Source organism: Nuphar pumila, chromosome 4 (genome assembly GCF_984573655.1).
Source record: "Nuphar pumila chromosome 4, dmNupPumi1.hap1.1, whole genome shotgun sequence".
Classification (NCBI taxonomy): Eukaryota; Viridiplantae; Streptophyta; class Magnoliopsida; order Nymphaeales; family Nymphaeaceae; genus Nuphar; species Nuphar pumila.
In genome coordinates this window covers 133,821,351-134,108,866 of record NC_143252.1, presented here as the reverse complement: position 1 = coordinate 134,108,866, position 287,516 = coordinate 133,821,351, and the positions used below count along the sequence as shown (strand labels likewise).

Here is a 287,516-nt window from a genome sequence, read left to right as displayed (position 1 = left end):
TGAGGAACAACTGTATACCATGAATGAGGACCACAATCTGTCTAATACCTCCTTTGGGTACTCTTTCCATTGAGCAACTGGTCCTGGTAGATGTTGAAGAAGTGAATTCCTAATCTCCCGTACTACTTCTTGTGGCTCAAACCTCGTGCTGCACATGAATTGTTACACAGTAAATATCAATATAAAATATTTAAAAGATATGCAATAATTGAAAACAAAATACTTACGGTCGATTATCGATATACACTATTCGAATGAGTCTTCTTGTGCCAGCCTGTGAAGACCCTGTTTCCTGTGTTGGCTGTTGACTTGTGCGATCAACTGGTGTAGGTGGGTCGTATACAGGCGCAACATCATCTGTAAAAAAATACACACCAAGTTCTCAGAATGTGCATTTGAACTAATCAAGCATCTAATTAGTTATATGATATACCTATCACAGGAGCCCGTGAAGATGAAGGTTGAGCCTGGCTACTACTGGATGAGCGACCACTATAACCTCCACGAACCATATTCTAACAAATAACATATGTCATACAATACATTCAAATAATTCACATCAAGTATTACAATGCATTCAAGTCATTCACATCAAGCATTGCAATGCATTCAAATAATTCAAATCATTGACATCAAGTATTGCACTAATTCAAATCATTCGTTAATTGCATAAATTATAATACATTCAGATAAATTACAATGCATTCGAATCATTCGTATCAAGTATTACAATACATTGAAATAAAATTTTTAATCATTCACACCAAGTATTGCAATACAACTCACATCAAGTATTACAATGCATTTAAATAGAGGTTTGTAGTATAAGATTTTTTTCACTAGCTTGAGAATTCTTCCTCGTCACTAGTTTGACTTTCTTCTTCTTCTTCTTCTTCTTCTTCTTCTTCTTCTTCTTCTTCTTCTTCTTCATTGTTTGCCCATCCACTTGGTACATCATTTGGATCACATTCCTCTATGAATGTTTCATCAGCTAATGAAGATATGACATGCATATCATGCGCAACATCGTGACCATAAGCGAAGTCACAGACATCATCTGATTGATAGTAATCACAGTCTTCAGCTAACTCATCTTCTTGTAACTGATCATACTCGGGGTATAGTTTGGATTTCACCTTGCAAACTGCCCACCATTCATTTCTATCTGACTTTTTTATACTCGGATATGAAGTATAATAAACTTGTTGAGCTTGCGAGGCTAATATGAATGGTTCATATGTTCCAAACCTGGATTTATGATTCACCTCCACAATGCCTGAAGCTTTGTCGAGTCTTGTTGCAGTTGGATCAAACCAATGACACTTGAATACCGTAACCCTGTTATTCATGCCTAAGTAAGTCAACTCCATTATTTCCTCTATAACACCGTAGTAATCATGTTCATTTTCACCGTAGCTGCTACCCTTGACACACACGCCACTATTTATCGTTGATTTGTTTATACCGTAGTCTTTTGTATGGAATCGATAACCATTTACGATATACCCGTTGTAGCATTGCACAACTTTGGTCGGACCATTTTCTAAATCACATATTCCTTGATCTTTAACATCACCATGGCGAACCTACGCACAGACATAAACAATTATTGTGATCACGATCAATTAAGTAACTTAGTGTTGTTTATAAGTACAAAATTTATGTTAGCTTCTTTACCAACTGTTTCAACCACTCCACAAACTTAGTTTCACGTTCTTTTTGTACTTCTGCATTAGTGAGATGTGAAACTTTGCTTTGCAACTCCAGATCAAATCGTCTGCAAACCACAAATACTTATATTACCGAGCCATGTATCCACATATAGAACATAAAAGGATTTATAATTGAGTTGCATATACATATACTTACTCGATGTATGGGTCGATCGCTGAACAATTAAAAAGAATATAGATGCGTGCTGCATCTTGCTCTCGATCTGTCAATAGCCTTGATCGGCAACTACCAAATGCATGCCCAAGTCGTTGAAATATCGACAGCTTGTCAGCTACAGTTACTTGTTCTCCATCATCGTTACGGGGCGGGCATGTGTAACGTGTTGAAATATGAGGTTCGAAGTACATAGATGAGAAATTTGAAATCTCTTCTAAAGTGTACGCCTCACAAATAGAGCCTTCTACTCTTGCTTTATTACGAACCTTTTTTTTTAGGTCGAACATGCATCTGACAAGAATATACATTTCAAATTTTAAATATCTGTCATTAAAGAGACAAATATAAAAAAATATATACCTTTCAAATGGGTACATCCATCGATATTGCACAGGGCCACCAACCCTTAGTTCATATGGCAAATGTATGATCAAATGTTCCATAACATCGAAAAATGCTGGCGTAAATATCTTTTCTAACAGACAAACAGTGGTGATGACAGAGTCCTCGAGATTCTTTACATCTGATACAATGACCTCCGATGCGCACAATGTTCTGAAAAATCCGCTCAACTCAGACAATACCCCCCATATAGGTTTGTCTAACATATCATGGAATGCTAGGGGTATCAATCGTTGCATAAAGATATGACAATCATGGCTCTTCAACCCATATAACTGTCCATCGTCAATCTTCACAGCCCGAGCAATGTTAGAGACATATCCATCTGGAAATCTCAGTTGTCTCAACCATTGACATACATGTTTTATTTGATCAGGTCCGAGCACGTACTTCGCCTTTGGTTTCAGTACTTTGCCATTATACTCTTTGAGTTCCAATTCTGGTATTTTACATATTAATTTTAAATCCATACGGGCCTTCGGATTATCCTTCGTTTTTCCTTTAATATTCATTACTGTATTGAACACATTATCAAACACATTTTTCTCTACATGCATCACATCCAAATTATGTCGTATCAATAGGGTCGGCCAATACGGTAGTTCCCAAAAAATAGATTTTTTCGTCCAATTGTGTTCCTTCCCAAATCCACGGAAGGGTGTAGGACTGCGGGCATCTGTTAATACATCTGGAAAGTATCGCAATCTTCTTAAAATCTCTATGCCAGACAATCTTGAGGATGGACCTTCCATTTCAGTTGTGCCTGCTGTAAATGCATTCTTTTGACGTCGGAACGGATGATCGCTGGGTAGAAATCGACGATGGCAATCAAACCAGCAAGGCTTCCTTCCATGCCTCAATCTAAAAGCTTTGGAATCCTCCATGCAGTACGGACAAGCCAACCTCCCATGTGTGCTCCAACCAGATAACATACCATATGCAGGGAAGTCACTGATTGTCCATAGAACAGCGGCCTTCATGTTGAAATTTTGTTTTTTGTGGGCATCATACGTGATAACACCGTCATCCCACAGTACTTTTAATTCATCAATCAATGGCCTTAGATATACATCAAGATTTTGGCCAGGTGAGGTCGGACCAGGGATCAACAGAGACAAGAAAAGATTTGGACGTTTCATACACAAGCTTGGTGGAAGGTTGTATGGAGTTACAAATACTGGCCAGCATGAGTATGGAGTTGATCTACCCCCAAATGGATTAAATCCATCTGTACATAGACCGAGTCTAACATTTCGCACTTCCATTGCGAAGTTCTGATGAGTACGATCAAAGTGCTTCCAAGCTTCAGCGTCAACAGGATGCGTGATCTTGTTTTCATCGTGTTGAACTTTATTTGCATGCCATCTCATGTGTTTAGCTGTCTTTGAAGACATATACAATCGCTGCAATCTAGGAGTGATAGGAAAGTAGCGGAGCGACTTGTATGAAACTTCCTTTGATCTCGTGCTACCATTGCCTCTTGTCTTTGGCTTGAACCGAGGATGCCCACATGATGGGCATGATATGTCGTTTTCCTGCTCCTTGAAATACAACATGCAGTGATTTGGACAAGCATCAATCTTTTTGTAACCCATACCTAGAGCGTTGACCATAACTTTCGCACGATAGAAATTTTGTGGCAATTTCTCATCTTTAGGCAACATACTCTTCACAATCATGCACAAACGGTCAAAACATGATTGACTCAAATTATACTCGGACTTCAAATTCATTAGTTGAAGAACTGCAGACAAGATAGTGTGACTCTCACAACCGTTCCAAAGTGGCTCATCAGCATCTTTAAGTAAATCATAAAATCTACTAGCTGCATCGTTTGGTGATTCTTCATCTACGGCAGTTCTTACATCACTAGAACTCATAGCAGAACCCAGTTTTGTTCCTGCAGCATCAAATATCAAATCCGTATATGGATTATCATGCACCACATTCACCCGTGCATCAAAATCGTTTCTAAATTCTTCTCCATGAAACGTCCAGTTCTGATAATCACTCACAAAACCCTTCCTGTATAGGTGATGTCTAACGCCATGAGGTTCTACAAATCGATTATTCTTACAAATCTTGCAGGGACACCTAATCCGACCTGTGGGATCTACCGTACTGACACTTGCCGTTGCAAATTCAATAAAACTGTCGACACCATCCATATATTCATGCGATAACTCATTGTCCACTATCCTACGGTACATCCATTCACGGTTTGCAGTCATTCTGTCGTATGATGTTACGAATAGTATCCTAACCAGTTAAAAGAGAACCATCAAAATGCTATGATGAAGAAAATATCAAATTTATCATGCAATATATGATGTCATACAATCACAAGAATTATGATGCATGCATTGATAACTTAATATTTTCATGTGCAAACTATTAATGACACGATACATTCATTTGAAGCATGCTTTCAGTATACAATTTCACATGGAAGACATAATCAAATTGAAAGTAACTACATGTAAGCATGGATACAATCACATCAAACATTGCAATACATCGAAATAATTCATATCAAACAAATGTCAAACATGTACCTGCAGCAAACACACTTCAATATCCCACTAACTACTACCACGCATAGCATGGACTCCGTACTCCAAAAATAAGAACACTTCCATATTCATACATTAAAATCATGCTCAGCATGATCTCCGAACTCCAACAAAGCAGTCCTAGATATCAACAACTAAGTGAGTGTGTGAACAATAAAGTGTTACATTCAATAAATTAAATAACATGTGATGCGCTTGCCTCACTTACTCACCACGGGTATTTACCCGATTTGCATTGTTTTTGTCACTTACTTACCACGGGTGGCGGGGCACAAGCGAGTTCCGTTGAGAAATCTGCACAAAAAAACAATTTTTTAAAATGAAGTCACCACGGAAAAAAAACTGTTCTGACAAGGGGTCGACTCCCCTGCTGTTCCGACAGGGGGTCGACCCCCTGCCCGGGTCGACCCCCTACCGGAAAGGCAAGGGGCAAGGGTTCTCTGCCGAAAAATGCAGAGGGTTAACCCCCTTCCGGAAAACGCGGGGGTTAACCCTCTGCCGGAAAACGCGGGGGTTAACCCCCTCCGTTTTCCGGAAGGGGGTTAACCCCCTGCCGGAAACGGGAGGGGGTTAACCCCCTGTGAACCGGGAGGGGGTTAACCCCCTGCCGGAAACGGGAGGGGGTTAACCCCCTGTGAACCGGGAGGGGGTTAACCCCCTGCCGGAAATGGCAGGGGGTTAACCCCCTGCGTGAAAATGGGGGTTAACCCCCTGCGTGAACCGGAAGGGGGTTAACCCCCTGCCGAAAACGGCAGGGGGTTAACCCCTTACGTCAAAACGGGGGTTAACCCCCTGCCGGAAATGACAGGGGGTTAACCCCCTGTGTGAACCGGGAGGGGGTTAACCCCCTGCCAGAAACGGCAGGGGGTTAACCCCCTGCGTGAAAATGGGGGTTAACCCCCTGCCGGAAACGGCAGGGGGTTAACCCCCTATGTGAACCGGGAGGGGGTTAACCCCCTGCCAGAAACGGTAGGGGGTTAACCCCCTGTGTGAAAACGGGGGTTAACCCCCTGCCGGAAACGGCAGGGGGTTAACCCCCTGTGTGAACCGGGAGGGGGTTAACCCCCTGTGTGAACCGGGAGGGGGTTAACCCCCTGCGTGAACCGGGAGGGGGTTAACCCATTGCCGTTTCCGGCAGGGGGTTAACCCCTTGCCGGAAACGGGAGGGGGAGGGCGTTACCTTTCTCCGGGCGGCGAACGGTGGGACCAGCGGACGGTGGGACCGGCGGACGGTGGGACCGGCGAACGGCGGGACCGGCGAACGGCGGGACCGGCGAACGGCGGGAGCGGGAGCGGCGCAGGAGCAGCGAAAGAAGAAAAGGAAAACCTGGTTGGGATTAGGGTTATTCGAAAGTTAGCGACGGCTTAGCGACGGATTAATTCCGTCGCTAAGCCAACGTAAAATCAAATTCGCGAAAATAGCGACGGATTATATTCTGTCGCCACATCCGTCGCTAGTTAGCGACGGACTAGTTTCCGTCGCTAACGTCGTCGGTAAATGGTGCGATCGTACCGACAAAACAATCTGTCGCAACATCCGTCGCTAATTAGCGACGGACTATCTTCCGTCGCTACTTTCATAAGATTCAGTGATAATAGCGACGAATATTTGTCGCTCGCCAATCCATCGCTAACTAGCGACGGAAAGATTCCGTCGCTAACGTCCGTCGCTAACAACCTATTTTCTTGTAGTGACAACAGTCTTTCGCTCCATCAACATCGAGCATTCTTTGCTCGTGAGATTCTAGTACAGTCTCATATACAAGTGATTCAGCCTTACCTGCACGATTTACTTGTCATCTTTACACTCATGGCCTGGGTGCCTTCTGACCCCAGCAAGGGCAATTCCAAGCCCTTAGTTGTTCTCGTAAAAAAGAACGACCATCAATGGGTGTCGCACGGATATCAACTCTCTTAAGGCACCAACTTGTGGTTTTCTAATGATTCGAACTTGTCATCAAGTGGGAGATGCCTACTTGCATATCACCCTAAAGCAGTCCTTCAACACGTCTTTCTGAGCACTTATTTACACCAAAGGCAACAGGCCCAATGTTGCAACTCTCATCCGGAGCCAACACATTGCAACTATCATCTAGGGCCGGCAAAATGTTCCTTTAGGAACTAAATCGATGAGCTATGAACAATAACTTTTTTTACACGCATAATTCATAAAGGAATTGTCAACTCAAGGAACCAAAATAATGAGCATTTTGCTCAAGATGGGTACTCCGCTAACCCACAATCTTGGGAGAGAATATAGAAGTTCAATTAAGTCTTTCATACCCAAAGGTATAAATTCATCTAACCGAATCCAACGTGCATTCTTTGCATGCACAAGATAAATGCCATGCTCCACCTGCGAGCTTAACGTACAATTGGTAAGAATCTTTGACTTATCCACATTCTCTTAGTCAACTGGACAACAACTTTATATTTTTGTTTACCATTAGCAAGATGACCCATACCACTCTCTCAATCAACAACACTTCAGCTACACAAATTTGAATAACCAGTATAAACCATCATTGTTTCCTTCAGTGTCGTACTCAATGAACAACAAGGCCTCTGTAAATCTTTCTATTATGATACCAATTTGTCACATGCATAGATTTTTTTGCAAACTTGTGATATGCCTGACTGCCCAATCTAGCCCACCTAACGACCAAATGACATGCACCAATACTTTTTCATGTGCTAAATCATTTTGTTGGCATTGTGCCCTACCTCGTGCGCAGTTGCCTAGCGAAAGTTGATCGAACACATCTCCAAATATATATTTTATCTAGTCCATGTCACTTCGTGCATAGCTATCTCACACCAGCTATCGCTTTAAAAAAGGACACTAACTTGCCTTAGCCATGCATGTCATGGAACGTATTGTGACTCTATGCACATGCTACAACAAAACATCACCAGTGAAAAAACAAGACCTTGCATCCCCAAGTTTGAAGACTAGTTGATGATTAAACACCATAGCAAAGAACAACATCCAAACTCATTCGTCGGTGCTTAGGCATTCACTCGCATAACCCTGAGTCACTCTACTCGATCGAAATCACTTAAGGTGGTCTTTCAAGAATTAGCCCTAACCCACATGCACTCTTGTGCGTCAAAACGCTACGCGTGAAAAAATCCTGCAAGTTAAGAGGTCCTTAACCAAATCTTCAAAGGCAACATCTTCTGATCTGTTGGCACTACTTAACTAATCAATCATCCATCTATGTGCTGTCATACAATGATTCACTAACAATGATATTGTTGTCTATCGCTTGTCGTGATATCACTGCACGTCACCGATCAAGCCAACGCATATCATGTGTTCCTACACTTGATGCATTTTTTACTTAGTAGAGCTATGCACTACACATGTCTCGTTTCAAGTGCAACCCTTTTAATAAATAATAAAAATTTCATGTAAAATAAAAAATTAGGGCCTCGTTTGGAGGCTTTGCATAGGATCTCCTCTTGAGCCGCAACTGTGTGAAACCGTGCTTTTTCAGTGTCAACAGGCCCAGCGTTCTTGGGCGAGTATAGTGGAAGGCTCGTATTTCTCCGGATCTTCTTATCGATGGCCCAGCATAAAGATTCCTTCAGCTTGGAAATCTCGTCAGAGCACCATTCCTAGATGATGGCACCTTTCAAATGGACACTGTTGGCAGGATTTTCTGGAGGAAATCCACGAAAGAGCCTAGAACTTCAGTATGCATTCCAAGAACCTTCGCACTCTCTGGAAAATCGTCCCTCTGATCAACTTTGTTCCTCTACACCGGGGTCTTTTTCTGGTTAGACTGAACAATTCAGCGGACATGTCGCATGTCCTGTACGATGGTCCATGGAAAATCGGTGGGTGCACGTTCGTTGCACACCAGTGGTTTCCAGGGATGGAAATGAAATGAAATCGCAGGCCACTAACTTTGTTTCCCTGTGGATACGATTGTCTGGTTTATCGATGGAGTGTTGGACGAATGGCGTCCTTGAGGGCATCGCCCATTTTCTTCAGGGCAAACTAATCGAGATCGACAGCTTTACGCGAGCCACAGAGAGAGGATTTTGCTCCTATATGTGTTGTTGTTCCTCTTAATTTCATTCCGAAATCGCAAATTGAAATTGCGATTTTAAATCATCGAACATATTTACAATAAATTAGAGCAAAAAATAAGATTTTGCTCGCACTGTGGTTCTACCAATCATTCTTTGGGTCATCGAACATATTAGTTACAGTCGACTTGGGTCATCGAACATATTTACAATAAATTAAGAGCAAAAAATAAGATTTTGCTCGCATTGTGGTTCTACCAATCATTCTTTGGTGACCTGTCCAATGCAGAAAAGCTCGAACGAAGTCATCTCTAAAATGCCCCCCTAAAGACGAGTGGCAAGAAGTGAAGATTCATCGTTGACCCAAGTCGACTGTCAATGGGAAAGCCAGAGAATCTCGTCCAAACAGGTTTGTTATTCTATCAAACCTTGATCAAGGAGCATATCCTACTCCAAATGTTCTGGAACAGTCCCCAGCAGAAGCCTCAGGATACAAAAGCATCGATGGAAGTAGAATCGATCCAGCCAGAGGGGTTCTCACCTCAGAATCAAATTAAGCTCTCCTGTGAACAACAAGACATCCCTGTTGGTGCATATATCCTCTCCAGATCATCACACCGATACTCAGACGCCCCTGAGGGGATCGGGATCTCAAGAGGGATTCCCTTCCTCCAGTGATAGTGTGCAGCGGTCGGAAGTTCCTCCGGCGCCAGCGAACGGTCAGACTCAGAGGCCAGAACAGTTGCCAAACTGCACACATTCCACAGGTCGTCCGGCCACAGCCGTTGCTTCCTCAGCCATTTTAGCAGGAACCTCGTCCAACGTGGATTCAGTGACCACACGTGCAACACATTGAAGTCTCAAAACACGCAATCCAGCAATGTGCCTCGGCTCCAGTACCTTGAGTCTCCTCCTGGTTTCGTGTTTTCAGCAGAGCCACAATCAGATGAAGAAATCCAGCCACCTAGAACCGATGATGATGAGCTCAAGCCCATTGCCCAAAATCCTAATCGTCATCGATATAAATCAGGTGCATTTTATTCGTCAAAGCCTCCAAACCGTGTGATCTAGTAAGTCGATCAGACCGTTTACAATGATGACGCACTTCGAATGCAGAAGCAATGCTATTTTCTGTGAACCAAATGGTTGAGACTCCCACCCTCTGTAACAAATGAAAATCTCGCGATAATATCGCGAGAAATTGCATGAAAGTTTAAAACGGCAATTTCTCACGAGATTTTCAAAATATTGCGAGATTTGTGAAACAAACATAAATACCATGATTTAAACGCGATATTTATGTTTTAAACAGCAATTTATGGTGAAAAAATTATGTATTTTTATTTTTAAATATTTGTTATTAATATTTTCTTATACAAATATTTTCTATATTTTTTTATTGCCAAGATTTTGTTGAAAGAAATGCTAGATTTATGAAAAAATTTCAATTTCTCACGAGTTTTTGACAAACGAGATTTTACCAAAAAAAAAAAAAAAAGTTTGTCACTATGCTCCCACCAACATGGGTGACGCCTCTTCCATCACGACTGATAAAAGCACAGGTTCCTGCTGTGTTGTATTGAAGGTGGTCAATATGGTGGCCAAATATCAGATTTTTTATGCTTGTAAACGTGTAGCTTGTTTGATTTTCAGTTAATAAACGGTCTGCCTAACCTCAGCTTTCTCTGTCGAAAATAAATAAATAAATAATATTTAAAAAATGTTAAAAAAACTTGAACCCTTTTAAAATTATTAAAAAATACTAGTTGAATCGGCCCCTTTTAATCGCCTTTGGTCCTATTCAAGTCAAATTATGAAGAACATTGATCTAACAAAACACTGATAAAAGTACAACACAGTATCGGTGCGTATCGGACTGTGTAGGCCGCCACGCATAGTATCGGGCAGAATTTCGATACAAGGGCCGAATTGGCTAATTTTAATAAATATAAAAATACTAAAAATTTATTTTTTATATTATTTTAATGGTTTTGACACTGTCACGTTATGATTTATATGTCAACGGATCGGGTTATGTCCGAACCCATGTGGAACCAAACTTGGATCAGATTTTTGGGTATGGTATTGGATTCAGACCCAGGTCTAATCGAGTCTGCTATAAGAAAAAACATAGCCAGAACCCAATAAGAACTACATAAACCAAACCTAGACTATACCCGGTAAAACCATTTTTTTTATCATTTTTACAATAAACTCGGGTCAAGTTCGGGTTTGGTATAAAAATTCACAAACTATACCTGGGTCCATGTATTAATCGGACTTTCGAGTCCCAACCCGGGTTTTAATCAGGTCTTCTTATTTATCACCATACCCAGACCCTATAGGGTTTGGTTAAGATGGGGGTTGGGGGGTAAACCAGGCCCGGTGATCACCCTTAATGATTGACACATAATAATTTTTAAATATTTTTGATCGTCGATACAGAATAAAGCTGAATCGGCAGCCCAACAATTCAAGGCCAATACCGATACTGACAACATTGCTTTGGATCACCTCTCACACAAGTTGATTCTCCTCTTGTTATTAGGCTCTGAAAGAGTGGATTTCGACTTGCAACTCCCTCACGGGTATGGTGTCCAAGGTGCACTGCTTTGATACCAGATGTTGTGTCATCTTCCCACGATTCTTACCAGAGATGGTGAGAAGCCTTAATTGAGAGGCAAAAATGGGGGTTGAGTGGTAGATGATGAGAGAATGGAAGTCTAGCTTAATGAACATGGAAGACATTCTCTGTTTGGGTGAGAGAAGATCCCCAATTTCATTTCATCAAAAGTCCCACTAAAAGCATGCATCATGGCTCGAATACTTGACCACGTTAACCATGCCTGCACACGTGATTCATAATGGGGATCGCAAGGACCCATCCGTTCTTCATGATGGGTAAAGAATCCCATCTCTCGGATCCTGGATACTACATAAGATGGGGTCCATCATGTGCCGATATACTGCAGCTGTCTAACTGAAGATTAAGATTAGTCTACATTCTCACCTGTAATGTGGGCCAAGACTAGATATTCAGGTGCATCGGCTCGGCGGCTAGAATCATTACGTGATGCATGTCATCATATGTTGTAGGATAGGATCCTTTCTCGGACATGGAGGGTGTGGATCTTAAATTAAGGAATAATGAACTTTCTCAAATGAGTACCTTAAGAATTGGTTTCTTCCTAAACTCATATCATTTTGGATGACAAAATCAGGAAGAAAAACTTCAGCCCTTCATTTTATCTCTTAAAAAAAAAACTAGAAATCTAAAATATAGTACGGTGGAAATATAGGATGCCTGTTAGGATAGAAATCTTGTTCTGTCTTTCGGAAAGCGTAACTTCTCATCTCAAACTCGAACGAAGCCAAAATTTCTTCTAGAACTTTCTTTATGAGTCTGCAATATCTCTCAAAAATTTTAAAAAAATTGACCAACCTGTTTGAGCGTATGATAAAATTCTTAAAAAGTGTCTAAGATTGTGAAAAATAAGATTGTGTGCCTTTTCATAGAAATTCATATATATATATATATATATATCATAATTTTTACAAAATATACCATATAAACATAATTTTCATGATTCAATTCATCATAATACGATCAATAACAACTTACACATGCATCCACATGATTTTATGTTGTAAACAAATTAATCTAATGCATAAAATCAAATTTGAAACATACAAGAAACCGTTTATTAAAAAAAAACTCTCATACACTAAAATAAATATTGAAAATAAAAATAAATTTTGAATCAAATACAAATCATGCACATGTGTATCGGATCTAATATAATAGACGAAACATAGGTTGATCATGCATAAATCAAATACATATCACAAATAAAGTTACATAACTTGTATTTTTTTTTAAAAAGGCTCTCGTAAACTTTAATCGATACGAATTATATAACTTTATTTATGATATTTTATTTCAGTCATTCGTAAAAACATAAATCACATATAGATATGGTTTAGATCATTCAATACACGCATATAAACAAACATGAATCATGCAAATAATATTTAAGCTTGATTTTTTAAAAAGAAATCTGAAATCCCTGAAATCGATTTTTCATATTTAGGATTTTAGTTTTTTTCATATTTTATTCAATTAAACACTATAAATATCAATTTCAATATGATTTAAACATGCTGATCACATCAAACACGCATCCAATATAATCTGAAAATATAAAGCATGTTTTTTATGACCTACGAAAATGATATAGGAATTCCTCAGAAAATGTCTTTAGTAAAAGTTTATATGGAGACTCATAGCCTTCTGAAATCATGAGATATCATCCCAAACACATGTTTATGACTGATATCATCCAATATACAGGTATGTAAATTTAATCTGGCGTGAATACACACCATTGGTGCTATACACGTACTCTAGCAAATGAGATCCTATATTGAAAATGTGAAAAACATGATACCGAACACAAAAACGAGATTTTGACATTATAGAGAATCTCTCCTCCTTATTGCACACTATAGATGTTCAGCCACACAAGCTACAAACCTTCAAGCTCCTTCAATGGAGGTCTGAATCTATGAGAACTTAAGGTAGAAAGAGGAAAGAGAGTGAGATTGTCAAATTTATGTGATGGGAGGGGTCTTCTCCCTTCTATTTATAATGTTTCTAATCAAATCTTTTTTTATATGGGTCTCGTCCCTCACACCAAACTCTATCATTAAAGTTCCATAGGTTTTCTAATTAAATATGTAAAACTTCTCATAATTAAGTATTTAATTAATAAAATAAAATGAAAGTGTCACTTGGCATCCCCACATAAAGTTCTACATGGAGTTTGGTGACGGGGTAACCATTTGAAAGGCCTACAAACATAAAGACTCAACCAAATTTGATATTTAAATAGTCTATTTCATAAGATCATCTTGATGATCTTAGATTCAATTGCACACACACAGATCAACCAAAAAAATAGTTGACACAAAAAAATGCTAATTTTTGGCCTACAATTAGTATAGAATTGAGAAAAGCGAGACTCTTCCAGATTGAAAGCTTTTCAAGTATAATGAAAAAAACCCATGTGCTTTCTATCCTCTATTTTTTACTGCCTTTATGGAGTTCTTATGTTTGTCTAACCCACCCTACCCTTCTTTAAGTTTGATCCCCTAATTAGTCAAGTAAAAGGGAGCCTTGAGAAAAGAAAAGTAGGTTGAGAGCTATGTGTGCTTTCTTGCCCTTCTATCTGGTTTGAACCAAACTATATCATAAACAGGTTCAATTTTACCATGTGGTACCATTGAGAAACGTTGAACAAAATTGCTATGCTTGACACTAGAAAATCATTGGGATCCTAGCCGATGGTTGCCTATCGCTGACTTAGGGATCACACCTGCATTAGCTTACCTTGTTTTTTTTTCTAACCTAAAAACAAGATAGATTATGAACTTCGATCGACGATAAAATGCTCAAATCAACACCAATTTGGGCATGTGGATAGTCAATTTCAAAATCTTGAAAATAAGAAACATCAAAGTCGACTCCAATTATAAATTAGCTACTGATCGACTGAAAAATCTGTCGAAATAGTAATGATGTTGTTTGGGGCATTCTATACTTGGGTCTCCACTGGGTCCAAATACCATATTAGACCCAATTAAGTTCCAAATGAGTATTTAAACATAAATTAAAATTAAATATTAATTTAAATATCTAATACAATTCTAAACCATCATTAAAATTAGATTCTATTTTTATTTATTAATAAAAAATTCTTGGGTATTATATTTTTCTTTAAAAGAATTTTGTCTGCAAAATTCAATACAAGAACTACTTGACAACTAGAGTATTTCTTGTTCATACTGGCCTCGTGTTCCTATATACATTCTTTAATACCGTGTTATTGGATTTTGATTAAATTTATAGATGAAATTCTCAACTAATTTTTTATCTTTTCTCACTTATTTCTATGTTTTTATCCAATACATAAGTTGCATATATGTAGTTATAACCTAGAGGGTTATAAATGAATGATTACACTACGCTTCTGTTGCACACTCAGATAAAATAATTTACCCTCAAAGATCAATACTTATCTTCTTAAAAAAATAAATGTCCATGTAAGTTATAAGATTCTATGATCAGGCATGTTATGTGATGTCTGTAGTATTTTTTAAGTTTAGCATTACACATCAAATAATCAAATAATATCACAACAGTCACTTTAAACATTTATGCTAAAGCATACTTACAGAGCATTGTTGAGTTGTTGGATGGGCTATAAACTAAGAAGTATAATCTCTACCATGGATCAAAATAAATTTCCTAAGCTATGGTACCAAATTTGTCTAATCATGACTCATTTGATACCCATTTAAGCTTAGGTTCTGATACTAAGTCTATAACGTCCTAAAATTTTAACTGGAAAATATGTAAATTTTTTTAAATATGAGGCCTCATGTATGACATTATCTTAATCGAATTGAGCTCTAAGGAGTCAACCTGCACAATCATCAGCATTAACTAGCTCCCTAGAATAGAATCTGAGAAAAGACATCTAAGTGATAAAACCCTTTATTTTAAAATCATATATAATTTAAAATTCATAATGAAAATATTATTTTGAAAACGGTTAAACATTATGTGCGAGTTACATTATTTAAAACAGTGTCAACATACCATAAGCTATTCTAAATCATTCATTTCATAATTAAATAATTCATATCAATTGTTCACTGAAATAAATAGTTATCAGAATAAAGTATAGTCCACGCAATCTAAATAAAATAAAAGAACAAGTTCACATGGCGCTCCCACAGTATCCTGCAACCGCTCCTCAACTCACTTATTATCCAAAAATTTTAGTAGGGTGTCAGACTCTCAATTGGGTCTCGATAGTATACACACACTATAAAATTTTGTACTATTAACTATGATTGTTGATCGTAGTTAATGCTAACAAAACCATAGTAAATAATATTTAACTACGGCCAACAACCATAGTGGATAGTACTCTACCTAATAACATTAACTATGGTCGGGTTGTAGTAACTAATGACTATTAAGTACGGCCAATGGATGTGGTAAATGAGCATAACATTAACTATGGTCAGGCCGTAATAACTAATGACTATTAAGTACGACCAATGGATGTAGTAAATGAGCATAACATTAACTATTGTCGATAGCCATAGAAAATGAGAAAACTTACATGATAATGACAATCTATTATCATTTAGCACATGTATAATTGTAACATGATATGTCATAAACATCATTCAAAACCCACACACACTCGTCTCTAACCATTAGTGTGTCCTCATGGTTCAATTTTGGAACCAAGACTTGTCTAACTGGTCTTCTTTTAGAACCTGAACACATGTATCACAAGAGTTTCAATTCGAAATTGTAGAGACTGAATTTTATCAGTTGGTATAAATTTTGTCCTGACCATAGTTAATAGTATTTTTTTTTACAAGCACAGTTGAAAGATCTAGGACTAATTTGCATTGAACATATGCATATGTATGTGTCTATCTGTCTATCTATCTATCTATCTATACACATAGGATGATACCCAAGTAATAATAGGATGGTTAGAGATAGAAACTAATTTGGTTGAAATAGTTTATCAAAGATAATGACTTAGAAATAGAACTAAATCAGAACTACCCTTGATAGAAATTTTGTGATTGTAACACAAGATAAACCACCTAACATGCAATTGTAACATTTTGTGCACCCAGTAGGTAAGATGAACAAAGAAGATATCTTTCACCCAAGACAGTAAGCATGTTATAACATACAACCAACTTATCGGAGTATTACTTTCAGTTACAATTTCAATAGAGTAATATACATAATCCACATAGTCACCCATAAAGAAGTAATTGGTATCTGGACACTACAAACAAAAAATAACAAGAATAATTCATATAATTTCAAATGAGAAACACACTAAAACTATATTTTCAAAGTGCAACTAATACTATTATTATTTGGACCACATACACCTGTATCATTAAAGGTAATTTCCCAGTAGCTTGTTCCCAACACCCATTGAGCCTCGACTAATAAACAACAAGAATCCAAACAAAATTGCAAAATCCTCGCAGCTTGTTTCTAAAAATTATTTCTTTTTTATACATATGTAGAGAAAAGCAAATTAGACATTTACGATTGTTTCAGACACATCAACCCTTATAAAATTGAGTTCATCAGTTACTAGTTCTGCAATGCTACCCTGATCCTTATTCCCAAATAGGTCTCTATCCAATAATGCATTGTTGTCTCTGCCCATATCGTAGGTGTCTCTAGGCTTATTCTTATAAACAGCATGCTAATCGAGTTCTATTGGAACTTCAATTTTGAAAACTTGGCTCACTTGAAATGTCAACACATAGGGTTTTTTGTTCTGAGATGAAAGTAAATATGAGAAGTTCATCAGTGTAAACCCATGCTCATCAATTTTTCTATTGTTGTTTGATAGCACATCCACCCAATCACACTTGAATAGCATGAAGATGCAATATCTCAATTATGTTTGTTAAACACCCATAAAATGGTATAACCCCATCAACTAGATATTTGTCCTCAACACTTGCAAAACTTTAAATCTCTGACATAACCATCACACCACTACTTTGAGTTTTAGCTGATTTGTCTTTGTCATAAGTTCATAAAATAAAGCCATTGATAGTGTAACCAGTAAACCATTTCACAAGATGAAACAAACTTGAGGCGAGAGAGTTAAGAACATCTTCCAATTGATAATTGGCCCTTTTAATCAGTCTAATCTCGAACTTAAACCAATCATTGAACTCTTTTTTGTTGATTGCTTGCTTCTCCCTTGCACTTTTTTTCATCATACATCATGTTCAGAACTCTTTGATGTTGTCTTCATAAAAAAAGCATCTCATAGTTACAGTTTATTAAAATTGAAAATCTCAATTAATAATCTTATTACAATAATTTTTTATCCTATGAACTTAGTGACATCGTTGTGGTTGAATAACACCTAGTTATGTATTGGATCTACCTTTGTATTTGTGAGGTTAAAGCATAAGATACCCCTAATTGTAGTTTCTTTATCATGTTTAGAAGGTCTATCCAATCGGGTTTCAATATTTTCTAAGTACTTCGAACAAAATGTGAGGCATTCATATGTGAGGTACTCTTCTGCAATAAAACCTTCAGTGTCGGCTTGATTATCTAGGGGGGGTTCTTTTTAATGCAAACCCCCACCCCCCACCCCCCCCCCCCCCCCCCACCCCCACCCCCCAGCCTGCCCCACTCTTCCCTGAGAACCCCAACCTCTTCTCTATCATCTCTTGTCTCCCTTCTCTATGTTGAACCCCGATCTTCATCGGGATCCCTCTCCCCCTCCCTCCTTGTCTTCTTCCCCCTCTCATTAGGTCCCCTTCTCACGTTGGCGGAAATCAACCTGACCCCCTCTCGCTCGTCGAAGGTGCCACCTCCCTCTGGTACACGCCACTCTATGTCTCTTTTCTCTACGTCTCCCTGTTAACCCAAGGCAGAGGAGGGGCACCACCCCTCCTTCTCTTCTCTCTTGTCGCCCTATTAATACCAGGCCAGAGGGCGCTGCCACTCCTGCCTGCTCTCTCGTCACTCTGTTTGCATACAACAAGAGGATGTCACCCCTCCTGCCCTCTCTCATCCCTATTTGCATACTGCAGGAGGGTGTCGCTCCTCCTGCTCTCTCTCGTCCCCTTGTTTCCCTTTATGACAGTTGCGGCAGCTGAGGCACAATACATAGCTAGACTCAATTTGAACCCAGCTCAGTTCTCTCAATTGGAGGACCAAGCCTAGGCTCGATCCTGTCCAGGTTAGGGGCTAGTTTTGGCTTGGCTACCAGGTAGAGCCCTCTGCTCCCTCTCTTATCATTGCATTTTTCTAGCAACCCAAAAGTGGGCAGGGCAGGCTCGGCCTGACCGTCGAGCCCACCCCATTCCCTTTGTTTCCCCTCTTGCCTAGGAACCCAGCCTGGCTCAGCTTTGGCCTGCCCAGCCGTGGGCTAGCCACTGCCTAAGGCAGTGGCCCAGCCATGCTGAGTAGGCCCGATAGAGTTGAGCTTGGTCATTATCGAGCCCAGCTTGGTCCCCACCTTCTGCTAGTTAGATACAGCCGAGCTAAGCCCGGCTAGCACCGAGCCCAGCTCGGTTCACCCTTGGCATGAGCCCAGCTCGGTCTTCTTAAACCAAGCCCGACTCAGTCAAGGGGAAGCTTTGGGAAACCTCTTTCTTAGCTCAACCGAGTTGAGTTCGGAATAATCCATCTTTTTGGTACCAAGCCCAGCTCGGTTCAATCGGCTCAAACTGGGTTCGGGTTTGACCCCTGTGACACAAACGTTGCTTTCTTATTAAATTAAAATGGTTACGTCACTTTTGTTACAGCGTAATAAAATATCTTTTAGCACACCCCATCAATGCAACATATACGACATGTGCACCAAGGCACGAGCCCTTGAAAACCTACGCTCAGAATCATCAGCAACTTTGACCATCTTTGAGGTAGGGAAAAGTTGCATACGAAGAAAAATGATAAAATACTTATATATATATATATATATATATATATATATATATATATATATATATATATGTGTGTGTGTGTGTGTGTGTGTGTGTAAACTCAAGGATGCAGTTTTGCATATTCTTGACTATTTAAAAATTTATGTCATTTACTTTGCCGTCACACTGTTACATGTACAGGCTATTGCTTACGTAATTTATTTAGCATATACAGTTTTGTACATCGTACATCGCGCATTGCTTATACAGTTTATTAGCTCGATGTGTGGTTTCACACATCGAGTCTGACTTTATGTCATTTACTTTGTCAATGCAATATTACATGCATAGGCTACTGCTTATGCAATTTACTTAGTCGATGTATGGTTTCATACATCGTACACTGCTTGTGTAATTTATTTAGTCGATGTATGGTTCGCACATCATGCATGGCTTACGCAGTTTATTTAGCTCAATGTATGGTTTCACACATCGAGTTTGGCTTTATGTCATTTACATTGCCGATGTGTTGTAATGTCTACTAGCTTATGCTTTGATATATATGTATCATATATACATATATATATAACTTTGTAAGTATGCAATTTTGCATACTCCTCCCTTACTTTGTATACACTTGCATTTAAAGACGTAGATTTTGCACATACCTGTTATGTCTTTAAAGAAAAAAGAAATTTCACATGCAAAATTCCAAAACTCGTAATATTCATTGTTTTGAAAAGCAAAAATAAATATTTGGCATTTGCATATTCGCAACCAAGTCTTTCCCTCAACTCTGCGTAACGAAAGGGTTTTGACTGCGTAACCCTAAGTGGTATGTACGGTTCTTTGTTTTGATATTCAAAATGACTCAGATATCCTCGGCCTAAAGCATGGGACTTTGAGATTTTTAAAGAATATTGGGGTTTTTTTCTAAGAAAATGATATCCCTCTTACTATAATGGGACTATCAGACATGCATGGCATGTTAGTACTACAATGATTAGATGAGAGGTTTATGATAACCTCGTAGCATATAAATGCACAATGATGAAAAAAGAAATTACATAAATGGTAATAATTGCCTTCACATGCAAGATGCTCTAGTTTGTCTGAAAGACCAAAGTATGTAGAATGGGTCGTTGGTTAACATAAAACCTGATATACCGATTTGTCTCTTTGATTTCGTTAAGAGAGAGAATGTGATCGTATAAAAACTTGGATGGACAATTGTTAGCAACTACGCACCTCGAGTAGCAATTGACTAGGTGTCTCTGATCATCGAAGTTAGGGGACGGAGCTACCAAAAATTATCCTATGTGATAGATCACAGGAACTTCTCCAGAAGTTGGATGCATCCATTGCCACGAATGCCTCTAGGGAATTCTCTCTCGCTCACTGTTCATCTCTTTAGAAATGGACTCAGTTAGTTGTCTGGGGTATCAAAATATATAGAATAACAGACCCTTGAGTAGTCTCAGTTATTTCTATGTTCTCTTCTGTGCGTACCTTCAGGATAATTAATATCGAAACAAGATTATCATGCTCATTTTGCTTAGTCTAAACTGCACATCACGAAAGGAACAACGTATATGTTAGTTATGTTCTGAATTTTGTTATCTACGCACCTACCAGATTTTTGTAAGAGTGACTGTTTCATGGGTACAGGTGATGATTAGGTCGGTACAACAAGCGATGGCATGATGACGTGATGATATCAAGATCCCACTCTTTTCCTAACGTTTCGCTCCTGATGACGTTTTGTAATTTGGTATAAGGGTTTTTTTGAAACTCCATTTTTCATGTAAACTTTAATTATTAAAAATGTCATTTTGAATCTATATGGTTTCAATGATTATATAAAGAGACACATCTATTGTGTAAAGAAAAGTTATTATGTAATGCGCCAAAGGTCGGTTGACTTATCATTTCGAATACCATTTTTCGCTGAACTACTATTTTAAACTCTGAAAAAAAAATGATTACAAAGCTTTCAAAATTTTCCTAAAAAGTTACAAGTCTGGGATTTGGGGGCATTACAAATGGTGTCAGAGCCACAGAAAAAACAGTGATTCTTGATCATCCGGTATTTGCATCGCACTATAAGTATTATTGATTAAATTATTTTTATATCTATTTTGATTAAAGAAATATGTTTTGGTTTTGATGTCATACAATAAGATGATCGAGTCAATAGTTGCCTTGACCAAAAAAGTTGAACAACTTCAATCAATGGTCTAGAACCTGAATCATAGGATGGATAGGTTGGCTTACGAAAGCGCCAACCTAGGACGACGTGATAACCAGATGAAATGCCATCAAGCTCACCTCGGTCAAATGTGCCCTTAGGATCCTAATGATTGTATATTTTGTGGTAAGGTGAGTCATTCTATAAATGAGTGCTATCTTAAACAAGGTTACGACAAGAGATTGCTGGTTGCGCAAGGCTTAGAGGATGAAGCTTCCTCCGTAATAGGTTCTCCTGATAAACCTAGTACTTTGACCTTACCCCCTCTCCTCCACACAAGGTTAGGTGCACGTGTAGTGCAGGGAGTAGTGTTAAGTAGTATCTAAATCATTCTTAAAGGATGAGAGTAGAGAATGCCAATATTTTGATGCATTTTATAGAATCGGCGAACTCTTATTCGACAGGTTTTAACCTTTGTAAAATCAACAAGCAATGCTGAGTTTTTGTAAAATGCTTCATAGTATGTATAAATGTTGCTTCACTTGTTTGCCATGATTATTTTAAAATCTTGACATGCACGTCCTTTGGCATGAATAAAGGATGATGCGAAGTATAAATGGCGAATCACCTCACGAATGGTCTGAACAATGAAGATTCATTATGGACTCCCTCAACACCCTGGCCAACGCAATTCAAAGTCAAGTTCATTCTCAAATGGATCAGGATGCAAGTACAGAGGTGAACCATCATTGAGGCATATTTACTTACGAAAAAAAACTGAAACTAGATCCCCCGACCTTCATTGGAAAGGCCGATATGGAGCTCGTCGAAAACTGGGTTGAGGAGACCGAGCAATTTTTGGCACTTATCGGCCTAAGGATAATGCCCAAAAATGGTGGGATGCGACCCAACGTATCCATTTCTCGGGAGCGACAATTATTCCATAGAAAGCTTTCTGCAGTGCCTTTCTAGCAAACTATTTTCCTCTACATGCGCAGGCCAAGAAGAAGATAGAATTTTTGGAGTTATGCCAAGGTAGTTCAAGTTTGGTGAATTACACCATAAGGTTTCAAAACTTGGAACGATACTGCTTCAGCCTGTTTGATGATAATCACGAACGGGCCGAGAAATTCATTCAGGGACTAAAAGAAGGATTCTGTCATCGAGTCATGACCAATATGCCCTCAGCTTTCTCTACAATAGTTGCGACAACTACCCTTTTAAATGATGATTGGGAGCGAGTTAATGGTGGACAAGACAGAAAGTCTGTTGGGAATGGTGGAGGGAATAAATGACAACTTGGTGATGGCAAAATATAAAGATCTTCATTCAAGAAGCAAAATCAAGATAGAAGAATCGAGTCACAACAACTACCAAACCAGATATGCCTGAAATGTAACTATATTTATCCTGAACAGCCATGCCCCCGAGACACTGAAGGTTGTCTATACTGCGGGAAGATAGGACATTACGTTCAAGAATGTCAAAAGAAAGTGGCAGATTGGCAGAGATGAACCACAATTAAAGGTCAATAGCAACAACAACAACCCCGACATCAACCACAAAGAGAATTATTTGGTCGTGTTTATGCCACTGTGATCGAACAAGTAGAGGATAGCAGATAGAAACTCTAATAGTCGTAGGTTAAGACTTTTTATGATACAGTAAAAGTATAAAATTTGCCAAACAAAAGTTCATCAATAAAATCACATATAAAATTTTGTTCAACCGAGTAATTAGCTTAAAACTTTTCTCAGAAACTCATTATGAGTTGTCTTGATCGCTTTAAAGAGCTTATATATTTGGGTACACACACATGTTGTGCATCATCATTAACCTCAATTAACTTAGACTACCATATCTACATATAACCTTTGAAGGATATTTCGAAGACGAAATTCTTTAAAAAAGAGAAGGATATAAGACTTGCACTTTTCAAAAAAAAATTGTTGCTTCAAATTCAGGTTGGATAGCTACCTCCCCCCTGTTATTTAAACCCCCCAGGGGGGGGGGTCTTTATAACGCAAACCCCCACCCCCGAGCCTGCCCCGCTCTTTCTTGAGACCTCCCCCCTCCTGTCTCCCTTCTCTCTGCAAAACCTTGAACCCCGGCGGGATCCCTCTCCCCCTCCCTCCTCATCTTCTTCCCCTTCTCGTCGGGCGCCCCTTCAATGGGGGCCCTCCTCATGCCGGTGGAAACCGACTTGACCCCTCTCGCTCTCTCTGAGCCCCCTCTCGCTCACTGGAGCTTCACTAGAGGTGTCGCCTCAATTAGGTATGCACCACTCTCTTTTTCTTTTCTCTCCCGTCTCCCAGTTAACCCAAGGCAGAAGAGGGGCGCCACCCCTCCTACTCTTCTCTCTCTTCTCCCTGTTAATACCAGGCAGGAAAGCGCCACCCCTTTTTCCCTCGCTCTCATCTCTTTGTTTGCATACGACCAGAGGGTACCACCCCTCCTATCCTCTCTTATCTATGCTTGTCGCAGGTAGGAGGGGCGGCCCTCCTGCCCTCTCTCATCCTTGTTTGTATACGACAAGAGGGTGTCGCTCGCCCTGCCCTCTCTCATCCCCCTATTTTCCATTGTGCTAGATGCAACATCCTGTTGTAGCTGAGGCACGATATTAAGCTGGGCTCGGTTTGAACCGAGCCTAACCCAGTTCTCTCAATCGAAGGACCAAGTCTAGGCTCGGTCTCATCCGGGTTAGGGGCCAGTCCTAGCTCGGCTACCAGGTTGAGCCCTTTGCTACCTCTCTTTTCTATGTATTTTTTTGACAATCCAAACATGGGCAGACCATGCTCGGCCTCACCGTCAAGTCCACTCCCTCCCCTTTGTTTCCCCCTCTTGCCCAAGAACCCAACTTGGCTCGGTTGTGGCCTGCTCAGCCGTGGGCTAGCCATTTCCTATGGTAGTGGCCCAACCATGCTGAGTAGGCCCGACTAAGTTGAGCTTGGTCATTATCAAGCCCAGCTTGATCCATGCCTTCTGCTAGTCAGGCGCAGTTGAGTTGAGCCCGACTAGCACTAAGGCTAGCGCGGTTTACCCTTGGCATGAGCCTGACTCAGTCTTCTTAAACCAAGTTTGACTCGGTCAAGAGGCAACCACTTACTTGGCTCAACCGAGTTGAGTTTGGCACATCCATCTTTTTTGTACTGAGCTCAACTCGGTCCGGTCGGCTCAAACTGGGTTTCGGTTTGACCCTTGCGATGCAAATGTTGCTTACTCGTTAAATTTAAATGGTTACATCATTTCTTTCATAGTATAATAAAACATCTTTTAGAGCACCCGATCGGTGCAATGGATGTGGCATGTGCACCAAGGCATGAGCCCTTAAAAACCTACGCTCGAAATCATTGGCAAGTCTGACCATCTTCGAGGTAGGAAAAAGTTGCATACGAGGACAAATGACAGAAACTATATATATATATATATATATATATATATATATGCCTTTAAACTCAAGGATACAGTTTTGCGTATTCTTGTTCATTTAAAAATTTATGTCATTTACTTTATCGTCGCGTTGTTACGTGCACAGGCTACTGCTTATGCAATTTATTTAGCCGATGTATAATTTTATACATCATGCATCGCTTATACAGTTTATTAGCTTGATGTGTGGTTTCCTATATTGAGTCTGGTTTTATGTCATTTATTTTGTCGTCATGTTGTTACATGCACAAGTTAGTGCTTACAAAATTTACTTAGTCGATATATGGTTTCATATATCGTGCACTGTTTATGCAATTTACTTAGTCGATCTACGGTTTCATACATCGTGCACTACTTACGTAATTTATTTAACCGATGTATAGTTTCGTACATCGTGTAAGGCTTATGCAGTTTATTTAGCTTGATGTGTGATTTCGCACATCGAGTCTAGCTTTATGTCATTTACATTATCGTCGTGATGTAATGTACGTAGGCTTATACTTTGATATATATGTATCATATATAAAGCTTTTTAATGTACGCAGTTTTGCATACTCTTGCCTACTTTGCATTACGCTTGCATTTAAAGACGCAGATTTTGTGCATACTTGCCAAGTCTTAAAAAAAAAAGAAATTTCGCATGTGAATTTTCAAATCTTGTAATGTTTGTTATTTTGAAAAGCAAAAATGAATATTTGGCATTTGCAGATTTGCAACCAAGTCTTTCCTTCAATCCTGCGTAACGAAAGTGCTTCGACTGCATAACCCTAAGTGATACATATAGTCCTTTGTTTTGATATCTAAAATGACTCAGATATTTCTGGCCTAAAGCACATGACTTTGAGATTTTTAAAGAATGTTGGGGTTTCTTTTTGAGAAACTGATACCCCTCTCATCGTAATGATACTATCAAACATGTACAACATGTTAGTACTACGATGATTGGATGATAGGTTTATGATAAGCTCATAGCGTGCAAATGCACAATGATGAAAATGAAATCACATAAATTGTGATAATTGCCTTCACAGGCAAGATGCTTGAGTTGGTTTGAAAACATAGAGCATATAGAATGGATCGTCAGTTAAAATAAAACCTAACATACTTATTCATCTTTTTTATTCTGTCAATAGAGAGGATGTAATTATATAAAATCTCTGATGGATAGGTTGTTAACAATTACGCTCCTCGAGTATCAATTGACTCGGTATCCTTGATCATCAAAGTTAGGAGACGCGGCTACCAAAAATTATCCTAGGTGGTAGATCTCATGGACTTCTACAGAAGTTTGATGCATCCCTTGCCACGAATGCCTCTGGAAAATTCACTCTCTATCACTAGCCATACCCATAGGAACAAACTCAATTAGTTCTCTAGGGTATCAAAATACATATAATAACAGACCCTCGGGCAGTCTCAGTTGTTTCTATGTTCTCGCCTATAAGTACCCTCAAGATAATTAATATTGAAACAAGATTATCATGCTCATTTTGCTTATTCTGAACTGCACATCACGAAAGGAATAACGTATATGTTAGTTTTGTTCTGAATTTTGTTATCTATGTACCTACCATATTTTTATAAGTCTGACCCGTTTTATGGGTATAAGTGATAATTAAGTCGGTATGACAAGCGATGACACGATGACATGATGATATCAAGATCTCACTCTTTCCCGTTCTGCTCCTGATGATATTTTGTAATTTGGTATATGGGTTTCTTTGAAACTCCACTTTTTGTGTAAACTTTAATTATTAAAAATGTTATTTAGAATCTATATGGTTTCAATGATTTTATGGAGATACACATCCGTTGTGTAAAAAAAGTTTGCCTGTAATGCACCCAAGGTCTGTTGACTTGCCATTTCAAATGGCATTTTATGCTGAACTATTATTTTAAACTCTGAAAAAAGAATGATTACAAAGCTTTCAAAATTTTCTTAAAAAGCTTAAGTCTGAAATTTGGGGGCGTTAAAGCTAATATTTTTTTTGAATAAAAAAATAGGGGTTAAGGCAGACCTCTACCTATTTATGGAAATCAAATGACGAGAACAAATATTTCTCATACGAAATCAAATAAAGGATACAATGAGGAACCGACTTGAACCAGATTTTTGAGTATGGTATCGGGTCTAAACTCAGATCTAATCGGGTATACTATAAGAGAAACCATACTCGGATCCGATAAAAACTACATGAACCAGACTGAAACCATACCTAGTAAAATAATATTTTTTAACATTTTTACATTAAAAAATTGCAGGTCTTAGTGGGAACTCAGGTCAGGTCAGTATTGATATGAAATTTTCAGAACCTATACCCAGGTCCATGTATTAATCAGACCTTCAAGTGAACCAGGGTGTTAATCGAGTTTTTTTATTTGTCACCATACCCGGACCCTATAGGGTTTGGTTTAGGTTTGGCTAAACCAGACCTGTTGACACCCCTACCTGTAATCCAAGAAATTGTACAAAAAATTGAAATTGTGCACCACAATTAATAGACCCATGAAAATACATCACGAAAAAAAAATGATTTGTTGAGATTAGAACAAGGATATTAGTATCACGGGCTTAGAATCCAAGTCCCCCACGACGGCGCCTTGGTTAATTGCAAAAAGTGAAAATTAGGGCAGTCCGGAACATTAAATTCCTACCAAAATAATTGAAAGTTCAAACCAATAAAAGTACTAGTTAACCTAAAAAAAAAAGATACAAGCCAAGACAAAGTCAAACTTTCTTGTCTCTGTTTCTTATGGTAATTTTAAATATTACAACAAAGACAATATAGACACTTTAATATTACATAAAGACAATGATACGCTATTGAAAGGAAATCATATGCGGTACTATACAAGCTTCAAAAGGCAGAAAGAATGCAAAATTTTCTGCAACATACAATCCTTCACTTATTAAATGGAATAAACGACCAATAAAACAGCTGTCACGGCAAGCAAAAATCAAGTGGAAGTCACGAGTCTGAAGATTCTTCCTAAGAGAACTGAATTAGTTTCAAAAAAAAGATCAGATGTAATGTGAATGTAAAAGTGTGGGCGTGCTGCACTTGATCACCTTCATCTTTGCGATACAACCTGTCAGCTGTGGGGCCTAAGCAATCATAAAAGGTGTGGTCAGTTGCAGCAGAGCACAGTAAAAAGGAGCCATTACATTGCACCTGATCCTCCCTCAATTAGTTCAGTCACAAGAATATGATGATATATAAGGAAAACCATGGCGTTCCGTCTCTAATGATTGAGTTTTTCATTGATTTCTAATCATTCATTTAATAAGCACATGTTTTGGATTATGAAATTTTGATGTTTAGATGCATTTTTAAAAGTGCTAAAAAACAATGGCTTACAATATTTTGTATTTTAAAGTTTTTAATACATAGTGAGCAGTTGATTTTACATATTTCAAAAAACATGTTCATCTCATAAATCTTAGTGTAAAGCATATTTTTTATTAAATAAATTATAAAGAACAAATATATTTAGCTATCGAGAAAAAGGGTTGTCTGATCATCGTTGATTGTAGATTTTAGACCTTCATTTGGTTGGACTATCTGCCTTTATATATATATATATATATATATATATATATATATATATATATATATATTGGTGACTTTGAAAGAACCAAATCATATGAAACAATTGAGTTGTATGTTCAAGCTTCATGATGGTTTATATGTTAAGGATCAAACCTTAGATAGTATTATTTCAATTCAAAAATATAATTTTTTGAGTCATGAACTTTTTATTGCATTGTAGACCCATAATTTTTGAAGCCCTTAAAAACCTTGCTTATGTGACACAATCACATTATTCAATACTCACCTTCCACTAATGAAACATTGTTGATCAAAGCCATAAGATTAAATTAAAAAAAAAACAGCTCAGTAATTCCATATAATTTGTGAATTCCATAGCACTATATATATGTGTGTGTGTGTGTTTCTAAAACAGTTGTAACATGTATCATAATAAACATGCAATATTTTCTAAAAAGGTGATATTTTTAAAATACCACGTTTTTGTATTATTGTATGGGCCTTTGAAAATCTTGCAGCAATATAGCGATAATTTTTATATTTGTGACGTATGAAAAAAAAAAAACAGGAATCATATAAGAAAACTGCTCAGACAGGGCAGTCACTAAAACCATTCACCATATCTACGCATAGAACCATAACCTCATCTACTATGAGGGGTTTGCACAAACTCGATAACTTGGCCATCCCTATCATTCCAGTTTAATTTAAACGAATGCCAGTGAAAAAAATATCAAGAAATGAGTCATTAGAGATTGACTGATCTATGCTTCTTATCATGATTGTGACTAGGGATAGCAGTGGCCCACGGAAAAACGGGGCCCCGCCCTACCTCGCCCCCGTTTGGACCAGGGATGAAAGGCATAAAAGGGAGATGGAGGCAGGGATGAAGGTTAAAATTCAGCCCAGAGATGGACTTAGATTTTCCCCACCCCACCCCACCCCAAATCCTTCTAAGGGATGACAATAGACCGAGGAGAGAAACGGGACTCCGCCCTGCCTCTCCCCCATTTGGACCGGGGATGGAGGCAGGGGTGAAGGTTAAAATCCATTCCCTTATAGGTATGGAGGTTCGGATTTTGAGACAAGGCGGCGTGGAGACCTTGTCCCCTGCCCCTGTCCATTGCCAACCCTAACTGGGACAGCTTCGATTGAGTTTCAAATATAAGACAACCCAGCCTAGATGGACCGACTCTACCCTTATGTCTCATCCCTCTTTGCCGTAAGCCAGTTTTTATTATCTAATAAATAAAACCAACTACTTATAATAGCCCTTTGCAAAAGTGACTCAAAATCTTTCTTTCATGATTTTGAAACACCGGTCGATCCAAGTAACTCGATCTCTCTCGAGTTACGAAACCATTTTCTACTCTAGACTTTCGCACATACCAAAAGAAGGGAACAAAATCCTTGCATTTGCAATCAAACGCACCCAAGAGATGAAACAAACATCACCAGAGTAAAAAAACCAACTACGTTTTCCTAAGATGATTTGGAGAGAATGAATATAGAAGGGTTCCAAGCAAACACGCTCAAGAGATGAAACAAACATCAACAGAGAAAATGCAATGGTCTAGATGCACCCGCTTACCCAGACAATTGGAGTAATTCCCAGCATTCTAATTTTCAATTTTCAGGACAAGAGGATACATCACAACATCCTACAAAAAGCCTCAGTTTCAACTCCTATGAAGGAGTGCCGCTAACTTCTGAAAGGCTGCTGTGCGGCTAGTGCAGTAAAATAATAGGTGGCAATCCTGTTGCAGTGTTCCATATAAGATTCTTGAAATTGCACAAAAAATCCACATAACTCAGTTTTAACAAATAAATATCCACAATGAATCCTATGTATGTACTGAAGCACACAACCAACGCAATTTGTATCATGTAAAAATATGTTTAACAAACAGATTCATAAACTCCGACATATTTTCGGAATCTCAAGCATAAAGATTATATCCTGCAACACACACACACACAAGCAAGCAAGCTTTAGCAATGGAGGTGCACAAAGAGTACAAGCAGAAGAATATGTAATAATGCCAGCAATGGAGGGAACACAGTAACAATGATAATTTCAGAAAATGCCAAACAAGATTGTGTATATTCACTGACATAAAGCTATAAAGCCGCTCAAGAGATCTCAAGGAGATCTTTACAAGACAAATTGTCCAAAGTTTCTACCAGCATGGAACAATAAAAAACTACATTATCAGTAAAATATACAAAATAAAAATTTAACATATATCAATTTGCAACCTCTAAAGGACCTAAACAAATGCAATGAAGCACAAAAATTGGTTCCTGGACCTGCAAAACAATATTCCTACAAAATGGAGAACAGATAAAGGTAGAAAAGAATACGAGTGGTTGCATAACTAATACAAAATACATAACCACAAATCTAAAAACGCGTGACCAGCTAACAAGCCAACCCATGCATGTGTGAACTAAATGCATGTTTACAAGCATTGTCTTTATAGGCTTGGATTCCTCTTGTGGAACCCAACCCAAGCACCAGTCAAACTTTGACAAATCGTGTATATGGCTAGAAAAAAGAATAAAGCCTATGAGAAACTCGAAAATTTAGTGGTTTCTAGAAAGAAATCTAGATCTCATGAAGGACCAAGGTAAGCACCACAACCTGGAAAAACACTGGATAAAACCAATTATTTTTTTTTTAAATATTAAACCAATTTTGTCAATATTGGTTTTGGACCTATTGATTCTCTGAATCGGCCCATTCGGCACGAACAGAATCAAGTGGAATCTGCCATTTTTAGTTTTTTAATGTAAAAGATTATTACAATATTTTAAAAATTATTATGACATACTAAAAATATTAAAATCTTAAAAAACTGCTGAGTGTCAACTCTTATAGAATCTTTTTCAGGCCAATAGGATACGACTCTGCCGATACAGGCAGATCAGCGTCGATAGTGACAACAATGTATTAAACTGATTCTCAAAAACTAATCTAATTAAATTAGGAAAATCAATATTTTCCTAATTTTTTGTTACAAAGCACAACTTTGATTCCTATCGAGGGAAGAGCAACCTAAAACGCCCAAGGCCATTTCCCTTTTCGCACTACAATATAACAATTCACTGTGAAACGTCCCAAGTTATAGACACGATCAACATGCTAAACAGACGATAGTGAAATATATTGAGAAAAGTTGCTACCTCATCAAGTGACTTGTGACTAAAGGCTCATATTATAAAATTCTCGAACAGATCTATAAATAGAAAATATAATAAAGAAGGATGCAAGACAAAGCCGATAAGGAATTAATATAAGATTTTGCATCACCACAATGCAAGCCAAGAACAAGAACCCAATCGCAGAAGCCAAATAAATGATCAACCCAAATCAAACCACTGAACCAAATGGATGAGAGAAAGGATGGTAGGCTAGGACCTTTCTTGAATCAAATTAACAGTAGGAGGCCACGGCAAGTGTTGCAAGCATGATCCATATCAATTCTGTTCACAAATTGGATTAATAATAACTATGAAAGCTCAATTTTAATTCATCCACTGTTTTTACCTGCCCTCATCGGATAAGACTTCCAACTTGAGTTTATCAGACTGAAGAAACCAACTACCTCAAACATTAGAAGGCATGAATATCATGATACCCATTCTGTCCAATATTAAGATACATACATACACTCAGGAGGAAGGATAAAAATGAGTGAAGAAGATGGCAATCACCAAACCAACAATTTACAATTGCCAATCTCACCTTTACATCTGCAACATCAGATAATGCACTTATTAATTTACCGGGTTTCCGGCAGCATAGCTCGTCCCCCGATGAAACCACTCCCTGAAGCGCCATCATAAACATTAACATGCTCCTGGATCGATGACGTAGAATTTACATTTACATTCCGGCCGCTTAATTGGAGTTCCGAAAATTCCGGCAACTCGTCTGCATTGCTCCCCTGATCATACAACACACCCTTAAAGACATGACCACCGATCGTAACAACCGCCTGATATGCAAACTCATCCTCCCCATCATCCATAGGACTGACTCGAACACACTTGAACACTGCTTGAGTCCGAACTTGTCCTGGCAAACCCGACCTAAAGCTCAAATCTGCAATACAAACAGAAAAAAATATAGAAATTTTAGATTTACCAGAAAAAAAACTACAAAAATACAAAGAAAAAAGTCATACATCAATCACATAAATAACTTCAAAAACATTGTACCAAAGGCAACAATTCAAATATCTTTTTGGATAAGCACAGACAATAATACAACCATTTTCAAAGGCGGCAAAGATCATCCCCACCTTTGTATAAAAATATTCAAGGATTACTAACACCAACCGACGACCAAGAAAAAGCTAAAAAATAATCGAACAGAAGAAAATTAAAGCTTACATGTTATCCTCCTTAAATCATGCATGCAAGACAATAAATCGCACGAAAGCCGATGCACAAAAGCAAATCGTCTGGTAGAAACTATTGACCACCGATTCGTACAACGAACTAAACCCGAGAAAACAGGTAAAATTATCATACTTAAGTAGAGAAAGAAAACAAGTCAATGAAAAAAAAATCACGAAATCTAAAGTAAAAAAGCTTGTGCGTTTAAAAATAGCTCAAACAAGAGTCAGAACGAGTAATAACGAAAACCCCACTTAGCATTGCAAGAACTAGAAACCGAATTATCAAACCAATAGAAAATTTTATGGAAAAAAAAACGAGTATAAACATCAAGAAAGCATGTATGTTTTCTTCTCCTTAGTGCAAAAGATCGCATCAAAAGAGCTTGTGTTGAACCATGCATTCAAACAACCAACACACACAAACCGAAGAAAACGAAACCAAGAACCATAGAATCAATCACAACAGCAAAAGCCAACCCGCCGTAGAAGAAAATTTTAAGAAAAATAAGTAACTGAAGAAATAAAAAGAGGTAAAAACTCAAGCCTTGTTGAGTCGAACTGATATCAGAGCTATTGGCGGAGGTGGAGTTATGCGACACATCCAAAGCGCCCCCTCGCGCCCGCTTCGACTGTTTCCCCGCCAGCTGCTGCTCCTGTTGTTCCCCGGCGACCCCCAAGCCGTAAACCACCGCTGAGCCGCCCACCGCTGCCGCCTCGGCGGAGACCGCCGGGGGGAAGGCTGCCGGCTCAGACAGATGCCGCTCCCTGCGCTTCGATGCAGTCACCCAGGTGCTCTTGACGTGGGTTGGGCACTCGAACCCCCGGCCTTTGCAGCACGTACGGCACCGCCTAAACCCGCAGTCCTTCTTCGCTTGGTTTCCGCAATCCTGGCACGTGCTGCCTCCCACACGGCCGAGGACCTCCTGCCTGGCGCGTGCACCTGCCGCTGCGGCCGCTCTGGCGATCGCCTCCGACCCAACGCCGCCCTTCCTCTCCCCTCCGCTCGAGCCACCTGCCGTCCGGAGCCAGTCGTCCTCGAGTGCAGCGCGGAGGGGGAGGGCCGGGCCGTGGGACTGCACAGACATGACGGAGTCGGCGTTGGTGTGGTGGAAGGTAGCCGAGCCGACGACGACGACGTCGCGGAACTGGAGCGGCTGCTGCTGCTGTGCCACCGCTGGGTTGTGCTGATCGTAAGGTGGTACCGCCCCGTCACCTCCGGTGGCAGCGGCTCCGTCGGTTAGGGGGTGGAACCCGCGGATGCCCATCTCCGGCAAGCCGTAACCCACCGGGCGAAGCCATCCGCCTCCGGCTCCTCCTCCTCTTCCGCTACTGCCATTATAGCCCAGGCAGAGCTCCGGAGGGATACCCCATGTCCGCCTCTCTCCGCCACCACCACCAGCAGCAGCCTGCCTCGCCACCCTGATTTCGGGATCTCGCTCCGGTGGGTGGGGGCATCAAGTACCTCGGTGGGCGTTGGGGAAGGGAGGAATAGGAAACGGCCCGACTTCAGGGTCAGGTCAGAGAGGGGGAGTGGACGCTATGAACGAGACAATTTCATGCAGCTCGTTCCTTGTGCACTTTTCCTCCATATCCCTCGTGGCCGACCAATTGGGGCGCGTCTCTCTCTCACTCTCCTCCTTCTTCTTCTGGGGAGTTAGTGCCTGTGAATTTTCGGAATCGCGGGAGGTTATCGGCTGGAAAATGGTAGGGTTTTGGGTTATGGGTGGGGGGGTCGGCGTGGTTGAACTCCAAGCTTTACCTTTAGTTCCGTCATCTGTGGCTTTTGGGTTCTGTGTGTGTGTGGGGTAGGGGGGGGGGAGAGCTCGGCGTGGTTGAAGTCTGAGCTTCACCTTTTGTGAAGCGATTGAAAGAGAGAGAGGGTGAAGCGAACGAGCGATCAAACTTTGCAGGCCGAGAGCTACGCAGTTGGGGGGCTCTCTCCCTAGGACCACCCTTGGGTTTTCTCATGCTGAACAGCTAAATGCCCTCGTTACGTCACTGAATAACAATAATGCCAAGGGTGAACTGGGCAGTACACTACAGTGCCTCTGGACGACAACTCACTCACTCTCTCTTAGCAAATGAAAAATGAGATCAGTGTTGAAGGAGGTCCAGACCTATATTGCTCGTATCCATCACAAAAGTCGATTAGTTCAGGACTATGAAAGGACGAATCTCCAGACAAGAGAACAAAGTTGGACACGATCAAGATGAGAAAGATAATCCTGATAAGAAGGATGATCCCGCAAAGAAAGTCATTTCAAATAAAACTCTACTTAAAGAAACAGGTTTTACATGTAATATCGATTTCCACGCCTAAAACGTGCATATCTGATTTTTCAATACAGATCACAATTGAGTTGTAATTATAAAACAGCCATCATAAGGAAACCTCTCACTATCGTGAATTCTTGATAGCGATGGACCGTGGACCTAGGCTAAGTGTTGAACCACGTAAAAATTATTTTGTGAGTTTTTTTTTTCTTTTTTGGTCTGCGTGAGTTTTGGTCATGTGTTTGTAAACCAGATCGTTCTATTCTCACATAGTATCAAGGCCAATGGCATCCTCGACGGTGACTTCAGGCAACCTTGTTTCCAATCAAACGATTCAACGGAACACTTTTTCAAGTTTAGTTTTCATCAAGCTTGACCACAACAATTATTTGTTATGAAAATGGTAGATTAAATCTGTTATGTACTCTCAAAATTTGATAAAATATGTGTACTAGATATCTCGGGGCTCAGCTCAGGTTATCCAATGTGCAGATTCATCTCAAACTCAAAATCCAAAATATGTTGTCTGAAAAAGGGCGGATCAACTCGCCCTAAGTTGCATCAAAATCATGGTATGTGAGTATGTTATCTCTCAAATCATTCGCATACCAGCAGCTCGTGAGACATGGGTTACCTTAGAACGACATCCCACTCGAGTTTAAGAATTTTGCAACTTAAGAGAGAGTTACAAAATATCAAGAAAGGCAATCAACTTATGGTTGATTATCTGAATGAGGTCAAGTTTCTTGTAAATTCTTTAAGTGTTTTGAATAAACAAGTATCTGATAATGATCTTGTTAGCTTTATGCTTAATGGACTGTCATCTGATTATGAAAGCTTTATGACTACGGTCACTACTATGACTCTTCTTCTTTATTTCATTAATATATATGAAATGTTATTAAATCAAGAAAGTATGTTGCAAATCATAGCTCCTAAGCCTCCAAGCAATGATCAAAATACTGCCATGACTTTTTTAGTCAAAGAGAAAGAAGCCATGGAAAGTTTTATTGTGGTCGTGGTTGTAGTAATGGTCAAAATAGGAACTACAGTCGTAAAAATCAAAATTTCTATCACAATGAAGGATGTCAGCATGATAAGCCTAATGCAGGCGATAATCTTATGGTTGATTATCTGAATGAGGTCAAGATTCTTACAGATTCTTTAAGTGTTGTGGATAAACAAGTATCTGATAATGATCTTGTTAGTTTTACAATCAATGAGTTGTCATCTGTCTATGAGAGCTTTGTAACTATGGTCACTACCATGACTCTCATTCCTTATTTCATTAATATATACGAAATGTTATTAAATCAATAAAAGATGTTGCAAATCATAGCTCTTAAGCCTCCAAGCAATGATCAAAATACTACCACAACTTTCTTTAGTCAAAGGGAAAGAGGCCATAGAATTTTTAATCATGGTCGAGATAAGAACTATAGTCATGAAAATCAAAATTTTGAAAATCAAAATTTCTATCACAATGAAGGAGGTCAGCAACATAAGCCCAATGTTGAAAATCATGGTGACTCACAAGTCACCTGTCAGTTTTGGGGAAGAAGAAACCACACCGCTTGACAGTGTTACGATATACCGAAGGCCTTTACAGCTATGACCCAAAATAACATGGTGGATCCAAATTGATACCTTGACAGTGGGGCATCCCATCATATGACAGGTGACGATTCAAATCTGACTAGCAAAGAGAATTATCATGTCATGAAAGAAATAATGGTAGCTAATGGTAACAATCTACCCATTTCAGTAATTAGTAATGTTCTCTTACCATCTCAAACTAACAATTTTTGCCTAAGGAATGTGTTACATGTGCTAAATGTGAAAAAAAATCTGATCTCAGTTTCTAAATTTGTTATAGATCACAAAATACTTTTTTTAAGTTTCATCTTAATGGTTTTTATGTGAAGGATTGTCAAAAAGGGAAAGTAGTTCAAAGTAAACCAATTAAGACAGGGATGTACATATGATCGATGCACAAGGATAACTCAAATCAGACCAATGTAGCATATGTAGTGGAATAGCTCTCATCTCAAGTTTGACATGCTAGACTCGTTCATCCGGGTTATAATACTTTATCTCTTTTGAAGCAGAATAATTATTTGAACTATTTTGATAATAATGTTCATAATTTATGTTCAACATGCATGATTGAAAAAATGCATAAGATTTCATTTGATAGAGTTGATCATACCTCTAGTGCTTCATTAGAAATCATTCATATTGATTTCTAGGGATTGGCTTCTGTTACATCAAGAGAAAGGTACATATGTTATTTTTGGATGGTTGATGATTTTTTGAGATTCTCTTAGTTGTTTTCTTTATTTAAGAAATCAAATGCTTTTGATTGCTTTAAAAACATTAAAAATATAGTTGAAAAACAAGTGGAGTGTTCTATCAAAGCATTCCATAGTGATGGAGAAGGATAATTTGTCTGTAAAGATTTTGACACTTTTTTGAATCACTGAGGAATAAAGAGACGGTTAACCTGTCTACATACACCACAACAAAATGGTGTTGTGGAAAGAAAATACAGACATGTTACTGAATGAAGCTACATATGTTGTTTTATGCTTCTTTGAAACCTGTTTTCTGGGTGGATGTTTTCAGATATGCGATTCACATAATCAATCATTTGCCAAGCCTAAATACGGGCACAAAAACTCTATATGAACTGCTGATTAGAAAAAGGCCTAGCTATGATCATATAAATTTTTTGGAAGTGCATGTTATCCTTATCTTGTGCCTTACAATACTTCAAAGTTGCATCACAAGTTCAAACCATGTGTTTTTATTGGTGTTGGTTCATCTTATAAAAGCTCATTATGTCTTGATCTTGTTTCTAGCAAAATATATATTTCTTAACATATTCTGTTTGATGAGACCACGTTTTTGTTTGCTGGGATGCAAGACCCATGATAGAATATGATGCAAAAGGGGGTTACGTGAATGGGTAACCATAAGTCATGGGTTAGTGGGTATGCGTTAGAGACGTTTTAGAATCCACGATTGTGTTGTGGTTCTTAAACTTAAGGAGTAAGTTATGTAATTCATAAGTTATAAATGGGTCATGAGTAGTGGCTATTAATGAGGAAGTGACAGTTATAGGTTTACCTTTTTAGCTATAAATAGAGGTCTTGGAGGTTGTACGAGATGTGTAATCTCTCTCCTTTTGTTTTTACTTTGTGTTAAAGATTTTCAATATTTTACTCCATTGTTAAGTTAATATTTTATAGTGTTGCTGCATATATCTTTACTTTATTCCAACAAGTTTGGTATCAGAGCCCCAGGTTCGATTAAGCTGGGTGTGTTTGAGCATTGCAAAGATCATTGCCGAAGCTGGATCTTCAAGTTGGTTGGTAATTACGTGGTGTAATTCACGATGTCTAACGGTACAAATCTGAACTCTATAAATCTCTCACATGCCTTGGTACCCATTTTTAATGGAGAAAATTATGAATTTTGGAGTATTAAGATGAAGACATTTTTCATTTCTCAAGATCTTTGGGATCTAGTTGAAAATAGTTTTGTAGAGACACAAAGCTCAAAAGCAACAGAAAAGGCAGCAAGTGAAGTAAAGGAGTTGCGTAAGAGAGATGCCAAGGCTCTTCTCGTTTTGCAGCAAGCCGTGACTGAAAGTATTTTTCCTCGAATTGCGGCAGCCACCAAGTCGAATGAAGCATGGACTATTTTGAAGGAAGCCTATCATGGAGATAGTAAGGTAACTATTGTAAAACTCCAAACACTTCCTGGAGATTTTGAGACCCTGCTAATGAAAGAAAATGAGCCTGTGCAAGATTTCTTTTCTAGAATGTCTACTACTGTAAATCAAATGAGAACATTCGGAGAAATAATTGATGATAAAAAGGTAGTAGAAAAAATCCTACGAAGCATGCCACCAAAGTTTGATCATGTCGTCACAGCTATAGAGGAATCTAAGGACATGAATAATTATTCGATTAACGAATTAATGGGTTCTCTTTTGGCACATGAGGCTAGATTGAACAGGTCAACCGAAAAAAGCATTGTACATGCATTTCAGGCCAAGGTAGAAATTTCCAACAAGCAAACAAGTGGCGAAGGTACCTTAGAGAATAAATATCCAGGAAGAGGAAGAGGTAGAGGAGGATATCGTGACCGTGGTCGTGGTCGTGGAAGATTTGAAATGGGTCGGCACAATGGAAGCAATCAAAGGCCAAATTATAAAGACAAACAATGTCATTATTGCAAGAAGTATGGGCACGTGGAAGCAAGGTGTTGGGAGAAATCAAAAAAGCAGGTTAATGTTGCTGAAGAACAAGAACAAGGTAATCTTTTCCTTGCACAATTTGAAACCAAGGTTAATAATATGTGGTTTCTAGATAGTGGGTGTAGTAACCACATGACAGGTGAAAAAAGACTTTTTCACAATATTGATGAGTCCATGAGAATGAATGTTCATCTTGGAAACAACAAAGAGGTACAAAGTGAAGGCAAGGGAACTATTGAAGTTGATGTTAAATCAGGTAATAAAAGAATGATTCATGATGTTTATTATATACCTGGTTTATCATACAATTTATTGAGTGTTGGACAATTAATTGAGAATGGGTATGCACTTAACTTTTATGATGGAATATGTGAAATTAGAAAAAGGAGAATGGACACTGAACCTCTTATAAGAGTCAAGATGGCACCTAATAGAATGTTCCCTCTTGAATTTACACACGTGAATGATGTTGCCTTAATTGGTAAAGAGGATGAGCCATCACATCTTTGGCATTTATGATATGGCCATTTACATTATAATGGGCTAAAAATACTAAGAACCAAAAACATGGTTTTGGGATTGCCTAGTATAACGTGTAATGATGGAATTTGTGAAGGGTGCATATATGGGAAGCAACATCGTTTATCATTTCCCATCGGAAAGGCGTGGAGAGCTAGAAAGCCTCTTGAGTTAGTTCATGCAGATCTTTGTGGTCCCATGAATACTCCATCCTTAAATAATAGTAGATATTTTTTATTGCTTACTGATGACTTTACTCGCATGAGTTGGGTGTTTTTTCTCTCTAAAAAATCAGAAGCATTTAAAAAATTTCAAGAGTTCAAGGCTTTTGCAGAAAAGGATAGTGAGCATGTCATAAAGTGTCTACGCACAGATAGAGGGGGAAAATTTTTGTCTAATGATTTTGAAGAGTTTTGCAAAAGGAATGGAATTCGCAGGCAGCTAACAGTAAGAAAAACACCAGAACAAAACGGTGTAGCTGAGCGGAAAAACCGTACAGTTGTAGAAATGGCAAGGAGCATGTTGACTGAAAAACAACTCCCGAATGAATTTTGGGCTGAAGCCGTTAACACAACAGTATACTTACTCAATATATCTCCAACAAAAGTTGTGCGTAACATGACTCCATATGAGGCGTGGTGGCAGCGGAAGCCAAATGTAAGTAATTTAAGAATTTTTGGTTGTGTTGCTTATTCTTTGATCGATTATAGTGATCGTAGCAAGATGGATAAGAAAAGTGAAAAATGCATTTTTGTTGGTTATAGTGACACAACAAAGGGGTATCGATTATATAATCCAACATCTAAGAGTTTAATCATTCGTCGTGATGTTATTTTTGATGAATTAAGCTCTTGGACTTGGAATCAAGATGCAGATAAGTAAAAAATGGAGGTCATTCCCCTTGCATCTGATAAGACATTGGAAGCTTCAACAAGTATGTCTCAAAACAATGGTGATAATGAGGACATAGACTCACCACCTAAAAAAGGTAAGATCCATAAAAGAGATTTATGAATCGTGTACTTTTGCCTTGTTGGTTGAAGAACCTATGTGCTACGAAGATGCTAGTGAGAAACAAGAATGGGTAAAATCCATGGAAGAAGAAATGGTAGCCATTCAAAAAAATGATACCTGAGAACTTGTAGATTTACCCACAGGTCAAAATGCTATTGGTGTGAAATGGGTTTACAAGGTTAAATATAATGCAGATAGGAGCGTGCAAAAATATAAAGCAAGGTTAGTCGTTAAGGGGTATGCTCAAGAATTTGGAGTAGATTTTTCAGAAACTTTTTCTCCTGTTGCACGTTTTGAAACTGTTAGAATTATTTTGGCATTAGCAGCTCATATGAAATGGTCAGTTTTTCAATTTGATGTAAAATCAGCATTTTTGAATGGGTTCTTGGAAGAAGAGGCATATGTTTGCCAGCCTCAAGGATTTACTGTTAAAGAGAAGGAAGAGAAGGTGTACAGGTTGAAAAAGGCGCTTTATGGCCTTAAACAGGCACCACGAGCCTGGTATGGGAGATTGGACTCATATCTAATGCAAAGAGGATTTCACAGAAGTGAGAGTGAGCACACTTTATATGTAAAAGGATCAGGTACTGACTTTCTTATTGTCTGCGTTTATGTAGATGACATAATTTATACAGGCTCATCAAGTACACTTTTTGAAGAATTTAAAGAGGACATGATGCATGAATTTGAAATGTCAGATTTAGGGTTGTTACACTATTTTCTTGGACTTCAAGTTCAACAAAGTGTTGATGGTATTTTTATTTCTCAAGAAAAATATGCTTTAGACTTACTTGAGAAGTTTAACATGGTGTCATGCAAGCCGTGTTCCACTCCCATGAATACTAATGAGAAATTATCAGTACATGATGGTACTATGAAGGCTGATGAACGGTTGTATAGAAGTTTGGTTGGAAGGCTAATGTATCTTACACAGACTCGTCCAGATATCGTATTTCCTGTTGGCCTAATTTCAAGGTTTATGCAGTGTCCAACGATGCATCAACTTGGAGCAGCAAAACGGATCCTTCGTTATATTCGAGCTACCACTAATTATGGGATTTGGTACAAATCAAATCCTGAGTTTAAATTAACTGGCTTTACTGACAGTGATTGGGTTGGTTTTGTAGATGACAGGAAAAGCACAAGTGGATTCATCTTTAATCTTGGATCAGGAGCCGTGTCATGGATGTCAAAGAAGCAAGCAACAGTGGCACTTTCATCTTCAGAAGCAGAGTATGTTGCTGCAAATGCAACTGTATGTCAAGCTATTTGGATAAGAAGAATTTTGGCGGACTTGCATCAAGAACAAGCGAATGCAACAGAACTCTATTGTGACAATCAAGCAACCATTGCCATGACAAAGAATCCTGTGTTCCATGGACGAACCAAGCATATTGAGTTACGTCATCATTTTATCAGAGAAGCTGTTGCAGATGGAGTTGTAGCAATGAAATATTGCTCTACAAATGACCAAATTGCAGATGGATTTACAAAAGCACTTAGCTATTCAAAGTTTGTGAAATTCAGATCCACTTTAGGTGTATCAAGTTTTGCATCAAGGGGGAGTGATAGAATATGATGCAAAAGGGGGTTACATGAATGGGTAACCATAAGTCATGGGTTAGTGGGTATGCGTTAGAGACGTTTTAGAATCCACGATTGTGTTGTGGTTCTTAAACTTAAAGAGTAAGTTATGTAATTCATAACTTATAAATGGGTCATGAGTAGTGGCTATTAATGAGGAAGTGACAGTTATAGGTTTACCTTTTTAGCTATAAATAGAGGTCTTGGAGGTTGTACGAGATGTGTAATCTCTCTCCTTTTGTTTTTACTTTGTGTTAAAGATTTTCAATATTTTACTCCATTGTTAAGTTAATATTTTATAGTGTTGCTGCATATATCTTTACTTTATTCCAACAACCCAGTCACCAGTAATGAGATGTCAAAATGGTTATGAAAAGATACTCAACCCATGTCTGGTTTCAAGTTGATGTCCCAATTAGGATTCATTGTAGTTGATGATTACCAAAGAAGGACCATTTATGATAGTTGATCGATTGTACTACAACCCTGCTACCCATTGCCCTCTCAGAACTCGATTTTAAACCAAAATGGAAGTCCTCTTGATCAACCAGAGACTCCTTATGATCATGATGAAGATTATGGGGATGATCACAATGAATATGATGCTCAACATGTGGTCACAAATGATGATCATGTCAATGATAATCTTAATGTTGATGATTCTCATGTTGACAGCCGTGTTCAACAAGTCCAAACTCGAACACACCCGATGGTAACTCATTCCCAAGATAGGTCGTTAAGAGCTAGAAACACAAATTCGTCACCTTATTATTTCAGTTGATTGAGGAAAAAGAACTGGTTGATTTTAACCAAGCCTTCAAAGAGCCAAAATGACGTCAAGCTATAGAGGAGAAATATGGTAGTCTTATTAAAAATAGCACCTAATCTCTGGTTTTACTTGAGAAAATGTCCAATATAGTTGGATGCGAGTGGGTTTACAAATTAAGAAACATGCAGATGAAACCATAGCCAGGTACAAAATTCGTTTGGTGGTGAAGGGTTATAATCAACAGAGGGAATATACTATTTTAAGACCTATAGTCTTGTGGTCAAACCCACGACTATACGTATGGTTCTCTTTATCTTCATAAATCATAATTAGGTCATACATCAATTTGATGTTAATAATGTCTTTTTACATGGATTCTTAAAAGAAAAGTGTATATGGACCAACCATCTGGCTTTGAAAACAAAAAAAAATCCCTCACTACATTTGGAGACAAAATCGTGCTCTTTATGGCTTAAAGCAAGAACTAAGAGCTTGATTTGAGAGACTTAGGAAATATCTTAAAAAGTTGGGCTTTGCTAGTTCTAAGGCTGACACATCTCTGTTTATAAAGATTACTCTATGTTGATGACATGATAAGAACAGGCAGTTCGCAGGACATGGTTCAGTAACTTACCAGAAGTTTTGGTATAGAGTTCTCTATTAAAGATTTGGGAAACTTGTATTTTTTTTTGGAGATAAAAGGTGTCAAGAATGACTCTGGAATTTTACTTTCTCAATATATATATATATATATATATATATATATATATATATATATATATATATATATATATATATATATGATCTTCTTGTCAGAATAGAAATAAAAAATTGTAAGCCTCTTCTAACTCCTGCAACTGTCAACGCCCAGATCTCATGGTATGAAGGAGAAAAACTTAAAGATCCAACTAGATATAACAGTGTTGTAGGGGGCATTCAATATACGATGTTTACAAGACATGATATCTCATATGCTATTAATAAAGCATGTCAATTCATGTATAATCCAATGAAGGTTCATTGGTCTTTGGTGAAACGAATCTTGAGGTATCTTAAGGATACTATTAATTTGGGTTTTTAAATATCCAAATCTTAAGGCTTTGAGATAATTGCATAAACTCATACTGATTGGGCTAGGTGTTCGGATGATCGAAGGTCCACAAATGGTTAATTATCCTTTTTTGGCCCAAATTTATTGTCCTAAAAGTCATCCAAGCAACAAATGGTTGTCAAATCCAGTACAAAAGCACACTATAAAGCTTTGGCCGGAGGAGTCTCAGAACTTCTGTGGTTACAACAATTGATGTGTGCACTTGGATTTCAAAAATCAAAACCTACAATTTTGTGGTGTGATAAGCTTGGAGCCACCTATTTGTGAAACATATTAAAATAGATTTTCATTTCGTCAAAGAAAATGTAGCAAATCAGAATATTGAGGTTAAATTTGTTTCCTATGAAGAGCAGTTAGCTGATATCCTTACAAAGCAGTGGTTGGCAAGACCCAGATTCAGTTATTTAAGAGACAAGTTAAATTTCAAAGGGATTAGAAGGAACGTGTTGAAGGAGGTCCAAATCTATATTGGTCAGAACCATTATAGAAGTTGGTTAGTTCTGGACTCTAGAAAGGACCGATCTCTAGACAAAAGAACAAAGTTGGAAACTATCAAGATGAGAATTGTAATCCTACAAAGAAAGTCATCTCAAATTAATAAAACTCGGTTTAAAGAAACAGGTTTAACATGTAATATCGGTTTTCATAAAAATGTGACCTGCATATCACCATTGAGTTGTAATTATAAAACAGTAATCATAAAGAAACTTCTCACTATCGTGAATTCTTCGTAGTGAACGAGGCACCGTGGACATAGGCTAAGGGACAAACCACGTAAAAATGATTTTGTGAGTCTTTTTTTCTGTGTTGGTCTGCGTGAATTTTGGTCGTGTTTGTAAACCTTATCGAGATCGTTCTATTCTCACAATCAGGTCATACGCCAAATCACTGTTCACTGATGCATTAGCATCACCACCGGCCATCACATTCATCTGAACCGTTCATGGTGCAAAATGCAGCGACCACCGCAACGATGCTCATGAATCATGTCATTGGTGGCTACGATAACCATTGATTTGACGTATCGATTGATTTTTTTCTCAGACCCCTCCAGCGTCTTCTTAAAGCCTAGGTGGCATTTTTCATGCTCTTGCCTATCAAAGAGGGCTCTCTCATTGCAAAGAGTGCCTTTTTTTCCTACAAAGGGCAAGCCAAACATGCTTACGAAAAATGTATGGTGGAACCCACGTAATAAATGAAAATAACAGTTTCCTTGTCAACTTGAGCTCATACTTTCTTCACGGGAAAGAACTTTCCCTTTAAAATGGCCCTTTGAAAAGAAAGAGCCTTCCCTTAAATGAGATTGGAACAATCGCCTTTTAAAACAAAAATGTGCTCTTTATGGAAAAAAAAAAGTATTGCATTCCGGGCAGCCATTTTGACAGGATCTTGAGCTTTTGGTTTGATACCCAACACACACAATTTTTATTGCATCATTTCAAGGATGTATTTATTCGGGGAACGGCGAAGCGTGGTTGCATGCCTTTATGAAAGTTGGTCGCGGGAGAAATTATGGTCCTTCTTCATGCCTAATTGTCTGATGCCTTCTCCCACTATCCTCTATTTTCATACCGATGAAAAGATGGGGTTACACTAACCTGATGATTATCTAATGCTTATTTTCTACCCTCGCCAATCAATAATGATTCCTACTTGTTATTAAGAATCATTAAATGTTTGATTTCTAGAAAGCATGTAGATTTTACTGTTCTACTCTCTTTTATTTGTCCATTTATAAATTGGAGAACACTGAGAAACCACGTTTAAGACTGGAGGCATAGTCGGTCTTCCACTCTTAAGCTGGGACTCTCGCCCCCAGAGCCTACAACAGAATATGACACCCGCAAGATTGGAACCTCCGCTGCCAGTCTAAACTGTCTTCAGTCTCTTGACCGAACCTCACTACGCCAACCCATCGAAATCATTCTTCGTATCGTTTTTCATTACTCATTTTTGCCAACCTTTTTCCCTGCATGAATTCATTCATGCCTTCTCTGACCTCGCTAGCGAAGAAATGGATTCCCACAATCCCACGCATCAAATTAAAAAGCAAAACCTTTACGTTAGATTGGATGCTGTCTAGCCCGTACTTGCTCGGATAATAGGATAGCAGCTAACTTAGATAAGCATGCTTAGTAGTATATTACTAGATCCTAGTGGGTGATCCGTGGTATGTTGACCGTGGGAAAGATTAGATTCGTCCAAAACCAATGAAAATGATAGCTCATTATATTGATGTGATAGGGAGGATGAGCTACTCAACAGAGGAAGCTCCACAGTATAAACAGAATAGTCAAGAAAGCAGCAAGCATCAATCTTTATTTTCCGTGTGAACAAAGATGATACAAGTTGATGGTGACAAGAGATCACTGAAAAAAAGCAGAGACAACACATCAGGGAATCATAACACAGCGTTTCAAAGTGATTAGGATCAGAGATACGGCTTGATCATGAAGATAAAACCTCACTAATCTTCCTTATAACGGTAGCTAAAAACTGCTCATGCAAACCACAAGCTGCCAATGCTGGTCCTCGTATGAGCGTATCGATACAATCGCTTTCATACGGAATGGGAATCGGCTTTTTGTTTTTTACGTAAGCAGCGTCAGCCTTAACCGGCTCTTGCTTGACCTTTCGATCAGGTTAGGTTGCCAAACAGCCAAAGTGAGTTGGGAATCATGGGGTTGATCAAGTGAGTCCTTGCCGGGTAACGTTTGGAAAGAAAATTATGGGAGTATGGGACAGGAAAACGAGCCGAAGCTCAACTACAAGCAACTTGAGCCTACATGTTTATAGCCTAGCTTACTGTGGGAACTGATCGATAGTTCGCTTCAAAGCCGGGAGCTTCAGTAGCAGAGATTTGTATTGACCCCAACCAATTGTGGTTCACCATGCCAGTAGAATGAGTTCTAATTCCACCTTATGATGGATGAGATCTTACAGACTAAAATCAGGAAGATCCCACTTGAACCATTGCCCAAGGCTAATTAAAGTCCTAGCTATAGATCAATGTATCTCTTAAATGAACGTGATTTTCTCACAGGTGAGGTTTGGATGTTAAACAACCAATATTGAACAAGGCTTGTCATTAAAAATGTAAACAAACAGGCAATGCAAAATGTTTGCTTTTCTTTTTTTAGCAACGGGGGCTCCGCGTGGTTGGTAGAAGCTGTCAGTGCACGTCTTCTTGTGGTGGGACGTCGCAGGTTCAAAACCCGGTATGTTGAATAATAACCGGTGAGGGTCAGACTAATCCCAGCTTGACTTTAAAAAAAATTGTTCTCTTTATTTTTCATAAGCATGGCAAGGGTTAAACCCCGTGAGAACAGTTACCGTCGTATTGTATATAATGTGTCGTTCTCACTTGATGAAGTTGTGTATGGGCCTTTCACAATCATCTCGCGGTGGAAATTAAATATAATTGAGATTTAGTTATATACAATATAACAGTAACTGCTCTCGAACCCTGTAGGATTCGAACCTGAGACCTCTTGCCTATGTCAGACAGAGCAACTTAACCATCTTGATCTATCTATCACATTTGACACCAATCAAATCATAGTTAGCTATCATGAAACCTTCAAAAGACAAAACCAAAGCCCACATATGAAAACAAAATTTATGAGCTCAAAGTGAGCCTTGTCTCTCTGACCCTTGGCTTCGGTTATGGGTGCAACTAGCAACCTGGGGTCAAGGCTTGTCTTACTTGAGATCTGGGCTCAGGACTGTCTTGTTGTTAGGCCAACTAAAGACACGCTCATTCCGGCCAGAAGTAGGTTACCCACAGAGCCCAGTAGGCGAATTGGGATCCAATGATCTCTTAACCCATCTCCGGGTTGCCAAGTCCAATCACATCCCAGGCATTTCGTGGGCCCAACAGAAACAAAATGCGGGTCCCACTCAACAAGAGAACATTGGATCCCCAGTTCAAATGGAAAACCCCAACAGAGTGATGCAATTGAGTAAAGTTGGGCTCCAAGGAATACCCTATTTGATTGGACGTAGAGAGTGGCACATTTGAAAATTATCATAAATCATGAGGTGGGAAACGTAAACCTGGCTTGGCTCTTCACCCACTGGATATTCTTCCCCCATAACGACTCATGATTGCCTAAGCTCGGCGCTCATGTACCTTTGTATGAGGCCACGATCCAATGACATCTAAAGCCGTGATCTTGGGGGTACCAACCTTAGCTCAGATTGTCAGATTTGTGCAGATCAGAAGGTCTAGAAGATTGCGCAAGCCAACCTACATGAGCAACGCTCTCACGTCATCATTCTTTGATCCCGGAGTCTGCAATTATTTTTAAAATATATTGGTGGCATCACATTATTGGCTGATCAAAGTGCCGTTTCGCTGCTGTTCCCTCTCCTCCCTCCCTCCTTCACCGTGCGTTACCCGGTCTCATCTACACGTGTTAACTCACACGAATCTTCCAAAGTCGGGTGAAACCAGACCTGACCTCGATTTTTGGGTATAATATCGGATCCGGACCGGGTCTAGTCGTAACCATCATAAGTAAAACCATACCCGAACTTAATAAGAATTACATGAACCAGACCTCGGTCATACCCGTTAAAATAATATTTTTTTATCATTTTTACATTGAAAAACTGCGAGTCTTAATCGAAATTTGGGTCAAACCCGGGTCTGATATAAAATTTCACAAACCATACCCGAATCCATGTATTAATCGTAGACCCAAATATTAATCCTGTCTTCTTATTTATCACTATATCCGGATTTGATACGGGTCAAGTATGGGTAAACCCGATCCGTTGACGCACCTAATCGCAATGGAGATCTATTTTGGCTGTCATCACAAGACCGTAAATTTGAATTTCCCTGTTTCAACTTTCAAGGGGTAATAATTAATAAGAAATTGAGGATACCAATTACTAAATTAGCGCCTTCATCGTCGGAAAATTTACCGCTTCCAACCTTGGTAACTCTTTTCGGTGGGAATAACCTTTGGTAACTACTGACACCCGGAATTTTTGAAAAAGGTGGGTTCGTCGAGATCTGGGTTATTAATCAGCAGCTGGGCCTACAATTTAGACAGAGAAGGGTCAGGAAGATCAGAGAAAGTGCCCTCTGCAAGGGCACCCACCCTACATCTATTTTAGGGCCAGTGTTAACGAATGTAGGGGTGTTGAGTCGGTGGAAGGAGACCGGTCAGAGGTAGTCAGGTGGCGTGGGGCTTTTCTCTCTCTCTCTCTCTCTCTCTCTAGGTCAGGGGACATCTGCAAATCTGAGATGGGAAATGAGGGAACTCAGACAGACAGGACAGGGTGGCTCTGGGCAAAAGCCCTGCTTTTTGGGGCAGATAAAAAAAAAAAAAGTTTCTAGCATGCCTCGAGCCCTTCAAACACGTCAACTCAATCAGGTGCAATCATGCACCCCTGCTCTTTCTCTCTCATATGTGGGACCCACAAAGAAGCCCAAACTCCGTCGTGACCCGAGTTTCTTCCCTCTCGACGGGTCGGTACCGACTCGATTTGTTCGTATCGGTGATTTTTTTTTTCTTCAAAAGAACGCGGATAAAGCGCGAGAAATTGACCGCCCGATATTGCGGTGCTGTCAAACGTGGCCCACGGATACTCTACCCACTTTTGTGTCCAAGTCTTGTTGTACCTAGGTCCAAACCAAACTTGACCCGTTGACACCCCTACAAGGCCAAAACTAAACAACCGGCACAGTAGAGAATAAACTTGAAGGGCTGTTAGAGTGGGGCTTTTGGAACTCAGCCACTTATCCAACGAGTCGGTGGAAATTCAAAACCGATGTTCCCCGAATCGTTTCGTGAAATGAATCGTTTTCAAAGCGATTCTGCTGAATCAAGCAATATCGATATGATCAGATTCATGAATTGCACAACTTTTAACCACAGAGTGACATGTGTCAAAAATATTAAAATAATATCAAATTTTATTTTGATCATTTTTCAGTTTTTTTTTTAAATTAGTCTGTCCAGTTCATTTGTGTCTCGATTTTGTTTCTTTGAAAAGAAAAAATGAGGGAAAAGGGAAACCAAACAAACCTAATAGAAACCAAACTCCCTAGCATCATGCACTATGTGACATGCCATTTAGAGGCCGTTACCAATGTTATCAGTATCGGTATCGGCTCTATATAGTTTGGTCAACTCAGGTGAACCGATACTGATACAAGCGAATCGTTTTGAATTGGCCAAAAAATAAAATATTACGATGTCAATCAGAACGTGACATGTGTTAAAGCTATTAAAATCGTATTAAAAAATAATTTTAAGTATTTTTATATTTATTAAAAGTAACCGATTCTGGGTTGAAGTGTATCTATTTTCTGCCAATACCGGATTCGATAGGCACCGATACTGACAACATTGGCCATTACTGCCGAGTACCATGATCCACTTTGTACCAGACTCAAGGAACCTGTTTGATGCATAACGAGACCAGTCCAAAGTGAACCATCTCGGACAAAGAAGAGAAAGCCGAAAGTAATTCAACATTACCACTCACGAAGATCAACAAAATGTTAAACCCATGAACTGAACAAAAACAAAAGCCAAAACAAATAAAAAAAGCACAAGAGAAAAGAACATCAGACAGATAAATTGGGCTCACGCCGGAGCCGCTTGCCTAGATTGCGACAAAGGATAGGTAGCATCAGCAGAAGGGAGTGGAAGATCACTAAGATGCACACGCAAGATTACATAAACATCTACCAAGATTTTATACACCAGATTTTGAATGTTAACTGGAATATGACGAAAATGAGCATCGTTTTGCGCCATTCAAACAAACCACCAAGAAGTAAGCAACCACGTCCGCCAGATGAACCTCCACCTCTTGCTGCGCCTAATACAAACCGACCCCAAAATCAGATCTAGCGCAAAGGACTCCTCCTTAACAAATACTTTCGGATGCCTCCAGGTCCTGCTAAAGATTTCCACAAATATTGGGCAAGACCAGAACAAGTGAAACGTAGATTCTTCTGCAGCTTGACAAAGCACGTACCAACTCAGGAGTTGAATGCCCCACTTCTTTAAATTACTGTGGGTCTGGATCCTATCGTGCAAAATTAACCAAGCCAGGACTCGAGAACGGGAGGAAGGACCCTTCACCCAAAGCACATCCTCGGGCAACCAATCAGCCGCTTGCGTTAGCAACGATCTATAAACTTTTTTGGTGAGAAACTCTCTGCTTGGTGCCAACGCCCACTGCAACCACTGACCAAAATTTTTAGAAACCTCAAAATGGTCTTTAAAGCAGGTTAAAGCCCTTAACCACGATTTACGCAAGTGCGAGAGTGCCAAACCTCGGGTTTTCAGACAAACCGAGATAAGAACTAGATCCCCATATTTAGCAAGAAGCAAACTAGCACAAGGGTTATCCGGTTGGTGGGCCAACCAACATTGCTTGACAACAAAAACAATGCTTTGCAGTCTGAGCGTAGAAATGTCTAAACCATTCATACGTCGAAGTAAGACCACTGAACGCCAACCAATCAAGTAACACTTACCTTTGAATTGACAAAAAAGAAAAAAAGAGAGAAGGAGCTGGTTTCAACAGGACTATAAGACCTACAACCAGACCAACCAGGTAACCCCCAAACACCCTCCTTCACTGAGGAGCCCCAAAAACTTGCCATCATACATGTGCAGTGGGCCCCACACAGTGATTAGAATTGTGAAGTGCCGGTTCGAGGAAGTAACCTCATTTAACGTGCATGCGACCCCCATCCCAACCAAATACCCTCGACGCTTTCTTATGACATACAGGACAGGTCATGAGGTTATTTTCAATCCCCACTGCACATCTTGAGCAGTACGACTTCCTGAGGGACCCGCACATACTTCCATCGAGTGAGATGTGCGGTGGAGATTGAATAAACCCGGTTATATACAGCATTACCTGATCTGCTCTTGTTTTATCGTGGGAAAACTTTTTTATATGATCTCTATTCCTTTCAATTATTTTTGGGTGTTTGAGTTGACTTGGTATCCAATCAAAAGATGTGGGCTCCATGTAAAAAAAATATTTAAATATGAAAGTCGAAAAGTACAAACATATTACGAAATACAAAAATTAATTAAAAAGAAAAAAACGTGGGTCTTACGAGAAAATGGATGAGAAAAAGGTTTCACAAAAGGGTACTTTGAAAAACTTTCCATACAAAAAGTGGCTAAGGAGAAAATACTTCTCCATGACCACTTTACTCTTTTCCTTGCGATTTGTTTCAGGCACAGTGAAGTATATATTTTCATATGAAAATAAGTCATTTTCTAATGACCCAAATGAACGAATGGAGCCCTGATAGCACACACTGCAATTGCCAGAAATAATAAGCCTACAAAAGGCATTTTAAAATGTAAGTTGAGATCTGTCATCACCTCGGTGTGTATATATATACATATGTTTGTGTGTTTCCATGGTGGTATTGTACTTATGATAGTACACACTTGATTTGTATAGATCTAAGCTCCAAAAGCAAAATCTAACCTTTGGATGATGTTTAGTTTTGTATGTATTAAAGTTGACTAAAATGTGATATTTTATATCATATCTAAGCCACCATTATTTTCATTAATTGTAGCCGTTGATTTTTTATCATTTAAAAAATGAATCTTGTGTATCAAACATGACAAAACCTTCTAATATAGTAAATATACCATGCTAGCTAAACACTTATGTACTGTTAGATCTATCATTTGGTGACTAGATTCATACAACAATAGTAAGGTATCATGGTTGAGAACCACCAAATACTCTCTCTCTCTCTCTCTTGTATTTAGTGATCCAACATATCCCTTTCTCCCTGTTTCCCGTGAAGCAGCTGAGCCAGTTGAACGAGTTTGGTTTAAAGCCGGATCATCCATGCTGAACTCAATTGCCTGCAAAGCTTGAGCTTGACTTGTCTCAGTTGCTTTTTCTTTTCCTCAAATGAGGCATGTAACCAAGAGGATAAGTTGGGCAGCAAGAAAAAGAAGAAAGCTGGCAGGGAGAAGGATGGGTTTGTTGTCCCATCCAATCCTTGCTGTTAATACCAAAAAAGCAGGCTAAGTGATGCTGCCTAGGGTGCTTAATTTGTTCATCAACCCTTGCTAGGCGACTTTAGACTAGACTTTGGTTCAACAGTCACTGAATCTCATGTTCAGAAGAGATGCCCTTCTCAGGCTAGAAAAGGTGTTCTTGTTAGGCATGTATTGAAAAATCATCATGTCCTTTGTTGACCAAAAATGAAAAAAGTTGTAATGGGAACTACAAAAGGCCAAGCATGACTGTGTGCAACTTGGTCCCCACTGACCATCCATCTCAGAAATGGAAGTGCTTGACATGGAGAGCCTTAGCCATGGAGCATAGTGAGGTGAAGAGAGGGACCTCACACATTTCGGGGACCAAGCCCCATTATATGTTTTGCTTTTTGGTTCTTTTGTGATAATTGAGCCTTTCTTCATGGAAATTGTTTGTTAGTTTAACAGTCGGCTGTTGATAATTTTCTCATTTTTTAGACGTGGAAGAATCAAAGTGTGCCAAGCATTTCCTGTGAAACTTCTTTGAAACAAAGTTTTATGGACATCTCATGTTGTAAACTATCACTTGGTTCTTTGAAAGTCATTTACATATTAGTTTCAATGAACAACAACATTCTAAACTAAACCTCCGAATCTCCTTTTAATAACACTGTGACATGAGGCTCCAAAAACACAAAACCGTCTAAGAACTTTTAAATTTTATCTATAAAATTTAGAACTCCAAATTGAGAGAGAACGAGAGAGCAAAATGGACTTTTCACATATAACAGACGTTAGCTGATCACAAAATGATGATATATACAATTACAAACCATTGTTGATAACTTAATTATTCCTCCCTTGACGTGAATAGAAAACCGTCCAAGGAACCTCCTCGAGATGTCATCCATCACCAAGATGAATGACACCCAAAACCTTACAAATCAATGCCCCTACTATGCATGGGCCTCACGTACTTTCTTTGACGTCGTTCACAAGTCGGACCAACAGCATTGATGGCTGTACAATGAACAGCTAGTATGCTTTCATGTATTAGAGTTTAGGGTTTGGGTACCATTCATCTTTAACAATGGATGGTATCCGAGGTTCATAGGACAGCTTTTTGTCCTGGGTCCCTGGACCTAGTGGTGCCATTAATGGGTCGGGTTTGATCTGGACCCGACCCGTACCAAACCCTACAGGGTCAGGGTTCAGTGATAAATAAGAAGGTTCGAATAGAATCCGGGTTGTACCCAAAGAGTCTGAGCCCGACCCGAGTTCTGACTAAGATTCACAAATTTTCAATGTAAAAAGGATAAAATTATAAATTTAACGGGTATGGTCCGGGTCTGGTTCATGTAATCCTTATAGGATCCAGGTATGGTTAATTTCTCTTATGGTGGGTGCGATTGGACCAGGATCCGGACTTAGTACCAACATCTCAAATCAGGTCTGGATCTGGTTCCCCCTAGGTCCGAACCAAACCTGACCTGTTCACACCCCTACTTGGACCTGATCTGCTCTCGTTTCAGTTTGTAGGATTTGAATGATATCAATGAGTGATCAGATAATTCTTATAGCTCAAAGTCAGGTACACAAGTGACCCAAATACCAAATTGCAAATTGGACTTTGGTAAGGGGTATTCCCTCATATAACCACGATAGGTTTGAGATCTAGCTAGGATGGACTACTGCGTCAAGGGTGCCTGAGCATTTGTAGGTGCTGTTTACCCATTTATCACAAGAAACCTATCAACCTACAACAACATTATAGGATGTACAAGTCTACCACTTGGAATGCCTCTCCAATAACACATGGTACCCTAATTCAAGGACGATGAATCGTAATAGGCTTATTAAAATTGGCCTTGCCATTAGAATATTAACATCCTAGCATAGGCGCCTCTCAAAACGAACGTCCTAGCAATAGCATAGACAAAGTGGCTAGCAAAGTAAATAAAGTTTGGAAATTTGTAAGTACCGGATCCTCTTTCAATTATAGATCTTATCCACTGAGGGAGACATTGTACTGAAAGATTTGGGTCTTCCTTTTTTTTAGGTATTTAATCCGTCTCCACCACTTTGGATCTTCTTTTAACATAGCCAAAGTATGCTGGAGATCTCCCCACCTATGAATGCATGACAGATGCCAAGCAAATACCCATGTCCATATTGCTATCCATGAAGCTTTCCAAGTATGATGGTGATTAATTTGTTTTCTTGATCTTTCTTTCTTTTAAAGTGTAGTGTGAGTGCCCTAGTATGTGACACCAAATATTGCTTTTTACCATCATGAAGCCTATTACCAATTTATGTACAAACCTAGCAACACTCATTTACCTATCATGAGACAATACACCATACCCACAATACCTTATGGCCTCTATTTCACCAGTCAAGATTAAACATGTTTTTGCTCATTGAGAAGTGATCTACTGGCAGTCAATCCATTTGAGTCTAATTTTGATAACTTAGGTCTCTTAGAAACATGCGACCATTATTAGATCCAATATACAATTCAAATATGACGCCTCCATGACTTGCATCTGGCCTCTATAGTTAGAGATCAGCAATTAGCAACGCCGAAATTACCAGCAATTCCCGGATCAAAAGTATGTCCTATGAAAACAAAGTGGCCTTGTCTGTTCCATCTAATTTTAAGCAAAAGAATATCCAAGTCTTTGTAAAATACGGTTCCGTTCTCTTTTTGTTTAGAGAAAAAATAGGGAATTTTTCTGTTGCAGACTTCTTTCATTTAGCATGTTTGCATCTCTCTCTCTCTCTCTCTCTTTATATATATATATATATATCATGTGAGTAAAACGCTGACTAAATATGACAGAAAAATACCCAACCTCTTGGTCTACCAACTAAGAGGTTGCTTATTGTTCCTTGAACGAATTGTATACACTGACATCAAAGTATTATCCATTTGTAGATGGAGTTTGGACAACAGCTAGGTCTAGAGGAAAGTTGTGAGCATTATATTCAAAGTTAAAAATTAATAGAATTTGAACTTTAAAAACCTATGAGGTCAAGCTCAAACTGACTCATTTAAAAGAAAAATGCATGGTTTCAAGGCTGTAAGCAATATGATTTGAACTCTGAACTTATTTCTTATAAGCCAAACATTTCAACCATCCACACTATATGATATAAAATATACGAGCAGAGCTGAGCCAAACTTGTTCGAACGAGCTCTTTACGAGCTAAGCATGAGCAGGCGGAGCCACGAGAAGCTCATTTTGTCACAAATTCTTTTTTTTTTTTGAGAGAGAGAAGTTTCTCAGTGTATTTTAGATCGGTCATAGGGAAAGATATATCTTGTTCCTTTTGAGGAGGAAGGCGGTATGGTATCAACCAATGTTGTCAGTATCGGTGTCAGCCCTGAATCGTTTGGGACACAGATTCAGCTGTATTCTGGCGATACCGATACTCAAGTGAATCGTTCTGTATCAGCCTTAAAATAATAAAAAATTATTACGTGTCAATCATACCATGACATATGTTAAAACCACTAAAATAAGTTTAAAATAATATTAAATTTTTTACATCTATTAAAAAATAACCGATTCAGGCTTTCAGACTATCGGATTTTCAGCCGATACGAGGCGTATGGGCCGATACTGATAACATTGGTATCAACTCTTACCAACCTTTATTCATTTCAAGATCTGCTTTGGACCACAATCAAGCATGATTGATCACAGGAGGGTGGGACGTTGTTTTGGTGTTGTAAAAGGGACAAGGACACGGCTATCCCCAAAAAGCTGCATATTCTTTTCAGGATCTCAGAACTCCCCTCCTTTTCAGGTTGCACTTTCAAACTGTTCAATATTACTCATCCAGGGACCACGGCTCTACATTGTAGGTTTCAAATTGGACGTTTCCATTTATTTGGCGGATGATGGTGGTGCCTAAAGAGTAAAGACCATCACATGTTTTTTCTAGAATAAAATTAAAGGGCCTGCACGTTTGTTTCAACAAGTGATTTGGAAAAGCCCTTTTGTAGGAAAGGGCACACAGCTCAAAAATTTCTCATCTGCCGACACAGTTTCCGGATCCGATAAAATTTGGATTTGGTAATAAATAAGGAGGTCTGATCAAGAATTCAGGTTAAGCAGGCTAATGATTTTTTTTAAATTTTATACCAAACCAGGGTCCAACCGGGGTTCCAATTAAGATCTGCAAATTTTTATTGTAAAAAAAATTATTTAAAATTTTCATTTTACCCGGTTTATCCACCCTCGCCTTGTCCCCTATGGACCGGGGATGGATGACATGAAACAGGGATGGAGACGGGGATGAAGGTTAAAATCAAAACTCGTGCGGGAATGGAGACGGGGATTAACTTATGCTTTCTCTCACCCCGTTCCCGATCTCCATTAATAAAATAACTAAAATACCTTTAGGGATGACCCTAAACTGGGGAGAAACGGGACTCCGCCCCATTTGGATCGGGGATGGAGTACATGAAATAGGGATGAAGGTGGAGATGGAGGTTAAAATCAAAACCCGTGCAGGGATGAAGGCGGGGATGAAAGGTTGAATTTTGAGACAGGGCGGGGGTGAAGGTGGGAATGGAGGGCAAAATTTTGAGACGAGGCGGGGGTGGAGACCTTGTCCCCTGCCTCTGCCCTGGTCCACTGCCATCCCTAATTTGTTAACGTACAACAGGGAAATACAGCTAATTGAAACAAGCATACCCTAAACCTTGATAGCAAGGGAGGAGAATAATAAAAAATGGAGCTTCTCTAAGGGCATGGTTGTATGTCACATAAAATCGGCAGTTTCTGCAGAAATGCATGCCCGATGGCTTAGCAGCGTGCATTGCTGTGGAGCCTCATCCGCAGCACACAAGCGCATCCTTAAATGATGTTCATGAGTATAATTTACAAGATGGCTTTCTTTCTCTCTTTTTTGAGATAGGCAAGCTGGGGTTAGTATGATCCCCAACAGTTATGCAACCATATCATTGGGATTTGAACTTGCAATGTCCCAACACACAAGGGTGACGTGCACTCACTGATGGCTTGTTTTTGACATAGGGCCCCAAAGCTTCAGATGACAACGATTTGGGCCTTTCCAATTTCTCGCATAAACCGAACAACTCGATGTATTTTCTTAAGTTTTTAAATGTATTTTTTTATATTTGCAGCCAAGTCTTTACTTTTTATATTGCAGTTTCAAATGTGGTTTACATTAGGGATGGCAGTGGACCGGGGAAAAGCGGGGCCCCGCCTCGCCCCGTTTGGACCGGGGATGAAGGGTATGAAACGGGGATGGAGGTGGGGACGAAGGTTAAAATCCATCCCCGTCCGGGGGTGGAGGCGGGGATGGATTCATTTCTATCCAATGCCATGTCCTCGGTGAGGTTCAAAGCATTCATATCCTTTCTTATCACCTCCATCCATGTCTTCCTAGGCCTACCCTGACCTCTTTTAACTAATATATTTTCCCATTTCTCCATCTTTCTAACTGGAGCATCATTAGGCTTTCGTCGAATATGTCCAAACCACCGTAAATGATTCTCTCTCATCATATTTTCAATGGGTGCAACGCCTACCTTCTTACGTATTTCTTTGTTCTGAATCTTATCTTTTATTGTATTTCCATACATCCATCTCAGCATACGCATCTCAACTACACTCATTTTTTGAATATGATGTTTCTTGGCAGCCCAACATTCCATACTATATAGTAAAGCGGGCCTAATAGTCGTTCTATAAAACTTTTCCTTCAACCGCAATGGCATTCTACGATCGCACAACACTCCAGTTGCACTCTTCCATTTCATCCACCCAACCTTTATCCTATGATTTACATTTCCATCAATTTCTCCATACTTTTGAATGATAGATCCCAAATATTTGAAAGAATCATCCACCGGTATTTCGTGTTCACCAAGCTTCACTACACTCCCATCACTACTTCGTTGCTTACTAAATCGACATTCCATGTATTCTGTCTTACTCTTACTCAACTTAAAACCTCTTGCTTCCAATGTCTTACTCATATTAAAATAATGAAATAATATTTAAAAATTAATTTAAAGCTATTTTTTATATTTATTAAAAATATCGATTTTATGGCGATAAGATACGTATCGGCCGATTGAGACCGATACCCACAGATATTGACAACACTGGTTTACGTCTTCTGGTGTTATAACCTTTGGAAACAAACTTTTATCGTTGAGTTCGGTGATTAATGAATGACAGTGAAAACGGGCAATCATATGTGCACGCATTGTTATAAATTCTCCTTTACTTTCCCTATGGAAAATCTAAAAGAAAATTCTCCATTACTTTTGTGAGAACACCTAATGGTACCCTCGCTCGCTAATCACCTACAACTACAAGCACTCAGCCTCCAACTCTGCACGGTAGGAAACTTCAAACTTTAGGAGGTCCATGACTCCTCCACAACCCTTGGCTGCAGAAAAGCAGGTTGAATTACCAGCTCATACTAGAAAGATTGATTTTTCCTAATACGGTATTTCGATCAGAAGGCTCACTAGTACCTTTGTCTATGCAAACTAGAAGCAGGCCAAAAGTTCTCCTTCAATGCTGCCACCTTTTTTTTTAAAGGCAAGCTGGGGTTAAGGCAGACCCCCACCAGTTATTAGTCAACTGTACCATTGGGTTTTGAACTTGCAACGTCCCAACACAAGGTGACGTGCACTAACTGCTCCTATCAGACAAGCGGAGCCACTTTGTATTCACATACATGCATGCATTTGCAACTGGTTTTCGTCTATCAACTACAAACTTGTTTGGATTTTTTTTTTTTGGATGTCATGGAGAAACCAGTGTTAGGGCCGAGGGATGCCACGTTGACTGTGACTCTGTTTTGGTGCTCGCGGTGTAAAACTCCACGAGCACTCCCCCTTCAAAAATACAAACTTGTCCGCTTGTGTGGTATGAGCAGCTACTGCGTTGGGACGTGGCAGGTTCAAAACCCAATGGCATAGTTGTATAACTGGTAGGGGTCGGGTTAACCCCAGCTTGCCTTTAAAAAAAAAAAAACTGTTAGCAAAAGCAAGCCCAGCCTGTATGAGAGCCACTTATCACTACTTTGAGGATTGCTGGATTCGACTCCATCACAATATCTGGATATGCATGGCTTAATTGAGTTGTTAGGTCCAAAAAATGTTAAGTTGGGTACAGTCAACCGTGCATCATGCAAAACTTTGCTTTTGCAAAATAAAGGGGGAGATATTGCAGCAGTAGATCAAGTACCTAGGATCATGGGTATCTGAGATTGCAGCAAAAGCACTCAGAATGGTAGTACCTAATATTCAGTCGGAATCACATGTATGATTTTAAAAAAAGATGGGGTGCAATCAATTTCAGCTGTGGATGATAATAACCAGTTGCATGCAATCAATGCCGGTTAACTGCCATACATTGATAAACATTCTGGTAAACGAAACCATTCATGTTGCTAAAGGACCCAGTTCTGACAACCGAAGCCTGGCGTTTACATGCATTAATGAAACAGTTTGGGCAAAAGACTGACTTGGATTCCAAGTAGGAAGTTCAATGAGAAGCCTCTGGCTTAATTTTACATAAATTTTAACAAACACCAGTTTCAAAATTTAACAAATATATCATAAACAAAGCCAATTTCCAGCAGGGGTTCAAGTCAATGGTCAATAAAAAGGAAGACCACTGAGTAGCCTGTTAATCAAGCAGCAAAGCCTCTCCCCATGTTAAATGGGGAACAGAAGGAATGGACTTCGAAGTAGTGAAGCTGCACCAGCTGACATATCAAAAAGCACCGTTTCTCCTGATTCATAATGAAATCAAACATTAACTCAATACTTCAAGCATGCGACATAATGGTCAAAGAGTCCCAGCTTGAAACTGGTGTGGCTACTATGGCTCTTACTGTTCTGATCGGTTTTATCAAAATTTGTGCTATTGATTTCTCATAAATATAAAACAAATGTGGATTACATGAAGGCCATAAAAAGTATCATGAAAAAATGTCAACTGGAGAAACCGTCAGTCAATAGTAGAATCAAACAGGTGACTGGAAGGAAATGGAAAAAGAGAAACGGAAACCTTTTCGAGATTCATGTATGAGCAGATACTCGACCAAAACTGAAAACCACATAAACATATATCAAACAGATTACATTTCTGAATAATGATATTTACAAAGTTTAGCTACAGATGAAGGATCAGTTTTGCAATCCTAGTTTCCCTTCTGTTATTATCCTTTGCTCTATAAAAACCTACAAACCATAGGCATTGGGTCCACAGGTTGCGTCTAATGGGCCACCAAGGCCCAAAGACAATGGTTACAGCATTTGAATAAAACAAGATTCTGGCATACTCAAAACACCAAGTCTTATGTCACAGTCCCTTGCCCATAGATAACCCAGCAGCCATGATATAAGCTTCCTCACATTTTTCACATGAATGCAATACATTGACTAACTATATCCTATTTATGATCATGACCTTCAATGCTGAACTTACAACCTGTTACATAGCAAATACTGACCCGACTTGGACATATCACATCAGTCCTTTTAATTCATCCAAACAGTGCAATTTATCTGAGAGTGCATGTAATGGAAATAAACTATGGGAGAAAGAGCAAGAGAAGTGAAAAGGAGAGCATTTTTGGAATGAACATGTCAAAAAGGCAAACTGGATGCCACCACTGACAATTTTAGTAGAAAAAACTGTGTTTAATTTCATACCTTTTTCTTAAAACTTTAACAGCTTTTGGAGGAAAAAAGATCCAACCTGATGGTCCAAATTTAATTATAAACAAACCCAACCAAACCTGAAGTCCTCCACAAAACAGGTAATGAAATAAAGAGGACATCATACTTGAGTATGAATATACAAAAAAGAAAGCTGAGTAAAGTTCCCTATCATAAATAATGGAATGGCCCTTCAAAGCCCTCATCCTCTGCTCTGCTTAACTCGTGCCAAGTTTTCAATTTAAAAAAGAAATTGACAACATATTTTTCTTGGAGGATTTGCAGGGACTCTATAGTATTCTTGTTATAAGAGAGCCTACATGGACATTGAATGCAAATTTCCTTTTTTTTTTGGAATGTCAAAAGGTTTTCTGTAAATATTGTGTGTCAAATAACTCAAAGATGGATTTTTTGTAATATTAGATGCACTAACAGGTCTAAGTGCTATTATGTAGAATCTATGTAACACGGACTCTTCTAACAGGGCACCGCACATGCATCGCACCAGCACCCATTTGGGTGCGACACTTGGACACGGCTTCCTTTGTGTCAGGTGAAGTCAACCACATTGAGGTCCATTTCTATCCAAAAGTAAATTCAGTTAACCCTAACCAAGTCCAATTTTATCTATATTATATATAAATACATAATTGCACACACATACACGTATGTATATATATATATATATATATATATATATATATATATATATATATATATATATATATATATATATATATATATATATATATATAAGCACCTCCGCACTAGTGTGGTGTTATTTTTTATTGATGAGGAATAGTAATTGTAGATTGTTAATTTGATTTATTATATGAATTTATGCATGATGAATTGATGATATGATAGTTGTTCTTATTTCATTAGTGTAAACTTAAAAGTGTTAAAAAAATTATATATATATATGTTAAAATGTATACTCAAAAACATTATTGTAAGTATAAATATATATACTTATATACATAGAGATACGTATACATATGTTATATGTATACGTATCTCTATATATAAGTATATATATTTATACATTTTTCTCTTTTTACCCGAAAAGGGTATTTTAGTTCTTTTACATTTTGCGCATATTACATTTGGAATATGCTGTATTTTTTCCCTTTATTTTTTAATTCCTTTTATTTTTATTTTTTCCTTTTTGTATTTCCAAAAAGGTGCATTGGGGGTCTCCCCAATAGAGTCGTTGGGGAGCCCCCAACGGTCACAATTGTGACCGTTGGGAGCTCCCCAACGACTCCTTTGGGGAGCCCCCTCTTGCACCTCTCCTTTCTTGTATAAATAGGGGTGTTCCCCCTTTTTGCGTATTTTGTTCAAGTGTTGTGAGAGTGCTTTCGTGCACTTCTTTTATAAAGTATTTGTGCTTGTATGCGTATTGTCTCTTCGTAGACAATTTCACATGGTATTAGAGCTCGGTTGGTGATTGAAGATCGTGGGATCCTCCCTTGTTCGAGTGCCTCGAAAACCGTGCCTTCGGATCTTTAGAGATTAAAGTGGTAGATCTTGCTTCTCAAATATTTTAGAAGGATCTTGTGCAAACTAGAAGTTGAAACATTGTATTGGTACGCCTTTTTTCTCCTTCTCTTTACGTATTAATGGGTGAGAAAGAGTCTCACTTTGCCCTTGGCTTCAAGTTGAATAGGTCCAACTATCATATTTGGGCCGGGAATATGGAGGCTCACATAAAAGGAAAAGGATTGTGGGGTCATGTGCAAGGAACAATTCCGGAACCGGAACCCAAGATAACCGTAATGGACGGAAGTGAAATCAAGATTCTTGAGGGAGAGGAAAGGATCAAAGCTCTTGAAGAATACTCCAAGAAGCACGACGAATGAGAAATGAAGAACTTCAAGATTCTTTCTTGGTTCTTCGCATCCGTCGAAACAAAGATTAATGCCAACATTATCAAATTCAAAAAAGCATCGGAAGCTTGGCATTATCTCGAGAAAATGTATACATCAAGAGATCTATCCCATAAGTATTACCTTCAAAAGAAGGCCCTCTCCCTTACTCAAGGTGAAATGTCTATTAGGGAATATTTTGCCGATCTTTCCTCTATTTGGGATGAGCTCTCTATGCTTGAACCAAAATGGAGTGGAGAGGCAATTGAACTCCGCCACAAGCAACTTGAAGAAGATCGTTTCTTCAATTTTTTGAATGGGTTAAGACCAGAATTTGAGCAAATAAGGTCATCACTTCTATTCTCATTTACTCCTCCCTCTCTTGAAGATGTTCTCACCAAATTAAGTGGTGAGGAGACTCGTATGAGTTTATGTAAACAAGGATCAAGTGTTCTTATGGTTCCTTGTAATCATGAAGAAAGCAATGAGGTTAATGCCGTATCAAGACCCGGAAATAGTGTAAAGACCTATCGTCCTCCTCATTTTAAATTCCAAAATCAAGGAGGAGATGGTGGACAAAGAGGAAAGAGGGACTATAGCAAAACTATGTCATTTTTGTAAAGAATCGGGGCATATCAAGCCCGTATGCCCCAAATGGAAGAAGCTTCTCGCTATGGCCACCATCGGTGCACCACAAAAAGAAGAGGCATCATCAAGTGGGTCACTCTCGTTGAACCAAATAATGGAAGCCCTTCAACCTCTTCTCAAGGGAGCTACATCCGGTGCCGCCGTGTCTACTTCTTCCATTCCAGGTAAAGTCTCTTGGCTTTTAGACTCAGGTGCATCTTTTCATATGTCCCCAAACATGTTTTCACTTTCCGATTATTCAAAAAATGTTTCTCCATCCTTTGTTTCCACTGCGGATGGAACCTCTCTTGAAATTAAAGGAATAGGTAATTTTGAAACTCAAGATTTTTTTATTCCAAAAATTAGATTTATACCTGAACTTAACTTAAATTTTCTCTCTGTTTCTCAACTCTCGGACCATGGTTGTGATATTAAATTTTCATGTGATAAATGTTTAATACAGGATCGCCTGTCCGGGAAATTGATTGGGGAAGGCTTTAGAAAAAGGCGATTTATATTATATGGAATCTCTTCAAGTTCCAAAATTTTTTTGTAATGTTGCCCGAAACAAAGATATAAATGTGTGGCACAAAAGACTTGGTCATCCTAATATCACCAAGTTATCTTATTTGCATTTTGCAAAGGACCTATGTAAAAGTTCTTTTTCTTGTAATGACTGTATTCTCGGAAAAATGCAAAGTTTACCTTTTGAGCAAAGAACTATGTTCTCATCTAAACCCTTTGAAATTGTTCATTCCGATGTTTGGGGACCCGCACCTGTTGTCTCAAAAGGAGGCTTTTCTTATTATGTTATTTTTGTGGATGATTTCTCTAGATATTCATGGATCTTTTTTCTTAAATTCAAACATGAAGTTTTTTCGTGCTTTAGAACCTTCCATTCAATGATCAAGAATCAATTTAACAGTAACATAAAGATTTTTAGAAGTGATTCTGGAGGAGAATATCTCTCCAACCAATTTAAAATATATCTTGAAGATCACAGAATCATTCACCAAAGATCTTGTCCTAAAACCCCTCAACAGAATGGGTTGGCCGAAAGAAAACATAGGCATATCATTGAGACCACTAGAACCCTTCTTATTTCCCAAAACATCCCTAAAAATTTTTGGGCTGAAGCAGCTCTTGCTTCTGTTTATCTGATAAATCGCTTGCCTTCTAGAATATTAGAGAAAATATCCCCTTTTGAGATTTTATATAAACTCGAACCGGATTATAATAGGTTACGAGTCTTCGGGTGTAAGTGTTTCATACTTACGGATAAGAATGACAAACTCTCTCCCAAGGCTATCCCCTGCGCTTTTCTTGGATATTCTGAAACTCAAAAGGGATTTCGGTGTTATGATCTTCGAGAAGATAAGTTATATGTCTCTAGAAATGTAACTTTTTTAGAAAATGAAAGTGGATTTGAAAAAAATGTTTCTCAACAAGAAAATTTTGATTATTCCTTCCTTTTTTGACTTATTGTCTAGTAATGATGATACATCTAGTGATGATGATGTATCATCAAACCATGATGAGGACATTGAGGGTGATGTCGAAGAGCATAACCAACAAGAAGGCAGGATTTCAAGTGATCCAATAACATACGTAGAAACCAAGACACCTTTAGAAGTGCTATTGATCAATATAGTGAACTTGTTCATGTTCTCGATCACCGAAGATCTGAGAGGAATAGAAGACCTCCCACTCGTTTTGTCTCATTTGATTCCTTTTCACCCCGATATAGGGCTTGTCTTAGTGTCATTCATTCTTATTTTGAACCAAGAAATTTTGAAGAAGCAAAAAAATGTATAGAATGACAAGAAGCTATGCAAAATGAACTTAATGCTCTTAAAAGGGCTGAAACTTGGGATTTCCAAACTCTACCCATAGGAAAGAAAACTATAGGCTGTCGATGGGTTTTTAAGGTTAAAACTAAGAGCGACGGATCCCTTGAAAGGTATAAGGCTCGCTTAGTTGCAAAAAAGTATGGGCAAGAGTATGAAATTGATTATGAAGAAACTTTTGCTCCTGTAGCCCGAATGGTTACAATTAGATGTCTTATCACTATTGCATCTATTAAAAACTGGAATATTTTTCAAATGGATGTGAAAAATGCCTTTTTAAATGGTGATCTTAATGAAGAAGTGTATATGGATGCTCCACCAGGCATGGAGATCCCTAAAGATAAAGTTCTTTGTCTTCGAAAGGCCCTTTATGGTTTGAAACAGGCCACCAAAGCCTGGTATGACAGATTTACCAGTGTAATGCTAGAAAATGGTTTCTCCTCATGTTATACTGACATTGCTCTATTTACTAGAAAATCTAAGGCAGGGATTGTAATATTATTACTATATGTTGATGACATGTTAATTACAGGTGATGATGTTCAAGGAGTCAAGGGTATTAAGTCCGTCTTGACTTCAAAATTTGAGATGTCAGACTTGGGTTTTCTGACATATTTTCTTGGAATTGAGGTTGCCTATTCACAACGTGGTTATTTTTTATCTCAGTCTAAGCTTGCTTGTGAGATTATTGACAGATCAGGAATTTCTGATGACAAAGTATGCGAAACCCCTGAAGTTGTGGGAGCAAAAATGAAGATTGACGACGGTGTTCCTCTAATCGATCCTACTCCTTACAGACAATTGGTAGGTTCTTTAATGTATCTCAGCATTACTCGACTCGATTTGTCACATGCTATACACATCGCCAACCAGTTTCAGCATGCTCCTACAATCGTTCATATGAGTGTTGTGCTTCGCATCATCAGATATTTGAAGGGAACGATGAGTAAGGGAGTATTCCTATCCTCTTCTTCTGAATTAAAATTGCTTGCTTATACTGACTCAGATTGGGGAGGTGACCCTAGTAACCGGCACTCCACCACTGGCTTTTGTATTTTCTTAGGAGAATCTTTGATCTCGTGGCGATGTAAAAAGCAACAGAAGGTTTCCTTATCATCCACTGAAGCCGAATACAGAGCCATGGCATCTACCACCATGAAAATAGTATGGATTCGACGTCTTTTGGAAGATATGGGAGTAGTTGTCAAAGAACCAACAAAGTTATGCTGTGACAATAAAAGTGCAATCTACATTGCCAAGAACCACACATTTCACGAGCGAACAAAGCATATAGAGATGGACTGTCATTATGTCAGGGAAGAATACTTGAAGAAGGTCATTGATCTACCATATGTGACGTCTGAGTATCAACTTGCGGACTTCTTCACAAAAGCTCTTTGTTCGCCTAGATTTAATTTCCTTCTTGACAAACTTGCGGTTATCACACCATAAGTTTGAGGGGGGGTGTTAAAATGTATACTCAAAAACATTATTGTAAGTATAAATATATATACTTATATACATAGAGATACGTATACATATGTTATATGTATACGTATCTCTATATATAAGTATATATATATTTATACATTTTTTTCTTTTTACCCAAAAAGGGTATTTTAGTCCTTTTACATTTTACACATATTCCATTTGGAATATGCTGTAATTTTTCCCTTTATTTTTTAATTCTTTTTATTTTTATTTTTTCCTTTTTGTATTTCCAAAAAGGTGCATTGGGGGTCTCCCCAATAGAGTCGTTGGGGAGCCCCCTCTTGCACCTCTCCTTTCTTGTATAAATAGGGGTGTTCCCCCTTGTTGTAAAATAAGCTTGAGAGTCTCAAGCATTTGCTTTTATTTATGAAATACATGCATTATTGCATGTTTATTATTTATACGCTTTTTGCGTATTTTGTTCAAGTGTTGTGAGAGTGCTTTCGTGCACTTCTTTTATAAAGTATTTGTGCTTGTATGCGTATTGTCTCTTCGTAGACAATTTCACAATATATACCCTCCCGCACCCAAGTTTTTTTGAAGTGTTGCATCGCCGCATCCGCACCTATGTGACATAGTGTATAACCCTAACACATTTATCACTAGATTTGAGGAACATTAACCTCAATTTCAGCCCCATATATTACCCCCGTTCTTCCATTTTCACCCTTCCATGGCACTATAGCAAGCTAAGATCATTTGGAACCAGCCATAGTTATATTAGATTATTTCAAACTGAATGGATCAAACAGATTTGGAGCTGGCAGATGAGACAAAAATATGGATCCACTATGAAAGAATCTCACAGTTGTTCAATGTGGCCCAAGCGTCGAAGTATCTACAATTTTTTCTTTCGCACATTGATAAATCATTTTGGATCATTTTAAATCCATATTTTAATTTGAATTTTTTGAATTTTTTTTAATAGATATTGGATCCATGTAATTGATCAATACTCCAATTTATCAGTTCATTAGAATTAGGATGCTCTATTAGTTAGTGTTTAACAACGACCAGAATTCCAACTTATCCAAGATTAGAAATCCCTCATCTATCAATTTTTCATTTCCAAAAAATCTCATGTCTTCATATTCCTTCACCCCCAATGCATGTTTTTTTTCAAACATTGCCATCTTCCTTTTCTCTTCTTGACCAATTTTCTTGAGCGTTAAATGAATTTCAATCAATCCTGACTCCAAAGTTACCCTTCAGTCTCAAAGAGAGAGAGAGAGAGAGAGAGAGAGAGAGAGAAGATTAATGAATTTACAAAACCACCAAATCTATTCTTGGTATACAAATAAAAAAAGAATGAAAAAGATGAAGTTTTGTAGTGCTGATAGTGTTACAAGCAACCACATGCATGTAAAGAGATTTTTTTTAGACATGCACATTACTTTCAATGTCATTGTTTCACTTAAAGCCATAGGCAACACTATGATTTAAATCCGAGAGTGAAAAATAGAAGACAAAGTTCATTTAAACCATTCACTGTTTCTATTTAACCCTGGTCAATCACTGTCCTATTTATGTTCTTACAGTAACATTTCCTGTGCTTAAAAATAAAAAGTATTTTCCAGCAGCTATAGATAACTTTTATAGAAAATGAGTGTTTTCTTTTAGAAGACAATTCTGGAAGTTTTAAAGTTTCAAACGGCTTAAAACACCTATCAGAAATGGAATCTGGTAACTCCGTTAAAGTTTTAAGATCTAATCTGGGCATGATTTTGACTGCCCACTCGACCCTTTACGTACCTTGCAGCTACAAAATCTTCACTACAACCTAATAAACCAACTCCTAATTTGAAATTGGCCCACAACACAACATTACATCTGATAGAATGGTTTCTCATACCATGTATATTAAGAAGTAAAATGTTCCCATCCTCAAAGACTTGTCCAAGGCTCCTACCAGCAGATTGCTTCAATGTCATTGTCATCCACATGTACCCAACTAAAAATAAAAATAAAAATGCATGTCATTAGGATTTCATCCATAGAAAAATGAGTGATTAATAGTGATGGGGCTACCAGTTATCTAGCTTGATAATATCGGTCCTTCAGTTACATGCATAGTTTAAGTGCCTTTATCAACCATATACCAGTTATCTAGCTTGATAATATCAGTCCTTTAGTTATATGCAAAGTTCAAATCACACTCCAGCAGATCAGAAACATGATTCTCATTCTGGCACGAACTAGATTGGAGCATGCCCCGTACAAGTTATATACTTGCTTAGAACAAATATTTTCTTATTATTAATCAGTAAAGAAAACAGTCTCAACAAATTATATATCAGGTTGTTTCCTCAACAACTAGTGATATATTGATGTGTACAAGTCCCAGGTGAGCTTGATCCATCTCCAAAGATCCAAATCATGCAAACAGCAAGCCAAGCCGATCAGGATCCCTTACCTGAGCTCCTTTTGTGGCAAGCCACTTCAGCCATGTAGCCACATCATCCATGTGGGACCCCCTTGGGCCCCACCTCATTAAATGACAATTATGATCCAAAAAATAGATCCATATCCAGTGTCCAAGATCCAAGCGCCACCTCCAGAGCCTAGGAGGGTCGATCAATATTGTGTGGGTCCCACGGTGATGACATGGCAGTTGAGGTGACTTCTATAATTAGAGAAAGACTAATTGTTCTAAGTTTCGGACAGGAAAAGGAGAAGCCGAACACGTTGCATCATCTTGAGGCAAGCTAATTAGCAAAGGGGCCCCACATGAGGGGGGCATGGATTCAGAGAGTCCTAGGGGTCATCCTCCCCCTTCTAAAAGTTTATTAGTTGTTTTTAACTAAGAGTCCTTAATTAGTTCAGTTAATTAGTGTGGAATCCTTAATAGAGTAGGATTTATAGTTTAAATAGGTTATTGACTTTTCTTAATTAGATGAAATGTGGGTTAATTATGACTCAACCCCAGCCCCCTCGATATAAGGATGTTTACGGGAGGAGCCTATTGAATTATGAAATTGAATTCAGGTTTTCCCATCTCTCTCTAGCCGTCCCCCCCACCCCCCACTCTCTATCTCTCTATATCTAACGTCTCTTTCTCTCTTCTCTCCTCATTTCTCTCTCTCCTCACTCACGACCTTTGGTCCTCCTTGAACCCTTGAGCATATCAGTCACACAAGGGTTGGACGTCAAGCCCCTTCATTCGAGCCTGAGCTCTCCCAACGCCTAGACCATGTGTTTTGCTTTTCTGACGAGCCGAGTAGCATTTTCTCATTGCAGATCGTGTGTCCGAGTTTCAAAATGCGTGGGACCTCATACTAGCCTGCTACAGACCTCTCAGTTACTTCTACTAACCTTCCTTAGCCTCAGACCTCATATCAGTCTGCTACAGACCTCCCAAGTACTTTTACCAACCTTCCTTATCCTTAGTCAAGCTTTTGTTAGCTTCCTACGTCCCGAAACCCAAAACTGCATCATGTCGAGTGCCCAAAACGCTCGAATTACCTAAACTGATAACCCATGACCGTCAACAATCTCTCCCTGTGTTTATATCACATCTCAGCCCCTCACACACGCTCCTAGGTGTCCCTAGAGCCCCTGGACCAAAGCCTTTCAGTTCTTGACCAAACCACACCCGAAATGCTTACCAGGTTCAAACCGCTCCTACCTGATTTAGTCATTTTGTCATGTTTTTCCTATACCTCCCAAACCGCTGAGATGTACTGCATCCTAGGGTTGCAGGTAGCGGCCGCAACAAATGGTATCAGAGGAGGGTGTCACCAAAGTGCATCACAACTCCGAATACGGTGGTTGACATATTGTTAAAACTGTGCACAAACCTAACCAAAATTGTGGACTGGATGCACACGGCAAGTTGTGGGACGAATTTAAAGATGCGTTTGAAGTTAGAAGCACTTATCGCAAGATTCTTGGAATGTGCGAAAGACTGTGAGGCAGTAGGAGCCAACACTGTCGATGAACGTTGCGTACATGACATGCATCAATCCTTATAACGCTTGCAATGAAAATTGCGAGAAAAAATCCCTTGAATGAGTTTTGAATCACAATTGTGTGTTCGAATGGTATCAATCTGAATGGAGGCGAGTGATCGCATATTTTCATATTCCTTCCTATGATATAATACCCTTGCAAGAATCGACTGATGCAACGACTAAGTATATACACATGAGCAGTACATACTCAGCATAATGCATGTCCACAGTTCTTGCACACACAACTCTGTCGCAGACCACTTGCGGCAGCAGCCTTTGGAGGCCCTTGTCCCTACATCACTGTGTTTAGGAGTTGACTATCCCACCAGCAAAACAACTATCGAAGGTAATTCCTTTCATAGCGTCATCATCGTCAATGCCCCAACAACACACCATGAACCAAGTACAAGTCCAGCCAGGCTGACAGCTCAACCAACCTGCATCACATGGCTGACACCTTGAGGACAACAACCAAGATTCTCGCATTACTGTGCTTGCAAAGCAAGACACCCCTATGCCCAGTGAGGAAGCACCATTGTGCGTAGAAGATTCGACCTCTCTAGCAAGCGAGTGCAACCCTGAACGTGACAGGGATATGACCCTGAACCACAGGAGCCCTACAGAGGATCGTGTAGATCCTAAAGCACAAGTAGAGTCTATCCTTGTTCATGCTCATCAGCAATCCGATAAAACAAGCAGGGCAGATACAGCTCGCACCTACAGTCGACAATGCAGTGCAGTTGGTGAACACACCCGACCATGTGGAAGAGTTCTCACTTGAGGCGAAAGGTCTAGCAGGGTCACCATGAGGAATGCGATTGTTGCCAATTGGTTGTTGTTGTTCTCATGCAGCCGCAACATCCCGACAATTCCCTGAAAGTGCAACCCTGTCGCTGTTACAAGCGCAATTGCATACTCCTCACCAATGCATGCACTCACAAGCAATATCCCCAACTCCTTCAGCAATACTCGGTTTGGATTGAGAGTTTAGCAACAAGTAGGAAGCCGCGATCGAGCAATCACAAAATTGTCCTAATGCATGGGGACGATCAAAACTTTATGTTTGATCTCGAAGGAGCCGCAATTCAGAGGGTCATGGACTCCACTTTGGGGGCAAAGTGATGTGGAGCGTGGTGGGCTGTTACGATCCAGAAAATGACCGTAGATCCATATCTAGTGTCCAAGATCCAAATGCCACCTCCAGAGCCCAGGAGGGTCGATCAGTAGTGTGTGGGTCCCACGGTGATGACATGGCAACTAAGGTGATTTCTCTAATTAAGGAAAGACTAATTGTTCTGAGTCCCAAACTGGGAGAGAACAAGTTGAACACATGGCATCATCTCAAGGCAAGCTAATTAGTAGAGGGGCTCTACATGGTAGGTGATGTCTGTCACTTCTAAAAGTTCATCAGTTGCTTTTAATTAAGAGTCCTTAATTAGTTTAGAGTTCTTAATAGAGTAGGAGTCCTAGCTTAGATAGGTTATTGACTTTTCTTAATTAGATGAAGTGTGGATTAATTAGAACTCAACCCCAGCCCCTTCTATATAAGGAGATCGAGGGGGGGAACCTATTGAATTATGAAATTGAATTGAAGTTTTCACATCTCTCTCTAGCACCCGCCCTCTCTATCTCTCTCTAATGTCTCTTTCTCTCTTCTCTACTCTCCCACGACCTTTCGTCCTCCCTAGACCGTTCAGCATATCAGTCACATAAGGGTTAGACGTCCAGCCCCTTCACTGGAGCCTGAGCTCCCCCAACGTTCGGACATTGCATTTTGTTTTTTCGGCGAGCCGAGTGACATCACTGCATTGCAGATCGTGTGTCCGAATTCCAGAACGTGTGGGACCTCATACCAGCCTCCTATAGATCTCCCAAGTATTACCAACCTTCCTTAGCCTTAGCCTAGCTTTCGTTAGCTTCCTAGGTCCTGAAACCCAAAAACACATCATGTCGGGTGCTCGAAATGTCCAAATTACCTAAACCGATAACCCTTTACCGTCAGCCGCCTCTCTCTGTGTTTCGATCACATCCCAGACTCTCACACACGTTCCTAGGTGTCCCTAGAACCCCTGAACCAGAGCCTTTCAGTTCTTGACCGAAACCACACCTGAAACGCTTACCAGATTCAAACCACTCCTACCTAATTTAGCCATTTTGTCATGCTTTTCCTATACCTACCAAATCGCTGAGATGTATCGTGGTATAGATCCTGGGGTTGCGAGTAGCGGCCGCAACAGGGACCCATATGGGGCATCCCCTCTAAATGCCTCTAAAGATGTGTGGGCCACACCTGGTTGGAGCCACCCAAGAGGCCAACAAGGCCCAAAAGGAAAGTCATGTAGACCCTTGGGCTTCCCTCCTTAATTGCCTTAGAAGCCCAAGAGCCACTTGTGAAAATGGGCTCTCATCAGTGACTTGGGTAGGTCCTACCTAAGTTTATAAGTAGGTTCTATCTAAGTAGGGTTATTAGTTTTAATTATGCTTTGGTTTTTGTAATATCATTGAGAGTTCCCTTAGCCTATAAAAGGGACTCATTTTGTGAAGTTTGACATGAATGAAATTAATAAGGACTTCTCTCTCAAAATCGTCTCACTCCCTCTCCCCTCTCCCCTCTCCCCTCTCCCCTCTCCCCTCTCCCCTCTCTCCTCTCTCTAGTTAATGTCCCCCGTCTCTCCTTGTGGACGTCTCTCTCTCATTCTTTATCCCTGCGAGTCCCTACCCCTGACTTGTTCACCCTTCTCTAAAGGCTTATCTCTTTGTCAACATAATGTGGTACCAGCCCTACCTAGGTCTGGAATTGCCTAAGTACTAAGTAGAACCAATTCTATTTAGTGTTTGTGGATTGCATCAACTTTGTGGAGAACTCGACTCAACCAAGCCATGTAAGACACTGAAACCCATTCCCTGACCCTCTTACAAGCCTTAACCTCTTCTAAACCCCAACTTGTCCAAAAATTGTTTGTTGACGAAGCAGAAATTTTGTCAGTCTTGCATAAGCTAACCAACCCCAATCGTTAATCGTTTAGACTTGAAATTTGGACTCAAACACCCTTAGGATATATAGATCAGACCCTCCAAACACAAGCCTTCAAGAGATTCTAACTCTGATACCATGTAATGAAATAACAAAGTGCACAAACATAATGCCACAAAGGGTATACAAATGTGCACATCCACAAATACAAAAGTCATTTATGGGCTAAATACAAAAGAACCACTAAGGGCTAACACATAAACTTCATAAAAGAGAGCAAGAGCACAAATATAAATAAAAATTTTTATTTTAAATGCTTAGAACAAGCATAGAAACAAAAGAGGAGAAATCCCTCTATATATACAAGAACATATGGCCTTGGAGCTCCTAACGACTATATTATAGCCGTTGGGAGCTAGCCCAACGAGTATATGGTCATCATCCCTATGGCATGATAACCATAGTGCCCTTATAACAAATAAAAAAGACAAAAAACTAATAAAACAAAAAAGACTGAATTGTCCCTAGTGGACAGTCCCTATTACATGTGTGAAATAACCAAAATACTCCTGATCATATACCCAAATTACATAACCAAAAAATATATATCTATATCATATATAATCTTACATTTTAACACCCCCTCTCAAACTTGTGTGATTATCGAAAGTTTGTCAAGAAGAAAATGAAATCGAGATGACGGAAGAGCCTTGGTAAAGAAATCTGCCAATTGATACTCAAAAGTGACATATGGTAGGTGTTAAAATATATATATATATATATATATATATATATATACATCCGTATATATATAAGTATATGTATACATATATGTATATATATACATATTCTATTGAAATACCCGATAGGGGTATTCTTGTAATTCTGCCAATGTACCTTTTTACTTTTTATTTTTTATCTTTTTCCTTTTTCCTTTTTCACTTTTTTCTTTTTTGTTTTTTATTTTCTTTCTTTAGGATGACCACAAGGGGCCCCACTCTTGTAGTCGTTGGGGCCCCAACGGTCAAATTTCTGACCGTTGGAGCTCCCAACGACTACAAGGGAGCCCCCTTGTAGTCTCTTCTTTAGTGCCTCCCTCCTCTATAAATAGAGGAGGTGTTCTCCTTCTCATGTATGGGTTTTATACCCCTCGCTTCCTTTCTTCATTAATGTTCAACTTATGACTTTAAGTCATTTCCATATTTGAGAGTTTTTGTGTGTGCACATTCGGTGTTTGTGTTCTTGGCTCTAGTGGTCACTCTTAAAGAGTGACATTTGCTCTATTGGTGCTTCCGCCCTTTTTCATTACATGGTATCAGAGCTCGGTTGGTGATTGGCCTTTTCTTTGGAACGCGTGACTCATTTATTTTGAAGAAAGGAAGGACTTGTTGGTACCGATGGAACGTGACTCTAAAGTGGAGCTTTCTTTTAAGCTAAATGGGTCCAACTATCTCATGTGGGCCTCCGCGATGGAAAATCATCTTAGAGGTAAGAAACTTTGGGGTTTTGTTATGGGAACTACTCCCGAACCCTCTCTTGTTCTCACCAAGATCGAAAATGAAGTTGAAAAGGCTTTAGATGGCGATGAACGCATCAAAGCCATTAATGATCATCAATCCAAAATTGAGGATTGGGAAAGTAACCATGCCAAAATCTTGGCATGGTTTATGAACAATGTTGACCTTAAAAATTGTGCTAATATAGCCAAATTTAGAAGGGCCAATGAAGCTTGGTTTTTCCTTAAGGGTATGTATACCCAAAAGGATCTTGCTCGACAATTTTTTTGTCAAGAAAAAATCCGTTCCACCAAACAAATGGACATGAGTGTCCGGGACTATTTTAGCTCTTTAACTCCCCTTTGGGATGAACTTGCTCTTCTTGAGCCTAAGTGGGTGGCTCCGGAAGATATTGAATTAAGAAGGGAACAAATTGAGAAAGAACATTTCTTTCAATTTCTTCATGGTCTTCGCCCGGAGTTTGAACAAGTAAGGGCATCTCTTCTCCATAGAAGCAAAGCCTTACCTATTGAAGATGCCCTTGCCGAGATATGTCAAGAAGAAACTCGACTTGGCTTAAGCATCAAGAGTGATGAAGTTTTGGCCGTTACTAGGCCCGGATCAAATGTTAAAGCGTATAGACCTCCCCATTTTAACAAAAATAATAATGGGCCTAGAAGGGGAATAATATGCCATTATTGTAATGAACCGGGTCACATTAGACCGGTTTGTCCAAAACTCAAAGGAAAGGTTGCCGCGGTTGGGGAAACATCTCCGAAGTAGGAAGAATGTACCAAAGAAGGAGATATCAAAGAAACTCTAAATCACATCTCCGAAGTTCTTCAACATCTTCTCAAGACTTCTCCTTCAACATCCGGGGCCGCCATTGCCTACTCTTCATCACCTCCAGGTATGTGGATACTAGACTCCGGTGCTTCTTTTCATATGACATCTCATAAAAATTCTCTTTCAAATATTTTTTCTGAACCTATATCTTCTTGTGTGTCAACGGCCGATGGTACATTACTAAGCATTGAAAGTATTGGATCACTTGATTTTAAAAATTTTTTTGTTCCTAAAGTAAGAATCGTTCCTAAAATAAATTTAAATCTTTTTTCCGTATCTCAAATCACCGATCATGGATGCCAAGTCTCTTTCTCACCTATCTTTCTCACCTAAGGATTGACCGTGCAGGATCTCCAGTCAGGGAAGCTGATTGGGCAAGGCCATAGAAGGGGTGACCTCTACTTTATGGATTTTTTGACTCTTTCATCTAAGCCGTTGTGCAATCTTGTAAAAGACAAAAGTATTGGAATATGGCATGAGAGACTTGGCCATCCAAATTTTGTAAAAATGTCTCTTTTTCCGTTTTTGAACAATACTTGTAAAGACAATCACATGACTTGTAAAGATTGCATTTTTGGGAAATCTAAAGCTATTCCATTTCCACAAAGAAGTTACTTTACTACTCGGCCATTTGAACTTATTCATTCCGATGTGTGGGGACCTTCCCTTATTTTGTCTAAAGGAGGTTTTTCGTATTATGTGGTATTTATTGATGATTTTACTCGATTCACGTGGATTTACTTCCTAAGTCGCAAATCCGAAGTTTTCTCCTTCTTTAAAGAATTTCATGCCATGGTCAAAAACCAATTTTTGGGAAATCTATCTATTCTTAGATCCGATTCGGGAGGCGAATATATGTCCAATGATTTTCAAAACTATTTGAAAGAAAATGGGATTTTCCACCAACGTTCTTGCCCCAACACTCCGCAACAAAACGGACTTGCGGAAAGAAAGCATAGGCACATAATAGAGACCACAAGAACGTTGTTAATCTCAAGACACATTCCAAAATCCTTTTGGTCCGAAGCGGTTCTAACCTCTACATATCTTATCAATAGAACCCCTTCGTCCTCCTTGAAAAATCTTTCTCCATTTGAAAAACTTTACAATATGTCTCCCGATTATAAAAGACTAAGAATTTTTGGATGTAAATGTTTTGTTTTAACTCACAAGAATGATAAACTTTCCCCTAGGGCTATTGAATGTATTTTTTTAGGATATGGCGAAAAACAAAAAGGATATCGATGTTTTGACATACTTAAAAACAAGCTTTATATCTCTAAAGATGTCACATTCCTTGAAGAGGAAAGTGGTTTTTCGCACCAACCGAATGAAAATATTGATTATTCATTCTTATTTGACTTATTGCCTAAAGAAAACATCATAGATGATCATATTGATCTTAATGAATCCCTTAGTGAAGATCTTGTTGAACATCGAAGCGATGATCAAAACTTAGAAGAAAATGTTTCAAGACAAATTCAAGTCTACTCTAGAAGGAATGAAAGGAATCCTCCTTGTGCCCTTGAAAAATTTTCCCAAAATGAGTCCATCGAAGAGACTTCTCAAAGAAGATCAAATCGGATTCCTAAAATGCCAAATAGATTTGTTTCTTATGATTCTTTTTCGCCTAACTTTCGGGCATGCCTACTTGCTCTTCACTCTTATCATGAACCATCTCATTACAATGATGCTAAGCAATATGCTCATTGGAATGAAGCTATGCAACTAGAACTTAATGCTCTTAAAAAGGCTCAAACTTGAGAAATCATTGATCCTCCCAATGGCAAGAAACTCATTGGATGTAGGTGGGTGTTTAAAGTAAAAACTAAGAGTGATGGTTCATTGGAAAGATATAAGGCTAGGTTCGTAGCCAAGGGATATGCCCAAGAGTATGGGATAGATTATGATAAAACCTTTGCCCCCGTTGCTCGAATGACGAGTGTTCGAGCCCTTATTGCTATAGCCGCAGTTAAAAAATGGCCAATTTTTCAACTTGATGTCAAAAATGCCTTTTTGAATGGTAATTTAAATGAAGAAGTGTATATGGAACCTCCTCCAGGTATGGATTTAAATGAAAAAATTTTGAAATTAAAAAAGGCTTTATATGGTCTTAAGCAAGCACCTAAAGCTTGGTATGATAGGTTTAGTAACGTATTAATAAATTTAGGATTTTCTTCTTGTTATACTGACACTGCTCTTTTTGTTAAAAAGGCAGGTGACTCCATTATTATGCTTCTGCTGTATGTTGATGATATGATCATTACTGGGAATGACAGAAAGAGAGTAAATGATGTAAAGTCCATGTTAAAAGAAACTTTTGATATGTCTGACCTTGGTTATTTGAGATATTTTTTAGGGATTGAAGTGGCTTATTCCCCGCGAGGATACATCCTATCTCAGATGAAATTAGCTGCAGAAATTTGTGCCAAATCAGGAATATCTGATGAAAAGAAAGTCGAGACTCCCGAAGTCATTAATGCAAAACTGAGACTTGAAGCTGGTGTTCTTCTTGAGGATCCAACTCCCTACCGTCAATTAATCGGATCTCTCACCTATCTATCCATCACACGTCCAGACATAGCCCATGCGGTTCATGCAGTAAGCCAGTTTCAGCATGCACCTACTTCGGTTCATATGGCAGCCGTATTAAGAATTGTCAGATATATCAAAAATATTATATCAAAGGGACTCTTCTTATCCTCTTCATCCTCTCTTGACTTAACTGCTTTTACTGATGCTGACTGGGGAGGAAATCCCAATGATCGTATCTCAATAACGGGTCTTTGTATTTTTTTAGGTGAATCTCTAATTTCGTGGAGATGCAAGAAGCAGTAGAAGGTTTCACTGTCATCCACTGAAGCTGAATATCGGGCCATGGCAATGACAACTATGGAAATCGTATGGCTCAGAAGTCTCCTTGCTGACATGGACGTCCCCATTTCCACTCCCACCAAGCTCTGCTGTGACAACAAAAGTGCGATTTACATTGCTAGTAATCACACCTTTCATGAGCGGACCAAGCATATTGAAATGGACTGCCACTATGTTCGAGATGAATACCTCAGAGGGACTATCTCATTACCATATGTTACTTTAGAGCATCAACTAGCTGACTTCTTCACCAAGGCGCTCCCAACTCCACGATTCATGTTTCTTCTTAGCAAACTTTCGGTTTTCTCCCCGTAAAGTTTGAGGGGGCGTGTTAAAATATATATACATATTCTATTGAAATACCCGATAGGGGTATTCTTGTAATTCTGCCAATGTACCTTTTTACTTTTTATTTTTTATCTTTTTCCTTTTTCCTTTTTCACTTTTTTCTTTTTTGTTTTTTATTTTCTTTCTTTAGGATGACCACAAGGGGCCCCACTCTTGTAGTCGTTGGGGCCCCAACGGTCAGATTTCTGACCGTTGGAGCTCCCAACGACTACAAGGGAGCCCCCTTGTAGTCTCTTCTTTAGTGCCTCCCTCCTCTATAAATAGAGGAGGTGTTCTCCTTCTCATGTATGGGTTTTATACCCCTCGCTTCCTTTCTTCATTAATGTTCAACTTATGACTTTAAGTCATTTCCATATTTGAGAGTTTTTGTGTGTGCACATTCGGTGTTTGTGTTCTTGGCTCTAGTGGTCACTCTTAAAGAGTGACATTTGCTCTATTGGTGCTTCCGCCCTTTTTCATTACAGTAGGATGATGGTCTTTTTCAGGAATTCTTCATACACATAGTGACAAATGACAATTTATGTCTATATGTTTGGTCCTCCCATGAAATGTATGGTTGTCAGCTATTGTCACAACACAGTTTGAAGGGTGTTTGCAGATGAACGCTCGTATCTTCAAGTAATCTTTGCAACCAAACAATCTCTGAATTTTGTAGTAGACATTGCACGATACTCAGTTTCAATGGATGATAATGATACTTTCTTTTGTTTTTTGCATTTTCACGACACCAGAGAATCACCTAAAAATACATAATAGCCAGTAGTTGAGTGTCGAACATTTGAATCTCCTCCTCAATCTGAATCAGAATAAACAATCAACTCAAAAGAAGATGAGAATAACCAAAGACCTCTAAAGGTAAAGGTTTGTAATATTTAACAATTCTTATCACAACATTCGTGTGAACTATGGTAGGAAAATGTTGAAATTGGCTAGCAGTATGAACAACATGCTCAATATCATGTTAGTAATAGTTAAATAAGTTAAGGCGCCAATCATTTGGTGATATGGAGTAGGATTATCCAGAGGTATCTCATCATCAATCTTCATTTTGGCATTAATAATTTCAGGGGTATCCACCATTTTTTCGTCAGTAATTTTTGACCTGTTAATAATATCATTAGCAAACTTGGTTTGAAAAAGTAAATGTTTCCTAAGAAAATAAGCAACATCAATTCTTAGAAAAAATCTAAGAAATCCAAGATCAGTCATTTCAAAAAAAAATTTAAGAATACATTTAATATACTTTACTCCATGTTTGTTTTCACTTGCAATGATCATAGCATCAATATAAAGAAGAATTACAATCCCTGCATTAGATTTCTTAGTAAACATAGTAGTATCAGTATAGCAAGATTTAAAACCAAGTTTGAGCATAACAAAGCTAAAACGATCATACCAGGCTTTGGGTGTGTTTTAAACCATAAATAGCCTTTATCAATCGAAACACCTTACCAGGAGGAGATTCATATCCAGGAAATGTATCCATATTAATTTCTTCTTTTAAATCCTTATTTAAAAAAATAATTTTTACATCCATTTGGTAGGTAGCCCAACCTTTAACAACAACAATAGCTATGAGTATCCTAACTGAGGTCATCCTAGCTATAGGTGTAAATGTTTCATCATAGTCTATCTCGTATTCTTGGCCTTTCTCCTTTCTAGGTCCCATCATTCTTAGTTTTAACTTTATAAACTCATTTGTAACCTATAGTTTTCTTATCGCTAGGCAAATCAAAGATTTTTCAAGTACTCTTAATTCTTCATTCATAGCTTTTATCTATTCGGGATATTTCTTTGCCTGATTATTGTTAAAATATGTATATATTTATATATATTCTTAAATATAAAAGAATATATATAATGCCCAAGATGGCCATTTTGGTCATTTCATATTATGTAACTAGGTTAGTTCTATAGTAATAGGTTAGTTAGAATTGTTAGAATAGTTTTCTTTTTTTATTTTTGTAATTTAGTTGGTCATTAGGGAAATTACCCATAGAGCTGTTGAGAGCTCCCAAGGCTCCCTCTTGTGTGTATTGATGTGGATAAATAGGGACGTATTGTCCCCATTTATTTTAATGCTTCTTGCTAAGCATTTCATTAATAAAATTCTTATTTTTATATTTTGTTGCAAGCCCTAGTTGGCTTATTGTATTATCCGTAGTGGATTTGTAATTATGCACATTGCATTGTGCTTTTGTATGTTGCCCTTAGTTGGTTTGTATTTATCTTTCGCCCATTTCATTACATGGTATCAAAGTCATAATGCTCTTGATTTTGTAGAAAGTGTTCGTGTTTGTGAAGAAACATCCAAAAGTGTTTGTGTTTGTGGTGCTTGCAAGTTGTCATACTCGTCTACATTTTTCTCTCTCTTTATCATTCAAATGGAGCATGAACACAAAATTGACCTTTCCTTTAAACTCAATGGAATCAACTACATGATATGGACCTCCGCTATGGAGAACAACCTCAAAGGAAAGAAGCTTTGGGGATACATGATGGGCATGATTCCTGAACCTCAACTCAAGCACACCAAACTTAAGGAGCTCAAGAAAAGGCTCCTAAAGAAGATGCTCGATCCAAAGCCATTAAAGATCATCAATCAAAAATAAAAGATTAAGAGAGTATTCGTGTTAAGATTCTTGCATGGTTCATGAATAATGTTGAAATAAAAATTTATGTTAATATTGTCAAATTTAGAAAGAAAAATAAAGCTTGGTTGTTCACGAAAGGCATGTATATTAAAAAAGATCTTGCAAGACAATATTACTTGCAAGAGAAAATTAGAACCACCAAAGCAAGGGGACATTAATGTCTGTGATTTATTTACTGCATTATCCCCTCTTTGGTATGAATTAGCACTATTAGAGCCTAAGTGGGTGGCCACCGAAGACGTGGAACTTAAGCTAGAACAAATGAAAAAAGAGCAATTTTTTTAATTTTTATATGGATTACGTCTAGAGTTTGAACAAGGTCTTCTCTCCTTCGTAGGACATCTTCACTTCCTTTGGAATATGTTATTGCCGAAGTATGATAAGAAGAAACTCGTCTTGGCATGGCTAAAAGAGAGAGTGATAGCTGTATCTAGGCCCGAAAACAATGTTAGAGCATATAGACCTCAGGAATTTGGGAGGCAAAACGGCTCATAGAATAACTATCATAAAAAAAGCCTATTTATCATTTTTGCAATGAGCCAGGTCACATCAAACCACTTTGTCCAAAGCTTAGAAATAAGGTGGCTCCCGTAAAAGAATCCACACCAAAGAAAGAAAAAGGCAAAAGTGAAGGAGAACTAAAAGACAATCTTTGTCAATTAACTATGGCGCTTCAACAAATGCTCAAATCTTCATCTTCTATATTGGGTGCTACCATTGCCTCCTCTTCTTATCCCGGTGAGTGCTCATGGATTCTTGAATCAGAAGCTTCCTTTCATATGATCCCACATGAGAATGATTTGTTCGGCGTATGCATTAACGCAAATTTGCCTTGAGTTTCCACCGCCGATGGAACATCTTTAAAAATTAAAAGTATTAAAAATTTAGATTCTCAAAATCTTTTTGTTCCAAAAATTAGGATTGTTCCTAAGTTAAATTGAAACATTTTTTTCGTATCTCAAATTACCGATCATGAATGTGAAATCTCCTTTTCATCTAAAAGTTGCTTTGTGCAGGATTTCCGGTCTGGGAAACGGATTGGGCAAGGCCATAAGAGGGGAGATTTCAATTTCATGAACTCTTTATCTCTTCCACCAAAATATTTTTGTAATTATATTCAAGATAATGATATTGAAACTTGGCATAAAAGACTTGGACATTCAAGCCATTCAAAAATGTATCTTTTTCCTTTTGAGGAAAAATTTTGTAATGAAAAATATGTGTGCAAAGATTGTATACTTGGCAAAATGAAATTTATCCCTTTTTCAAATAAAACTTTCATCTCTAAAAGACCTTTTGAGTTAGTGCATTCAGATGTTTTGGGTCCTTCTCCAGTTATATTGAAAGAACATTATTTGTATTATGTGACATTTATAGATGATTTTACCATATATGTATGGGTCTATTTTCTCAATTTAAAATTCGATGTATTTTCCTATTTTAAAGAATTACATATGATAGTCAAAAATCAATTTTAAAGCAACATTTTCATACTTGGATAAGATTCGGGTGAAGAATATTTGTCAAATAAATTTTAAAACTACTTGAAACAAAATAGAATTTGCCATCAAAGGTCTTATCCAAGAACTCCCCCAAAAAAATGGGCTAGAGAAATGAAAACATAGACATTATGGAAACCGCTAGGACCCTTCTTATTTCTAAGGATATTCCAAAATCTTTTTGGGTCGAAGTCGTTTTAACTTCAACATATTTAATAAATCGAATGCCATCATCATCCTTGCATAATATTTCTCCTTGTGAAAAGGTATTTAAAATGACACCCAACTTCAAGAGATTACAGATTGTTGATTGAAAATGTTTTGTACTCCTACACATAAGAGATAAATTATTCCCAAAAGCTATTGAATGTGTTTTCATTAGACATGGGGAAAGTCAAAAGGGATATAGATGTTTTGACTTTAAAAACAACAAACTTTATGTTTCTAAAGATGTGACTTTCTTAGAAAATGAGAATGGATTTGATAAAAAAAATGAAAAAGAGAAAGTAGACTATACCTTTTTATTTGATCTCGCTCCAAGAAATGATAATTATAACGAGTCTTTGAATAATGATAATGTTGATGATAATAATCCTAGTAATGAGAGTATAGAACCTTGTGATAGTCATACTAAAATAGTGATATAGTAGATGAGAGATATATGTGTTTATACCCGGCGTGAGGAAAGTAACCTTCAAAATGCTTTAGATAAGTATTCTTCTCCCGAAGAAGAATCTTTAGATGAAAATTTAGAGATTAACCATAATTATTCTATAGAAGAATCCGACCTTAGAAGATCTAGTCATCTTTCCAATCCACCCAATAGGTTTGTGCTTTATAACTCCTTGTCCCAAAACTATAGTGCATGCTTAATAGCAGTACACTCTTATCATGAACCATCTAATTATAATGAAGCTAAAAACTTTTCTCATTAGAATGAAGCTAAGAAGGTGGAATTAAATGCCCTTATGAAAGCCAAAACATGGGAAATAATTATTTTACCTTTAGAAAAGAAAACCATAAGTTGTAGATGGGTGTTCAAGGTTAAAACTAAGAGTGATGAAAGTCTAGAGAGATATAAAGCAAGGTTAGTTGTCAAAGGCTATTGTCAAGAATATGGAATTGACTATGAAGAAACGTTTGCCCCCATATCTAGGATGACTAATGTTATAACCCTAATAGTCGTTGCTTCCACAAAAAATGGCCTATCTATCAACTAGATGTCAAAAATAATTTTCTTAATGGATAATTAAATGAAGAAGTTTATATGGATCCCACGCCGGGCTTTGGTATTGACAAAAGAAAAATTCTTAGATTAAGAAAGGCATTATATGGTTTCAAACATGCTCCTAAAGCCTGGTATGATAGATTTACTAGTGTTATGATTCATTTGGGTTTTCCTTCTAGTTATACTGAAAGTGCTCTTTTTGTTAAAAGTATAGGTACCAATATTGTTATTCTTCTGCTATACATGGATGACATGATAATAACAGGGAATGATGAACAAGGAGTCAATGAAATTAAAAATGTTTTAAAAGAAAATTCTGATATGTTTGACTTGAGATTTTTAAGGTATTTTTTAGGTATTGAAGTCTCCAACTCTCCCAGGGGCTATATTTTTTCTCAGATGAAGCTTTTTGCTAATATTTGTGCTGAGTCCAGGATTACAGTTGACAAAAAACTGGAGACACCTGAAGTTGTCAATGCAAAAATGAGACTTGAAGATGGGACACGGCTGGACGATCCTACTCCATGTAGATAGTTGATTGGGTCACTTATTTAACAATCACCAAATCAGACATAGCTCATGTTGTTCATTCTGCCAATCAGTTTCAGCATGCTTCAACCACTGTAGACATGAGTGTTGCACTGCGGATTGTGAGATATATAAAGAATTCTATAAGTAAAGGGTTTTTGCATCCTCATCTTTAGATTTGCTTGCTTATACTAATACTGATTGGGGAGAAAATCCGAATGATAGGGTCTCAACCACTGGTTTTTGAGTTTTTCTAAGAGATTCCTTGATTTCGTAGAGGTGCAAGAAGCAACAAAAGGTTTTATTATCATCTACCGAAACTAAATATAAAGCTATGACTACGACAACCATGGAACTTGTATGGTTCAGGAATCTTCTCAAAGATATGAGAATAGACATCTCCAAACCTTCGAAGATTTGTTGCAACAACAACAGTGTCATCTATATTGTCAACAACCACACATTTCATGAGCGTACCAAGCATATCGAAATGAATTGTCATTATGTACGAGATGAATATTTGAAAGGAGTTATCGAGCATCCATATGTTACTTCTGAGTACCAACTTGCTGACTTCTTCACCAAAGGTCTTGTTGCACCTCGTTTCATATTCTTACTTAACAAACTTTCAGTGTATACACCGTAAGTTTGAGGAGGGGTTTTAAAAATACGTATATATATATATATATAAAAGAATATATATATATAATGCCCAACAGGGGCATTTTGGTTATTTCATATTATATAACTAGGTTAGTTCTATAGTAATAGGTTAGTTAGAATAGTTAGAATATTTTTTTTTGTAATTTAATTGGCCATTAGAGGCTCTATGAGAATTATCCATAGAGTCATTGGGAGCTCCCAACATCTCTATGGGAGCTCCCAAGGCTCCCGCTTGTGTGTATTGATGTGTATAAATAGGGACATATTGTCCCCATTTATTTAAATGCTTCTTGTTAGGCATTTCATCAATAAAATCTTTATTTTTATATTTTGTTGCAAGCCCTAGTTGGCTTATCCCTAGTGGATTTGTGATTGTGCACATTGCATTGTGCTTTTGTATGCCGTTAGTTGGCTTGTATTTATATTTCGCTCATTTCATTACAATTATATGTGGCAAGTTCAAAGTAGAACAAAATTTTAGCTAGACAAGCTCTATATTGTGGAGAAAATGATTCATATGAAACAAATCTATCAGGGGTCTACGGATCCGATTTGATCTTCTAACTCCTTCTAGCTGTTGGTTTTCTAAGGTGGAATAATTTTTTAGAGCACTTGGTTGTTTATTATTTTCACGTCTTCTATATTGAATTACATTAGATTTTTCTAATTCAATATTCTCATCATCCTGAAGATTGAGTTGAGGCTCTTCATTACTAACATTCTTAAATAAAGAATCATCACTACTTTTAGGTAATAACTCAAATAAAAAAGAATACTCAGAGTTATTTAAGCACATTTTGAAAGAAACTTTAATTCTCCAAAAAATAGACATTCCTTGAGATATAAAGTTTGTCATTTTCTAAATCAAAACATCTAAATCCTTTTTTAGTTTTCCCATATCCAAAGAATGCACACGGTATAGCTTTAGAAGAGAGTTTATCATTTTTGTTAGTGAGAACAAAACACTTGCATCCAAAAGGTTTTAATCTAAGATAATCATGAGAGATTTTAAAGAGTTTTTCATGAAAAATATTTTGAAGCATAGATGATGGAAGTTTGTTAATAAGATACATAACAGTCAAACAAGCTTCAACCCAAAAATGTTTTGGAACATTTTTTGAAATTAAAAGGGTTCTAGTGGTCTAAGTATGTGCTTATGTTTTCTTTCAACTAATCCATTTTGTTGAGGTGTATAAGCACATAATCTTTGGTGTAAAATCTCATTGTTTTCAAAATAAGTTTTGAAGTCATTTGACATAAACTCAACCCCAGAGTCAGAGCGAAAGATAGAAATTTCAGTTTTAAATTGATTTTTTACAAGGTTATGATATTTTTTAAAATTTTCAAAAACTCCATACTTGTGCCTAAGATATGGGTGCGGTGTTGCAATGAGGCACTTTAAAAAAACTTGGGTGCAGGGGTGCTGGGAGGGTATATATATATATATAAATTTTAACAGTTTTAAGTTAACACTAATGAAATAAAAATAATTATCATATCATCAATTCATTATGCATAATTTCATGCAATAAATCAAATTAACAATCAACCATTCATCATGCATAAATTCACCATTGTCGTTCTTAAAACCAAAAAAATAAAAATTTTATTAAAATAAAATTCAGAAAAAAAAAAACTAGCCGAACTTAGAACCCAACCCAAGCTTGGGTTCGGTTCTGCCAGAGCCGAACCTAGCATGTCAAGGTTGGACCCTTGTGCCAATGAGGGGAGGAGAAGAAAGAAGAAAGAGAGGAGGAGAAGGAAGAAGAAAGAGAAGAGGCGGCGGCGAAGGGAGGAGAAGAAAGACAGGAGGCGGAGAAGGAAGAAGAAGAAGAAAGAGAGGATGAGGAAGAACAGAGAGAGAGAGAGCATTGTCGTTGGTGTCACCGTCGCCATCACCGCCACTGTCGAAAGAGGAGGAGGAGAGGAGAGTCGGGGAGGGCGAGGAGGAGGGGTTAGCAGGGGGGGGGGGGGTGAGAGGTCAGCGGAGAGGAGAGGAGTCGTGCCCTAAACAACCCCCCCTAAGGATAAAAGATCACATTAGGATAAGACCAAGAATGAAAATCAATGAAACATGATGATGGGACCATCATATTGCAGGATGACATATATAATGGATTAAGGCATCAAAATTGACCTCCTCAAGGGTTTCACACATGTCCACTTCCAAAGAGTTCCTAGCTAGACTTAACATGGTTGGACATGTCTTCACACTAGAAGCTTCTAAGGATAAAAGATCACGATGATGGGTTACATCCTGCTGTAAGTAAATGGCTGGAAGGATGGTACTAAACGTGCTGCTAAGGATGACCATTTGAAAGAGAACTCAAGCCTTTTCACCTCAACCCTTCACAGTGGGATTTTCTTTCTGCGCATTCTACAGAGAAAAAAACAGGAAAGAAAAAAGTTTCTCGGCGGAAACTATCTCCCATGTCTGCAAAGAACAACAATGATAATTTTTTTCTCTTTTTTTCCATCTATCTATAATATAGATGAGCAAAACAATTGATTAGCACATCAATACAAGCACAAGAATCGATCGAAAAACAACTAAAAGGATAACATACTCGATTTTTGAACAATTCATGTCGATCTTCAGAATTTATATCGGTGGGCAATGCTGAAAACTTGATTTTCGAACGATTCATGTCAATTTTCAAAATTTCTATCAGTGGGCAAACAAAATGATCAGCACATCAATACAAGCACAACAACCGAACAAAAACCAACTAAATAGGATAATTCACTTCGAATTTTTCTAAACAATTCACATTAATATTAAGAATCCAGTTTACAAAATTCAAACAACCATACCATAGGGCTTACAGAGTTTCACTCCATGACGGCGACTCCACCAGCACTCTTGATCTTCTCGACGATATCGTTGGCCTCCTCTTTGGTGACCCCCTGCTTCAACAGAACGGGCGCCTTCTCCACGAGTTCCTTGGCCTCCTTCAGCCCCAAACTGGTGAAAACCCTAACCTCCTTTATCACCTTGATCTTCGCCGCCGCGTCGAACTTCTCCAGCTTGACGTCGAACGCCGTCTTCTCGACGGCCGCCTTCTTCTCGTCCCCGGCTGCGGCTGCAGCGGCTCCTCCAGGGCCGGCCGCGGTGGAGGCGTCAGAATTGGAGATTATCTGGAGGCGGGGGGCACGGATCCGGTCGCGGAGGCAAGGGACGAACTGCTTGAGCTCGTCGGGGGAGAGGGAGGCGATGCGGTCGGCGAGGCAGAGCACCTTGCCGGAGGGAGGAGGCCGGGGGCCGTAGGGGTCGTAGAAGGGCGGCAGCTTGTAGCGCTTCGGCTTGTAGGTCTTGGCGTCGGGGAAGTCACTGCGGGTAGTTAGCAACCGAGCTCCGGCCGCCGGCCGCCTCCGGACGAAGGCGGCGACGGACGAGAGGAGCGCCTTCGCAGCGGTGAGCCTGTTCATGGCGAGCCGAGCGGCGGGCAATACCGCCGCGTTTAAAAGCAGTCCCCACGAGAAGAAAGACGAGGGCAGGGATAGTCACATAGACACGCTGAAAAGGATACGGGGCAGGCTTCCTTAAGCAAGTATACCGTTAGTTTTTGGCGGAGAAGGAACACGACACTATGGGCCCGTTTGGAAGAGAGAGACGTGGGAAAATCAATGCAAAATGGAAAAATCCGTACCTATTTTCTGATTCCAAAAGAGACTTTTTAGCTGAGAGAGTTTTTTCTAAAAAGTACATTTTTGATAGAAAACATTTTTTCATGAGCGGAATATTTTCTACCAAGAAATTTTTTATTTTTACACTCTCCACCACCACCCACCATCTCACTATCACCGCCACCCTCTTCCTCTTCCCTCTCAATGTTTTTATCATTCTACACAAATAAGTGAAAAAAAACCCATATCAAAAACTTTCATAGGCAAGACTTTTTTTTTCTTACAAGAGTTTTTCTCTCTTCCAAATGTGCCCTATAGTAAATTGGAATACTACCCTAATGGGTAGGAGTGTCTGCAGGTCGAGTTTGGTTCGGATCCAGGTAGAACCAGTTTCAAACCTGATTTGAAATGATGGTATCAGGTCCGGACGCAAATCTAATCGAACCCATCATAAAAGAAACCATACTTGGTTTTTATACGGATTACATGAATCAGACCTGAACCATACCCAATAAAATTATATTTTTTATCATTTTTATATTTTAAATTTACCAATCTTAATTGAAACTTGGATCGAGCTTGAGTCTGGTATAAAATTCCATAAACCATACCCAGCTCCATATATCAATCAGACCCTTTAGGTCTGACCCATATTCTTATAGGACCTTCTTATTTATCACTAAAACCTAACCTTATAAGGCTTGGTACGGGTCAAGTCTAGGTCAAACCTGATCCATTGTTACTGTTGTGAGATTAGGGCATGGCCTCTCACACTCAAGGGTTGCAAATGGAACCGGTTTGATCAGAGTATAGATCCAAATCAGAGACTTATTCTAGACCTTAAATAAGGTCCAAAACTGTAATTGGATAGGATTTGGGATCTTTCCCGTTCCCTGCAAGATTAAGCACCCTAAGCAGCTACAAAACTAAGAAACTAGGAAAGCAAAAAAAATAACAGAGATTTCATGAAATTAAACTAAAATCGAAAAAATAATAATATTTATCAATTTTCTGAACTTTGAATTCTGATCTATATAGGGTTCTCATCTTTTTATAGGTGGGGTATCTCAATTCTAATTCAAGTAAACTACCTAATTTGATAAACTCTTAAAAAATAAAATTTATCTTAATTAAGATATGAATCAAGTATAAATATTCAATATCCAACACAATAAGAAAACAATCAAACTAAAATAATATTGATCAATAGGGATTCAATAAGAATGTGGACCTGAATATATGTCGCTTTGCTCCAGAATCATTCTCTCTAAGTTGGAGAAGACTTGCCATCAAGTTTGGATCTCTCTTACGCCTTTTCTAATTTCACTCTACCTTATGGGTAATGAGCTCAAAATATAGAACCTGATATCGTCCTTGCTTTATTAATTGAATAGACATAACATGATCCTGCATGACATGAGATGCTTTTGAAGTGAAACAAGTCAAACAAATCTGGAGCAGATGGCTGAAACAAAATGTGAACCCTCTCTAAAGGAATCTCCTCCATAGCTGTTTGTTAAAGCTCATACTAATCCGATTTAATTAAGTGCAAGGTCTTAAATGGGTTTGGGTTGTGAAATAGGAATATAAGACAATCTTGGATTTGGGTATTAGGAATTAGGTTTTGAATATGTTTGGGTATGGGTAGGGTAAGCAAAAGGTCACCTTGGACTGGGTCAAGTGGGTATAGGGTTGGTTCTATGGGATCTCTGATGGGTTTTAACGTATCCACTAAAACGAGTTTGGTTATGGGTAAGTCTTGAGGAGGTCTACTTGGGATTGGATTGCCGCATCGCCGCACCTGCACTCGCACCCCGACCCCCACCTATGTGACATATCCCCCATCCAAATGCTCATAATGCTTCAGCCAACCTGGCACGGCTTCAAAATAATAGAAATTAGGCAACTATCAATATCAACCAGGCAGATCTGGTTACAATAATAACTACAGGGGTGGTTAACAAAACCAATATAATAGTCATGGTCGAGGATTTGGTTGGAATCAAGAAAGTCGATCAAAAAATCAGAACAGGTCAGAGTCTTTTGCATCCAATGCCGAAGGCCAACAAACTAAAACAGTGTGCCAGATATGTGAGAATGTAGGGCATTCAGTAAGGCAGTGTCAGCATGTCGATCGTCCATCTCTTCCAACCAAATTCACACAAGGTTTTTTATTAATTGACAATTAGCTATGCTGATTATGGATAGTACCTTGACTCAGGGAACACACGTCACATTACCAATGATCTCAATAGCATGACCTTCCATTCTGAATATCAGGGACATGACTCGGTGAAGATTGAGAATGGATCGGGTCTATTAATTAAGCACATTGGCTCTTCCAAATTTTCAAATTCAAATTTTCTTTTTGAGCTTAAAGATATATTTCAGGTGCTTGATATGACCAGGAATTTTCTTTCTATTATTAAATTTACCCGTGATAATGATGTAATTTTTTTAATTTCATCCACACATTGTTATGTCAATGATCCATTGTGGGCAAAAATTCTTCTCACAAGCACGACTAGCAAGGGGCCATATCTGCTAAGACCAGAATGATAACAAAGTTGCATTCGTTGGAGAAAGGACCACTTTGAAGCACTGACATCAACGGCTGGGACACCCAGCATTTAAAATTGTCCAACAATTTTTTAATAAATATGACTTGCCTGTTAATAAAGGACCTCAAAATGATATGTGTGACATTAGGAAAGTATCACAATATTCCTTTTTCAAATGTTGTGATTAATGTTAGTGGACCACTGAACATTATTTATTCAGACATTTGGGGACCTACAACTATTCTTTCTTATGGTGGCTTTTGCTATTATGTTCATTTTTTAGAAGATTATGATCTAAATATGTGTGGGTGTTTATGCTGAAAAATAAATCTGAAATTTTGTATGTGTTTCAACAGTTTAAACAATATGTTGAGAACATTGTGGGCAGGAAAAATCAAACACCTCCATACAGATTGGGGAGGTGAATACAGGAGTGTCTCAAAATATTTAAAGGGGTGTAGAATTGGCCACAGAATATCCTACCCGCATACTGGGAGTGTGGAGAGGACACATTGTTGGCTCAGTCAGAGGTACCACAAAAAATTTTGGCCATATGTTGTTCAGACCATTTACCTAATTAATCACTTACCATCATCTACCATAAAGAGTAGAAGTCTCCTTGAACTTCTTCTGTCTGATTACACTTTCCTGAAAATCTTTGGATGTTGATGTTACCCGTGTCTAAGACCCAATAGTGAGCATAAACTTGAATTTAAAACCACTCTATGTGCTGCTCTCTTGGGATATAGCAATAGACACAAAGGCTATTTCTGTCTGGATGTCAAAACCAACAAAATGTTTCTCTCTTGTCATATCATTTTTGACGAATCTAGATACCTATTCAAAGAAACAGAACTGTGCATATCATCATCCACCCAATCCCCTACACCCATGCCATCATAAGTGACTGATCGAACTTTGAGTCCTTCCATCAGACCAACTTCTCACACTAACCCAATTTGATCCCTAAACATGCTTCTGCGAGCCCAATTGAGGAACCAAGTCCCACTCCCCTTCCTCCTATCGCTGCCACTCGCACCCACCACATGTCTACCCTTTACCCATTACCTCTTGTATTCTTGACTGAGCTGTACATTGATGTGAAACCCACCAGCTTTGCCAAGGCCAATAAGGACCCTAAATGGTGTGAGTCTGTCCAAGAAATTTCAAGCGCTCATGAAGAATAACACTTGGACTCTTGTACTCCGGTGGGCCTATCAAAATATCATTGGTTATAGGTTTGAATGATACAAGGCATGTCTTGTGGCCAAAGAATTCCATCAACAAGAGGGCATTGATTTCTTTGAAACGTTCAACCCAGTTGTTAGGCCTACAATAATTTGTCTTGTGTTGTCGGTGACTATTAGTCTTCGATGAAAAGTACATCAACTTGACCTTTACAATTCATTCTTACATGATCCCTTAGAGGAAGAGGTGAATCTCTCTATGAGCTCAAACAGGGCCTGTGTGCATGGTTCAAAAGATGGACTGCTTGCTTACTATCTTTGGGTTTTCATGGGTCCAAATCATATACATCACTTTTCATTTTCAGTAATGGATCTCTTGTGATGTTTGTTCTTGTCTATATGGATGATATATTAGTTACTGGAAACTCTCCCACACAAATTTCAGGTCATCTTCATTTCTTCTTGGGTATAGAGTCATCCTTTCAATCAAGTTATCTTCTACTTGATGCCCCAACATATTGAGTGTCAAACCAATGTCAACCCCTCTTGCTGTCAATTGTTCTCTATCAGCTAGGTCAGGTGTCACTTTTGAAGATCTTACACTATATAATACTATAAGGGGTGCATTGTAGTATGTGACTCTCACTCGACCCAACCTCACCTAGGCCATCAACAAAGTATGCCACATGATTCATAAGCCCAATTTGGACCATTGGGTAGCTGTCAAGTGGATATTAAGATATCTCAATCTCACAATTTATTTTAACCTTGTAATCTGGTCATCCACCTCCAGCCTGTTGTTTATCATGATGTTGACTTGGCTGGGTGCTCAGATGACTACAAGTCAATTGGCAGGTAAAATGTGTTTATTAGACCAAATCGGGTCTCTTGGAGCTCTCGTAAGAAACAATTTATGGTCTGTTCAAGCACCAAAGCTGAATACCTTGCCTTAGCCAATGTATCAACTCCACTTATTTGGTGTGACAATATAAGTGCTACTTATCTGGTAGCAAACCCAATTCAACACTCACTCACCTAACACATCGAAATTGATGTGCACTTTGATTGAGATAAAATTCAAAAAGGTCAACTCATCCCCAGATACATTCTGATAGTTAAACATGCTGCTGATATTCTTACTGAACTGCTGACATCAGCTCGGTTCAATCTTCTTCGAGCCAAGCTCAATGTCTAGCCCAAAACATTAATCTTGAGGGGGGATGTTAGCCATGCTAAAGGATCTGATGTTGCTGAACCTAGTCTAAAGAATGATCCAAATGAAGATGGTGCCAAAGATAAGAATGCTCATACAACCCAATTGTGCCAATCCTAAACTTAAGGAGAAAACAAGGGAAAAATGCCATGATTGTAGCAACTTACCTGTGAAAGTCTCTTTTTAGTAGGAATGTTTGTGAATAGGTCTGGACATGAATCTGTAAAGTGACTTCTATTTTTCTAAGCTAAAGAAAACACTCTGCATGGTCATAGCAAAGTTATCATCTCATGAATGTAGGTTATCTTTCTGAACGAACCACATTATATCGTATGTCTCACATTCTTTGCTTCTCTAATTGTAGTGATTGCAATTTCCCCAACACCTCTGCTGTTTAGGAGCAGTGTTACCGTTTTCCCAGCAATTACAGATTCTCCAACACCTATGCTGGTTGGGAGCAGTGCATTACAATTTCCCCAACATTCTCTGTTGTTTGGGAGCAGTGTGTTGTGGTTTTATCAATACTTTCTGTTGCTTGAGTTCAGTGATTGTAATTTTCCCAACACTTCTGCTATTTGGGAGTAGTGCATTGTGGTTTCCCTAATATTCTCTTTTGTATAAAAGCAGTATTATTGTCAAAGTGCCCACAGCAGCTCTGCTCATTTGATAGGGACATTTGTAAATGTCACCAAGTTTAAAGGCATGTCGCAAGTTCGAAACCGGGTGGCATCCCTTACTGCAAATTCAAAGTTGGGTGTACTCTCTTGTGGGCAGGAGACCTCAAAGGTTTTACCAACTAGATGTCAGTCAATGGTCGGTGAGGGGTGGGGTTTCCTTGGATTATCCAAAAAATAAAAAGGTATTATTGCCAAAGCACGGTCTTAATGAATTGACAACCTTAACACTGCGTTTCAACACCATTCATAAGAAGACGTGATCCATCCCCAATGCCACGTTTGGCAACATGATATTTTTGGCAAAACATGGATATGGTGTTCCTGTCCCAATGAAAGGCTCTCAACAGAGCATAAATCTTAGTTCTGGTGTCTACCGGTTCATACGTAGGAGTGTCAACGGGTCGGGTTTGGTTTGGACCCAAGTGAAACCAGACTTGGACAAGATTTTTGGGTATGGTATTGGATCTGGACTCGAGTCTAATCAGATCCACTATAAGAAAAACTATACCGGAACCCGGTAAAAACTACATGAACCAAACCAGGACCATATCCAGTAAAACCATATTTTTTTATCATTTTTACATTGAAAAATTGCAGGTCTTAATCGGAACTCGGTTCGGGTCTGGGTCTGGTATAAAATTTCACAAACTATTCTCGGGTCCATGTATTAATCGGATCTTCAAGTCCGAACCTGGGTCTTAATCAGGTCTTCTTATTTATCACCATACCGGGACCCTATAGGGTTTGGTTTGGGTCGGGTCCCGGTAAACCAGGCCCGTTGATACCCATACGAATGAATTAAGACACGTTATTCAAAAGATGAACAGAAATTTAGTCTTAAAATCCTTTTCCACCACTGAGGTATATTTGAGAGCCTTGAATTAGAGCTGAGCTGGATCCAATCAAACCCGACCCGTTGACTCCCCTAATTTTCACACAGGTGTCAGCCACCCTTAATAGGACATAGCAAAAGAAGAGGAAGAGAAACATTATTTAAGCATCGCTAGAATTGGGCCATTTCTCAGACCTTCTACAAGACTTTTACAAGATCCACAAGAAAGACTAGTGTTGCCTGCTGTGCATTATTCCTCATACATGCAATCTGCCCTTCTTGTTGCCATTACTTCCCCCATACAAAATTAACAAACCTGAAGAGAGAGAGAGAGAGAGAGAGAGAGAGAGAGAGATGGTGGTAGTCATTCATCAGTTGGTCCCTCCAAGCACGCCCTTAAGCCTCTTGACCTCAGGGTCGGAGAGGAAGGTGGTGGCCTCCACCAGCTCGGAGGGGAAGTCATTGGCGAAGAGAGCCAGCGACGTGATCTGCAGCCCTGGGCTCTGGCTGTTGAAGAACGCGAAGGCCACCACCGGAATCCCGCCAGAGTTCAACTGGAAGTGCAACAGCCCCTGCGGGAACACCATCACGTCTCCCTTCTTCAGCGTCGTGTAGTACACGTTGTTGCCGTTGGAGATGAAGCCCGCGCAGATCGTCCCCTGGATCACCACCAGCACCTCCGTTGCGGCGGAATGGGTGTGCAATGGCACGACGCCACCCACGGCGATGTCTATCCGAGCAAGGGAGGCGCCAAGGCCGTTCACCCCGGGGAATTGCGCCGCGAAGGCCGGGCTGACCGCCGCTTTGATGATGTTGGTGGTGTTGCCGGCAGCGGCGAGGCCACTGTACACGAAGTCATCGACGGTGACGTCCGACACCTTCTTGCAGGAGTAGCCGGCAGGCGTCTCCGGGATCGACACATCGCCGATGCAGAAGTCCTGCACTGCACCATGAGTATTTGTAAAGGACAACAGGAGATGACAGATGAGGAAGGAAAAGAGCTTCATTTTTCTTTTTGTGTGCAGTTGGTGTGGTTTCTGTATGCTTCTCCTATCTCTTGGGAGAGGATGGGGAGGATGAGGTTTGAATTTATAGGAGGAGGGAAGGATGGGTTTTGTGGTGTGGGACGTGGATTCGGGCAACTACGAATACGTGCAATAATACAAGAGAAACGACAACCTTGTGTTGTGTTGGATGCTACGCCTGTTAGTTTTATCTGCGGTTGTTTTTATCTTTGTCGTGATAAGGAACAAGATAATATGAGGGTAAATCTGATCCTAACCTTCTCAATGGATGGTGTTATTGACTGCCATCTTTACTGATCTACGCCTACCTTAAGTAGATCTCTCTCTCTCTCTCTCTCTCTCTCTCTCTCTCTCTCTCTCTCTCTCTCTCTCTCTCTCTCTCCACACACACTTTACACCTATATATGAACTTAAAAGGGCCTTTGTGGTGAATGTGGTGCTTGACTCTGGCTACGCATATTGCTGATGATGGTCTACTTGTTGAGCTTAGGTGGTTAGGGTGAGTTCACTAAATGAACGAGTACACGTACATAATATAGGCGAGGGCATCGTACCAGTGTCTTATTTACAAGTTGGACAGGTAATGCGCCAAGCAGCTTGCAGCTCGGCTAGTTTCTGCTCATCATGAATTGGTTCATATTTGGTTCGTGCATCTAGCAGCCACAATCTGTTCGTTTAGCTTAAACAAGTCGAGTACGGGCATCTAGTTTCTGCTCATCGATCATGAACTCGTTCATATTTGGTTTGTGCATCTAGCAGCCACAAGCAGCTCGTTTAGCTTAAACAAGTCGAGTAAGAACATAGGGCATCTGGTCCGGCTTGGCTCAGGTAAGCTCATGAGGATAAAATATAACTTTCACGTCCAACATATGTCAAAAAAGTAGTGTGGTATAGTTTGATAAAGTTGGTGGCTCTTAACTTGAAGGTTCAAATTAATCTCACAGGTTTCATGCTTTAAAACACATGATTCTCTTTACATGAGACAGCTTGTGTTCAGCTCATTTGACTTGGGGTCGAGCTTGCTTCTGCTACATACGAGCATGAGTCCGATCCTGGTCCAGCAATAGATAAGCCGAGCCTGAACGCTTTGTATTTTGGTTCATTCAGTTCATTTACCAGCCCTACTTTTTTTATATTTACACGGAGAAACTGCCCGCGAGATCAAAGACCTAGCTGTGCTGGCTCTACCTGCCGTATTTGAGACCTTGCCCCTAGAAAGATTTACCAGCCCTACTTACAAGTACCTTGTTAAAAAACCCTACTTATGGAGGGCAGATCAGGTCATATTGTACATGAGTCGATCATCGGTTATATTCAATTCCCATCATATATCTTAGTGAATTGTTTCTGTCAAAAATGGTCAAGTTTTTGCTTGGTAGGTAACTAGGGAAGCTCTTCCGGTAACTATGGGTAAACCACTAGGGCAGGAATGAGCAGGTAAACGTAAGTTCATGTACTTTCTACCCCGAGAGAAACAGGGTCTCAAGTTACCCATGCCAAAAGGTAACCTAACTGGTCACGGGCTGACTCAGACCCATCATACCTCATGGAAAAAACAAGAAAAATGTCAACCTCTTTCTTTAATCGTTGGATCAACCTCTTTCTTTAATCTATTAGAAAAGACAAATGAAACTTTTCCGGCTACGGTCCTACCCTGATATTCTTTGTATATAAAGCAAAAGTTTTCAAATTTATTAATTATACATGAATTTTGCTAGGATATACATATAAAAGTATTTTCATTATATGGATATGTTTATTAAGCCGCCGACGACCATATTTTTGTCGACAATGCAAAAATCTTAAGAATTTACAACACAAAACATAAAGTTCATATCACTTAACTGCACTAAGTTTGATTGTGAATGAGTCTACAATAGCAGCCTTCTTTTTTACTTTGCTATATTTTGTTACAACACACGCTCTGGTTCCTGTTATTGCAAGCACGAGCCTCTAGCTAGTTGAATCTAAGTTTATGTCATAAATATGTTAAGCTTCCCTATATCAACGTCTTAATAAGACCATGAATTTGGACGAATATTCGATTCATAACATATTCCCAAGAACAGGGAGAGGGACACTTTCGATGGAATACGTGGACTCCTTTTTGCATTTGTATTTTGCGACAAATCATGTAGAAGTGGAGCAAAATAAAGTTGATGGTGGTCCCTTTTAAGTTATAGTCTAGGTGAGTGCACATGGGGAAGGTGGGGGTAAGCTAATGGTGGGGCGAAAGATTCCAATCGGACAGCTAATGTGTTCACTCTGTCGTCCCCTCGAATTGTTTGTGACCATTCACCAAACGAATGGTACACGTGGTTTCCCCCTTTCGCAGGTTGGCAAGGACGGTTAATTTGATAAATGAATTGCACAAATGAGGTGTTATTTTTGGAAAATAATTGTATTGTCCTTGTAAAATGGCATGATTTTAAAAATGTCTCATAATTTATCAAAATATTTTCCATGCCCAACATTTCAATTCCATACTCTTTTAAGACAATTTTACCTTTTATACAAGCGAACCTGCTGATTTTTGCGTGATAGATATGTAAGCCGTTCGAAGGTCGCTACATCTCAATAACAAGGAGATTCACATGAAAATTTTGCAAACCTGATGAAATTTGCATAAAAAATTTGCATAAAAAATTTGCAAACCTAACTAATTTGACTGCCAACACAGGAGATTCACATATGAAATGCACAGATCTTCTGAGATTCACAACCCTGGTGCATACCTTATAGAATTTAAAAGTTCAATATCGATAGGTTCGGCAAGATCGTTTTATATATTTGTAGTTTTTATACTCTAATTTTTAAATAAAAATGAGATTTTATGTAAATAATATATTTTTCATACTGTGTTTGAATAATGATGTTCGCACAATCTGATATGCAGGACATTCACACAACTGATTAATCTTATGATTAGATGATGTTCACACATCAGAGTATGCAAACATCAATACATTAGCACAATTGATTAACCTTATCATTAAATGATGTTCTCACATTTTGATATGCAAATAATAAGACATTCACACAGTTCATTAACATTCTAACTGAATGATGTTCGCATATCAGAGTGTTTGAACATTTGAACACTTGATTAACATTATCACTAGATGATGTTTGCTCGCTCTAACATGCGAACATCATCTAATCAAAAGGTTAATCAATTGCGTAAATGTCTTGATGTTCGCACGCTTGATATGTGAACATTATCTAATCATAAGGTTAATCAACTACGTGTATGTCTTGATGTTCACATATTAGAGTGTGTGAATATCATGACATTCACACAGTTAATTAACCTTATCATATGATGATGTTTGCACTCTCTAACATACAAAGGTAAGGATATTCACAACACATGTTTGTGAATTACATGACACACATTTGTGGATGTACGTTTAGACTTTATAAGAGTTTTACTTAAAGGATGTTCACATGGTATCCACACAAAGGTTATGGCTATCACAATTCTGTGACGTGAATATGTCAAACTTGAATAAAAAAACTTGCAAAGTTTAGAGACATTTACAACACTGATTTATGAAGGTCAAACATATATTTATGAATATACTTTTTTTGACTTTAAGTGAGTTTTAGTTAAAAGACGTTCACATGACGTTTGCGTGAATGTCCTGACATTACCACACCCTGATATATGACACTAAAACATTCACATAGTTGATTAACCTTATGACTAGATGATATTCGCATACCAGAATGTGCGAACATTAAGACATTTTGTAGTTGATATTATGATTAGATGATGAGGTTCACATACTGAGATATACGAATATTATCAAATTGTAAGGTTAAGTTATTGTGCCAACGTCATGAGTTTGCAGACTCTGATATAGCACACTGTGATATGCCAATCAATATTGCCAATTAATATAAATGTCATAACCAAACTGCTCTATAAAATAACAAACTTAAAACCCAACATTAATCCTACCTAATATAAGAGTAAACGAAAGATATTATTAATAAGTTAATAGTTCATACTAGATCTACAATGTCCTTATCTACATGTGTTGTAGTCCTAATGGAATTATATAGCTTTAAGTCTCTTGATTTTGTGTTCATCTTTCAAAGAATTCAATGTTAGTTGCTTCAGTTGATAGGGATTAAGATCTGCAACATAAATCAAGTTAAAGACATAAGCATACATTGTATGTAGTGTAAATATAAATGTAAGTATGCACTATAATAGAAAACCAATATACTATGGAAAATACTTTGTTATATTCTATAAAAGGATACTACAAGTTATAGTTTTACAAGAAAGGATGATCCCCAAATTGCCCATCATGTTTGGTAATCATTTTTTGTAAACAATAACATTAAAAAAATAGCTTATGTGGGTTGAAAGAAAAATATGACTATCACTTTTGGAACTCACTGAGAATCACATGTTAAGGTAAATGGTCTTTGGTAATTCAATTCTAGTTGTGAATATTTCTATATGCTATATAATCAATATTTGTGATATATTCATGTTAAAATTAAATAAATCTTTATACAAACTTAACATTAGCAGCTCTCTAATAAACAAACAAACAAAAATATGTGCTCTTGTTGTTTTGGCTACTTATTTAGCTGGTTATCATCCACTTATTTTCATGGCTAATTGTAATTGAATATAAGCACATACATATACTATAAATAAGTGTATAAACACATAACTTGTTTCCTTATACATTTTACCTTAATTGGTTATGTTTCTATAGGAGATTATTTGATTGTAACATTTCTTTTGCTATGTTTCTCTTTAGGTATTTTATCTATATTGTGAAAGACTTAAGATATACATAAAAGACATAAGAGCAGTAAATTCATCATTTCTCAATAAAGATATTTGAGCAATTAATTGAAAAACTTTGGATAAATGCAAAGAAGCAATTCATTCAATAATTTTTTAAAAATACACATATTTAGCAACAAGAAGTACTCGAACATACTGTTATGTGTACTTTTGCCTATTGTGGCCAATTTCACCACATATATTACACTTGTATAGCACATTTTTTTGTCTTGTTATCTGTCTCTTCACCTTATGTTGCAGTAGTTTATGTATAACTTTTGGTGGATAGATTGGAATAAGGATCAATGGAGGGTTGTGCAAGATATTATCTGTATGATATTTTTGCGTGATATTCTTTCTTTTCTCAAATAGTATAATCAACATGATATGAAGTCTCGCAAGAAAAGATACTAAAGGCTTATCACATATATAGAGAATTTATACATTAGATGTTAAACACCTATATTTTTTTGTGGAAAGTGAGATATAGCCCAAAATATTGGTTTTACATTTGTGACAATGTAACCATATGCGGCTTCATCTCACTCTTGAATTTTTCAAGAAAATATGTGTATTATTGTTACATAGTTGCTTAAGTTGCGCTCTATCAAAGTGCATTGATTGATGCACTAAATTTTTTAGCAAAGTTTTATGTCAAGTACTCCATATAATATCTAACATGACAATAATGCTATGTGTGGGGGACAATATACAAGAGCCATGTGTGTCTATATGCAATAATTGACAATTGTCTTCTCTCTAAACTTGATGTAGCATATGTGTTCTTATTTTAGAGACACCAAAAATCATGCCCATAGCTTCTTGGAGTCCTTATTTACAATTATAAATGCTACTGGAAGCATCTCACCAAAAAGATTTACTAATGAACCATCACATATATACTCTCTTTTATATGTATTCACTCAATAAAACGTTGTTTCATGCACCTTTGTGCAATTGATCTTTCAAGGGCAATCAACCATAGTCTACAAGTTTCTTCTTGTGCACATAATAATCACTCTATTACTGCAACTTTTTAAAAAAATTGTTTTATAGTTATGCTTAATCACATGATCTTTAAAAAATTCACAGCAATGCTTTAGATCATTAAACCTTCGGTTGACAACAATGTCTTCCATCATTTGAGTATGTTATTAGCCACTGAAAATATTTTTGGTCATTAAGTTCTTCATTACGCAACTCGTCAATCATTTTAGATGTCTCTGCTTAAATGATTTCTATTTGCTCTTCACTGTATGAGAATCCACTGAACAAGAACCTATTCAACTATGTCTCATTAGTAAAAAAAATTATATTGCCTAATAAATGCTCATATAACTTATGCAACATATCAAGAGTTTGACTTGTCAGTTATCATTTATCCATCATTTGCATATATCATTAATTGTCTCATGTTATTTGTGTCTTAGCCCTCTCCTATCATTTCAGAGTCACCCTCACCCAACACAGTATAGTCATCATCATCATTTGATTATATGTTGTTTACATGATCACTGCTACTATTAATTGGTTGTTTGGATGCACAAATTAAATCACAAGGCATCATATTTTTCTTCATTTACTTACATGTATACAATATTGTTGTATTTTCAAATTTCATTATTACACATTAAGATAACACCTACATCTCAAGCATATATTATACAATCAATAATCGTACCTAGTTATATCATCTGCTCAAGAAGGTTAGATGTTTATATTATTTCAGTGAACATCAATAGCATTGGTTTGCTGACATAGCTACACATCTTCTGCAAACATCCTCTAATCATGTACATTATTAATTGTTGATGCAAGTTGTTAATTGATTAAACATATAACATTTATATCCCTAATTGGTTGGGACAATTACATGCTCTTCATGTGCATGTTATAAACATCAATATTGCCAACTTTTTGGGAGACTTGGATATTTACCTTATGATTTTCATCAACAGATATTGCGTAAGATAAATTCACTATTTCTTGTCGATCACTTCTAACTGTTTCTTATTTAACTTTGTCATGTCGTACAATAAAAATAATTAAGTAAATATCACTATTACATAACATAGAGTTTACATCATGGTCCTCTAAAACAAATATCAATATTTTTTGGCTTTCTATGTCTATAGAATATCCATACTCAACGCTCAAATACTTTTCAATATATTCTGTTTTATGAAACATCAAAGTCATGCATTCCTTAAAGCTACTGGTTTTGAAAATTATTATAGATCTCCAATGAGAGCTATCAATGAGATGATAATTTACTTTATTCCTTCTCTAAGGCCATTATTAACTATTTTACCAACCACATACTATATCAAGCATCAAATAAAAATAACATGTAAAATAAAGTCATCTATATAACCTTCATATATTCAATTAATACAAATACCTACACTAACCATAGTTGTTGTCTCACACTGAAAACCAATCACTTCAACTATAATTTCATTACCTTAATTAAATGCTTATGCATAGTCAACCCTAACCTCATTACCATAAAACAAAACAACCAAATATTAAATATAAAATAAGTAAACAAACATAAATCATCCATGACAACCAAACACAATTACTAAAAGGCTAACATATATATATATATATATATAATCTTTAGAGTGCAAGAAAATATATGGAACTCACTTTTCTTTTCGTCTAAAGTTTTTAGGGACCAAACGATGGAGAAGTTGAACAAAAAGTTGTTGCAACCATGCCAAAATCTTGCCAGATGAATTGCATAGGAATCACCGCAATGAGAGAGGAAAAAGTGTTAAGGTTCTAAAAGAAAATGAGTTAGGGTTCTAATAAGAAAAAAGAAAAAAAGAAAAACAACAACAACATATATGAATAAAAAAACATGCGAAGATAAGGACATTCGCAACACATGTTTGTGAAAGTCAAGACATGAATTTGTCAATGTACGTTCAGATTGTATGTGAGTTTAGTTAAACGAGGTTTGCATGGTATCTGCGAGAAGGTCATGACATTCGCAAATGTGTGGCATGAACCTGCAATCAAGAAACATACAAAGGTAAGGTCATTCACAACACATATTTGTAAATGTCAATACACATATGTAGATGTATGTTCAGACTTTATGCAAGTTTTTAGTTAAAAGAGGTTCACATGGTACATATGCGAAGGTCATAACGTTCACAAATATATGACGTGAACCTGTAATTACTAAACATGCTACTGTAAGAACATTCACAACAAACATTTGCTAAGGTCGGTCATACATTTGCAGGTGTACATCCTAACTTTAAACAAGCTTTTAGATACAAGAGGTTCATATGATGCCTGCGTAAATGTCAGAATTGCCACAAATGTATGGAGCGAACCTGCAGAGCTCAAACTTTTAAATTCTATAAGATTCACACTACGTTTGTGAATCTCAAAAGATTCATGCATTTCATATGTGAATCTTCTGGGTTGGGATTCAAGTTAGCCAGGTTTGTAAATCTTTTTATGTGAATTTCATTAGGACCTCAAAATGTTCATATGAATCTCCTTATTATTAAAATGTTGTGACCACATACATCAGCAAGTTTGCTTGTGCGAAGGGTAAAAACATTTTAAAAAGTTAGGAATCAAAATTTTAGGCATGGGAGAGATTTTGGCAAATTGTGAGGCATTTTCGAAATCACGTCATTTTACAAAGACAATATGATCATTTTTTGTTTTATTTTCATCTTTTCTAATTGCCTTGAAATAACAAAAGAGTTGATCGATTCAATCATCAGGCCTGAGTACTTGGTGAAGAACTCGAACTCCCAAACAGTGACATATCTCCTAATGCATGCACTTTCTTCTCTACAAATGACATCAACTAATTTTTAACAAGTCATTGAATAAAAATCGCTGATGTATTCAAAGATTTTCAGACACAATGGTTGTTACATTTAGCAGTATGTGTGATTTTCTGATGCAATGGATAGGAAGATTGCTCCAGAACTCTGCAAAAATCAATGGACAAGCTCCTACAAATTAAACTTCTCCTCCTTCTCTATAAGGTATTTATAGCCAAAACTAGATAATGGGTTTAGATAGTTTTATGAATCTCATGTCAGAACCCGTTTGAACCACATCCCAATTAGATTCACTAAGGCGAATGTCTACCTTCTATGTCATTTTGCAAAACTAAAACGCATGCACACATCTGCACCCTCTCAACTAGGCTTTAAGTTTTTGTATTGGGTTTTAGTTTGGATCACGAATCATCCTGGTAATTTGGACATGAATCGGATCACTTCCTCTGGATCTAGGGTGTTATGGACCCATCCTATGTCACTCTCCCCTGGCTGAAGAGAATTCGACTTAGTGAATTCATTATATAATGGTAATATAGCAGATCAAACAACTCAACTAGATATACATTATTTCCTAATCTTGTGTGAAAAAACAACTATACAAATAGCCTTTTTGGATTATTCGCTTTTGAAAATCTATTTTCTTTCAAGGGTTTTAGTAAAATTGTCTTGCCTTGAAATTTAAAAGAATAGGTGTTCTTGTCACCTATATGAATAGTCTTGTCATATTGCCAAGGGAGACCAAACATGATGTTAATACATCAATAAGAGTGACATCACACCATATATCATCTTTATAATTTTCTCCCATAAAAAATATAATAAGGCATCACCGAATGGTAGGCATCTCATCATTTCTCTCTTTGAATCAAGTCATCTTGTAAGGACTCAGGTGCTTTTTAGTTTTCAAAATAAATAATTCAATATTTTTTTTAAAGAAATCATATTTTCACAAGCATCATTATTAATAATAACATTTTAAACATGGCCTACACACTTAAAACGATATGAAAAATATTTTTTTTAGCTAATTGCACTCTTCGGAAGTACACAAGATACATAAAATAGGATGAATCAAGAGAAGGATGGTTATATCATTACTAATGTTCTCAATAACTTCATCAGTGAAAATGTCATCACTTCAGGTTTCTCCCAGCATAAAATAGATCGTGGAAGAGTCGCTTACCAAATGTGACCATGGACGATCTAAACGACACTTCAATGGATGCAGGTGGTTGGCATTTTCCTCAGCCAATCGACACCCACAATGAGCCCAGGCCAAAATGCTGAAAGGTGATCAGGACCCTTTAAACTCATAAATGATGAGAAAGACTGATAATACATATATGTCACTCATCATGCCACTACGAGTCTCATTTTTATAGGAAGATTTGGTGGAGGTCCAAAATGGGCACTGGTGGAGGTCTATAATGGGCATACATGGACACTTATGAGGCCTTATAATTGTCCTGTAACCCTCAAAACCCAAGAACCTGTCTCATGTATGTCCCTTGATGTGCTCATGTCAATATGGGTCACATCCAGGTTGAATCCGATTAGATCCAAAATCCAACATTCTTTAACTTGACCCATTATGACGAAAAAATACATCATCGAGCTTTATTATTGTTATCTCGATTCAATTTCTATGTGGGTTTACATGCTATCTTATATCACAAGAATGAATCATATGAGTCATAGAAATGAACACCGCTATATGAAATGTCACATTTCTATGCACTACAGTATTATTCATTTTAAGCATTTAGCATGTTAAGAATACATTTATGAATAGGTTGGTCTCTAACTCATTTTATTGGTCTTTTTAATATTGTTATTTTGCTTCTCTTTTCACAAATGAGAGATACTTTATATAGAATGAATAATGCACAAACAATAGAGAATCAATTTAGTTTTATAAATGTGATTACATAAAATCATAATGTATTGTCATACATCAGAAGGAATCAAATAGACTTATCCTCATTATATGTTGGAAATATAATTCGGATGCTAGCCCTTTAGTAAGAGGATTTGCAATCATTTTTTTGTATTGATTGTATAAATATATACTAAATGGTTCTCAGTCTAGCAGCCTTATTATCACAAAAGGTCTTCAGTGAGCTCTCAATAGAGTCCATAATACCAAGACCCGAAATGAAGCTTATAATCCTTATGGCTTGAGATGAAGTCACGTATAGAGCAATGACCCTAGCTTTATTATAACTCATAAATTGAGATTCAATGGCTTTAATAAATTCCTTCACTGCCCTGTAGTGAGAGATGGCGCCTCAAATATTCTTAGCTATTTGAGATTATTAAAGCAACATGCTTGGCCTATTTGAGCACTCCCACTTCTCATAGATAATTTTCTGAGCTTTCTCACTTCTCATAGACAACCTTCTAATAAACTATTATATTCTTTGTATGAGTAGAAGTTGAGTTCTTAAAGATAGATCTAGGTCCATATATCTCAAAAAAGATAATATTATTTCTTTCAAAATAAATGTTTATACAAGATTCATATCAAAAAGCTAAATATGAGACCCTTTATTATTCACATTTTCTAAGGCAAGCATAATATAGTCATTATTGTTCTACTTTTGTAAAAACAATAATACTCTGAGTTATTTCTCCTTCAATTGTTGAAACTAGCATTTTATATAACCAGAGGCATTTCAGCGTTGCATCTTTGTATATGATCATGCTTCATGGGCTGGTGTACACACCTATTATTACACACCCTGTGTGAATTTGAAATACAATGACCTGTCTTTGGGTAGAATCATTGCTTAATAAAGTTATACACAATCATAGTATCACATAATGCGCTCAATACGGTCTAAGGAACCCTCAATCAACACAACTCATATCACTTTAGTGATAGCGAGAGTGAGTTGATCAAGATCTTTTACCATAAACATATTTGTATTACAAATCATGCCCATGCAATCATTATAATTCATGCATATTCATGACAAATTATGTATTATAACATTAAAAATACAAATTCATGCTACATCTCATATGCACAAATAAAATTTTGATGAAACATATCTCATATATCATGAATTCAGTCATAATTCATACTTAAATATCAAGGATAACACAAAGCAATATAAAATGCATGAAATGTTATACAAGAGTCATGCATCCATGATAAAATTATACACAAAAGCATGAGGAAAATGACAAAGGCATCCTTCTACAAGTAATACCCAGGGTCCTAGTGTTGGAACCGACCATAAAATACCCCAAACTAGTCTAAAACGGCTTCAAATTGATTAAAAAGACTCTAAACTGGTTCCAAAACTATCGAACTGATCTCAAACATGCATCAAAGCTTATAAACCCCTAAAACCAAATGAGAAAACCCTTGTTCTTTCTTAGATACAAGAAAAAGAGGGTATTTTCTTGTAGGAACTGGTGAAAAAACTTTCAGAATCGGTTAGAAAAGGCTTCAAACCGATCCTATAATATACTGAATCGGTCACCGAACCGGTTATGCTCCTTAAAAGGGTCAAATAGTGCATATCCTGTCACAGGATCTGGTTTCGAACCTGATCTGAGCTGAAACAACACATGAGTCAAATCCCTCAATCTAAAAACACCTAAATTGATCTTAGGAAGCCCAGAACTGGCCCAGAAAATACTTGAACTAGTCACATAATGCATGAATTGATCCAAAAAACCATTGAATCGGTCTTCAAATGCCCTGAACTAGTTCCAGAAACTCCATAATCGGTCTTAGGAACCCCTAAATCAGTTCCAAAAGGACTGTATCGGTTTTGTGACTGGTTCTGTCCTTAATGGATTAAAGGGTTTGATTTTGGACCTGATCTCACACATGGTTACTGACATGGTCCACCATAAAACAATAATAGGCCCTGGAATTGGGTCTCAACAGCTCAGGCTCAGACCCGGTCCACCAAGAACCTAAATACAAGGTCGAGGTTTCAGAATCAGGTCTAGCTAGTTCAAGTATACACCCGGTCCACCCGAAACTCTATAAACGGGTCTGGGTCTTTGGATCGGGCCCTGATCGAGTTGATCGTTGACTTGATCCACCTAGAAACCCATAACGGGTCCGGTTAAGAATCGAGTCCCCCAGAATGGACATTGACTCGATCCACCAAGACCCCTGTATCGGGTCCTAGTCCGGATTGGATCCCCCGAATCAAGATGTTGAAAACGATCCACCCAAAACCCACTTACTAGGACAAGGTTCAAATTGGATCCCACAGGGTCAGGCACAAACCCGGTCAAATCAGAATCCCCAATGTGTTCGGGTCTTGGAATAGGTCCTATAGGGTCGAGCGCAAACCCGATCCACTCGGTCTTGCTAATGGGTCCGGGCTCAAAACGGGTCTCGCTAGGTCGGAGATAGATCAGGTCAATCCAAGTTAGGTGTTGACCTGATTCACCCGGTCCCGCCAATGGGTCTGGATCAAGTCCAGTCGGGTCGAGTGAAAACTCGGTCCACCTGGAACCCCAATGGGTCCGAGTCTAGGATTGGAAACGACAGGGTCATACGCAAACCCGGTCCACCCAGAACCCCCATAGGGTTCGGGTCCCTTACCGAGTCAGATTGGGTTAGACTCAGACCCGGGACCCACTTACTGGTTCTGGGTTCAGATTGGGTGCCTCTGGGGTGGGCTCAAACCTAGTCCACCCGGTAACACCAAAATGTGTCCTGGTCCCACCGGGTTGGGCATGGATCCGATCCACCCAGAACCGCTAACAAGTACGAGTCCCAGACCAGATTCTACTGGGTGAAACACGAACCCGGTCTGTCTAAAACCCTAGGATGAGTCTGGACCCTGGATCAGATCCCACTTGATTGGGTGCAGACCCGATCCACCTGGCCACGCCAATGAGTTTGGGTCTCGCAATGGGTTCAGGTCTGGATCAAGTTGGTTATGGATCTGGTCCACCCGAAATCCCTAATGAGTCTAGATCACAGACCGAATCCCTCTGGGTGATACTGAGACACGGTTCACCCAAAACCCATGAATTGGATCCGGATCACAGATCGAGTCCAGCCGGGTCGGGTTTCACTGTAGCTAAAATGCTACAGTGAAACTCAACATTTCACCCGACTGTAATAGAAAACCTTTCGGTTTTCTTAGGGTTCTGCCTCCTCCCCTTCGTCCTCCACCGCTTGCAACCGCCACTAGCGGTCGGCCACTGCTGTCAACGACGATGATCGACCAACAACGTCCAGACACCGTCACCCTCAGCCGTCTGTCGACGGCTGCAGCGACAACAAACTTTCGACAGGGAACAAGGGACGTTCCTGGTTTCCTCAAGCTATTGCTACCACCAGGGTCAACCACAACTATTGCCGATGACAGCCGACCTCAGACAGTGATGGCAACATGGCTGAGGTAGTCCGTCGGTGATGGCAACATGGTTGTCCGTCGGTGATGGCAACATGGTTGTCCGTCGGTGATGACATCATGGATGAGGCTCGACTGAAGCTGACTGTGGCTTCTACAGCCAGTCTTTAATGACCAATCCCTCTTCCACATGTGGATATCGACTGCCACCCGTGGCCGGCCTCCATCATTGATGGCGATGGCCGACGGTCGATGTCCTGTCACCGTTGTCCACGATCACCCACTGGCAACGAAACAGCCAGCATGGGGCTGGTAGTGGTTGACTTTGGCTGTATATAGCCATAGTCACCGGCAGCCTTTGGCGGCCACCAAGGGTGGGTGGCCTAAGTGCCCGCCGATGACGGTCGGCCTCAGGAGGCCAACTGTCTCCCGACATAGCATGACCCGGAGTTCCTGGGTTTCCAGCGACCGGTTGATGGTGGCAGGGCCCCCTAACAGGCGGCTTCAAAACCCCGGCTGAAACCAGAATTTGGCATCCCTGCTTGTTGGCGGCGACCACGCCGACCTCCGAGAGGGATGGCAATTGCTGCCGACCTGCAGGTGATCGTTGGCCAATTCTTTCTAGTTGTCGTCTGACTTCTCAAAGCTAAACCAAAGTCCGATGAAGGAGAACAACGTCGACAAAATTTTTGGCGAGCGTCACATGGATGTCGATGCATCTACTCCACGATTATGTTGGCATAAAATAGATCACAAAAGAGTCACCTACCGAATGCGGCCATGAACGATCTGAATGACATTTTGGTGGATGCGAGTGATCGGTGTTCTCCTCAACCCATCAACACCCATAATGAGCCCAGGCCAGAATGTCGAAAAGTAACCTAGGCCCTTTGAACCCAGAAATGGTGAAAGAGTTCGACAATATGTAGATGCTCATCACACCACTACGAGTCTCTTGTTTATAGAAAGATTTGGTGTAATAAATTATGGTGAAGGTTCATAATAAGCATACATGAACCGTTATGAGGCCTCCTAACCGTCTTTTAACCCCCAAAAACCCAAGAGCCTCCTCTCGTGTATGTCTCTTGATGTGCCCATACAAATATGGGTTAAGTTGGATCCGATCCAAAATCTAACACCACGTCCCGAGCATTACTATGTTCGAGCTTAACGAGATTCGAGCCCGATGTTAGTTGTCCTTAGAAAAAAGGTGTCTTTGTTGCGATGCTCACATCTTTATCCTAACATAGGTGATAGAAGAAAAATAACTACACGATTAATATGAGTGATCTCTGACGACAACAGCTGGATAACAGTGGGCCTACAGTAAGTTTCCCAGAGCTCGGCCCCAGACCTGGAGCATGCCGGAAGCTCGTAAGGACAACCACCAAAAGTAACAGCTATTACCGGTGGGTTTCAATCAAGAATGGTCAGCTCACGATTCATTTCACTTTGGAAACACAAGGATTGTACCCATGAATGAAGGGAAACAGAGCACATGCTAATGCAGCAAGGAAAGGGGCTGGGGATGCTGGAGCAGGACAAAGCTGCAAGAGTTTTTCGTCTCATGACAGCAGCCAGCCGACTGCAATCAGAAACACTGGGTTGGTGGCGCCAAGAATGCACCACTTTCAACTTTCTGGCGATGTCAAGATGCTTGAGATGTGGCTTTGAGCAAGACCAATGCCACCCCACCTCTTCACAGTAACAAGAGAGAATGGCTTGGCTGCAGCAAGCCAAGAAGGCTGGACGAAGCATTAAACCAAGAGTATTGTTCGCAAGGAAAAGAAGATGAAGAAAATGATGGATTACACTGTTAAACTGAGGTCAGGAGACTGGATCTGCAAAACGTGTTCTTATTGCAACTATATGAGACAGACTCGTTGCCGCAAGTGCGTACGATGCAGATCGTCCAACATTGTTGTCTCTGTCTCACCTGAGCCATCATCTACAGGTGATAGGTCTGCAAACCAGACCCTGGTACCCAACGAATCAATGACGAACATCTCAGACGACTCCCAGGGGCAGGTCATCTTCTTCGGCCAGTTCAAATGCGGCAATGTTCATGGCTGCGGAAGTCAGGAACCACATAGCAGGACGTCCATTAGGGGTGCACCCAGGCAGATCCAGGACCACCGGTTGGACGTCAGATTGCCGGATAATCTCGCCGGAATCAGGGGCTCCTGCAATCATTAACACCGCTGCTGATTCGAGACCGAAGTCCAGCCACTCCCTCCAGCCCGTCGTGTACCGATGACTGAATTTCGGCCACTCCCCTCGTCCAGCCACTACCTCCCTGCCCGTCATGCACCGGCAACTGAAGTCCGGCCAAAGCTCTTCTGACCCCACCGTCATTGGCAGACTCGAGAGCCTTTGCCACGAGCAGCTGCAGCGCGTGCCCTATCACACTCTTACGTCCCAGCTAAATCTGGCAATGCTCCTGCACCCTCCACACCATGGCAGTGTACCACCTTTCCTGAAAGGCATTGTAGCAGCTGGCGTGTATGACGTCTTCTATGGAGTCGTCAGTAACACGCCTCCTCAGCCCTAGAAATGCAAAGCAGGTTATATGTTCCACCACCCCAAACATGGCAGTTAACTACATCTCATGTTCGGGGGTCCCAAAGAGCACCACGTATGTAAGCATGTGTGTCTCGTATCCCCATATTTGTCAGCATTAATTAGCGTTGGAGTTTGATGCGATTGCAAAGACTTAAGTACCCTCTCCTCCATTGGTGCAAAAAAAAATGATGATTCTTGAAAAAGAGTGGTTGTAAAGACTTAAGTGCCCCGAAGATGATTATTTAAGACTCAGTCTCTGCACTGCAGGATTATCTGAGAAAGAAATCTCCCCTGGAGGAGGCCATGAACATCAACCCTCTCACTCTCACTCTCTCTTTTATTTCTGCTTCTATGCACATCCAACAGAAGATCTTACATTACTCCATCAAGCACCGACTGACCTGCACATTGACTGTTGTGGATCCTGATTCAGAGTTTTTACCCTTACAGGAGGAGGGTTTGGGGGTTCATCCCAGCGTGGGTAGCATCATTCAACTAAATGAGTTGTAGATCCTGATTCAGAGTTTTTACCCTTATAAGAGAGGGGTCTGGGGGCTCCTCCCAACGTGAGTAGCATCATTCAGCTTGAAGAGTTGTGGAGTCTGATTCAAAGTTTTTACCCTTACAGAAAATGGGGGGTCTGAGGGCTCCTCCCAGTGTAGGTAGCATCATTCAACTTGAAGAGTTGTGGAGTCTGATTCAGAGTTTTTACCCTTACAGAAGGGGGGTCTGAGGGCTCCTCTTAGCGTGGGTAGCATCATTCAACTTGATGAGTTGTGGAGTCTGATTCACAGTTTTTACTCTTATAGGAGGAGGGTTTGGGGGCTCCTCCCAATGTAGATAGCATCGTTCAACTTGATTTGTTGTGGAGCCTGATTCAGAGTTTTTGTCCTTACAGGAGAAGGGTTTGGGGGCTCCTCCCGATGGTCATCCGACGAAACAAACCTGAGCCATCAAAAATGTCTGTTTGAACTTTTCATCATCATCTTCTTCTTCTTTCTTCTCCGTAAAACACTGTAAAACCCTCTCTCTCTCTAGAGAAGAAATCAAGGGAGACAAAGAGTTCCCCCTAGAAAAGGCCATGAACATCAACCATCTCACTCTCTCTCCCTTCTCTCTCTACTTTTGTGCATATCCAACAAACGATCCTACATTTCTCGATCAAACACCGACTGACCTGCACACTGACTATAGCATCGTTCAACTTGATGAGTTGTGGAGCCTGATTTAGAGTTTTTGCCCTTACAGAAGGGGGGCTTGGGGGCTCCTTCCAGCGTGGGTAGCATCATTCAACTTGAAGAGTTGTGGAGTCTGATTCAAAGTTTTTACTCATTCATGTTTTAAGGCATTTAGATCTCATGTTTGAACATCCACGCATGTGCAGTTTGCTTTCATCATGTTCAGTTGCTTTCTAGATTATACTTTGAATTCTGGTGCATTTTAGATCTATTAATTTGTATGTAACTAGAGCTCATTTTAATCTAAATTTTTTACTGCAACTTCATGCATATGTCTTCATGCTCTCCATCAAAAATCAGATCATTCCGAGTTTGTTTGACCCACTTAAAAAATCGAGATTCAGAACCTGTTATTTTGCACCGTCAGGATTTTAGCAGAATCAGGACCAACTTGCGGGAGTGATTTCTCCCTAACCAGAGATGATCTTTTCGATCCGTTAAAAAAGTTGTTTTTTAAATTGAATCTAGTTTGTTCATACCAAATTTCAGCGATTTCTATAGTGTTTTCATACCAGTTTTGCATCGAAAACCATAACCCTGTCACCCTGTGTCATTTTAACGACTCAGATTTTGATCCATTTTGTTTGAATTTTATTTCCCTAATGGGAGATCATTTTTCAATTCTGTAAAACGGGTTCTCTTCGTTTATGTGTCAATCCTTGTAAATTTTTAGAATTTTTCATGGTTAATTACTATTTTATTTTGATTAAATACCAGAACCTTGTATCCAGATTTTATAAATGTTCTGATTTTGGCCCCCATATCATGACTGTTGTAGCACTTCTTCAACAAATCGCTATTTGATTGGCAATATTCTTCAGCAAATCATTGTTATGATTTTTTGGGGTTTCTAATGAGTCTCTACTATGATTTGTAGTATTTTTGGGTCTCCAACGAGCCTCACAATGATTTATAGTGTTGTCCGGTCTTTTAACTATGATTTATAGTGCTTTGGGGTCTCCAACGAGCCCCACAACGATTTGTAGTATTTTTTGGTATTTTAACTATGATTTATAGTGTTTTTGGGTCTCTAACGAGACCCACATCGATTTATAGTGTTGCTGGATCTCGCTATAGCGATTTATAGTGTTTCTCGCTAAACACTACAGCGATTTGTGATACAAATCGCTATCTGAATCAAGACCAACTTGTCAGGGCCATATCTCCCTAACTAGAAATCGGATTTCAAATCCGTAAAAAGTGGTGTCTTTGTTATGAAGTCTAGTTTATTCATGTACATTTTCAGCTATTTAAATGGTCATTTGATACCTCATTTGGATCTAAAACCAGATCCCTATCAGTCTGCCTTATTTGAGTGACATATGTTTTATTTTATTTTGTAAGAGTCATATCTCCCCAACGGAAGATTATTTTCCAAATCCGTAAAAAGGTTTTTTTTTCTCTATGTGTCTAGTTTATATTTGGAAAGTTTTATAACTTTCTATGCTCATTTGATATTTCAAACCTGTTAAAAACCGAGACATTGGATACAACATGGTGACAACACAAAATTCTTTCACCTGTACACATCCTCTCATATTAGAACAAATTTTCACCATGCTTTATCCATTATAGGATGTGTGTTTAAAAATGATAACATTTCATGAACTTTCATAAGCTTCTTTCAAGACTTTTTCACATCAGGTTTGGTCCAAGGATCTTTCGACATTAGTGTCACATGAATGAGTTTCCTTGATAATCGGGCAAAGGCTTCTTTGGTTGGGTCATTCTTGGTGGATGAGGTAACGCAAGCAATATGAGAGCTCTCCAACAAGGCCCTAGGGGTGGATGGCTTTCCGATTGAATTCTTTAAAGCCACTTGTCCAGTGCAATGATGAATTTATGACAGTTTTAATCAATTTTATACTAATACAAGGTTGCTTTAATGGTGTTGGGAATCATTGTTGGTGTTAGTACCTAAAGAGCATGGGGCAAATGATATTGACAAGTTTAAGTCTATCTCTTTATTGGGCACCCCACTAAAAATACTTATTGTTGTTTTGGCAATGTGCCTTAAGCAAGAGGATCAGAAAGTGGTGGTGCCTTCGTATTGTGCATTCATCCCCAAGAGAAGAATTCATGAGGGGGTGTTTTTTGGCACATGAAGCAGTCAATACGATGCACAATTCAAGGAAGAAACATTTTATGCTTAAGTTGTAAATTCACAAGGCTTTACACTTTTGAGTTGGGATTTTCTATTAAAAGTTTTGTTAAAGGTGGGTGTGGGGGAGAAGTTGGTGAGATGGATTAGAGGGATATTGGACTCCTCGATCTCAATTTGCATTAATGGACAACAAGGGTCTTTCTTCAAACCAAGGAAGGGGCTCAGGCAGGGGGATCAAATCTCTCACTTTTTTTATATAAGCAATGGAAATTCTTAGTTATCTCTTGTAGTAGGACAATATGAGTGAAATGTATAAGTGGGTGAACCTACCAAGTAGGGCTCATTTTTCACATATTTTCTTTATAGATGATGTCCTAGTTTTTTGTGAAGCGAGTGAACATAATATGAAATATTTGGGTCTCATCTTCAAGTTATTTTCTAAAATCTTGTGATTGTAAGTTAATCATGCCGAAAGTAGCTTTGTATTGTTCAATGATGACAGTGGGAGCTTAGAACCTATAACTAAAATGTTCTTTCAATGTGTGAAGCAGTACTTGCCCATGATCAAATTGAGGATCTCGTTGCATAAGGGGGTCACAAGGGCCAATCTTTGGGCATCAGTAGAGGATAAGATAAGTAAGGTCGATGCATGGAAGGCCAAAGTTCTATCAAAAGCAAGAAGGTATGCCCTGGTCAAGCATGCCCTTTTTATGGTTGCACAATATTTTATGGAAATCTTCTCTATCCTAAAGTCAGTTTTAAAGAAGATAAACAGGATCCTAAGCAACTTTCTTTGGGGTGGATATGGAGAAAAGAAGGTTTTTGCTTTCATTAGTTGAGAGGTTATTACCCATCTACTTTTTGAGGGGTGTATGGGGATTAAGGATCTAAGGTGTTTTAATAATGCACTACTGGATAAGTACTGGTGGTCGATAGTCAATGAGGATGAGGGGATAAGAGGAGTACTCAAGGAAAAATATGGCCTTGATGGATGGTCATAGAATTTGGTTGATAACACGAAGTGGAAGAATGTGTCTGGCTTTTGAAAGGAGATCTTGAAGGTGTTTGACATATTCATATTGAGTGTCAAGGTGGTAATAGGTGACGGGGAAAAAATATCTTTTTGGAGAGATATTTAGGTGGCAGAAGAACCACTACACCTTAGATATTTGAATATTTGTTGTATTAGTAGAGGCATGAGAGGAAGAGTCAAGGACAATTGGTCAGTTGAGGGCCAATTGCAAATCAATGTAGCTCATCAACATATTTTAGTTACCACACAACAACTACTAGACTTACTAGGATCATTGATAGGAGTGAGGATTACAAACATTAAGAACAATATATGGTGGGGACTTGAGAAAAATGGAGAGTTCAGTGTGGCCTCATGTTACCGGGTGTAGGGCACCCTTTCCGTGACTTGGCTGCCTAATCGATGCATTTGGGGGGCTGACCTACCTCCAAGGGCGATTTTGTTTGGCTGGCTCATGTTCTAAGGCAGGGCAAGAACTAATGGCAACCTTCAATAGATGGGGTTTTGACTGGCTAGTCGATGCCATTTTTGTGTGTGTGATGTGGAATCCAATGAGCACCTCTTTGTTGGGTGCATATGGTTTAGGAAGCTGCAAGATTTTTTTTTGGCTCGAGGTTACGTCTGAAAGCTTATGCAGTCCATGAGATGTGTTTCTCTCTTATCCTCAACAACGAGAGTCGGGTAAAGGGGACAACCCACATGTCCCAGGATCGAAAACTGACTTTGATACCAAAGCTATAACACCCCAAAATCCCTAACTTGAAATTTTTATGAAAATTTTAAAGCTTTCAAAAGTTAATCTCCTTTCAGAGTTAAAATAAAAGTGAATCGAAAATTAGTTTGAAATAGATCTAAGTTAGTGAACCTTAGGTGGGTCACAGAGGAGTACACGATAAGAAAGATTGGATCCTAGTCCTATTGGATCTAGCTCCACCTTTAAACTCAAATATTCAAAAATAGATAAAACAAGATTCCAAGACCTTTCATTTCAAAGCTTGATTAAATCAAATATTGTTTAACAAAGAATCTTAAAAAAGGTCAAGTACATCTAGAAAAGAAAAACTAAGCAGAAATATGGTCCCTTGACTAGTCCATGTCATCCCACCATCACCTATAGTAATTGTCTACTCATCACCTGGATCCCATAAAAATGGTCAGACTCATGAAAGCCTTGCAGGTACAACAATGTCACGTAGTTGTATAGAACTAATACACGTATGGTGAATAGGCAAGGTAAACAAACATATATAAGTTATATTGATAATATTGTAACACATGCAAGTAAACAATTGACAAATTTGTATAAGTGGGGCATCATTTTTATGCTGAATATATAGTAGTGTGAATATCAGATCTTTGTTTCGATATTATTCTACCTATAGGTTCTCACATGATGAATTTATAGAGATAGACTGAGATCATTCAGAGGTTTATTATTTTATGTAAGTTGATACTCCGAGTAACAAGTTGAATCCACTCCAAAGGAGACGATATAGCTACCGAGAAAGAATTCTTTAGAGGCCAAGACAAACGATGATACATCTTAACTTACTGCAGAAGTTGTAAGATCTACCACCTAGGACAATAATTGGTAGCTTAGTCTCCTAACTCTGATAACTGAAGACACTGAGTCATTGCTACTTGTGGAGCATAGAGCTTGTACCTCATATCCTCTCAAGATAGGCATTAAGTGTGAATGGGTTATTGGGTCTCCTATATATTATTAAGATAATTTATCACATTTTTATGCGTGTTACTTAAGTAGGCATCATCTACCTGTTCTGGGTAGGTTCCCATGTTTATTATTTTTATAACACATTCACTATGCTTTGGTTTTTTAAATTGATCGAGCATCATGTCCGTGAAGGTGATCATAGATATTGGTATGCATGTAATTTTTCATTGTACAATGCATTGTGTCACGATGAGGTTTGCCATAAACTCCAACTCATCCAGCAATGTACATGCATGCCTTGTGTGTCCTATAGTACAACAATAATAATAATTAAGCTAGTTTTCAAAAAGATTAACACTTTTGTTTTTAAAAGCCAACAAGGGTATTTTAGGAAATTATTATCGTTCAAATAATTTCCTGAACCCCAAGCCGAAGTGAATCCATGTTGTTCCCATATACAAAATTAGTGAACTTGATGTACGTGCAACTGAAGTCCACATAATCGAAGTCTCGCATTTTTTCGTTTAAAATAGATTCAGTTGCATATTTCTAAAACGTACCAAAAACTCATTATTTCTTAACAACTTTTAAAGTTCAAACCATACAGGATTAATGTTTTGTAAAGCCTGGCATTTGAAAATGTTTGATGTATGCAAACATAAAATTTTGCACATATGTGAATGTAAATCGATGTATAAAACATGCGTTTGTAAAGTGAATTAAAGCATGCATACACATATTGAAGTCTACTTACGTAAGTAAATCACACGTAATTTAAATAAAGTAGGCATACACAAAAATGCCATCATAAATAAATATATGCATAATCTAAATAAAGCAAGTGTATGCAAAACTGCGTACATAAATAGATGCATGTGTGATTTAAATAAAGCAAGCATACGCAAAAATGCTATCGTAAATAAATGCACACATAATCTAAATAAAGCAAGTGTACGCAAAATTGCGCATGTAAATAGATACACACGTAATTTAAATAAAGCGAGTGTACACAAAACCAATTTTGTGTACGTAAATAAATCATATATATATATTTTATTTGACAAAATAAGCAATATGTATATCAGGATTGTACAATTATGGTCATTACATGTATTTTCTTTACCTCAAAAATGTGTGATGCTTTGGCGAATCTGAGTGTAGGCGATGACCTTCCTGTGCCTTGGTATTTGTACTAGAGGTACAAAAATATGCATATGCGCATGATTGTAATGCTTATAGGTATTCATAAAATGAGGCGGCAAGAGGTGATGATTAGTGGAAGGAGAACAAACACAAAGGTAGTTGGCTTGGGCCGAGCCGTGATCCAATGAAAGCGGCAGCAAAGGTGACAATTGCATTTTTTTCATTTCATTTGTCAAACTGGAGGGGATGGGATCTGAATCATGTTGGGATAAACCACCACGTTGGTGGTGGTTACCCACGATGTGGGTAACGCTCCCTCTCTGAAGATGCTCCTTCTGTTAAACCCATCACTGAATAAAAGGGGAATGGTTGCTTAACTGTTCTCATTCGGTGATTATAAAATAGGGTATCATGAGCAACCCTAAATAGTGTGGAAAAACAAATCTGTGTATACAGTGAAAAACACAGTGAAAGAGGGAAAAAGGGTCGACTCACCGGTGGCATTCGAAGGCATGCGCTTGTGGTGGCTGCAGACCGGCTGAGTTGAAGGAAACCCCTCTCTGGCAACATCCTCCGCCCTCCGGCAATGGCCGCCTCAGGTACGCATTCTGTGTGTTTGATTTTGCAGGGGCTCCGACAGGCTGGTGGTTGAGGCGCCGGCGACTCCGGACTGGCGGTGAAACACCCCCAACAATGGGTTATGGGCCCACTGCACGCCTTCGCTGCGCTGGTTTTTTCGGCTACTGTCGCCATTGGGCGACAGTGTTTTCCAGCGATTGTCGCCATGAGGCAACATAGCTTCTTCCGACCGAGTGGTGTCGCCGTGGGGTGACATGATGGTTGTCGACAGCAGGTCGTTGTGGGGAAACATTTTGTCGACGGTAGTCGGTGACTATAGCCGTTGGGCGATAGACAGCAAAAAAAAGGCGGGGGGTCGGTTTTTTTTTTTACCTGAAGCCATTAGGCTACTGTATCGCCGAGAAAGTGGAGTCTTCAACGGACGATTCGCTGACGTCAAAGACCATTCGACGACATACGACATCTGGGACACTCCGGCGTCCTATTTTAGGGCAGCTGGTTGTGTCAGACAATAGGTTTTGTCAGTGGTATGTCACCGACAAGGATCCGGTGTGCGTCGCCATCGAGGCTCCTGCATGAGTCATCGACAGGCAGCGTGGGTCGCCGGTGGGCGACCTTGATCATCGGCTGGAAGATGGGAAAAACCCCTCTTTTGAGAAAAATCAGGGTTTTTCTGCTCTTTCAGATCTGATTTTTTATCGGGTCCGGTACTGGGTCGGACACGGATCCAGCCCGGATCTAGTAACCCCAGGTTCGACCCGGATCCGGTTATAAACCGGGTCTGGCCCGGATCCAGAAAACTCTGGGTTTTGACCTGGATCCAGTCCTAACCGGGCCTGACCCAGATCCGGTAAGTACCGGGGCAGACACAGATCTGGTTATAACCGGGTTTGACCTGGATCCGGTAAGTACCGGGTCTGACCCAGATGCAGTTGTTACCGGGTCTGACCCAGATCCAGTAATATCGGGTTCGACCTGGATCCAGTTACAAGTCAGATCCGACCCGGATCCAGTAGGGTCCAGACACTATTTGGCCTGAACCGGATCAGAGACTGATTCGGCCCTCTTTGAGGACCGGTTCAGATCCGTTTTAAACCAGTTTCTTCCAGTTTCTCACCAATTTCGAGATGCTAAGACCTTGTTTTCTTAAACATAAGAGAATACAAGGATTTTGGCATACGATTATAGGGTTTTTATGAACTTTTGTTCATACTTGACATCGGTTCATAAGGTTCAAAACCGGTTCAGACCCTTGGATGACCGGTTTGGGGCTGTTTCAGAGTGCTTTAAGACCGGTTCGTGATACATATGAAAAGTTCATTCAGTTTTCGAACCATTTCGAAGGTCATATGATTGTTCCATTCGGTTTACGGACCATTTCAAGATATTGTTTTTTCATATTGGCATTAAGGATAGTTAGATGACTTAGTGTTTTCATGTCACCAAAGTAACTGAAAACACGTATGTCATCAAAGAATTTTGTACTATCATACGGTTTTAGCCAATATTACTGTTGTATTTATTTTCATGAAATGATAAAATGACCCAAAGGTAGTTTTATCGTGTTTGGAATTTAAGTAGGGTAAAATAAGGTAAATGTGTCGAGATACATCACACATGTGTATCCAAAGGTACCTTGTGTTGATGGTCTAAGTTCACAAGAACCTTAGTTTTACCGAATATGGTCGGTAGGTGAAGTTGTTTCGCGTGTCGGAACTCTTACCAAAGTAGGACTCCGATGACCCCCTTCACTCGCCTGGAAATAAGCATATCAAGGGCCTTTATTCTTTTGCTTTTTTCATTAAAGTTTTAGTCTCGTACGAATGCTTCTTGATACGTGTCTTTTGTCATGCAGTTTCTAGTTCTGTGATTTTAGATGACTCAAGCTCTATACCTTTTCTTGATTGATCTAACTTTAGTGATTGGAAAGAAACTGTTCTTTTTACATTAGGGTATATGGATTTAGATCTGGCCCTAAAGATAGATGAACCCGCTGCCCTCATTGATCAGAGCATTGTTGATCAAAAGATTGCTTTTGAGAAGTGAAAGCGCTCGAATAGGCTTAGCTTGTTGCTTTTGCAATCTAAAGTAGCTAAGAATATTCGTAGTGCTATCCTACAATGCAGAACAATGAGAGAATTTTTGAGTGCCATTGAGGCACAATTTGTGAGTTCAAACAAGAGCAGAGCCAGTACCCTTACGTCTAAGCTCATATCTATGAAATATTCTGGAGGGAGAAACATTCGCCAGAACATTTTGGAGATGATGAACATAGCGTCTTAGCTAAATGAAATGAAGCTCACCATCTTTGATTCTTTCCTAGTGCATTTAGTTCTAACATCCTTACCTTTGGAATACGGACCTTTCAAAATCTCTTACAACACACATAATGATGAATGGACGTTCAATGAACTTATATCCAAGTGTGTTGAAGAAAAAGAGAGGTTGAAAGGAGAGAAGGTGCAGAGTACATTTATGGCTTCTCATACATCCAAGGTAGGACCAAAGACGAATGCATTTAAGAGAAATGCTAGGAAGAAACCAATTGGGGATAAGTCATTCAGAGACAAACAATCTGACTCTACACCCATAAGGTGCTTCTTTTGTAAAAAGAATGGATACAGGAAGGCAGATTGCATAAAGCACAAGAAGTGGTTGGAAAAGAGAGGTAATTTGTCATTTGATTCTCATGAATGTAATTTATTACAAATTTTTGAAAATAGCTAGTGGATTGATTCGGGTGCTACTGTTCATATTTTCAACTGTCTACAATTGTTCCTGAGCAGAAGGGAACCAACAATGCATGAGAAGAGCATATATTCGGAAAACAAAATACGTTCACATGTGAAGGGTGTTGGAACCTGCCGGATTACTCTGGATACAAGCGTAGTTTTAGATCTTCATGATGTCTTTTATATTCCATCATATAGTAGAAACTTAATTTCAATTTCAAAGTCAGATAAATTTGGATATTGTTTTAAGTTTGAAAATTCTAAATTGTTCATTTTAGAAATTCAATTGAAATTGGTTCTGCATCAGTTTATGATGGTTTATATAGATTGAATATGAAGATCCAAACTTAGGAGTCTCTCACTTCTGAATACGCATTGGTTGAAAATAAACGTAGCTTGACAAATGATAAATCTTACATGCTTTGGCATCGAAGGTTGGGTCATATCTCTGAAAAGAGAATAAAGATACTCGTAAATGAAGGGATCTTGAAATCTCTAGATTTTACCGACAATGACCCATGTGTTGATTGCATAAAGGCTAAGCATACAAAGACATATAAAGAAGGTGTCAAACGCAGTAGTGAGATATTGGAGATAGTCCATACGGATGTATGTGGACCGTTTTCTCCTTGTTACACAGGCGAAAAATATTTTGTCACCTTTATTAATGATTATTCTCGATATATGTATCTCTACTTGATCCTTGAAAAATCTGATGTTTTTCAGATGTTTAAAAAATTTAAGAAAGAAGTAGAGAAACAAACCGATAAGGTTATTAAGATAGTCAGGTCTGATAGAGGTGGCGAGTATTATGGTAGATTTACTAAGATGGGGTAAAGGAAAGGACCATTAGCGCGATTTCTCAAAGAGAAATGCATTGTGTTTCAATATACAATGTCTGATAGTGCCTATCAGAATGGTGTAGCTAAAAGAAGAAATCGTATGCTTAAAGAAATGGTCAGAGCTATGTTGAATTATTTAACACTTCTCATAAAGTTGTGGGGTGAAGCCTTGAGAACTGTTGTGCATATTTTGAATAAGGTTCCTACGAAATTTGTGCCTAAAACTCCTTATGAGTTGTGGACAGGTAGAAAACCATCATTGTCTTATATGCACATATGGGGATATCCTGCAGAGGCTAAACTGTATAACCCCCACATTAAAGCCTTTAATCCAAGAACAAACAGTGGATATTTCATTGATTATCCAGAAAGATCAAAAGGATACAGGTTTTATTGCTCATCTCACTCACTACAAATTGTTGAAACGGATAAGGCAAAATTCCTAGAAGATGGTTCAGTAGGATTGAGTGCACTTCAAAGCCTTGGTTTTTAGGAAGTACATGATCCAGTTTCATCACCTGTTAAGGAAAACATCGAAAGATACCACATTGTTATTCCTAATGATAGTGTGGTTGATCATTCGAATGTTAATGCACAAATTCAAAGTGAATCTATTGTGGACAATGCGGAAGAGCACAAACAGGATGATCAGGTTCAATCTGAGCCTGAAGAACGACATGTTTGGAAATCTACAAGGATTAAGAGATCTGCCATATATCATGATTATGTGGTGTACCTTCAGAAGCCTGATGATTTCATAGATATGGATGATGACCCGTTGACTTTTATGGAAGTTGTTGAAAGCAAACAATCTTTGCACTAGATAGAAGTCATGAAAGAAGAGTTAGACTCTATGGCTAAAAAACAAGTGTGGGATCTTGTCACGTTACCTAATAGAGTAAAGCCCGTGGGGGTATAAATGGGTCTTTAAGACCAAAAAATACTCCAAAGGTAACATAGAGAGACATAAAACAAGATTGGTTGCTAAAGGATTCACCTAGATGGAGGGCATTGACTATAATGAGACATTTTCTCATGTCTCAACTAAGGAGTCAATGAGGATAATTTTGACTTTGTAGCTCATTATGACTTAGAGCTACATCAGATGGATGTGAAAACAGCGTTCCTCAACGGGGATCTGAATGAAGAGGTATACATGGAACAACCTCTTGGTTTCTTTGAAAATGATCGTTTGGTTTGCAAGCTTAACAAATCAATATATGGACTTAAACAGGCCTCCCGACAGCAGTATATTAAATTTTCCCAAGTCATTGTGACTTTCGGGTTTACAGAAAACATTATTGATCAATGTATATACCTTAAGGAAAGTGAGAGTAAGTTCATTATATTGATGTTGTATGTGAATGACATCTTACTTGCAACCAACGATATAAAGTTGCTTTCAGAGACAAAACAATTTCTTGGATCACATTTTGATATGAAAGATATGGGTGAGGCTACTTATGTTCTTGGCATTGAGATCTGTCGAGACAGAGCAAAAGGTGTTCTAGGCTTCTTCCAGATATCTTATATAGATAAGGTGTTAAAGCGATATGAAATGGAGAATTGTTTTCCTAGTTCAACACCCATATCAAAAAGTGATAAGCTGAGCCTAAAGGATTGTCCACAGAACGATATTGACAAAGCACAGATGAGTGTTTATCTATATGCATCAGTTGTTGGCAGCTTGCAGTACGTACAGACATGTTCTCAACCAGATATTTCTTTTGCAGTAGGGGTATTTGGCAGATTTTAGTCTAACCCAGGTTTACCTCATTGGAAGGCTGCCAAGAAAGTCTTGCGGTACTTGCAAGGGACAAAAGACTATATGTTGACATATCATAAAGTTGATCACTGAAAGTCTACTGTCAGGTATATCTTCCTACTTGCTGGGAGCACGATCTCTTAAAGGAGTGGAAAGCAGACGACCACTGTTGCCCACACCATGGAGGTAGAATTCATAGCATTATACGAAACTACTTCGCAGGCTATATGGTTAAAGAACTTCATATCACAGTTAAAAGTGGTTGATTCCATTGGAAAGCCACTGAAGGTCTACTGTGATAATGAAGTTGTGGTGTCCTTTTCGAACAATAACAAAAGTATTACATCATATAAGCATATGGAATTAAAGTATTCTGTTGTTAAAGAAAGGACAGAGAATCATTTGGTGCATATTGTTAATATTGGTACCAAAGAGATGATCTATGATCCTCTTACAAAAGGGCTAGCATCAGGATTATATTCCGAACATGTAATGAGGATGGAATTGTTAAACTCGTTTTGACATATGCACATAAATAAAGCGATCACTTTTAGTCTTTTGATTCCCATTATGGTTGTTGTTAATCTCATAAGGATTAGAGATTCAACTAAGGACCTATAGAATAGAATAAAAAGGTCATTTTATTCATCAAGTTATTCCCATAAGGTTTTCTGGTTAAAGGGTTTATCTTCAGAACAAGTGGGAGAATGTTGGGATAAACCACCACGTTGGTGGTGGTTACCCACGATGTGGGTAACGCTCCTTCTCTGAAGATGCTCCTTCCGTTAAACCCATCACCGAATAAAAGGGGAATGGTTGCTTAATCGTTCTCATTCGGTGATTATAAAATAGGGTATCATGAGCAACCCTAAATAGTGTGGAAAAACAAATCTGTGTATACAGTGAAAAACACAATGAAAGAAGAAAAAGGGTCGATTCAGCGGTGGCATTCGGAGGCATGCGCTTGTGGTGGCTGCAAACCGGCTGAGTTGAAGGAAACCCCTCTCTGGCAACATCCTTCACCCTCCGGCAATGGCCGCCTCAGGTACGCATTCTGTGTGTTTGATTTTGCAGGGGCTCCGACTGGCTGGTGGCTGAGGCGCCGGCGACTCCGGACCGGCGGTGAAACACCCCCAACAAATCCAAGATCACTCGGTTAAGTTGTGCAGTTCCAGCCACTCCAGCTATTTTACTCAAACCAGTGAAGTTGCATTTATTTGTGAGAAAGCAATCATGGATTTTATCATTTTAGGCATGTCATATTAAAAGATTCTATCAAGAGGGATTATCAATGCATTAGATTGCACTCACTAATATCGACTTCAATCATTTTACTTCCAAATGACTGTCTTATTTCCATGTACATGTATTGTCTTCTCAAGAAAGGATGAGATGCAGCGTCTCTTTAAGGGAACAAAAAAAAAGAGGATCGATAATTGCATGTGATGTAATTGAAAAGGACAAAGGACACATGATTTTTATATATGTCCTTTTAAATCATAGAATGGTTTTCATTGTAGATTCACAAATCTTCTATCAGTCATTTCATTTTGCCAGATTGGGCTTATTTCTGCAAAAAAATCCTGAATATCGTAGGCATTACAAATGGATTGATGCCCAGATATTTGTGAATAAAGTACCAAAACATTATCTTCTTGATTAACCACGGCTTCTGACGTGCATTCCTTGGTAAGATGGTTTGTTGGTAAGTAAGTTTTAACTCTTGTATTAATTTCACAGTATGGTTGGATTAATGTGGTCCCATCTAAAATGTACATTGTTAACAGTATAGTAGAGTTTATGTTGGCCTTCGCAGGAATCTAAAGTATTTTTAGGTTACCATTTTATATGGGAGTCTGATTTTTTATCTGGTGTGAAGGGCAGACCCATATATATATATATGTTGGTTTTATTTTTTTAGATAGTTAGGAGTAATATTTAATCCCAATATATTGCTTATTTGCTTGTCACTCATAGACTTCATAGATGTGAAGGCTTTGTCTCATGTATGAGCCATAGATCATGGACCTCATGTATGAGAAAAAAAAATTTAATTTTTTCGACGGAGGTGGCAGCTACGGGCGGCACTAGTGTTGAGCTGCGGACCGATCACCGCCTATGCTTTACTAATCAGTGCACACAGGCAATAGTCTCTTAGAACACTCGCAGGTGCTCAATTAGTACTCAGCGCACGCAGGCGCAGCTTACGAAACGCACGCAGGTGTCGAGTGGTTCGGCGCTCACAGGCGCAGTGTAGATAGCACACGCAGGCATCACAGTGTATGCGGCGCACGCGCAGGTGTGCAAAGGATCTCAGGTGCGCACAGGCGCAGAAGACACTCCTACTGCGCTAGTGTACTAATTAAGATCATTTCCAGCCGAAGCGTTGAATCTTTGTAAATCACTCTTAAGGATAGAAACTATTCCAAAATATAAGGAATCGAGATGTCTATGCACTTAGCTGGATTAGTTTTAGCAGTGCAGTGAGCAAGAGAGCTCATATACACTGGAAGCTTGCACAGGTTCACTGTCCGTTTGCTCCAGCTGCCGCATTACTCGGTTAAGATCCTTCCAACAGTGATTGTAGATCAACTTGCTCCAGATCTGCAGAATTAGGATATGAACTGCAGAAGTAAAGAATTAAATCCTCAAATATGCTCGATTGATTGCACTTAGCTGAAATTGTTGTATCGACGATCAAGAACTTATTAAAGTTCTTAATAGCGTCGGAAGCTCTTTTCAATTGGCTGATTGCGGATTGAAGTTCTGATCTGGTCTTGATTCATCTACTTAGGGCTGTACGAATATAGAATTCCAAGAGTCAAAACCGGTGGGTGACGACCTTAAGAATCCTGATAAAACCACGCTGCCTAACCTGTCATTTGCTGTTCAAGCTGCCCCATATCCGAACCATCTTCAGCTGATTGCCTTGCTGTATTCAATTATGTCCCAGCCTTTGCTGTCCACTGTCCTGAACTAGCCATTCTGTCCAATTGTCCCTTGCTTAACTGTCTGCCCTGTTCGCTATGTCATGCGCTACCTGAATTTCCCTCTTGCCTTGGTGTGAGTTCAGTAGGGTCTGCAACACTAGAGCCGAACCCAAACTGAGCTGGGCTCGGTCAGGTAGAACCAAGCTGAGCTCGGTTGGGTTGGGTTGAGCTGAGCTGGGCTGGGCTCGCCTCTGCTTGGCTTGAGCCGATCTCTAAACTGAGCTGGCTCAGTTAGGAAATGAACCGTGTTGGCTCTATTAGGAAATGAACCTAGCTGGGCTCGGCTTGATTGAGATGAGCCGAGCTCGATTGGGTTTTGAACCGAGCTCGACTCTGAACTAAAAAAAATTGATTATACGCGGTCGCCAGTATCACATATTTTCATTGGTGTTATGCAAAATAATGCCAGTAAATGCATGTTTTCTTGTAGCTGTGAACAAGCATGTCATTCATCCGATCATGAGCCGAAAAGGAGATAGCTGAAGGTTTGTCGTAGGCTAGCTCTAGGCAAGCGAGATGATCGAGTTTACGATCCGAAGCAACACGGTTAATGGATACTCCAGACGGTAGGGTTTAAATCCTTTCATCTGTCGCTCAACTGCTTGGCTAACTCTGCTATTTACCAACTCGACAGCTTGGCTAGTTTGGTTGTTGCTTACTATGCTGCTAAATGAAGGGAATGTCATAGAGAGGGAAACATGTTTTCCCCTAAAAATGTGGCACTCCTGCAAACAGAAATACTACCGCCCCACGAGTGCCGGTGCAAGCTGAAGTGAGAGCAGTGGAGCTGAAGCGCAAAAAAAAAAATTTGAGTTCTAGAGGGAGGTTCATACTAGGGAAGCTCCTGAAAACAAGAAAAATACCCTTTTTAATTTTGATCCTTTGAAAAAGAACAAAAAATCCCCAAAAAATCTTCATGACAAAGTATGGAGCCATGTCGGTCGTGCTTCTCGATTCATAAAGCATAAGACACCGTGGGGACACCACCCCCCTAAAGGTTTAGTCTCATGGGAAGGTACTTCCCAAGGAGCTAGCCTCTCCTAGTTTCCAAATCACTGTAGTCTCGTTTTGTATAAGTGCCCATGGCCTCATAGCTACAGTCTTTCCTATAGGCACCCTCGTTCTCACGATGCTCCTTGTTCAAGAAAACGATTGGTAGGTTGGGTAGTTGTATAACATTGGCACTATCACTCAGCTTTGGCATAACATGCAGGTTTAGTGATTATCTAGGATAATTCAAATTGTAGAGAAAATGATCGCTTTGATATCATTTTGTTGTTGAGTTCTTTGTTTCCATAGTTTTTTTAGTTATATAATTGACTCGCCACAAAGGAGCAAAGCGATCGAGCAAGCAAAAGAGCGAGGGATTCAAGTTTTTTTATTATGTTATTTTCTGAACTAAAAAGAGGGAGCAAATCGACCAAAAAAGAAAGTTACAATTGAGGAAGTAAAGCTACCGATGGAGTGAGTGAGCAAAAGCGAGCAAGCTGTACTAATTAAACTCAATAGGAAGTAGGTGCCATTCAATTCTCGCACCAAAGTGAGATACTAAGAGACGTCACCCATACTATCTCACCAATACAATACCTTTTTAAAAAAGGTAAGCTCACAAATCCTTACCCTTTTAAAAAGCAGTAGCACACTATTCAATACCATTTGAAAAAGGGTAAGCACAAGTATAAAATATTCTTTGTTAACCTAAAGGATAAAGAAAAGATATATCTAAGAAGGTTGGTCTTTTCTTCCTTCCTACCCAAACAACTAGATATCTAAAGTCAGAGTCGACGTAGGGGACGAGGGCTTGTTGCTCTTTCTGTTCACCTCCTCTGTCTTGTACAGGAGTTATGGAGTTTTTTTCTTGTTCAAAGGAGGTGAATAGGCATGTCGTTCACCTGATCGTGAGCCTGAAAGGAGATAGCCTAAGGCTTGTCAAGGCTAACTCTAGGCCAATGAGAGGATCGTGTTTACGATCCGAATCAACAGTCATGCCCTTCAAGCTTTCTTTGACTTCCAATTCAACCATGATCGTGGTTTTTCTTTTGGATACTTGATTTTGATTTGTAAACTAGCGATCAAACTCTTCATGCTTTTAACCATTCACTTGATCATATTCAAAAAGAGAGCGGTCAATCATTTGAATGTCTTGCATGTCACGTATATCTCCCTTTAAATCATTATAATGTTTTTATTTACACGACAGTCATGCTCTTCTATGGATCCTCCTTCGAACTTTGTGACAGTGTGATGATCTAGAAGAAAATCAACCTATGCTCTAGTACCAAATCTGATGTAGTGGTCAAGAAATTCACTTTTAAACTCCTTAACAATTGATACCAAAACATAGATATACTACCAAGAACTATGAATTATGTAACTGAAAAATGAAAATTCAATTAACAAGCAAAGGAACAAAAACCACAGTTTCTCGAATTCCAATGAACTAAACACCTACACTGCCTCCTCTTTAAGGTACTTCTAGCCAAAACTAGATAATGTGTCTGAAATAGTTGTATAAATCTCATGAACATAACCCAATTAGATCTACACTATGGCGGTGGACTATACGTCTACTTCATCATTCCTTTCACTGACCTATTAACTACTTGCACGCAGTAGCACCCTCTCAATAGGCTTTAAGTCCACAATGAATTTTAATTCGTAACCTGAATCATCCTGGCAATTTAGATCTGCATTCGGACTTTGGACCACCTCCTCTAGATTCATGGTGTTATGGATCCATCTTGCATCATTTTTAGAAGCTAGCTTTTTTTTTTGTTTAGCATTTTTTAGAAGAAAATTACTTAATTTTAGATATTTTTAAGATCACTAGTATGCTCAACTGAAGATGTCTTGTTAACGATGTCTATGGCAAGTTGGGCTGCATTTTTTTCATGGAGAATAGGGAAACTGTTGGGGTGATGTGGCTTTGTCTTGCCACATAAGACATGAGATCACTTAGAGTCTCTCTCTTATATTATTAAGAAAACCCCAAATAGTGTCCTATATTAGGAAGGAAACCTCATTGAGAGTTTCCTTTTTTGTTTTGAAAACTTAGTGTGAGACCTCTATAAAAATAGGTATTGAAGGTGGTTTCAAAGTGAATTTCAATAGAGGTTCTTTGAGGATTCTTGTTCACAATGGTGAAGGGTTGTTTGTCCAGATAGCAACAAGGGAAGAGAAAAAGGTGTTGCATATTTCGGTTTCAACTTGTAGGGTTAAGGTAATATATATTGGTTGCATATTAGTGTATTTCTTCTTGTTCTTGAAAGTCATATAACATCGCATATGTACCGGTTTCAATAAAGAATTCTCTTGTACTTTTCCTATGGATGTAGGCAATTTTGTCGAACCACGTAAATTCAGTGTCTTGTGTGCTTAATTATTTTCTTGTTCTTTCATTGTATCATGTGTGCACACTTCTCACGCCCTCAAACTAGAATCAGAGCAAAGCACTCACAAGCTCAAGCACTCTTGCCCTGTGCCCCCTGCCATTGTCCTTGCCCGCCGCCCTAGGTACACCTCTGCCTCTTCTTCTCTCCCCCTTCCTCTACCTCTTCTTGGTCTTCTTCTTCTCACCCCCTTCCTCCTTCTCTTCTTCTTTTTCTCTCCCCCTTCCTCTGCCTCTTCTTCTTCTCTTCTCTTCCCTTCCCTTCATCCACCTCTTCTTATTTTCTCTTTGTCTATGTCTCTCTTTCTCTCTCCCTTTCCTCTACCTCTTCTTATTCTTTTCTCCCCCTTCCTCCGCCTCTTCTTCTCTTTGTCTCTCTCCCTTCCCCAACTCTTCTTATTTTTCTTGTTAAAATGTATATACATATAATATGTATATATACAATATACATATACATGTATTTATTTTTATGTTTATTATTTTTTTATTTATCAATCAAAGGACTATTGGGGCAGTCCAACAACTAAGTGGACTGCCTCCCATATCCTCTCTTTTGTGCTTATAAATAGGAGAATTCCTCTTTGTAATTGTAATATTCTTTTAAAGCATTCTAACCCATTTTGTGAGTATCTTATGAATAAAATGTATTTATTTTTAATCTTGCTTTTGTGAGCCTTTTGAGACTCTTGTTTTGTTTTTTTATATATTTCATGACATGCATCAGAGTGAGGGATTCTTGATCTTGGTGTCTTGTTCGAGTTCGAGTTTCGAAAGAAATTTTTGAATTGATATATGACTTAGACTCAAGGCTCTCGTATTTTGGTATGTATCTCTTATTTAATCTTTAAAAGATATTTAATATATATTTCTCAAAATTTGTTCAAAATATTATAGTTATTTCTTGGGTATGTAAAATATGTGTTTTAAATCAATTAGAATTAGAGTTTTGTGAAATATCTTTTAGTGAAATATTATTTTAATGACTCTTTAACTCATAAATAGTGTCTATTCTTGAGCTCTTTATGGTAAGTTCTCCATGTTATTATTATTTTTAATACAAAAATATATAATTTTATGCTCTTGGGTATTTGTTTATTCAAAGTATATGCAATTATTTTGGGTTTCCTAGCACCATTATGATTATTTGTGACTTTATGCACATGTCAAAGCATGTTCTTTGAATTCCATGTGGTGTGCCGTAAGAATTTCTAAATTCGTGTATGTTTTAATATCTTGAGTCATCATGATTTTAAGTTTAGTCATGCCATGGATGTTTTGTATGCTCTCATAAGATTGCTCTATCGGCATATTATCCTCATATTTATGAGTCGGAGACATGTCTTCATGATTATGTGTTATTTTAAAATTATTTTTTATATTTTGGGTTAAATAATTAGACATATTCTTAAATTGAATTAAAATTAAAACTTTTTCTTAATATCTCTTCTTAAGTAAGCTATTGCTCTATCGGCATGATAATTCAAAGTATATTATGGGTATGTTAGTATCTTATGTGAAATCATGGTGTTCCTATTGATATCTTTTGTGATCCTTCATAGCTTATGTATAAGATATGTGTCTTTCAAGTTATTAGATTATTGCATATACATGAATTTTAATTTCTTTGTGAGTATCCATGATTAGTTGTACTTGGGTATACCCTTAGTTTTTCATATGGTTCCTTGAGAATATCTATATATGTTTTGACCCCTTTTAATGTTATTGTTGTCTCATAATGGCTCTTGGTTTTTAATATAGATTGAGATATTTCTCTATGTAGCTTGCTTATATTGGTCATGCTCATTGTTATTAAAGTGATCTTGATTGTTACTTACACAAGGTTTATGAATAATTATCAATTGACATCTTGTTTGCATATGATTATATTATATTCCATCTTTGGTTTTGATTTGAAACTTTATTTTTCAAATCAATTTTTTTTATGAATTCACTTATTTGGAAATTGATTTTCATGTACTTGTATCGTCTTTATGGTATTTGATTTGTCCATCATAGAATTTTATATGATGCATCGTCCCTTTTTTGGTTTTGTTGTTATTGGATCGAGCTTAGCCATTGAGGTGAGTTATATGTGTACATCATATCATCTTATCAGTCTAGATTTTCAAGGGTTATGAGTGATGTGTTGTCACTTGCCTTAGATCTGATTGATAGTTGATTGGCCTTTGGATCCATGCATATTGTTTTTGTTAAATCTAAGATGTTTGTTGAGGTGAATTATCTGCACCTCAATTTGTTTGGTGAGATTAGATTGTCAGCATATAGTTTGGCTCTAACTAATGGTTGTATGATCTCTGATTTTGTGAGTGTATTGTATCACTCATTTGTATATTTGGCCAGTGTTATTATTATAAATGCTTATAATTATATTTATCTGTGATGGCTATCTATTTTTTAAACCATGGTGTTTCAAAATATTGTTAAAATCGATATCATTATTCTTCTTGCTAACATTAGTTTGTTTTTCATTGCAAGCTCTTCAGATGGTATAAGACTCAAATTTGCAGGATCACTTGAATATCTTTAATAGGATCTTGACTCAGTTGTTGAGTCTTGAAGTAAAAATTAAAGAAGAAGACCGAGTTTTGTTACTTTTGGCCTCTTTTCCTCTTTCTTAAGATCACCTGGTAACCACTCTCTTATTCGGGAAGGCGACTCTTAAGTTGGATAAGGTTATTGTGACTCTTTTATCGAATGAGATACACCAATCAACAATAAGGAGAAAGGCTTCTGACAAGAAGTGATTTGGGTTCAAAAAGAGGTAGATTAAAGTTACAGGGTCCTGAAAATAAGAATTGTTCAAAGTCGAGAGCAAAGAGCACTCTTAATTGCTATTACTACAAGAAAGAATGACACTTTAAGACGGACTGTAGGAAGTGCAAAGAGGACATCAAGACGAAAGAGAAAAGGGGCAAGAGCTCAGAACATGCAAGTTTGGCAGCTGACATAAAAAAGATGATGGTGCATATCTTCTTTCAATTTTTGCAATGGATTTTGGATTCTAAACACTCATACTATATGTGCCTGCATAGATTGGTTTGATAGCTATCCAGATTATGATGGCGATTTTGTTCTTATGTCTAAAGATGTTATGTGTAAGAATACATAAATAAGAAGAGTAAAAATCAAGATGTTTAATAGGGTGATAAGAACCTTGACTAATGAAATATATGTATTTGAACGTAAGAAAAGTTTAATCTCTTTGGGTGCTTTAAATGTAAGTGGTTGCATATTTGTAGCAATAGATGAAATTCTTAAGGTAACTAAAAGAGTTTTGGCAGTCATAAAAAGCCAGTTGAGAAGAAACTTATAGAGGTTGAGTAGTTATGACCATCAATGAAGAGGTTATTGCAGATCAGACCACTCTTTGGCATATGTGGCTAAGGCATATGAGTGAAAGAAGTATAATGGAACTTCATAAAAAAAAATTTGTTGAATGGTGTTAAGTCATGCAAACTAGATTTTTGCAAAATATTGTGTATTGAAAAAGTATTGCATGATGGCTTTCAAAACTGTAAATTGTACCTGTAGCATCTTAGACTATGTGCATACATATGTATAGGGGCCTGCACCGATTAAATCTAATGGTGGGTTTGCATATTTCATTACCTTTATAGATTACTGCTCAAAGAAAGTTTGGGTATACTTTATGAAAAATAAAGCATAGACATTCTTAAAATTCAAGTAGTGAAAGGCAGGGTTAGAGACACAGACAAGAAAAAGGATAAAATACTTGAGGTCAAATAATAGAAGAAAGTAAAAGTCTAATGAAATAGTGGAGTTTTGTAGAAACGAGAGAATCACTCACCACTTTACCACACCAAGTGCATGATTGAAGAAAAGATTTTGGGCAAAGGTTAACATGGCTTGCTTTATTATCAATAGATCAACATCTAAAGGAATTAATTGCAATACTCTAGAGATTATTCTATTTTGAAAGTTTTTGGATGTCTGACTTATGTTCATGTATATAGTGGACAATATTTAAAGTTAGATACTAAGTCTAAACCATGCATCTTTCTCGAATATGAGAAAGGGGTAAATTTGTATAATTTATGGGATTCTAATTCTCATAAGGTCATCATAAGTAAGGATGTTGTGTTTGATGAAGAGCATATGGTGAAAGTAAATAAGAAGGATTACATGTAACAGAAAAATGGTGAAAAAAAATTGACAGTTGAGGTAGAGGTGGATGAGACTCATCCACTAACAAGAAAGATGTGATTTCTTCTAACACCTAGTACGGTTCAAGGACAACCCTATAGCTTGGCAAGAAATAGAGAAAGAATGACCCACAAAGCTCTATTAAGATATGATTTTTTTTGTTTTAATTGTTGGTGTAGGTGATCCATCATGATATCAACCCAAATAATAGCAACAAGTAGATGATGGCTATAACAAAAGAGATGAAGTCACTCTATAAAATTAAAACTTGAGACTTGGTAGAGTTATTTAAGGGCAAGAAAGCTATAGGGTGCAAGTGTGTATTCAGGAAGGAAAAAGTTGCATTAGAAAAAGATGGTAATAAGTAAGCATTACTTGAACTTGGTTAATATTTCAGGTTCGAGGAGCCTCAAGGAGAGAAAGCTTTGAAGGTGAGAGAATTTTTTTGGCAGAGATTATTGGGGTGATGTGACTTTTTCTTGCCATATAAGACATAAGACCAGTTAGAGTTCTTCTCGTATATTGCTAAGGAAACCCCAAATAGAGTCATTCCCTTATGTTACCAATGAAACTTCTTTGAGAGTTTCCCTCTTTGTTTTGAAAGCTTAATTTGATACCGCTATATAAAAAGGTATAGAGGATGGTTTTGTATGGGTTTAAAGTGAATTTCAAGAGAGGTTCTTGTTCACAAGGGTGAAGGGTTGCTTATTCAGATTGCAACAAAGAGGATAAAGAAGGTGGTGCAAATTTTGGTTTAAACTTTGTATGTCAAGGTAATCCATATTTGCTTCATATTAGTGTATTTTTTTTTTGTTCTTGAGAGCCCTATAACATCGCATATTTTTTGGTTTCAATAAAGATTTCTCTCATACTCACCCCATGGACGTAGGCAGTTTTATCAAACCACGTAAATTATGTGTCTTGTGTGCTTGATTGCTTTCTACACCCTCAAAAGCCATCCTCAAAATTAGAGACTGATTCGCATTGACTATGTCTGCCATACTTGCGGTCACTTTCGTTATATTGTATTCCCGTAGTGCACCCCTTCCCAGGGAATCACCTTGCTTCTGCAGGAGTAAGGAACATAATGCCCTTGCTCCTTATCCCTATGAGAATCAAACTCTAACCACCCGTCAGCAGCCAAGGCCCCCCTCCCACTCCGGCAGACCCCTTGGGGCTATGTGGGGGTGCATTTGACGCCAAGGGAATATGTCGCATGTTGGGATTCCGGCTTACTAGGTACTCAGTCTGATCATTAGGAGCAGTTATAGCATATTGTATATAAGCACTCACCGGTTATATTTAATCTCTCCCCCGCCCCCCTTCCTACATTTCACTTGAGAACCATGAGATATGTGAGAGTGGGACCCATGAAAACCTCCATCAAGTGAGATGTACGGTGGCAATGGAGTATATTCTGATATACAATATGACAATCACTAGATCGTGCCTAGAAATAGATTGGAAGCAAATAACGTGTAGAAGTAATTTAAATATTATCAATTTCTTAGAGCGCGAGTTGATGGCGCCACAAAATTCCCCATGGGCAAACTTTTGGTTTTTGGTTGGGCTCCAGGTGCGCCATCAAACACCTGTTTTTTTTTCAGTTTCTATCTTTTCATATCGGTTGGTTGACAATAAACCAGGAAACCTAGGAAACCTCTTCTTAATCTCTTAGCCAAAATCTTAAAATTTTGGATAATATGAACAAAAGTGAACAGGGCATGAATGTTTTTCTTTTCAGTTTCTATCTTTTCATTTCAGTTAGTTGGCATTAAACCAGGAAACCTCTTCTTAATCTCTTAGCCAAAATCTTAAAATTTTGGATAATATGAACAAAAGTGAGCAGGGCATGAATGTTTTTCTCACCTGATCCGCTCCCGCAAGCTATTGATTCCATCTCCCATTGTACTTCTTGGCACTGCGGATCATCAAGCATGCAGCCTTGTCCGTCTGGTGACAGATGAAGCAACCATTTTTGAAGATCAATTGAAGCTACTGCAATTCTAAAGTGCCCCATCTCCCGCATCGTGGCCTCCATTCCTGAGTTTCCCGAATCTGCTTTTGGTGCACCAACTCAAACCAGAATCCCGTGATCTCTAAATACATCTCATGTGGTCGCAACAAATCATGTTGCCACAAGAAATGGGTTCCACAACAACAAAATGCCACCATGTGATTTTGGCTGTGAGCAACAAACAGATGAGTTAAAGATCTTCCGATTCCCTAATCGTGCTCCTCTCATCACCATATCACCCACTGCTTATATGCAATTACCTTATGTCAACCTCAGTCATCCAGCTCAAACTTGATACAAGTTGAACTCACTACCTCCACGACTTCATGCCTGTCCCTGCAACTGGGCCAACCAGCCTTGGCAAGTCCGAACCCCATGTCCCTTGTGCTCACCAGAGATTCCGCCTGACTCAAAAGCCTTTTTTGATTGAAATCGCATCCACCCTGTTGTCATCAAGCCAGCACGGTCTCCTCGGATCAACTCCTAAAGGAAACCAATTTAGGCCCCTTACCTTGCTCTCATGAGAAGAGTCCTTCCCCCTTCGTGCAATCAGGTGAGGGTTATTGTTCAGAACCTGGAATCCACACCTGAGATATGCCTATCTCCAAAAGTTTAGTGATAGGCACATCTAAGTTGCCACTGCAAGCACCCCCAACCTCTGGATGTTCTGAACGTTCAGAAGCTGATGGTTCATTACTGATTCGAAAGTGCTTATTAACCATCCAGCACCATTCTCATTGCCCTCTGAAACACCTTGCTACTGGCAGTACGTCCTTCATGAGAAGAGAGCCCTTCTCCGAGACCCTCTTCAAGGTGGGGATTGCACGTTAACAGTCAAGAATGCCGGATGCATCAACCTTAACAATACCTCATCCTATGTCAGACAAAAAAGCCCCATGAAACTCCTTAGAGACTTCAAATTATTCCCTGCCTCTCATTTCTCTTGATAGATCCGTCTTCATATATAACACAGTTGCAAAGACCCCTTGACGTGTTATATATTAATTGCTGTCATCATGCATGTTGAGGTAATTTCACATAAAAATAAAAGTAGCATCTACTCACAATTATTAAGTATAAAGCTTGTCCTCAATTAACATATGTGAATAGTAGCCATGGTATTCCAAAGATTGTTAAAGCCAAGAACACAAAGTTACCTAACATCCATTAAAGCACATAATGATCTCTCTCTCTCTCTCTCTCTCTCTCTCTCTCTCTCTCTCTCTCTCTCTCTCAATGCATCGCACAAGCCACATTCAGGTATTCCTAAAACTACAGCTTTATTCTCAAAATAGCTAACATGGAACCCAAATAACATACAAATGATAAACAAAATATATGATATGGTCAACCTTATATGTCAAACTCCAAACCCCATCTAGAAGAAAGGGTGAGAAGAAAAAGGAAAAGGGGTACCGTGGAACTATGATATTTACAAGAGGACATTTGAAAATTACTTCGCATGAAATACACCTTCACTCAGTCGAGAGGTGATGCACTAGAAAGGATAGATCTTTGAATAACACCTTGTTATCAGTAGAAAAATAGCAGGGTCATGCCCACAAGCTGCTGAAAAGGCGCTTCAGACTAGGACAAACTGTTCGAAGATTTCCTACTCCAGTTATCTGCAAGAAAATAGGAAATGGAAAAATGAGAAATAATTTCCTAAGAAAAAATCTCACAAAAAGGTAAAGACAGGAAAAAAAAAACCTTTTGATCTCATTATTTCAAGACAAGCAGTTAAGGACAGTAATGATGCAATGATGCTAAAAGTACAATAACACAACATTGTAATGTATGAATGCATAATCCATAATGAATTCTAACCATGGTTGCCAGTCGAAGAAGTGGGAGCGGGAAGCGATACGGGAAGTGGAAACGGGAAACGAGGCACTTTCAAAATTTTAGGAAGTGGGAAGCGTGGAACGACTTAAAAGCGAATCAAGAATCGTCTCGAAAGCGACCTAGGAAGCGAACCGGAAGTGAGGGGAAGCGAAAAAAGAGAGAAAAAAATTAAAATTAAAATTAAAAAAAAGGGAAAAAAAGGGAAAGTACGGGGGGAGTGCATTTCCTATAAATGGGAAGCACGCTTCCAAAAAAATTTGGCACTTCCCAGCGCATTTCAGAAACACGACGTTTTGCGCTTCCGAAACGCGCTTCCCCACTAGGCTAGGCGCTTCCGATAACTCTGATTCTAACTACACCAACGAAAGTAAAGAGAGTTGAGTTCCAGTAGAAGATGCACCAAGATCTTTTTGAAAAGATTATCATGACTGGACCCAATCTGTTTTAGTTGTATTTAAACACATGCTCATTAATGGCATGTTGTAAATTTCATACTTTGTGTAAAGGGTGTTTTTGTAGCCTAATAAAGTGTACGTGTGTATATCTAATAGAGAATACAGCAAACCCAAATTGAGTGGGTTTTCTGCAGCCATCGATATTTCTCTCCCTCTGTGCTTCTCTTTCTCTTGTGTTGAAGGTGGGATACCATTTCTAACATGGTATCAGAGCAACAGATCCCTTGAAGATTGTGTCCAGCCTCCTTGCTATTCTCTAAAGGTATTTTTCTCTTGATTCTCATTGTCTCTTCCTTTCTTCCCAATCCAACGATTTCTTCTTATCATGTTTGTTTCCTCTTTCTCTATTCCTTTCTTCATACAGCATATTTTTTTCTGATTTCACCCATAAAATATTCTTTTCTTTTCTAACCCCACAAATCTGAATTCATGTTTGCGTGATTTCAAAGTTTGAAATCACGTCAAACCCGTCCCTTATCTTTCCTCATAATTAACGTCAGAATTGAATCTGACTTGTCTACTTCTGTACATTTGTTGTACTTCCTTGATTGATTAATATCATTATGTCTACCTCTCAACTTTGGAATTTTCCCTTTTAGAAAGAAAATACGATTAGATAAAACACGTTATTTTCATATTAACGTGCCTTCTTACTGATTGATCCATATTTCCTTTAGTGCAGTTTCTTTTCTTTCTCACTGCATATTCTGTTTTCTGTCTCGGGTCTGCAGGTAAAAAAAACAGTCCAGTTCTGAGTTTACTTTGTTTGCTCTAAAAGTGATTTCTCTTTCCGGTCTCTTAATCCTTCTTGTTTTTCACCCATTGACTATGGACTCATTCTCTTCTTCTCACTCTAGTCTATCTTTCAACTTTCTCAGTCCACTTGTGTCTGAGAAACTGAACAATTCCAACTTTTTAACCTGGAAGAGACAAATCATCACATTCATAAGGAGTCAAGATCTTTCAGGACATTTGGATGGCTCTGTTCCTCTCCCTCCAGAGTTCTTATCACAAGAAGGCAAGAATGGAGAGGGTGAAACTTCAATTACATTTGTTAGAAATCCAGAGTATGTATCCTGGATGAAGTGAGATCATGATTTGGTTGCCTACATCACTTCCACTCTTTCACAGGAGGTGCTTGTGGCAATCCCAAATGACTACTCAGCTATGGAGTTATGGCATCATCTTGTTCAGACATATTCTCAAGTTTCTCAGGCTAGAATTTTATTTTAAAATAAAGTTTCAAATGTTGAGGAAGGACTCCATGATGGTCATGGAGTACTTAAACAAAATAAAGACTATCACAGATCAGTTGGCCATCGTGGGTTGTGCGGTCAATGACCAAGATATAGTGCAACAGACTTTGAGCGGGCTGAGACTCGATTATCACATGATGGTTACTTCTTTGTTGTATTTTTCAGACTTACCTACTTTTGAAGACCTTCGTGCTAAGCTCTTACAATATGAGATGACCTTAAAGGGATTCTCCGAAGGTATTCACAATCCCATTGGAACACATGAGGTCCTTGTCACGGGTGTTACTTATGGTCGAAGACGTGGCAGGTGTGAATATCGAGAAAGGGGAGGCCAAGAGAAGAATGGACAAGGAGGCCGTGGAGTTTTACCTACTCCCAGTATGTCTCCTAACCTGCAAAGGCAAAGGACGATACCTACCTGCTTTCTCTGCAACAAAAGGGGGCACATCAAAGCAAATAGCTGGTATAACCCACAAAATCGAGGAAAACAATTGGAGACAAGAAAGGGACCAGATACATTGAAGAATACTGGGGAAGTCAAGGAGTTGTTGATATCTGCCTTGGCTGAATTGAACATCAAACAGAATGATCACGATACTTGGTATGTTGATTCTGGTGCAGTCACCCATGTTACTGATGATGTTGGTAAGCTCCTAAATATTGCTCCTTATGTTGGTAGAAATAGTATTGTCATTGAAGAAGGGTCTCATCACCATATTTCGCACATTGGAAATTCTGTAATTCTTATGTCCAACTCTTCTCTTGCTCTTTCAAATGTCATTCATGCTCCTAATATCAAGAAAAATATTGTTTCAGTCTCTAAACTTGTCGATAACATTAATGCTTCAGTCGAGTTTACCCCTTTTTTTGTTCATGTTAAGGACCTTCACACGAGGAAAACGTTCGCTGAAGGAAAACGGCAAGGGAATGTGTACGTGTTTCAAGAGAATCCTTTCTCTCGTGTTCAACCTGTTGATTCCATCTTGAAGCTCACATCATCATCTTCAGCTTCTCCTGAGAGTGTTTTAATCTTTCTGAATATATTGAGCCGAATCTTTGGCATAATCGTCTGGGTCATTATAGTAGTTGTTTTATTGATAAGTTTGTTTCAAACAGTCTTATTCCCAAGTCAAGTTTGAATTTAAGTGTCGATAATAAAAAATGTTTCAGTTGTCTTCAGTGTAAGAGTCATGTTCTCCCATTTCATTCCATTAATAAAAGAGCTTCAAGACCATTTGAAATTATATGTTCTAATGTTTGGGGCCCCGCTCCAGTTCCTTCTATGCCTGACACTAGATATTATCTCAGTTTTGTTGATCTATTCTCGATATACATGGATCTTCTTTATGAAAAGTAAATCTGAAACCTTCAAATTTTTTCAGAATTTTCATACCTTTGTTCAAAATAAATTCTTTGAGAATATTACGTGTTTCCAATGTGATGGAGGGGGTGAGTTCTCTTCAAATGACTTAATTTCCTCCAGACAAATGGAATAAGTAGGCAGGTGTCTTGCCCTCATACACCTCAAAAAGAATGGGATTGCTGAACGGAAGCATCGCCATATTGTTGAAAGTGCAATGAGCATGATGCATGATAGTAATCTTCTTGTTATCTTGTGGGCAGAGGCCTTTCATACAACAGTCTATGTAATAAATCGATTCCCATGAATATCTTGGAAAACAAATCACCTCATTTTTCTTTGCATGGTGTGCATCCAAATTATCACAATTCGCGTGTATTTGGGTGTGTATGTTATGCTCATGTTAACAGTTCAATGCGACACAAGTTTCAGGATAAAGCCTTACAGTGCAGATTTGTGGGATATGCTGATGATTACAAAGGATATAGATGCTATGATCCCGTGAGCAAACGCATCAAGATATCCAGAAATGTTGTGTTTGATGAATCCAATTTTAGTCATAATGTATACACTCCTGAAATTGAAACTTACCACCCTTGGCTGAACTCAGATCTCTTTTCTAGTATTGACGGTGTTTGCTCTACAGACTGTAATCAAAGAGATGAGGCAAACGTGTCTACAGTTGTGCAAAGAACTCAGGAAAGTGTGATCTCTGAATCATCATTGGCTCCCGAAAGGTATAAAGGCATCGTTTACTCTCGACGTGAGAAGGAGATCTTCCCCAACCCTAATCAGGAGTTGAATTCTCCTTCTGCTTCTATTCAATCACCTGTACACAGAAGGTCCAGACTCGGCATCCTATTGATAGGTGGGTTAGTTATGAGAACTTCATAATGGATTTTCAACTTTTCTTAACCGCCTTGGGCAAAGAAGATCAACCCACCACGTTTTATCAAGTAGTAAATTCTAAAAGATGGATTGAAGTTATAAACGAAGAAATGGAGGCTCTTCATGAATGTGACACTTGGGATATAGTTCCCAGACCACACAATCGAAATGTGATTGGTTTAAAGTGGATGTATAAGATAAAGTGTAAGCCGGATGGTACTATCGAGCGATACAAGGCTCGACTGGTTGCCAAAGGCTTCACACAAAAGCCAGGACAAGACTATGATGAGACCTTCAGTCCAATCGTGAAAATGGGTATTATCCGCATTATATTGTCATTGGCTATTGAGCACCAATGGACTCTTACTCAACTGGATGTAAAAAATGCTTTTCTCCATGGAACTTTGAAGGAGAAAGTATATATGGAGCAACCCACTGGGTATGCTGAAGGGAACTCCAAAGAATATGTGTGCAAATTAAAGAGAGCTATATATGGTCTGAAACAGGCATCTCGATCTTGGTTTGATAGTTTCTCTCTTCAAGCAGAAAAATACGGTTTTAGTCGGTCACTTCTTGACCATTCCCTTTTCATATCCAAATGCAAAGATATAGTTACCATGTTATTGATATATTTTGATGACATTATCATTACCGGTAACTCTAATGAACATATTGAACAGGTCAAAGAACTTCTGAACCATAGATTTAAGATGAAAGATCTTGGTAAACTACGATTACTCAACATAAGTATACTGTTGATGTTCTTAGCAAGGCAGGGATGACAGATTGCAAGCCTCTAAGCACACCCAGCGTACTTCATCAGAAACTAAGTTCCCAAGATGGAGATTTGTATGAGGACCCTACAGGATATCGTAGGGTAGTCGGAATGCTTCAGTATCTTACCTTCACTCGACCTGACATTGTCTATTTGGTCAATCAGGTATCTCAGTTCATGCATGAACCACATATTGGACATATGGAAGTTGTTAAACGCATTCTTCGATATTTGAAGGGAACTATTGTTGATGGTCTTCTGTACAGAAAAAGTATGCATGACCATCACATGCATGAACTTCTTACTTACACAGATGCAGATTGGGCTGGAGATCCAGATGAGCATAGATCAGTCTCAAGATATTGTGTTTTCATTGGCCTAAATCTTGTCTCCTAGAGCAATAGAAAACAAAAGGCCATTGTCAGGTCGAGCATAGAAGTTGAATACAGATCAATGGTCGCAGCTTCAACCGAAGTGACATGTATCAGACACCTATTAGCAGAAGTAGGAGAATCGATTTGTAAAAACATTCTCTTGTATGACAATCAAAGTGCTATCAACATGTCATTCAATCCCATCTACCACAGTCGTGCCAAGCATATTGAAATTTATTAGCATTTTATAAGACAGAAGGTCGAAGAGAAGGAAATTGAACCAGAATACGTTCAGACTGTTGATCAAGTTGTTGCCTTGTTTACAAAAGGACTTATCAAGGACAGATTTGGATGTTAAAAGGCAAGTTGTTCATGGTTCAAAACCATGTACAACTTGAGGGAGGGTGAAAAGATTATCACTACTGGACCCAATATGTTTTAGTTGTATTTAAACCAGAGTTACCGGAAGCGCCTAGGCGTATGGAGAAGCATGCTTCCCCGATACGCGCTTTGAAAGCACGAAACGTCACGCTTCCAAAACGCGTGGGGAAGCATCCCCTTTTTTGGGAAGTGTGCTTCCCTTTTATGGGAAGTGTGTTTTCCTTTTATGGGAATCGCACTTCCCCCACGCTTCCCCCATTTTTTCACTTTTTTCGCTTCCCCCTCGCTTCCGGTTCGCTTCCTAGGTCACTTCTGAGACGGTTCATAATTCTCTTCTAAGTGGTCCCACGCTTCCCCGCTTCCTAAATTTTTTAAAGTGCCCCTCTTCCCGCTCCTGCTTCCCATATTGCTTCCCGCTCCCGCTTCCTTGACTGGTAACTCTGATTTAAACACATGCTCATTAATGGCAGGTTGTAAATTCCACACTTTGTGTAAAGGGTGTTTTTTTAACCTAATAAAAGTGTACGTGTGTATATCTAGTAGAAAATACATCAAACCCAAATTGAGTGGGTTTTCTGCAGCCATCGATATATCTCTCCCTCTGTGCCGAACTCGAAGACGGTAACGGCGTCGGGCCTCGGCACCTCCATGGCGCCATTCATCCCCGAGACCTCCTGCTCTCCGGCCAAAATCCTTACCGAAAAAGCCTAGAAACCCTCAAAATTTCCTTCATACAAAAGAGTACAGAACCAATAACCCACCCTGAAGCGACACCGACCGTTCAGAAGACCACCCGAAACTGCAGAGCGTTCAACCCCGCAGAGACAGGATCTCCCACTGTCACGCCTCAAGCTCGTCGGAGACGGGGCAGTAGCCGGCGAGCGTGATCCTGTTGTCGGAGGCGGCGACGGAGCTGAACTCGAAGACGGTAACGATGTCGGGCCTCGACACCTCCATGGCGCCATTCATCCCCGGGACCTCCTGCTCTCCAGCCGCCACATCCGTCGTTGGCTTCTCCGTTTTCCGCCCTTCATTCCCATTGCCATCCTTGGACTGCGGCGCATCGCCCTTCCTTATGGAGAATCACTGGCACCACCCCATTTTCGCTCTCCCTAGGGGTTAGGGTTTTGGTTGGGGAGAGAAGTTAGGCGGGCGGGTCAACCCGATTACCCAAACCCGACCCACCAACCCGTTTATTAAACAGGTTAACCGTGTCGTGTCGGGTTACCCACTTAATAAATGGGTCGGGTTCGTGTTTGCCACAGCCGACCCGTTTAATAAACGGGTCGGGTTCGTGTTGAGGTATGCTGACCCGCCAACCCGACCCGATTGCCACCCCTATTTGCAGGATCAGTCAAAATCAAATGGCAATAGTTCTTCTCTGTTCATGTTTATTCCCCTTTGCAGGATCATTTAAAATGCAAAGAATAAAATCATTTCAGTAGCCTTTGCAGGATCAGTCAAAATCAAATGGCAATAGTTTTTCTCTGTTCATGTGTATTCCAACATGCTTCATTGGCATTATCATTCCAAAAATTGTTAAACTTGGGCACTTCACTTTGTGTGCACTTCACTTTGCGTGCATCAAGAACCATGCATAAATCAGGTATACCCTGGTCTGTAATCCTTAATGATAATATAGGGAAGTTTGAGCTGTCATATTCACAATGAAACATAGAAGAAAGATGTGCTACACTTGCCATAGTTCATGACCTGAACTGACCTTCTGAGTTGCCTATTTTTAGCTCATATATATATACATTTTTAATTTTTTTTTAATTTTGCAGCCCATTTCATAGGGCAAAAAATCCTTTTTTAAAAAAAACCAAAAAAATGGACAAAATGACCCTGGGTGCGGTCAACGCACCCAGGGTCGGGTTGACCGCACCCGGTGCCGCACCCGCGTCGATGCGGGTGCGGCACCCTGCTAGTCGAATCCCTGTGACATAGATCAAGACCATGCAAGAAGCATACAAGATAGTCGGGTTTTACCCCATATTTGTACACATGAAAGAGGGGTCTCAAGAGAGTTGTTGAGGATCCAACGACTCTAAATAGAGTTGTTGGGACCCCAACGTCACTCTTAACCGAAAAGAAAGGAAAAAGAAAACTAAAAAAAGGAAAAACTAATATTATCCTAACTCTAGTTATATATATATATATATATATATATACATTTTTAACACTCCCCTTCAGACTTACGGTTGGACAACCAAAAGTTTGTCTAAGAGAAAGTGAAATCTACGATCAGCCAGAGGTTTGGTGAATAAATTCGCCAATTGATATTCTGAAGTAACATAGGAAAGATCGATAGTGCCATATACATATTTTTTTCATACATAGTGGCATTCCATCTCGATGTGTTTGAAACATTCGTGGAAGGTCCGGTTGTTGACAATATAAATGAAATTTCTATTGTCACAGCACAATCTTAATGCTCCTTTACTTTGAACTCCCATGTCCGACAGCAATCTCCTTGGTTAGACCACCTCCATAGTGGCTATAGCCATGGCACAGTATTCTGCTTCAATTAAAGAAAGCAAAACTTTATGTTGCTTCTTACACCTCCATGAAATCAACGAGTCGCCCAAAAACATACAAAAATCAGTTGTTGAGTGTCAATTATTTCAATGACCTCTTCAGCCAGCATCTAATGATGAAGAAGCAGACAAAAAAAGTCCTCAAAAAATAGAAGTTTTGATATATCTAATAATATGCAAAATTGCTCACATATGGACAGTGATGGGAGCATGCTCAAATTGGCTTATTGTGTCAACTACATGTGCAATGTCAGGTCTCATAATTGAGAGATATGACAGAGCCCCGACAAATTGTATATATGGTATTGGATTTTCAAGTGGTTCCCTATCAACAATCTTCATTTTAACATTTACAACTTTGGGATTGTCACCCTTCTTATCATCCGAGATACCAAACCGGACAACAATATCTAAAGCAAATTTAGATTGAGCCAGTAAATAACTTCTAAAAGAATAAGCAACTTTTATATCAATAATACTTTAAAAACCTCAAATCGGTCATTTCAAAATGTATTTTGAAATGCTTTTTAATGTGTTCAACTCAGAGTTACTGGAAGCGCATATGCTTGAGGGGAAGCGTGCTTCCCCGATACGCGCTTCGAAAATGCAAAATGCGACGCTTCCAAAATGCACTGGGAAGCGCACTTAAGTATCAGGAAGAGTGTACCCCTTTAATGGGGTACGCGTACCACTTTAATGGGGTATATGTGTATCCCCTTAAAGTGGTACACGTACCCCTTTAAAGGGGTACGTGTATCCCTTTAAAGGGGTATGAGTGACCTTTGTTACTATTTTGCCCTTTTTTTAAAGAAAGAGTTTTTTATTAAGGGCAAAATGGGAATTTTTAATAACTCGTGAAAACAAAACTTAAAAGAGGCTTTAGGGTTTTTTTCACTCCTCTTACGAGTCTCTCTTCCTCCCTCTCTCTCTCTCTCAGGATTTTGACCATCGACAGGCGACCTTCAAAACTTCCGACGACCTTTTTCGACGTCCAGCAACCTCCACCGACCGACGATGAGGATATTCAGGTACGCGTATCCATTTTCCCTCCATCTCTTCTCTCCATCTCGCCCATGACTGATTTTTTTCCCCCTCCACCCTTCAACTGCTAGTGGAGCTCGTCATGAGCTCCTTCCTCTCCACCCCTCCCCCTGCAGCCCTGCTAATGGAGCTCGCTGTGAGCTCCTTCCTCTCCACACCTCCCCCTCAGCCCTGCTAGTGGAGCTCGTTGTGAGCTCCTTCCTCTCTAACCCCTCCCCCTCAGCCCTGCTAGTGGAGCTCGTTGTGAGCTCCTTCCTCTCTAACCCCTCCCCCTCAGCCCTGCTAGTGGAGCTCATTATGAGCTCCTTCCTCTCCACCCTTCCCCCTGCAGCCCTGTTAGTGGAGCTCGCCGTGAACTCCTTCCTCTCCACCCCTCCCTGCTGACCTGCCAACCGTAGTCGGTCTGGTGGGATTGAGCCCACCTAATCCGGGTGAGTCAGGCAAGCACATTCTTGGTGAGACAGAGTGAGCGTGAGGGAGGAGGCTCGTGTAGACCATGGAAAGCAATTTTGGTAAGTCGCCTCCTTTTTTTCCTCTTCATTTTTGTATTGTTTGAGAGAGAAACAGTGAGGCAGAGTGTTCTTGTATTTGTTTTTAACCTAATATGTTCTTGGTTCACGGATAGCATTGATCTATGACTTTTTGGAATGATAACATATTCGTGTAAATGATCCTTTTCGAGCATGTGTTCTCGTATACAATTTTTGAAATCTGAGAACATGATATTTTTTTCTTTTCTTTGTTGACTAGTATATGCATGTTATGAATGTATAAACACGTTATTTCTTATTTATGGTCAAATGAGTTATGTCTATTGCTTTTATTCCTCTTTATTTGTCTTTCGTTTGTGTCTCGGGTTTCGTAGACTGTACCACTTCACGAAGCAGTTGTTGTGAAGCAGTTTCAAAGCCTTAACAGGGCAATGAGTTTTTCAGGTTTATTTTATTTTATTTTAAAATTATGATAGTATAAATGTGAGATATATTCTTGATTTTATAGGGATCAGCTCTTCAAATGTTGAATTCTGAGACACAAGCAGGTTTTTAAAACTTTAAAAAAATCAATCGTCCAAAATCTTTATAAATTTTACAAAAATATATTATCGAGCATGATTGAGCTTATCATTCCTTTCTTTTTTTCTTTCTTTTTTTCTTTCTTTTTTTCTTTCTTTTTTTCTTTCTTTTTTTAATTTTGTCTGCTTTATCATAGTATATTATAGAATCATAAATCTTTCACCTCCTTAAATGATGTTTATTTTTTTGTTTTGGTAATTGGTAAATTATGAGAGTAATGATTTGTGTTTTTCACTCTCCATCCTTTGTTGTTAATAATAGCTTTTTTAAAGTGTTCTAAAATGATTCCCATACTTTTATGATGCAGGTATATTTGCTTGTTCTTTACTTCATTCATGATCATCACAAGCTATGATCACGATAATTATGATGACAATGATGATTCTTTGTACAATTTGGAGCATGAATCATCTACTGGTGTTGGCAATGACAAATGCAAGAAAGGGCAAGAGGTCTTCTGATTGTCCATATCAGTTTGAGGACAGAAACAAAAATTGTTTTGATGAGGAAGATGAAGAAGAATATGACTTGGATGACTACTATTCTGAAGATGACCAAGATGATGAACCACCTAGCATGCATAAAACAACGGTGTTATGGCGCCATGTATTGAAATAAAAGAAGAGTGGGCAAGGAAAGCATGGTAGACCCAGGTTTTTATGAGCAAGCACTACAAAATTATTTATCATGGGTCATATAATCAAGTTTTTACACATCTCATGGGATCTACAAAGGGATAAAGTGTTGGGATTGCTTTTTGTCCTGTAGTTGCAAAAAATGCAGAATTGACAAGTAAAATCAAGAGGCAAGTTCGACGAGTGGAGGTTTCATCAAGTACATTTGAGTTGAGATCAATAATTGATAAACCGAAAATGCCTATTAGTATGACTACATCATCTAGTGGAAGCCGAAAAACAGTTGATATTCGTGATACCTTTAAAAAGGTATAAAAAGATGATGTAGATCACAAAATTATCAGATTTTTGTGTGCAAATGGCATACCTTTCAATGTGCCTAGTAAAGTGCCTGGATATAAACCCCCGTCATATGAAAAAGCGCGAACAACGTTGCTTGACAGTGAGAAAGAGTGTGTTCATAGGGAGTTAAATGAATTTCGAAAAAAGTCTGAGGAGTTTGGAGTTTTCATTGTCTCAGACGGTTGGACAAATATCAAGAACAAACACTTGATAAATATACTTGCATCAAACTGTTTCCGCTCGATGTTCTTATATGCAAACGATTTTTCTAATGTGCAACAGTCAACTGCAAACATTGCCGAGTTTTTGAAGATGAGATTTAAACTTGTGGGGCCTTCTAATGTAGTGCAAGTGATTACGGACAATGCAGCAAATTGCAAGTTAGAAGGTGAAGAATTAAAACAAACGTTTAAGTATGTTTTTTGGTTATCTTTTGTTGTGCACACTAAATTTGATCTTTAAGGATTTGGCACATGAGTTTCATTGGTTGGGAAAAACATATTTGCAGAGTAAAGAAATTGTGAAGTATATCACAAATCATTCAAAAGCGCTAGCAATCTTTAGAAGCAATGAAAAATTATAGCTAATAAAGATTGCAAAAACAAGGTTTGCTTCACATTATACTACTTCAAAGCGCTTGCTTGATGTGAGGGAGAGCTTGAGGCTCACAGTAATTTCTGATAGATGGATCGAATGGAAGCAATCATACACAGATGAAACTATGAAAAAAAGGGTTGTTACAATATAAACAACTGTTCTTGATGAAGAATATTGAGATTATGTACGTTTAGCATTATTGATTACAAAACTCATATATAAAATGATTAAATTTTGTGATCAAGAAGGCCCTATAATTGGTAAAGTGTATGAAGGCATGGACATGTTGAGGGAAATCAAAGACAATCTAAAAGGACAACCAAATTTGTATGAAAAGATTCATAAGATTGTCTCAAATAGATGGGATAGAATGAATGTGTCTCTCCATAGTCTAGCCCACATGCTTACTCCAAAATATTACAAGTCAGAGTATCTCAAGATCCCAGCAGCAGGAGGGGTCAAACGAGTTTCTCCTGGTAAAAATTTTATTTTATCTATTTAATAAAGTTTAATGATTTAATTATTTTATTATTTCATTTGCATTTTCTTGTTATAGTTATTAAACTTTTTTTCTTTTTGCAGAAAAGGATAATGATATCTTAAACGATGTAATGCTCGCGCTTGAAGTCATATCTACTGAAAACAAAGAGTTATTTACACTTTATAGCTCACAACTTGTGGCTTTTGCATCAAGAAGTGAAAGATTTAGCCGAAATGCAGCAAGAATAGATGCATTGAATCATACAATGTCGGTGTTTAATTGGTGGCGTTTTTATGGTGGTGATACACCTGAGTTGAGAGCATTAGCCATTAAGGTTTTATCCCAACCAATTAGCACATCTTCTGCCGAAATAGTGTGGAGCACCTATAGTTATATTCACAATGTTAAAAGAAATAGGCTCAATGAAGATCGTGTTGATACCTTGGTGTATATGCATTCCAATCTTCAATTGATTGACAGGTATAATTAAACTGTTGCACTTTTGTTTTAGTATTTTTTTTCTCTTTTTTTATCATTGATTGTTTATTAGCATTCATATTTTATATTCTTGTTATAAAAAGGTGCAACAATCGCTACAAAGAAGGACCTAGTCGAAAATGGGATATCAATCCAAAACTTCCTATTGTAGAAGAAAATACGTTGAAATTAGAAGACATGCGTTGGAGAGATTTGGATGATAGTGCACAACAATCAAGCACTACTTCTAAATCCAAACCCAAATATGCACAACCAAGAGCTCCATTACCCTCAATAATCATACGTACAAATGAAGTTGAAGAGGATACAAATCAATCCAACAGAGCTAGTAGAACTGCAGATATACAAGAGCGACCATCAGTTTCTCAAGGCCGGATTGATCATTTCTTTAGCAGGAGACCAAGGCAAGGTATGTTGATCTTGTGTTTTTTATTGTTACTTTTTCTATATATGTATTTTTTATATTTTAAATTAAGGTTTTTGAACATTTTCATTTTTTAACATGTTCATTATAGAAAATGAAGGAGCAGAAGGCATGGTCGTGGAGGACAAGAAGCACGTTATAATGTAGAAAGTTCTCGATCTATTGCTGACTTGAAGGGGAAGAGAAAGATGATAGATTAATGAACTCTTGAATTCTTAATTATTCTTTTGATGTAGTTGTAGTCCAACTTAAAAACTTTTATCTTACTTTTTTGTCATGGTTTGTAATATTTTGTTGGTTTGATATGTACTTTTATTTTGAACCTTGCATGATGAAGTAAAGTAGTGGATTATGTTAATTTTAAGTTTATAGTTTAGAACTTTATAGCTTATAATTTACAGTTTAGAACTTTAGAACTTTATAGCTTAAAAATTTAACTATATCTCTATATAATCTTTGAGTTTATTGATTTCTCATTTTCTATGTTCTAGAGATCATAAGATTTACAACCATCACAACATCAAATAACAAGTCATTTGATTCTTTCGTTGAAAAAGATACGTTTTTTATACAAATTTATTTGTTTTCTTAATGCATTATTTAGTGCTTTCATGCATTTGTTAAATGGTTGCAACAAGTAGGGTGGCAATCGGGTCGGGTCGGCGGGTTTGCGGGTCAGCATACCTCAACACGAACCCGACCCGTTTATTAAACGGCTCGGCTATGGCAAACACAAACCTGACCCATTTATTAAACGGGTAACCCGACACGACATGGTTAACCCATTTAATAAACGGGCCAGGTGGGGTAAACAGGTTAGCTGGCGGGTTGGTGGGACGAGTTCGGGTAAACGGGTTGGCGAGGACAAGGTCGAGGTCGCCGAAGAGGGCGTTCACGACAAAGGCGGTGGCGGCGATGCTGGCCGCGCTCGAGCCAAGGCCGCTGCCGAGAGGGAGCCCCTTCTCCAGCGAGATCGATATGTAGACGGATCGGAAACCGAGGGCCCGGAGGGCTGCGATCGATGCGATCCTCGCGCAGTTGTGGAGCGGGTCGAGGGTGAGCCTGGGGGCGCCATGGACGGCAGCGATGTCCTCGTGTGAGTCCTTGTAGAAGTCTGTCTCAAGGGAGCCATCGGCAAAGGCGTCGTGGATCAGGTGGTTCTGGCCGTGGGGGATGGTCACGCCGCACACCGGGAGGGTGAGCACGTGGGGGGTCCCGACGAGTATGGGCTCGGGAACGAGCCGAAGAGCGACCATCCATGGTGGTACCGCGTATCTTCCGGTGGAAGCTAACGAAAAGGAGCAAAAGCTGCAAAACAAGACTAAGGATGAGATGAGCATTTATTTACTACAGTGCAGGCAAAATAAATTAATGTCATGTCTTCTCGGGGCTTGTTTTGGTGTGTTTCCTTTTTTCTCCCTACATTTTTGGTTAATGGCAGATATGGTCTTGGTGTTTATTAAACGGGTTGGCAGGTTGACATACCCCTAACACGAACCCGACCAGTTTAATAAACAGATTAAGTGGGTCGACCCATTTATGACACAAACCCGTTTAAGCCAAACCCGAACCCGCCTAAGAAGCGGGTTGGCGGGTCGGGTCAGAAATTGCCACCCCTAGCAACAAGAATGTAAATTATGATCTTCTCTTGATGTATTGTTTTTTAAATGCTTGGCAGTTACAATATTATGCATTTGTTAGATAATTGCAACTTATATTATTTATTGTCTTGGATACATATTTTATTTTGTCAATGATAACATAAATCTTATTTTTTGACAAAATAAAAATATATAATTCTATTTTTGTTTCCCTTTCGATTCTTATTTGCTTCTCACTCGAATCCTATGTCGCTTCCTTTTTCGCTTCTGAGACGCTTTCTGGTTCGCTCCTAAGTCGTCTAGCGCTTCCCGTTTCCTAAAATTTTAGAAGTGTCTCGCTTCCCGCTTCCGCTTCCCGCTCCTGCTTCCTCGACTGTCATGCCGTCCATATAAAGAAGAATGATAATAATACTTGCATCAAACATCTTAACAAACAAAGTTGTGTCAATTAGACAAGATTGAAACCCAAATTTGAGTATAACTTGGTTAAACCAATCATAACAAGTCTTTGGTGCTTGTTTAAGGCAATACAGGGCCTTATCTAAATGAAGACTTCTTGAACCAATTTTCCTTTAGGAATAACTATACCTGGTGGTGTTTATATATAGACTTCTTGAACCAATTTTCCATTGAGAAACGCATTCTTAACATCCATTTGATATATAGGTTTACTAGAGTTCTAATTGTGATCATAAAGGTTTACTCGTAATCTATTCTATACTCTTGGGAGTATCCCTTAGCAACTAACCTAGCTTTATAAGGTTTAAGAGTTCCATCACTCTTGGTTTTTATCTTATATACTCATCGACAACCTATGAGTTTCTTTCCAAGAGGAATATCTTAGACATTATAGGTATTTACCCTTTCTAAAGGGTCTAAATTTACCCTCATGGCTTCTACCCATTCAGGATATTTCTTTTCTTTGCTTCAGCATAGTTTGAGGGTTCAATATAGGAATATATCAATGCAAATTTAAGCTTGATACTTAGGTGAAAAGGACACATAGAACAAAAAATTCCCGAGGGGTTTTGATATTTTGGATTGCTTTCTAGTTTGTATTTCTACATGATTGTTAGTATATTTTTCAAGAGCACATAGATGTTCAGAATTACTACATACGAAACATTGGATAGAGTTTAGATTTCGAGATTGTTATTTGTTTATCTCATTATATTGAGATTATTCTTCACTCACTATATCATTTTTTATTTCTTCATCTTCATCGTAATCATCAAAGATACATAGGATTTTCAAAATCAAAACTTTTTTCTTTTTCTAATATACATTTCTTGAAATATAAAATATTTTATTTTTAAAGTCAAAACACCTATAGCCTTTTTTGGTTATTTGCATATCCCAAAAAGGCATAAAGGAGTAGCATGAGGAGAAAGTTTCTCATTTTTATCAGTGAAAACAAACCATTTACACCCAAAAACTCTTAATCTAGAATAATCAGAGATCAGTTTAAAAAAAAAATCAACTGGCGACATATTTTTCAAGGAGACAAATGACATTCTATTAATAAGATAACTGCAGTCAATGTAGATTCGGCTCTGATTTGAAATAAGCAAAGTTCTTATAGTTCCTATAATATGACTATGTTTTCTTTCGGCCAAGCCATTTTGATGTAGAGTGTAGGGACACGATTTTTAATGTGCAATACCATTTGATTCTAAGTAATTTTTAAATTCTTTTGATAAAAATTCTCCCCTTCAATCAGTGCGAAGGATAATGACATTTGTTTGAAATTTATTTTTGACCAAATCGTGAAATATTTGAAAGTACGAAAAAACTTCATATTTGTGTTTAAAGAAATAAATTCATGTGTCTAGTAAAATCATCAACAAAAATTACATAATATGCAAACCCACCTTAGATATAATAGGTGTTGGGCCCCAAATATCGGAATGCACTAACTCAATAGGTCGTATAAAGACAAAAGTTCTTTCTTGAAAGGACAATCTTTTCATTTTGCCAAGAATACAATCTTCATATATAAAATTTTCAAGATTACAAAATTTTTTCATATTTGTAAAGTGTTGAATTTTGGATACACTAGGATGGCCAAGTCTTTTATGTCATAAATCTAAATCCAGTTTGTAAACATTATAACAAAAAGTATTCTTTGGTATTTCCAAAAAATGGTATTTCCAAAAAATTCATGTAGTATAAGCTTCCTCTATGGCATTCTCCAATCAGCTTCCCTAACTGGCGATCCTGCACTCGACAACCAATAGAAGAAAAGAAAACATTATACCCATGGTTAGATAATTGAGAGACAAATAAAAGATTTAGGTTTAATCTGAGAATAATATCTAATTTTTGAAATAGAGAACTTTTTTCAAATATTTTCAAAAAAATTTATTATCTTTATCCCAAGAGATGTTCTATCGGCAGCAAAAACATTTGACCCGCTTGAGTTATGATATTCGGATAAAAAATCACCATTTGGTGTTATATAAAATGAGGCACCTGAGTCAAGAAGCCAAAGAGATTTACGAGGTCAAAGATGTCAACAGAAAAGACCGCAGCTCCGGTTAATGAAGCTCCTTTGAGTAGAGGTTGAAGAGCTTCTACGAGTTGAGTCAAGGACATGCTCCCAACAGATGAGAATGATTCTTGTGTAGCTTTGAGCTCACTTGACTCTTGAGTAAGAGAAGCTACCTTCTCATAAAGTCTCTTTAGTTTAGGACAATATGTCTTGACATGTCTAGGTCCACGACAATGATAGCAAATAATTCTTTTCGTCTCAAACTCATTGTATTGCTTTCCATAATTATCATTGTTTGGTCTCCCATAATATGGCGGTTTGTAAGCATGGACATGGTTTCTCGACCTAGAAATGGCTAGGGCTAAATCATCATTAGATGTCTTCTTTTTTAGTCTATTTTCCTCCATACTTAGCACTTTAATGATATCTTCAATAAATGGGCCTTTCACTCTACGAAGGAGAGTTGATTTGGTAGACTCAAACTCCAATCTTAGACCATTAATAAATTGATAGAAGTGCTCCGCATCACTTTGTCTTTGGTAGAGTTTTATGTCTTTGGGACAATGCAATCTAGGCTCAAGAAGAGTCAACTCGTTCCAAAGATCGGATAACTCACTAAAGTATTCCTTAATATTTTTTTCTCCTTAAGTCATAGTTACGTATTTATACACTGCCGGTCCCAAGCCCGGATAAAGGAGGAGGGTTGCGGTAGGCCTGTGACAGCCAGCATAAAAACTTTGTCATATCCTATGAAAATGAACCAATATGAGAATTTCGTTGGGGCGTTCCCTACTGAGCGACGCGCTGTACTCTCTAGGCCCGGAGGCAGTGACAAATGTGCAAGGGTTGCTAGGTCGTCGCCCAGAAGCGACGCGTCACACCGGCGCCCGGGTGTGGTGTCAAATAGGCAAGGGTTCCCTCACTTTGTTGGACGGGTGGGGGTAAAGAAGTTAGTCCAAGACCATAAAATTAGGTTAGCCACTTGGAACATAGGGTCTTTAACTGGTAAGTTGGTAGAGTTAGTAGATGTTATGTGTAGGAGAAAGATTGATATTTTATGTCTTCAAGAGACCAAATGGGTATGTGAGAAAGCTAAAGTGATAGAACCTTGGGGATATAAGATTTGGTATACAGGAATAAATAGGAATAGGAATGGAGTAGGGATTGTTATGAGTCGTCAGTTTATAGATAATGTAGTTGAGGTCCGTAGGAAGGGTGATAAAATTTTACTTATTAAATTAGTATTAGGTACGGATATTATTAATATTATTAGTGTTTATGCACCTCAAGTAGGTTTAGATGATTCCATTAAGCATCAATTTTGGGAAGATTTAGATGGAGTAGTACAAGAGACATCTTATGGAGAAAAGCTTTTCATCGGCGGTGACCTTAATGGACATGTAGGCATTAGTAGGGATGGATTTGAGAATATCCATGGAGGCTATGGTATAGGAGAAAGAAATGAAAGTGGAGAAAGGATTTTAGATTTTTGTTTGTCCTATGATATGATCTTAGCAAACACTTGGTTTAGGAAGAGGGAGTCTCACCTAGTAACATTTAAAAGTGGGGTTAATACGAGTCAGATAGATTTTTTCCTACTTAGAAAGAGAGATAGGGGTTGTTGCATCGATTGTAAGGTTATACCAGGAGAAAGTGTAGCTACACAACATAGAGTCTTAATTTTAGATCTTAGAATTAGACAATGCCGCAAAAGGGATAGACATAGGATAGATCCTAGAATTAAGTGGTGGGCACTGAAAGGAGCTAAACAAGGAATGTTTGTAGAGCAGGTAGTTAAGGAAGTTGATTGGTGTCTCGAGGAGGATTCAGAATCAATGTGGAATAAGATAGCGGGTGGTATGAGAAAAGTAGCTAAGGAGGTATTGGGTGAGTCCAAAGGCGGTGCACCACTAGGTAAGGATACATCATGGTGGAACGAGGATGTCAAATTAGCTATTAAGGTTAAAAGAGAGTGTTATAGAAATCTAAGTAAGAGTCGTGATAATGAGAATTTGGAGAAGTATATGATAGCAAAGAAGGAAGCTAAAAAAGTTGTTCGAAACGCGAGGGCTAAGATATATAAGGAGGTTTATGACAAGTTGGATACCAAAGAAGGCGAGAAGGATATTTATAGGCTTGCAAAGATGAGAGATAGGAAATCGAAGGATTTGGGTATGGTTAGATGTATCAAAGATGAAACGCAAAGGGTTTTAGTCAAAGATGAGGAGATTAAGGAGAGATGGAAAGATTATTTTGATAAGCTATTTAATGATAGTCATGCTCAAGATCTTGGAGACTTCTCCATTCCTTTTCATGAGATAAATCGTGACTTCATGCGCAAGATTCAAAAGAAAGAAATTGCAGAGGCTTTGAAGAAAATGAAATCAAGAAGGGCAGTTGGCCCAGATGGTATACCTATCGAGGCTTGGAAATGCTTGGGAGAGAAAGGTTTAGAATGGTTGACAAATCTTTTTAACTTGATTTGGCGAACAAATAAGATGCCTAATGAGTGGAGGAAGAGTACTTTGGTGCCTTTATATAAGAATAAGGGTGATATACAAGATTGCACAAACTATCGTGGTATAAAACTCATGAGTCATACTATGAAACTTTGGGAGAGGGTGATTGAGTCTAGGTTGAGGAAGGTTGTCATGATATCGGAGAATCAATTTGGTTTTATGCCTGGAAGATCAACCATGGAAGCTATACATCTTCTTAGACAACTTATTGAAAGATATAGAGAGAGGAACAAAGATTTACATATGGTTTTTATTGATTTAGAGAAGGCATACGATAGAGTACCTAGGGACGTTCTCTGGTGGACAATGATGAAGAAAGGTGTTTCTCTCAAGTACATTAGTATAATTAAAGATATGTATGAAGGAGTAGTAACCAATGTCCGCACTTGTGGAGGGGTGACAACCAATTTTCCGATAACGGTTGGGTTACATCAAGGATCTGCTTTAAGCCCTTTCTTATTTGCGATAGTGATGGATGAGCTTACGAGATCAATTCAAGAAAATGTACTGTGGTGTATGTTGTTTGCTGATGATATTGTTTTGATTGATGAGTCTAGAGCTGGGGTTAATGCTAAGTTAGAATTATGGAGACAGACATTGGAAGCTAGAGGTTTTAAGTTGAGTGAGAGTAAGACTGAATATATGGAATGTCGGTTTAGTAAGCAACGAAGTAGTGATGGGAGTGTAGTGAAGCTTGGTGAGCAAGATATACCGGTGAATGATTATTTCAAATATTTGGGATCCATCATTCAAAAGTATGGAGAAATTGATGGAGATGTAAATCATAGGATAAAGGTTGGGTGGATGAAATGGAAAAGTGCTACTGGAGTGTTGTGCGATCGTAGAATGTCATTGCGGTTGAAGGGAAAGTTTTATAGGACGACTATTAGACCCGCTTTACTATATGGTACGGAATGTTGGGCTGCCAAGAGACATCATATTCAAAAAATGAGTGTAGCTGAGATGCGGATGCTTAGATGGATGTATGGAAATACAATAAAAGATAAGATTCGGAACGAAGAGATACGTAAGAAGGTAGGTGTTGCACCCATTGAAAATAAGATGCGAGAGAATCGTTTACGGTGGTTTGGACATATTCGGCGAAGGCCAAATGATGCTCCAGTTAGAAGGTTGGAGAAATGGGAAAATATATTAGTTAAAAGAGGTCGGGGTAGGCCTAGGAAGACTTGGATGGAGATGATAGGAAAGGATATGAATGCTTTGAACCTCACCGAGGACATGGCGTTGGATAGAAATGATTGGAGGAAAAGGATTCATGTGGAAGACCCAAAATGAATTTCTTTTTTGGTTCATATCGCTGACCCCAATTGTTTTGGGATGAAGGCGTAGTTGTTGTTGTTGTTGTTGTTTGTTGTAAGTCATAGTTACGTATTTTGTCTTGTAAATTGCATTTGTGTGCAATGTCTTTAAGAGTAAGATAGTCTCATGCCTTGATTGCATGTTCAAATTTCGCTAGACTCAAGCACTTTTTATGTCAACACTACTAATGAGCCAAGACATCATCATGGCATGCCCCATTCTCCGCTCTTTCTATTTTTTCTCTGTTATAGCAGCATTGGTTTTCTTAGACTCCATAAGAGGTACTTTTTCTCCTACCTTGTAAGAATTAGCCTGGGTTTTGAATCGGACTCATTGACTAATTCCCCACAACCCTTTCCTCCATATAAGGCGCTTCACAATTGAAACCCATGTTACATGATTTGTGTCATTGAGCTTGATGGGTTTTATTATTACATTATCATTGGCATTCATGTTTATAAGAGATAAAGAGAGTAAAAAGAAGAAAACAAAGAAAATTACAAACGCTTTTATCACATAGAGGACACTTCCAATGAAGAGCACAAACACTCCTCCACAAAGTGACTATCTCCTCCAAATCTTGAGCGCCATGCTTCCAAATGCACCAAAAAAAAACTTGATCTCCAAGCTCTGATACCACGAAAAGACACAAGGCCTCCATAAAATATTCACCAAAACAACAAAGTGGACACTCAAAGAGCTCCACCAAAGCACCAAAAAAACATTCACAAGCCACAAAATGGGCTCACACACAAACACCCGCTAAAGGGGCAAACACTGAAAGTTTTCCTTTACGATGAAAGCTTTTCTTCACGCTGCACCTGCGATGAGAAAGAGAATAGAGAGAGAGAGAGCAGTTACGGCTGTCACGATTTCAGTAATGAAATCGTGACCTAAACTTAGATATTTAAGTTACATTACAGTATGGGTCCGGGTCTGGTGTATCCAGACCCGATAAACGAAAAACAAAAGTTACATGGTTACGTTACATGTTACATGGATTGGGTACATGGATCGGGTCAGATCCTATGTACCTTTTTCACCCCCCCTCAAGTTGATTATGGTTTTGAACCATGAACAACTTGCTTTTAAGCATCCAAAAGCGGTCCTTGGTTAACCCTTTGGTAAATATGTCTGCAACCTGTCTTTCAGTGCTGACAAACTCAGGCTCAATCTCTTTTTCTTCAACCTTCTGTCTCACAAAGTGTTGGTCGATCTCAATGTGCTTGGCACGACTGTGATGTACTGGATTGAAAGACATGTTGATTGCACTTTGATTGTCACAGAGCAAGGTAGTGTGGGAGATCTTTTCTCCTACTTCAGTAAGAAGATGCCTGATCCATGTGACTTCGGCAGTGGCAGCAGCCATGGATCTATATTCAGCCTCAGTGCTTGATCTAGCGATAGCTTTTTGTTTTCTACTGCTCCAAGAGACTAAATTTCTTCCAATGAAGGCACAATATCCTGATGTAGATCTTCGTTCGTCAGGATCCCCTGCCCAGTCTGCATCACAATATACAGTAATTTGGTGCTCATCTTGGCCATATGACTGTGGTAAATATATCAATCCATCTCCAATAGTGCCTTTCAGATATCGAAGGATCCTCTTGACTGCTTCCATATGTCCAGTACGTGGCGCATGCATAAATTGAGACACTTGATTGACTGAATAAACAATATCAGGTCTAGTGAATGTGAGGTATTGTAACATTCCTATTATGCTACGATACCTGGTGGGGTCATCACACAGATCTCCATCATGAGCGCTAAGTTTTTGGTGAAGTACACTCGGAGTTCCTAGAGGTTTGCAGTCTTTCATGCCTGCCTTGCTGAGAACGTCAACGGTGTACTTGTGTTGAGTGAGTGTCAAGCCATGAGCCTGGTTATCAACTTCTACACCAAGAAAATAGCGTAGAATTCCAAGATCTTTCATTTTGAACCTTTGACCTAATAAGTCTTTTATTTCTTGGATGTGGTCCGCAGAGTTTCCTGTGATGATAATATCATCGACATAAATTAATAATAGAGTGGTCACAGGCGGGCTTTTAAAAATAAATAATGAGTGGTCCAGCATGGAACGTGAAAATCCATGTTTCTGAATCTCCAACGAGAAGCTATCAAACCAAGAGCGAGATGCTTGCTTCAGGCCGTAGATGGCTCTTTTTAGCTTGCATACATGGGTTTTACAATTTTGTTCTTGATATCTAGGGGGTTGTTCCATGTATACTTCTTCCTTCAAATTCCCATGTAAGAATGCATTTTTTACATCAAGCTGACTTAAATTCCATCCATGTTCAACAGCCAGGGAGATGATGATTCGAATCGTTCCCATTCTTACAACCGGACTAAAAGTCTCATCATAGTCTTGCCCAGCTTCTTGAGTGAATCCTTTTGCTACAAGCCTTGCCTTATATCGTTCAATTGTTCCATCTGGCTTGTACTTGATTTTGTAGACCCATTTGCATCCGACAACATTTTTATCAGGTGGTCTGGGAACAACTTCCCATGTTCCACATTCATGCAAGGCTTGCATTTCATCATTCATGGCTTCTACCCATTTCATAGAAGCGGCTGCCTGATAATACATGATGGGCTCTTCGTCCTTAGTGATGGCAGTTAAAAACAGTTGAAGATCCAAGGAGAAGTTGTTATAACTGACCCACCTGTCAATAGGATGTCGTATGCAGTTTGATTTTCTGGTTGCAAGAGTATGAGAAGGCACAGGATTGGCGACTGAGACATGATCTGAATGGCTTGATGTTGTCGGCCTCTGTCTAGAATAGACAATACCTTTGTATTTGCCCGGTATTTGTATTTCTTCTGCATTCTGTGACTCCGACGTCCCAGTGTTCTCAAACACCTCTCCTTCTTGTTGCACACAGTCTGAGGAACATGCTTCATTGGAACCAGCAAAAAGTTCTGAGCTCAGCCAAGGATAATAAATTTCAGTTGGCATATTCGTTGTGTCAGCTCTGTGATCAAAATTTTGTTCATCAAAGACAACGTTTCTTGAGGTTCTGATGCGTTTGTTGGTGGGATCATAACACCTATATCCTTTGTAGTCATCTGCATATCCCACATATCTGCACTTTTGGGCCTTGTCTTGAAACTTGTTTCTCAGGGACTGATCGATATGTACATAGCAGACACAACCAAAAACACGCAGATCATAATAACTAGGATGAGTTCCAAAAAGGCAGTGATAAGGAGACTTATTTTCCAAAACAACCATAGGCAGTCTATTTATCACATGCACGGCAGAATAAAAAGCTTCTGTCCATAAGTTGATGGGAAGATTGCTGTCATGGAGCATACTCATGGCACTTTCAACGATATGCCTGTGTTTTCGTTCAGCAATTCCATTTTGTTGAGGGGTGTGAGGACAGGACACCCTTCTTCCTATACCGTTATTTTGAAGAAAAGCAATAAAATCACGGGATGAGAATTCCCCACCTCCATCACATTGGAAAAATTGAACGGACTCAGAAAATTGATTTTTGACAAGGGAAAGAAAATTTTGAAACAAAGAGAAGACTTCCGACTTATTTTTTATGAAATATATCCAAGTGTATCGAGAATAGTTATCAACAAATATTAGATAGTATTTGCTTCCAGATCCAGAGGCAATTGGAGCGGGTCCCCATACATCAGAACAGATTATCTCAAAAGGTTTTGAAGCTCTCTTATTAATGGAATGAAGAGGCAATACATGACTCTTGCAGGAAAGACAACTGGAACATTTGTGACTTTTCTCATCCCTATTGAGACTTTCTTTTGGAATGAGATTATTAGATACAAGTTTCTCAATAAAATGACTCCCACAATGTGCTAACCGACTATGCCATAAGAATGGCTTATTACATTCAGAAATACTAAAAACATTAGCAGAAGAGGATGAACACGACTCTAATGAGGGCTTTGAATTCAGGTGAACTGGACGAACAGCATGACAAGGAGCTTCTTCAAAGACATACATATTGCCTCGTCTCTTTCCTTCAGCGAATGTTTCCCTCGTGCGTAGGTCCTTAACCTGCACAGAGAAGGGAGTGAATTCAACTGAAGCATTATTATCATCAATAAGTTTGGAAACAGAGACAATATTTTTCTTAATGTCAGGAGCATGAGGAACGTCTGAAAGAGTAAGAGTGGAATATGACATGGGAATGACAGTTTTTCCGACATGAGAAACAGGATGGTGGGATCCATCTCCAGTGACAATCTTACTTTTTCCAAAATAAGGAATGGGATTAGAAATCTTACCTGCATCACCTGTCACATGAGTCGCTGCTCCTGAGTCGACAAACCAAGTACCTTCATCACTCTGCTTCAATTTCAACTCTGACAAGGCAGATATTAGCAGATCTTTAATCTCTACACTATTTGATACCTTCCTTTTGTTTTTTGTTTGTGGACCCTTTCCTTTATTCTCTGGATTATGCCAACAATTCGCCTTGATATGCCCCTTTTTGTTACAAAGGAAGCAAGTAGGAATGGTTCTTGATCCCTGCGCATGAGCTGACGTATTTGGAGTGGGAAGCAGACCACGCCCTCCGTGTCCACTGCGCCATTGTCTTCCTCGTCCTCTACCATAAGTCACTCCTGTGGCAAAAACTTCTTGGGAATTTGTGTGAATGTGAGATTCCTCAGAGAACCCTTTCAGAGTCATCTCATACTGAATCAATTTTGCTCGCAACTCATCAAAGGTAGGAAGGGCAGGGAGACACAATAGTGAAGTGACGATCATATTGTAGTCGGATCCCAATCCACTCAGAGTCTGTTGCACCATATCACTGTCACTCACCGCGCATCCTATAACTGCAAGTTGGTCTGTGATAGTCTTCATCTTGTTTAGATATTCCATGATGGTCATGGAATCTTTTCTCAGCATTTGAAATTCCCTCTTGAGAAAAACCATTCGTGCCTGCGAAACTTGTGAATATGTTTGAACCAATTTTTCCCAAAGTTGCAAAGCAGTACAATTGTCGGGAATTGCAACAAGGACCTCTTGGGACAAGGTGGAAGTGATATATGCAACCACCGACTGATCTTTCCTTTCCCAGTTGAGGTACTCTACATTCTTGACATACACAATTGAACTTACTCCTTTGTCATCTTTTTCTTCTCTCGTAACAAATTCGAGTGGAGCGAGAGTGGTTCCATCAAGGTGACCTAAGAGACCTTGACTCCTTATAAAAGGAATGATTTGTCTCTTCCAAATCAAGAAGTTTGAGGTAGTTAACTTTTCAGAAACGAGTTGAGTGAGAAAACTTGAAGAAAGATTGGATGAAGAGGAATGAAGATCCATGAAGAAGAGTTTTAACAAGAAAAAGAACCCCTTTTTGTGTTACCAGAGTACCCACAGAATGCTCAGTCTGCAGCCAGAAAGATTTGCCTTTTTTTTTTTACGACGACTGAGAAACTCGAAAATTGGTGACCAGAGGCTGTCAAAAGAAATGCAGACTGTATTCCAAGAAATTCAATGTGAATCCCACTGTATTTTTTTTTATTAAGGTCGGATATTTAAGCAATGAAAAGAAATTCAGACTGTAATTTTAACGTGGAAGTAATGAGGAACGAAAGAAAAAGAAGAGAAACAAAATCCAGACTGTATTTTCAATGTGAATCCCACTGGTAACAGTCAAAAGGAATATAATACGAGAAAGGGGTTCTGAGAGTCGACTCAAAGAAGTTATCACACAAACAGCAGGCTGGACATCAAAGGGATTTAGAATCCCAGATTTGATGTCGCAGGTCTGTGCCGAAAGCACGATCAGACTGCGGATCCAGCCCAGTAGAAGAAGAAAAGACTGAAGAGATTTCACGTGATTCCCTTACGTGAACAGCTTAGGGATTCACGTGAGGTGTGAATCCACTAAACAGGAGAAGAAAAGACTGAAGAGAAACAGAAAAAAAAGGAAAAAAAAACGAGAGATAGAAAGGGAAAACGATAGATAGAAATTGGGGATGGAGGTAGAGAAAAAAAAATCTGAAGAAGAAAGGAAGATGGGAGATGAACGACCTCAAACCTTTGATCTGTCGCACCTTTGGAATCCCCTTCGACCCCTAGATGGATCTAATGCTCTGATACCATGAAAGTTTTCCTTTACGATGAAAGCTTTTCTTCACGCTGCACCTGCGATGAGAAAGAGAATAGAGAGAGAGAGAGGGAGAGAGAGCAGTTACGGCTGTCACGATTTCAGTAATGAAATCGTGACCTAAACTTAGATATTTAAGTTACATTACAGTATGGGTCCGGGTCTGGTGTATCCAGACCCGATAAACGAAAAACAAAAGTTACATGGTTACGTTACATGTTACATGGATCGGGTCAGATCCTATGTACCTTTTTCAAACACAAGAAATAAAAATACTATTTTATTGATCAAGACCATGCAAGAAGCATACACGATAGTGGGGTTTTACCCAAGGTTGCCAAACTAGGAAGTGAAAGCAGGAAACGATACAGGTAGCAGAAGCGAGAAGCAAGGCATTTTAAAATTTATACGAAGCGAGAAGCGAAGTTTCAATTTAAAAGCAAAATATGAATAAAAAATGAAGCAATATGAAATCAAACAAGAAACAAATAAAAACTAAAATAAAATTGATCATTCTTATATTTCATGATTTTTCTGGAAAAGAGTTAAATTTTTTGTTAAAATCTAACAATGTTGGTTACCAATTTAAAGAAAGTACATGGAAAGTGAGTGAAAGCGTGAGAGAATATACATGAAAAAGATGAAAAGAAACGTGAGAAAAGTATATAGCATGCATAGACCATGTATATGAGAAGCATAAAAGAAGCGTGGGGGAATCGAGCTTCCCATGAAGTTTCGAAAGCGAGGAGTATTGCGCTTTCGAAGCGAGTTTCCGGGAAGCGAGCTTCCCACCTACCTAAGAAGCTTCCGGTAACTCTGGTTTTACCCCATATTTATACACATGAAAGAGGGGGCTCACGAGAGAGTCGTTGGGACCCCAACGTCCCTTTAGGTTGACTAGTCAACTGATGTTGACTAGTCCTCTCTTAACCAAAAAGAAAGGAAAAAGGAAACTAAAAAAAGGAAAAACTAATCCTATCCTAACTCTAGTTCCACATTAATATATATATATATATATATATATATATATATATTTTACATTTACATTTTTAACAGAACCTTCCACCAATGTTTTAAAATCCAATGACTCAGGACTCGACGTGGCAGTGCCTTCACTAGTAACTCAGCGAGTCAACTCGGTGACTCAGCAGGATCATGTTAACTTTCAAATATATTGAATCAAATAGATATATAGGTAATTATGTATATACATATATGATATACTGTTACAAAAGTATACATAAGTATAGATTATGCAAGATATATACATTGTAAACTCAATGTATATTTACATAGGACTCAGCTTAGTCATAAGTTGACCCAACTTTCATAGCAGACTTATATAAAAACTCAGCCAACTTGCGACTTGGCCGAGTCTTGTGAAAAATCTGGTCATTCAATTTTTTTACCAGGTGAGCAGACACTGAGCTGACTCTGCAAGTTTTTAAACATTGCTTTCCACTGTAAGGAATGCTAGCTGCTATAGAATATGCATTGTCTTTTCGTTCAACAATCTAAATTGTCACACAATTCACGTCTGGTCACTGACACTCATGAAGTGCATCGCTTTTGCCCTCCAAAGGTGGACACTAGAAACATTGCTGACTCTGGTCAGTCACTTTGATGTAGTTCATAAAAAATGCATCAAAATTTGTCCTTATTTTCACTCAACTCCGTGCTTACAACAAAAATTTCTGGTAAAAGCTGCTCTTATTCAAATGTGTGAAATAGTTCATTCAAACTTAATGTTATTCCTACTGAAATGTCAATTCATGTTCTTCTAATCAGCATCACTTTTTGCATCTGGTTGCACCTACCCTTGGCTATATCGCAGATGGATCAAGAATAGAAATTTCATAATGAATTTCCCCATCGTTTAACCTTCAAAGAGATACCTCAATTTTGCAAATGGCAGGTCAGTGCAATTCAGGCAACCATTTTAGCAGACCGCTGAAAACTAACATCCACACTCCTTATGTGAAGCCTGCCCAACATTAATGACCATGATAATTACCACGAGATATGGTCTTGGGAGATAATCTGCAGATAACTGGGTTTTCTAGATAGTACCAACAAAATTGGCAATCTTAGTTACAAGTCAAGGACTATATTTTGACCTTGGTCTTCCCTCAGCTTCAAATAATGCACAAACACCTTTCCAACCTTAGTTCTCTGTAGGGCTGAAAACAGGTCAGATATGGGTCAAACCACATCCAGATGTGCCACGTTTAGATTTAGATAGGAAATGTCATAAATATTCATGTCTGCAAGAAGTATTACCAGAGCCACATTTTCCATGTGGATTTAATATGAGCCCCTTATATCCTTCAAACTGCTACAGCATGGACAGGTAACCAACCCATATACCACAGATTTTAAGCACTAATGCTAAAATTAGGTGAGAAGAATGGTGTGACTCATTGAGATTAAGAAAACAAAAAAGGTGAAAGGAAATACAGATACACAGACTAACTTGGAATTCTTACCTTTGGACAAAACCGGATATCCAGTGTTTCTAGCACATTGCAGTGTGATATTGCATCTTCCACAACTTGCTCTTCGATCCCACAAGACTGCAGATCATCGTACAAAAATAAGAAAAAGGAAGAAATAAGTATGGCTTATACACCAAGAGAAACTGAAAACAATAATGACACGTTAACAAATAGAATTTGTATTCTACAAATGTCACATTTTAAAGTAGATTTTGTATGCATGATGAATATATTCCACAGCATGTTGGATATAACATAAACTCATACCCCAGGAACGTGTTGCCAACTGTTTTAATTAAACCAATCAAGTGTTTAACAGTACGAATACCAACCTGAAGCAAAAGGCTGGCCAACCTGGGGCAATCCAGCACCAAAATCTCCAATGAGCAGCAATTGCTGAACCAAGAAAAAAGAACATGTTGACTATACAAGCAAGAAAATAATTTCAAGTGCATGCATGCAACCCTCAGTTCTCCTATACAGAAAAGAAAGAATAGACTAACCTCAAATTCAAGAAACACAGGTTGCAACATGATAAGTTGACTTCGTTCAGATTAGCAGACAAAGATAGGTTCAATGATGACAAATGAACACAGCGTGCAGATGAAGGAATAACAACTTTTTTTATGTTTGGGCAACCAACACAATTGAGATTCTGAAGCAAACGAACAGGCTCATCATTGATCTCTCTGTCCTCTCCAAAACCAGGTAGATGATGAAATGATTGATCAGCACTTGAAAACGGGAAACTTTCACCAACACCAGAGCTCCAATCAAGATCATGCATGTTAGCACATCCATTCAAACTCACATGTGTAAGATGGGTACAAGAGGCTAGAAGCTCTTCAATGGCAGACTGGCAAATACTCCCATAAGACAAGTCGAGCTCACGAAGGGCTGGAAGAGCACCTCCTTTATGAAGAGCATCCAGAGAGGAGTTAACAAGATACTTGCATGCTTGCAACTTCAGGACCTTCAGGAAAGAATAATCAAGGATTCAATCCTTCTAATAATTCCCTTGGGATAAATGGGATTTGGGTAATTCTGTTACAGCAACAAATGCGTATGACTATGAATGCCTTTCAAAGGAGTGAAATGATATAACAAAATGAATATGCATGCATGTGTGTGCATCCAGGCACCACAATGTACATTTGAAAATCCACATGATCTTTCCAGATAGCATTTGCAATGTTAATTACAATAACCAAACATTGTAAACAAATATTTGGAAAAAAATCATTAATGCTTTTAGTCATAGTCATAAATATTGGTCAATGGTCATTTTTCTAAAATGTTGTGATTTTATCGTGAGATTTTCAAAAAACCGAGAAAAACTGAAAAAATGTGATATTTTTCAAAATATCACCTATTTTAAAAATATCATGTTTTTAACGCAATATTATCCTGTTATTAATGTCATATTAATGTTTTATTTATTTTTATATGTATTTTATTATATATTTTTAAATTTTAGATATACCTATATATTCCCAAGATTTTCCCAAGAAAATCACTTTTTTAATTATTGTGAGCCCCCAAGGGGTTAGCGTAGTTGGAGCAGACTGGCACACCACCAGTCGGGGTTCAGTTCTAGCGGGCGCTACCCCCTTGCATAAGCCGAAGCCCAGTATAGGCCCTGGGGGATCGAGGGTCCTAGCCACGGTGTTCTACGCCCTCGACGAGGGCGACAAAGTCTCCATACCCTGAGCTGTGGTTTCTCCATGTAAAACATGGGAAAAAAAACTGTGAAGCCCCAAAGGGGCTTGGCGTAGTGGGATGGGACCTAGGCAGGTGGTCTAGGTTCAAATTTCATGGGTGTCACCCCTTGCGCAAGCTGAAGCATCGTGACTCCCTAGCGGCAGCAAGGGGTAAGCCCACGGAGTTTTACGTTGTCAGGATAACGAGCTTAAGTACGGCAGGCAAAGCCAGCGCCGCTAGGTCTCTAATCTTGGGGGGTGATTTCTTCATGTAAATATCAAAAAATTTATTGTGAGATTTTCCTTTGCCGATAAAATCCCGATAACAAGATCTGTGACTATGATTTTAGTATTCTACATCTTAGATTATGGATAAAATTATTATGCAATCATAATTGCCAAGAGGATTGGCGAAAAATTCCAAAAAGGATTGGCAAAAATTATCTAGAACAATCCACATATTATTTACTATTCCACGATGAACCAAGCTTTTCACAAAAGAAAAGCGTAAACATTTAAAACAGAAAAGGAAACTTTTTTAAATTAAAAATTTAATTTCATGTGAAAATGAGATGATAATTGCACAAAAATGCATACAAATAAGAAATTGAGTTCCTAGAATTCTTAATGTTGCATAAATGATTTTGTTTATAATATAAGCAATCAAATTCTTTTCAATATTATTGACACAGTCAGAATATCTATGTAGTCAAAAGCCACAACTAGGCACCGACTACTCTGCCTAGTCGTAAAACGCCTAGGCTTTGCAATTCCTAGGTGGGTACCTTAAAAGGTACCAATTTTGCCGACTAGGCTGCCTCTGCCTAGGCATGAGGGCAGTTTAGACATTTATTATTCTTATATATATTGTTATTTTTTTTTAGATATATAATTATATATACGTGTGTTTGTGTGATTTGTTCTGTTAAATCATGAAAACATGCTTAGTTATTACGTGTGAGCGTGTGTGCGTGCGTGCTACTTTGCTTTGGGGATTTTTGTGCTACTTTGCTTTTGGGATTTTTTCTGTGAAACATTGAAAGCATGCACAGTTAATTTTAATTGATTATGTTTTTTATGTGTGTTTATTTCTGAAGAATTTTTCTATAAAATCCTTAGATCATGTTTAGTATTATGAATTATGTGATATGTTATCTATATATGTATGTATTATTTTGCTTATGTGAAAGGTTGAAAGCATATTTTGTTGATTATACTGAATATATTATGAATAATTGAAATATATATATTGTGTGTGTACAATTATATATATGTATATTAATATATTTTATGAAAGCATGTGTAATTTTGTACTAGTATAATGAAAACATCTTATTAGTAAAAGAATTAAACATATTTCTATGTATATTTTGTGTACTTTTTTATTTTTTAATTAGGGTACCAACTAGTCCCGCCTAGTCCTCGACTAGTCTTTTTGGGGTCTACCGACTAGAAACCACCTAGCGCTTTTGACTACATAGCTGAATATGAATGAGATGTAAGGCAAGAAACAGTTCTAGATAGGCAGAAACTCCTAATACTAAAAAATGATACATAAATCCTCTTTATCTCCAACAATCTACATCTTCCAAGCATACAGGCATGTTACCTTAAGTTGTGTGCAACTCTCAAAAACAGGTTGCAAGTTCGTTAAAAATGTGTATGACAAGTCGAGTAAGGTCAAATTTGGAAGACGGCGCAATGATGACAACCCCTCAGGACCAACAGATGGACAGGACATCAAGATCAATGACTCGATATATGGACAGGAAGCAGTTGTTGCTGAGAGGCAATCATCCTGGAGTTGACTGAAAATAAAGATCATTCGTGTCAGATAAATATCTATATATAGAAAAACAGTAAGAAAAAAAATTAACATGGTATTAGGATATAATCTAAAAGAAAAAGATGTTAAATATTACCTGCAAAAAGATGCATCAAGGGATATCAAGTTTGGACAATTTATTGCTGCTTGCGACAGCACACCACAACCCTTCAATTCCAATATCGTCATTTGTGGTGCTTCAAGCTGAAGTGCAATCAATTTGGGACATATACCAAGATTAAGTGACCTGAGTCCCACCTGCAGGGACCAAAAGATGAAAAAGAATCAAAGTAGTTTGTGCATCCAAATAAGGAATTCAAGATTCAAAAAATCAAAAGAAAAATTAAGAATTGTAATATTGCCTCAAACGGTAAAGTGGGACATGTCTTGGTTGATGCTAAACTTATAGTGAAACTTCTTGGATTATTTTCACAAGGAAGAACTAATTATTCCTATAAATTTCCACTACATTTCCAGGTATTGATAAGCAAAGGACAGCTTATCAATTTCGAAAAGTTTAATCACAACTGAATTGATAAGTAAATGCCTATGTCACATAGACATGCCTGGGAGGTCATCGTACCCGTGTAGACACTGATCTACACAGGAGCGGGTACTGGGCACAGTGGAGGTATACCGCAGGTCGGGTTATGCACTGCGCCGAGTCGGGTCTGCATTAAAACCTTGGTTTGACCAAGGTCAAAGGGGCAGGGCCATTTTGGTGCCGCTCCACCCTATAACCCCCCCCCCCCCTCTGCTCTCCTGATGCCCAAGACTCTCTCTCTCTCTCTCTCTCTCTCTCTCTCTCTCTCTCTCTCTCTCTCTCTCTCTCTCTCTCTTGTGACCTCCGACGACTAGAGGAGCTCACCTCGCAACACTCAAGCGACCTCCGGTGGACAGTGAAGAGATAGGAGCATCTCTCGGCCAATGATATAGGGTGTTTTCAATTTTTTTAGGGTATTTTCAGTTTATATTTTCATATATTTAGTTTACATTTTCAGTTTATAATGTACATATATTGAGTTCATATTTTTATTTTGTATTCAATTTATATTATCAGTTTATATACACTATAGCATATATATTTGGATATTTTAAGACTGGATATAGATTATTTAGACATTTTCAGCACCATTAAGAATAGTAAACTATTAGATATCAGACTGAATATAGATTATCTATTTTCAGAAAGAAAATAGATTATTATTTATTAGATATTCAGACTGAATATAGATTATCTATTTTCATATAGAATATAGATTATTAGATATTTTTACTAAATATAGATTTTCTATATTTTTGTTTGCTAAGCGCTAATTGTTAGGTATTACTTGTTAAAATATAAAATGTATCATATATAATATATATATATAATAATAATATAATATAATAATATTATTATTATATTTTTAATATATTTTTTTTCTTTTATTTTATTTATTATCTAGTTCATTTAGAACTAGATACTATAATCTAGTCAAGTCCCAACTAGGTGACTAGAATATAGTCGTTGGACCTAGTCCAACGGCTATATTTAGAGCCGTTGGACTAGGTCCAACAACTCTCAAGGAGAGCTCTTTATATAAATAGGGGTCATCTCCCTTCATTGTATCTCAATGCTTTTTAAGCATTTCTTGCGAAGAAATAAAGATTTATTATTTTAGTGTGTTCTTCCATTTTTACCCTTTTATGGATTGTGATTGAGGTGTCTCCAATAGTCACTCTTTTGAAGGTTTCTCGTGCTTTTGTTGAAGACCACCATTTCATTACATTGCTGTCTATTAAAAATTTATCTAAAATTGTTATTAGCTTGCTATAACTTGTTTCTTAAATGTTAATTTGTTAGTTATAGATTTACTTGTTATTGAATTTTGATTCTTTGAATAAAAGTTGTTAGCATGTTACTAGTTTAGTTGGTTGTTAAATGTTAAATTAATTTATGTTGTTGTCTTGTTGGAAAAATGGATTTTGATTTTCTGAATTTATTTTGTATTTATGTGATATATATATAAGCACAAAACATTGACTGATGCATGGTATTGATTATCAACCACTTTATGATAGATTTTGAACACAAAGCTCACCTCATCCTTGGGACTTGAAGAAGTAAACAGTTGTCATCCTAGAGTACAACAACAACAACAATTACGCCTTCATCCCAAAACAATTGGGGTCGGCGATATGAACCAAAAAAGAAAATCATTCTGGGTCTTCCACATGAATCCTTCTCCTCCAATCATTTCTATCCAATGCCATGTCCTCGGTGAGGTTCAAAGATATCCTTTCCTATCATCTCCATCCATGTCTTCCTAGGCCTACCCCGACCTCTTTTAACTAATATATTTTCTCATTTCTCCATCCTTCTAACTGGAGCATCATTAGGCCTTCGTCGAATATGTCCAAACCACTGTAAACATCATAATGAACCAGTTGTCATCCTAGAGTAATCAACTAAAAATGAGACAAAGTATTTGTACCCCAAGAAAAATACTATAGGAGCTGGACCCCAAACATCATAATGAACCAGTTCAAATGAGATAGCACTCCTAGATGTAATAATTGGAAGGAAGGTTCTACTCTGTTTAGCCTTTTGATAAGTTTGACAATGGATGACATGATTATTTTTTAAAATCACAACATTTGGATATAACAATCTAATGCCCCAATCTCAAATGCAATAGCAAAGCACTCTTTAGTGGGAGAGACAACTTGGTATTAGTATATGTTAATAACGAAGGAACACAGGGTATATAGACCTTCATTTTCATGTCCACAACCATAGATCATAGCCGTTTTCAAGTCTTGAAGGACACAATGTGTAGGGAAAAAGGTTATACTACAATTGAGATCTATGGTAAGAGAACTGACAAATAAAAGGTTGACAGGAAACTTTGGTGCATGCAACACTGAATGTAAGGGAAGTGAGGTATGCTGATGGTTCTTTTCCCAAGAATCGAGAACGAAGATCCATCGGCCAACTGCAAATTCCTATTATGGGATGATACATGAAAGTTGGAGAACAAAGGCCTCATACCTGACTAGTGATCTGTGGCACCTGAATCTATAATCCAAGAAGATGTCATACAGGATGAGTCTTTGGCAACTTGTTCTACATGATAAGGCTTGGAAGCAAAAATAATTGCATCATCTTTTCTATTGACTGCTAAACGAAGCTCTAATTCTTCAATATCCTTCATCAAGAAAGCTATATCTTTTTCAATAATATCATTTTTTCCTTGAAGAACATCATAGGCAAGACGGCACCTAGGGGTTTGCTTCCCTACTACATAACAAGAAGTCCTCCCAGCGTACCCAGACCTTCTGCAATATGAACACTCTGACTCATTCTTTTCATTCATACCATTATAGGCTTCCCCAGGCTTATATTCTCGAGTATTTTTCATGACAAATGTGAACTTCTTAGATGTAATTGGAATGGCCATTAAACAATTCGCCAGGATCTCTCACATGTATACTAGGGTTATACAACACCTATAGGGTTACCACATGAGAATTTTCATCATACAACTCCCAACCAGCCCTCTTGAAGATTTCATAACACTAAGTCCCTCTTTCATTAAGACACCAATTTCACCTTAGAGGGAGCCATATTACTACTCGGCTCCCCTTTTTCCTTCATATACTATCTGTTACGGGCATAGAATTTTTCGCAACCCCGCGACGAACAGTCTGGCCACCTTAACGGCCAAAGGCCGCGCACCAACACTTTTTCATGTGTTTAATCATTTCATTGGCCTTGTGCACCACCTCGTGCACAACTGTTTAGCAGAAGTTGATCAAGCGCATCTCCAAATGCATATTTTATCTGGTCCATGCCACTTTCGTGTATAGTCGTCTCATACCGACTAGCAAGTGCACGGATGCCTTAGCCTCGCGTGTCACGGAACGTATCCTGACTCCATTAGCACACCCACGCATAACTTCGGCATAGAAGGGACAAGGCCTTGCAACCCCCAGTCTGAAGACCAGTTGATGATTATATGCTATAGCGAAGAGCACCACCCAAACTCATTCGTCGGCTCTTAGGCATTCACTCGCCTAGCCCCGAGTCACCATACCCGGTTGGAACCACCTAAGGTGATTCCTGGGGGTATTAGCCCTAACCCACACGCACCCTCGTGCATCCAAAAGCTACACATAGGAAACTCATTTAAGTCCCTCGTGGGACCCCGGTGTAGTCCCATACACAAACGGGTCATCCTCGCCCGCAAGGCAAACTTGTCGTCTTCACGCTCATGGTTGGGGCACCTTCTGACCCCAACAAGGGCAATTTCAAGCCTTTCGTGGTCCTCGTAGAGAAGAGCAACCACCAATGCGTGTCGCAGGGGTACCAAGTCCCTTAAAGCAACAACTTTAGATTTTTCAATGATCCAACATAGTCCTCAAGTGGGGGACGCCTACTTTTGTATCACCCCAAAGCGGTCCTTCAAATTGTCTTCTTAGTCACTCGTCCAAACAAGGGGCAACTCACGGCCCAACGTTGCAACTCACATCTCGAGGCAGCAAACATGTTCCCGCAGAAACCAAATCGATGAGTCACAAACGACTTTTTCCGCATACACAATCCACAGAAGAACTGTCAATCTCAAGGCTCTGCTAACCCACAATCTCGGGAGAGAACATAAAAGTTTGAGTCTCCCATCTCAACTGTGCAAATCCATCCAATTGAATCCAACGTGTATTCTCTGCATGCACAAGGCAAACATCATGCTCTACCTGCGAGCAACCTTACACTTTGTCTTACCATCGACAAGATGACCCATAACACCCTACCAACAACTTTTGTCCTCGGTCAACTATACTTCAGCTGCGCAAATTCGCGAAAACGAGACCAACCATCATTGCCTTCTTCACTGTCGCACTCACTGAACAACAAGGTCTCCGTGAATCTTTTTGCTTTGATGCCAATTTGTCACGGGCATAGACTTTTTCGCAAACCCACGACATGCCAGACTGCCCAGTCAGGCCAGCCTAACAGTCAAAAGCCTTGCACCAACACTTTTTCATATGTTGAATCATTTCATTGGCCCTGCGTACAACCTCGTGCACAGCTGTCTAGTGGAAGCTAATCAAGCGCATCTCCAAATGCATATTTTATCTGGTTCATGCCACTTACGTGCATAGTCGTCTCATACCGACTAGCAAGCGCACAGATGGCTTAGCCTCGCGTGCCATGGACCGTATCGTGACTCTATGGGCACACCTAAGCATAACCTCGCCACAGAATGGACAAGGCCTTGTGACCCTAGTCCGAGAACCAGTTGATGATTGTATATCATAGCGAAGAGCACCACCCAAACTCATTTGTCGGCTCCTAGGCATTCACTCGCCTCGCCCCGAATCACCATACTCGGTTGGAACCATCTAAGGTGATTCTCACATCGTCGCACCAACGACGATATTGTTGCTCATCGCATGTCATGCTAACATCGCACGTCATCGATCAAGCCAACGCATACCGCGCGTTCCTACGCTCGATGCATTTTTCACTCATTAGAGCTCCGCACTACACATTCCCCATTCTGAAGGCTCGGTTCGGGACACTTTCACCAGTGTATTAAACACTTCCTAAGTTCTAATCCTCAAGAGGCACACAAGATATCCTTCACTTTATGGTTAATGAATAAAAACTCACGAGTTGACCAGCAGAGTTTGCCAACCATGCTTTAAGGTACAAAAGGAGCCTTAGTTTTCGAGTTATCAATTACACATAAGACAGATTTGCAAATATTCCACTAATAGGCAAATGTTATCGATATTTACAAAATGGGTTGGATAGGGGCAATTAAAGAGAAAACATGTCAGCTCTCTAACATATTTATCTATTACTCAACCTAACATAGCTCGTGAATCATGATGTCCACAGTGCAAGTCACAACATGGACCCACGACGGTTCACATGAGTGTTGTAAGGCGAATTAGCAGATACTTAAGGAACACTATATACAAAGGGTTTGGATTCTTCTATCATCTTCCTCTTCTTTGGATCTGATAGCATACACTGACTCTAATGATAGACTCAACTAAAGTGACTCCCTCATTTCGTAAAGGTGCAAGAAGCAACAAAATGTATGGCTTTCATCGACCGAAGCTGAATATCGAGAAATGGTAACCACGACTACAAATTTGTGTTCCTAAGAAGCTTTTTAAAGGATACGAGAGTCGACATATCAACACCATCAAAGATGTGTTATAACAATAAAAGCATCACATATATTATGAGCAATCACACCTCCCATGAACAAACCAAGCACATAGAGATGCTTTGCCACACAAATCCACAATTAAATATCCTCCATAATATTATGCATATGGCTCCAATATCCATGTCAAAAAGCAGCAGCAATAGTGGCAACCCTAGCCTTGCCTCTAACACTAAAAACCAACCCCTAAGCTCCAAGAACTATATAAACAAGCCCCTATCTTCTAACATAGACAGAGCCAAATCCTATCTTTTCTCATTTATTTTACTGGTGGACAAGCAAATTCCCATTGCACTAAGTTACAAAATGTATAGTCCATTATGCTTCCACAGAGACATCTCACATAGAAATCTTAGTGGTCGCTGCTACCACCAGCTTGACTATAAAATAATCAATTGGAATATCCGTTAATCTTCTAAATTTGATAATACCTAATACCATGCAACAGAAGGTTTGGCCATGCATGTACCTTTTCTGTAAAAATATATAAATTTACCAAATGTCTGCAAAAATTATTATTTGAAATTGTAATAAACAAGAAATGAATATGCATGGAGGACATCCCTTGTAGTTTATTCCTCAGTTCTTCTGTTTTTGTAATTTCAATCCACTATATATATAAATACTAGAAATCATAGGTGCAAGTTGTATCGATTCAATGTGCTCAGCATGTTTTTTATGCTAAAGATCAAGCCTTGGTTCGTGCTTTTCTAATGTAAAAATGTGATCTTTTAAGTTATGAAATTTCGGCACATTGTGAGCCATTGATAAACCAATTGAAAATCAAGTGCAACTATTGTCATATTGTTACTTCAATTAGTATCTCTCGGTTTAAGCATCATTTAGCTGGGACACATCTAAATATTGTGCCTTGCACATCAAGGACTTTGTCAGATACCTTGAAATGACAATGTCAGAAATTACTTACTAGTTAGAGCAAAAAACAAAAAAAAAAGAGATGAGGCAGAAATGGGGTATGCGCAGCCCTTGGAGGACGAAGATGAGCTCCCTACTTATCCTACAACCCCTAGCATAGCATCAGAAGTAGGAAATTCTGCAGCGAAGAGAAACTGTGTTTGGTGCTAGTAGTAGTGTCGTGGGCACAAAAAGAAAAGGAGAAAGAGGACAAAGGAATTCTTCCAGAGGAAGTAGAGCTAAAGGCTCTCTATTAGGAGTTTTTTCTCTCCTAAGACTGCCCCTAGGGTGCAGCCTGACATTCATACTGCTATGACTCCTCAGCATTTAGTAGAGCAGGTGAATGTCGTGGCTGAGAAATGGTTTTATGATACATGCATTCTTTTTAATGAGGCAAATTCATTTCAATTTCATGTCATGTCAAAGAATAGAAATGCAGTTAAAATGATGTTTTCTTTGGATGAGTATAATGCATATCCTCATTCTCAAAAAAGAAAGCCAAGAAAAATTGTAGATATTGAATTTAGAAGTGGATTTTGGGATTCATGTGTTGTTGAAAATAAGTCAATCTTTGGTGAAGGTGCTTCGATTAGTTAACAGCGAAGACAAACCAGTTATGGGTTATCCTTATGAGACCATGAATAAGGCAAAAAGAGGTCATTAGAGATAATTTAAATGGAAAGAAAAAATGCATTTGCCTATATAGAGCATCATTGACCATAAGTGGAATGGGCAGCTTTATCAACTTTTTCATGTTGTAACGTATTTATTTAAATCTTGCATTTAGATACTCTCCTACATTTAAAATGGACAAGAAAGTCAACGAGGGTCTCTTAGATTGTATTGAAAGTTTGAAGACTTATTATAACATTCAAGATCAGATTGAAAAGGAAATGAAAATTTATGACAATGCATTGTATGATATAGAAAGATCTGCAGTAGTGTGAAACTGTACCACGATGTGCTCAAGTAAATTATTTATTTATTTCAATTTTAATTTCATATTGTTATTTAGTTATGATGTTTTGTATGATTGTAAGATTTGCATTAGTTATTGTCTTGTTGATTTATCATTCTCTTATTTTTTCAGACATATGGTGGACAAGGTTTGGAAATGATGTTCCAAACAAAAGAACTTTTGTTATTCACATCCTAAGTCAAACATGCAATGCAAGTGGATGCAAAAGAAATTGGAGCATCTTTTAGCAGATTCATAAAAAGCGAAAAAAAACATATGAGAGCACAAAAGGCTCAATGACCTCATGTACGTTCGCTACAACCTACGACCAAGGCAAAGGTACTTTTAAATTTATAAAGTTTACTTGTCATATTCATGTGTTATTTAAAAGAATCTAATGGATAGAATCTATTCGTGGAACGGGCACTGGCACTAGCTCCGAAACTAGAACTAGAAAGTGACATAATTCCAAATTTTGACATGTCAACAAGCTCTTATAGAATCCCTCTTAGAGGAATAACCACTTTTATTTGCATACAAAACTCAATTAATTTAAATTTTCATGATATCTTTTAGGCAAATATAAAAGTTGTCATAAAGGAGGCACAAAGAACAGCTTGATCCCATCAGTCTAGAGAACTACAATGTATTAGATGAATGGGTTCAAGAAGAAGCAGACCTCCTGAATGAAGAGGGCATTCAATGGATAAACATGGAGAGAGCTCGGGACCTAGATGACGAAGACCCCACGTATATTGGAGATGATTTGAATGTCGAAGGAGGAGAAGAACAAGATGAAGAAACAAGAAGAAGATAATGATGATGATTGCTGGTATACTTCTTAAAAACTTGGCTATGTATTGTAATTTGCAACTATTAAGTATTCATAAACTTGGTTTTTTTGCTTTTTGATAAATCTTGTCGCATGTTCTTAATTGAAGATATTGCTATTTTGGATTGTTCTTGTGATATTTGAGAACTGATGATGTGTTATGTAACTCATAGACATAAATGTTTCACATGTGATTTTATGGTTGCATTCTGTGCATTTCATCATTGCTTTGTGTGTTATGATTTTTTTTAATTTTTGCTATTTTTTATGATTTTTTTAGATTTTTATTTTTTTAAAAATTTATGATTTTGTACGATACTTATCTTATTTTGGCCCCGACCAATACAGGTTACAATACGATACATACAACCTTGATAAAAATAGCATAAAGAAGTAAAAAAATAACATGTTCAAATAATAAAATACACATAAAAGAAATAAGTACAAAATATAAAAGAAAGAAGAAAATCACATTTAAGATATAGAAAAGTAAAAAAGAAACTGAAAATATTGTGATATTATCGCAATAATATCATGACATATACAAATTTCTGATATTTTTAAAATTTTGCGATTTTTTGCCTTTAATACCGTTTTATGAATTTACAACAATATTATCGCAATATATATACATACATATATATATATATATGATATACACTAAAAACATAATACCCAATGCTAAATATAGCATATATTGGTCACTAAACAATAGAACATATGTTTTAATTTTAAAGGTCAAGCACATGAGAAACGATAGCTATGAAGTTCAACTTGGGATTTTCTAAGCAACATTGAGAGTCAGTTTCGGAGCAACATTGTGGTGTTATAGCCACAACAAGAAATATATTGTTATGCCTCCCAAAATTCTTTTGATACAACTCTTTTGTACCATGATACACTTGGGTTAGCGGAGAATTCATGTACGGCAATCCATACAAGATAAGTACTCAAGGGCCTACTTGCTGGTCGCTCCGTTCAAAACTCTCAATATCTGCTGACAGTTGAGATGTAGTAGATAAGTATAGCAATAATTATCATCATAAGGCATTCTAACAAAATTTAAGGTCAAATATATGAGTAAATCACACAAATTAAGCTTAAATATTAGAAACTTCCCAATTCATTCATTATGATCACAATATGTCAAATGTAAATAAAGCAGCCACTTTAGCCCTATTGAAACATGAAAATAATTAACTATAAATGACTACATCAACAGGTTCACTTACTGGGCAGAATGATGCATCTTCGAGATGATCACAACCATCGAGAAAAACTTGCTGAAGGTTGGGGCAACCAAGTTCGAGGCTTTGCATGCCACGACAGCCAACTAGTGAAAGACTCAGTAATGAAGCACTCCTGAGTCCCACCTTTGTCAAGCTCTGTATGAAAAAAATGAAATACATTTAAAAGGCTTTCCAGAGGACTAAATATGATTACACTGGGTCCCTATGCACTGGTAGCAGCACTGCATCAGCTAACAGAAACTCAAAGAAATATAACGCAAAGAAAAAAAAAGTGACAGTTAACTGAAAAATTAATGAAATTAATATATAAAAGGAAATTGCAGAAACATGCTTCACTGTCACAAACAAGCAAACATGTATTAAGCCGCACTTCATAAATTACAATAGATATATCAGAAAATACATATTTTCGCAAAGGAAATCCAATTGCTAATAATTTACAAGATTATTTCTGGTAAAATAATTGCAAATTATTTAGCATGAACTCCCTCAAAACTCAGCTAAGCGCAGGTAGAGTCCAAAACAATTACTACAGGGTACAAATACCAGCAAATAATCAGAGAGAGAATGTCCAGTGTAACTTGCCCGCTCGTGAACAAAGACAGGTACAAGCACACATGCACACTAGGATCATCCCAACTCATGCACACACTGTAAAGTTGTACATATTATATACACACACAGATATATTTATTTATTTATTTATTTGTTTATCTATTCATTTATATGTATACATACTCATGCATGTATACATAAGGTATGTATATATGTATATGTATATTCATCTGTATACATTTAATTTTTGTATAATATTTTTTGTATCTATTTTGTTGTTTTTTGTTTTTTGTTTTTTATTGTAACTAGTAGGGCTACTAGCCATTTGATTTAGCCTAATGGCTAATTTGGGCTGTTACTTGTGTATGTATAGGGTATTCTCACCTCTCTTGTATTATGCTTGCTTTGAGCATTTTACACTACAACAACAACAACAACTACGCCTTCATCCCAAAACAATTGGGGTCGGCAATATGAACCAACAAAGAAAATCATTTTGGGTCTTCCACATGAATCCTTCTCCTCCAATCATTTCTATCCAATGCCATGTCCTCGGTGAGGTTCAAAGCATTCATATCATTTCCTATCATTTCCCTCCAAGTCTTCCTAGGCCTACCCCGACCTCTTTTAACTAATATATTTTCCCATTTCTCCATCCTTCTAACTCGAGCATCATTAGGCCTTCGCCGAATATGTCCAAACCACCGTAAACGATTCTCTCTCATCTTATTTTCAATGGGTGCAACGCCTACCTTCTTACGTATCTCCTCGTTCCGAATCCTATCTTTTATTGTATTTCCATACATCCATCTAAGCATACGCATCTCAGCTACACTCATTTTTTGAATATGATGTCTCTTGGCAGCCCAACATTTCGTACCATATAGTAAAGCGGGCCTAATAGTCGTCCTATAAAACTTTCCCTTCAACCGCAATGGCATTATACGATCGCACAACACTCCAGTTGCACTTTTCCATTTCATCCACCCAACCTTTATCCTATGATTTACATCTCCATCAATTTCTCCATACTTTTGAATGATAGATCCCAAATATTTGAAACAATCATCCACCGGTATTTCTTGCTTACCAAGCTTCACTACACTCCCATCACTACTTCGTTGCTTACTAAACCGACATTCCATATATTTTGTCTTAGTCTTACTCAACTTAAAACCTCTTGCTTCCAATGTTTGTCTCCATAATTCTAACTTAGCATTAACCCCAGCTCTAGACTCATCAATCAAAACAATATCATCAGCAAACAACATACACTACGGCACATTTTCTTGAATTGATCTCGTAAGCTCATCCATCACTATAGCAAATAGAAAAGAGCTTAAAGCAGATCCTTGATGTAACCCAACCGTTATAGGAAAATTGGTTGTCACCCCTCCACAAGTGCGGACATTGGTTACTACTCCTTTATACATATCCTTAATTATACTAATGTACTAGAGAGAAACACTTTTCTTCATCATTGTCCACCAAAGAACGTCCCTAGGTACTCTATTGTATGCCTTCTCCAAATCAATGAAAACCATATGCAAATCTTTGTTCCTCTCTCTATTTCTCTCAAGAAGTTGTCTAAGAAGATGTATAGCTTCCATAGTTGATCTTCCAGGCATAAAACCAAATTGATTCTCTGATATCATGACAACCTTCCTCAACCTAGACTCAATCACCCTCTCCCAAAGTTTCATAGCATGACTCATGAGTTTTATACCATGATAGTTTGTGCAATCTTGTATATCACCCTTATTCTTATATAGAGGCACCAAAGTACTCTTCCTCCACTCATTAGGCATCTTATTTGTCCGTCAAATCTTATTAAAAAGATTTGTCAACCATTCTAAACCTTTCTCTCCCAAGCATTTTCAAGCCTCGATAGGTATACCATATGGGCCAACTGCCCTTCTTGATTTCATTTTCTTCAAAGCCTCTGCAATTTCTTTCTTTTGAATATTGCGCATGAAGTCACGATTCATCTCATGAAAATGAATGGACAAGTCTCCAAGATCCTGAGCATGACTTCCATTAAATAGCTTATCAAAATAATCTTTCCATCTCTCTTTAATCTCCTCATCTTTGACTAAAACCCTTTGTGTTTCATCTTTGATACATCTAACCATACCCAGATCCCTCGATTTCTTATCTCTCATCTTTGCAAGCCTATAAATATCCTTCTCGCCCTCTTTGGTATCCAACTTGTCATAAACCTCCTTATATACCTTATCCCTCGCGTTTCAAACAACTTTTTTAGCTTCCTTCTTTGCTATCATATACTTCTCCAAATTCTCATTATCACGACTCTTACTTAGATTTCCATAACACTCTCTTTTAACCTTAATAGCTAATTTGACATCCTCGTTCTACCATGATGTATCCTTACCTAGCGGTGCACCGCCTTTAGACTCACCCAATACCTTCTTAGCCATCTTTCTCATGCCACCCGCTATCTTATTCCACATTGATTCTGAATCCTCCTCGAGACACCAATTAGCTTCCTTAACTACTTGCTCTACAAACATTCCTTATTTAGCTCCTTTCAGTGCCCACCACTTAATTCTAGGATCTATCCTATGTCTATCCCTTTTGCGGCATTGTCTAATTCTAAGATCTAAAATTAAGACTTTATGTTGTGTAGCTACACTTTCTCCCGGTATAACCTTACAATCGATGCAACAACCCCTATCTCTCTTTCTAAGTAGAAAAAAATCTATCTGACTCGTATTAACCCCACTTTTAAATGTTACTAGGTGAGACTCCCTCTTCCTAAACCAAGTGTTTGCTAAGATCATATCATAGGACAAACCAAAATCTAAAATCCTTTCTCCACTTTCGTTTCTTTCTCCTATACCATAGCCTCCATGGATACTCTCAAATTCATCCCTACTAATGCCTACATGTCCATTAAGGTCACCGCTGATGAAAAGCTTTTCTCCATAAGATATCCCTTGTACTACTCCATCTTTTTTACTACTCTTGTGTCATTAGTGGATGTTGTGTATGTGCCCTTAGTGGCCTACTTGTACACTCTTGTGCTTGTGATCGTGACCTTGGTGCTGGTGGATTCATCTTATTGGTGACGCTCTAAGCCACACGGACTCGGCTAAAAGGTCGACACACCCGCATCGATACGCCCCGACACGGGTGCGAACACGGACATGGGGCAGACATGGTCAACTAAGTGTCAAACTCGATCAACGCACCAGGGCCAAGTCCGTCCACATTTTGGACTCGGTCAACTTTGACCGAGTCTATTTTTGTTCATTTATGATTGTTATATATATATATATATTGTCAACTTTGACCGATCAACTTATTGATTTAAAATTTACAATCTTATTATTGTTATATATATATAGCCGTATCCCCGTGTCCAAATTTTTTGAAATTGCTCTGCACCCATGTCGCACTCGTACCCATACCCGCACCCATGTGACATAGGTGACGCTTCATTACATGGTATCAAAGTCATCTGCTCTTGATCCTAGAAGTTGAAGATTAAAGGCATCTCAAGTGAAGGGATCGTGGTTCGTGTCTTCATGATCTCTTCATCAAGTGTTTGTGATCTCTCTATCTCTCTCTATCTCAAGCATTGTACTTTAAAAAAAAAAAACTCTTGTTTGGAACAGTAAAAAAAAACATACATTTTTTCATCCTACCTTCATTGTTCATACATCTTTCTCCCTTCCAAACATGTCTGTAAAGGGGAGATGCAGAGAGAGAGAGAGAGAGAGAGAGGTGGAGGAATGTTTCCTAACAAGAGAAAATTTTGATTTAACATACACTAACACTCACTTTGGACCTCCCCACTGAGATCCTCATCGCTGGAAGAGGATCAAACAACCACGAGACGTTGGCGGCGGCAGCGGTCACATGGCCAGAGAAGATGTACTATGGTGCCAGATACCCCATCGTCCCGACGTGGCGTCGAGCGACTTTTCAAGGCCGAAGTCATTGAGCTTGGTGTTGAACCGGTCGTCCAGCATTATGTTGTTGGCCTTCACGTCCCTGTGGATCACCTGCTTCTCGCATTCGTGGTGGAGGTAGGGGAGCACGGAGGCGATGCCGGCGAGTATCCAGAGCGATGGCGACATCAAAGCACCGGAGCCAACAGGAACATAGCCTTGTAGAGGCTATCGTTGGGCATGAACTCGTAGACTATGAGGATCTCCCCCTTATGGTGGCACCACCCCTACAACTAGACCAAGTTCGGGTGGTGCAACGCACCAATGATTGATAGCTCCGAGAGGAAATCGGCCCTGCCCTACCTGTCGCTCCACCGCTAGATGGTGTGGGTCTCTATGTTACCTTGGGTGGATCCGAAGAAACCGACGAACGTGAACTCGTGGAGCTGGGAGGTAAGGTCCACGTGGACAACAAAATGGGTTGGAAGGGACAGAGGTTGGAGTAGGAGACGACAACTTCCAGCTTCGGCATGGTGTTGCTCCACCACCACCACCCCTCCTCTCTCATTATTCTAACATTTTCCATTTTTTTTGTCTCATGCTACACAAACAAGTGAAACAAGTGAAAAAAAAAATATAAGAAATCTTTTTTGCTTTCAAACGTGCCCTATGTCTTCATCCATGGATGACAAGGAGAGTGTCACTATTGTGCCTGTGAAATTCAATTATATAAACTATGTTATGTGGTCGTTTATTATGAAACACCACATGTGGGAAAGGATTTATAAGGATTGGTGGATGGTTACAAGTGGAATCTAAAATAGTTTTCACCAAAGTTAGCAAGGAGAACTTCAAGGAGAAGAGAACGCCAAAGCTATTGTTAAAATACATAGTATATTCCTTTGCATTTATCTGATATATGTATATCTATATAATATACATATATTAGGGGTATTATGGTCATTTAATGTCCTATAATAGAATATACCCAATGTTCATAAATATGACCGTTAGAGGCGGTCCAACGACCGTTGGACTGCCTCCCTCTATTGCATGTGAGGCTCTATAAATAGAGCCTCACTACCTCTTATCTAATGCTTTTCACAAGCATTTGGTGTGTTAATATAAAAATATTTATGTTTATATTGTTCTTGATAGATTGTGTGCCTCCTTTGTGAGATTTATTTGACTCAATAGTGGTCTTTGTGAGTTTGTGATCTCTTGTAGCCCTTAGTGGCATTTAATTGTTATTCACTTCATTTCATGGTAGGTTCTTGTAGTGGTGAAAATTATCTTGGGTGTGCTCTCTTTGTGGTGGTGGTCTTCAAACTTGGTTCTTCAACCTCAAGCTTATTTTTTCAAAATGGGTGAAAGAGAATTCGCTTTTGTCATCTCCTGCCAGCTCAACAAAAGCAACTACTTGACTTGGATCACAATAATGGAAAACCATATCAAGGGGAAAAAGCTTTGGGGTTTTGTTAGTGAAACCACTAATAAACCCCAACTAAAGCAAACGAGAAGAGAAGGAGATCAAATTAAAGTTATATCCGAGGAAGAAAATGAGAAGGTTTTGCAAAAATATTAAGACAAAATAGAAGATTAGGAGGCCAATAACGCTCAAATACTCTCATGGTTTATGAATACCATGGAATTCAAGATTGTCACCAACATCATCAACTTCAAAAAGGCATGTGATGCATGGATTTTTCTTAAAAGCGCATTCATTTAAAAGGATATAGCGAGGCTATATTATCTCCAAGATAAGATAAGTACTACCAAACAAAGGGATAAAAGTGTAAAAGATTTTTAGAGTCTCTTATCTCCGATTTGAGATGAGATGGCTATGTTGGAACCAAAATGAGAAGGTTTGGTTATTGAGATGAGAAAACAACAAGTTAAAAGAGAAAATCTATTCTCTTTCCTAGATGGTCTTCGGCCAAAATTTGAGCAAGTTAAGTCCTCTTTACTTCGTAAGACCCCGACTCCTTCCATTAGCGATGTTCTTGCTCAAATATGCCAAGAAGAAACTAGACTTAGAATGCATGAGTCTAGTGATGAGGTCCTTGATGTATCAAGACCCAAAAACTTTGTAAAGACTTATAAACCCCCTCATTTTGAGAAAAAAATCAATGGAGACGGGTATAATAAGGGTGTATACAAATGGGAGAGGATAAAAGAGTGGTAAAATTACTTGCCACTATTGCAAAGAACAGGGCATATAAGGCCGGATTGTCCCATACTCAAAAAAGTGGTCATGGTAAGTGAAGTCTTCAATATATGAAGAAACAAGAAAAGATGGCCACTTCAATGATTTGACGATTGCCCAAAATTGTGGAGGCCGTTTCATAAATCCTAAAAGTCACTCCCTCTAAATCTGGTGTCGCAGTCTCTTGCTATTCTCTTCCAAGTAAGTCCTCTTAGATTTTAGATTCGAGAGTCTCTTTTCATATGACACATAATAAGTCATTACTGTCTTATTGCACTAATTCATATTTTTCATGTGTGTCAATCGTCGATGGTACTCCTTTAAAAGTTAAAAGTATAGGAAATTTTTACAAAACTACAAGTGATTCAAATAAGTTCTTTATTTCAAATGTTAGACTTATTCCAAAACTTGATTTAAATCTTCTTTCGGTTTCTCATTTTTTTATTATGGGTGCAACGCCTTCTTCTCATCTAAGGCTTGTTAGGTGTAGGATCTCTAGTCAGGGAAGCTGATTGAGCAAGGCCATAGATATAATATCGTGTATTTTCATACTTAGTTAAATTCATAGACCGTTGAAAATTTGGCCAAGTGTTGTAGAAATATAGGTATAACCCTCGATGTTAGGGTGTGATATTTGAGTCTAGGCTTGGCCCAGGTCTCATCAACAAGACCTAAATGAAACAATTAAAAGGTGATAAAAAGTTTTATTTTTGACATTTAAATTCAAGTGAAATTCAGGTTAAATTCGAGCGAATTTTGAAGGCAAAATTCGAGTTATATATTGTTAAATGCATCTCGAAATTCTGAGTATAATGGTATTTTACTTTTTTCGAATTTGAGCAAAGGTTGGCCCGAAAATTACATTTTTTCTCAAAAAAGACGGCTTCGACGGGTCGGGGCCGGGGCCGGATTTGGATCAGATCGAATCAAATAAATTAATATGAATCTGGACTTAGTCCAAGACCCATATTAATAAGGAATTGATCCAACTTAAGTTCCAAATAAATTTTGGATATGAATTTGGATCTTGGATTTGAATCCAAAATCTAAATCCAATTAAAATATGACAAAGTTAAAAAGACTCCCAGAGGGATAATGTACTCTTTGAAAGCTTCTTGATATTTAATTAGTAATACAGAATTAATAATTTATTAATTTATTATTAAATTATAATTAATTCCGAATTTTAAAAGTTGCTAATGGTGGGACTCTAGAGGAGTCCACACTTGCCAAAAGACAAGAATAAATAAAAAGGAGTAACAAAAAAATGAGAAAAAAAGAAAGGTTTGAAAAAAGTCAAAGATTGAAATTTTATGGGAATAGGAATGCATGTTGGAGATGGACTCCCATATGAAAAGTCCAATCTCCAACACAAAATAGAAGGTGCTAGAAAAATAAAGGGGCATTCTTTCTATTTAAACCAAAAGAAAGGAAAGAAAGAGAAAGAGAGAGGAAAAGAGAGAAAAGTGAGAAAAGTGAGAAAGAAGAAGGAAAAGGAAAGAAAGAGAAAGAAAAGGAGGAGGCTTTCATCTATTTTTCCGATCTTCCAAAATCTTTTTCCGGTCTTTTCAAACTTCAAGAAAAGGTACGGGTGTTCTCTTTTGATCCGGATGAGAAAAAGAGCCTAAATATGGTTTAGGCAATATTTTTTAAGGGAACCATGGATTTTATTTTATTTTTTCATCTTTTAATCCATGGAAATCGATATAGGCATGTCTAGAATATGTGTATTTTGATTCCTACGTTTATTTTTGCATGTATTCATGTTTTACAATATATATACACATGAAGAACAAATGTGTGTGTGTGTGTGTGTGTGCATCTGATGTAGTCCTTTTTGCAAGACCTGTAAATTGTTATAGGAAGCTGCATATTAGAAGGAGCTGTCTAACTTATACTTGTTAAATTGGACATGGTAATGCTTCTTTGTAAGATGTTAAGAAAACCATAATCTAAGTGTGTTGTACAAGACAATCCTATTGTTTGCTAATGCTATCTTTTGGTTCCCTTGACCTTTGGCCAACTGTTCACCATATAGAAGTGACCGTGTAACCGTGAAAGTTGATTCTGGTCTGTGTCATCAGTACTTACAATACAGTAGAGTTATTAATTTGGGTTCTTAAGGACTGGTGTTCAAACTTCAAAGGATCCCCAATAAGTTTGGGTTACTTGTGTTGGGATATTTGAAGTATGTACATTACCTTTTGATGCACAGGTTTGAAGCCTCCTATTTATGGAAGCAGATCAGGTCATGCTGAAAATGAGCGTTTTTGCTCATGCTGACATCGTGGCCATCCGATTTGCATTTTAAAAAGCTCAAAAGTCCACAAAACCACGTGGCATTCATCCAAAATGCAAACAGACAGCCACGATGTCCGCATGAGCAAAAACGCTCATTTTCAGCATGACCTGATCTGCTTCCCTTATTTATAAGGATCAAAAAAAAAATTATATTTCTGTATTTAGGTTAGCAAGCAGCCCAGCCGGTTCAGGTTCGGCTGGGCAAGCTTAAGCCCTGCCAGGCCCAGCCGACCTGTGTTCGTCTGGGCATGTGTGTGCAATCTCATAGGCCCAGGCCCAGCGGAACTCGGTTCGGCTGAGCATGCTTAAAAAAAATAATAAGGGGGTTTTTACTGGTTTAAATATTCAGATTTTCGCTTATCATAACATGAAATTATGCACATGTTATTTCTTGATTTATGCATGTAAGACATTCAGAGTTCTATATACATGCATTGGATTTCTTTATATATGTCGTGGTGTAGATTTTACATGATCAATGCCTAGGTTCATGCATGATCAAATGTTCAGAATTTGTGCAGCTGATGGTCAGATTTGTACATGATAAATATTCCGATCATGCATATTAAATGCTTTGTTTGAGTTTGATGAAAATTTTGTGTGTACTTATTTTCAGATATCCTCATAAGGAATGATTAGGCTATGTATCAAAAGTCTAGTTTTTGCATGCTTATGATTGATTGACAATGCATGGTCAATATTTCTAATGCAATGTTACTCATATATACATGTAAGAGGCATCTGCAAATCCTGAAAGTGATATTGTTCTATATATGCATATTCGCATGAATGTTCGCATGTTGAGCATGAGATGATTCATGAAAAGAAACATGTATTACATATAATCATGTGAACGCATGCATGTGAAATTTGTTATTCATGTACATTCTTGTTTAATATGTATGAATGTGTATTTGAAAGTATGTTAAATGAATGCATAAGTGGCATGCTCATTATGGTTTTTGCATTAGATGCATCAGTGGTCAAAAGTGGATCCCTACAGGCCGTGTGGGCCTTAAGCAGGTATTGCTCTATGTTTAGTTTTTCTTATGAATCACAAAAATCAACTTAATGTACCCTATTTCATGTTATAATGGGTCCCGTGATGAATTTCGCATGCTGATTTGCGAAACGAACATTATTGTTTTGCAAATTGATTTTGCAAAACGAAAATTGTGAAATAAATAATTTCTTTTAATAAAAGAGATAAAAAGAGAAAACAGTTTAATTAATGGTTTTATGGATATCCCTTCTTTAGTTTAGAAATTCTGGACTGCAGTTTTAGAAAACTGAGGATACTAAAACTCCTTGTGTGTTTTGTGCCCCTGAACCCAACTAAGTAGTTTACCTCCCGACCACGGTATTAGGGAGATTCTGTCACTTTGCCTGTGGGTGGTGTGTAGACACAGGTGTTGTTATTGGTATACCCAAAAAGTGGCATTAGATGTTGATTTTCTTGTTGTTTCAGCATTAAATGTTGATTTATAATATTCTGATGGATGGTGTGGATTTCTGATATCAGTCGAGGGTTAAGTGTGAAACCCAGTAATAAAATACAAATGTGTGCTAAGCTACAACTAAGAACCTATCTTGACCTCAAAAATTGTTATACCCGTTTTTTAGTATCCGTTGGTTATGGTAATAAAAAAGATGAACTAAATTTGTGTACATTTAATAAAGACATGCATATAAAAGAAAACTGTGATAAAAGATAATAAGTTACTCATGCATATGCATTGATATCATGCATATTCTTGTTATGTATTAGATCATGCATATTTATCTGTTCCCTTGTTTTATATTAATGGTTCTATGATAATTGATCCCTAATGCATTACAATAATTCTCTAATGCATGATAAATGTTTCGTATTGCTTAATAGTTATTCTCTATTGTTTCATAATTGTTTCTTATTGCATAAATGGTTATTTGAATAATAAATTTTTTTAATTGTATTCCTCAAAAATGTTGCATGAATCTTATTTATTTTATTTTTATTTATTTGATTCATTAGAAAGACTCGTACACTGGATCTATGATTTTGACACCCTTACTTTTATCTTTTTTACAGCCTCTGAGACCCATTGAAGAGATCTGTTGCTACGAGTGTTACGCGACTGCTTAATAATTTTACTTAGGGACAGAGGGTCTCTATTTTTTGGTTTATTTACATTAATTTATATATTGTTCTCAGACTCTATAATTTAATTAATGAAGTTGGTTTGTTTTCGTTGATGGTAATGTAAGATCTCTTGGGGTTGTGGATTGGTTACGACCGTAAAGGCCTCGGATCTCTGAGAATGTTTCAGCAAAATGTTAAAAAAAATCACTTTTTTTAACGGGTATGCGTTGGGGTTGTTACAATAGAAGAAAAGACCTTTACTATATGGACTCTTTATGTCTACCCAAAAATGCTTTTTATAATCATGCCCAAGAAATTGATTTAGATCTTTAGCATAAACAATTAGGACATCAAAGTACATCCAAACTTTCTCTCTTTCCATTTTTGGAAAAAATTATAAAAAAAAAAGAATATGTACGTAAAGATTGTATACTTGGAAAAATGCAAATGTTACCTTTTGGATCTAGAACTTCTTTGACTAATGAAATTTTTTAATTGGTGCATTCAAATGTATGGGGTCCCGCTCCCGTTATGTCAAAAAGTGGTTACTCGTATTATGTTACATTCATAGATCATTTTAGTAGACATACTTGGATTTATTTCCAACTCAAATCCAAAGTTCTTTTATGTTTTAAAAATTTTCATGAATATTAAAACCTTTCGCTTCGGCTCTAGTAGAGAGTTTCTTTCAAAACAATTTCAATCCTACCTAAAAACCTAAGGTATTTTACACCAAAATCATGTCCTAGGACCCCTCAACAAAATAGAATGGGCGAAAGAAACCATCGCCACATTATAGAAACTACTAGACCATTACTTATTTCAAAGGAAGTTCCAAAGTGGTTTTGGGCTGAAGCCGCTCTCATCGCAATCTATTTGATAAATAGAATGTCTTCTCAAATTTTAGAAAACAAATCTCCAATTGAAATATTTGTTAAGACTACTCCCGATTTGAAAAGATAAAGAATTTCTTGATGTAAATGTTTTATGCTTCTTGAAAAATACAACAAATTCTTTCCTAAAGCTATTGAATGTGCTTTTATTGGATATATTGATAATCAAAAAGGCTATCAATGTTATTATTCAAAAAATAATAAGCCTTATGTATCTAAGAACGTTACTTTTCTTTAAAAGGAAAAAAGGATTTGATTTTGAAAAACCTAAGGAAGATTTTGCTTTTTTTGTTGACTTATTGCCTAAGTTCAATTATGGCAATAATGACAATATAGTTAATGATAATGTTGAGCAAATAATGAAGCAAGAGAAGAAAGAGAACCGACTCAGACTTATACAATACTCTAGAAGTGACAATCGAGAGCATCCATGTACTTTTGAAAAATATAGTCAACTACAAAATAAAGATCCAAGTGTTAGAAGATCTGAGCAAATAACTAGAATTCCAAGTTGGTTTGTTTCATATAATCATTTTCTCCAAACTACAGAGCATGTCTTGTAGCAATTCACTCATATTATAAACCATCCAACTATAGAAAAGCTAAAGATATAAAATGGATCGACGCTATGAAAATAGAATGAGATGCATTACATAAGGCCCATACTTGGAAAGTTCAACATCTACTCAAGGGAAAGAAGAAAATAAGGGTAACGGATCCCTAGAAAGATACAAAGCAAGATTAGTTGCAAAAGGGTATTCCACATAATACGATATAGATTATGAGAAAACCCTTTTCCAGTGGCTCATATGACCACAATTAGGACTCTTGTTGATCCTTCGCTTGGTTTGACTATTGAAAATGGTATGAATCTTCATTTTTGAAAGGCTTTATATAGGTTTAAACAAGCTCCAAAAGCATGGTATGATCGGTTTAGTAAAACTATAATAAAATTTGGATTTAAATCATTTTATACTGACACTACTCTTTTTATAAGATCTACAAGTACTTCATTCATCATATTGTTCTTGTATGTTGATGACATGATCATCACAAGAAATGTTCAGAAGAAAATTAAAGAAATTAAATTATGCTTAAAAAATCTTTTGATATGACTGACCTTAGTTTTTTGAGATATTTTATAGGCATTGAAGTAACATATTCACCAAGAAGATATATTGTCTCAAATAAAGTTTCTTGTTGCACGTTCAAGAATCAAAGACAAAATATATCGACACTCATGACTTAATAAATGCTAAAATGTGAGTTGAAGACGGAGTCTTATTAGATGATCCAACTCCTTATAGGCAACTTATCGAATGTTACTAGACCATATATTGTGCATGCAGTACATATGCTAGTATGTTTCAATATGCGCCTATATCAGTTCACATGAGTGTTGTGTTAAGAATAGTTCGATACATCAAGAAAACTATATCTAAAGGGTTATTTTTATGCTCTTCTTCATCTTTAAATCTATATTGATTCTGACAAGGGAGGAGATCTCAATAACCAACACTCAACCACAGGTTTTATGTGTTTATAGGTGATTCTCTCATTTGTTGGAGATGCAAAAAATAGCATAAAGTGTCTGTCTTTCACAGAAGCTGAACATAGGGTGATGGTTACAACAACAACCGAGGTCGTATGGATGAGATCCTTGCTTTCAGGTACAGGGGTAGTTGTTTCAGAACCTTCAAAGTCATACTGTGATAACAAAAGTGTCATATATATAACCAACAATTATATATTTGATAAAAGAACAAAGAATATTGAGATGGATTGCCACTATGTTCGAGAAAAACACTTGAAAGAGACGATTAATTTATCATATGTTTAGTCCGAGTTTCAGATAACAGACTTCTTCACAAAAGCTCTTCTATCAAGAGTTTTGTTTCTTAACAAACTTCTAGTGATCTCATCGTAAGTTTGAGGGGAAGTGCTAAAATACAGTATATATTCTTTTCTATTTAACTGATATATGTATATCTATACAATATACGTATATCAAGCATATTTTCGTCATTTAATGTCCTATAATAGAATACAATCCTAGAGTCCTTTTTTTATTTTTTATTTTTCTATTTTTTATATTGTATGTCGGTTGGGAGGTTGGATAGATCCTAACGGTCATTAATATGAATGTTGGAGGCAGTCCAATGTCCCTCTTTTGCATGTGAGTGTCTATAAATAGAGCATCACTACCTCTTGTTCTCTAATGCCTTTCAGAAGCATTTGGTGTGTTCATATAAAAATATGCATTTTTATATTGTTCTTGTGATATTGTATGCCTCCATTGTGAGATTGTATTTGATCCAATAGTGGTCTTTATGAGTTTGTGATCTCTTGTAACACTTGGTGGCATTCCAGTGTGACTGTTATTCACTTCATTTCAACTATAACGGAACATGAAAAGTGAAAAGAATGGATGATGGGACACTCCAAGATTATGTTTTGGCTTATTAATAGTGTCGATATCCAAAAGTGTTTTAATTTGGTGAAATTTGAACACGCCAATGGTGCTTAGAATTATCCCAAGCACATGTACTAAATGAAGGACATTGGATATATATGCAATTTGCAAGACAAAATAAGGACGGAGACAAGGGGATCGGACTATTAGAGAGTGCTACAATGCTCTCACCGAGTTATGCGATGAGCTTACTTTGCTCGAGCCTAAGTGGCATTGCCCCTTGGACATGGAACTCCGCTAAAACAAATTGGTGTGGAGCACTTTTATCAATTCGTAATGGATTGAGATGAGAGTTTAAAGCTACTAAATCGGTTCTCCCTAGGGCAAAGATTCCTACCACAATAGATACTATAGAAGAGCTTAGCATGGAAAAAATAGATTGAGAAAGCAAGCAATAAAAAATGATGGAGATTTGGTCTTAACCATGCCTAGGCCGGGAACCAACACTCTTTCTTACAAACCACCTCACTTCGGAAGACAAAACAATGAACATGAATTCAAAAGGAAAATCATTTGCCATCATTGCAATGAGCAGCCACATGCATATTGTGTCCCAAGTTAAAGAAAAGCAGGTTGCCTCGGTTGGGCTATCTCAAGAAGCCAAGAACATGGGAGGTAATGGAGAAAAATTAATCGAAAATATGTCCTTGTCACAAGTGGTAGAGGCGCTTTGTCCCCCTCTCAAGGGACATCTTCATCATCCGGAGCCATTTGAAGCCATCGTCTCTTCTTTCTCGGATCCCAGTATGTCTCCTTGGCTCTTAAGTTGTGGCATTTCTTTCCACATGACCCCTAGTTCTGATATCTTGGCCGAAAGCCAACAAAATTCAAATGAGACTAATGTTTTTACCGTTGATGGCACTTCCCTTGAAATCAAAGGTGTTGAGGATTTTGAAAAATGTATTGAAAACTCAAAAAAAAACTTTATTCTAAAAATTAGTTATGCTCCAAAATTAAATTTAAACTTTTTTATCGGTTTCTCAAATTTCAGACCGTGGATGTAATGACTCCTCATGAAATGGTTGTTGGGTACAAGTTCATCGATCAAGGAAGCTGATTGGGGAAGGTAATAGAGAAAGAGACCTTTTTATCGTGCTATTGCATGTGTTTTCTTGTTACATGGTAAAAAGCAAAAGGGGTTTGGGTGTTTTGATCCTCAAAATAATAAATTATATGTTTCTCAAAATGTATCATTTATTGAAAATGAAAATTATTTTGATTCAAAAATTGTTAAGTGATCAAATATTCTTTCTTGCTTGATTTTCTTTGATTCGATCACTTAGCATTTTTCAAATTAAACTAATTTTAATTTTCAATAAATGACTCATTTCGAAAAACATATAATTTACTATTTTGAGGATCAAAACACCTATACCCCTTTTGGTTTTCACCGTATACCAAGAAAAGACATGAAATAGCACGAGAGAAAAGTTGTGATTGTGAGACTCATTGTGAGTCTATTGTTGTTGATAACAATTAACCTAATGTTGAAGTGGATGGTCAACATGTGGAAGATCAACCAAACGTGGAAAATCTTATTTTAGACATTTTAGATACACGAATGATAAGCCTCCATGTGCACTTGAAAAATATTCTACGAAAGAAGACATTCAATCTAGGCATTCATCTAGATATCTTAAGGCCTCAAAAAAAATTTGTTTCCTAAGAATCCTTTTCATCGAAGTATTGTACTTGGCTTGCCCTCATTCACTCATATTTTGAACCAATTACCTATATGCAAGCCAGAGAATATCCAGAATGGGTTGAAGCCATAAGGACAGAATTAGAAGCTTTAGAAAAGGCATAAACTTGAAAATTACAAGACCATCCAATATGAAAAAAACCTATTGGTTGTAGATAGGTGTATAAAGTCGAAACCAAAAGTGATGAAACCCTTGAGAGATATAAAGCGAGATTAGCTGACAAGGGATATTCTCAAAAGTACGAAATAGATTATGAGAAGACTTTTGCTCTCGTTACCCGGATGACTATTGCTAAAACACTTATTGCCATAGCTTCAATTAGAAACTGGTATATATATATAAGATGGATGTAAAAAAATATATTTTTAAATGGTGAATTAAATGAAGAAGTGTACATGAAAGGATCTCCAAGTATGGACATTCCCGAAAGGTAAAGTCTTTCGTCTACGCAAAGCTCTTTATGGTTTAATGCAGGCTCCAAAGGCCTAGTATGATGGGTTAAGTAAGCTTAAGATTGATATTGGTTTCAAATCAAGATTTACCGACACAGTTTTGTTTGTTAAGGAAACTAATGCATGTATGATGATTTTGCTTTTTTACCATAATGATATTATTATCATTGGTGGACACAAGTAAGGAGTTGAAAAATATAAAGAAACTTCTTAAAGACAGTTTTGAAATGACTGATTAGGGTAATTTAAGATATTTTTTAAGAATAGAAGTAGCTTACTCACCTAGAATATATTTTTTGTCCCAATCTAAATTTGCTAATGATATTATTTTCGGGTTAAGAATCTCATATGACAAGAAAGTAGACATTCCAAAAGTAATTAATGCTAAGATGAGAATTGATGATAGAGAACCTCTTGATGATCTCACACCTTATTGATCGGAACTCTCTCTTATTTAACCATTATCAGATCGAATATTGCTCATGCAGTTCATTTTGCAAGTCAATTTCAACATGTTCTCACTTTAGTTCATATGGGAGCAGTGATGAGAATTATTAGATACGCTAAAAAATCTACTTTTAGAAGCTTTTTTTTGTCTTCTTCATTAGAATTAATTGCATATACTGATACTGACTAAGAAGGTGATTCCAATAATAGGCACTCAACCATGAGTTTTTTTGTGTTTGTAGGTGATTCATTGATCTCGTGGCAATACAAGAAGCAACAAAAGGTCTTGTTGTCCTCGACTGAAGCAAAATATCAAGTCATGACAATTACCACTATGGAAGTGGTATGGCTTAGAAGACTACTGCCCGACATGGGAGTCGAATTGATTGAAGCATCCAAAATGTGTTGTGACAATAAAAGTACCATCTACATCACCAGCAATCATACGTTCCATGAGAGAACAAAACATATTTGAGATGGACTATCACTACGTGAGAGAAATTCTTAAGGAAGACAATTGAGTTGCCCTATGTTACATCGGAATACCAACTGGCAGACTTCATCATAAAACCTCTCTCAACACCATGCTTCCATTTTCTCCTTGACAAACTTTCAGTTGTTACATCGTAAGTTTGAGGGGGGAGTGTAAAGTTGTACACACACACACACACACACACACACACACACATATATATATATATATACTCATGTATGTATATGTATATGGTATGTATATGTATATGGTATGTATAAATTTATTTTTTGTATAATATATTTTTGTATCTATTTTGTTATTTTTATTTTTTATTGTAACTAGGGCTACTAGTCTAATGGATTCTCCCCCCCTCCCCCCCCCCCTCTTGTATTATGCATGCTTTAAGCATTTTACTCTAATAAAATTAAGTTTTCAAGTGTGTGTGCCCTCTTGTACCCCTAGTGGCATACTTGTAAGCTCGTGTGCTTGTGATCATGACCTTGGTACCAGTGGATTCATCTTATTGGTGATGCTTCATTACACACGTTCGTGCACAACAGACATGCTGGTTTGCTAATTTAGAAACATCCAAAAATGTACGTTTGATGAGATCACTTGAAGTACAAGAATGTTTTTTTAAGCATACCTCTGTATTTATGATTCCATTTTGAGTACTAATGCATTTTTTGAATGAATATGCATGTAAGGTATATTCGCTACAATTGTTTTGTTCACTCATGTGTATATACAGGTATACAGGAAATAACTAAAATTTATGATAAGCTAAGTTTCAAGAACCCTAAAATGGTTCTAAGGTTCTGGTATCCTATAAACAAACCAAACCATAAGTTCCTTGTCCTTTTCATTCTGTTGATAATGATAACAAAATAGATATGATTATTCATTTATTATAGAAGTCCAATGTAGGATCAAGCAAGCATCATCCCGTATGACTGCACTCCACTCAAATCAGATACTCCCAATGGAAAACAGCACCGTAAATGTTTCCATTAATTTTACCTTTTAAAACTCCAAGAGAACAAGCACAATCTGATGACAATTAATGGGCCAGGCTCAGGCCACTTGTGTAAAACTGCACTTGTTTTCAAAAAAAATGACATGACAAGGGAATGCTAAACTAGAGTGTCATCCAGTGATTATTCACTACTACATGAAAAACAGAAAGTAGCATGACGATATGACACAGGCATGCATAACACAAACTATTAAATTACATACCTCACAGCCATCAAGAATTAGTGATTTAAGCATTGGACATCCTCCACCATCAGAAAAAACATCACAAATAGAGTTTTTGAGGGATTCACACTCACTAAGGTCCACCTCTTGCAATATTTGACATTGCAACTGAACCGAGACTAAACTCTCCTGTTTTTGTAATGCCAATTTCTGCATGGCAGATAATAGAGTTAGTTTCAGAATGTCATTGAACAACAAAGTACAATGGTTAACAGTGACATTCTTTCCATGGAAACCAACCTGAAGAGCATTCGAGGTGATACTGATCCTATTAAGTACAGGACAATTACATACACTAATGGATGAAAGTGAAGGGCACCGCAAGTTCAAATCAACAAACCTGCAAAGAAAACATATAAGTTTTGATGCACCTAAGCTTCATGTAAAAAAAGAAAAAAGGAAATTACTATGTAGGAATCAAAAGCATAGTAGCATACTTGCGGCAATGGACAAGACTGATATTACGCAAACGTGGCAAGTCTAAACTGACAGAAGTCAACAGCCAGCAGCAGTCAAGCTGCAATGCCTGAAAATTTTCAATTTTACCAGTAAAAACAATGGACAGCATGCACCATTGCAAAATAAACCATTAATTTAATGTTCATCGAAAAAAAAAAAAAGGAACACAACTGACCTCTAGCATATAGCAATAAGACAAAGCTGCCATGGAAGCAGAGTTAAGACCATCACAATTACGCAGATTTAGATCTGTTAGCAGTGGTAGTCTGACAGACTTCCCAAGATGACATACTATAGAGTGTCAAAAACAAAACAGAACAAAGTCGAAAGAAAGGAGAAGGCAGAGGAAAAAAGTTCAAACCTCCAATGAGATATTTGGGCAATAAGATGCATCAAGAACACGAAGATTTGGGCATGCAAGTGAAATTTCTCGCAATGTTTCATCAGTAACAGAAGAACAATTTGACATATCTAAGGACATCAATAAAGGGCAAGATGTGGCAACCGAGCGTACTCCAGCATCTGAAAGTTTGTTGCAGAAGGCTATGTTCAATTCTCTAAGTTGTGGACAATTGAGTATAGCATGTGTTATGTTGGTACGCTTCAAGGACAAAGTTTCTAGTTGAGGACATCTGTAACATGCCAGGGTTCAGAGCCAGGAATACAACATGATGCAGTCAATAATTCAATACGACTCAAGAAGTTAAGCATATTAATCTCCGCACCTTATTGAAATACGGCCTACATGACATTTTGTCATGCTAAGATGGTGCAACCTGTCATGGCAAACAGGTGTTTCTTGGATACCATTACCAAGATTGGATTCTGTGATGTCCAACTTCTTCAAAGCAGGACAATCAAGTAGAGCATGAAAGAAAGCATCACCAAAGCGTCCTCTGCCCAAAATTAGAACCTCTAACCTCCTGTAGAAGCAAAAACTAAGTTAGCAACATTACATAAAATTGGAAGTGCTCGGAAGCAAGATGAAGAAACCATCATAAAAACAAGCAATAGCATATGTAAAGAAGCCTACCTAAGAGAGTTCAATGCTTTCTGAGCAAGATCCTGAACAGCAGGAGTACCAAGAATGTTCACTTCTGTTGCATTGGGGTATCGACTGCACATATCTGCGACTGTATATGTGAAAGATAATTAATAATCTAGTCTAGAACATAACAAGGTCAAACAAGATGTGAAACTTGATATCAGAAAGAACAAATATGAACAGGCATCATATCCACATGATTCCAATAAAGAGATGCAAACAACAGACTTACACTGTAGTGGCATAATATTCAAGTTTTTAAAATCCAAACGTCTCCAAAAGTCTTCATGGGCACTAGCCGCTCGCCATTGCCTACACACTCTAGCAGCACTACAGAGATCAATGTGGTTTAAGAATGAAAACACCTGCCACACATGAAAAACCCAATTTATGAATAAAACACAACACTTAAGTCAAGTACAAAAAAGGCAAATGAAAGAGACAGAAAGCATACCATGTGCAACAGATCATCAGTCAGGTCCATTCTGATGGCATAATCCTCCAACTTAGAGCTATCACTCTCATCTTCTTCATCATTTCCACGACCACCATCAGAGTCCATGGGACGCCTACCTTCATCAAGGGCTGAGTTGAGGTACACAGGCATTTCACCTTCAGATTGAACAGACATGCACTGAGAAAGACTTTGACCTGCATCAGATGGTGATGCAGACATACCAGAGTCTGCAGAAGCCATGGCTGAATACGTGCATGCCCTAAGAACAAGCACCAAATACTTCCGTCAGAATCCATATAGAAAACCCATGATAAGCACACTCCTAACAAATTTATGAACATACTATCATATAGAAATTCACCATGTTTATGAATGACAGTTTGCTTAGATAGTAAATCATGCCTAACAGCCACAAACTAGGAGATGATAAAACAAAAAACTAAGAACACATGCTACTAAAATAAATCAACACAAAATAATAAACTTCTTTGTAAAATACAGTTGCTGCATGAGAAACATAAATGATTAAAATGCAAGTGAACAAAAATATGCAGAATTACAATATAAACATAATGGTGGGAATATAAACTAACTCAAGGTAATTTGCTTGCTCATAAAATAATAAAAAAACATATCTTCAATGTCAATGAACTTTATAAGAAACAAAGTGTGAACATACATATAAAAAGTTACTATCTGGAAGCCACAGACATTCCAAACATGTAAGATTTTCAAATGAAGCTGCTAAGCAGAGAACCTACCGATGGTACATGGTAAGCCTGCACTGTGATGTGCTGAGGTACAACAGGACTGTTCTTTTAATATGAAAATGAAATATGTCAAACACTCCAATTACATTGGTAACTGTGCATGGTTTCAATGCATTAGTCTCCAATTTACTTCCACTTTGTTTTTTCTTGTACAGAAACTGATTGTGTTCATGGTCAAGGGGGCAATACAAAGATGTTTTCGAGCTGGGACAATACAAAGATCTCAATCTTAGTTGTCAAAAGCGGTGCCTAGGTACCGCCTAGGCAGGCTGGGTGTTGGGCTACTGCCTAGGCTTATAGATCTAGGAGGTAAGGCTTTGTTTTCTCGTCAAGGCCTTGCCTAGGTGGTCCTCGCCTAGGCCGTGGGGAAACGGATGCCATCTTTTTGTTTGTTTTTTTGTTTTTCTTCTTCCTCCTACCCCAAACCCTTTCTTTTTTCTTTTCTCCTTTTCTTCTTGTTCTTTCTTTTTTTTCGTCTTTCCTTTTTCTTTTTTACCTTCTTTTTTTTCTTTTTAACTTCTACTTTTTTTCTTCCTCCTTTTGCCCCTCCACCTTCTTCTCTTTTAACTCTCTTCTTCTTCTTCTTTGTCTTTATCCTTTTTCCCTTTTTTTTTCTTTTTTCCCTTCTGTTTTCTCTTTTGAAATTTTCTTCTTCTTCCTCCTCTCTCCCCCCACTCTCTTCTTTTTTTCTTCCTTTTCTTCTTTTTCTTTTTCTTCATTTTTTCCCTTTTTTCTTTTTTTCTTTTTTCCTTCTTTTTAGCCTTTTTTCCTTCTGTTTTATTTTTGTTCTTTAGATGCATGCCCATGTTTTTCACACACACACACACACACACACACACACACACACACATATATATATATATATATATATATATATATATATATATATATATAGATAGATATAGATATATATATATATACATATACATATATTCATAAAATTTCATGTGTTGGGGGTGCTGTGTGTGTATATATTGATACATTATACAATATAGATATGCTAATTTTATGATATTTTACATTGGAGTATACATGTATGTTTAATTCATAATAAAAATCATATATTTGTTACTACAATTAACTATTTATTGTAATGTTTATGCTTTTCTTGATATTTTGTTTTCTTGGTCCTGCCTAGGCCGACTAGTCCTGCCAAGGCCCCGACTAGTCCTTTTTGACGTCGTCCACCTAGGCACCGACGAGCGCTTTTGACAACTAAGATCTCAATTGACATTATCTACTTAACTTTTGTATGAATTTTGAAAAATATTTGGTTATATAGTAAACATGCACTACTATGAATTTCATGACTTGTTAGTTTAGCTTTGTCGTTTAATATGCATATTATTTCATAGTTTGCATTTTTCTTGTGAGATATGCATGTCATTCATAGCATATTATCTTTATTATTAAATGGATATGTCTCCTCAAAGGTTTCCCTAAGGAGTCTCAATGGGCTGAAGCAGAAAACAGAGAGGGTGCTGGGATCCAGTCATGAATGGCCAAAATATTTTCTAATGGTTAAACTTAAGTCCTCATCAAACATATATCAGCTAGTATCCTCATTTATGTCACTTTACAAAATCTTGATGAAGGTAGAAAAAATATGTGAGGTTTTCAAGACCTTTTTTGGAAAGGCTGCAGGAATAGAATAGGTCTTTAACTTATTATCTCCGAGGTACACTCCATATTCATCTGATTGGCACAAATATAAATGTTGAACTGCTCTTCAAATGGTTGTGGCTGCTATTTAGTAATAATGGATATCAAGAAGAAATGTCAATAATAGGCTAGCCTTGTCAATGGAAAGAAAACCATCGCTGGGAAACTGGTACCAATATGTGGGATGGAGAGCAAACTCATTGCAAAATTCAGCGATAAAGTGCAGGTGGAACTCGGTGTCAGTGAGCTTGTCCCGTTTTGGATTGATCCTTGGGCTGGTCAAGACCTACTTCCCAAGATCTTCACCCTTCCCAAACTGCCAAGATATATTTGTTGCCAATTGCTGGTAACAGATTAGTGGCTAGAGTGTTGTCCCGTGGAATCATTCATCTGAAGAGCACATGGTCTAGTTGAATCTAATCATCTAATCTACTTTTCAAGACATTGTAAACCTGCTGTCCAATGGGCCTGTTCATGGTGGAAATGCTTGAAAGATGATGATTTCAGGTGAAGTATTGTCATGAGGAATCACTGGAACAAGGAACAGCAAATTTTACCAAAAAAAGACATATGGGGCCAATGCCTAACTCACGATCATATCCTGTTGATTAGTCTCTTTGGAGGAACAAATAATGCAATCTAACCTGAAAAAAGAGGATTTCATCTGGCTAGCAGGTGTTTGTTGAATTGCAAGGAGGAATCTATCCAATATCTTTTTGAGCCATGCTCTTTTTCAAACAGCTTCTTCACATGGCATGGCCAGATCAACTCTCAGTAAATGGTATAGTTATTAGTTTAAGAACCCTTATCATATCCCCTTGGGCTAAGAATATGCTGAATAAGTGATACCCAGTAAGAAAATAGTGGCTGCTATAAGCATGATCAACATTATGGATGGAATCAAACTCTGGATTTTCTGCAGACAAAAAGTTGAGTGCAGCATCTGTGAACTCGGTTTTTCAATCAAATATTTTTATTGGTCCTAGAAATGAAGTTTTGTGGCTGTAGATTCTGAAATTTGGGAATCTTATCTGTAGCTATTGCTATGCAAAAGTGACTTTTGTGACTGTGCCATTGTTACTTTGTTTAATACTTACATGATTAATATCCTTTCATCAAAAAAAAAAGTTAAGTATTCTGAATTCAATGATCAAAGCAGGGACCAAAAACCATGACCCCATACTTGAAGCTTTCCATGAAGCTTTGCTTCCAAACGACACTTCACATTCCTAAGGACCCAAATAAAACCATCCATGCTTCGATAATACTTCCCTTAATAATCATGGACTGTCAGCTAAACAAACTCAGCCCAGCTAAGCATGGGAAAAGTTATTCTGAACTGCAGGTTCCCTCTCAAAATCTAGGCTTGTGGATTTTCTTAAGCCTGATGAACCTTTTTCCAGGCCAATCCAGGACCACCTGGCTTAAAAATCACATTGCATATGCACAACACATCAGATCAGAATCCAATTAGATTATATATGGATATGAAAGAACTGGTATAATTTTTAAGAACCAGATCATGATTAGATTCATCTGGATTGTTTAAGACCACGCAATGACACCAGACTGGTCCAACTGGCATGAGCAGACAGGCTCTGGGACACAACACGATACACATTCAGTGGGGAAAAAGTACAAATAACCATCGCAACAGCATTCATACAACGAAATCAGATCATTGACATTTAACAACACTTGATCAAAGTCTGAATCCAGATAATCCTTGAATGTGAAAATTAGATCATCCTCAGTCAGCTGAGTCCAATTATTGACAACCCCACTAGAAGGACTTGCCCCTTATCCCCCCTTCCTTTATGCTTTAAATGATAACACTGAATGCATGTAAAAAATTCCAAACCTACCTCTCTGTCTCCCCATGTTTCTTCTCTTGTACAACCACCTTTATTAGCTAATAACAATTCCAAGATATACCTGGGAACTATTAATGATCGAACACCAGATATACTTGGGAGCCTGGTCCAATGGGGTGAAAGGAGCATCTAGGTTGTCAATTTGCACAGGGAGCACCCAGAACATACACAGAAAGCAGGATTGCAGTCAACAAAAGAGAATCTCATGACAATATTATCAATTGTCTGCTTTAGGTAACAATCATAATTCACCACTAAGCAGACCATGGTTTTCATGGTTGAAATAATTCCCATGTGTGCCATGGTCTTGGGAGAGATAATGATCCCAAGCAGACTATACAATACTGGTTTCCACCATCATTATCAAGTACTCCATTGTCCATACTGAGCCACGTTCCACATCCTAGTACAACTGTCTTCATAATTCAAGCCACAACCATTTAACCTGGTGGTTGTAGTGCCAACTGTGGCTTGATTGTTATTGTAACTTATTTTATAACATTATATCAGGTTATTGTTTTCAAAACCTTATGTTTCCTACTATTGTCCTCATCTTCTCAGATTATCTTTCTTCCTTCTCTTTTTGCTGAAAATTTTTATTTCTTGTGCAGATGTACAAATGTTTTAAAAGATGAGCGGGCACTGAGGATGTTGGGAAAACAAATGCAAAGTTGATGGAAGAAAAGTCACAACTAAGGGAAAAGAATGGAGCAGGAATCACATCGACACACAAACAGGGGCATGCATGCAGACACATTCAATCACAGATGTGCAAGAAACCACACACACACACACACACGTCTGAACAAACTACAAAGAGATAAAGCATATTTGAACATGAAATACAAAGAAAGATGGCATCAAACAGAGAATTAACAAGACATGAGCAATATACAAGTGGAAATGGTAGAATGTACCATGCACATTTGTGTCACAGTGATACTCCAACTACTCGTGTCGATGTCACATCCTCTTTATGTGATTTTTAATTAAAAAATTACACAACAATAATGTGTCTTGTGCCCTTTTTAGCATGCCTGTGTGACATAAATGCACACTGTTTTAACAAGTACAAAATTAGCTCAAGAAGTTCTGGAGACGTACAAAAAATGTATTTGGAAAGCGCAATTGACATGTTCTGATCATGTCCCGCTTCATATGTTTAACTATATTTTGAACCCCATCAAGCCTATAACCAATAAAATCATAAACGAACAACCAGTAACCAAACATCAAAAGATTCACACGGCGATAGAGCAAAATAACAAATCAGTATCAAAACTAGATGTCATTAATCATTCATCCCACGACATCAGTGGTAATGGAAAGGGTGATGGCCATGAAGGCACTTATTGTTGTTTGACAGGCTTTGTTGTTTCTGTTGTGGTGTTGTAGTAGTATGTTTCTTAAGAATAAGCACAAGAGAAGAGAAAATAGAGTTCTGGCTCTCCTCACCCACCCAGTAGTTTGCAAAACAAGCATAAGAACAAAGAGGACTTACTGCCACTCAAGAATCTTGGCTCTCTTGTGCTGCATATTGTCACACCCATTGCTAGCCTCCCCCACCCATAAAGGTTGCGGCGATGCACGGGACTTACTCCGAGGGACCTGACCAAGAAGAGACCTTTCTATCTCAAACATGGGACCTGGCTCTCTCAGCAAAGACTTCCCGATTTGTCTCAGCACATGCACATCGTCAGGACCCCAATCCCCTCTCTGAAGCATGGCACTAAACCTCTCAAGGCTCCTAGAAGACCCGACATCCCAATGCCGCTCAGGAACTCCATCCGATCCCCCACTGCCGTTTTGTACAACATGCCTCATCTCAGAACGAGCTGTTGGTTGCCTACCATCTTCCCGAACTTCGTCAAAACCGCTGCATGGATTGGCCGCATTACCCGCATCACCAACAGTCCTCTCAGGAGCAACCTCGTCTGCATTTACATTTGAGCCATCCTCTTTTCCATTCCCCAAACCAAAAGCCCATTTCTCGCCAAACTCTAACCCTTCATCCTCCGAAGAATCACCTTCCATTTCACCTTTCAGAATCCAATCGCTGATATAAGACCCCCAAATTCCCCAATTCCAAACTACGCAGGTGACCGAGAACGAAATACTCATACACTTCACAAAAGACACAAACTTTCTACCACAAAATCGGTCACGGAGATCCCACACAGGAGTCTGCCAAGCCCAAAACCCTTACCCCTCGATCGACACCCGCGTAAATGCGGAAAGCAACACAACCAAAACAAAATAACTAAATAAAAAAGAACCTCCTTTTCCCCCAAAAGAGAAAAAACAAAAAAACAAGAAGGACCAGAATCACCAGAAACCCTGAAATCACAAAGAGACAAAGAAACCCAAGAGATCATAAATCTCCAAATTGGTTCCGAAATACAACAAAACGAGATCTTTTTACAAACAAATCAGATCGATATCCCCACGCGATCCTCGAAAAGAGACGATTCGACCGAGAAACCGTCTCCGATTAAACGAAGAGGAAGAAGAACACAGAACGAAAAGGAGGACAAAGAGAAAACCCTAGAGGAGAACAACGCCGTTTGGGGGCGATGCGGGAGTTAGCGAAAAGATCGGATCTTCAAAGAACCTGATAAGGTTTTCCACCAAAGGATACGCCGACCGAAGAAGAGAAGAAAGAAAAAGCTCTTTTTTGAGGTCCCCGGAGGATTCGATCTGCGGACCTCTTCCCCTCCCTCTCTCTCTCTCTCTGTCTGTGTGTGTGTGTGCGTGGGGAATGAGAGGGGTATTTTATACGGACAGCGTAAGCACGACTGACACGTTTTGCCCCTCTGATTTTCAACTATTTTTTGTCTCCCCCTCCCCCAACCTCACTGCTTCACCCAATTGTGTGATTGATCGAAGTTACGTGATTGCCCTCATAGATTTGTTTCATTGTCTTAAATATTTTTTTTTTGAATTTTTTTAAACCTCACTGCTTCACCCGATTGATCGAAATTACGTGATTGCTCTCGTGGTTTTGTTTCATTGGCTTCAATGTTGTTGTTTTTTTTAGTTGGTTGATTGGCCTTTGGCGGCTTTTGACTTTGTAGCAAAATGCATTAAGAATCATGTGTAGGTGAGGCTGAAAAAATGAGATTCGTGTCTCCCACCAACCCCCTCACATTTGGGTCTTGTTTGGATCGGATCTGAGAGTTTCTGAGACCATCAAACTTCCTTGTTTTGAGTTCTTCCATGGCGGCTAGGAGAGTGGAGATTTAATGAAACGCTGTGGACCACTAACCCCGCCCCTCTGCTGTAGCTCAGTACAAGCGGGTCCCACAAAGGGTTGGGGTTAGTGGTCCACAACCAGCCCTCTCAGACTTAAAGAACCCACTCTCTCACTAATCACTATCAACTTCAACCTTTGCCTTCTCCCACTATCGGTTCTTTTTAACAAATCTCACTCTCTCATCGCTGTCCTCTGCCCTCTTACTGTCTTAATCCTTCGTCTCTCTTCCTCTTACTATGCCTTTAGTACTTTAACCATTTACATCTAATTTTTGTCATTTTCCCAGTCTTTAATCGCTGCCTTTGCTTGTCCCAAAGGGGTTTGACGTTGTGCGATGAGGCTTATTTAGTGTTATTTTACTTACCGTGTTACCACTTTATCATTTTACATTTTTACTGTTGTAACTGCACCGATTTTCTTTATTTCCTTATCATGTATATATGAAAATCGGGAAAGCAATCTTTCCCAAACTGGATTCGATCTGCTCAGCAGAGATGTATTTGTACGTTCTCTTTTCGATAATGAAAATGATATAACAAATCAACCCATCTTCTTCATCTGGCTACAGAATTCACATGGAATCTAAGGTGCTGAAATCGACGTCAATGGGCTCCGACAATAGCAGCAGCAGTAACCACATGTTCGGGAATGGGTTGACGTCTAATGCAAAGTCGATGTCAAATCCGTTCTTTTATCATTCCGACAACCCAAAAAATTCGTTGGTTTCACAATAATTCATCGGCGATAACAATTCCATGCGGAGCAGAGCAATGATTATAGCGTTGAGCGCCAAGAACTAGTTGGTCTTTGTGGACAGAAGGATTACCAAGCTCAATTCATCTTCGATCAACGTTGATGCATGAATGCATTGCTACAACATGATGCTGTCATGGATATTTAATTTGATGCATGAAGATCTTGTGTCGAGTGTCACTTATATGGAATCTGCTGTTGAGGTCTGGACAGAACTCTGATAACGTTTTTTCTCTATCAAATCCAACAAGAAATTATAACTTAAGATCAGCTTAATTAATCTTCGGTGGCAACATACATCACTAAGTTGAAGGGATTGTGGTACGAGATGTCCACATATATTACAATCCCACCAAGAGCTCCAACAACAACGGAGGCTCATACAAATACAAGAAGAGAAACAATGTGATCTTCGAGCCACACTTACCCATGAATTGTTTGCTGCTATTGTAGATAGAAACGGCCACTTCGTGAAGGCCGACTCCTCTAAGACATCATAGGGATGTACCCGACCCAAGTGTGATCATTTTGAGTCACATCAAAGTAAGATGTTATTGTTTTCATGGTTTTTCTAATCTACCAAGGAATTCCTCTAATGCTCGTTTCAGTGGCCAAGCTAGCGCAAATGCATGTGGTGTAATGCCCAAATTAACCTGAAAAACTGAACCTGAGTTTCATTACCCCTCAAATTTCTCAAGAGTTGACAAAATCATAACTATTGTCAATCTAGGTAACCAAACTCAGTCACCCATGGCCAACCTCGCAGGTAATATTCCAACATTTTCAGTTAGTTTGTCTGTCTCAATATTGGATTATTGATTTGGGTGGCACCGACGATATTATAAACTCCTTGTCTAACATCATATCTCCCGTAGATATTTTTTATCCTCCTATTGGTCTCCCAAACATTTCATCCATTCACGCGTTGGCATCATTATGTTGTCTCAAAAAATTACCTTAACCAATATTTTATGTGTTCCTCAAAACCTTCTTTTAGTTGAGGTTATATTTAAGGATTATTATTGTTTGTTTTAGGACTCGCACTTGAATAGGAAGATTGGAGTGTGTAGGCTACATGATAATCTCTACATTCTTGAGATCGATGATAACCATGTTTTGAGTGTTTTATCATCTTCTTCTTCTCTTCTTTGGCATCTTAGACTTGGACATTTGTCAAATTCAAGATTGCAAGTTCTTGTTAATTCTAATAAGGTGCATGAACATACATCAAACAACTATTGTGTCATCTGTTACAAAAGCCAAACAAGCTTAATTATTATTTATCCATGAATTAATATCATCATCCAAATCATTGGAACTAATCCATTGTGATATATGGTGGCATACCAAACTTTATCCATGTTAGGAGCTCAATATTTGTTTACCATAACAGATGATTATAGCCGATGCACATGAGTACACCTCATGAGGCACAAGTCTAAGACTTTTGATATTAAAAAATTTATTACAATGATTGAAACTCAACTTAGTACAAATAATTTAAGCATTAGATCTGATAATGATATTGGTTTTTTTTCTAATGATATGACTCCATGCCTTAAAGAAAAGGGAATCAATCACCAACATAGTTGTGGGGTGACTACATAATAAAATAAGGTTGTTGAATATAAGCATAGATATTTTTAAACGTGGCTCGTGCTCTTCATTTTCATGTCAATTTACCAAAAATGTTTTGGGGGTATATGTGCTATTATTGTAGCATATATTATAAATTGTCTTTCCTCAAAACCATTGATGGGTAAAATGTTATATGAGGTTTTGCACAACAATATATCAAAATATGACCAATTAAAAGTTTTGGATGCCTTTGTTATGCCTATAACATCCATCGTACTCATAAATTTGACAATCATGCTAGAGAATGTGTGTTCGTGGGATATCCATATGGTCAAGTTGGGTATAAAGTGTATGATTTTGAATCAAACAAAATTTTTGTAAGTAGCGATGTCAAATTTTATGATTTTTTTTTATTTCATAATCATAGACCTCCTAACAATGATGATGTTAGTGTATTGCCCATACCCATATTTGAGCCACAAGAACCTCCTCCATAAAGTTGAAGCCTTGAATCTATTATAACCATTTCCAATGGTTCGCAAATCCTGGATCCTTCTTCCTAACCAAGTCATCATACCCAAGGAAATGTTGATATCCCTCACACCATCACCCAAAGTCACACATGAAAAACCTCAAATTAAAAAATTAGATAGAATTTGTCAACCACCATCGTATCTCAAGGATTTTAATGTTACTTGGCAGCTCCCATATTTTAATCAGACCATTCAGGTGATGTGGCTTCAAGTACTGATCATCTTCTCAATCATTACCTTTCTTACAATAAGTTCTCTCATCATCACCAAGTGTTCTTAGCAGCCATCATTCAAAATCCTTAACCAAAAACCTTCCTTCAAGTCATAAACCACCAACATTGGCATAATGCTATAGCTACTGAGATCAAAATGCTTGAGAAGAATAGCACCTGGTTAGTGACATGTTTACTTAAAGAGAAGTAGCTTCTGAGATATAAATGGGTTTATAAAATCAAATATTGATTTGATGATTCTATAGAATGGTACAAAGCATGATTGGTTGTAAAAGGGTACATATAAATTAAAGGTCTCGATTACAATGAGACATAGGCTCTAGTGGCTAAACTTGTCACAGTCCGATGTCTTCTCGCCATTGTTGTCATTCGCAACTGACATTTATATCAAGTTGACGTCAACAATGTGTTTCTACATGATAACTTAGATAAACATATATATATATATATATATATATATATATATATATATATATATATATATATATATATATATAAAGATGTCTCCTAGATTCTCTAGTAAGGGAGCACAATGTGTTTGTCGCCTAAAGAAATCTCTCTATAGCCTTAAGCACTCTTCAAAATATTGGTTTGCCAAATTATCAGCATACCTTTAACAAATTGGGTTTATTCAGCACAAGGTGGACTACTCATTGTTATATTGAATCAGGAAGCAAAACCAGTTACTCATATTGGTGTATATCAATGGCATTATCATAGTGAAGAATGATCTGCATGAAATTGAAGAGCTCAAAAGAGACTTCAACAATCGGTTTTGTCCAAAGAATCTTGGTCATCCTAAGTACTTTCTTGGTATTGAAGTAGCCCACTCCAAGATATGCTTTACACACATTGAAGGATATGAGTTATTTAGGAGGGAGGTTTTCCTATAGAGCAGCATCTCAAACTCGACAATGAGGGAGGTGACGTCCTCAAATACCTCAGTCCGTACCAATGCCTAATAAGGCACCTTGTATACATGACCATCACACGGCCAAATATCCTATTTATTGTTCGCATTTTGAGTCAGTTCCTCTGCCAGCCGCCGACTCTCCATATAGATACAACTTTTCAAATCTTACGCTATCTCAAAGCCACTCCTAGACAAGGCATACTCATGGACGTGTTCAGCTCGTTAGACGGCATTGGATATTGTGATTTTGACTGGGCTTCCTGCCCAATGACCCACAGATCCACTTCTAACTACTGTATCATGATTGGGTCAAAATCCAATCTCTTGAAAATCCAAGAAGCAATCCACAATTTTCTGTTCCTCAGCAGAAGCTGAGTATAAATCCATAACCCTTGTAAGTTGTGAACTCATTTAGGTGAAATATTTACTAACAAGCCTCGGGATTCACCAGCCCTATCCTATGACTCGATACTGTGACAATCAAGCGGCTCTTCACATCGCTGCCAATCCAATCTATCACAAACGTACGAAGCACATCGAGCTAGACTGCTACCTTATCTTTGAAAAGATCCAAAGTGGACTGATCTACACTCGAATTATTTTCACATATTCTCAGTGTGCAGATATATTTACCAAGGCCTTGGGCATCGATCAACTTTCTATCCTGAAGTTCAAGTTGGGCATGCTTGATCTGCATGCTCTAACTTGAGGGGGGCGTATCAGCGTTATTTTACTTACCATTTTATATTTTTACTGTTGTGACTGCATCAATTTTTTTTCATTTCCTTATCATGTATATCTGAAATCGGGAAAGCAATCTTTCCCAAACTGTAGGACTCAATCCGCCCAATCTGCTCAGCAGAGATGCATATGTATGTTCTCTTTTCAGTAATGATAATGATATAGCAATTCAACCCATCTTCTTCCTCTGGTTATCGAATTCATAGGGCTACACCTTTAAACATATCATTGAGGTTCCATTTCACAGGTGTCACCCCTTGTTTTATTAAGTCTAAGCAAGCCGACTCCATTGGGCCGTGTGGTGCACTTTGGTATTACACCACCATAAAAAACAGGATAAGGTGTCATCACATGGCACAATTTGAGTGTGCCTCTGCACCTGGCTGCCCTCCATCTGCTTTTGACTGTCAACCAAAGATGGAGGGCATAAGGTGCAGCGAGACACTTCAAAGTGTGCCATATGATGGCACCTGATCCTGGCTCAGAAAAGCGACCATAGGTTCGCAAGCACCAACACGTGTGACCATGTCTCTTACTTCAGGGGCTCCAGGATCATGAGAGGAAAAATCACTTTCTTTACTGTTTATTATTGTCACCACGTTTTTCCTGTTTTCATCAGTACTACCGCATTGCCATCACCTATCTGTTCAATTTTTATTTTATTATTTGAAGTGGCGTTTGAATCCCAGACAGCACGGGACTTCTAAGCCTGTCCGTGAACAAGACAGAACGCACTGTCCCTGTTCCATTGAAAACAATGGTGTTCGTGCTTGTCCGTCTGCCACTGTTCCATGCAGACACTATTTTCATGTCCATCTGCATTTGCGTGGGCACACAAATGCACATGGGACCCACACTCATTGTGTCCCCGAACGAGCGCGTATGAGGATTCAAGCTCCCCTTAAGGTACGTATTGTAGATGTCGCTAATGGGACACATGACCCACAAAGGCTTGGCTCATCTAGTAGAGGCGGTTTGTAAATGTTACTAAGCTGAACAAATGTCAAGAGTTCAAAATCCATTGGATGCATGTATCTAGAGGCAAGGCTGGAGTTGCGTGTACTGTATGGTGTGTAAGGGGGTGATAGGGGTTTTACAATAATGAACTCATGATCAAGTGAGGTAGCTTTTCCTGTTTATAAAAAAACAAACAAATAGTTCATGGGTAGAGCTGCCACAGGCCAGTTGACCAGTACGTGACCCAGCCAGACCACATGCTGAACGAATCAAGCCAAATGGGCTGGGCCCAAGCCCAACCCTCATGCAGAGTAGCCCGATGCGAAACCTAGGCCTCACTGTCTCCATCATGCTATAATTTATCTCATTATTTGATTAATTACTGGTTTACACTTTACACTTTTCCTTTCCTTTCCTTGTCATATTTATGTTCATGGGATCTATAATCACAGATAGTTATTACTGGTTTTCTTGTTATTTTTGTGTAAAGTATTAATACACAAGTATTTTTTGTGCATATTAAATTTTAAAAATTTAGAGATAATTTATTGGATAGAATTCTTACTTGCATGAGTTTTTTTTCCTACATGCACCAATCAAGATTCTTGCATGTCAAAATGTTACTTTTATTTTTCTGGATTGGCAAGCTACGGTTAGGAAGACACCTACTATGTTGTCAAAATGTTACAATTGCCCTTTCTTTTATTTTTTGATAATCAAGGAAAGTCACCTCACTCACCCAACTTGTTAGTGTAAAAACCCCATGTCCCCCTTGCCCACTAGGGAGAACCAACTTCATCCTCTCTGCAAAGGATGGGCACCCTTAGATTATTACTTTTTTTTTTGTTGGATAATCAAGGAAAGTCACCTAACTCACCCAACTTGTTAGTGTAAAAACCCCATGTCCCCCTTGCCCACTAGGGAGAACCAACTTCATCCTTTCTGCAAAGGATGGGCACCCTTAGATTATTACTTTTTTTTTGTTGGATTATCAAGTTAGGGTTAAGCAGACCCTTACCAGTTACAAGAGCAATTCACATTACATGTCCTGACTGGAAGGAAACCAGTCTGAGGGATTGTCCAGGTCTCCTAGCCTTGAATGGAATGGAGAGGTACGTATTACACTCTTTAGAGATCCACTTGGCATAGACAATGTTGCTTATCTGCAAAATACTTGATAGCATGATCTTCAATTCTAACTTGTCTCATAGGACCCTCTAAAGCCTTGCTATATACCTACATATATAACGTCCTTCCTTGAGGTTTAAATAACCAATTTTTGAATCTCCACCTCCCCAATCAGCAATCTCCACCATTTCCACTCTCTTTCTCCTGTAACAGACCTCCTAACTATCCAGCTCATACAGAGGAACGCATTTCATTGATTCCTCTTAGCAAACCCAATTTTCCATTTTTCTTTAATGACGCTGAAGACATACAACTTAATATACTCACAGACAATTCCTCTTGATTAAACAACACCACCTCCCAAATTTTCCTAATCACAAATTGGAAAGCCACTCACCAGCCTTTATTTGCTAATTTGTATTGAAACTTAATGGAACACCACTGACACATGGCCTGATTCATATATAGTAGGAGCCACTTTTACCCATCTTCCAAATAGATGGCATTTATTTTCATACTATGTAAATTGGGAGGGCTCAATTTTATGATAAAATTGCATTGATACCAAACTGATGTAAATGAAGAGGGCTCGATTTACAAGAAAATTGCTCTTTGAGAGGGCTCAATTTAAGAGAAAATTCTACCAAGCTATGAGATTAACCAGAAAGCAGGAAAATTGCAAAAAATTTAACTAAAAACAAGAATAATCAAGCATCCAACTCCAATCTCGACTGCATCTAATCCTAGATCGTCCCTATATTTATAAGGGGTGTTGTGCATGTGTGATACTATCGATTACACCTGAGATTTCATAATTGCAGGCTGTTTTGATTCAATCTGACTTTGTATACGTGTTCAACATCGTCGATTTGTTAGAATTAACCTATTTTCCTGTCTGGAGCTCTCTGTCAAGAAAAAAAAGAAAACATATTTTTTTAAATCATAAAATTTTAATGCTTTTATGACTTAATTTTTAAATTACCAACAAATCCTATGCACGTTAAAATATGGCGATTCAAATGTTGATTCCCACTAAATGGATCATGTAGATTATATCTGTTGAAAAATTTTAAGTCGACCCCGCATGTGGTTGACCATAGCAAATGTGTGTGTGTGTGTGTGTGTGAGGTGTTTGTGGTATTGAACCATGATAAATTATGGTGGTGGTATGCTCGTTGTTTACTAAATACGTACGATTAGGGATGTAAAGAGTTTCGGATTTTGACCTTACCAAGTCCGACTTAATAAGGTTTGGCACACCGAATTCAGATAGAACAATATAAAACCAAACCCAAATCTGATTAGCTTAAAACCTGGTATTTATACTTAATTGGGTCAGGGTTTTAGTCAGAAACGGGTTTTAGTCAGAAACGGGTTTTAGTTGGATTTAGGTTTAGGTTTGTAAGCAAAACTCAATACCGGATCCGATTTAGCTACCAAACCTGCCTAATGGACTCGGATTTGGGTTTAAATCCTAAGGGGGGTATCTCCTAGCTTGATAAAAAAAATTATAGATATCATAAATAATATTGAGAGTATCTTGGGGTGTACCCCAGCTGGTAGACAAGGGGATCTCAAGGATTTTACCAATAGGAGCCTGCCACGTAGTCATAGATTTTACTATTGTTTTTTTCTTGTGGTGGTGGGGTGTGTTGCTCTTCCCTTGGCCTAGACAAAAAAAAGTAGAACCTGTCTTTAATTATTAAATTTCAACAATAAGCTTCTTGTGGTGGTAGATTAGTGCTTATAATCAATGTTGTCACAAATGTTTTTATAGCTGACTTGATTTTCAAAACAAATTAGAGAATCAGCTGGTTCAGGCTCTAATACAATAGGGTTGAATAAATCAATTTTATTTCTTATATTTAAAAAATCACAAGAAACAATATATATATATATAATCCATGCTAAATATGACACAGTGCTAAATAAAATATTTTATCAGATTTTTGGTATTTTTTTAAAATTCTAACCATGTAGACTAGCAATCCACACTTGGATCATGCATTTTGGATGAAAAAATGGTATTTGGAGCCTAAAAAATTTATCAAAACTGTAAGCCGTGGATTTTTTAAACCTTATAAAAACCTATCTATGCATCATAATCAAAGCCTCCAAGAACTGCCATATAGGTTACATATGTATGGCCATAATTTCAAAAAATCTGATGAAATATTTCATTTAGTGCCGCACTATATTAGCATAGTCCTATGTCATATATATATAGGAACGAGCATAGTGTCGGCCATGCTTGCATGTATTTTTTTTTGAAGTGTGTTACACTTTTAGTGGTGGTTCAAGACTATCGTTAAAAGTGTAAAAAGAGTAAAAAAAGTGCACCGTTAACCGTGTATGCGATCAACAACACACTTTGGTTTGAAAATCATCATATACTTTTTGTGTTTGATGATACACCCTATTCTCTAACTGAAATGTGTAAATTGGTATGCATTGAGATTTTTATAGTTTTTTTTTTTAATTTAACGGTATATCTAGATGTTTGGTTTTATAGAAATAAACTCTTAGATCATCCAATTACAGCGTATAAGAATGATCTTTTAAGGCTTGAAAATCAATGGCTCAAAATTTTCGTAAATATTCAAGCATATAAAATCATATTTCTTGATCTGATTGCGATGATTCAATAGTCACACTACAAGAAAAACCCTGATTAGCGACGGATATTTGCGATCGATTTTTTTCGTCGCAAATTAGCCACGGAATTAGCGAGAGAATATTATTTGTCGCCAATCTTTAAAATATTTTTGAAATTAGTGATGGTACAAATTCGGTCTCAAATCTGTCGCTAATTATTGATAGATCGATGACAAAAAAATTTCGTCACAAAAACTGTAGCAACTTAAAGACGAAATTAGCGAGAGAAATATTTCGTCGCTAATTAGCGACGGAAAAATTTCCTCGCTAATTCCGTCGCTACTTTTTTATTTAAACCGTCCCACCTAAGACGCAAAATTTTTCCTCTCTCCCCCGTTCGAAATTTAAACTGATATGAGATTTAAACCGTTCCCAAACGAGCGTTCTTGTGAGCAATTTCCCTGCCTCCGTCCTGATCTTCCCCTTCGGCCCCATCGGAGCCCAGGCATCGAGGAGGTCAAGCGACCACTGGCAATTTCGCAAGAGGAAGCTACCGGTGTTCAATCCGATCCAGTTCTTCTGATTGTAGATCATCTGCTCGTAGAAAAAGTAAAGGAAGTCCTCTCAAGTATTATCCCTCTCCCCCCCACCACCACATGCAACCTCACTAGATAATGAAGTGGAGCCTCGTGATCGCCGCCGTAAGGCTTGCCAGACGATCCCACTGGCCGATGTCGACCGCCGCGACGATCGTCGAGCCGTCGCCCAACTTCGACGCTACAGAGGAGGGTGGGGGAATCTCAATGAAGGGCATGCGGATTGCGGGGCGGCCGTTGTACCTGGACATGCAGGCGACGTCGCCGGTGGACCCGCGGGTGATGGACGCGATGCTGCCCTTCTTCACTGACTGCTTCGACAACCCCCATTCCTGCACTCACCTCTACGGCTGGGAGTCGGACGAGGCCGTCGAGCTCGCCAGGGAGCAGGTCGCTTCCCTTGTGGGTGCCAACCCCAAGGAGATCTTCTTCACCTCCGGCGCCACCGAGTCCAACAACATCTCCGTCAAGGGCCTCATGCGCTTCTACCGCGATAAGAAGCGGCACATCGTCACCACCCAAACCGAGCATAAGTGCATCCTCGATTCCTGCTGCCACCGCCAGCAGGAAGGCTTCCACGCCACCTACCTCCCCGTCGGCTCCGACGACCTCCTCGACTGCCTCCGTGGCGCCATCCGCCCCAATACCGACCTCGTCTCCGTTATGGCCGTCAACAACGAGATCGGTCCATTCCGTCTTCTGCGAGTCCCAGTCGGAGATCTTGGGGCCGAGGGAGTACGGCTTGCTGGGATCTGGTGGTGGGTCGTCTTCTTCCTCCGTCGTCGCCGACGAATCAGTCCAAGTCCAGCCTATTGCTGCCGGAATACTGCCCGACAGAAAGCCATTTTTTTTAATATTTATTTTAAATTTAGCGATGAATTAGTGATGGATATTATCCGTCGCTAATTTAAAATAGTGAAGGACTCGCGATGGATATTATCCATTGCTAATTTAAAATAGTGACAGACTCACGATAGATCATTTTCGTCGCTAATCTATTGCAAATTAGCGATGAAAGTAGCGAGAGATAAGTTTTGTCACTACTTAGCATCGAAAAATTCGTGATGAAAGTTATCCGTCTTTAATCCGACGCTAATCCGTCGCTAAACTGTTTAGCGACGGATTTAGGTCATCGCTAATCCACAGGTTTCTTGTAGTGAATTCCAAACACATGGACCACTCCGAATGAATTTGCAGGTTTTCTCGAAAAATATACTATTTTCATTTTTGTAATTTTTATTCCTGTTTTTCATTTTTGCCATTTTTAACTTAGGCTGCCTCAATTTAAATAGGTGAACGTGTTCATGGGGATTCCAAATTTCAAATTGAGGAATGTAGAAAGATGTTAACTCACTAAAAGTTTGTAGAATTTCACCTTATTTTCTATGCTAAGCGATAAAAGACTGCAACTTATATTTTTCTATCTTTTTTCATTTTTTTACTTCTTTGATGCATTTTGATTCATTTTATGCTTCTTATCGTGTAAAAACAAGGACCACTTCAAACTTTTTAAATTTGCCACTTTTTTTCTACAGTGAAAGCTGGGGTTAGGCACCCTTGCCAGTTATACAACTATACCATTGGGATTCAAACTTGCAATGTCCCGACACAAGGTGACATGCACTAACTTCTCCTACCAGACAAGCTGCCACATTTTAAAAAGTTCTTAAAAAAAAAGGAAAACATACTCGTTAGGAATAACTTCCCTAGTTTTATTCATTTTTTTCCTTTAAAAAAAAAAAAGAAATGACTTCCCCAACACCCTAACATGCTTTAATAAAAACAACCATACTTATATAGTAGCTTGCTGCTCTACAAATTCTTTGTTATTTTAATGCAATTTAAATTCCAATTTGGCATTATTTATATGAAGTCACTTAAGATTGTATAAATACATAACTACTGTGTTATCTTAATAATTTGTACACACATTTTCTTAGATATTGAAATGCAAATAATTTAATAGCATATAGCCTGGCACTGTATGTACCGAATATCCAAAATCGATGGCAAACAAGAAGTTGCGATCATAGTGACAAAAGTAAAATGGCAAAATCTAGGGAGGAAAAAATCAAGAAAAATATTATTTTTTTTGCAAATCTCGTGTTTTTGGGCAAAATCTCAGCAATAAAAAACAAATTTAAAATGTAAAAAATCTATTTGTAAAAATAAATAAAATATAAAATGCAAGAATTATCTACGATAAACAACCGATAAAAAGATAAATATCGCGTTTAGAACGTGATATCTGTATTTCTGATTGAGATAAGTTAGAATGGACCGCGTAAAATATCTGATCCGTCAACTTTCAAGATACACGATTTACATAACATTCCCACATACAACGTATATAAACTTAAATTATAAATTAATAAAGTAAGACGTGGGTCCGGTTTTTCTCTTAAAAAAAAAGTGGGTCCGGTTTGAGCTGCGAACTTTGCTTGACAATTCAACCAAGGAAGTTGACCGGGTATTTTATTCTCATTTTTTAAAATAAAAAGAGATATTTGGGTTTGTTTCAAACTCGAATTCAAAACCAGGTGCTTGTTATTTGGTTTTGTTTCAGGTGCACCCTTGATGGGTCAGATACCTGACCCACTGGTAGCTCCATCTTCTTGATCCTTTTGTCTGTTTAAATGTATATCCATGAAGTGAGGGACATGATGATAGAGTGACCTATCAAGAACCGGGTAGGGATGTTACTTTGGGTCAGCCATCCAATCAAATCCGAGGCTGTTTAATTAGCAGACTTGGTAAGTAAAATCATATCCGGATGACAACCAGACTCGGATTTTGTTTTACGGTTCTTATGTTCAAGTTCAATCCAAAACAGGGTCCGACCCTAAAAAGTCATACGCATAGGCCAGGTCTTCATTTGCTATAGGCTTCATTTGTCCAAGTTTGAGTCCGACTCTGAATTTGATTAAATTAATTCAACAATGTCTGACCTGTTTTTTTTTCATATATATATATATATATATTTACGCGAAGAAACCATCCCCATGATCAGAGACCTAGTCGCCCTGGCTCTGCCTGTCATACTCACTACCACTGTCCTAACAGCGTAAAATTCGGTGGGTCCGACCTGTAAAGTAAGTCTGTTAACAGGTCATGTATACGACCCAACAGGGTGTTACCTAAACCGACCCAAATAACAAGCACTAGTATTCGGGTTACCTGTCATAAAAAAAAATGTAACTCCAAACTCCACCAACATAATTTACGTGGTTTCAAAATATATTTACATAAAAATGGATAAAAGAACACTGGATCAGGTCGAATATCCAGCAAAAATCATTGATCAAGCCTCATCCACACCACGAGACTCTCTTGGGGCAAGGGGGTAAGCTCATGGAGTTTTAAGCTATTAGTATAGGACCAAATGTACGCCAAGAAGAGCCATCCCGGCTAGGTCTCTGACCCTGAGGGTGTTTTTTTTTGTGTAAATATAAAAAAAACCCCGTCCACATGTTACTCGAGTTAGGTTGGGGGTAAACATTTTTTATGCTTACATCTGGATATCTCAGGTTCAGAACGGGTCGTGTACCCCATACAGACCCGATCCACTGATAGTTCTGTGTAACCCGGATATCTAGGATCAGATTTAATCAATATAAAAAAACACGCCCGATCTCATGACAGCCTTAAAGTATAAACTCTAAAAAAATCAATTAAAGAAAAAAAAAAACAGGCAAAATGATAGGGGTCCCTTAATTGTGAGCAATGTACGAATAAAAAACTGCACCATGTCTAGACAGGTCCCAACAAAGGTCCCTCGGGAGGCAGTCAAGGAAACAGAGGTGGGATATTTGGCCAAGCAAAAACTGCAGGAGTGGGACACTGGTCTAATACCCTTACATCACAAAATGACCTTAGTGACCTTGACCTAGATTGGGGACACCAACATTGCATTTATTGCTACTCAGGGTATGCCATTGCCCTGTTTCTAGTGAAAAGACTAAATTACCCTTGACAAGTTGCCCCTACAAAGTGCTCCTTTTATGTGCATGCATAATAGAGCCCATGCTTGTTGGCATTCTTTTTTTTTTTTTTTTAAAACCTTTTTTTAATAGTATATAAACTATAAACTGTTTCATGAACTAAACATGATTCCATTATTTTTACATCCCTTCCTGCAAGTCAGTGGCTGTTGTTTGACCATTGGGAGATGTAAAAGGGTCACAGATCCAGATTTGAATCCAAACTCCACAGATGATTTTGGATCCGATGAGATCCATTGTAGTGGGATCCAGTTCCAATACGAACCAAGGAGGTCCCAATTTCGACATAATCTGGTAAAGCGTGCTGCTTTCCGAATAGTGCAAACTTGATTAATGTTTCTAGTACGATGTGCTTGCCAGTCTTTTGTATTTTTTTTTATTTCCTTATTTTGCTTGAATAAGACAACTTCGCCATTTTGGTGGCATAAAACGCCAGGGTTAGGAGTCTAGGACCCTCGAGAGGGGATCCATAGAGGGCTTAAGTGCCCCGGGTACGCAGCCAATCACATGACAGCATTGCATGGGGCCCACAGTAGCATATTGCAGGCCCCCACATTGCGGTCAAGGGCCTATGTTGAGCTTCCGCTTATGCAAGGGGCTAGCACCCGGGGAATTGAACCCCGACTGCCTGTCTGATAGCTGAGGCTGGGTCCAATTATGCTAATCTCTTTGGGGGTGGTGGATCAATTTTATCCATGTGAATTTGGGTCCGCATCCGAGCTGCTCCTTGATGGGGGACTATTCCTTACGACTTCTCTCAAAGGAGAGCCAGCTATTTCGTGGGCCCCGCCAGGGTACGAATGACCACCCCTTACGCTGAACTCCGTACATCTTTTGGCTGATGAGTGGTGCTTGTTGCTCCCCCACAACATTGCAATCTTGTGCAGGATCCAACAACAAAATCATCTCTCCCCTTTGAATTTCTGAGGGCCCACTCTCTTTTGCCTCACTAAATGGTACGTCCCAACGTTAGACAAGGAAATGACCTCACGCAACCTGTTAGATCCCAGCCGTCCATTTTGAAAACCTCTGACTTTTTTTATCAGCAAGAACGATCTCCCATCAATGCTCGGTACACTACCAAGTTGGGAGTTGGGACCCACCGGTTTTGATCCCCACTTGCCAACTCTCTTGTTTGTGTTGTGAGAGATGAGATCTCGTAGAAACGCCAGTTCCCAACACGGTGGCAAAAGTATAAAACGGTGATTTATTGGCATTGAATTTCTTTTATTGCGATATTTTAAAGATTTTTATCTTCTCACGCTTTTTTTTCAGATTTTTTTTTGGAAACAATAATCTAAAATATAAACAATAAAGTACATTCAATTTTAGACAATGGCATCTCATCATTTCAATTGTCTAAACAAATAATGGCATTAATTAAAGTGTAGTTAATGGAGAGAGAGAGAGAGAGAGAATAGGTTATACTAAAATTAAAAACAAGCAAATTAAGTTCAACAGCTCATGTCAACTGCAAAGTTTAGAGTCACAACTCCAGCTTAACATGCCAAATCACCCGGGAAGGTTCTTACTCAACCATTCACATGCACTTGTCTAAACTTACAGAAGTTGGGTCCAGGTCCAAGACCCAGAACACCCACCAGTGGGAGGATCCGTGGTGCCATCCGAAACCCCCCAACCCGCAGCCTATTACGTCAAAAACGTTCCTGGATCCAGTCAAGTGTGTGGTCTGGTTTGGCTACATGAATGAGGCTGACCAAAAGCGGAACAGGGACCCCCAATTGGACCCATATAGCCTGGGACCAAAAACATTTTAGATACATATAGACCATCTTTAACCATCATATTCAACCTCATATTCCCATATATTAGAGTACAACTTGGGCCACCGTGGTCCCACTCACAACTTTGACAATACCCAACCAAAGGACCCAACCCGACTCGCGGATTCCGGTTCTGATTTGGAATCCTTGACATCCTGGGCCCCTCCTTGCTGAAGAAAGGGATAGTCAGTGTAGCCCACAACGGGGTGATATGTGTAGAATGTGGCCCTCACATACTTGTTCAAGCTGGCGTTGACCCTGAACCTATCCGGCAGGTCCGGGTTCGATATAAAGAACCGACCATAAGAGACCAGGTCCGTCTCCCCATCAGCGATCGCGCTCATCCCCGTCTCCTTAGTGAACCCACCACTACATATCATGGTGCCACTGTAACCCTCCCTCAAAACTTTCATCAAGTGCTCCTCTTGCTTCTCGCGTGCTAGGTTCGCCCCGGTCTTCATATAGGCTGTGTACCGCGGCTGGGTCACGTGCAAGTAAGCGAGCCGCCTGCCCATGACCTGTTCGAGCCGATTGAGTTCTCCGATCACGAGACGGCCTAGGCTGACCGGGTCCGAGTCCGTGGCATCGAGGTGGTCGATCGCAGGGGAGATACGGACCCCAAGCCGATCAGGTCCTACGACGGTTGCGATGGATTGGGTCACTTGGGAGAGGAACCTGACCCGATTGGTTGGGGAGCCACCGTACTCGTCGGATCGGTCGTTGATGCCGTCCTTGAGGAATTGGTCAATGAGGTAGCCATGTGCGGCGTGGATTTCCACTCCATCGAACCCTGCAATTCCAAACAGGAAAGGAAGATCAAAGAACGAAGAGGGGGGCGAAAAGACAAACTTTATAAAAGCAGCACCTTCTTTGAATATATATATTTCTTTTCGCTCTTTGCTGCTTTGTATGAAGGAGCGTGACAGTAGGAAAGGAAAGGCTGGAAAGGCTAGTCTGTCTTAAAGAGAGAGAGAGAAAGAGACTTGGCTTTGTTGGTTAAGTAGCAAGATATGACGATTAGCAGCTCTTTTGAATATCAATAAATAAGTACCAAAAAAGTAGAGATTTGAGTTTTCAGAAAAAAACAGCAATGTAACCCAGCCATTAACTCCTGATTGAAACTCCTACCGTGTAAAATTAGCTATTTTTTTCACTCAAAACTTGCTTTTAATCCCAGAAGCTTTCTCCTTTTGTTTATTTTTTTAAAAATACAGAATTAGGGTACATTCTTCTTCATCTGAGAACATGGATTTACCAATTATTTTCACATCTGACAAGGCACACAGACCATTTAGAATGACAAATCATACCAACTTTGAAAGAGGTAATAATTTGTCGAAGGAATGACACTCTTAGTATACATTGGGAGTCCATTGATGAAAAGGGACTGGGGAAAGCTTAAACTCAGTTTGTACAGTGATGGATACATGAGCAAGCTGGTGATTTAAATATTGGTGTATTGATAAGACCGGTTGAAGCATGATCTTTCTCCCGGATGAACCATATAACCAAGAGAAACATAAACCAGAATGGAAGAACTTGCCCCACCCATGAATAACTCTAAGCTATGAGTTGCACTATAGTGTGGCAGCAAAATGTGTTCTTGGCAATTTGTTCACAGCCTAAGATGGTACCAGAAGATATTTGTACCCACAAGTTACAGTGGCCTCATATGGGCGTCTGCATGCATGCATGTGGGCATGTGTGCAGACAGATTGGTATGGTAGGAAACATAAAGAATCAACTTTTTTTTTCTTACCAGCTTGAATGGCATTCAGTGCGGCCTGTTGATACTGCATGACAACCTCCAGGATCTCTTGTTTGGAGAGAGGGGTAGGTTTAACATAGTTTCCATAACTACCATCAGGCATCAGAATCTTCCACCGCTCTGAAATGGCTCTGCTTGTGGATGAGACTGGAGGAGCTCCACCAGGCTGATAAACTGATAAAAAAACACTTGGATCAGAAAGGATTCCGATAATAAAATTGATGCCACCATGAGTATCACCAAGTAATCAAGTCTACAGATAAACAAAAATTTGAAGAAATGGAGCTTCAATGCAGAAGTCAGTGAAATAACTAATTGAAAATTCAAATCATAAACATGGTCTCAAGTCTCAACCCCTTGATTTTATGAAACAAAATCACTTGTATCGTTTATGGGGTCTTAGGCTGAAATGAGCAAGATTGAAGCTAATTTGACAGGTGTTTATCTAATAGATAAATTCCAGCCAAACTGATAAAAATAAAGCAAACTCCACGATCAAACCAAATTGAGAAGGCAACTTTAACTGTGTTCTTTCTATTAGTAAAGTGACAAATGAACAGAATGCATAAAAATGACGACAACTAATGAGCCACCAAAACAAAACATCGACCAACAAATGGAGAGAATCATATCAGACAAAGGAGATGAGTGAAAGCTAGAACCTTGGTGAAAGAAGCTAAAAAAAAATTGTATACCGCAATATTGAAGCTGGGTGTAATTCCTGGTGGGCAGGGGGGACCTCAAGGGTTTTACTAATCAGAGGCTAGCCAATGTGCGGTTGGTGATGGAGGTGGGGGGTTTTCCCTTGGACTATCAACAAAAAAAGGAGGGGGCCGGGTGGAATAGCCAAGCTGAGGGCCAAGTGGCTCTATGCAGATAAGTAACACGATATAGAGAACAAGACTTGACACATACAAATAGTGAACAATTAGCACATGATTAATAGCAGAAAGGTACTTTATATATGAAAACTATGCAGATAGTGCCATATTAATGATAAAAGTTGGTTCAGCTGACTAGGATCTTCATTTATCACTATTTTTGTTGCTCGCCCTCACAGTCATTTTGATTACATTTTTCACTACCATTCTGATCATAGATCATGAAGTACATTTAATAAAGACCCAAGTGATCAGTAAGCTTTCTTTCCTTCTCTTATTTTATTAGGGATTGAACTATCATAAATGATTTTTTTGGGGGATAAATAACACAACAAATCATTAAACAAGTTATTTAACATAAAAATGGCATAAAGAGCAAGAGAGTTGTTCCTAACTATTTGACCATCATTTAATATTTTTAGGGCCATGAGGTTCCATAGAGAAGACTGAGTGCAACTCAATGTGTTTACTACACACAAGCTACGCATAACAGGAAAGCAAAGCACTTGTAGGCTCGCTCCAAGAAGAGTCTGCACTCATAGCATGTAGGCCTTCCTATCCACCGCTGGCTGCTAGGGGACTCATAGCATGTAGGCCTTCCTATCCACTGCTGGCTGCTAGGGAAAGATCGAAAATATTTAAATAATTACCCTAGGGATTTTCCTCAGGATTATGACACATTTAAAAATTCAAAGGTAAAAGAATGACACTTAAAATTATATTGATCCGTTAGCTAATCAAAAAATTCAAAACTTAAGCTTTGAGTTCAATACTTTTTGTCATAGAACTTGGAAAATTCACTAATGTACAGATGCAAGTGAGTAGTGGAGAACTCAGGACATATGAAGAAACAATATCTCAAAATTGTAGACAACCTAGAACGTTCCAGATATTGAAGGTAAATTTTTTAATTCAGTTGGCAGTAGGAAAACTTAGGTGTTGTCACAATTCTGCTTGTCTGCCAAAGAACTATAGAGTCCTTATCCATATGGGCCACATGGTATGATCTCATTCACAGTAAACTTGGGATTTCATGAAAGAGAAAGATCGTTTTTTGTCATTCTTTTAGTAGTTTCTTCTCATTCAATTTTGGATAGCCATGTATATTTCATTTCCTTTTAAGCGAAGCTGATGAGAATAATATTCAGTCTTTCCTACTTATACTTTCATTATCTGTGTCATCATCTCTTTCTGGAAAAAATAATAGAATTTTTGGGGATAGATAGATTCATCATATGGTTCCAATATGATCTGAAACGGGAGAAAGAATAGAAACAATATCATACATTTTTGGGAATGGACAGAAGTATCAATATTTTCACTTTTAGTGGTACCGTAAGGGAGATATCCCCCAGCACTGAGAAAAGCAATCCATTGACAAAATTCTTGAGTTAAAGTGGATTCTAATGTTCTTGAAGGACTAATACTAGAGTTGATGCAACAAAATTCCCCTTATCCAACAAAGAAAGGACATTACCTAAAGAATGGGAGCAAATTAAAGGGTTTAGAAGATGGAAATCCAATTTCAGCAGTTCTGATGCATTCTAGAGATAACTTTAAGGACTAAAATCTTTTTCTCTGTAGAATTTTCAGATTCTCAAATTTCAGTCATTAATTTCAAAGGGAAAAAGTTACAAGATTTGATCCAAAGTTTTGGGGCATTATGGGAGCACAAATTGTTTTCTTCTACCTAATGTTATTTTATTTGTTTAGACTCAATTTAGCCAATTCCTGACTTGTATTTAAAAAAAAAAAATCAGGTTTCCCTATGTCCGCCTGTTTGTAAGAAAATTTGTTTTTCCTTTTCAATCGTGAGAACTTGGCATTAGTCTTTCATCCTCAAAGAAAGTTGTCACAAACATAAAAACTCCCAGTAACATTGGTTGCTTTATGAAACACAGGTCCTCTAAAATGCCCAACATACCCATGTCAATGATGTGGACTCGGTAAACACTGATCCACGATCCAAACAGATCTCAATACATGCGGAAGCTTTTTCACTAAGATGAGTCCGAACAGAACTTTGGAAAATGGAGTTTTTGAGACCTGTGCACTCTATTTTGACAAAGGCGGTACAAAGAAAACTTGTTCGCGACTCACACGCCTTTCCAACAAATTCAAAATCACCGGATTTAGATTAGAAGTGTCCGCTCCACGAACTCGGAACTGGGACTGGTAGACAAGTCGGTGACAGACTCCCGGGCTCAGCAGACAGTCTATTCGAAGGGGTTTTTGACCCCTCAAACGGCAGAGTTTGCGAAAACTCTCAACGAAGGAAATGTAGGTCAGATCCAGACCTTTCCAACGATCTATGATACGCAATTTTTGGCCTACTCTACGAGCCTCTACGGATTTTTAAACTTTCTAACGAAACTAGTTGGCAACTGTCACAACCTGCGATAAGGGGTCTACGTGAGCACTCAAATCACCCCAGATTCGAGCACTCAGATGACAATTTCGGAGAAAACTCTGAACTACACTAAGGTATAGCCAGATGTTAGCAAATCAGAACACTTTTCAGCTTTAGAAAACATGCAGCAAAACTCCAAATATTTGAAATCTACAACGACCTATGCAGAAAACTACAGCAAGAAATTGAAGGTTCAAGTCAAAACTAGAAGCAGAAAGAATGACTTTTTTGAGTGACTTACAAGACGATTCAACCAAAATGGCAAACATGAAAGTTGTAGAACTCAGTCTTAGCTTTCTACAGAATCAAACAGATCCAATTTTCATGGAGGGAATCAAGAGGAATCCTCAGAATATGGAACACTGTCTGGAGTGTTTTGGATGGGATAGGAGCTGACAGGCTCTGTCCGACCGACACTTTGGCAGAGAATTTTTGGGACCCTGCCGGCCGAATCAGGCTGCGATCTCAAGAGCAATGTTGAAGGTTTGTGTCTTGGCTTTCCAGAAAGCCCAAGAACACTGGAATCAGACTAGTATCTAAGCAGATATAATCGATTCTTTGAAGTCGTCTCTGACAACTCTAGAATCGGGATTCCGATTTTTGACAAAAAAAATGAAATGGATAAACCACAATGCTCAGAATCAAGATATGACTGGAAATCACATTCAATAACATAAAATGCTTCTAAACACTCAATACATTGACAACAATCAATTAGTTTGCAATTATATTCAATAAACATCAAGATCGAAGCACAAAAATAACAAGAGATCAAGGGATGCAAACACAATTTCGTAAAGAAGATGGTGCGGCTGGGCAACAGCCAACACCATCACCAGCTCGTGGAAGGTGGGAGACGCTGAGCCCTCTTGCCTGGACGTGACTCCTGCAGTAACTCAGCCAATGTAACCTTCTTCAATCGAACCTTCAAGCACACACCAAGCTCCAACTCGCGTTTTTCTTTCACCTTCTTCCTTAATGCCGTCAGTAGGCAACTTGTCTGGGACTTAAGCGGCTTAACCGAGCCGAATCAAGCCAAATGATAAACAACAAACTTATAGAGCAGAATCTTAGCTTTCCAGCAAGCTAAAGATCATGCAATTTGGACCAGTATCTAGGAAGATACGATCAAAATACTAGAACTGTGTTCACCCTTCAAATAGCCTCTTCCCCTCTCTTATCACTGTTTCGAATTTCGTTTCTTTTTTTCTCAAAACAACAACCACCAGCCCATAGTCGACCACCAGTCGACCACCATGAGGCTCTTAAGTCCTGTTGGAGGGTGGAATGATGATGCCACCCCTCAGCTCTAATCACAAAAAAAAAGTGGTTGGGCTTCTCCAAGTTACCGCCCACTTGACCAATGCATGGGCGCTTTTTGAAAAAAAGGCATCGTTGCCTCCAACAACCACATGCTCTTTTTCCAAGTCAAACTTAGAGTTTGACTGGAGCCTTTGGCTGTCCACATGAAGTGGCACCAACTAGTATTGGACCTCAAGTGGTTTGGATCTTGTGTAAGATCCAAATATTCGATATTCCGAATCCAACTCCAAAAATGCATTAAAAATAAAATGCGAGAAAAAGAAAATCTACCCGACTTCCCCATACACCCTCTAATGCCGCAAATCAATCCTACAAGGCACTAGAACTATCCGGTTCTGTAGAATCCGACACCTAAAAAATAAAAATAAAAATAAAAACAAATTTAATGCGATTCCGTAACATGACAAAATGAAATCAAAACATAAAATTACAATATCTGAGAAAGATACAAAATATCTCAGATATTGCAGAACGATATTAAAAATGGATCTGGGTACGCGAAGATCCAATTGGACCCAGATGATCATGCTCGATTGGATCTGCTATGGATCACATTCTGGATCAGATCTTGGGAATTGGATTTGGATCCAATTCGTCTTCAAAGCTCGGATCTTCAGAATGCTCTGCATCATTCCCCCTGGGTCAAAAGGCTTCATCCTCGAAGCCTTGTTCTTCTCATGCGAAGCTCCATAATCCCTGCAAACATTCAAAATAAAATCAACGCAGAGTCTGTCCACAGAAAAAATAAATGTAATATACAATGTAGACAACATCAGATATATACTTAAACCATTATACATGCTCGACAAATATTGTAAATTACTATTAGATATTAACACATTAACATTTTTATCATGCAAGGCAAACATACTTGGGTTTTTACTCAAATATTCACATGGATTCTCATAATTATTTATGGTTTGACTAAAAACATGCAAATTAACATTCCTTGCATAATCTAATTTAGACGAATTAGATTGAAATACAAAATTTTTCAGGACTTGATATTTAATAATTTGACCATGTATCAGAGCTCTAACGATTGCAACAAAATTCAGATCAGTCACATATAAAAATTGTTTGTGTATCATGATAATCACAATATCAAACTTCGCACATAGAGTTTTGCAATCATAAGACAATTCATTTTGAAAATAAGCAACACAATATAATAATAAAGAAAAATTACTATCTAAATTTATCAAAGATACAGAAGCACAATTATCAAAAAAATCCTGATGGTCACAAAAACAATTTAGAGTTTTCATGTTTGCCATTTCCAATGTATTCGTCTCAGAATTTTCGAACAACTCAACTAGAGACATTTCATTTTGAACTTCTAAATTTTCAATTCCTAAAAGCTCCTTATCACACATCTCGATCAAATTTTCAATACTATGATAGGGTTTTTCAATTTCGACATTCTTATCGAAGATGAATTCACTAATAAGGATTGAGAGGTCATTGTTGACAATAATGTCAATCGCATCTTGAGGGAAAACCGTTTCTTCTATGTGCTTATAAATTTTTTCGAAGACCGGATCGTCAAGATTGACACCAGACTGGTCTTCTATAGGTTCGATTTCCCAAAATGAAGAAATGTGGGACATCTCCTTATACATTTTCTCAAAAATTGGTTCATTAAGAATTTCGCACATAGGAACATCCTCAATTTTAGGTGAGGATTCCTTTTCGATTTCCTCATCGAATATCGGTCCACCAATCATTTCACGAAAAGCTTCTCGGGAGGCTCCTTTGTGAAAATAACAAGAGTGCGATTAATTTCTTCGCACTGAGACTCTTCTTCGCTATCTCAATCCTCGTTTTTCAATATGACTTCTTTGAATTGTTGAGATCTTATGTCAAAAGAAACATAACTTTCTTCGTCATCACAACTCACACACGAGATTTCCTCAAACCTAACCCTAGAATTATCAGATTTAAATGAGGTGGGGTTGGGTCGGGGACTAAAGGCTGAGACGGGCTTACGAGGGCCACGCCTTAATTCTCTATGCGAAGAGTTCGCATAGTTGGACTTTAGATTTGGAGTTCTAGGCTCTCGACTGGATCAACTGGGCGAATCCAACTGACAACACGAGTATGAATATCGATGTGGGTCAGACCCACGAATGAAATCAGACCTCCAAGATTGGAGCAGATCAGGTCTGTGACGACGGTCTTCCTCTAACTCCAGTTCACAAAGTCTAAATTTTATCCTTGCCATCCAAGTTTATTCAGCGAGCAATTGACTTTGCAAAAACCTTGTTTTCTTATCCCGTTCTGACTCAAATTCATCATAAGAGTCATAAGGAAGTGTTCTACACATTCCTCGAGAAACACATTAACTTTGCTCGAATGGCTTCTCCCGCTCCTTGGTAAAATCTTCTATTTTACGACGAAGATCATCGATTTGATACCGCAAGGTTCGAGTTCCATCCCTAAGGTCGTGAATGTCTTTTTCAGGGTTATACTCGCTTCGACTCCTATATCCGGTTCGCCCAGACATGGTGCATGGATCCTAATTTTTTTTTTTACCTTCCCACTACACCGAGGATCATGTCGGATTGAGAAATCTGGCAAACCTCGCTTTGATACCAAATGATGTGGACTCGGTAAGCACCGATCCACAATCTAAGATCCAAACAGATCTCAATACGAGCAGAAGTTTTTTCACTAAAATGAGTCCAAACAAAACTCTGGAAAATAAAGTTTTTGAGACCCGTGCACTCTGTTTTGACAGAGGCGGTCCAAAGGAAACTTGTGTGCGACTCACAAGCCTTTCTAACAAATCAAAAATCACCAGATTCAGATTAGAACTGTCCGCTCCACGAACTCGGAACTGGGACTGGTAGACAAGTCGTTGACAGACTCTCAGGCTCAGCAGACAGTCTGTTCAAAGTGGTTTTTAACCCCTCAAACGGCAGAGTTTGCGAAAACTCTCAACGGAGAAAATGCAGGTCAGATTCAGACCTTTCCAACAAGCTATGATACGCAATTTTTGGCCTACTCTACGGGCATCTATGAATTTGTAAACTTTCTGACGAAACTAGTTGGCAACTGTCACAACCTGCGATAAGGGGTCTATGCGAGCACTCAAATCACCCCAGATTCGAGGACTCAGATGACGATTTCGGAGAAAACTCTGAACTACACTAAGGTATAGCCAGATGTTAGCAAATCAGAACACTTTTCAGTTTTAGAAAACATGCAACAGAACTCCAAATATTTGAAATCTACAATGACCTATACAGGAAACTACAACAGGAAATTGAAGGTTCAACTCAAAACTAGAGGAAAAAAATGACTTTTTCGAGTGACTTACAGGACGATTCAACAAAAACGGCAAACATGAAAGTTGTAGAACTCGGTCTTAGCTTTCTATAAAATAAAACAAATCTGATTTTTATGGAGGGAATCGGGAGGAATCCCAAAAATACGGAACACTTTATGGAGTATTTTGGATGGGACAGGAGCTAACAGGCTCTGTCCGACCGACAGTTTGACAGAGAATTTTCGGGACCCTGCCGGCCGAATCAGACAGCGACCTCAATAGCAATGTTGAAGGTTTGTGTCTTGGCTTTCCAGAAAGCCCAAGAACACTAGAATCAAACTATTATCTAAGCAGATATAATCGATTCTTTGAAGTCGTCTTTGACAACTCTAGAATCGGGATTCCGATTTTTGACAAAAAAAAAACGAAATGGATAAATCACAATGCTCGGAATCAAGATATGACTGGAAATCACATTCAATAACATAAAATGCTTCTAAACACTCAGTACATTGACAACAATCAATTAGTTTGCAGTTATATTCAATAAACATCAAGATCGAAGCACAAAAATAACAAGAGATCAAGGGATGCAAACACAATTTCGTAAAGAAGATGGTGCGGCTGGGCAACAGCCAACACCATCACCAGCTCGTGGAAGGTGAGAGATGCTGAGCCCTCTAGCCTGAACGTGACTCCTGCAACAACTCAGCCAATGTAACCTTCTCCAATCGAACCTTCAAGCACACACCAAGCTCCAACTCGCGTTTTTTCTTTCACCTTCTTCCTTAATGCCGTCAGTAGGCAACTTGTCTGGGACTTTAGCGGCTTAATCGAGCCGAATCAAGCCAAATGATAAACAACAAACTTATAGAGCAGAATCTTAGCTTTCCAGCAAGCTAAAGATCATGCAATTTAGACCAGTATCTAGAGAGATACGGTCAAAATACTGAAACTGTGTTCACCCTTCAAATAGCCTCTTCCCCTCTCTCATCACCGTTTCGAATTTCGTTTCTTTTTTTCTCAAAACAACAACCACCAGCCCATAGTCGACCACCATGAGGCTCTTAAGTCCTGTTGGAGGGTGGAATGATGATGCCACCCCTCAGCTCTAATTACAAAAAAAAGGGGTTGGTCTTCTCCAAGTTGCCGCCCACTTGCCCAATGCATGGGCTCCTTTTGAAAAAAAGGCTTCGTTGCCTCCAACAAGCACATGCTCCTTTTCCAAGTCAAACTTGGAGTTTGACTGGAGCCTTTGGCTGTCCACATGAAGTGGCACCAACTAGTATTGGACCTCAAGTGGTTTGGATCTTGTGTAAGATCCAAATATTCGATATTCCGAATCCAACTCCAAAAATGCATTAAAAATAAAATGCGAGAAAAAGAAAATCTACCCAACTTCCCCATACACCCGCTTGTTAGAATTGTATTTGTATCGGATATGGATCCGATATTGGATCCATATCCGAGCGTATGCTTTCCCCATGTTTGGGCGGTGGCATACTTGTAATCCTCTATATTTTTCATGTATTTTGTTCAGTAGTGTTAGATCCTATATATATCTTATTAAGAGAGGGTCACGATACTTTTAACGTGCCCTACTTTCCTTTTGGCATCCTCCTCTTCTCCCCCTCTCCTCTCTTCTCTTTATTTTGTATTTTCAGATTGAAGGTTATTCTCCAAAGCTTGAAGGCGCACTATCTTGAAGCCCTATTCAGATTCTTTCATGGTATCAGAGCAACCCACGATCGACGCATGTTTCTCCAGCCACGAGCAAGTCTTCTCCAGCCACGATCGACGAACTGCTGAGTTACGTCTGCCTTCTTCATCACGCCTGTCAACCAGGCCACGATCTGCTGAGTTTGATCTTCATTCTTCAGCCGAGTGCCTGATCCTCATCCTTCAGCCGAGTGCCTGATCCTCATCCTTCAGCCGAGTGCCTGATCCTTCAGCCGAGTACCTTTGGAAACGCAAATATTATATCAGCATAATCATGTCCACCCTCTCTTCGAGTTTTCTCTCCCAACTCATCTCCCAAAAGTTAACACATTCCAACTATTTGACGTGGAAACGTCAGATAGTCCCTTTCATTAAGAGCCATTGTCTATATGGTCATATTGATGGCTCTACTCCAGCCCCGCCTGAATTGATTTTGGGTGAAACAAAGGATGCTACTAGTTCGGTGACTGCTACAGATAATATCCCTAATCCAGCATATGCCGTATGGATGGCACATGATCAGGCTTTAGTTGCTTATATTACTTCTACCCTCTCTGAAGAAGTGCTTGCAGGTATAGATGATGATATCTCAGCTTTTCAACTATGGAATACGCTTGCAAATACATACTCTCAAGTTTCAGAAGCTAGATATCTTCAATTGAAGCATCAATTTCAAAGCATAAATAGAGGCTCCAGATCTGTACTTGAGTATCTCTATGAGATTAAAAATGTAAGCGATCAACTTGCTGTTATTGGCCATCCTATTTCAGACAAGGATAAAGTTCAGCAGGCTCTTAGTGGTCTAGGGTCAGAGTTTGATATATTTTGCACTGCTCTGGAGGTTCTCCCTGTCTTACCCTCTTTTGAAGACTTAAAGGCAAAATTGATCCAGCATGAGGCTAGTAGAGTTCACAGGCATGATGCTTTCATTTCTACTTCGCCCAGTATTTTAGTTACTTCTACACATGGTGTGTCAGGACAGCGTGCACATACTTGGGCTCATACATCCGGACAAGGAAAGGGTATTCTTCCTACTCCTCAGGGCAGCACTCTTGTTAACATGCCAAAGCGTATCCCTACATGTTTCTATTGCAACAAGAGAGGACATGTTAAATCTGAATGTTGGCACAATCCTCAGAACAAAGCTAAGGGAGGTCGACGTGATCACAGGCCAACCCCCTCTATCATTTCTAGAGCGTCTTCCTCCTCATTCACGCCCGATGCACAACAACTCTTAATGACAGCTATTTCTAATCTGAATCTCAAGCAAAATGATGATGGTGTCTGGTATGTGGATTCTGGTGCTGCCGCCCATGTGACTGATGATGCAGGTAAACTCTCTAGTGCATCTCCATATTTAGCAAAAGGTTCTGTAGTTACAGGTGATGGCACTCACCACAAAATTACTCACATTGGTAATGCATATGTTTCTTTGCCGCATACTTCTCTTCCTTTACACAATGTTTTAGTCGTCCCTAATGTCAAGAAAAACATTATTTCAGTATCTAAACTCATTGATGACTCTTCCACATCAGTTGAATTCACTCCTTCCTCTGTTTTTGTCAAGGATCCTCTCACCAAGACGATATTCGCTGAAGGAATTCGTGAAGGCAACATGTACGTCCTCAAAGAAGCTCCTCCAGTGTCCAAGTCCAGTTCATCTGTTTCTTTTCCTATCAGTCCGAATGAAGTCAATTTGACTCAAATTGATATGCCGTCCATTTGGCATAATCGATTAGGCCATTGTAGTCATTCTTTTATTTCTAGCCTTGTTAATAATGGATTGTTGCACAAATCCAGTCTGAGACCTGTTAGTGAGTCAGGCATGTGCTCAAGCTGTCAACTTTGTAAGAGTCATGCCCTTCCTTTTAATTCCATCAATAAAAGAGCTTCTAAATTGTTTGAAACGATTTACTCTGATGTTTGGGGACCAACTCCTGTCTCATCTCCTTCCGGCAGTAGATACTATGTCATTTTTGTTGATTCTTTTTCTCGCTATACATGGATACACTTCATAAAACACAAATCTGAAGTGTTCCGTTTGTTTAGCCAATTTCATGCCCTCATCCAAAATAAATTTTCATCCAACATAGTGCATTTTCAATGTGATGGTGGTGGTGAATATTTATCATCTGAATTTACTGAATACTTGCTAAATCATAGCATCACTAGACAGATATCTTGTCCACACACACCACAGCAAAATGGCATTGCAGAACGCAAGCACCGACACATTGTAGAGACTGCCTTAAGCATGCTCCATGACACTGATCTCCCTATGACTCTATGGACTGAGGCATTTCACACGGCCGTTTATGTTATAAATCGATTGCCTTTAGCTCTTCTCGCAGGGAAATCTCCTTTCTTTCTTTTGAATCATGAGCATCCTAAGTATGATGAGCTTCGGGTTTTTGGATGCATTTGCTATGTTCATGTTGATTCCAGCCTCCGGAACAAACTTCAGGCTCGGGCTATAATGTGTCAGTTTGTGGGCTATGCAGACCATTATCGAGGCTATAGGTGCTATAATCCCCTAACAGGCCGTATACATATTTCAAGACATGTTGTTTTTGATGAACTCAGATTGCAGTTTCACACTTCTTCCAAGGCTATTCATGATTCAGCGTCCAGACTATATGATCCATGGTTATGTGCTAATATCTTAGGCGATGGGATTCAACCGACCACTTTTCCAGCCCCTTCTGACAGTACTCACATTGAAGCAGAAATGTCTGATGCCCAGATGGATAGTACTCACATTGAAGCAGACATGTCTGATACTCAGATGGCTGATCCTCCTTTAGACAGATTTTCTGGCTTGGTTTATTCTCGTCGCACTCCTACCTCTACTACTGATTCTGTCATTGTTCCTTCTCATCCACGAAGGTCCACTCGAGCGAGACATCCCGTGGATAGATGGATAAGCTATAACACTTTCACTTTGGATTTTCAACTTTTTATGACCAGTTTGCATAAACAGACTGAACCAAAGTGTTATTCTCAGGCCTCTCAAAATTCCCGTTGGATTAAAGCCATGAATGAAGAAATGGAAGCCTTGAATGAATGTCAAACATGGGAAGTCGTTCCACGGCCAAGGGATAAGAATGTTGTTGGGTCTAAATGGGTTTATAAAATCAAATATAAACCAGATGGCAGTATTGATAGGTATAAAGCTCGTCTTGTGGCTAGAGGTTTCACTCAACAACATGGGGAAGATTATGATGAGACTTTCAGCCCTGTTGTCAAGATGAGTACCATTCGAGTTATTCTCTCTCTTGCTGTTACTTTTGGATGGTCATTACATCAACTTGATGTCAAAAATGCTTTTCTTCATGGTTTCCTCAAAGAGGACGTCTACATGGAACAACCACCAGGATATGCTACTAATGATTCTAATCTATGGGTATGCAAGTTGCACAAGTCATTATATGGGTTAAAACAAGCTTCTCGTTCATGGTTTGAAAGGTTCTCCCTTCACATTCAAGAAGCTGGTTTTCAGAAGAGTGCTCTTGATCATTCTCTTTTTATCTATCACAAAGGAGGGATCACTACTTGGTTATTGATATATGTGGATGACATTGTTCTCACGGGAAATACTTCCTCTCATATCGTCCAAATCAAAGAAGTGTTAGAACAACACTTCAAAATGAAAGATCTCGGGGACCTCAGATATTTTTTGGGTGTTGAATTAGACAGGACTGAGGATTCCCTCACTCTTTCTCAACACAAGTATGCCCTTGATATTCTCACATCCTCTGGTATGTCTGATTGTAAGCCCATTAACACGCCCAGCATTTTGCATGCAAAGTTGAACGTTTCAGATGGCAGTCCTGCATATCCTGTTCCAACCCTTTACCGCAGTATTGTTGGGAAACTTCAATATTTGACATTCACTCGGCCCGACATTGTATATGCTGTCAATCAAGTTTCCCAGTTTATGCATGCTCCCACAGACACTCATATGGAAGCTGTCAAGCGTATCTTACGTTATCTCAAGGGGACTATTGGCGATGGACTTACTTATAAACGCATGTCTCCTACTGTGGATGATCATATTATCTCTACTTACACTGATGCTGATTGGGGAAGCGATCTTGATGAACGCCGATCTGTTTCTGGCTATTGTGTCTTTCTCAATTCTAATCTTGTCTGTTGGAGTAGTCGCAGACAACGCGCCATTGCAAAATCCAGCACAGAAGCTGAATATAGGGCCATGGCTGCTGGCACTGCCGATGCTACTTGGCTTCGTCACCTCCTTGGGGAATTATCTCTTCCTATTGCTCAATCTTCCATGCTGGTTGACAATCAAAGTGCCATTAAAATTTCATTCAATCCCATACTTCACAGTCGTACCAAGCACATTGAGATTGATCAACATTTCATTCGTCAGAAAATAGAAGATGAGGAAATCTCCCCTGCATATATACATACTTCTGAACAAGTTGCTGATCTTTTCACCAAAGGACTCACTGGATCACAGTTTTGGCATTTGAAGAACAAGTTGGGCATGATGAAAACTCATGCACAACTTGAGGGGGGATGTTAGAATTGTATTTGTATCGGATATGGATCCGATATTGGATCCATATCCGAGCGTATGCTTTCCCCATGTTTGGGCGGTGGCATACTTGTAATCCTGTATATTTTTCATGTATTTTGTTCAGTAGTGTTAGATCCTATATATATCTTATTAAGAGAGGGTCACGATACTTTTAACGTGCCCTACTTTCCTTTTGGCATCCTCCTCTTCTCCCCCTCTCCTCTCTTCTCTTTATTTTGTATTTTCAGATTGAAGGCTATTCTCCAAAGCTTGAAGGCGCACTATCTTGAAGCCCTATTCAGATTCTTTCACCTCTAATGCCGCAAATCAATCCTACAGGGCACTAGAACTATCCGGATCCGTAGAATCCGACACCTAAAAAATAAAAATAAAAAAAAAATAAAAATAAAAATAAAAATAAAAATAAAAATAATTTAATGTGATTCCGTAACATGACAAAATGGAATCAAAACATAAAATTACAATATCTGAGAAAGATACAAAATATCTCAGATATTGCAGAACGATATTAAAAATGGATCTGGGTACACGGAGATCCAATTGGACCCTGATGATCCTGCTCGATTGGATATGCCATGGATCGCATCCTGGATCGGATCTTGGGAATTGGGTTTGGATCCAATTCGTCTTCAAAGCTCGGATCTTTAGGATGCTCTGCATCAGTCAACACTTGTGCCCCGGGTGCTGAAGCGGTATGGTTCTAGGACTATATAATCCAGTAGGATACAATGCATGTTTCCATAAATATTTTATACCTTCAATTTTCTTCTTCATATATTGCTAGAGAATTTGCAATAACGAACACATGTATTGTGTGTGTGTGTGTTTGTAGAGTGACCAAAACCTACAAAATGAAATATGATAAATGGCTTTTCATTTTTTTTTTAATTCCAACCATATAGATGCCATCTACATGCTTGATTTCATACAGATCGGCTATTGGATCATTCAATTCCAGCACGCGGATAGGCTTTTATAGGGTTTGAAAAGTCAACAGCCTGAAATCTTCACAAATTTTAGAGTCTTGAAGAATTTTTTTTATCGGGAAAATATGATTCAGCTGTCACCTGCCAATTCCTAGCAAATTGACCACACCGAACACATCTACGAGGTTAGAACTCAGAATTGCAAAAAAAGTGCTGGAAAATGCATTTTGACCCATTTAGCGTATTTTATTTTGTAGGTTTTCATCACTCTCTCTATACACACACACACACACACTATATATATATATATATAGGGAAAAAATTTGCTACTAATGAAGGAAAGAAACTAATGAGCTAAAAATCATAGGTGGAAGTTGTATCGATTCAATCTAATCACATAGATGTGTTCAGCATGGTTTGTTTGCTAAGGATCAAGCCTTGAATCATGCTTTTCTGATGTAAAAATGTGATCTTTTGAGTTATGAAATTTTGGCACATTGGAGACTGTGGATTTTTTGACCCCTTTAAAAATCTAATTACTTGTCATAATCACATAATTCAAAACAAGTTTTCTACTAAACAAACCATGTAGATCACATCAGTAACATTTGAGGTTCCCAACTGATGTCAAATTTGTCGTGCTGGTCTTCTTCCGAATTAGGAAGAAGAAATAGAGAAAAAACACGCTAGTTCAAAAAAACGTGGAAAAAACATTCTCATCAATGGATATAAAAATAGAATGTGCGTTGCACTTTCTGCAAAAAACTTGTCGAAGCAAACATTCTTCACTTTATCTCTCCCTCCAATCACTTCAAACTTTAACCAACAAACTAGTTAATGTATAGACTCTCGACTTCTATGCTATGTCACAGTGACATGAGAAAAACGACATGAGACATGCCATTTTGTTTAATTTTCCACTAAAATGATGTGTATATATATATATATATATATATATATATATATATATATATATATATATATATATATATATATATATATATATATATAAGAGGACACTGCACAAAGTGAAATGGAGCATCCGTGTGACATAGCTTCTATGCAAGAGAAGGCAGGGCCAAATCATTCCAAAATGTCAATGATGAAAAGAATTGCAACTCTGACTAACTGCTGAAAGTAATTCTATAAGGAACAAGAAAATTTAATTAGAAAAAAAAAGATACAAGACAAATTTAACTAACGCTAAAATACTTATGTTATTGTAGTAGTTGGTAAATTTTTTTCACTGAGAAATACATTCATAAATTTTTGCCATTTGATCCCACAACTTTTTGAGAGTCCCATAGTACTCTCTTACATTCTTTTCTCTTTGCTTGCAAGTGTGAATTTTGTCTCGCAACCCCCATTTATATGCAACATCACTTTGAGTATAGGTTTGTTTAATAAAGAGCCAAGCTTCATCGGCCCTTTCAAATTCTAATATGGTTTCACATGTGTCCTCACTTATGCTTCACATGTGTCCTCACTCATGCTTCCTATAAATAAGGAAAGGACCTTTGCATGTCCAATCTCCCATTCTTTCATGGTTAAGAAAGCCTTTTCTCTCTCTTATCCTTTAAGGACCTATTCTTTAGTAGTTTCATCATTTTCGCTAAGAGCCTTTATGAGAGTAGGTTGAGGTTTCATTGAAGAACTATCAACATATTCCCATAAGCCTTTTTCGATTAGGATTCTTTTGATGGCGGTGGCCCATAAGTTGTAGTTATTTCCATCAAACTTAGTAGAGACCACCATCACCACTTCCTTGTCGGCCATTTAAGAGAGAAGAGAAACAAAAACAAAGGATATAAAACGAAGAATAGTAGGAGGTACTTGGTTTGGCAATGCTCCACAAAATTGATATGACAAACTCTTCTACTCTTTAAAAAGTCAGCCACACGAGCATCAATCTTCAAATGAGGCTATGGGCATGCTTCCCGAGGCTCTATCTGATCTTCTCGATCTACCACAAGGTGTTTGAGTACCTCTCTACTCAATAATTCCTTAGCTTCATTAGTAGTCAATATTGACCAATATATATGGAGTCAATATTTGCTACAAACTAACCCTTACAGATATGATCTACATGTTTTTCTTAGTGGGAATAGGCTCTTAGATCATCTGATTACAACAAGTAAGCAGGTTTTTGCAAGGCTTCAAAAACCAATTGTCTACAATGTGCGATACTTTTTTGGGTCATAAAATCGTGCTTTCTTGTAAAAAAAAACATGATTCAGAAACTGATCCCCACTATTTTGGACATGAAGAATCCATCTATGAGGTCTGATTGAATCAAAATGACCTGTTCCATAGAGATCCAGAGGTATTTGTACCTACAAACATTTGTAATAAATATTACTCTTATATATGTGTGTGTGTGCGTGCATGCATGACATAGATCCACTCTCTACAAAGGCTTTCAAATGGGGACATCTGCAAACTTTCATTAACTACATCACACAACTTACTCTGAAGAAGGGGCCTGCAAGAGAAATTATCAGGTTTGATAAATCAAGAACCTTGTCTAATGGAATGAATTCTATGATTGCAAACAAGCAACAATAGCGAACTTATTTCAGTCAACCAATGACGAGCTTTTCCTATGGCTTTCACTCACATTCAGATCAGGTGCCAGCATGACCATGAAAACATCACAAGCAATATGGGAGAGAAATTCCCTGCTACTGTGACTGAACTAGCAAAAAAAGTTGGGGGAAATTATCATCTGATAGATGAATGCCATCAACATAGTGAGGCACCTGGCATCTTCAAATAAGAAACAGTACACAAAATCATAACCATCTTGTAGATGCTGTTTTTTCATTTGACATAAGGGAGTACTTTTAGGTACATGAAATTGGACTGTCATTTGAACTGGGATGGGTATATCTGCTGTAACATTTTTTGAATTTATTAATAATATTTTCTTTCAGAAAACAAACAACGGTTTCTGCGCTTTTCTATGAAACAAAGTAAATAACATCTGCCCTTTAATCCCCAATGATATATATAGAATTACAATGTGGTAAAATAAATCTCCAGATATTGAATTTGGTGCCATTTAAACCCATAATCTAGTTGGAATTACAACTTCATGGCAATCAATCCAGGTGACTTTGAATTTGGTAGGAATACCTCCAAATCCAAACATGTCAGAATTCAGGGAATGCACAGCAACAACTAACAACCAGCATTAAGGAAATTTTCTTGTAGGTTATTGTCTTTGAAACTCCACATGAAGAAGGACCATGTAAGTGCTACTTGCAGCAGATTCTTAACATATATTCAATGTACATGTTCTTAAAAGGAGCATGAAGAGCATTCCAGAAGTACATAATATCTGGGGACGAAACTTTGAATTATGGGATTTACTTAGCAGAGAAGCATCAAGAGTCTGATATTGAGCCAAATATGATAACATATGCACTTGCACAAGTACAAAACCAGCAATATAACCAATAGAATATCTAAGCTAAGTTGCTCTGGCTATCAAAAGAGATGAATATGGGCGAGTTTACAAAAATTTTCATGCAATGCACAAATATGATAAAGATAAAATGCTCGCAGGATGTAAAGTTGTATTAGGCAAAATAAGTTATGGACAAACCTGGGTTAGAAGCACGACCAACATGCCACAGCTGACAAAAAATGATGCTTCCTTTAGCATGAACAGCTTCTACAACCTTTTTCCATGCATCAATGTGTTTATTCAAGTAAATCCCAGGGCAATGTGGAAACCTGCAGTAAGAACAAGTCCTGTGCATGTTATAGATGAACCTTACCTCCAAATGCTAACAATCACACACCTTTGATTCAATTTAAAACTTTAGTGTTAGCCCTAGAAAGTAGTAGAAGGACCAACTCTCTTGTAAAATAATTTAAATTCTCAAACACAAAATTCTTTAAACAGGGTGGTTCTGTACAATATTCATATCAAGGATAACTTATTCAATTATATTCCAATGTGCAATTATAGATTGCAGAAACCCTTTCAATTTTAGCAAGTGGAAGACATAATTCTCTTATACATTACAAAAAACATGTTGTGTCGCTGTTAACGATATTTTGTAAAAGGGTACTAAAGTTGCAGGCAATATGAACAGGAAAACTATCAAGAAAAAGGGTATAACATACCCTGCGGCAGAGGGGGAAATCACAGCTCCTTCAGTGATTAGAAAGCCACCTGGTGTAGCTCTCTGAGTGTAATACTTGACGTGGGCAGGTTGAGGGATTCCATTCAGAGCTCTGCATCTGGTCATTGGCGCAAGCACAACCCTGTTTACAGAGTCAAATACCAACACTCAGCACAAAATTTTAGCAGCACGCAAAAGCAGCCAAATTGTCACGTGCATGGACAACAAGATCCTCACAGAATTATAACAGACATGACATCAAATGACACAAATCCAGTAAGCGCTTCAGGATTTCATATCTATTATTTGAAACATAAAATTCATATTATTCACTCCTACCACCAGGGGCGCGGAGCCACATGGTGGGTAGAGGGTGGGCACGTGACCACCCTGACCCAGAAAAAATGCTCAAACGGTAATGGGAGCCGGAGCATAGGTGGGTAGTGCCCACCCTGACCCTGACTGCAGGTGGGCATTGCCCCGGGTCAGGGTGGGCACCACTCGTGCTCAACCCAAATGGGTCAGGGCATAGTTAGCAAACTCGTCTGAGTCAAACCGTTGACTCGGTGACTCGGTCCTAGCAGACACCCTAGCGATTTCTGATCTGAAGTAAAACCGGAAGTTACCAAAAACCAGTGAAAGCTCGGCATAAACCAGCGAAACTCATCAAAAAGGTGAGTTTTTGAAGAATCGCCCGAGTTTTGCATGTTTCCTTATTTTGTTTTTTTAATATTTTATATGTATTCTTTATTATTTAGAAAATTTATTTATAAAATATACGGAAAAAAAAATCAAAGTCATCGGCGTTGACTTGTCCAGTCTTGCCGAGTCACGAGTCGGACCCAAACGATTTTTGGCCGAGTCACCCGGTGGGCCAACTATGGGTTAGGGTGACCCCGAGCCGAGTGTGGCAAGTACATACCCACCTCTCTTTCCCTCTATTCCTTTGGTTAGACAAATAGTTTTTTTTTTCAGTTAGAATAAATTTATGATTTTTTTAGGAATCAAGGTATTGATTTAGACTTTTTTGAATGATATAAATGTTTAATTAAGGGTTAATTTTTTTTTGTGTTCTTTTTCTTAAGAATTATCTGATAATAGCATGAATGTTTTGATTTTAAGGGTTTTATTTGTTTTTTTAGCATGATGTATGATGCTTGTTAAGTTTTTTTTTTAGTTTTTTTTTAAATAGAATAAATGTTTAATTAAGGTTTTTTATATTTTTAATTAGCAATTAGGCATGTAATGAATGCTTGATTTTAGTTAGAATATTAGGGGTTTTGTTTTTTTTTCAATGAAAATAAATCCATGAAATTTTCAGAAATTAGAGTATTTCAAATTATGCAAATGTTTATTTACATTTTTTTCTGTTTTTGTGTTATTTTTCCTTTTTTAGATATCAATAAGCATGATTCCATAATGAATGCTTGATTTTGGTTATTACTTATTAAACCCCTATATCTTTGATTTTTTTTAGAATTTAAGTTTTTTATTTAGTTTCTTAAATGCCATGAATATTTAATTAGGCATTTTTGTAGTTTTTATTTCAATCAACATTAAACATGATTTCTTGAATACATGTTTGATGTTGGTTAAAATTTTAGGGGTTTTATGTTTCTTTTTCAATTAACATATCTATGAATCATGTTGTTAGAATTCAGGGTTTTGATTTGTTTTTTTACTGTGCATTTGTACCCACCCTAGTTTAGATTCCTGGCTCCGCTCCTGCCTACCACCAATCATCACCCCCATTTCATCTAACCCAAAAATAAGAAACCCAGAATCAATTCTAACATTAACACTTTCCCTTTTAAACAGAACTAAAATTGATCTCGACAAGACCCACAAAACATTCTTTTTTCTCAAGTGAAAAACACCACCACCTACCATTCTCATATTATTGACTAATTGGGGAAGAAGAATCTGACTTTTTAGAGATCACTTGCAAAATTTCAAAGATGGTATCTTCCCTCTTTACAGCACAGATCATACAATCAAACAAACACACCAAAGAACTACCCAAGAATTAGAAAAGTGACCACTTGCAAGATTTTAAAGATGGTATCTTCCCTCTTTACAGTTCAGGTCATACAATCAAACACACCAAAGAACTACCCAAGAATTAGAAAAACGACCATTATACTCACCTGTGAGAGAGATCGAAGCTCCCCATCTTGTAGGGAGTGAAAAGGTCGGGACGGTCTGTTCCTCCTCTCTCCATGAGTTTGAGGCTTGAGCTGAATCGGTATGGAAGCAGCGGGGAGGGAAATAATTGTGCAGGGAAGGTGGTGGTACGGGAGGCCGCCTACAAATAATTGGCTTGGTTGGTCAATTGCTTTTCGGGATTTAGAGGTGAAAAACGTGCTGCTCAATGCTCATGCGTTTTCGAGGGTTCCTACTTCCTATTGGTCAGTCGCTGCGCGGTCGCAGTCGGCGCGGTCGGCAGCTAGTGGTGGGACCCACTTCCTACCAATAATAACCCTAGGAGCAGGGCCCCACATCGTGTGGGACGAATGGTGACATAAGAAACGGCGACAGCACAAAGTCTTTATTATAATTTTATCTTGCAAAAGTTGATAGAAAATAAAAAATACGTGAAAAAAACAGAAACATTAGTGTGTGTGTTTTTTTTAAAACGCACCTAAAGTTTGGTCATTAATAAAAAAAATGCAGGTAAGTTTTAAATTTTTTTAAAAAGGCGCCGAAATTTTTGCACAGTTAATAAAAAAAAAACTTTCATCCTAGTTTTTTGATAAACCATGATGAATTAAGAGAGTTCATTTACTAGTTAGCCCTTTAAAGACTCCTTCCCTTTTTTTAGGTGTATTTCTTGAAATATAATATTGATGATGAAATAGTAATTTCACATCACATTTAACAGCAAACTTGATGGTAGCCTTTTAATTGACCACTATATTTTTAGGTGCATTTTTAAAATTTTCAAAATTTAGGTGGTTTTTTTACTAATGCCCAAACTTTAGGTGCCTTTTTGAAAATTTCCCTTTTCTTCTAAAAAATAATTGATATGCTGTAAATATCATGGTAACGTCAAACAAATAAATCTTGTTCAGATAATAATATCATGGTAGCTGAAAATATTTTGATATTTCGAAATATATCACAATATCTTAATATCTTAGCTTTTTACAATTGTTTCTTTTTGTTGGTACACTAAAAAATGCCAAGATTTGTCACTATGGTCCTGTTCAGTGTCACACTTCTTGGGAAAATCTCGGCAAAAGAAACTTTGCAATATAATAAAAATATGTCTTCTTCTAGGGAAATATCAAGAAAATATAAAAAATATACAAGTAGAAAATTAGGGGTGGCAATTTCTGACACGACCCGCCAACCCGCCTCTTAGGCGGGTTCGGGTTGGGCTTAAGCCAACCCGTTTAATAAACGGGTCGACCTGTGTAACCCGTTTATTAAACAGGTCGGGTTCGGGTTGGGGGTATGCCAACCCGCCAACCCGCCAACCCGGCACCCAACCCGCCAACCCGACCCGTCAACCCGACCCGCTAACCTGCCTACCTGCCAACCCGATCCATCAACCCGCCAACCCGACCCGCCAACCTGACCCGCGAACCTGAAAACCTGTTTACTCGACCCAATCCATTTATTAAATGGGTTGGCGGGTCGTGTCGGGTTACCCGTTTATTAAACGGGTCGGGTTCGTGTTTGCCACAGCCGACCCGTTTAATAAACGGGTCGGGTTCGGGTTGAGGTATGCTGACACGCCAACCCGCCAACCCGCCAACCCGACCCGATTGCCACCCCTATAGAAAATATAAAAGAAATATTGTATAAAATGTGATAAATACAAAGTAAAAAATATTTAGGAAATATCATTTTTTTGGGTATTATATTGGACTTTTAAAAGCATTTCAATAAAATCACAATATTTACATTGCAATGTTTGTGATGTAGATCCTATATCATAAATGATAAACGAAAGAAGAAAACCAACTTGTCATTTACACCAACATTATAAACACGTTTTCTATGCTACTAAATGTATACCTTTCCCTTGTTTCTTCGGGTGATTTTCATATCAACACCAAGTTATTTTAAAACTCACATTTTTTAAAAAATTTAATGTTTTTTAGAAATACACCTAAACTTTGTTATGAATAATAGAAAATCCCCTTGATAATTTTGATATTAATTTTGTAAGACCTTTAAGGATATGTTAATCTCATTTTCTCTCTTCTCCTCTAAAGTTTGATCACTATTTGCTATATGTTGGATAAACTTGTGGGGCCATAAGGAAGATGATAGTCTAAAGGTTTTAATCATTTCCAGGGTAAACATATGACAAGCAGATCAAACATTGTGAAAAAATAAATATCCATGTAATTTTTCAATCACCCAAACCCGATTTAGCGTACGTCAGATCAAGAATATACTATGATTTCAGAGTGTAAAAAGTAACAGAAAATGATTGTACTGCCTTCAAAATTTAGCTCATTCTCACAAATACTTATTAATTTGCCAAAATTCTTTGCCTATTAAAAAATGCCATTTTTTTTTGTTTTTAGATCATTTTACCCATCACAGGTATTTTACGTGGACCTCCGACATTCACACCAATTAGTAACAAATCTTTGATAGAACAGAACCTGCATAGACGATTCACAGTTTTAATTATGAGGTGAACCTAGAGATGTCCTGTACTCCGCAGAATTTGCGTGCACATCTCCCTTCTGAGGTTCAAAAGGTATCGCTCATTCAAGCATTCGTGATTTCTCGTGTTCTTCCTGCTAAAGCTTGAGAGGACTCATAGATAATTTGTAACAACTTGCGGCCTCTTCTGCTAGTATAACTTACCTCTTAATCGTAAGAAACATGCACAATTTGTTAGGGTTTCACTGCGAATTTTAGTGAATTTGCGCATAATTTAGAAAACCTAGAGAGCTTCATTCACTAAACATTTCTCTTTCGAACATTCACAATTTCTTATGGTTTTATTGCAAAAGGCTGGAGGATTCATGAATAATTTAGAAAAACTAGCGAATTCCCTTTCTCTTTCAACAAGCAGGTCAATGGGTTTTAATGCGCATATGCAATTACATGCCTCCAATGTGGGGAAGATTCTAGAAGAATTATGTGACAAGTATTATAAGAGTGAAGCATATAGAGCGACCTATAATACATACTCATTTATGCCGATGACATAATGTTCTACACATCCCTTCATAACTTCTTCTTTCACTTTTTCCACCAATAGTGGCACACAAATTAGGCATCCTAAGGTCAAGTAAAAAAGATAACGTGAAAGGAAATCGTGCCACACAAGAGTAGCATTATGGTGAGGTTGGTCACAATAGGCTACATCATCATTAAGAGTACATTTTCATATAAGGTTTATGAATGTGTTATCAACTCTATGCATGACAAAACACGTTTTTATTATCTTATGATTATACAACTATGTAAGTAAGCATTTTGTTTTTTTTTAGTGAGTGAGAAAGACCGGAGAAGACATGATGAGAAAAGGGCCAACTATGCATGATCCAACGAAGGACACCACAAATAACATGTCTCCAAAACAACATTAATACCAAAATAGAAAGAAATCAGTTGTGGTAAGTTGTATGCCATGGATATACTATTGAAACTGTGAGCGTTTATGCAGTTGTATGTGCAATGGAAATATGTATAACTAGAGGAGAAGCTAGACGTGGGACTAGTGTAGACAGAGGAAGAGCCAGATGTGGTGGATGAGGAGCAAACATGGGACCAGATGTGGGTCCAAAGGTAGATTCACATATATTTTAAATTAACAAAGTGTCTAAGTTGACGAGTGATGTGGTTTGCTCTTTGTTGTTGTTGTTGTATGATATTGGTGTTGTTGAATGTTGCTTCCATAATTCTTTCATTCTTATTGTTATATGGTACTATTGTAGTACTTGAACAATTACATAAAGCATTTGTGAGAAGTACATATGAAGGACATAACGTTAAGCAAAGATGCTACCAAGTGTAGTTTCATCGAAACATGGTTTTTGATAAGACCTTACTACACATTTACTCCTTTTCCATGATTGACTAAATTCAACTCTTTGCTTTGTGGGTTTTTAACAGATTGCTGCATCATGGATGATGGTGTACTACATGTGAGTGCATAAGAATCCATTATTAACCCACAATTTTGATGAGTTTGACAAGGTTTCTTTCACAATGTGTAGTTTCAATTATGCATTATATACCATGCATCTATGTCTCAATAAGTGATGTTTTTGGTGTTTTTGGTAATTGGATCCTTTTGCATATGTTAATTCCATTCATTTGGATAATAAATACTGGGTTATGTATGAGATTGATATAAGGAAAAAGTATTTTAGGTTGCATAATTCTCGTCCTTATGCGCAACATAGCACAATGATATCACAGGTATGATATGAACATTCACTTACACCATCTTTGTATTTGTTTGCTTTGCTGCATATAAATCTGTAATTGCTTGTTGTTGTGCTTCTTTCATGCAATTTTTCTTGGATAGCAGTTTGAATTTAGTATTTATAGAGATTGAGAAATGAGACACATTCTGGATGCTCCTTAACAAGCAAATGGCTATGCTTATGGACTATTTGTTCTTCAATTCATGATTTGCCTCAACATGGGACATAAGCTAAATTTCACCAAGGTAATGATGTTCATGGGTTCATCAAATCAATTCGTTACTTTAAATATTTTTTTATGGATACATGGTCTTCTAGGAAGCTATCACAAAATAGAAACAATCAATGATCAAAGCATATGAGGCAAAGGCAAAAACTACAAGGGCGAGAGCAGAAGTAACAACTCTGAGTGGGAGTGAGAGTTGAGATTGACATTTCATTTATGTACAAGAAATCAATTGAGCTTGAAAACATTTCTTTTATTTGCAATTGTTAAAAATAATTTATTATCTAAAATGTCAAAAAATGTGCATACTTTATTTATATACACTTTCATTTGTTGATGAAACACATATATCCCTTTGATTCTGAATGTATTAGGATGATTATGAATGCTTCACAACAATTTCATGTAGGTCCACAACTATTAGTATTGTACCTAAGGAGGTTTGCGTCTATTAGACACATATGTGATTCTTCACAAAATTAAGAATTTTCATTAACATTGAATCAAGGATATTTTAGTTTTGCAACTATTAGTATTGTAGTTGAGAGGGTTCACATCTATTTGTTGCAGATGTGATCCTTCACAAAAGTAAAGGTTCTTATTAACATTCAATCAAAGAGATTCCAATTTCATAACTGTTAGTATTGTATCCGAGGAGGTTCACATATATTAGTCACAAATATGATTCTTCACAAAATTAAAGGTTCTCAATAACATTGTATTAAAGAGATTTTAGTTTTGTAACTATTAGTATTGTACTTGAGCAAGTCCACATCTACTAGTCACATATTTGATCCTTCATGAAATTAAGGGTTCTCATTAACATGGAATCAATGAAATTCAAGTTCCATAACTATTAGTATTATACTTGAGGATGTCCACATCTATTAGTTGCATATTTGATGATTTTCGAAATTAAGAGTTCTTATTAATATAGGAGATTTCAATTTTTAGTTATTAGTATTATACTTGAGGAGGCATCTATTAGATACACATGTGATTCTTAATAAAATTAAGGGTTCTAATTAACATTCAGTCAAAAAGATTATAGTTTCACAACTATTAGTATTGTACTTAAGGAGGTCCACATCTATTAATCGAAGATGTAATCCTTCACAAAATTAAGGGTTCTCATTAACATTGAATCAAAGAGATTTCAGTTTCACAACTATTAGTATTGTACTTGAGGGGGTCCGCATCTATTAGTAGTAGATGTGATCCTTTACGAAATTAAGGGTTCTCGTTAACATTCAGTCAAAGAGATTCCAAATTTGCAACTATTACTATTGTACCAGAGGAGGTTTGCATCTATTAGTCACATATGTGATCCTTCACAAAATTAAGGGTTCTCACTAACATTCAGACAAAGAGATTCCAATTTTGCAACTATTACCATTGTATCTAAGGATGTTCACATTTATTAGTTACTAATATGATTCATTACAAAATTAAAGGTTATCATTAGCATTAAATCAAATATATTTCAATTTCTAAACTATTAGTATTGTACCTAAGAAGGTCCACATCTATTAATAGCATATGTGATTATGAAATTAAGAGTTCTCATTAACATTGAATCAAAGAGATCTTAGTTTTGTAACTATTAATATTGTAGCGGTCCGCATATATGATCCTTCATGAAACTAAAAGTTCCCATTAACATTAATTCAAGAGATTCCAGTTTCCTAGCTATTATTATTATTATACCTAAGGAGGTCCACATCTATTAGTACCAGATGTGATCCAAATGAAAATAAAGGTTCTCATTAACATTCAGTCAAAGAGATTCTAGTTTTGCAATTATTAATATTGTACCTGAGAAGGTCCACATCTATTAGTCGCATATGTGATACTTTTCAAATTTCAAGGTTCTCAATAAACTTGAATAAAGGAGATTCCAGTTTCATAGTTATTGATATATATTGTATCTTTGGATGTTCGCAACTAGCAATAAAGTACAAGTGGTTGCCAACTATAGGTTCACAACTAACGCCAAATACATGCAGTGGTCCAATTTATTAGTCATGTTTTAAGGGGCTTCATAAGGGAGATATATATACACCAATTTGTTACAAATGAAGAGTAAAAAATGTAATGTTCATGGTTTCTATACAGAATGATATACAAGTATAAATATAATCTAATTTTTAATGAAATTCATGAATCAATTGGTGCCATTTCATTATCTATGGTCAGTGATTTTAGGGGATCCTACAACATAGACAAACGTGCCCAGAGTTGTTTGTTCATTTTTGCTTGCACATCTATGAGGTGCTTCTTGGTCGATAAGAGCTTTTGATCCTTCACCTGTAGTTGCTATTTTGTCTACAGAGTTGTTCGCAGATCTCTACATATACACAAGTAACTAGGGGCAGCTCCCAAGTCAGCTCTTTGTTTTCTTGTCACCTATAATGTAACATGACAATTCAAACTTTATATGACAACACCATTTTCAATGGCAAATCAAAGTGTAGTGTGCATTACCCTTTCACTCTCCATTGACACAATGAAACTGGTAGCCAACTATTGCTTGATTGCTTTTGTGTATCCTGGTGCAAATTCAATTTGTTCACAACATTCAATGGTCTCAACCATCACATTAGTTATACATTTCATTCTCAAACTACATAGGAAAATCCTTCAATTGATCTTTTATATTGTAGTTATATGTTTGACTCATGCAAGAAGGAGATTTGGGTGCTAATTGACCCTTCCTCAGCTGCCTCATAATGTGACTCATCATTTATTGCTCAACCTCATTCATATTGTGCATTCAAATGTCTCTTTCGACGAGCTCCCTTACAAGACCAACCACGTCCTGCTTCTTATTTTCCTCATCTTATTATGACCTCTAAAAGACCTATAGAACACAATTTCAACAGTTAAGTCATGCATGTATTTAATAATACATGACAGTAAACGTGCACTAAAGAGTTGTAAACATGCACTAAAGAGTTATTTGCACTGTATATGTACTCACTTAAGCCACACTTATACCATGCAAGATATCAATGTAACGTCCTATGTCCCTTATACAATCCCACGTTTGTAGAATACTTGTGGCTCTTCTCTCCCTCCTTCCTCTCCTACTCTTTATGTAACATTGCTCATATTGTTATGCATAGAAACCTATGCATTTCATCATATTTGCATGGTCTCATGATGGCAATGTATTCCCATATCCAGACTTGCAAGTTAAACGAGTTGGCAACGTAAGTTACAATATACTCATTCAAGAACAATTCACTTTAAGGTCCATATAAATAAATTACTTTACATACCTGCAACAAAAACAACAACCTAGTTAAATTTTTTTTGCCTTTAATTTTCAATTGCAAGAGGCTTGCATACACGTGTACAAGTGCAGCAGCCCCCAAACAAAATCAATGTCCTTGTCCTTTTCTATATTAACAAAAAATCAAAGGTATGGTACATTAATCGTCTTCCAACCAGTGTCGATGACCAAATATTTTCTCCTAAAATAGAGTAGGAATGCCCTTAATTCAGTATATTTATTTATTGCTCCCTCAATTGTTGGTTAACTATATCCTTATGAACACTTTTTTTGTTCCCTCCAAAAGTCATATTTCTCTTTCATCCACAACAGCATAATCCTGTTACTTTCAAAAGCATCTTAGTCTGCTATAAATAGCAATTTGGCAAGACTTTGAAAATCACCAAACCTAGATTTATTAGCAGGCATCTCATAACACTTTAATTATGTGATGCAAGCGACATCCTCCAAGTAATAATCAGCTCAAATCCAGAAAATTGGAAGATTTTGGTATATATATATGCAAAGACATCCACAAGCGGATGGAAAATCTTTCATGACTTCACACTTAAGAACTTTCTGAAGTGCATTTCATCCAATCACTCCTTTTTATTCTAAAAAAGATTTAAGTACCAATTGTGAATGGAGAACCAATAGAACCGATGTATCAATTCTTCTGGTTTCTGCAACAATTAAGATAGTACATTTATTAGTTAAGCATAGTACAAAATGAATCCATTCACAAATCATCAAGATGACATACACAAAGTAAACAACATACTTGTCCATGAACATATTTCTTTAGACTATAGGGCATCCCTTCCAACTCACTTCTTTCGCAGCACCTCTGTGCACATTTGTTTCCTCACGTTGAGGAGAAGCGCCAACCACAGTTTCCTCACGCTGAGTAGTAGAAACCAATTCCTCTATTTCCTGTTGTTGAAGACACACCAACAATATCTCTAGGGCTAATAAACATGTCTTCTTGAGGAGCACCAATAACATCTCCAGGAGCAATATACATGTCTTCTTCAGCAGCACCAACCACTTCTCTAGGAAACCCAAGCATGTCTTTGTTGGGATACTTCTCTCCTTTTATGTGGCTCCTCCACATTCTTCAATTCAACTGAAGCATAACATGTTTCTCTACTCGCTGCCACCTTGAGACTAGCTTCAAAGTTCACATTCATTGTGACATCAATATTCACATGTGCCTTCATAGCTTTTCCTATCTACTATCATTTCCTTCCTTTGAAGCTTCCTGTATGGGAGTAAATTTTCTTATGTCTGATCTCAAAACTCTTGGACTTATGTTACTGTAGCTATATTTTTTGTATAGTAAATCAGATTCCCATGCATGCGGATATGGTAGAGCTGGACTTTCAATCAACTCACTGATCTCTTTATGCACTGCTTTATATGATGGATCAACCAATTGTGTTGGGTTGAATACCGGAATAGGACACACAACCTGCAGACAAAAAATAAGTTTGCAATGTTCATTCATTGTGAATGTTCACTATGAAAACAAGAAAAATAAATTAATTACCTTGCTTACAACTGCTTTTGATGGAGCAACCGAAGTATTTGTTGAACTCTTACTTCCATCCACTATTTGTGCCTTTTTTCTTGCGATCGATGATAAACTAACAAGGGGTTAGGGAACCTGAGTTGAAGGGACTGATTCAAGATGAAGCGAAGTGGAAAACAATGATTCACATTCTATTAAAAAAAAATATGTTAAAAAATATGTTGATGATATGCTAAATAGCCAAAAACTAGCCGGAGATGTGAAGGACGAATGTTGCGCAGACGATCGTAATAGGAATGCAGTTTAATCGCCAGAAATCACCGCCGAGGATTGGAGATTGAGACTACATTGCACAACAAACCCTAAGCAATCACGAATGTTTGAAAGAACAATGTCTTTTAAACAAGGGTGACAACCACCCTATCCTTTCATTGGGTCAGGGTGGGTGGGTACTGCCCACCCCTAACCTGCAAAGCAGGTTATATGTTCCCCCCCGAACAGGGCAGTTAGCTACATCTCATGATCGGGGGTCCCAAAGAGCACCACGTATGTAAGCATGTGCGTCTCGTATCCCCATGTTTGTCACCATTAATTAGCGTTGGAGTTTGATGCGATTGCAAAGACTTAAGTACCCTCTCCTCCATTGGTGCAAAAAAAAATGACGGTTCTTGAAAAGGAGTGGTTGTAAAGACTTAAGTGCCCCGAAGATGATTATTTAAGACCCAGTCTCTGCACTGCAGGATTATCCAAGAAAGAAATCTCCCCTGGAGGAGGCCATGAACATCAACCCTCTTACTCTCTCTCTCTCCCTTCTATTTCTGCTTCTGTGCACATCCATTAGAAGATCATACATTGCTCCATCAAGCACCGACTGACCTGCACATTGACTGTTGTGGAGCCTGATTCAAAGTTTTTACCCTTACAAGAGGAGGGTTTGGGGGCTCATCCCAGCGTGGGTAGCATCATTCAACTTGAAGAGTTGTGGAGTCTGATTTAGATTTTTTACCCTTACAGAAAGGGGGGTCTGAGAGCTCCTCCCAGTGTGGGTAGCATCATTCAACTTGAAGAGTTATGGAGTCTGATTCAGAGCTTTTACCCTTACAGAAGGGGGTCTGAGGGCTCCTCCCAGCATGTTCATGGCCTTTTGCCCTTACAGGAGTGGGGTCCGGGGGCTCATCAACCCTCTAACTCTCTCTCTCTCCCTTCTATTTCTGCTTCTGTGCATATCCATCAGAAGATCCTACATTGCTCCATCAAGCACCGACTGACCTGCACATTGACTGTTGTGGGTCCTTACTGATGAGCTGACTCTAAATTTATTCGACTCTGGGTCCTTACTGCACTTGAAGTTGAGTCGTTGTATTTTTTGTTATTCGATGGGTGGTGAGACCCTCCTCTACTCTCTCAAGACTCTTAGCTTGGGCAATCTTTCTTTTGATGATTACAACCACAATAAGTTTTAAATATTGTGTGATAACCGCCGCCAAATTAAATGCTTGCGTTCGAAGCATTCAAAAATACGTCTTTCCATGCCGCTCATTAAGTTTTAAATATTCAAAAATACGTTTTTCACGTGTGATTTGACATTCGAACAATACCCACAAATCACTATGCTGCGATGCCACAGATCGCTCTCCGACTCAAAGCACGAAGTATCCAGCGATGACAACAAATCCTTTCCTTATCTATTGATTATTTGCATCGCTGTAATCGTTGTATTTGTCTTCGCCAATACTTTGCGCGCTATTCTTTTGAGGCGAAGACAAATACAACGATTGCGAAGACAAAGATCTTTGTAATAGTAATTTCAATTGTAATCATTGCATTTTTGGAAAAATGAGAAGCTTGACTTTCGAACAAAGATCTACGTTTACAAACAAATCTTTTGAACTTGTGCACTCGGATTTATGCTGCGATGCCACAGATCGCTCTCCGACTAAAAGCACGAAGTATCCAGCGATGGCAACAAATCTTTTCCTTATCTATTGATTATTTGCATCGCTGTAATTAGCGATGGCAAACAATCGCTGTATTTGTCTTCGCCAATACTTTGCGCGCTATTTTTTCGAGGCGAAGACAAATACAACGATTGCGAAGACAAAGATCTCTGTAATAGTAATTTCAATTGTAATCATTGCATTTTTGGAAAAATGAGAAGCTTGACTTTCGAACAAAGATCTACGTTTACAAACAAATCTTTTGAACTTGTGCACTCGGATTTATGCTGCGATGCCACAGATCGCTCTCCGACTAAAAGCACGAAGTATCCAGCGATGGCAACAAATCCTTTCCTTATCTATTGATTATTTGCATCGCTGTAATCAGCGATGGCAAACAATCGCTGTATTTGTCTTCGCCAATACTTTACGCGCTATTCTTTCGAGGCGAAGACAAATACAGCGATTGCGAAAACAAAGATCTCTGTAATAGTAATTTCAATTATAATCATTGCATTTTTGGAAAAATGAGAAGCTTGACTTTCGAACAAAGATCTACGTTTACAAACAAATCTTTTGAACTTGTGCACTCGGATTTATGCTGCGATGCCACAGATCGCTCTCCGACTCAAAGCACGAAGTATCCAGCGATGGCAGCAAATCCTTTCCTTATCTATTGATTATTTGCATCGCTGTAATCAGCGATGGCAAACAATCGATGTATTTGTCTTCGCCAATACTTTGCGCTATTCTTTCGAGGCGAAGACACCCGTAGTATCTAAGGGAGGATTTGCTTACTATGTTATTTTTTTTATGATTATTCAAGATTTTGTTGGATATACTACATTAAACATAAGCATGAAGTCTTTGCATCGTTTAAGACATATCATATGATGATTAAAAATCAATTTAATGATAATTTAAAAATCTTTAGAGTTGATTCCGGAGGAGAGTATCTTTCAAATGATTTTAAAAACTATCTTGAAAACCATAGAATAGTTCATCATAGATCTTGTCCAAAAACACCACAACAAAACAGTCTAGCTGAAAGAAAACATAGGTATATTATTGAAACAACTAGAAGCAAAAACCCGCTATCTATCGATTTGAACAAATTCAACCACGAACCGCAAGTCGTCAATGACAAACGACTATAAACTCTCCAAAAACCCGACATTGTGGAGATCGGGTCATGCAAAGAGGCATGCCAACTAAGTTAATAGCCCACACGAGATTCCTGTGTCCCAAACCTATCTGTCGACTGCATCGTAGCCTGTCATGAAAGAGAAAATATTAGACACTGAATTAAGTTTCACAAGAAATGCCTACCTCCTCGCAACATCGATAACATACCAAAAGCCTTGTAAAACTGTAGCGATCATTGCCGGAAATCTGGTCGGGAGGAATGTAGGTTTGAACGTTTGCCGGTACTTCTGCAAGGTATTGCTGCATGATGGACATTACACGAGTTAGCTATTTGACAAGCTTCACGCAATGGGGAGCAATATAATGTTTTACATACCTGTTCATTCGAAAGGCTTTGTTGTTTTTTATTACAGGTTGGTTGTTTCTTAGTCCTTTTCTTGCCAACCAATTCTAGTGCACCCTTTGCCCTCCGACGACTGCGATCAGAGGCAGGTTTTCTTTTGATACCCTTTGCTTCATGAATATGTCCATCATAATCAACAACGTTCACTACTGACTTATTGAAGATAATGTTTACGCTTCGGCGCAACTTCTAGGGAGTGTCAAGCGAGACATGATTTTGACCTACGTTGTTCGATCCCATTATCTTCGGCTGGTATTCATTCGCTGCAAAAGACTTAATGTGAATTAACTCCACGTTTTCAAGTAACTCCGTTGCAGCTTTTCTCGCACATGCATAGCCTTCTTCGCTTCTCGATGCCAAATCAGCAACATGCATGAATGACCTACACAGTTGTTGGTAACGGGAGGCTATGTGGCACTTCTCGTCAACACCAGATTTACTCGCATTGTCCATAACGAGCATTTCAATCTTCGCGCGTCTCGTCCATCTTTGCATTACGTAAGACTCATGTATTTCTTGTATCTTCTCTTGATTGAGTGCCTTTAATGCATGACAGCATAGGATACCTTTGAATTCATACATTTTGCATGAACATTCTACCCTTCCGTTGTCGACATTGTACGTGACATGCGCTTCTTGCCTTTCCTGATGCTTTTCGCCCTGACAAAAAATATGGTATTTATGCATATTCTTGGTTTGCACCAGTTCTTCTATTCTGCAATTCATGACATGCAACACCTCTTTCTTGATCAATTCAAATACAATTAGTGTATACAGAGCTGCAGGTCGCATCAATATTTTCATGCCAAAAGTTAGAGGTCGTGTATTGAAGCATTTCACGTCTTGTTCAAGCTCATTCTGTCTTAGACCGTCTACAAATAATTCATATTGTTCCATGAAACGAAACATTGTTAAACATGAATACAGGGTTTTCTTCAGCGTGGCATGCATAGATTCGGCTCTTTGTGTGCTTATCATACCTGCACAAAAGTATTGTCTTCCATATGCCAATGCCACTTCTCTTTTTCTGCATATAAATTTTGTAACCACAGACAGTCAGCAAGGTCGTATGTCTTAATCATTTTATCCCAATCAGACTTAAAGGTGACCTCGTCTACGCTATGAAGTACACACCTTGTAAAATATTTGTCAAACCCTGTATTCTGATTAAATATGTGTCCTATGTTCTTTGCTGCATTTTGAAAGATATGCCACAAACACAGGCGATGATGTGCATCTGGCCACACATGAAGCACTGCAACCGCAATTGCGTGATCACCATCTGTAAGTACAGTTTCAGGATGCTTCCCGTTCATTGCCTGTGTAAATACTCTGAACAACCACTCAAAGGTTTCCTTGGTCTGGTCATACACAAAAGCACCGCCTAATATACAACTCTGTGCGTGATGGTTCACTCCCACAAACTGCGCAAATGGCCACTGTTCAGTGTTAATCTTTACTGTAGTATCAAACACAAGCACATCATTGAAGCATTCATAATCTAATCTAGACCTTGAATCTGACCAAAACATATTCACGGCATATCCATCTGCGTCCACTTGCATTGCACTAAAGAAACCATGTTCATTGCTTGATTTATTCTGTAAGTAACGAACCAAACAACATATTTCTTCGTTCTTCATGTTATCTGTCCTCTTCCTGCTCAAGTGGTTTCTAAGATCCAAAGGTGTGAATGGCACATTTTCGAGACCACCATCTATGCGGGTAAACAAATTGTATGTCTTCCTTGGTGCAATGCCGGCGCTATCGGCTATTTCAGCCATTGCAGCATGAGCTACAGTTACTTTACGATGTGACCTTAGCATAGGAGTCATAAATGATGCAGATAAATCATGATTATGATCACTGATTAAAGTACGCACGACAAATTTCCCATTCGGATGTCTTCTCAAAACCAATCTCGCCTGACATCCACATCTTGATTCTGGCGTGCTCCTAGTTGGATTTCCCATTGATTTCTTCCAACCTTGCTTGGAACAGACATATGTCTTTCTAACCAAGACACCCTGTGTATTTTTTGACAAAGAAAACCTTCTCACACTGAAGCCAACTTTTAAGGCATAATCATTGTAAAATTTATATGCATCTTCTTCGTTATTAAAATGCATTCCTTCTACAGGAACATAGTCAAGTGCAATTCCATGTACATTCTCAGTTCCTACGGTTTTATTAAGTGTACTGACATCAAAATCAGGATCATTACTGAATTGCATTTCTTCTCCTGGAACATTGAAGTCAGGTGTACTTCCGTGTACATTTCCGGTGCATACGCTTTTATTATGTGCGCTGTCATGGTAGTCTACCTCATCATTGAATTGCATTTCTTCCACTGGAACATTCAAGTCAATAGTGGGTCTAATGCCTGCACCTTTCTTTTCATGTGCATCGTTAGTGCAGATATTCAATTCTTCAGTTGGGTCATAAGTATAGATATTCAATTCTCCAGATCTTTCTATTGATTGAGCTACATCATCTTTATTACAACCTGATGATAAGCTCAATAATGTTTTAAGCAATATATCAATTTGTGTTTGCAGTAACATGGCAAACAAGTCGATATTATCTCACAAAAATGAGAGTCTGTTACTAATACAACGATTTGAGATACAATGCATATGATGAGTGAATGTAGGATACCTGATGGGGTAGAGGCCCTTCCTAGCATCTGCAAACAAGCATTCCTGTCAACAGGTCCCAGCGTCTTACAAATATAGATAAGTTTCCAACCTTCGTAAGAACAAGATCTACCTGCAATAACCAAACAAAGCCTTAATGACACACAAGACGAAATGCCTTCTTCATCGATAGCATGATGCTGGGAAGCTACTCACGCCGCCTTGATGGAACTGGTTGGAATGTTTGTGCATCATTGCTTTCTTCCTTAATGCCTAACAACAACGACAAATAAAAGAAGACAGTGGAATATTTTGTAAGCAATATATCGATTTCCGTTAGCAAGCGGCATAGGTTTACTACGATTTAATCAGGATGCATATAAGAACGGATACCACTAGGGTTACGCAAGTCAAAGCAACGATTTAATGAATGAAAGTATCAAAGCAAGTGCGGTTTGATGTTTGCTTGTGCTGAGCATCGACGTGTCACTTACCATGCCAATAAAATAAACATGTCGTACATGTGTGTTGACGACAACGCTCTCATAATATCCACGAGGCTCTAAAGCGAGTTCAATAGAAGTCGCTGAGAGAGCAACGATATGCATGCGAAAATCGCCCCGCCATGCGTGTCAAGATGTGTTTCTGCACCCAAACGTTTTCAAAGTCTGTGTACAAATATCTTACAAATACATATTACAAAACATATAATATCTTACAAAACGATATGTATAGCGATTTGTCAGATATTGAAAATCGATACGGCAGATCAGTTTTTATAACTTATAACTCGACGATACAAAAACATACTATCTAAAAGGTCGATAAATATATCGCACAATAAATTACAAATCGATAAGGAAGAACTTGAACATAATAGCAAACAAATCAATATTAACTAACAAAAATGTATCTCACAAAAACGAGAGTCTGTTACTAATACAACGGTTTGAGATACAATGCATATGATGAGTGACTGTAGGATACCTGATGGGGTAGAGGCCCTTCCTAGAATCTGCAAACAAGCGTTCTTGTTAACAGGTCCCAGCGTCTTGCAAATATCGATAAGTTTCCAACCTTCGTAATAACAAGATCTACCTGCAATAACCAAACAATGCCTTAATGGCACACAAGACGACGTGCCTTCTTCATCGATAGCATGATGAGATGAAAAGCTACTCACTGTGCCTTGATGGCACTGGTTGTAATGTTTGTGAATCATTGCTTTCTTCCATGATGCCTAACGACAGCAGTAATGAAGAGAAGACACTGAAATGTTTTGTAACACTGGATCGTTGATAATGGGAGCACTGTTACAGCAGATGGCGCAGGCGAACGTCTCCACTTTAAATGGTTAACATCAAACTTTCTGGAATTTCTGCTTTTTTGTCCTTTTCCCCACCCGTCGTTTCACAACTTTTGAATGGAGGATATTTTTGTCATTTCCTCGAACCGTCATTTCAGGGCAAGAAAAGCAAGTAAGGGTGATTAAGTCTTTGCAACAGCACCAGAGTCCGATGCAAAGTTATGTCAACATACACGGAAATACGAGCCCCATGTGCATGAATACGTGGCGCTCATTCGATCCCCCGAACACGGACGTGGGATTCAGTGAATCATCGGGGGCGAACATACACAACCCTCTCCCTAACCTGAACCCGTTATTGGGAAGTTTTTGGGTCAGGGTGGGCACGTGCTCAAGCACATGACATCCTCAGATATACCTTGTAAAACTGAGAATCCTCTATGCATGTTTGGGACTATTAGAGATTTGCTATTATTAATTGGTGTGAATGTCAGAGGTCCCCTGTGAAGGATAAAATGACCCCAAAAAAGTAGAAAATAGGCATTCTTGGATATGTAATTTTTTTTGGGCAAATTCGAAGAGCCAAATTTTGAGGACATTACCGTTATTTTTTTAAAGTAATATCTTTTGTACTAACACAAGACGGACTTGTGAATGTCACCAAGTTGAAGGAATGTTAAAAATTTGACTCCCTTGTAGCCCACTCCTCGGTGGGCAGAAGGGACCTCAAGGGTTTTAACAACGAGAGGCTAGCCAATGTATGGTCAGTGATGAAAGGGTTTTTTCCCCTTGAACTGTCAAACAACAAGACAGACTACCCAAGAGGATTGGTAAACAAGCTGAAGCAACAGAATGCAGGTTGTTCCAGCTCCATTGGTACAAGTTCAAGTAGCTATTCAAACAGTTGGGCTTTCTTATTGTTTTTGACATGTTAACATATATAAACTTTATATAAACTCACTTAAATGAGCCTAGATGAGCTTAGCCTAAATGAGGCGGCTTGCTTGCTTATTTGACCACTGTGAACGAGGTACAAGCTGCTCGATCATTTGCCAGCCTTTATTACCTAGCTATGTCACAGGGACACGCCCTTTTGGTGACATGAACAGACACACTGACATAGACACCGACATGTAGAACATTATTTTAATATTTTTCAATAAAACATGCATTTCTTACTATTAAAGTATACAAAAATAATTTTTATTGATTAAAAATTAATAAACTCTGTGTCCTCATGTCCTATTTTCTAACAAAAATCGGAACTTGTGAGTCAAACTTGTGTCACGTGTCACATGTCCTAGTGTGATGAGTCTTTGAGACATAGTTACCTAGTAACTGTAGTAAATTCTTAAAAAGTTTGGTTTTGGCTTACATAAACATAACCTTGGTGCTTTATTTAAAAATTTCAAACCTACGGTATACCCAAATCTTGTGCAGCATTTTTAAAAATTTTCCCAGTCAAAAGGACTACTCCAAGACAAAGACAGAGAGGAATTCGATTGAAGTGTTCGATCTTATCGCTTCTCTACTCTCTGGTTTGTATAAAAAGAGGCTTTGTGGACGTTGGCCGTGTTCACTTGTTCCTCGGAAAATTTTCAAGCCATAACAAGTGTGGACAGTCAAGTAGAGATGTGCTCCGATTTAAATATTATCAAATTTGACCAAGTCCGTTTTGGTTTTAGCAAGGGAGCGTTTTTCAAGCCAAATGGTCTTAGCCTGGCATCAATCTTTCTAGTCCGGTGTGTAGGTGAATATTGAACTACTCAAGCCATGTCCCATGAAAAACCAGACTAAGGGCATGTTTGGAAGAGAGAAAAACTCTCATAGAAAAAGAAAGTTTGGCTTATGAGAGTTTTTGTTACGAGAAGTTTTTCAAAAAAAGTTTTTGGCTTGTTTGTGTAGCCAGTGGTGTAGCTAGGATTCATGGGGGGGGGGGAACAGGGGTGTAGCAAAAAAAAAAAAAAATGGTGTGATAGTCGGGGGTTCGGTGGTAGCGCCTCCAAATTTTTTTTTTGAGATAAAAAAAATGCCTACAATTATTAATAAAAATCTATTTTATATGGACAAATCAAACTATTTGCTGCAGTCAGGGCTGGGCTAGGACTGGACTGGGCAAAAAAAATGGATAAAAATCTATTTCATATGGAATCAGGGTTGGGCTTTTAAATATATTTTTTTAACTGTTTGGGGTGGAGCCCAGTCCTGCCCCCCCAGCTCCGCCTCTGTGTGTAGTATGAGAAGGAAAAATGTGAAAAAAAATGAAAGAGAAGAGCAGGAGGGTGGCAGAGATGGTGGGTGGTCATGGAGGAATGTAATTTCTATCAAAAATGTATTTTTTAAGAAAAACTCTCTCAGCGAAAAAGTCTCTCTTGTTTGAAAGGGTCAAAAAATACTTTTGGATTTTACAACCATTTCAAATGATATAAACTTTTTTTTTAGAGTTTTTTTTTCTAAAAAATACACTTTTTGATAGAAAACATTCCCCAGGTGGGGGTGGGGGGGGGTGGAGAAATGTTTCTTACCAAGAAAAAATTGTAAGGTCCACTCTCCACCACCCATCTTACACCATCACCGTCCACTATCGCACCATCATCATCACCATCCATCTCACCACCACCCCTAACGAGCTTCTCCTCATCCTCTGGATCTCCACCACCGCCGATGACTCCTTCAGCACTGTCCTCCTACTCTTCTCGGTTGCCCAATGCCTCTACGCCCATTGGGTCACCCTGCACATCCCCCATTCCTATGACCTCCTCCTCCGCTCCCTCTCCCTCCTGGCGATGAGCGCCACCAGATCGTCGAACTCCTCCGCCTCACAGAGCGTCAGGCTGCCCTCGTGCTCGTACCTGAACTCCTCATCCACCGGCGACAACAGTGCCTGGAACTCTGCCTTCCGTAGGATTGACGCCGGGATTACGAACCACCAGAGCTCCCGCCCGGCGTACACCACCAGCTCATCGCGGCTGGGAGGGAGGAGCGACTCCCTGAGGGATCGATCCACCACCGCTGAAGAATTTTTCTCATGCACAAAAAAAAAGGTTAAAATTTTTCATTTTAGAAAAACCAACTTCTCGTAGGCACAAATTTCTCTTCCTATGAGAATTCTTCACTTCCAAACGTGCCTAAGACAGTTGAACTTGGCTTGAGCACGTTCTTTTGGTTTATTATGAGAATTCGATCTATTGAAGTATAAAAACACAATCGTTTCCAGATTTGATCAGAATTTATTAAACAAATACTGAATCTGACCCGGCCGGTTTCTTAATCAGATACAATGTTATCAAACCGGATAAAACGGATTCAGGTCGGTCAGATATCAAAACCAAACTTGTAGCTTTGACATCACTACACTCAAGGACTAGCTGTTACTGGTGAAGGCTGAACTAGAGAACATGCTGACAGAAATGGTGCACTTTTCCACAGAAAGTGTCGTTGGCTTGAGCATTCTCTCTTGAATGGAAAGGAGGCGAAGACGCTTTCCCTGTGGAAACCAAACTTTTCTTATGATGCTGACAGAATCCAAACGGTGCTTAGCTCATCTTGGGATGCAGTTTCATTTGAAACATGACAAGTTCATGAATTACAAATGTTTTCTAATGCAAGGGATACCACTATTAGTAGAAAAATTCTCATGAACACTTTATTTGGTCTTTTTTTTTTTTGAGAACAAGTTCATGAACAGTTTGTCAGGTGTTGAGAATTAACCAACTTCACCAGTGTTGGATTTCATGAAATCTGGATATGGTTCACCTAATTTTATGTTTTGTGGAGCTTGGGCCACTTTTGGTGTGACGCAGATACTTGAGTCCATAAAGGCAGATTAGAAACTACAGAATTCAAATAACCGAGTGGGACATCCTTTGACCTATAAGAATCCGGATTCCAAACGGCATCCATGAATAGGAACTGTAACTACTTAGATTTGTAGACCTTCCAACTTGGAAATTGCAAAATCTCGAGAGTTCTTCAGATTCTTGGCAGCTTCTCTGGCCATATTCATAGTTACCAGAAGCATACCTGAGGCCACAGAAACTCACTTTCCTAGAAGCTGGCTTTGGTCTTTTCAGCTTTCAAAACTTTATGAGAAACCCACTTTCTAAACATAGAAAGCTTGTTTCTCCTAGCTAATATGACATGAAAACGAGCTTCCTTGATATTTTAGATAAAAAATTTTATGTTAAAGGAATTGTTTTTTTATTTATGTTTTTACAATTAACAGACGTATATAATAAATAAATTTGATAAAATGACTTAAAATCTATTCTGATAAAAGAATAGGTTTTTACTATTTTTTCATGTTATTTTCTTTGTTATTATCGTTTTTCTTACTGACTTCAACCTTATGTTTTTTTTGAACACTTGATGAATCTAACCATTCAAACGCTCACTTCACGCTTCATGCTTCATGCATTTACTTTTCCTTTTAGATAACCAAAGAAAAACCGCCTCACCCACCAAGTTCATTGGTGTAAAACCTCACCTAGCAACACACCTATGGGTTTTGAACACATGACGACCTATCAACTTGATAATGTTGACAAGTTGCCCTACACTTGCTTATAAGAAAGATATCTGAACTTGATTTAAAAATTACTGCTCAGAATCTATGTTAAGATTTTGATCTACCACATTCTGGCTCATATATGATCTATTGGCATTGCTTTTAGAATCCTTAAGGGCGTGTTTTTGAATCTCACTATAGCGACTTATAGTGTCTTCTGCAAATCGCTATAGCGATTTATAGTGTTATTCAGTAAGCAAATCGCTGTAAATCGCTACTCGAATTAGGACCAACTTGTTAGGGTCATATCTCCCTAACTGTAGGTCATATTCCAAATCCGTAAAAAGTGGTGTCTTTGTAATTGAGTCTAGTTTATTACTATAAATTTTAAACAATTTTTATTGTCATTTCATTCCCCATTTTAACTAAAAACCAGACCCTTATTATTTTGTGTTATTTGAGTTGCACAACATCATTCTCGCTTGACATCCACATCTTGATTCTGACATGCTCCTTGTTGGATTTTTCATTGATTTCTTTCAACCTTGCTTGGAACAAACATGTCTTTCTCACCACGACACTCTGTGCATTTTTTGATCACGACACCCGGGACCCGTGCCGGGGGGGACCCCCCGGACCCCTTCCTGTAAGGTCAAAAACTCTAAATCAGGCTCCACAACGAATCAAGTTGAACGATGCTACCCACGCTGGGAGAAGCCCCCAAACCCTTCTTCTGTAAAGGCAAAAACTCTGAATCAGGCTCCACAACGAATCAAGTTGAACGATGCTATCCACGTTGGGAGGAGCCCCCAAACCCTTCTCCTATAAGGGCAAAAACTCTAAATAAAGTTCCACAACTCATCAAGTTCAATGATGCTACCCACGCTGGGAGGAGCCCTCAGACCCCTATTTCTATAAGAGTAAAAACTCTAAATCAGATTCCACAACTCTTCAAGTTGAATGATGCTACTCACGCTGGGAGAAGCCCCCAGACCCCTTTTCTGTAAGGGTAAAAACTCTGAATCAGGATCTACAACTCAATTAGTTGAATGATGCTACCAACACTGGGATGAGCCCCCAAACCCTCCTCCTGTAAGGGTAAAAACTCTGAATTAGGCTCCACAACAGTCAATGTGCAGGTCAGTCGGTGCTTGATGGAGCAATGTAGAATCTTCTGCTGGATGTGCACAGAAACAGAAATAGAAGGGAGAGAGTGAGTGAGAGGGTTGATGTTCATGGCCTCCTTCAGGGGAGATTTCTTTCTCAGATAATCCTGCAGTGCAGAGACTGTGTCTTACATAATCATCTTCGGGACACTTAAGTCTTTACAACCACTCCTTTTCAAGAATCACCATTTTTTTTGGCACCAATGGAGGAGAGGGTACTTAAGTCTTTGCAATCGCATCAAACTCCAACGCTAATTAATGCTGACAGACATGGGGATACGAGACGCACATGCTTATATACGTGGTGCTCTTTGGGACCCTCAAACATGAGATGTAGCTAACTGCCCTGTTCGGGGGGGGGGGGGGGGGGGGGAACATATAACCTGCTTCGCATCCTCGACTCGGTTAACCATGCTTCTGCTCCTGCATCATTATCTCTGAGCTGGAGAAAACTCGCTTTGAGTCTAGTCCCTCCTCCGTTTCTTCCAGTTTGTTTCAGCCCGCAAACCATTCAATTGATACAACTTATTGGGTATGAATACCCAACATGCATAGATCACGAGGATCTAGTACTGGTGGGATCTGATCAATAAAATTTGCAAAGTGAGATTTGATCCAACGGTAGTTTATTTAGGATGGCGGCAATCAGATCTACATATAGATTTCGGTCAAAGTTAGAGGGGTTAAGCTTTGAATATGGATTGAGTAAGGGTCTTGGGTAGGTAAGTAGATTTTGGAGCAGACTTGGACCCATAATAGGGAAAAGGTGTTTAGTGTTACTCGGTTTGAAATAATGGAAACGATTTGAGTGTTTTATTTATTTATTTATAACACGAATAAACCCCACCCCACAGACCTGATCGTGCTGGCTCAGCCTGCCATATTTACCGTCGTCGAGCCGGCTGCATAAAACTTCGGGAATAGATGAAATGGGACAAAATGATGTGAACCAGTTACCACGATGGAGAGGTGGTGGTGAAAAGGGTGTGACTCAGTTTCAAATACTGGAATCTATTCGAGTGTTTGAATAGATGGCATATAAAAAAAAAGATTGAAACGGGACAAAAAGATCTGAACGAGTTCCTTTTCACTCCACCTATCCATGATGCAGAGGTGGTGGTGAATGAGTGTTAGGAGTCACTTGCCGGTTGTGGTGGTTGACGCCGGTCTTGGATGGCTAGCGGCGACCCATCAACAGGATTTCTGCCGGCATTTGGCTGTGAACCAACTTGTATGTGCGGCAACTGCAACAAGAGGAGTAAGAGGGGGTTTCAGAAGGGGTTGAAACCGCAAGAGAGTGATTTCCAATGATGGACAAGGGCAATGTTGACTACTGGTGGCAAGTTAGTGGTGGTGGGGAAAGAAAGGAAAAAACAGGAGGGTGGTAGGTTGAAAGAGGGTGGCAGGTTAAAAGAGGGGGTGTGTTGGAATATAGATAGTGACCAGGTTTGACAAGAGTACATCATGAGATGACATGACTCGTGAGGGTTACACTAAAGCCTCTAACTACATGCTTCTCTAAGAAGTTCATAAGAAGGGGCTGGTTGCTTAACGAGTACAAAGGGTGTCATCTTTTTCTTATTTTGGGTTTAGGTCCCGCTCACCGTCGACTTGATGGTCTGGGCTCATCGTGGGCCCATAACCCATTGTTGGCGTTCATAAAAACAAAACCAGAATGTGGTTGCTGGGTCTGATTTGGATAAGCTAGACTCAGATCCAATTGGGTTTCGGGTCTGGGTCAGATCGAAATGTGGTTCAAATCTGACTCGGGTCCTGTTTGGACCAAGTCTAGGTCTGGACCAAGCCGGGTTCCTAAATCCAACCCAGGTCCTATTTGAATTGGGTTAAGGTTTGGATCGAGTTGGGTTCTTGGATCCGATCTGGGTCCTGTTTGGACTGGGTCCGAATCTGAACGAGTTTGATGTGGATCTGGATTTGACCCAAACCCATTTGTGGTTATGGGTCTGGGTCTAATTTGAACAGACCAGACCCAGGATTAGGATTTGACCCGAATTCTTTACGGATCTGGATCGAATGTGGATCATGGGATCCAACCCAGGACCCGATCATTATGGGTTTGGATATAGACTGGAGGATCCGACTTGAGATTAATTGGAACTGGATCTGGATTCGAAGTGAATCAGATCAGATCTGAAATGGGTCCAAGACTATTTACACCTGAACCGGTTCTGTGACCGATATAGGACGTTCCAGGACCAGTTTAGAGGCCTTTTTGATAAGTTCCTATCAATTTTTTATCGGTTCTTGAATGTAGAGACCTTGTTTTCATGAATCACTGAAAGAACATGAATTTTTTCATTCAGGTTTAAAGGTTTTTGTACTTGTTTTAGACCGGTTCATCAATTTTGAGACCGGTTTAGGCCTTTAGTTGACAGTTTCAGGGTCGTTTTAGACCGGTTCAGAGCATTTTTATACATGTTCCAGCATGAAGACCCCGTGTTTTACCCAAAAGAGCATGTTTTTGTTATTTTTCATGCTTTACAAGTGTTTATTGATGTCTTCTTTAAAATCGTTGTAATTTTGAAAAGATTTTTATATGAAAAGCATGTAAAAACCAGACATCAAATAATAAAAACCGGTTCTCACTAGTGGATGAGACCGGGTCGAACTCAGGGAACGGGAATATATCGTATTCAAGTACACAATTCTAAACTTTTCTTTATTGCCAAATTATTGAAATGTAAAAATGTTCAGAAAAGGTAAAAACAACTAACTATTACAACAAATGAATACCCTTCGCAGAGGGCGTAAAGTGCAATATTTACAAACCCAATTAAATTCCTAAATCTAAACTAAAAAGTAAAAAGACTTTATTCTTCGTACTTCGTGTCACGTAATCGCTTCCGCTCCACTCCTGTGCTATCCTGTACAATTCAAAGGAACACGAGCAGTACCAGAGATAAAAGGAAAAATATACTAAACTAACTAAATGCTAAAAATACAAAAGAAATTAAGCAAGAAATCTAAATAACAAAATGCACTTGATTTCTAATTAAATCTGACTAACTAATTACCAACTACAAACTAATTAACAATGCTAATTATCCAACTAACAACTAATTACAACTCAATTAACTAGTATCTAACAATAACGTAAACTAATCATTTAACTAATAGTAGAATACTCTAATTAGCATAGGAAAGCAAAACAGAAAATTAATGAAGGAAAAATCATGCAATTAATGAATAACAAAGACAAGAATTTCAACCTGGAAAAAAATTGAACACACATGAATTCGGTATTAAAAAAAAAACAAGAAAACAACAGGTGAAAACTAAAAAAATGAATGCGAAACAGAAATTCAACCGATCGAATGCTATATGCATAAACAGGAAAATTGCATAACTGAAGAAAAGCAGAAAATGATTTTTAGTAAATGAACAAACAGGGAAAACAAAGAACAGAAAAACAAAGAAGTGAAAGAATCGAAAATTTAATGTGATTATGAAATGAAAATGTTATGCTGTAACAAACAAATAGAACAATGAATGAATCAACGAAAACTAACTAAAGAATCAACTAAAGAATAGCAGATCGGACAATGAAAAACAAAAATCTGAAACAACAATGATCTATATAAATTTTTTTTAGTTTTTCTGAAACAAACACCTCACGACAGAATCGATTGAAAAGAATGTGGAAAAAGAAGAAGAAGAATGTGGAAGAATAAATGCTGAAGATGTAGATTAGAAGAAGAAGAAGAATAAGAAGTGGAAGAAGATGAAATCAGAAGAAGAGGAGAACAGATCGGCTGAAGAAGTGGAAGAAGAAAAATCAGAGGAATAAGATGAAGAGGAGGAAGAAGTAGAAGAAGAAGAATTTCTGAACTTACCGTAACTGGAGAGAATCGGGGGAAGAAATGGCGGTCATCCACCGTGCGCCGTCGCCGGACTGAAGAGTCACCACCACCACCGGCTGGAATATCATTAGAGGAAAAGGGAGAAGGGGAAGGTAGGGTAAGGAAGGGCCGGTGATGGTGGAGAAGGGTGAGAAGATAGGGAAGAGAAGGAAAAGAGGGGAAAAAGGGAAATGGTTCAGGCGTACAGGGGAGACGATGGTTTTTTCTTATTTCGTGGGTTTTAAAACCCCAAACCGGCTGGAACCGGTTTGAAACCAATTTTTTCAGTTTTAAAAAAAACGCAAACCGGTTCCAGCCGGTTTGCTATTATTTTTTTTTTTAGTTTTTAAAATTCAAAAACCAAACCGTGTAAACCGGTTTATTAGAATTTTTTTTTTCAAAAAGTTATAAACAAAACTTTATTTCATTTATAAGGAAAATAAAAATTATTCTACTAATTTTTTCTTCTTTTCTAAAAAAACAAACATTTAAAATGATTTTAAAAACTATTTTCTCTATTTTTTTATTTTATTTTTAATTGAAAACTAAAATTAAACTACTATGAATATAACAAAAACTAAAATATGTATAAAAATGTAAAATAAAACTATTTTTCATGCATTTTCTATTTTTAAATCATTTTAGCACATGTACTCGAAAACTAACATAAAATTGGGTTTTTGAAACATTATTTTATAAAATCATGCATATTTAAATGTTAATAAACCCTGAATTATATGCATGATCATTTATTATCATGAAAGCATGACTTTTTACATGCATTTGATATTATTTAAAGTTATACATGATATTTAAGAAGTATATGATGTGTTTTCATCAAAATTTATTTATGCATATGAGTTGAAGCATGAACCTCTAGCTTTTATGATATAATACATATTTCGTCATGAATATATACATGCATTATCATGTGTGTATGAGCATGCTCTATAATACGAATATATTTTCGATAAAAGATTTTGATCGACTAACTCATGCAATCACCAAAATGATCTGAGTTGTGTTAATTGAGGATTCTTTGGACCGTGTTAAGATTTAGTATTATGATTGTGTGTGACTTTATGAAACAATGATTCTACCCAAAGGTACAACATTGTATTCTAAATTCACACAAGGTATAATAGTAGATGTGTATACGAGCCTATGAATCATGTTCATACCCAAAGGTACAGTACTGAATTGCATCTGGTTACATGATCTACTAGTTTCATGGATTGAAGTCAATTCCTTATGAATTGAGAAGACAAAAAAACCATGTGAATTATCATTTTCACCAAAGTAGAACGCTAATGACCCAATTATGCATGTCTCATAAAAGGTAAAGAATAAAAGATCTCACATTTATCTTTTCAATATGAATCTTGTATAGAGCGATTAATCTCTCAGTCATATAGAGAATAGAACAACCGCTCTAGAAGCTGTTTATGAAAATTGATAGCATTTAAAAGGATGTTTATGAGAAGTGTGAGTTCTTGAATAATTTCAGCCTGTTTCTTTTTCAATCGTGAGTGGCTAAGAATATTCGAGGTGTCATCTCGCATTGCAAGACAATGAAAGAATTTTTGAAAGCCATTTTGGGTAGAAAATATTGATTTATACGAGATTTTATCTTAGACCATATGAATTAGAAGCTTCATTATGGATCTGGGTATAATGGACTCTATTGGGAGACCACTAAAGATCTTATGTGATAATGAAGTTGCTATATTTTTTTTGAATAATAACAAGATCTCAACCTTGTGTCGACACATAAAGTTAAAATACTTTATTGTTAAAGAAATGACTGAGAATCATTTAGTATGTATTGATATAATTGGTACGAAGGAAATGACTGTGGTTCTCTTTACTAAAAGGCTAACACTAAGATTATATTTTCAACATGTGAAGGGGATGGGTTTGTTTGATTTCGTTTGATGTATGACAATACATTATGGTTATATGTGATCACATTTTTGAAACTAAATTGATTCTCTATGACTTTGTGTATTGTTGATTTTTCATAAAGGATCTCTCATTTGGTTAGAGAAAATAACTGAATAACAATATTAAAGAACTAATAGAATGAGTTAGAGACCAACCTATTCATAAAGGTAATCTTAACATGTTAAAAGACTGAAAATAAAATATATTGTAGTGCATGAAAATATGACATTTCATAAAGAAATGTTCATCTTCATGATTTGTATGATTCATTTTTGTGATACATGATAGCATATGAACCCACACGAAAATTGAATCAAGATAATAGTAAAACCTTGATAAAGTATTTTTTCATGTCAATGGGTCAAATGAGAGAATGTTGGAATATATTTTGCATCCAACCTGATATGATCTAGTTTGACATGAGTACATTATGGGATGACATGACTCATGGAAGTTATAAAGCAGTTATTGCAACTGCCCATGCAGGGTAACCACCGATAGTGGTAACCTCTCACTAAAGGCTTCTCTCAGAAGTCTATAAGAAGGGGCTTGGTTGCTTGATGAGTACAACCAAGGGGTGTCATCTTTTTCTTATTTTGGGTTCAGGGTCTTGCTCACCCTCGATTTGACGGCCTGGGCTTATCGTGGGTGTTGATAGGCTCAAGAGAACGCCGAGCACCCATGTACGCTTGTTTTATCTATGGTGTCCACCGGTATGTATTGTTGCTTTCACATTCTGGTTCTGTTTTCATGAACGCCAACAGGGTGGTGATGGCGGTGGGTTGGAGATGGGCACCATGGGCAGCTTGGAGGTAGAGGTTGAAAGAGAACAGAGGAAAGGACTTGATAGAGATGAGGATGTGGCAGGAGGGTTGGAGATGGGCACCATGGGCGGCTTGGAGGTAGAGGTTGAAAGAGAACAGAGGAAAGGACTTGATAGAGATGAGGATGTGGCAGGAGGGTTGTGCATACAGGGTGGCTGAGGCAGAAATTGTATTATTTGATGCGGTGTTACAAGCTCATTTGCTCACGACTTCCATCTTCCTTTTACCCTGTCCTTGATCACCCACAGGGAGCCGTAGGGGGCTTCAACACCAGGATCCTGGTGGGGGATTACCTACTTGCAATCTAGTTATGATGGAGTTTGTGCCATATGAGCTTCTCGGGTAATCGACCCCTTTTGATCATAATCTTTTTTTGGGGCTTTGGAAACAGGTAAACGTTTGTTCAAACGCTACATCAAGCGTTGCTCTATCCCAGTTCGAGCCATAGTACACACTTTTCAAGTTTTCCAATCACCTTGTTCAAGGTCCAGTTGATTTCGGCTATGTGGGCTTCCAACTCTTGGATATTGTAATCCATCTGATTCATGCATTCTTTCACAGATTCTTCATCGTTCTGCTTCAAACTTCATGCCACTGCAAAACTCAAACCATCTATTTTGGCTCTAATACCACTTTGACGTAAACTCGAGATCAGATTTACAAAAAAAGAAGAAGACTAAGTTACACCTACTCCTATATTCCTATGAAAAAAGCTTAAAAAGCAAAGAATAATGAAAAATATCAATTAAAATTATAAAAAAATCAAAAAATATCTAGATACAAAACTCCCGTAATAACATATTTATATTGAAAAGGAAAACCCTAATCTAATATGGACCCTAAATGGATCCAATACCTAACTATAAAACAAAAACCAATCAAATATCCAATATATAAAATCTTAAAAGAATTAATGAATCCAAACGGATCTTAAACCTGGTTGACCATGCTCCGCTCCAGAATTACTATGACTACAAATGTATAACGCCCTTGCTTCAAAAAAAAAAAACAGGTGGTTCACTGCAAAACGATGTAGACCGACTAGATTCAGGTGAAATATAGGCACTACTAAACTTTGCATAATCTAAGATAACCTAAGCACTTACAGAGCTGGATTTGGATGCAGATGAAAAGAAAAAAAATCACCAAACTCAATTCCGGCCAATTAGCTAGAGTCAGGATCAGGTAAAATTACATGGCACAAAATTTGTGCATTAAGCACCTGATCGCCTTCCATCAGGCCTTGGGCCTCACAACTGACAGGCCCTTTCCCAAGATGAAGGGTGATCAGGTGCTTAATGAACAAATATTTGTGCAATCATAGCCAACATTATATGGAAAAGCCCAAGGAAATTCAGCTTATTGACTAATTAGATCTGAAAACTGTAACCAAATCCAACTTCACGGATTCAAGTTGGTATTCGGGCCATTAATTAATTTGTTGTTGGATAAAACAAGGAGAAAAGAGAGGCCGCAACCTTGCTTACTCCTTACCATGATTTGAATATGGGCAGCATATGTTTTTGGCGATGCCATATGGACTACTGTGTAAAAGTAATTATTTAAAGGCTGCAAGGTAGCAGGCTTGATAGTGGGTGAGAGTAGCTGAGGGGTTTTAACTGGGGCTGCAAACGGATTGAATATAGTGGGATATACCATCCGAGTTTGACATGTTTTTTTGGGGGATATGGATCTTTTAAGTAAGATCCAAATGTACATTTGGATCAAATTTAGATATATTCAATCACATTACTTTTGGATTTGGGTCAGATTCAGATCAGCATTTTAAGTTGGATCTTGAATTGATCTGACATCAAATCTGAGCTAATTAAACTTTTTATGTGCAAATGATTGTTTTTGTTCTATTTTTTCTGGATTCAGTATTACCACATGTATTTTGGATTCAGATTCAACCTTACCGCTTCAAATCTAATTCAGATCGACTGTTTATATTTTGGATTTGGGTTCAGATTTGGCAAGATCAGAACCGAGTGCACTCCTAATTTTAACCGCTTGGGAGTGGGCCATAGGCCCATATGGCAGAACGTCATTCTTTCCTCAACCCTGCTACCAGAACCAAAGTTTCTCCTTGTTAAATATACTAGATAATTGACCTGCCCATATTATCAGACTCTATAAGATAATTCAAATGGTAAAAAAAAGTTTACATCATATACCTTGATCAAGATCAAAGTAAAAATAATGAGAATATTGCTACGTCCAGGCTTATTAATACTAGTGTTGCTACGTCTGATCAAGAGAAGCCAAACTCCAGTTCTTGAATACCTCACCTAAACCAAGAACAATATGACAAAATTATGGTCATCACCAACTTAGGTAATCAAAACCCTACAGCTATAACAAATCTTGCAGGTAATATTTCTAAACGTTCTGCATGTTTTTCTATGCCTCAAGTTTAGATTGTTGATACTGGTGCTACAAATCATATGACAAATTCCTTATCCAATATTATACACATCATGTCCCCCAATTGGCCTACCAAATAGATCGGCCGATGTGTCTCATGAGTGAAACATTATTTGGTCTCTAAAAAACACCTTGTCCAACGTCTTATGCATTCCCCAATTCTACTTCATTCTCATTTCAATTAGTAATCTCATTCATGATTTGATGTGTGAAGTCTTATTTAAACAAGATCATTGTTTCTTTCAAGACCCTCACTCGAAGATGAAGATTGAAATGGGTAGGCTGCACGGTGGTCTTTACGTTCTTGAGATCAATGGTAAACATGATTTTCATGCTTCTTCTTCTTTTCTTTGGTATTATGGACTTGGTCATTTGTCAAACTCCAGACTTTGTATTCTTATTGATTCCAATAAAGTAAATAAATGTGTGTTTCATGATCATTGTTTTATCTATCATACGGCCAAACAAACCAGAGAGTTATAGCTCAATATCCTCCTATAAACCTTTTCAACTTATTCATTGTAACATATGAGATAGATATCACACTCCATCAATGTCAGGAGAACAATATTTTTTTGACCATAGTTGATGATTTTAGTAGGTGCACGTGGGTGTACCTCATGAGATATAAGTTTAAAACTTATACTCATCAAGGTTTTATCAACATGATTGAAAATCAATTCGGTACTAATATCTTAAGTCTTAGATTTGACAATGGCACTAATTTTTTCTCCAATGATATGCAAATGTACCTTAGGGAAAGGGACATCAATTACAAACACAGCTATGTTGTGATCTCACAACAAAATGGAGTCATTGAGCGTGAACATAGAGATTTATTAAATGTGGCTTAGGCAATCCATTTTCAAAACCATTTACCTACCAAGTTTTGAAGAGAATGTATTATTACAGTCACTTATTTGATAAATTGTCTTCCTTCAAAACCATTGATGGGTAAGATTCCTTATTAAGTAGTGCTTCGTAACAAAGCACTTAAATTTGATCATCTCAAAGTTTTTGGATGTCTTTGTCAAACTTTCAATATTCACTACACCCACAAGTTTGACAACCATGCTCAAAAATATGTTTTCATTGGATATTCCTATGGTCAAGTTGATTATAAAGTTTACAATCTTGAAATACATTAAATTTTTTTTTAGCAAAGATGCCAAATTTTATGAAAATGAATATCCGTTTTAAAATCAAAGTGCTTCTATCAACGATGGCTGTCATATCCTACCATACCAATCTTTGAGTCCCAAGAAAATGACTTGAAAAAACAAGACAACTATCATCCTAATCATGATACCTAAATTCAAGATCTCAACCGCAGCCCATTCCTTCCTCTCATGATATCACCAAAATCTCATCCACCAATACTAAACCACACACCCAAGACGATGTCCAAGTTCAGAGATCTGAAATAGTTTGTCAACCACCATAATATCTCAAGGACTACAAGTGTTATTCTTTAGCTTCCATACTTCAATCAAGCAATTCATGTGCCTTGGTTCAAGGCACCCGGTACCCACTTAGTAGTTATCTTGATTATGCCAAGTTCTCCCAGTACCACCATGTTACCTTAGCTGACCACCCAAAACTCTAAGCCAAAAACTTTCATCCAAGCCATGAAGTGACATTGGTGTGATGCTATGGTCGTTTAAATTCGAGCACTTAAAGAGAACAATACTTGATTGATTACATAATTACCTGAAGATAAACAACCTTTTAGTTGTAAATGGATCTACATAATTAAGTATAGATCCGATGGATCAATTGGGAGATACAAAATACGGTTAATAGCCAAGGGTAACACTCAAATTTAAGGTCTTAATTTTAATAAGAGTTATGCGTCAGTTGCCAAACTTGTTATGGTTCATTATTTACTTGCCATTGCTGCTATACAAAATTGACACCTTTATCAAATTGATGTTAATAATGCTTTCCTTCATAGAGAGCTAGATGAGTAGGTCTACATGTAGTTACCTCTCAGATTTTATAGCAAAGGGGAGTGACAGGTTTGCCGCCTACATAAGTCCATCTATGGACTTAAACAATCTTTCAAAAATTGGTTTGAAAAACTATCTATATATCTAAAAAGTGTTGGTTTTATTCAATCCAAAGACAACTATACTCTCTTTTCCAAAATCAAACAAAATAGTCAGACATTCATCTTGGTGTATGTCGATGACATCATCATTGCTGGTAATGACCCAACACATTCTAAAAAACTCAAGTCCCATATCAATGGCAAGTTTCGTCTTAAAGACCTTGGCCAACTCAAATATTTTCTTGGAATCAAAGTAGCCCAGTCAAGACAGTATATTCCTTTTGCAAAAGAAATATGCAATTGGTATTTTGGAAGACATGGGGTACATTAGAAAGGAAAGCCGTGTAATTTTCCTATGGAGAAATAATTAAAGCTTAATAATGATGATGGTGATGTCTTAGAAGATCTGAGTAAATACCAATGCCTCATTGGTTGACTTTTCTATCTCACCACCATGAGACTAGATATTGTTTTTGTTGTTGATATATTTAGCCAATTCATAAGTCAACCACACAAACCACATATAGAGGAAGTTCTACGAGTTCTACAATATCTCAAAAATATACCCGGACACAAAGTCTTGATGTTGTCTAATAGTAAGAAGTTATGGGATATTGTGATTCTAATGGGGATTCTTGCCCCCATGACCTGAAAATTCACTTCAAGTTATTACATCATGAACAAAGACAACCCGATATCTTGTAAATCAAAGAAGCAATCTACAATTTCTCACTCGTCGATAGAGGTCGAGTGTCGTTCAATGGTGTCAACCAGTTGCGAGCTCACATGGGTCAAATACTTATTGGCTGATTTCGGTGTTCCACATTCCTAATCCATGATCATGTTTTGTGTCAATAAAGTTGTCATGTATATGGCAGCTAATCCAATATATGATGAGCACACAAGCACATTGAAATCAATTGTCACATTATATGAGAGAAGATCCAAAGTGGCTTGATTCGTATTAAGTTTCTTTCCATAACTTTTCAAAGTGCAGATCTATTCATCAAGGCTTTGGGTAGTGAGTAGTTCCACCAGTTGACGACCAAATTGGGCATGCTAGATCCACATGCTCCA

The 287,516-nt window shown here is 38.3% G+C and overlaps 4 protein-coding genes, 2 long non-coding RNA genes and 1 pseudogene across 8 annotated transcripts; 1 reads left to right on the top strand and 6 right to left on the bottom strand.

Moving 5' to 3' along the window:
- Positions 1 to 32,092: 32,092 nt before the first annotated feature.
- On the bottom strand, positions 32,093 to 32,676 carry LOC149841141 (uncharacterized). Its single transcript, XR_016431634.1, has 2 exons — positions 32,332 to 32,676; positions 32,093 to 32,229 (listed from the first exon to the last, which is right to left on the bottom strand). It is a non-coding gene; the product is annotated as an uncharacterized LOC149841141 (long non-coding RNA).
- A 28,350-nt stretch (positions 32,677 to 61,026) lies between these two features.
- Positions 61,027 to 90,632, bottom strand: LOC149841140 (uncharacterized). Its single transcript, XM_090004675.1, has 2 exons — positions 89,953 to 90,632; positions 61,027 to 61,314 (listed from the first exon to the last, which is right to left on the bottom strand). The coding sequence occupies exon 1, from the start codon at positions 90,565 to 90,567 to the stop codon at positions 89,971 to 89,973; it is 597 nt and encodes a 198-aa protein (XP_089860801.1). The 5' UTR covers positions 90,568 to 90,632; the 3' UTR covers positions 61,027 to 61,314; positions 89,953 to 89,970.
- Positions 90,633 to 97,375: 6,743 nt separating this feature from the next.
- On the bottom strand, positions 97,376 to 98,292 carry LOC149841139 (auxin-binding protein ABP19a-like). The gene has a single exon (XM_090003622.1). It carries the CDS (start codon positions 98,240 to 98,242, stop codon positions 97,607 to 97,609), a length of 636 nt encoding a protein of 211 aa, XP_089859748.1. The 5' UTR covers positions 98,243 to 98,292; the 3' UTR covers positions 97,376 to 97,606.
- Positions 98,293 to 140,092: 41,800 nt separating this feature from the next.
- Positions 140,093 to 141,446, bottom strand: LOC149841138 (uncharacterized). The gene is made up of 2 exons (XR_016431633.1): positions 140,744 to 141,446; positions 140,093 to 140,651 (listed from the first exon to the last, which is right to left on the bottom strand). It is a non-coding gene; the product is annotated as an uncharacterized LOC149841138 (long non-coding RNA).
- A 300-nt stretch (positions 141,447 to 141,746) lies between these two features.
- On the bottom strand, positions 141,747 to 213,486 carry LOC149841137 (F-box/LRR-repeat protein 15-like). 3 transcript variants are annotated; one of them, XM_090003618.1, is made up of 17 exons: positions 212,243 to 213,486; positions 206,433 to 206,694; positions 206,211 to 206,343; positions 205,967 to 206,066; positions 205,659 to 205,856; positions 205,295 to 205,565; positions 205,109 to 205,207; positions 204,912 to 205,000; positions 204,715 to 204,814; positions 204,454 to 204,624; positions 185,656 to 185,808; positions 175,592 to 175,752; positions 175,279 to 175,477; positions 172,473 to 172,942; positions 172,302 to 172,365; positions 171,961 to 172,047; positions 141,747 to 142,108 (listed from the first exon to the last, which is right to left on the bottom strand). In XM_090003618.1, the coding sequence occupies exons 1-17, from the start codon at positions 212,860 to 212,862 to the stop codon at positions 142,037 to 142,039; spliced, it is 3,249 nt and encodes a 1,082-aa protein (XP_089859744.1). In that variant the 5' UTR covers positions 212,863 to 213,486; the 3' UTR covers positions 141,747 to 142,036. The 3 variants fall into 3 exon arrangements, with proteins under 3 accessions (XP_089859744.1, XP_089859745.1, XP_089859747.1); XM_090003619.1 differs by lacking the exons at positions 141,747 to 142,108; positions 171,961 to 172,047; positions 172,302 to 172,365 and having other exon boundaries at positions 172,515 to 172,658; positions 172,781 to 172,942; XM_090003621.1 differs by lacking the exons at positions 141,747 to 142,108; positions 171,961 to 172,047; positions 172,302 to 172,365 and having other exon boundaries at positions 172,891 to 173,013.
- A 10,613-nt stretch (positions 213,487 to 224,099) lies between these two features.
- Positions 224,100 to 226,615, top strand: LOC149841136 (cysteine desulfurase, mitochondrial pseudogene; annotated as a pseudogene).
- Positions 226,616 to 229,433: 2,818 nt separating this feature from the next.
- Positions 229,434 to 253,124, bottom strand: OPR3 (oxophytodienoate-reductase 3). Its single transcript, XM_090003617.1, has 5 exons — positions 252,946 to 253,124; positions 250,800 to 250,940; positions 250,273 to 250,403; positions 231,566 to 231,748; positions 229,434 to 230,596 (listed from the first exon to the last, which is right to left on the bottom strand). Exons 1-5 carry the CDS (start codon positions 253,017 to 253,019, stop codon positions 229,884 to 229,886), a joined length of 1,242 nt encoding a protein of 413 aa, XP_089859743.1. The 5' UTR covers positions 253,020 to 253,124; the 3' UTR covers positions 229,434 to 229,883.
- Positions 253,125 to 287,516: the final 34,392 nt, after the last annotated feature.

Coding starts and splice junctions, on each gene's coding strand:
- LOC149841140 (XM_090004675.1), bottom strand. CDS start 90,567: ATGAACAGGCTCACCGCTGCGAAGGCGCTCCTCTCGTCCGTCGCCGCC.
- LOC149841139 (XM_090003622.1), bottom strand. CDS start 98,242: ATGAAGCTCTTTTCCTTCCTCATCTGTCATCTCCTGTTGTCCTTTACA.
- LOC149841137 (XM_090003618.1), bottom strand. CDS start 212,862: ATGAGTATTTCGTTCTCGGTCACCTGCGTAGTTTGGAATTGGGGAATT. Junction 206,695..212,242: donor GCCAAGATTCTTGAGTGGCA/GTAAGTCCTCTT, acceptor GCTTGTTCTTAG/GGCATGCACGTATTCAGCCA. Junction 205,857..205,966: donor AAAGCATTGAACTCTCTTAG/GTAGGCTTCTTT, acceptor TTGCTTCTACAG/GAGGTTAGAGGTTCTAATTT.
- OPR3 (XM_090003617.1), bottom strand. CDS start 253,019: ATGGAGAGAGGAGGAACAGACCGTCCCGACCTTTTCACTCCCTACAAG. Junction 231,749..250,272: donor TGGTCGTGCTTCTAACCCAG/GTTTGTCCATAA, acceptor TTTTTTTATCAG/TTTATCAGCCTGGTGGAGCT. Junction 230,597..231,565: donor ACTGAATGCCATTCAAGCTG/GTAAGAAAAAAA, acceptor TTGGAATTGCAG/GGTTCGATGGAGTGGAAATC.